Genomic DNA, 243793 nt, shown 5'->3' with positions numbered 1-243793 from the left:
CCCCAGGAAAGGAGACAAGACTTTGAAAGAGATAATAAAGGATTTAGACTTTAACCCCTGGCTATTCATGTGATGATTGCTGAACTGAAATGAAGGCTGCTCCCAGAGACCTCTAAGAAAACTGAACCAGAGAACATTACAGATATGTACCATCATGTCCAGTCAGCTGACATGATTTCAAGAAATTCAAACATTAACCTTTATGACTATATCAATCACATTAGCTTGTGGTGACTTTTGGGGGAGAATGGTGTTACATCACAAAATCATAGTGATATAGTCCAGGGGTTTTTAACCTAGGGTTTTTGCACTTAAAAAAAAACCAAAACAAACAAACAAACAAAAAAACCTTAAAACTTTATTTCAGTATAACTGATTTCCTTTGTGATCCTATTTTTATGCATATAAAAAACATTCTGAAAAGGAGTCTATAGGCTTCACTAGGTTGCCAAAAGGGGTCCATGACATGGGAAAGATTAAGAACATCAAATCCAGTTTTGTTGACTTATTTTAGAACTGGGAAAACTGCTATAACAAATGAGAGTGTGTGGATCGAATAACTGATAATTTTATTTACTTAAATATATTTAAATATGATACATCAGGCAGTAGTAGTTTTACAAATTTAATAATCAAAAGTTAGACAATAGATCAAAAAGTCAGTGTTGAACATATTTCAAATCAAATTCTAAAAATTGAAATATTCCACAAGAGTTGTAGTTAGCAAAGATTTAGTCCATTTTCCTTAACAGTTGCATAGTAACCAACACTCCATTGCAAATTATCCATTTTGTTTCTAATTAGAAAAGCTCCAAGTAGGCTCCTTCTCCAGTCCTTCACCCCATAAGCATCCTGTGGCACTGGACAAGTATTAATGCCCCAATGAAACCATTCTGGCAGCTTATTTAATGGTATAAATAAATGTGAGCTTGTTTTACTCTTGCTAAGTGAAGAGATGTTAACTCATTTTTACTAATGCTTGGAAAGTGACAGCAACTTGACAAAGCAGCATGCTGTTTACAAAAACCCCAAAAGGTAGGAGTTTGGAGAAGGATAAACATTGTATCAAGGATTTTCTCTGCCAAGGAGCCCATGGGGGCCTTTTTTGTCCCTCAAAAAAAAGCGACAGTTCCTTGTGCACATTGATTTTCCATTTGCACATGTCCTAATGTGAAAAGGGCATCTGTCTTCACAGCTGTTAAGGAAAAAGAAAATAGGAGCCATGATTACTCAGGACAGAAGTCTACATTCAAAGGAATCATATCCCAACTAATTGAAACTTCTTGCTGCATAATTTTAAGTAATATCTTTGGCTTTTTCTAATTTTCATTTTTCATTATGTATTTGCCAAGTACTTGTCTAAAATATTAATATCTAAACTCTGAATAGTCAGAGGTATAATTTAGAAACAATATATTCTAGCTGTCTGATCTATTCTTTTTTATCATTTGTTATTTCATGATATAAACCAATTAGTTCTTTTTCCCTCAAAAAGTCTGGAAGAACCAAGGCACTTATATACCTGGAAACAACCAGTGGCTTTTCAAGTTTTTTAATTATCAACTATCTATTTTATCAAACCTAGTCTATGCTGCAGATTCAGAATTAAAAATAAACTGGATAAAGCTTTCTTGGTTTCTCAATTAAATACAATACCATAGGGGTCTGAGAATTCATTCCCATCAAAGACTTAGATCCTCATTACTGTTTGCTATAAGTGATGCTCTAATAATGTATACAAATTTTTTTTAATGATAGACTGAGAAAATTTTGACTCATTTCATATGACTCAATCCAAAGAACTATTACTTAAAAAACTAATAACACATTATATTATATAATACACTTTCTTTGAAACTAGTAGTCTCAGAGAACTTCCTAATACCCTGTGAGGTTAAATGATTTGCCTAGGGTTGCCAGGATATGCAGTCAATGTATGAAGGGTTTGAACTCATGTCATCCTAATTTCTTCTACCCACTATTCAATGGCTACCTCTCAGTTACTGAGAAAAAAACAATTCAAAAAGTACTAATCAATAAAATGGACAGTTATTTTAAGGACTACTTAGCAAAAACATAACAGCCATGAAATGTACTCACCTGCAGGTGTCTGGATGGAATATTTTTTGCTTCTGACAACAACTCTCTAAACTTTCTCGGCATTCAAAGCAACTACAGTTTTCTGGGTTCTGAATGAGATCATCAGGACAAGGCATTTTACAGACACATTCACAGTGGTCCTCATCAAACTTTCTATGAGGCCCACAAATAGCCAGTTCCTGAAGATGGGAGTGCTCTAAACAGGAACAGAAAGATGTAGATAGAATATTATAGTGTGAGTTCCTTAGTTTTCTCCTTTCTACCCCCATAAAATAAACCCCCTTATAAAATAAGCATTGTGATCGTAGAATAACTAATGGAAATGGTTTCAGTTTTGAAATGGAAAGTCCTGAATTCAAATTCCTGCACAGATCCTTATTACTTATTGGTACTTACCCTCCACTCCAATCTATCTTTCATTCAGCTGCGAAAGTGATTTTCCAAAAGATGACATCTGACCATATCATCCCAGAACTCAATAAGCAAATGAACTCTTCTCTTTGGCATTCAAAACTCTTCAAAGCCTGGTCCTTTACTACCTTTCCAATTTTTTTTTTTTTAATCCTTGATTCCCTTCTGAGCTCGCTAGGAGCCAGCAACACTCACATACTTGCTGTTTTTTGCAGATATGATACACCATTTCTCACCACTGTGCTTTTGCACTGTTAGTCTCCCCATTCTTACAATGCTTTCCCTCCTTTAAGATTTAACTTGTGTTAACTTTCTTCAGGATATCTTTTCTAATCTATTCCCCCCAAAAAACCTCCAACTACTAGAGTTTTTCTAAGATTATTTCCATCTGTTCTATATATATCTTATACATACCTACTTATATTTATGTTTTCTCCCCCATTAGAATGCAAATTCCTTAAGGACAAGAACTGTTTTTACCTTTCTTTGTAGTTGTGGGCACATAAATACTTAATAAAATGCTTGTCATATGCTTATTAATTATATGAACAACAAATAAATGAAAAAATTGGAAAAGATAAAGATCTTTTCCTCTTCAGAGCAGGTGAGCCATCACATTTACATTTGGACTCTACCATCACAATTTTAGAACTAGGTCTGGGGGGAGATGGGGAAATAGCCCTGAAAAAAAGAAATTCACCAAAGATTTAAAGATCAGCTAGATTATTTGCTTCCCCCTATAAAAAGCAGAAAATTAAAATTTTTATTTTGTATCTCTAGCATCTCAAACAGTACCTGGCACATGATGTTTAATAAGTTCATGTTGATTGATTAGATGAATTGTAGAGACAGTAAGTCTATGTTAAAAGTGACCTAATTGTGAGGGCGTTGAAGAATCTTTTCTCCAGAGTGGAAAGAAGGGAAGAGGTGAAATCTCAGATATTATTGTTATCTTTTTCTTAAAAAGTGACTGGGATGATGTAAAAATCATTTAACCATTTTCCTGCTTTCACATTATTGTAATATTATTATAATATTATTTAATATAATAATATTAAGAAAAATCTGAATACACACTTTATGGGTATTCTTCTTGAACGTATGAGAACAAGAGAGCTTTTGTGCAGCTCATTCTATATGTCCATTTCTTTACAATTACATAATTGATTGGAAGATATGGAGAATACAAGAAACCACAGTGTTTGGATTTGGGGGGGTTGAGCTAGTAGATTCTTCAATCATTTTAAGGATCACATGTAAAACAGTGAAAATGAGAGCAGATTTATCCAATAAGCAGTTATAAAGCATTGATCTGGTGCAAAATACTGTAGGTAAGTACTGAGGATGCAATGACAATCAAAAAGCAGTTATTACTCCCAAGTTGCTTACATGTACTGAAGGACTACAACATGTAGTAGACAAATATATGAAATTTATACAAATTTTTGTTGTTTAGAAATTTTTCAGTCTCATCTGACTCTTCACAACCACATCTGGAGTTTTCTTGGCAAAGATACTAGAGTGATTGGCCATTTCCTTCTCCAGCTCATTTTATAGGTGAGAAAACGGAAGCAAACAGGGTTAAGGGACTTGCTTAGGGTCACACAGTAAGTGTCTGAGGTCAAATTCAGGGAGATGAGTTTTCTTAAATTCAGGTCTAGTACATTATGCACTATGGCACCAACCTAGCTACCCCTATGGATAAATATGCACAAGATGATTTGAGGGGAACATAGTAAGCATTAACAGATAAGGGAATCGGGGAAGACTCTATGTAAATGGCATGAAAGTTAATCTTGATTTTCTAAGAGGCAAAGGGAATAATCCAGGCATGACAAAGCCCATAAAGGAAAGAAGAGAGGAGAGAACCAAGCGGACCTATTCATTTCAAGTCTTTTCAGTTCTTTTTTCATTTTATATATATATATATATATATATATATATAATGTTAGAAGATACTTGTACTATCAATTTGGTATTAATTCAATAATAAATATGTATGAAGCACCAGCTGTGTGCAGAGCACTATACCAAGTTTGGAAGAATTAGAAAACCTACTTAACACACTACCCCCTGCTTTCTAGGAGCTCATCCTTTTGGGGGGACAACAACACAAATAATAATATTTTTATCATCATGATTATCAAGGCACAAATAACTTTACAGATAGTGTGCTGATCATTTTGGATTTTGTAATGGGCTTGAGTTGATGCACTGAGGTCCCAAGCACGTGAGGCTAACTAGTAATTGGACCATACTCTATTAATATATATGCTTGGAGAAAGAATGGCCCCTGCCCACTCTTTGTGCAAGTCCTGATGTGTTATATAAGAAATGACGATTTTGGTGGGTGGAGGCAGAGGGGTGGAGAGAGAAGCGGAAAGAGATGGCTGGCTGGCTTCTTGACACAGCTGCACACATTGCTATCACAATCCCCCCTTCACCTCCGATTCCCCTTCACCTCTGATCCTTCTTCACCTCTACTGAGAATAAAGATTGAAGATTTTCTCTTAATCTGAATTCCTGACTCCGGCTGATTTTAAAATATGCGGTCATCACAGATTTCCAAGGCAAGACATCTTTAAGTTGAATCTTTGCTATTTTTTATGGAAGTCATTGATAAAATACTGTTCTTAAATTGTATATTTTTTCTTTCTTCTATGGTACATTTTCTTTGGGAATACAAATCCCAAACACATATATTTGGTATTAATTAATCAACAAATAATTATGAAGAAGCAACTGTGTATGGAGTATCATGCCAAACCTGAAAGATGTGAATTTTATAGTCAAATATTTTAGGCCAAAAACCCTAGAATCATTATAGTTTTTGTTCCATGAAGATGGCCCACATCATGTTATTCCTAATTCCCAGTATCAATGTTTTACATTTAATTTAACTTTCTGCATGATTATTGCTTTCTAAATTTTTTTTCTGTTTTTACAAGTTATTGGCAAGTTTTAGCATGATAGAGTTGAGAAAAATCAGAAGGCAAGAATGTTCTATATACTTCTTGAGATGAGCAAATCTGTCTCAGTGAAATGTAGTCTATAGTGCTTGATTTTGAAATGTTCTTCATGGGACAATACTTTCCAACTTCACAACTATTTTTAAAGGATCCTTTAAACTATCTGCAAACTGAAGAAACAAAGAAAAAGAAGTTTGTATGGTTACTGATCTCATCATTACCTTCCATCCCATTGAGAGGACTCTCTTCCTGTGTGACACACTTACATTTATTGCTATCCCATGTCAATTCACCCAGACAAACTTTCTTGGTGTTGGGACAACTATGTAAAAAAAAAAAAAAAAAACTATCAGTTAGTTTTCGATGTTTAGAGTAATTTTCATTCAAATAGAAAATATTTTATACATTAAACAATTTGTCTTTAGACAATATTTCATCATTAGAAAAAAATTTCTGTTGTAGGAACTATAAAAAATAAACTACTTGAACATAGGAACTGGTATATGGAGATTGTGTATGTGGTGTGTGTGTGTGTGTGTGTGTGTTTGTCTGTATGTCTATGTATTCCTTTGCATCTCCCTTTGTATTCCAATATCTGGTATAGTTTCTGGAATTTCATGGGTGCTTCATAAATGCTTTTGAATGAATGAACTGCATACAGTTAACATTTTATATCGGGGCTCTTTAGCTCACCTAGAATAGAAGGACAGAGGTTATTTACATGCCCAGTCTCACTGATTATCAGTGAAGAAGCTTTGAACTGCTCTGTTTTTAGTCAGGACTGGTTTGCCCTCCTTGGTCAGATTTGTGACTTCCCACTTGCAGAGGTTTATTATGGTGCCAGACTGAAGTAAATACTCACTGGGCTTTAGTCCTACTGTAGCACAAAACTTCTGAGCTTAAACTGTCTACCAGCCTCAACCTGCTCATTAGAAGGGATTATAGGTATGTACCATCATGTTGTACTAAGGAAAAACTCTGTATTTAGAAGTGATTCATATGGAGAATAGTATGGAAATAAAAGAAATGGTTTTTTTAATGATAAGGTCAAAAATTGCTACAGGGAATCCGTATCAACTAGAAGATATTTATGATCTTTGATATTGCATAAATGTTTTTTTTTTAAAGTAATTGAGTTTTCTCCATAATGAATATGAAGAGAAATAAAAATAATGTATTCTTTTAAAAAAAAAAAATGATGACACAAATACAGTTAGGTGCTTTTAAGGAAAATATCAAACATTTTCTAAAATTTTTAAAAATTTCATATGCAAAAATAAGTAGAATGGAGATTTTTGGTTTTAATTCTGGACAAAAAGATACTCCGACTTCAGCTGGTCTTCTGTTTTGAGTTCATGATCATGGACTTATTTTGATTTGAGTTGTCTGTAAAAATGCTGGGTTGCGTAATCAAGGTCTTAGATATTATGAAATCCATTTTAAACAGTGGAATATGTTTGGCAATTTTTATATATTTGCATTATCACTGCTATTGGCAAGATGATAAAGAAGAGAAATGTTTGTCAGATATATTGAAAAAGAGGCACAAGAATTAAAATGTTACAAAGAGATATTGATGCGGGAAAGATTCCCATCTTTGATTCCCAACCCCCCTAGCTAATGTAAATTACCCTTTGACTCACAAATCCTGGTCCCTTTGAATTCCAACAGAAGGTCCGGACCTGTCCCAGCCCCACCCGGATCTGAGCCAATTTTGGGGCTACACCCCAAAGCCCCTTGAGCTAAGTCTCCTACTTAAAAGGACCACACTGGGAACCCCTCTTTGCAGAGATTCCAAATATGATCGCCATGTGAGGACCCTCTGTCCACTGGACCCTCTGTCCAGTGCCCTCCTTATCTCTAGCTTCACCTATCTCCTACTTCTAAACTCAGTAATAAACCTCTTTTATTAATCTAGCTCTCTGGGCCAATAAATGCTTTTATTGGGACGCTACTAGACCTCATATACCGCCGTATCCTTGCGCCGAATCCAACGGGGTTGCAGGGGAACTCTGTTTGACTCCCTGTACCCCAAACCTGCCACTAGACCTTAACTAAACCCTAATTTCATTTAGGTACCCCAAATGTAGACCTCAACATGTGGTCTACACCTCACCATTTGGTTCGAGACCTCAACAATATCACAAAAGGTAGCATATAGGCCCTGAACCACACTGTTAGAGATCAATTTTCTTAAATCTTTTGTTTTGCATTCAGAGACCAACATCTTTTGTTTTGCATTCAGAGACCACAAAGTTTTTTGTTTTTTTTTTTTAACACAATACAATACCTTTTTATGTTTTTAAGATTCTATAAAGTATAAGAATAAATGTACATTTCTTGGATATGAAGCTAAGAGCAAACATTATCTATGATAGAGAAATGCCAGAATTCTTTCCAATAAGATTAAGGATAAAGCAAGTCCATTGTCAAAACTCCCATTATTTACTATGCTTCTAGAAATACTAGATATAGCCAGAAGATAGGAAAAAGCAGCTGAGGAAATAAATATAAACAAAAAGAAATAAAATTATCATTTTTTGCAGATAATAAAGGTTTATTTAGAAAATCTTAGAAATTTTACTAAAATTAATAGAAAGTGATTTCAATAAAGTAGTAGTTTATAAAATAAACCCACCAAGTCATTAGCATTTCTGGGTACTACCAGCAAAATCTAACAGAGACAGAAAAAGAAATTCCATTAAAAATTCCTACAGAATATTAAAATATCTGGGTAGGGGGTCCACTTACCAACTCACACAAGAATTATAAATATAACTATAAAATACTCTCTATAGAAATAAAAAAAGGATTAAGTAATTTTAGAGAAGTTAATTGTTCATTTGGGGACTATGTTAATAAAATAATGACAATGTCATTTTAATTTAGGGAGGTAGTACCATTCATTATCAATTAAACTATAAAGTGTTACTGATGTAATAGGACTCTTTGGTTCCCTGATCTTTGTGGGGGGCTTGGGTAAGAAAACTCTAAATCTCCTGATTCTGGCTCACCACATACCTCTCTACTCCTTTCACCTGACCTTCAGAAACTCCCAAAATAACTCCCCACCCTTTAACCTGGCCTTAGGGAAATTCCTAAACTAATCACAACCCAGAGTTGACCTGGAGATTATTCCTGACTCAGGCTGACTTTAAAATACGCTGTCATCACAGATAAGTAGAATAAATTCCCAAAGATACAAATCCAAATGTTCCTCAATTTCTTCACCTATAAAATCAGCAGATTGGATTCAATGTCCTTGAAGATCCCTTCCAATTCTAAATCTATGATTATTTAATCCTATAACTGTGGTAGCATGGTGCTCAATAAACTCAAGCATGGCAAGTACTAGGGTAAAGGGCTCATTATTAAACAAAAACTGATGGGAAATTAAAATAAAGTCAAGTAGAAATTAAATTTAGACCAATATATCTTAGTATATTCCAAAATAAGATCCAAATAGATGTTTGGCCTAGAAAAGGTCACATCATAAACAAATTAGAGGAGAATGGAAGAAGGTACTTAAATTCTTCAAATTTCTTTGATAATCTGATAAACAAAATTTTTATGGAATTGATAGTAATATACAAGAATTAATCCTAATGTATAACTAGTCAAAATATATAAACAGGTAGTTCTCAGTGGAAGAAATTCAAGCTAGTAATCATAAAAAAGTGCTTTTCTCCCTCTTTCACTCCCTATTTTTCTCCTTTCCTCCTTCCTCTCTTCCTTTCCTCCCTCTTTCCATCCATCCTTACTTCTATCCTTCCTAGGATATCATAGAAATCGTAGAAATATTTTGTTCACAATTTTCAAGTTGTTACTTATTACCTCTAAAATTAAATACAAAATTCTTAGCCTGGTGTTGATGTAATAGAATTGTGTCCCCTGATCTTTGTGGAGGATGGGCCACCTGTCCTAGGAATTTTAATTCCTAAAAATGATCCCCACCCACTTTAATCTCCCTTGGGAAAGCTACTTGATTTCCCATGGGAAACTCTCACTTCCCAATTGATCTGGAAATCATTTTGGTCTGAGAAACAATCACCACCCTTTATTGATTTGAAAATTAGCCTTAAATCTCTCCCTAACCCCAAACCATAGAAAGCTAATAAAAGACAAGATTCTGTATCCAAACTTTTGCTAATTCCCATTTGGAATTGGCTCTCACAGGGTTACTTCTCAGTGTGAAAATAAACTCTTTTTTTTCCCCCCCAAAAATCCTCACCTGAGACAGTTATTTGCTGAATTCAAGTCCCAGATGCCATGTCCATGATGTCCATGGTGATGTCAAACTCTATATGTCTACAATAAGCCCCATGTGCTCCTTTCCTTCCTCCCTAATTTATTCTTCCTCTCAACTGCCCTCATTTCTATTAAGATCACCTTTTCTATCTTTGCCACCTGTGTGAGTTTCGGTAAGATAGTTTAGTTCTTGAGGTTTCAGTTTCCTCAACTGACTTTTAATGACCTCTACAATCCCCTTCAGTTTTCATTCTATAAGCATATGATTCATGCAGTCACTGAAATTTATATTTTTGTCTTTTTTCACACTCCCTTTTTTCTCCTCCACATATTCTATAGTTTAGTCATTTTGACCTTCACATCATTTATTGCATCTGGTCCATTCTTTCCACTCACAAAGCTTCTATCCTAGTTCAGACTATTATCACTTCTTTACAGAATTATTTCAAAAGCCTCCAAATGAGTCTCTGTTTCTTCTTGTTCCTTTCAATTATACTTCAAAAAAGCTGCTAAACTGTTATTTTTAAGAACTAGATATAATCATAGAAATACTTTGTTCACAATTTTCAAATTGTTACTTATTGCCTCTAGAATAAAATAAAAAAATTCTTAGCCTGATATTATGGAACCTGTTAAACTATGATTGCTATATTTCATGCCTTTTCATCTTTATGACTCTTCTTCTTATATGTATGTAGACATGTGTGTTTCTTAGAATTTTTTAGTAGCAAGTACATTCCTTCTGGGAACATAAAAGGCTTATCAAATCACAGAATTCAAGAACTAGAAGATCCTTCTGTAGCTGTCTGGTCCAATTAATACACAAGAGGAATCTTGACATGCCTGACAAGTCACACAACCTCTTCTTGAAGACCTTCAAGGGGAGAGAACTTCAAGGTTTATGCAGTCCATTCCATTTGGGGCAACTTACATTTTTAGGGACTTTAAAAAAATTTTAATATTTTATTTTCCCCAGTTACATGTAAAACAGTTTTTTAGTTTTGTTTTTAAAACTTTGAATTCCAGATTCTCTCTCTTCCTCCCCATCTTCAAATCCCATTAAGAAGCCACATGTGAAGTTATGCAAAATATGCAAAATAAAAATCATGTTGTGAAAGAAAACATAGATCTCCCCCCAAAAAACCCTCAAAAAATAAAGTTTAAAAAAAAAGAGTATATTTCCATCTATAGTCAGACACAATAAATTCTTTTTCTGACTATGGATAGCATTTTTCTTCATAAGGCCTTCAGTTGTCTTGAATAATTGTATTGCTGAGAATAGCAAAGTCATTCTATATATATAAAATTGTCATTGATAATTGATCATCCCATAGCATTGCTATTACTTTGTACACAGTACATTTCACTCTGCTTTGCAGATTTTTCTGAGAGTATCCTGCTCATTTCCTATATAACAATAATATTCCATCATAATCATATACCACAGTTTATTCAGCCATTCTCCAGTTGATGGGCATCCCCTTAATTTCCAGTTCTTTGCCCTGAGAAAAGAGCTGCTGTTTTGTACAGATAAGTCCTTTTCCTTTTTAAAAAATTTCTTTCAAGATTCATACCTAGTAGTGGTATTGTTAGGTCAAAGAATATGCATGATTTTGTAGTCTTTTGGGCACTTTTGATAATTTATCAATTGGGAAATGTTTTTTATTATTTTTTTTAAAATTTTTAAATAAAATTTAAAATTTTTTTTTAAATAAATTCAACTCAGTTCTTCAGTAAGTTTTTCTTGACAAAAGTGCTTAAATTTGCCTCTTTGAGACTTTCTACGCATTTTTCTATTTTTTTCTATTCAGAGGACAAACATAATACCTTCTCTACAAGTTCAAGTTCAAGTTCCCTTCAAGTTCTTGAAAACAGATTTATGTTCTCCTTGTGACTTCTCTAGATTAAGCATGCTCAATTCTTTCAACCAGTTTTCCTGGGACATTGACTCTAGGCTTTTCACAACAATTGCTCTTCTCTGAACACTTCCCAACTTATCACTATTCTTCTTAAGCCACAGCATCCTAAATTTAACTCAAATTCCAAAAAGGTCTACAGGGACAAAACAGTGAGCTATCAAAAAAAAGATATTGCTTCTCTATTGCTAGGTGGTATAGTGGATAGAGCACTGCCTTGGAATCAAAAAGATTCATCTTTATGAGTTCAAATCCAGTCTCAGATACTTGCTAGCTGTGCAACCCTGAGCAAATCACAGCCCTGAAAAGGAAAAAACAAACCACTCCGGTACCTCTGTCATGAAATCCCCAAAAATGGAGTCATGAAGAGTCAGACATGACTGAAACAACAACATATTTCTTAAGGTGGTTTAACATTATATTAATTTGTTTGGCTATCACAAAGCACTCATCTCTTAGAGCTGTTATAAAGAACAAATGAAATAATTATTGTAAAATACTTAGCATAATATCTGGTGTATAGGAAGTACTTAATAAATGCTTATTTCCTTCCTTCAATCCACTAAGACCACCAGGCTGTTATTTCTTTTTTGCTGAGGCAATTGGGATTAAATGACTTGCCCAGGGTCCCACAGCCAGGACCTGTTAAGTATCTGAAGTCAGATTTGAACTCAGGTTCTCCTGACTTTAGGGCTGGTGCTCTATCCACTGCACTACCTACCTGCCCTGAGGTTTTTATTGCAGTCAAATGAACTTCACAAGTAAAGTCTAATTATACCTCTCCCTGTTGTACTTGTGAGTTTTATTTTTTGACACTAAATTTAAGATTTTACATTTATTCCTATTGAATTTTATCTTAGTAGACACAGTAAGTGCTCTAATCTGATGTCAAGCTCAAATAGAAATGAGCCCACAAAATCAAAATAATGATTCTAATCAGCCATACATTTACTTAGAAAACCACCTATTATTATCTATTGCATTTTTCTAAGCCAATGTGAATGTTAAATTTTGATACTTAACATTTTTATTAATAATATTAAACAATAAAATTTTAAGCATTTCCCAATTACATTTTAAATTTGTTTTGGCTCTACTAGAGTGTTGCTGGCAGACATGTAACCACTGGTGACTATGATCCAGTTTGTCAAGGTTTTTTGGGATACTGATTCTATTGCCTAGTGTGTCAGTTATTCCTCTTAAAATTCATATATATAGCAGGCTGTACATTGTTTTATAGGTTTATCATTAATAAAGAATGTCTTTATTTGTGCATTAACTCACTGGATCCTTATTTTCTTTTATATCTGGAACCCAATACTTTTTTTCACTCTGTGTGGTTCAATTAGAACATGTCATTGGTGTTTAGTTGTGTTTCATAGGAATGACTGTATATCAAGACTGTGTCTTTTAAGGAAGCATTGTATTACATAAGAAAGAGTAGGACTCAAGAGATTTGGTTTCCATCCTTACTTTCTGCTAAACATATTTATCCTAGGTTCTCGAAAAGGACCAGTTACATCAAGAGAGTGATGTCTTGACTTGTAACTGAATTGAATTGAAGTGAGACAGAGCTGTTCAGAGTCATCAACCTCACTCACTCCTCCCAAATCAAAATCAGGAAGGTAGGGTTGCATAGCATAGCACAGTGGCTTGGAATCAGTTAACTAGTGGATTCAAATCCTAGCTCCCAGGCTTGCTAGTTCTGTGGCCATGAGCAAAATATTTAATATCTCTGAGTCTCAGTTTTCCAATCTTTAAATGAAGATAGTAATATTTATATTATCTCTATGATTGTTATTTTGGCAAAATGCCCTGTAAACTTCATGATGCTAAATAAATGTGAGTTCTTCTTAACTTCTCTGTCTTAGCTTTCTTGTCTGTAAGATAAATTAGCTGATTAAAAAAATCTCTAAAGCCCAAAATTAGGTCATTCTCTGACTTCTCATTGTTTTAGAAATATGAGCTTATGTGGATCATTTGAAATCAATTTGGAGCATACTGTAAGCATAAAATCCAAATCAGGGATGGAGAAAAAAGTACAACATTTTGATTTAAGAATGAATCTACTGTTCCTAAAATGTTCCTCAAGTTAATCTAATCTATAACAGCATTAGGAGTATATATGGGTAAGTAGGAAGAAATATGCATATTTTAAAATTTTCCTAGAAAAATGACAATTAACTAATCACTTTGTATCCCTGCTCAGCAACAAAACAGAATAGAACAAAACAGAACCCTGGCCAAGTGAGCTATTCTTAAACTGCATTTTGTGATCAAAATCTGAATAGTAGAGCAGAAGATGCTATCTAAAGTGTTCTTTTAATTCAGGAAACTACATGTAGCCTCTTCATGCTCCAAAATATTTTGAGCAGAACTTTAAGTGGTAACAAATATTTGAAAATTTAAGTAGATGTCCACCAATTAAGGAATAGCTAAACAAATTGTGGTACATGAATGTAATGGAATACTACCATGTTTCAAGAAATGATGAACATTCTGATACAGAAGAGTATTAAAAGACTTATATGAACTGATGAAAAAGGAAGAAAGTAGCTTCAATAAAATAGTGTATATATAAAGGCTATCTGATATAAATTGAAAGAACAACTACCACACAACAATTGAAAAGGAATGTTGCAAACATTAAGAACAAAAAAGAGCTAGAGCTATGAGAAAACATTTCCTCTCACTACTCAGACATAGATGGAGAGGGGAAGTATCTGCAGATGAGGAACAGTTCAGAGAATGTTAGATTTTTTAAAATGTATTCTTTAGTTTTTCTGGCTTCCTCTTCCTCCTTTTTTCCCTCTATTTTTAAAAATTGTGGTAAGATTTTAGAGGAGGTATTAGGAAAGATATGGGGGAAATCAAGGGAATGTAACAAGGAAAGATATTGATAAAATATATTTTAAAAAAGAAGTTATACATGAAAAGCAATGCAAATTGAAAAATAAAGGTATTCTTACTAAGCTATATCTTTTGTTTCTCTTAACTAAAACAATCAGAAAATAGACAACACATGTGTTGTCCACATATCCATTTCTTGGGCCCCAATTAAATTTTATATTATTGAGGTAAAAAGGGAGAAATGAAGAACATATTCAAAGTTGTTAGGTGCATTGATTTATGAATTTGTAGTCAAACTTGCAATGACAAATGAGTGACTTAATGAAAAGAAGCCATGAATTACCCAACCAATGTAAGAAATGGGAGACATTAATAAGAAAAATATAATTAAAACAATAATTTTTGCCCCAAAGTTGTAGACTACTTGACGAATTAATAAATTCAGAGAAGTATTTACCCCAGTGTGAGATAAGAAATAATAAGATCAACATCATTATATTTTAATTTTTGAAATATATTGCTGTAACAATAGACATTCTTTTTGTGGGACTTTTGGACTTCTAAATTCTGGGATGCAAGGAATGTTTGCCAACTGGGAGACTGGAGTAATGTTTTACAATTCCATAAAACTATGCTATTTTTAAAAAAGGTATGCCAAGTATTAGATAAGTATAGTCTCTTTCTAATAAGATTATTGAGACTGGCTGCAGTTTGCACCTAACACTTAATAAAGAAAGGAAGTAATGAACAGCAACAGAGTGACTTTAAAGAGTAGCCAATGCAAATGGAAATGAAGGTATGTGATGAAAAAAAACTATGATGGAGCTTGAAGAAAAAAGAACACTAGTACCAAAACATGTTTGTTGAGTATTGACAGAATTATGTTGTACAAATAAGGCTTTGGGGAAAAACAAAAACAAAAAAAAAAAAAAAACAAGAAAAGTTAAGTAAAGCAGCTATCTTACCGAACCTCCTCAGGGATTTGGATGGATCTTCTTATGATGGAATATGGATGGTGTTCAGTGGTTGATAAGCACTTACATCCAGTATGGTTAGCAACCTTAACTGGCACTAATTCTGGTACTGTTGTTAAAGGCACTGTTATCTCAAAAAGCTATTGGAGAAGAAAGATAATTATAATGCTTGATTAATTACATAAATTTTTTTTTAATTAAATAACTTTTTATTGACAGAACCCATGCCAGGGTAATTTTTTACAACATTATCCCTTGCACTCACTTCTGTTCCGACTTTTCCCCTCCCTCCCTCCACCCTCTCCCCAAAGATGGCAAGCAGTCCTATACATTGTTAAATAGATTACAGTAGATCTTAGATACAATATATGTGTGCAGAACCGAACAGTTTTCTTGTTGCTCAGGGAGAATTGGATTTAGAAGGTATAAATAACCTGAGAAGAAGAACAAAAATGCAAGCAGTTTACAATAAATTCTTTTTTAATGACTACTACATTCTGTATTTATCCTTGCATTCTTTTATTCTCAATAGTAGTTACTATAGGAAAATTGCCAGCTGAATACAAAACTACAGTGGAGGTAATTTTGATATAAGAATAGATTACTAGTGCACGAAACAAAGGGTTCTTTTCCCAGTGCTGTCATGGTGTGAGCTTTGTAAAGTTGCTTAAACGCTTAATGCCCATTTTCCTTGAATAAACTGGAATGAGGGCACTTGATGTTACTTCAGGAGGGCTTATAAAGGATAAAATAAGATACTAGATATTGTGTTTAAGTCCATCAAGGAAGAAAGTTGAAATATAATTTTGTTGTTTTCTTAACGTGGCTAAGAAGAAAAGGCTCAGAATTTTGACAAACAGGTCCATCAAAGAATGGGCAGGATTACTTCTATAATAGGTCTAGAAAATGCACAGAAAAGTTTAAACTTCCATCTTATATTTTTTTAGTTTCCATTTTATGTTGCTTGTGGTGGAATGTTACTTATCACATGATTTGCCAGTTGGAAAATTATTGCTCTCAGAGAGCCTCAGTTTCCTTTTTTCTATAATGAGGTAAAATTACACAAGTTGGGCATCACTGAAAACAACTGAACAACAAAAACAAAGGGAAAACCAGTCTTGTCTCAATGGCTAGGATATATTTGTAATTGCCTATTAAATAACTTTACTTCTTCCATTTTGTTTTTAACCCTAGCCATCTTGTGCAAATTTTCATGGATGCTACAAAAATATATTTTTTAAGTCACATAAGCTAATTATTGTCATCTTATGCAAGCTTTGTTTTTAATAGTTGCTGCTTAGAATATAGAGGGCATTCTTCTAACTCTTGAACAGTAGAGGTCAGAATTTTCACAAATATCTCACATCATACTATATTGAATTGTTTCATTGCCATTTTGTTATAGAAATTCCCCTATTTCAACTGAAAAAAATTATGAGTAATTTGACCCATTAGTATTATATAAAGTCAGTGTTCCACTATTCTATTTTGGTACAAGTGCTCAGATGAACAAATGAAAGAAGATAACTCTTTTTTCACAAAAGAGTTAAGAAAGCATTAAGAAAAATGATTATATAAGTATGCAGCAAACATAATAATAGTATTAAAGATTCTAATTTTATTTTAAATTTTATTATATTATTATTTATATTTAATTTTAATTTTATTTATGTCTTTAAGCTTCACATTTTTGCATCATTAGCATCATTCTCTTTTTGGGGCTTCAACACTTGCGTTTCTTTATAGGGATCATGTAAATTTGCATTACCTGTTTTGAAACATATGATGTGCTCGTGTTTATACAAAGGAGACTCTCTTCATTGCAGCAACCTCCACACCGGAATACATTCACACAGGGGGGCTTAAAGAAAGTGTTCGTGCTTTTCCCCAGCTCTTTGGCCACTTCCACACAGGTTTCTCTTGGAGTACATTGAGTTCTCTGCCATTCTTCATCTATGACTGAAGAAAGAAAATTAATGAAAACAGCAAATTAAGAAACATTTTTAGTAGTACAATGTGTGAGCAGTAGCCACATTAATGATATAATTTTTATGTTTCCAATGTTTATTTCTTTCATTTACTGATTATTGGGATCAAACATTATTTTTGAGGGCAAAAAGGGAAGATATTCTTCCCTATTTCCATCCATGGTAAGAAAGTGGAAATTGGTATAGACACTGATAATTATTTTATTTTCTTTGGTGAAAATCACCCAATCCATTTTATAACTATCCAAAAAAATGATTAATGAAAAATAAATAAAAGCACATTGAGTTGAATGGCATTTATTAAAAATTTTATAGAAACCCAGACAGAAACAACTGTTTCCATTTGAAGCCGACAGTCATAGCCATGTAATATTCTCTTCTCTGAAATATGATCATTCTATAGGAGCAGAATTCGCTTCTGGAGGCAGCCTTAGTTTCAGTTCAGTGTAATAATCACCTCAAATGCAGCCAGCTATTAAAGTCCAATCCTTTATTTTCTCTTTCCTTCACTTGGAGTTCTGCTAGCTTTCTGGAGGCCTTCTGGATCTTGATTTCAGTGTTCTCCAAAGGACAGCCTGCCGCTTCTTCTCTTCTTCCTTCATTCTGCCCAACTGAATCCTGGCTTCTCAATCTCCCAGAGTGCTCTTTGGACCTGAGAGCTTCTTGTTTATATGCTGCATGCTGAGTATAGTCCAATCATTACATCACTAGGAAACCATTATTTGTTGTAGGAGTAAATCAATGCTAAATTAGATTTAACCATTGTCTCCTCAATTCCATTTAGTACCTTGTTTCAAGTTCTGGCCCATAACATATCCTTGTAGGATCAGATCAATTCTACTGGCTTAGTACCCTGTAAGAATCATAACATCTCCCGTTTTCTTTTGATTTTAGAACATAGGTGGTCATGATCTCCCTGACTTCTCAAGAAGGTGAGAACCCCCAAAAAGAAAGTGATCATGCCTTCCCTGACCGCTTAAAAAAGGAGTGAAAATACCATAAAAAGAAGGTGGTTACACCCTCCCTGACTTCTCAGGAAAGGAGATGAAAATGCCAAAGGAAATGGGAAATCAAATCAGATTAGCAGGTTTCTAAAGGGGCTCACTCTTAAAATAGGTATACATAAATCCATCAATATGGGAGGTATTATACATAATTACGTAAATTACATAAGCACATAGTAACATAACACAGGCTAGAAGTGATGTAACAAATAACATGAATCAACATGAGTATTTATACACATGTCCATAAGTCCTAGGAATAGTCCAAAAGAAATCTATTGTCCATTTGTTCATGTGCCAGGAATCCAATAATTCCTGCAAGTTTTGAAGTCCTGCTATAGTCTCATCAACAATTTTTCATCTCAAGGAATCCAATGATTCCTGCTGGTTTTCAAGTCCTGCAATAGTCTCATTATCAGCCATGCTTTTTCAGTGTCAGATGTTTCTTAGATCTTCTCCTTTGTTTTGAGGTTTTTCTCCTTTTCTGTCTCTCTCCAGGTGCTTGTTGCCACCCATCTGTTTCCTTCTCCATCTGTAGGAATTCAAGCAAACCCTCTCTCCCAAGCAGTTAATCTATCCAATTCCCCTCTATTTACCACTTTGGGGATTTCTCCTCATCATCTGGTAATTACATTGGAGCCGTTTGCACTGGACACTGCCCTGTTGGTTTAAAAAGCCTGTATTCTCCCCAATTGTAATCCCTTTCTGCTATCTGATTGCTTTTTTGCTGGTTGATCACATCAGAGTCCTGACCTTCTAAAGACTCTCTGGGTGTAACCTCAGCTGCCATCATGCCCCACCTACCTTTTGTATGATATCTTGGAGATGGGTCCCACCTCTCATTTCCCCTGGGTCAATCTGCATTCTGAGGCTCAGTGGAAACCTTGGTTGCATTTTGGACTTGGGGTTTGGGGTTTTTCTCTCACCCTGTCCTCTCACTCTATCTCCATATCTGCACTGAGCTCTAAGATGTCCTATTTTTCCACCCTGAAAACATTGACAAGTTTCTCTATAAGTCCCTTGCCAAGAGGGACCCTGTCTTCCCATGTTCATCATAGTCTGGGTATAATAAGCAATTGTGCCCACTGTGGCACAGCATCTTATGATTTCCTCTAAAGGAGCATCTTTGTGTAGTCCCCATATAATTCTTTTGCAAATCTCATTGGCATTTTCCTTAGTCAGATGTCTGGTCATTATTTCTTGTGACAGCTATTTTCAGATGTCCCACAAAATCTGCAAAGGGTTCATTGGGACCTTACTCTATTTTTGTGAAGGCTTCCCCTCGATCTTTTCCTGGAAGGAAGCTCCAAGCTTTTATAGCCGCAGTTGCAATTTGCTCATAAGCTGTTGTGGGGTAATTAATCTGTTCTGAATCCTCTCCATACCTGCTCTTCACCTGCTAGTTGGTCACAAGTGATTCGTACATTAACAGTGGTTAATGTTTGCCTATTGTATCTGGCTTGAATCCTACATAATTCATAATATTCTAAAAGCTACAAGTTTTGTCCAGATTCTAAACATGTCCGTGCTATGGATTTCCAATCACTGGGGGTTAGGATTTCATAAGCCAAACTATCTAGTAACATCTTAACATAAGATGATGTAGCCCCATAAAGAGTGCAACCTTTTTTCAAATTCTTAATTTTTTCCAAATCAAAAGGAGGGTATCTTCTCCTTTTTTGACCTGAAGAATCAAGCTCTTCAATAACAGGATATGCATTTATAAAATCAGATACATCGTGTCCTTCATTTTTTGCCTTAACTAATGCCTTTTCTAATCCTGTCACAGGCTGCTTAATAGGTGATTCTGTTTGTGTCACTGCCTCTCCCTCTCCTCCTTCTCTCTCCACCCATGAAGGGTTAATTGAGGGAAATAGGTCAGGGGATTGGGAATGATCTAATTTCTCCTGCTGTGAATTCTTATCTGATTCTTCATCCTTTTCATCTAGTTTAGTTGGCACCTCCCCTTCCTGTTCTTTCTTCTTTTTCCGCATTCTAACACTTATATAATTTCTTAAAGCCAGTTGTATTAAATTGTATGTATAAAGTGTATTTTTGGAAATTGAGTTTGGATTAGAATTGTAGTATTCACCTAGTTGCTCTTCTACTATTTTCCACTCATTTGGATCCAGTTATTTTTCCATAGAGAACCAAGGAGATGAGTACTGTACAATTTTTAAAAGATCAATGATATGCTCCCAAGTTATAATTAAACCTTGATTTTTTTGTAAATCTGGCAATGGTCTCTAAACATTTTCCTTGAACAGAAAGCTGTTTTCTAAACATCTGTCCCATTTCACCTGAAATTCTACTTTAGCTCTTTAACAAAGTTTCCTTGTTGTACTCATCCTAATTTCTGGGTCAAGGAGACTTTTCCACTGAAATCAAGATCAGAGGCTTTTCCACTGAGATCAGGATTATGTCTTTCCCATGTTCGGGTGCCAAAGTATAATGTTCTCTTCTCTAAAATATATTGTTCTCTGAGAGCAGGTTTCTTGGGGTGCTTTTGGAGGCAGCCTTAGTTTCAGTTCAGTGTAATAATCATCTCAAATGCAGCCAGCTATTGAAGTCCAATCCTTTATTTTCTCTTTCCTTCACTTGGAGCTCAGCTAGCTTTCTGGAGGCTTTCCAGATCTTGGCTTCAGTGTTCTCCAAAGGACAGCCTGCCACCTCTTCTCTGTCTTCCTTCATTCTGCCCAACTGAATCCTGGCTTCTCAATCTCCCAGAGTGCTCTTTGGACCTGAGAGCTTCTTGCTTATATGATGCATGCTGAGTATAGTCCAATCATTACATCACTAGGAAACCATTATTTGTTGTAGGAGTAAATCAATGCTAAATTAGATTTAACTATTGTCTCCTCAATTCCATTTAGTACCTTGTTTCAAGTTCTGGCCCATAACATCTCCTTGTAGGATCAGATCAATTCTATTGTCTTAGTACCTTGTAAGAATCATAACAATAGCATGTGTTCATACATCCATGTAGTACATTTTTAAAGTTAATATCTCACAAAAGAATCATACTTTGGACAATGACAGAGAAAATTTATCAAACTAATGTCTTCATAAGTCTGTGTATAAGTTGCCTCATAATGAAATGTCCTTGAATCATGGTTCTAAATGATGATGAAATTAAGACCTACAAGTAAAAACAATGTTCTAACAATACTAACCAGAATCAAGCAAAAATGGAAAGAAGGAAAAAACAACCACTGACAATAAAAAGAAAATTACTTTCCTGTAAACAGTAGTCACTTTGCCAGCCTTTGTTAGATTTTGATACTTAGATATTCAACTATTGTATGAATTTTGCTTTTTTGTATATCTTCTTGGGAAATATTTTATTTTTATGGTCAGTTTAGTTTCAGGTTGTAGTTTTTTTTAGATTGTAGTTTTTTTTTTTAATTTATTCTATTTTTATTTTTATATCTTTGTCAGTTTACATTACTCTATTACTAGAATATTGTGGATAGCCTTCTGGGCCTTGACTCAATAAGACCTGAGTACAAATACAGCCTCAGTTACTTACTGCAATTTTAAGCAAGTCCTTAACTTTTGTTTCTTCAACTATAATACAGAGATAATAATAGCATCTGTCTTTCACTGTTGTTATAAAGATCAAATGAGGGAGTATCATTATTATTATCTTATATCAAAATATTTCTCATTCAACAAACTTCACCTTGAGAGACAAATAATCTTTTCCCTTAGGATTTTTGATCAGCGATTAATTCCCAATAATCCCAAAAAATCTAAGATTTCTGATTAAAATGAGTAGCTTTGGTAGACTTCTCTAAAAAAGAACTGACACTAAAATGGCTATTTCTAAACCTTCTTTTTTTAAAGCTCCTTTTTGTCCTTTTTCCCTATGACCTAATTTCTCCCATTTTCTGCTTTCTCAATCTCCTAAAACTTAAACTACCAAATATTTGGTAAACTATTAAAGAGCTAAAGTAGAATTTCAGGTGAAATGGGACAGATGTTTAGAAAACAGCTTTCTGTTCAAGGAAAATGTTTAGAGACCACTGACAGACTTAATAAAAAATCAAGGTTTAATTATAACTTGGGAGCATATCATTGATCTTTTAAAAATTGTACAGTACTCATCAACTTGGTTCTCTATGGAAAAAGAATTAGATCCAATAAATAAATAAAAACTGGTAAATAAATTTGGTAAATTGTTAAACTGTTTTAATTTGTTGCATTATATTTTCAGTTATTATGTCAGGGAAGTAGTTAAATATTTAAGCATTCTTCTTCCTCAGTTCTTTAAAAGTATGTATATTCAATACAAGAAATCATTAATGAGGTAAGAATTTGTACTTTGTTAATCATAATGTTTTTCAGGAAATGAATACTTAAATTGGGGTAGTATTTTTGTGAAAAAATTATCTTTACAATAATTTTCTTCTCTATTCATTGTTCCATGTTTCTCATTAGATGATAACAATATTACTACCCTTATTTTTTAAATTATTGTTATATATATCTGCCTGTTTTACCTTAACGTAATGAAACAGATGGTATAGAAAATTTTCAATGCCAAAAATTCGATACGAGAGTTAGGAACACAACCATATGCCTACCTTTAAGTGTTTCAATGTCATAAAATGTTGCCGCGAATCTAGTGGAACGATGTGATGCTGAGCGGGAATCCATATTAGCTAAGCTTTTGATCTTCAGTCGACATTTCCACAGCTTCCAGTCTTCAGAATGAGTGATTTTGAGGAGTTCCTCCAAGCTAGATGCAGCCCGGATTTGCTGTTCCATCCGCTCTAATATTGCAGCCTGCTATAAGAAAAGTGGAATTTTTAAAAGTATAACTCAGTTTTCAGTTTTCCTTGATAACTTCAAATAATTACTGTCACTTTAGAAATCAAAGAAAACATAATGGTTTCCAGGAAAGAACAAATGAGTAGCAGAAACCAGTGAAGTTTTATTTTTGCTAATTCTGACTTTAGATATATTTGCTTAACCTTTCTTCTGAACTACTTAAAGCATTTAAATATGTTCTTCCTTAGTGCAGATCCCATCAGGTTATTTGGCTGTTGCAACATCCATTATATGTTATCACTAGTCTCCCAAAAACTCACTTTTATATTTTCCACAATGGGAAGTTGCATCAGCTGAGCAAGCTGATAGGATCTGTGCATACATCAGATTGACATATTTGTTGTAGTAGAGTTGTTTTAGTCATGTCTGACTTTTTATGAACCCTTTTGAGATTTTATTGGCAAAAATACTGGAGTGGTCTGCCATTTCTTTTTTCAGCTCATTTTTTTTTTACAGATGAAGAAACTGAGGCAAACAGGGTTAAGTGACTTGCCCAGGGTCACCCAGCTAGAAAATTTCTGAGGTCTGATTTGAACTCAGAAAGATGAATCTTCCTGACTTCTGGCCCAGTACTCTATCCAGTACATCTCCTAACTTCCCTTGGCCCTTTTTAGCTTTTTTGAAAACATTATCTTGTTCTCTTAAAGTAAGTTTTCATGGATTTTATTGATATATATCACAGTGGCTAGGACTCAGTGGATAGAGCATTAGGTCTAGAGTCAGGAAGAACTGAGTTCAAATCCAGCTTCAGAAATGTAGCAGCTGTTAATGTTTTACTTACCTTAAACTTCTGTTTCCTTATCTGTAAAATGATAATAAAAATAGTACCTACCTTCCAGGATTGTTATAAGAATCAAATGAAATAATAATTGCAAAGTTCTTCTCATAGTGCCTAGCACATAGTAGGTACTTAACAAATACTTCCTTCTTTCCTTCCTGTTTGAAATTTGTGTTCAGTGTATATGGGGAAATAGACTCATGAAAACTCTTTTTTTTAAAGCAGCTTAGAATAGTAGCAAAAGCTACACAGTTTAAAAGATGCTCCCTTTGAATCTTACTGGGTTCAAAGTCACTATGTGACTATGGAAACTCATTTGACTACTGCAACCTCAGGTTCTTAATCTGTACAATGGTAATAAAAATAACTATGCAAAATTATTGTGAGTTTCAACTGAGAGAGTGTAAGTAAAGTGTTTCACAAACCTTACAGGATCCTAAAAATGTTAGTTATGATTAATGAAAAAGGTGAAACTCCAGAGCAGGTATCATATCATTTTTTCTTTTTATTATTTTTTTATTTTTTCCAATGACATGTAAAAATTTAACATTTTGTTGCCATTTTTTATTTTGACTTCCAAATTCTCTCCCTTCCCCACTTCCCCCTGTCATTGGAAAGGAAAACAATTATCACATAATTGTTATGCAATACAAATTCATAAATTCATCAGAATCTTCCCACACAAATTGCATGACTATCCTATAAATAAGTTTGTTCATTTAAATTTAATGATTTCCCACACAGACACTCTGAGAGGAAAAAACTGAATTAGAAGTTTTAAACTAAGCACTTACTATGTGGAAGTCACTAAAATGCAAAGATGAACCTCAATTTATTCCCTGCTATTAACTTTCAAGGATGTAATAAAGGCATAAATAATTATAACACAAGTTCCAATGAAGTAAGTGTATGGAATGGAGATGAATGAGAGGTTAGAATGGGAAAGAGAGGACAACAATGTCAAAATACCTATGTGGAAAAATCCCTACAGAAACAGGAAGTGTTCTGAAACCCAGAAAAAGCTCATGGAAGAGCTCACAAAGGAGCTTTAAAAATCATATAAGAGAGGTGGAAGAAAATTAAGAAAAAAAAAATGAAAGTCATGCAAAAGAATTATGAAAAAAGACTCAAGATTGAAAAAAAGAAAACAATTGCTTAAAAAGTACAAATAACCAAATGGAAAAGGAAGTTCAGAAGCTAACTGAAGAAAACAAACTCTAATTTTAGTTAGAACAGGACAAATGAAAGCTAATGGCTCCATAAGATATCAAGAATCAATCAAAAAATTCAAAAGAATGAAAAAAATAAGAAAATGTAAAACAACTCATTGGAAAAAATAGATCCAGGAGAGACAATGTCAGAGTCATTGGATTACCTGGAAGCCATAAATTTTTATAAGGAGAAGAGCAGAATTAAACAAAAAATTGTTGTATTATATCAAGACCCAAGAGAAACCTAAAAAGGGGGAAAGAAAACATAAATAATTCAATGGAGTTGAACTGTTTATATCCCTGCATGAAAAGATATTTGTAATTTCTAAAAATTGTACCATTAATAGTACAGCTGGAAGGAATTTACATAGACAGAAGATATGGGTATAAGGTGATTTTGAGAGATACCATAAAAATAACTAAGAAATGAGAAAGAGGAATACACTGGGTACAGAAGGAAGGGAGAGGTTGACTGGGGTAAATTATTTCAGATAGAGAGGTGCAAAAACTCTATTACTATGGAGAGGAATATGGGAGGATAGGCAATGGGCATCAGTATTGGCTCAAAGAGGGAATAATATGTACAAGCAGTTGAATTTAGAAATCTCTTACCTACAAAAAAGTAGGATGGTCAAGGTGAGAGAGGGGTGGTACTGACAGTAGAGAGGGCAGGCCAGGAAAGACAGTAGACAGAAACAAACTAGAGGTAAAGGGGAAAAGGAAAAGGAGAGAATAGGATAAAGAGGAAGGAGAATAGTGGGGGAAGAGGATAATAGAAGGATCCTTAGAGTGGGGGTAAGTTAAGTAATAGTAAGGCAGGGAAGGAGGTAATAAAGCAGAGTAGTCAGCAGTGAATATAATAATATCATTAGGAGTAGAATTTATCAGAAAGAATAGTACTCTCAGACAAAGTTAAAGCTAAAATAGATTTAATTAAAAGAAATTTTTAAAATTTTTAAATTAAATTATATTTACATATGAATATGAGAAATATTTAATTTAGTTTAATAAAATAATAAATATAATAATAAAATTAAAAGAGAAAAATATGTCAACCATAAACTATTTAGAAAAATAGGTGGAGTCCTACCAAACTCCTTTCATGACACAAATAAATTACTGACACCTAAACCAGAAAGAGTTGAAACAAGGAAAGAAAATTATTCCCTTATAAATATTGATTTAAAATTTTTGAACAAAATACTGGCAAGGCAATTATAGCAATATATTATAAGGCTATGTTATGACCAGGTGGGATTTATACCAGGAATCCAGGATTGATTTAATACTAGGAAAACTATCAGCATAATTTACCATATCAATAACAAAACCAATGGAAATCATATTTCAGAAGATGCAGAAAAAGCCTGTGACAAAATGTAGCATCCATTCGAATTAAAAACACTAGAGAGCAAAAGAATAAAAGGAGTATTGCTTTTATTAAATAAAATAACAGACAATATGTGTCTAAAACCATCAATAAGCATTATCTATGATGGGAATAAGATAGAAGCCTTTACAATAAGGTCAGGTGTTAAGAAGCATGCTTAAGTGTGAAAAAGTGTGAAAAGAGTTAAAGGGACTGTGCCAGTATCGGATGGGTCCGTTTTCCGAAAGCCTCCACAGCTGTGAATCATAATACTTGAAGGAATTGCAAATAAGTTTTTACTGACACAAATGTTGCTTGTGAATTGGGAATGAAATAAATTGGAAGGAAGAGGGAAGAGGAAAGAGGTCAGAAAATGCAACTATCTCTTGGTCTCCTTGTATCATTATCATCTTCTCACATGAAGGGATCTATTCTGCCAGTCAGAATTAGATCCCCAGCAGTCACTAGCAGGTTGTTAACAGTCAAGGGTGAAGCAAGGATTCCCATTATCACCACTATTATTCAAAATAGTACTAGAGATATTAACTACAGCCATAAGAAAAAGAAATTTAAGGATTTAGGAGAGGCAAAGAGTAAACAAAACTCGTTCATTGCAGATGATTTGAGAGAACCCTAAAGAATCAATTAGAAAACTACTTGAAACAATTTAACGACTTTAACAAAGTTGCAGGATATAAATCATCAGCATCTCTTCATATGACTAACAAAGCCCAGTAATGAGATAGAAAGAGAAATTCCATTTAAAATAACTGTAAAAAATATAAAATATTTGAAGAGTCTACCTGCCAAAACAAACTCTGCCAAAACAAATGAACAAAATTTACAAAATACTTTTCAGACAAATGAAGTCAGATCTAAACATAATTGGAAAAATTAATGAAAAAATACAAAGAAAGATGGCCTAGCAATACCAGATCTCAAACTATATTATAAAGTAATGATCATTAAAGCTATCTGGTATTGGCTAAGAAATAGAATTGTAGATCAGTGGAACAGATTAGACACATAAAATACAGTATTCAATAACCATAGTGACCTAGTGTTTGATAAATCTTTGGGATAAGAACACAATACTTGACAAAAACTGCTGGAAAAACTGGAAAAAATAAGACATAAACTAAGCATAGAAGAATATCTTACAGTATATACAAAATTAAGGTCAAAATGAGTACGTGATTTAGACACAAAAGGTGACAGCATAAACAAATTAGAAGAGCAAGGAATAGTTTACTTACCAGATCTATGGAGAAGAGAAGATTTCATGGCCAAACAAGAGATAGAGAGCATTATGAAATGAAAAACAGATAATTTTAATTATATTAAATTAAAAGGCTTTTGCCCAAACAAAACCAATGCAATCAAGATCAGAAGGAAAGCAGAGTTGGATATAATCTTTACAGCAAGTGTCTCTGAACTTTAAAGAGAACTGAGCTAAATTTATAGGAATACAAGACATCCTCCAGTGAACAGGCAGTTTTCAGATGAAGAAATCCTATCCTATAGGCATATGAAGAAGTGTTCAAATTTTCTTTTAATGAAAAAGAGTTTTAGAATACTTCTTAAATTAAAACAAATCTGAGGTATGACCTCACACCTATCACATTGCCTAATATGACCACAAAGAAAAATGATAAATGTTGGAGAGGATGGGGTAAAATTATCATTCTTAGGCACTCTTGATGAAGTTGTAAACTAATCCACCCATTCTGGAGAGCCATTTGGAACTATGGGCATGTATATTGCCCTTTCATCCAGAAATATCACTATTAGTGTATCAAAAGATGGGAAAAGCTGTCTGTGAGGTTGCTTAACATATAGTTTCTTTTACCTTCTGGTAACCATGGTGGGAACCAATGCTAATCTTTGAGGTGATGTTTATTACAGGATTTACTTTTAACTTTTCCAAAGAGGTTTCCAAAATACTTTAAAAATAGGATTACAGGGGACAAAATAGTTCTGTCTCCTTAAAAATCTGCAATAAGCAGCAATTATGAAAAACAAAAATATTCCTTATGTGGGTAATCCTTCAAATGTTTTTCCTGAATAAATGAAACCTCATTAGAATGTCATAGCACTCTAAATAACTGATTTAAGCTATATTTTTTTCCTCCATTTGAGAGCACTAAAAAGCCTTCCCTACCCTTTTTAATCTGTGAGTTGAAAGCTGAGGAGCTCATATAGTATTTTAAGTAATTCAGATGAAAACAAGTCATAACTAAGGTGCATTTAAGCAAACACACTTCTTTTAGTGGCACCTTTTGTTGTTTCTTTCACTGTAAATATAGTTTAAAAGCACCACATAACATTTTATTACTCATTCACTGAATTGTTTTCTTAGTGATTTGCCAACATTTGGGGAGAGAGCCAACTTCCTAGTCCTCTAAATTGATCTGTTTGTTTTCTTTGTGGCATTTTCTTCTGATATCTATGGAGTTGTGCTTACAGATTCAGAAATTAATGCACAGTAAGCAGCTATTTCTTCTCAAGGCAAAAGAGAATGAGCCACAGGAGATTTTTGGTTAAACATTAAAGATACTTTCCTTTTCCTAGAGAGAAACACAAAGGTATCTCATAAAGGAAGAGCTGTGGAGTCTTCTCTAATTCCTAAGATAATTAGGTTACTATTTTACTAGGTTACCGGCATCCTAAAAGAGCTTGGGCAAAAAATTGCAGTGAAAAGAAATTCAAATAAACATCCACAAGGAGCATAAGAGACCAGTTCTTAAGACCAGTTCTTAGTTCTTTTTGAAGGAAAAAGGTCAGGCAACTGGTTGTGATTTAATAAAGAATGAAAAATCTCCCATTCAAAAAATTCTATACCACTGAATTCTGTCGTGATTTATAAAATTCCTATAGTCATTTTTTCGGATGAAAGCATTGAAAGCAACTATTCTGTGAGAGGTGTAGTCTATTACCAGCCATAAACAATTTAGGTCAAACTTACTTATTGGATTTTTCTAATAAGAATAGAGACCCCAAACAAATTAAAGATTTAAGTAATAATTCACAGGGTGAGGGTTGTTGTGTTTTTGTTTTTGTTTTGTTTTTTTAACAAAGTGAGACTTTTACAAAAGTCCTTTCCATACAACTCTAAGTGATAATTAATGAAGAACAAAAAGTCAAAAATATCAAAAGAATTAATGAAAAAAAGAGGTAAAGGAAGAAAGTTTAGCAATACCAAATCTTAAACTTTAAGACAGTAATTATTTTAAAAAAACTATCTGATACTGGCCAAGAAATAGAAAAATAGTTCAATAGAACAGAATAGACATACAATTTTGCAGTACAAATAAATATAGTAATCTTGTATTTGACAAATGTGTAGACAAGATTTGGGGATAAGAATTCATTGTTTGGTTAAAAAAAAATGTGTTGAGAAAGGTGGAAAGCAATATGGCAGAAATTGGTCATAGACCAATATCTTGCATCATTTATCAAGATAAGGTCAAGGTGAAAGTATTATTAGCAATCCATTTTACTGAAGAGAAATTGGGAATTCGTTGGGTAAAGTGGATTGTTTTCAGTCACAAAGTAAATGGTAGAACTGAACCTTCAATCCAAAGTTTTCAGGTTTTTTAAAGTTTATTGCTTTTTTCACTATGCCACATTGTTTAGGATAAAACTCTGAACCTTTAGGAAATTATCATTTAGATTGAGTATAAGGAATCAGCTCTTTCATATTCCAAAAAGAATCACTATGAGTCTACTCATCTCATCTTTTCTCTGTTCTAGTCAGAATTGGATGTTTTATCCTTGGTGTAAAAAATGCTGCTTATCTTCTTAAATGAAGATATTCCTCACACAGGACATGACTATAATGAAACTTCTAAATGATTTCAGGTACACTGAAAACTGATTGATGGAAGATCCTTTACCTCATTCCAAAAGAAAAATTCTAAAGTTAAGACATAAGTTCAGATCCCTTTCCCTAAGAGTGTGATATGATTTATCTGTACTTTACAGACTGAGTAATTAGAGAAGAGTTAAGACCCTTCTTATTTCTGACCTGAATTATTATAAAAATTTTCCCTCTTCCATTAGTTTGGTTGACCTGCAGAAGACAGGATCAAATAATAATATATTTGAGAAGAGAAAGATTTCAGAAGATCACTTAATCTAATCTATTCCTTTTGCAAATGAGGAAAGTAAAGCCTGGGAACATAAAGACAGAGAATTTGACAGAGAATTGCCTGAGAAATTGTGAAAATTTTATTATTATGTGACTTCTTAAATCCATCACTTTTATATAATTAATATGTTAGTCTAAAGAGGTATCTAAGTGGTAGTGGATAGAGATAGATAGACCTGGAATTAGGAAAATCTGAGTTCAAATTCAGCCTGAGACACTTACCAGCCATGTCACCCTGGACAAATCACTTAATCCTCTTTGTCTCAGTTTCTTTATTTGTAAAATGAGTTGAAGAAGGAAATGGCTCTTCAGAATCTTTGCCAAAGTAATGCGGTCAAACAAGACTGAACAAACAACATTAGTCAGAGGAAGAACTTGAACCTGGGTCATTCTGACAACTTTTACTTATTCCCCCATATTGCAGGTGCTTAATACATTTTTGTTGAATAAATGACATTTCAAAAACATTAGATCATGTATTCTCATTGTAAATGTTGAATAATATCCTCATCATTTCATCTTCCAATATTTCCTAAGTGCCTGTAAAATGCATGGCATCTGACCACTAAAAGTGACCAATTAAGCAGAGAAACTATGTGAGGAAATTAGAAATGCATTCTTTATAGACAGGAAAAAGTATGTGAATATGAAAAGTCTCAAGAAACCAAGAATTCACCAAGATCACTATATTGAGACAGAAACAACAGGCCAGAATTCAAAAAAAGATGAATAGAAAGGAATTTTCATGTGACCTTGTACAATGCAGCAGTTTAGACTACCTAAGAAGTTGGGCAAGATTTCTCAGAGAGATACTACAAGCTATGTTAATAAAAACCAAAAGAACTGATATGTTTAATTTTGAAAACTTTCTTCCCCAAATAGCTTCATTATCCTGTGCTTTCCAAGCATGCTCTAATATAAAATAAATTTTTCAGACTTTCCAGAGTCCCAAACAGTGTTTTCATTTTTGGTGTGACTGTTCAATTCTTTGAGAGCCTAAAAAAAAACAGAGCAAGCTTTTAAGATGGAAAGGTTGTGAAATTGAAAGTAAATCCAACAATTAAATTCACAGCTTATACCAAAATCTCCCCATCCATCTGTATCTAGGTCTCTTTCTCAGTTTACACTGAGTAATTTGGTTTCCACAATACATTTTCTTTGAAAACATGATTAAAAGAAGAAATTCTAATTTTTTTAGATAGTCAGATGTCTACTGTTAAGATGTACATATTACTGAGTACTAAAGGAAGTCCTGGTGACACCCATTAACCCATTTTAGCAGGGTGAGTAGAGAGGGAATTTTTTTTTTTTTCTATAGGCAGCCATTTGGACATTTACAGCATCATTCACAGGCCATACAAAATTATCAGCTTATAGAACTCAAACAATGGGAGGTTGGTATACCTGGTTTTCAGCTTATGATTGCCTTGGCAAATGATTTCATGAGTTTTATATGGCCCATGGGCTAGATGGTCCCCATCCCTTTGTTACATCATTAACATTCATGCAGATTTGTCAGGCTTTCTAGAGAACATCTTAGAAAGCAGATTGAGGATAGGGCATGAAAAAGTTAATTGCCTGGAAGGTAGGGAGAAAAATATTCAGAGGATAGGTTACTATTCAGACAGATCAAGTTAATATACAGAGTTGTGGAGGGTGAGACAGTCAATAGTCAATCAGCCAACAAACATTTATTAAACACTTACTATATTCCAGGAGCTGTGTTAAGCACTGGAGATATGAAGGAAGGCAAAATTCAGTCCCTGCCTTTCAGGAGTTCACAATAGAATGAGGCATATAATATACAAACAACTATATACAAATAAGCTATATATGGAATAGATGGGACAGTTAGTTGGTGCAGTGAATAGAGTTCCCAGTCCTGGAGTTCCATGATTTATAGTCAATTGGCATCAATCATAGAATATTATTGTTAATAACACAGAATTGTATGCCAGGGAGCAGAAGCTTATGATCATTGAAATCACAATCCAATTTCTCATATGTTATCCAAAGTCTTCTCCTCTCCTCCTCCTATTCAATTTTTGGTCCATTTTTCAAAGCTTGTTGAAGATATTCACACTGTGGATTTATTCTCAAGTATGTGTTCTTCATCCTTTCATTTTTAAACTCCTTTCCCCATCCCACTCCACCCCCAAAAAGCTAGAGATAGTTAGGGTCATCTCTTTTGAATATCCATGAAATTTATTAAGAAAAATCCTGTTCTGGTCCAGGATTCATTTTCAATGGTATGCCATCCACAAGGAAGAATACTAAGAAAAGCTGATATTTCTCTATCCTACTTCCATTTGGGCAGCTAGATGGCACAATGTATTAAGCGTGGAGTCAGGAGAACTCATCTTCATGAGTTGACATCCAATCTTAGATACTTAGTAGTTGTGTGACTCTGGACTCTGGAAGTCACTTAATCCTGTTTGCCTCAGTTTCCTGATTTGTAAAATGAACTGGAGAAGGAAATGGCAAACCACTCCTGTAAGAGTCTGAAACAAATGAATGGCGATGCAATTTATGTTTGAACTTTGGGTTATCTTCCCCTGTTTTGCTCCCAACTTGATACTGATAATAGTTATCTCTTTCACGTCACAAGTTTCTCCATCGCAGTTTTGATATCTTGAAGGAGAGAATAAAAAATTAAATGGAAATTTGGAAGGGGAGTTTTTGATAAGCCACAGTCAACATCAGAAGGCCAGCCATGACAGAAAAAGTTTAGAACTCCAGAAATGCATAAAATATATGCATAGCATTGTATAATATCAACAAATTTTATCTTTCAGTATTATAATAATTCAGACTTCTTCTGTGGAATGAAGAGAAGGCCAAAAAATTTTATATAATTTTCCAAATCAGCATTGCACCTCTAACCCCTGCAATGTGGAAGAGATAACTGTAAAAGAATCACTGAACAAAATTATATTGATAATTGCATCTATTAACTTCTAAATTCCTCTTTAATCAATAGGGGAGCTGAGAAAAGAGAAAAGAACATAATTAAATTTCTTCATTTCATTTGGAATGGTTCAAAGAGGAAGAGTGAAAACAGCACTATACAGAGGTAAAGAAATCTGGGCATTTACTCTATTTCTGTCACTAACTAATAATATTATTTCAATACCATAGGCATCAGTCATCTCATTTATAAAAATAAGAGGCAGTAAAATGGAGAGGAATGTGTTGGACTTGCATCTGAGAGAAACTTGGGCACATCCTAGATTAGCCACTTAACTAGCTAGGAGACTTCATAGGGGAAATTACTTAATCTCTCTTCTTCTGTTTCTTCATCTGTAAAATGAAGAACTGAGAGAGATGATTTCTAAGACTCCTTCAACTTTAAATCTGTGATTTAATGAACCTTATATCTGATTTTGGACTTTACCTGTGATTTTGTTATTCCCCCCTCCCTCCTTCCTTCTTTTTTCTTTCTTTTTAATTGGGGAAGTATTTTCAAAACTCTACATCAATTAAATCCTGATTAATGACAATCCATTACAGTATGTTTTTTAAATTACTATAGAAACTGAAATAATTATGAAGCAATTTTAAATCCTACTTTATAATTTATGATTTGGAAACTGACTTTCAATAGTTTAGACATCACAAAGATTTATTATTTATGAATAGATGTGCTTAAAATTCTGAGTTTTAATGAAGCCTGGGCAAGGCATCACCTTTAACTCCCTCCAGGTTCTCCCTGTGTCTGGGGAAGAGCTAATTTATTCAGCTCACATAAATCCACTCTTTTTTTTTTTCATTTTCATTTTATTTTTTAAGACACATTGCTTTATGAGTCATGTTGGGAGAGAAAAACCAGAACAAAAGGGAAAACCACAGGAGAAGGAAAAAAAAACAGAAAAAAGAAGTGAACATAGCATATGTTGATTCACATTCCATCTCCACAGTTCTTTTTCTGAATTCCTATGGTGTTTTCTATCTAAAGTTTATTGGGAATACCTTGGAATGAATTCACTTTTTAAAGTTGGAATTGTTCCCTATAAGGGACTATGTGACTCCAACTTGCTGTTATGGCCCTATAATTTTAAGTCACATTCTTCTACCAATAAACAAATTGTATATTATGTGTTTGTAGTATTCTCAAAAAAAAAAAAAATGAGGATTTTGATCATGGGGAAGATTAGGATATCAATAATGATCTCTACAGGGAATGATCCATACTATAAGTGATGGAGAAATATGTGGCATAGTGAATAGAGCATCTGGCCTAGAGTGAGCAAGACTCATTTTTCTGAGTTCAAATCTGGTCCCAGACACCTACTAATTGTGATCCTGGGCAAGTCACTTAACTGTTTGTCTCAGTTCCTCATCTATTAGATGAGCTAGAGAAGGAAATGGCAAACCATTTCAATATCTTTTCCAAGAAAACTCCAAATTAGAGGCAGACATGATTGAAAAAAGACTGAACAAAAAAAAAACTATTTCTTCCTTTATTGAGCCTTTGTATTCTCCTTATTTCTCCAAAGCTGCTTCTCTGCTAGGCTGCTAAAGAAATATTAAGCTCTTTTCATAAAGCAGAAGCATTATCCCCTTTCAAGAAAATTGTAGCCTTACACTTGGGGTCTGTGGCTTTCCTGCTCTGCTCCACTGGGCAAGATATAGAAGCAACATGATTTTTCAGTGACAAGCATTTCTCTTCAAATCTGCTCCTGGAAGCGGAGTTTTTCTCTCTTCTCCCAAAGTGTGGTAGGGTGCAACAGTCAAAAACTCTGAGGGATTTCCCTTCTCTCTGACTGTAGAAGATGATAAAGGGCAATCAGCCAAATCAACTCAACTCAGTAGGAAAGTTCAGTTTCCTTCAGTAGTTTCTCAGCAGCTACAGAGCCTGATGGGTTCCATACAATTCTCTCAGTGATTTAATGCTAAAAGTAGCTATTCTATTAAGTTTTTCTTTCAAACAACAAAGGACTGTCTTCATTGTCAGCTTTTCTATCCAAATGACTGCTAGGTCCTTGATCTTTAGCGACACATCGGGGCCCCTCATGAGTAAATGCCCCATATCTAAGTCAGGTGGAAAATTTTGAATTTTCCATTCTATCATGTATAATACAAATAATAGAGAATTTTCCTGCAGATTCTAAATAGCTCTCTCATTAATCATTTCTCAGCAATATCTTTTAGAACTCTGAAAATGGTCATATGTAAATGAAATCATGGACCACAGTGCCTTGCATCTATTTCTATGTTCAATCAGTTGTTACTGTTGTTCAATTCTGCCTAAAAGGATGTATGGGATTTTCTTGGCAAAGATACTGGAGTGGTTTGCCATTTCCTTCTCCAGTGGATTAAGGCAAACAGGGTTACGTGATTTGCCTAGGGTCATACAGTTAATGAATGTCTAAGGTCACATTTGAACTTAATCTTCCTAATTCCAAACCCAGTACTCTATCCACTGAACCACTTAGCTGCATCAAGCACTTGTACCTTTTAATTTATTTCAAATAGATCTTCTTTTAGCATTTATTTGAGGTTTTCAAAATAGTCTCAAGCTACTTTTCTTAAAAAAAATATCCTTCCTCTTCCCCTGTCAGCAAGTGAAATATTCAGGTACAAAAGGGGCAGTACCCTAAGGGGTAGGGTAGAGGGAGTGGGGTAGAAGGTATTTTTCTCTGGCTCAAAGGAACCATGTGTGATTTTGATATATTTTATTACATGTTTTGAGAAGAGCCTTTTGGGGATTTAAATGTTTTTTAAAAAACAAACGAACAATAAACTCAATGTTTTAAATAACTCATACTCTATTGGGTGAATGTAAAGATGTGACATACTCTTTTTTAATACATTTTTATTTATTTTGACAAATATTTCCTAATTACATGTAAAAATTTAAATATTCATTAATAAAATTGAATTCTAAATTCTTCCACTCCTTCTAGCTGTTCCCCAACTCTTTCTCCATTGAAAAGACAAGCAATATATCATTTGAAGATGTGACATAATATAGAAAATAACTTGAGAACTGGGACAGTAATGCATTGTTAGTGGAGTTGTGAAATAATGCAACCATTCTGGAAAGCAATTTGGAACTATGTTCAAAGTTCATGGTCTTTGATCCATCAGTGTCTCTACTGAGTTTGTATCCCAAAGAAATCATAAAAGAGGGAAAAGAACCCACATGTGCAAAATTATTTGTATCAACTCTTTTTGTAGTGGTAAAAAACTGGAAATTGAGTGGATGCCTATCAGTTGGGGAATAGCTGAATAAGTTATGGTATATGAATGTAATGGAATATTATTGTTCTATTTTAAAAAATGATGTCTAATTTCAGAAAAACCTGGAAAGACTTAATTGAACTTGATGGGGGTGAACTCTGAAACTGTGTACCCTTTAATCTGTAAAAGAAGGGTGATTCAGAGTCTCAGGACCTTCTCTGGGAAAGCATATCTTCCCACACAAGTTAGTTAAGCAGCCGTCATTCAATTGGGAAATCTTGATCAAAGCACCCTCCATTGATCTTTTTGGGGTAGCTCGGACCCTCTTCAGGAAATTCCAGATTCTGAAAAGATCTTGGTCTGATAATCAACTCAAACTGCCCCCAGCCCTGGCCAAGATTTGCTCATAAAATAAGTTGCTGTTCACACACTCTTTGTTAATCTCTTCATTAAGAATTTGCCCGCTAAGGGAATATCCTCTTGGTGAACAATAAAACTTCCTTTTGCCACAAACAGACTTCGGGTTCATGGATTCTTTCAGTTGGATCTGTACCGAGACCAGAGGGGATTCTCACATCAATTCTCACACCTCAATTCTCTATCACTAGAATCGCATCAAAGTGATGCTAAGTGAAGTGAGTAGAACCAAGAGAACTTACATAGTAACAAGGTAATGTGATGATCAACTGTGATGGACTTGGCTCTTTTCAACAATGAGGTGATTCAAGGCAATTCCAATAGACTTGTGATGGAAAGTGCCATCTGCATCCAGAGAGAGAACTAAGGAGACTGAATGTCAATTAAAGCATGGTATTTTCACATTTTTGTTGTTATTTGCTTGTATTTTTCTCATGTTTTTTCCCTTTTGATCTGATTTTTCTTTGCAACATGACAAATATGGAAATATGTTTAGAAGAAATGCACACCAAGAATGTTTGTGGCACCCTCTTTGTAGTGGCCAGAAACTGGAAACTAAGTGGATGCCCATCAATTGGAGAATGACTGAATATATTGTGGTATATGAATATTATGGAATATTATTGTTCTGTAAGAAATGACCAGCAGGATGATTTTTAGCGAGGTCTGGAGAGACATGAACTGATGCTGAGTGAAATGAGCAGTACCAGGAGATCATTATATACTTCAACAACAATACTATATGATGATCAATTCTGATGGACCTGGCCATCTTCAACAATGAGATGAACCAAATTAGTTCCAATAGAGCAGTAATGAACTGAACCAGCTACATCCAGTGAAAGAACTCTGGGAGATGACTATGAACCACTACATAGAATTCCCAATCCCTCTATTTTTGTCTACCTGCATTTTTTATTTCCTTCACAGGCTAATTGTACACTATTTCAAAGTCCGATTCTTTTTGGACATGTATACATATATTGTATTTAACTTATTCTTTAACATATTTAACATGTATTGGTCAACTGCCATGGGGGAAGGGATGAGGGGAAGAAGGGGAAAAGTTGGAACAAAAGGTTTTGCAATTGTCAATGCTGAAAAATTACCTATGCATACATCTTGTAAATAAAAAGCTATAATAAAAAATATTTAAAAGTTTTAAAAAGAAAAAATGCACATTTTTAATCTTTATCAGATTGCTTGCTGTCTTAGGAAGGGAGGAGAGGGATAGAGAAGAAGAAAATTTTGTAATACAAGGTTTTGCAAAGGTGAATGTTGAAAGCTATCTTTGCATGTATTTGGGAAGATAAAATAACTATTTTAAAAAAAGAAAATAACTGCAAAAGCCTGTTTATTCCCTCCCCGTGTTTCAAGTATATAAATAGGTCACTCTCATAACATTTTTATTGATATGGAAAAATAGTCATATAGGCCAGTAGTTGCTAATGTCTTATCAGTTGCTTTTTTGCTAGTAAAATACTTAAGATCTTTTCCATTCTTTTAGGATCTTCCTTCTTTAACATCTCTTGAAAACTGCTCTCTGAATGCCTTTAAAAATATGTTATCTACAGATTTGGTATGTATATATTTAAAGAGATCAAGTCATATAACCCAAGTTCATTTAAATTTATGTCTTCACCACTTCTGCACAATCATTTTCAGTTGTGCCCAACTCTGTGAGCCCATTTGGAGTTTTCTTAGCAAAAATACAAAGTAGTTTAACATTTCCTACTCCAGCTAATTGTCAGATGAGAAAACTTAAGTTAAACAGGGTTAAGTGACTTTCCCAGGGTCACACAATTAGTGTCTGAGGCCAAATTTGAATTCACAAAGATGAGTCTTCCTGAATCTAGATCCAGAGCTTTATCCACTACCTTATCTAGGTGGAGCACACAAGATATTTGAGTCCTAGTATGGTGGTTCTGTTCTTGTCACAGGTGATGATGATGATAATGTTGATTATATATATATATATATATATATAAACATACACATATATATGTATATGTGTGTATACCTACATAATATATATCAACATATATCTATATATTGTTATAGATAGCAAATAATCAATTGCTATATATTGTTGTTTGTTACTGATTGATGGATTTCTGTGGTTCTTTTGGTTTCATTTACAATGATCTAGCTTAGTTTAATCACCTACCAACTTTTCTTCAGTCTTGTTTTTCATTGAACTGAGTATTGCTATTTTGTGATGTGATTCTACTTGTCAGTTTCCGTGATCCTTTCTGTGATGCTGGCCAGGGATAAAACTCTAAATCAGTGTTGTCTTTCTTGAATGTCTCTTTCTGGTGGCTAATGAATGATGTACTTCCTTGGTTCTGTCTCCATATTGTGGTGATTGCTTTGCAACAGATAAGCTTAGCTAAGAAATGCTGATGATTGGAATTAGTTTTGTTACTTTCCCCTGCCCCTTTTTCAGAACTAATACTTTCCCATTTAAAGAGGAAATATCACTGTATAAATCATTGGACTATAATTCATTAACATGGTCTATATTAAAAATCAATTCATCTTATTCAATAGCCACTATGTTCAAGATACACCACTCTCCAACATCTTTGAGAACACATGAATGTTCAATGAACAATACTAGAGAATTTGAAGAAATCTAAGAACCTCAGGCAAAATGCTAATATTCTTCACAAGAAAAGAGAGGTGAGTGAGCATTTAAAGATGAGGAGAAAGGATAGAAAGAGATTCAGAGCATTCTTGGTATGTGCTTGTGCTCAACTGAATTTTCTAAATCAAAAAAGCATATGCTCATCCCATAAATGCCATCTCCTTTTGCAATTGGCTTGGGAAAATAAAATGTTTCAATATAAACAAATCTATAGTGTTCATCATCATAATATCTTACATTTCACTTTTCTCATAGTGTTTCATGCTGATGGAAACTACCAGTTTTCCTGTTTTGAGTTACAGGCCTGAATTGTAGATAAGATTAAATATACATCAATCTTTTGTCCAGGCACATTGGGGTATTTTAGAGTTCTGAAAATTCACTTCAAGAAAAGCAGATTTGTCCTATTTATTATATTGGCAGCATTGGCTTGGGAAATCTGAGTTCCTTGCTAAACCAAGCTAGACAATTAAAGCAGACAATTCTATATTAGCTAAAGTCTTTTAAGTATTTTGTCTTCTTTCAGAAACATGGATTGTACTATACAATTTAACATGTGATTACATCATGCCTTCTTTTGTTCTCTAATTAATCTTTGTGTTTAAGTCAAGCCTCCCAAGCACAAAAATGTTCTGTCTTGTGACTTGTATATCCTCCCCTCTTCCAACCACCTTTCTAACCTACCCATCCTTTAAAGCCCAATTAACTTTTATCTCCTCTCTGAATCCTTATCTGTCACTTCTACTCAGTTCTCTGAATTTTTACAATCCCCTTGATTTGACATGACTAAATGCCATATTGTACTCTTCATTGATGGTTTTTGGATGTTTATTTTCTTTTCTCTAGTTACATCGCAAATTATCTCCTACTTCTTTTAAATATAACACAGTATCTCAATCATAAGAACATTAAAGGTTCTTCATTTTCCAGATTCGGAAACTGAGTTCCAGGGAGATCAAATGAGGTTACAGTGATAGTGGAGAGTGTTCTGAACTCTATCAAGCCATAGTCAGCTCAGTTCAGTGGCAAGATTTAGGTCAGGACAACTGGTGATGACCCCAGCAGTGGGAAACCTAGGTCTTTTTAAGCTAAGGTTCTTTCCAGGTCTTGGTTTGTCTGAGGCACTGCTTATTCAGTAAATAAGGTTAAGTAAGAAATGAGGCAAAAGAGGAGTCTCTTTTACCTAGACAAAAAGCTGTATACATTAGATATTTATGTAACTAGACCTCCATATCAATATCTATCCATATCCATCTATATATCTATCTATCTATATTTATATATATATCAGTCTTGGAGGAGAAAATCCTCAGGGTTTATGGCCAAAACAGAAACAATTGCTCTTTATACTTTCTGGGAGCCATCAAAACCCAAAGACCAAATGAGGCTTGGGCTGAGTGAATGCCAGTATGATTTGGGTTTGAGAGATAGTTCCTTTCAAAGCCAAATAGGCTTCATCAAACCTGGCTTTCCAATGCCATATTTCAAGAAATCCCACTATGTGAGGCAAAAGAGTTAATTGTCTCAGTTTTTTAAAAATGGTATAATAAATAAAGATGGAAGAGGAAAAAAAAAGAGAAAATATAGGCTGTAAACCCCATATCTTGCTAGGTCTCAGCATTCAAAAGTTATATTCCTTTGGGCAGAGCAGATACCAGTTTACTTGTGGCTAGAAGCAGCTAAAGTACAAACTCCACAAACCAATTGCAGATCCCCCACTTACAGGCAGATCCCTCTCTTTGGTATTTGCAAACATGACCTTGACTTATGACCAAACTAGTAATCACAATCACAATTTTCATTTTCACTGATTTTTATACTTGTTTCCCCACTGGCATTGGTCTATACATCTGTAATAATGAACTCCACTCCAAATACCTTCCAGGATTAGTCTAAATAAGGAAACAAAGGAAATGAAAAGTAAGGAGCTCTTCTGGGTTTCTCGTTTTTTCTTGGTGTGTTGCAGTAAGAAGAGTACAGGCCAGGGAATTAAATCAAAGGATCTGAATTCAAATTCACTTCTGATATTTACTGCTTAGGTGAACTTGGGTGAAACATTTACTTTCCATGGGCCTCAAATTCCACTTCTCAAAATTGAGAAGGTTCATCTTAATGACTTCTGAAGTTCCTCACAGGTCTAGGTCTTTCATTTTATAATACTTTTTAGAGATTAATGAGGTAGATCAGGGAGAGTTCCTCATTCTTAAAGTCAATTCTCTTCTTATTCTCTTCTTACAGTCAAATTCACCATTGCCCCAGCTCACCACAGGATAAAGTAAAGGCAACCATAAAGTCTTAAAAAGTATAAAAGGCCTTCACTGCCTCCTCACTGGACAATTAGAGTTAAACAATGATTTAAAGCCATTTCTGACACAGGTTTTCAATGTGATAAGTATTTTTCTCTGAGAAGTACAGCAGTGATTAAGGCCCCAGTCAGGCAGTGCAGAAAAGAGAATCCTTTCTAAAAGCTCAAATGACTGCTAAAGTATTAGCCATTAAGATAAAAATCATTCTTATAAGCCTAATCAAACTGTTTGGATAATGTCAGAATAACCTGAATGCCCCAAAAGTAAATTTCCTTTTCTTTATAAAAATAGCATTTTCAATAATGTGGCATTTTAATGAAATGTTTCTCTTTTACTATTCACTGATGAAAAGGAGTCTGAGGTTCCACATGCTGAACAAATAAATTTGATTTTCTGTTCTCCTAAGGCCTACTATTCCAGTTTCTGAGATGGTCAACATGGAAAAACAGTTATTTAGCTGTGTGATGCTGGGCAAATCATTTAATATCTCTGGGCTCAAATTTCTTCTTCTGGAAAATAAGATTATTGTCTAACAGGTGGTCAATAAAGTGCTTTATATTACCTTAAAACCCCATATAAACATGAGCTATTATTATTGTCATGATTATCTTAGTCTTCTCTTTTTTTGATGGAATTCAGATAGAAAAAGTTCTGGGAAATGTTCTGGGGACAAATTGCTACCTTACTACCCTTTCTTTATATTTAGTGTTATTGGTAGTTGATAATTGTTTTATAGCAAGCTCGCCAAAAAACAGGATATGCTTTTAAGTTTAATCAACATTAATAATAGTTTCTCTATCCTTTTCCCAAGTCAAGAAAATCAACAAAACAATAAATCAAGTCCTGATTTGTAGTGTTTGCACATTTCCAAAATATAAATGTCAAATGTCCACTGAAAATTTAATAATCTATTTAGCCTACATGAGTTGACTCTAGCAAGTACATAGCTGAAGCATATTGCCCATATTTTGGGGTAACAGCACACTGCAGAGATAGTCTCAAAACCAGGAAGACCTGATTGAAGGCCTATCTTGGGCAAGTAATGGTTTTATGAACCCAAGCAAGAAATTTATTCTCTAAAGTTGTTCGGAAGAAGCTAAAACTGCATTAGGAACAGTAATTTCCTCATCTGAAGTTCTTGGTATGAATGAAACCATAGGCCCAGTCCCTATATAATGCTATTGTTACTATTACTAATACTACTAATAATACATTAATGATGACAATTTCCATCACATAGCTGTTCTAGATGGGGAGACACTATTTCCTAATATCTTGTCATATGGATAACCATGGAGATGGGAAAGAAAAGGATCAGATCCCCTTCTGTCTTTTTTTAATTCTTTAAATCTCCTAATTCCCCTCCTCAATCCAAGGACAATCATTTCTTTTCCTATAAATGGGAAATTCCCAACCTATTTTGAAGAGAACAATGATATTTAGCTAGGGTTTTTGCTTTAGTACAGTATTCATTTTTCTTCTTTCCTTTTCCTCCCAGATCAGTGAAGACAGAGAAAGCTATGTGTCTTTAAAAATCTGCATTTAAGAGCCTAAGATTCTGCTAGTTTTCACAGGAATTTGCTTCATCTCTCTCCCCAATATCCTTGTATGAACTTCAACATTAGTGGATATTTCAAGATCCCAGATTCTAGCATCTCATTTTAAGCAAGGAAACTGAAGTCACAGAACTTGACTTGTTTAAGATTATATAGATAGGAAGTGGGATAGTCAGGATTTAGACATAATTCCTTTGGTGCCAAATCTACCATTTTCTGCACCATAACATGCTCCTTCTTGATGGGATAGAATACCTCTCCTTTCAAAACAGACTTCAAAAATGAAGAATAGAGCTTCCATTAGAAGGAAAGCTCCTTAAGGGCATGAGCTACGTTTTATTTCTTTGTAGGTCCCTAGTGTGTAGTCTATCTACACCTACCTAAGAACTTACTGCATGGTAGATTTATTGATTGATTGATTGATTTGTTTTGGTTAGAGCCCTAGGAAAGAAAATATCTTGAGCAGTTTAATTAGAGACTTCTTATAGATCTTTGCATGTACTTACTCTGTTCCCTTCCTCCCTCAGTGATCCCAACCTGGATCCTTGCTTAGGTAGGATCATAGAATTTAGAGTGGGAAGCAATTTTGAAAATCACTCATTCCAACAATACCCCACCCTTCATTGTAAAGATGAAGATCCCAAGACTTAGAGGATAAAATAAGAATTTCTTCAGTTCTTAATATTAGCATATTTTAACTTAAATTTTAATTTATATGTTATTTTTTTAATTTTAAAATTTATTTTCATTTTTCATATTTTAATTTATGTAAGTTAAAGATCAAGATTAACCCTTCCTCTAATGCTTCCTTACTTGGATGACCTTAGGCAAAATACATTTTCCTTGGGTTCGGTATCCTCATTTATAAAATGAAAGGTAGAGCAAGATGGCTATTTCAAAGAAAAATTTCCATCTCCCAACTCCTTCTACTATTATAAGATCATAAACCATAGATGAACAATTCTAAGTCTAAAGATGATTAAAAAGGTCATCTAACTCAATAGTTTTTAACCTCTGTTTACTTTTCTGTCCAGGATAATTAAGTAGATGTAGTTTTAGCTTTTTAAGTAGGGGCAAGGATACTTATAAAATCAAGATAAAGAAAGGACATGCTCAATGCAGAAAACTTATTGGGAGAGGTGTCTTGGACCACTCTGTTCTCCAAGGGTATAAGATTTATTCATGGAATCCCAAAGTTGGATGGGACTTCAGTTTATTTCAACCATTACCTGCAAGTGGTCATTCAATGAAAAGAGCTCTTCTGAGTAAAATTACTGCCTCTCAAGGCAGCCCACTCCCATTTTGGCTATTAAATTATTAGGAAGATTTTCCTTTATGAAGCCCAAATTTATTTCTTTTCATAGACCCTTCTGACCATCTGGTAAAGCCTATAGACCTCTTCTTTGAATGATTTTTTGAAATATATAAAATAAAATACATAGAATTATGAAAGACACAAAATATATCGAAATGTTTAATCAATGTATTCTTAAAACAACAGCAACACATTTATGAACTCCTGGTTGAGAACCCTTGAGTCTGAAGTAGGGTCCTTCCTTCAACCAACTGGTTGCAACACTGTCAAAGTCACTTGTGAATAGAAAAAAGCAGTAATTAGGTCTATAATTCTCTCAGAGCCATTTCCTGAATTTACACTAACTAAGCTCTCTCACAGTGACCTTCCTAGAATATTTCACAGGTCTTGTTCTGTATGCATTGTTAGAGGGAAAGTCTCATCAATCATGCTTCAGCTTTAAAACAAATCTCTGAGCCAGATGTGTTTTTCTCTGCTTCCCATATATCTCAATGACAAATAACTTGTAGAATGTTAAGTCGTAGAATGTAAGTCTTCCACATCTCAGCTGGTTATATTGCATAGCAAATCCCAGATGGCAAAACAGGATCTTAAGAATACCCTAATGAATACCCATGAATGCCCCAATATGGTATATACATTTAGTTTAATGAACATATAGCACTAGGTAGCCAAGGTGGGGAATTAGTAGACTTGGTCTGTTCTCCTCATCTGTATAATATAGCTTCACTATGAACTGAAAAAAAATTGGTAAACAAATCATGGAAATATAGCTGAAAACCACAAGCAACAATCTAGACGGATGCCTACATGTATTTTGCCTATATTACCCAAAACCATTATAACTAATTGAATTTTTTTTTTATGCTTAAGGATCTATGATTCCATTTGCATGGCTATTATCTTTACTAAATTTTTTACTCAACCCTTCCTTACATTAGTAGGACCTGCAATCACTGGTCAATCCTTTGGGGATAAACTTCCTTATATCTAATTATCCTTATTTGATACAACCCATTGTCATGATTGCATTCTAAGACTTTCTGACTTGCTAGGAGAAGTTGAGCTTTACTGGTCTCAATTTCAAGAATCTAGGGTCATCTTTATGCTATTAAAAGGAATTTAAGTATGATTCTAATACAGTATATAAAATATTTTAAATCATTATTAAAAATATATCAGACAGTTGATTAAATGATGAAAGGCATCATAGTATAGTGAAGAGTTAGCAGATGACAGCCTCCAGGTCCATGAGGTAAGAATAGTTTTTACATTCTTAAATAAAGTTTTGTTGTATTTTTAAAAAAAAAATTCTTAGCTCCTGAGATATATACCTTGGCTACCTGCTTTGGCCCTGAAATCCTAATGTGGATCTCTGTCATAGTGAATTAAAAGTCTGCCTCAAAGTATCACAATCTGGTTGTATGGCATTCAAATGGGAGAGACAACATAAATAACTAGATACATACAACAAATATACAGAGTAGGCGGAAAACAATATCATTCAGGAAGGCAATAATAATTAGGGGAACCGGAAATATCTTCTGGGAATTACAAATATATATGACAACAGATATAGTACACAGAATCAAGACACTTGGCAAGATGACAACTCAGTTTTATACCCACATGAGAGTCTTAAGAAGAAACTTTTCATATATACCAAAATATAACAGCATTTTTTATGATATCAAAGAATTGCTTTAAAAAAAAGTAAATGTCTATCAATTAGGAAATGGCAAATTGTGGCAAATGAACATCATGGAATATTAAACATACTGTAAGGAATGATAAATGAGACGAATATAGAGAAGCATGGAAAGATCTTCATGGACTGCTGCAGAATGAAGTAAGTAGAACCAAGAAAACAATATATACTGTGAATGTAATATATGTGAACAGAAAGAATAGTTATAAAAAACCAAAAGTGAATTTGCAAAATTATAAAGAACAAGCATTGCTTAAAAGCAGAAATATGAATAGACACTCCTACCACCCATCCTTTTGTAGAGGCAGGAGGTCCACAAGTGTTATTCATTAAAAATATTTTCAGACTTTTTCAATGTTCCAAGTCAAGTGACTGGTCTTGATTTTTTTTGCCCCTTATTTCTAATTTGAAAAAGTATCATCTGCAAAATTGTCTGAGAATATGATGCTTCCTGATGTAATAACAAAAATAAACATTTTCTTTACTACCAATTATCACATGCTTTTGTCTCAAACAAGATACTCTTGATTTTCTTGAAAAAAACAAACAGTAATAGCAAGGAGCAAAGAAGCAGTTTTTGCTAATTAGAATGTGCCAGAATATCAAGCCAGAAAAATTATTTGTAGAATAAAAATAAGTAAGTATTTCATGGAGAATGCTGTGCCGTTTCCAGAAGAATACTTCATAAATGAATGGAAGCAAATTTCCTGGAGAAAATTTTTAAAAAGTGATATTTGGTAAAAGTACCCCTTAATAAATATTTTCATAAATTTATTCCTCTTTTTTATTTTAGAGTGACAGTTTATTCTTAAGGAAATTACTTCAAAAGAGTTTTTTTTTTTAAACAGAAGAATAGAACTTTTAATAAACACATTCTAGAATTGCTCTAAATGTACACAAAGTTAAGTGCATAGTAGAGAGAGGAGAATTATAGGACACAATATCATTAACATGAGTCAGAAAGCATTTTTTCCCTTGAAAATTATTTTTCCACTTGTCCAATTCACAAATATAACTCACCTACCTTCATAGGTCCATGCTGATAATTAGATCCCCTCAGGAGATGCAGATAGGAGACTATGAAAATATTCACAATTGCCCACTGTGTGTTCATTCTGATTTTTTTTTTAAATGTCCACAGATTATTAAACAGTTGGTATCTCACAGCTAGGGGTAACTGTTTCAAAATGCATTTTTCTTGCAAAAATAAAGTTTTCAAAACATTTTCTCTAAACTCTCAAATTTTCCAATTCAAAAAGCACACACCCAGTGGTAAACAAATCCAACTTAAAGTATCTGGATGAAGTGATCTTGGAGAGAGGGAATTGGAAGAGAAAAAAAATTAAAGTTCTTACACTCTCAAAATTAACTGTGAATTTTCTGAAGTTAAAAAATCTTCCCACCTGAAAATGCAAAGCCCTCCCCAATCCATTTCATGTCCAGAAGATTTTAAAATCAGGCATGTCCACGTTTCTTCTAAAAAATGTATTCTAACAGACAATATTGTAAGTTGCCTGGTGCAGCAATCCAACTTGGTAATAAAACTTTTTTCACAGCCTTCATGAAAGTCTGCAGAAGAAGCATGTGTCTTCAATCTGACACAGACTTTGGCAGAAACTGCAGCAAAGTCTTGGCTCTAATACTATTATATTCCTACCAATAGCATGGCAGTTTTAAAACTCACTGAAACATTCTGGTTGACTTCTATTTTAAAGCAGATAACCTGTAACATGAAACTTCAGTCTAGGCTTGGATGAGTTCCGTAGTGGAATAGCTAACATTGCTTCAAAGGTCACCCGTTTACTGCCTGGGACACAGGATTTACTTAATAGGTCTTCATAAGAGAAATTGAATCTGCTTGTTCCCAGTCATTTATCCCTTAGTCCTAACCCTTCCTCTTTGCCCTCCCTCCAACAAAAGTCTAGAGTTCTTAGATCAAAATAAGACACTCCAATTTTTTTTTTAACAGAATCAATATTTATTTGTATATATCAGAAATTTCTTTCCACATGTTTCTACAAAAAAACTAAGTACATTTATCATGTTTAACTATGTAATCTTGAAAAAGTACTGACACATACTTAGGTTTTTTTTTTTTTTTAAACACACATTGAGCATGTAACAAATGGAAACCATCTGGTAAGCAGCTAGACCTACTGTGTTACTTTTTCACTGGTTTCCTATCTTGGATTTCCAATTTCTGGCGTTTTCAAATCCATTTTTGCCACTTGTGAAATCAATAATAGCTTGAGAAATCTCTGCTTCTGTATTCATCACAAATGGACCTATAACAAAAAGATGTCAGATAGTCATATGAGGATGAGAGAAAACAGTATTTTTCACTGGTTTCTGTGAACTGTGAGTGAAGCTTCTGTAATTTTTTTATGACAGAAAAGTTGGGGGGGGGAAGCTTAGTTTGGTCCTTAGCCAAATGCAGTAAGAGCTCCTTGAGGCAAGAGATAGGCACAATAATATCAATAATAATAACTAATATTTATATCGTACAATGTGTTAGTAATTTGTTAATCATAGATTATAATTTATTAATAATCTAGCAATCATAAATCAATTTATTAATAAACTAATTAATTCTTAAATTAGATTTATTCATTATAGATTAATCATGAAATGGATTAATAGAATAATAGAATTGACTAAAAGAATAGATTAATAATGATTTACCCATAATAATATTTGTATATGTTTAAAATTTATAAATTTTTAAGATATTTATGTTTTGTAAATCACTTTTCATGTTATTTCATCTAATCCTGACAATAATCCTATGACATAGGTGCTATTATTATATTATTTGAGCCTAGATTTGAAAGTTTTTCTGACTCCATATCCACCTTTATTTGAGCCTTACAACAATCCTGTAAAAATGAATAAGTAGAATAAAAAGGAATTAGCATTTATTAAACACCTATTATTTACTTAATGATTTACAAATAATGTCCTCATTTTACAGAGGAAATAGAGACTCAGAGACATTAAATGACTTGCCCATGATTGCACAGCTATTTAAGTTTTAGACTTTCCCAACTCCAAGTCCAGCAGTCCATCTACTCATTATCCATAATGCCAAACAAGTCAATGTCAACTTATTAGGAGAGCTAATAATCCAACATAGTTGTTGTAATATTTCTTTTTTTTATTTAAAAAAAATTATAACATTTCTTAGCTTTAGTTGTATAAAGGAACATTTTTGATAATTGATCAATATTATGAAAATAACCAGCAGTCTTAGGTTTCTCATCTACAAAATGGGGACAATGCCCGAGTTTTCTTTCCTAGGGTTATTATGAGGCTCAAATTAAATATTGATAGATAATTTGCTATGTTAAATTGGTTTTCAAATCATAGCTTTAGCCCCTGTTAAGTAAAGACTCACTCCTCAGTGACAAGTTTTCTTTCTTAGAACAACAATACCTCAATACATATTTCAAGAAGTTCTAATTAACTTGTGCAAACTAGCAGTGCTTCATTGATAATAAATAGTTCTGGGCTAATCTTTAAAAAAAGTTTCTATTAGTTTTCTATCTGAACCTGCAGAAAGAATTCTTCCCTAACTCTTCCCAGGAAATGGGATATTTGCCTTCTCTCCTTCATTACAATCCATTTGGTAGTGAAATGCTATTATGAAAGAGGCAGCTAAGTGGCACTGTAGATCAAGCTTTAGGTTTAGAATCAGATCAATGCAACTTGCTGAGTTCAAATCTTATCTCAGACACTGTGACCTGAGAAAGTCACTTTAATCTTGTTTGCCTCAGTTTCCTCATTTGTAAAATGAGCTGGAGAAGGACCACTCCAGTAACTTTCCCAAGATAACCCGAATGAGGTCACAAAGAGTAGAAGGTGACTAAAATGACTAAATAATAAGCTACTTCCAAATAAGTAAAAGTTTGTGACTGTCTTCATCCATGTTAAATGAGAGAATAGGACATTAGGATATTAATGTCTGGTAAAAGAGAACAATATTCTGCTTTATTTATCAAAGTTTTAAACAAATGTCTAATACATCTGCTTATCTCAATATTCTCAATATGTGTGCTGCATACCAAGAGTTCTTATTTTACAGCAAATATTTTTTAATCTGGGGTCTGTAAACTTCATTCAAATTTTTAAAAATATATTTGTATTTCACTGCAATTCGTTTCCTTTGTAATCATATGTATTATATTTTATATATTTAAACACATTATTTTGCAAATGGATGTATAGGCTTTATAAAACTGCTAAAAGAAAAGAGAAAAATACAGTTTTCTCTAGACCAAAAGAAAGTATCACAAGAGTGAGCTTCTTACTGTTTGGGGCTACTTGTCACTTAATATAGTCACTTTTTTCATGATTGGAGCAGATGTTATTTACCTATTCGAGAAGTTTATTCCCAAATGTCTCCTTCATTCCCCTTTAGTTCTTTCTGATATTATCTTATTTCTTGCTAATAATAATTCTGCAACTTTACAATCCATTCCATATAACAATAGTTGTACTACTGATTGAGAAAATAATGATAAAAAGCTAAAAAAAAGAAGAAAAATGAAAAGGTGAAAAAATTAATTTAATGTTTGTATATCGATTTCTATTTTAGCAATCACAATAAAACTTCATCCCAAAGATGAAAGTGATTCAGTGTTTGTTTTTCAGTAAATAAAACCAAATAGTCTCTACAGAGCAAATGCACAAAATGTTCTAGAATAATTGCTCTCTCTCAAGTTAGTTACAGACTTAGAGAAAAAGAAAATGACTCTTTAACTTGGAAACGTTTTAGGAGACAATCCCTCACAACAGCTATATTTTTACTGGGAAGTGTAATACTCTATAAAGATACTACTAAATACTACTAAAATCACTTTTTAAATTTTACACGTTAGCCTGTAAGCTTCTCATAGGAAATATATCTTCTTTATGGTATAACATGATATCCTGAATATAATAGATAATCAATAAATACTTGCTGAGTGAATAATGAATAAACAGCAGAAGCCAACATTGTAATCTTTCCTTTCTATGTTAAAAAGTAGAACAAGGTCCTCAGAACTCTAGGAAGGATAGGGTGTAATCCTGTCATTCTCTGCAGTAATAACATACACTCATTACTAGAAGAAAAAAAAAAGAAAACTAATCAAGAAAAGCACCATCGCTGCTGTCTTACCATGTTGGACAATTGGTTCCTTAATTGGTTCCCCTGCTATTAAGATGAAGTGGCTTCTTTCAGGATCCTAATTCAATAACAGAAAGATTAAATTATAATTAAGCTTATGTCCAGAATTTTTTGGCTATCAAACAGTAAGTGAATAAAATGTGTAATGCTTTGATAAAAGTATATTCCAAATTCAGGATTTAAACTATTCTGAAATATTTTCTATGCAATGCAGAGATTGTAAAAAGCCAACTCTTTAGATTATATAGTGGGAAGCAAATTTTAAGACTGAGTCAGAACAGTCTTAGCATTTACAAATTATTCAAAAAGAAATAAAATGGAAATTCAGTTAGTCTTAGTCAGGAACCCTGCACAAAAACATTTGAAAACATTACAAAGGCTAATAATTTTTGCAGATTTGGTATTAATCACTGCTTGTTACAATGATCCCAAGGGAGGGAAATTGATTGAAATGTAATGAAAATAGGTTACCTTGCATAGCAGGGACTCGGACAAACTGCCTTTCATTTTTTATACTATAATTCAAAATAAGCTCTATTTCTCATATGCCTCAAAAAACACTGTATAGTTTACAAGTATGGAATTTATTATTTGGAAATGGTATTTCTTATTCATTAATCATCCCCATTTAATTATCTGAAAACTATCTATCAAAATATTTTCCTTATTGGAAATATGGCAGTGTTACTATTTATCTGGAACTAGACAAATAAGTTTATAAATTGTATATTTTTTAAAAATAAAATGTTATTGATAATTTGTAATTTTAATATTGACTAAATTTTTCTGTCTAGCCCTCTCCCTCATCATTCCTAAGAGCCATCCATTATAACAAAAAGTATTTCTTAAAAAAATAATATAAGAAAATAAAAAATTAGCAAACTGATCAATACACTGAAAAGGAATGAAAGCTTATGAAATGTTGTATATCTGTGGACCCATTCTTTCTCTAAAGGACTGGGTAGAGATATCTTCTCACATCTTTTCTTTAAGGGACATGATTATTCTTTATAATTTAGCAATAAGCTTTTATATTAATTTAGCTAATAACATACAAATATTTTACTGAGCAACTGTTCTATTTCCATTTAGTGAATGCCTGGATTCATAGTTCAAAGTAATGAAGAAAACAAATTGCAAATAGGCAACAAAATAAATTTTAAAAAATCTTTTTGGTTATTCTTCATTCATATGTTTATTTTATGTTTTCTCTCTGATTTTTATAATTTGGTTTGAATAAAATAATTCCAGAGTTTTCATGAGTAAAATCCATAAAAACAAATATATAATGTATACTTTTCCCATGTAGTCTGTATCTTCCATATTGCTGCCAAACTGAATTTTCTTTATTGCAGATCTAACTATGGTATTATCTATTATTTAATGAACTCTAGTGGTTGACTCTCAGATCAAATGTTATTTTATTTTTATGGGATAAGATAATGCTTTTAAACTCATATTTATGTATGAATATTATAATGTATATAATCAGTAGGAAAGTAAAACATGTGTATAATTTATTAATAAGTAAATGTCCCCATGTATATGAGTATATATTCTTTTATTTATGCTTATGGGAATCATAATCAAAAGTTTTAAGCCATGTATTTTGAATTGGTAAAAAGCTTACAAATATAATCTTCAGCACTTTTTGATATTTTTCAATTTACATGATTTTTTTTTCATTTTCATTTCAAACAGGAGGATATAACTCCCCTCCTTAATTTTTTTTCAATTGGGAAATGAATGAACTGTCTAGAGATTTGTGTTTGGTTTTCCATACTCTTGAAAACTTGGCAAATTGATTAAGTTTCAAGTCTTAACAATCTTAGCTTTAAACTATCTCTTGATTTAGGCCAGTTCCAATGGTCTTGTAATGAAGAGAGCCATCTGCACCCAGAGAGAGGACTGTGGGAACTGAGTATGGATCACAACATAGTATTTTCACATTTTTTGTTGTTGTTTGCTTGCATTATATTTTCTTTCTCATTTTTTTTCCTTTTTGATCTAATTTTTCTTGTGCAGCACGATAATTGTGGAAATAAGTATATAAGAATTGCACATGTTTAACATGTATTGGATAACTATCCATCTAAGGGAGGGGATGGGAAGAAAAGAAGAAAAAAATTTGGAACACAAGGTTTTGCATTTGTTTTGAAAATAAAGGGATTTAATTAAAAAAAAGGGGATTTAATTTAAAAAAACTATCTATCTCTTGATGTAACAAAACTATATTTCCTTAAATTCAATAAGTAGCAAGGTTCTGAGCTAGGTTCTAGGTGTTGGGCTTGTGAAGACAAAAACATAACAGTGGCTATGAGAGGGCATTTATATTTTACTAGACTGGCTTCTGGTTTGTTTTTTTTTCCTTTCTCTTTAAACCTATCATTCTCAATATGACCAGTCATCTTTCTTAAAAATTTAAAATGAGATCTTAGCTTTGTGATCAAGCAGGGGTAAAGTTATAATTTCACCATCTGGGAACTGAGACTACTTAATCCAACAGTGAGCAATGAGTAGACAGATGGTGGAAAATTGGTTTAAGTCATATGTATTTATCTGGAACTAAACAAAGACATATTTTGTATTTGATGAAAAAGCTATAAAGGAAGCTTTTTATTTATTGTATCACATATTTATAGGGCATGCTTCAATCCCCCTTCCCAACATGCATCATGGATTTTCTGGAGGTAGGATCATTGCTTAACAAAAACAGATTTTTTTCATCTCCTAAAATACCAAGACACATTGCCAAGTATCTCCTGTTGGTTAAACTCTCCATGGCCCCATTTGAAGTTTTCTTGGCAAAGATACTGGAGTGGTTTGCCATTTCTTTCTTCAACTCAAGTCTGAGGCCAAACTTGAACTCAGGTCTTTCTGATTCTAAGAGTGGCACTATTGTCTACTGAGCCATCTACCTGTCCCTTGTTTTTGTCAGTGAGTCTCTATTTATGACTCTACGCTACTGATTTTGTTTTCAGAATACCTATTATGATAATAAATTAATTTTTTTAAAATTTCAAATGGAAACAAACTGAAGCTATGAATGATGTATAATTTGCTCTTGTTGACCTTTAAAGTTTTTAATTCTCAGTTCAATAAGAGGTAAAACAATAAAATCACAAAAGTATGAGGGAAATTAATGGTTTATTGTCTTGTACATATAAAGACAATATTAAATGATGATAAAGCATTCATAATGGGCTTTAATAGGGTTCTGTTTCTCAGACTTCTTATTATGCTCACACATGACATTTAGATAATATTCATTTTTAAGTTAAATCTTTTATTATGGAAGGTACCAATCAAAGGGTCTTACCCAGGGCAAGCCATTTAACCCTGTTTGCCTCAGTTTCTTCATCAATAAAATGAGCTGAAGAAAGAAATGTCAAACCACTCTAGTACCTTTGCCAAGAATACTGCAAATTGAATCATAAGGAGCTGGACATGACTGAACAATATTATATTGTTATAACACAGTATTTCTCAACTTGCAAAGGTAATGATTCTGGAAAAAAAGACTTTAGGCTCTTTTAGTCTCCTTGAAAAATTATATTAATTAATTTATATCAGTAATTTAAATAAGTTAAATTTTTTTAAGGAATGGTGAAGTGATGAATCAATGATCATTCTTTTATCCAGTTCTCATTTTTTAATGTTAATAATTTCTGAAAGAAGGTGATTTTGATGCTGCCTTAACTATATATGTTTTCTTGTTCTATTCTTTCTTTTAATTTGATATTGATTTTTAACTTTTCTAACAGTAAATTGCCTGACACTATATAGATTAGCTGATTTAGAAATCATCTCCCACAGTAATAAACAGTCATTTCCAGGTAGAAAATAATCAGTTTCCTTTCCTGTGCTATTTGATGCTTCCTGTATCCAACATCATCTTAAGTCTCTATTTTAAAAAAAGGCATGAAGCTTCTGTATATTCTATAAGTACTGGTCTTTCATTTCTTATTCTTGATTATATTTTCAACAAATATCTCTGTCCTTTCCCATGCCCACGTCTATATTTGCACTGAAGTCATTGTTAAAAGTATTCTTTGGTTGAATTTGGAACCTTATTGATTTATTCATAGAATTCCTTTATCTTTAATAATCAATGGTGAGGAATAATAAAATTATGTTTATAGTCTTGCTGCAAATATTTGATATAAGAAGAACATTATGAGATGGTTTAGAGTTCTGTGACATGCTTCTTGCCACTTTGGATACATTATAAATCTACCTCTTCTAAATCATTACAATATATGTTTCTTTAAGAAACACACACACACACACACACACACACACACACACACGAGCCACCCTTCCATTTAGCTATAATTTCTTTTTTCTTTCTAGTTTCATTTACAGTGAGAATTTCAAAAATGAAATATACATATATTTATACAAATCATTAACATGAATATGATGTGTAAATATATTCACATATATGTGTGCCTGTATTCATATGTGCATATGTTTATACATATATACAAGTACATGATGTGGTCACTGGCCAAGAATCACATATTTAGAATATTAACAGTTAATTTAATTTTAATAAGCATTCTAAAAACTGTGATCCATAATATCTTCTACTCTCTTGTCTTGGTGTTAGAATACTGGACTTGGAATCAGGAAGAATTGAAATTAATGAAAGATTTTCAGAAAAACTAGTCAAGTTCATTCAACCAGCAATCTTAATTTTATATAATATTTTAAATTAATATTATCCCTGCCTGTAAAATGTATGGGGTTTAAGAAAATAATTTTCTTTACTGTTCAGAGGCATTTTCATTTACTGCTAGGCTTGTAGCAGTATTCTGGATGCCTAAAGTTAGAGCCTACATAAGATAACTAATCGTATCTAGATAAATGATTAAAAATGACTATTAGTTTGAAATTTATATTCTAAGGTTCTAAGAAACTTATTTAAGTCAGGTCTACTTCCTAATTGTCTTTTTTCTTGTTTTAACTTATTAGAAGATCTTATAAGGCTTTTCATCCTTTCATTATAACATTAATCTTTTTTAATATAATTTTTCCCCAAATTATAAGTCAAGATAATCTTAGCATTATTTTTTAAAATTTAAAAACAATTTATTTTTTAAAATGCTAATCTGAGCCTTCAGCAAGTCATAATCTTTTTTGCTGCCAGAGGGTTTTACGTTAATGTATAACATTAATCTGAAATTAATACATCTAAAATTAATCTTAAATATTAGTTTTACAAGTCATTTACTTGAGTGGATAACTGTGTCATAGTCAGCATTGTTTAGTTGGCTAAAATGGTAATGACTCAAAAATGTAACAGAAGAATATGTTTAAAACAAGCATGGGAAAGACATTTGTTGTTGTTGAGTAATTTCTGTTGCATATGATTCTTGGTAAGTCCATTTACAATTTTCTTGGCAAAGAAACTGGAGTGGTGGGTTTGTCATTTCCTTCTCCACCTCATTTTACAGATGAGGAAAAGAGGACTAACTGATTTGCCCAGGGTCACATAGCTAGTATCTGAGATCAAATCTGAACTCAGAGAGATGAGTCTTCCTGATGCTAGGTCCAGCACTCTATCCATTGTGCCACCTCATCCTCTTATAAGAACAGAATTCCCTTACTCCATCCCAAGAAGAGACATCTCATGATGTATTTTCCAAAAAATAGATTCAAGTTATTGCTTATTTGAATTTTGAATTCACAGTCTCTTCAAAGGATTAATAAACAGCAACAACAAAAACAATGAGAATCAAAAGTAATAAACAACAAAACAACTAAGAATTCATCTACTTCTAAGCCTTTTGGCTTTTAGCTTTTACCGTAATAGCAGAAAAATAATAAAATAAAAACTTTGTTCCATTTAAGGTAAAGATAAAATTTAACATTATGGAGAATGGGACTAGAGTATTGTCAGGGTTTCAAATTCCCTTAGGAAAAAGTAATAATTGGCTTGTTTTAGAAAAATATAAAGAATTAAGATTTATTCTTACTGAAAAGAGCCATCTAAGTGAACCACTGAAAATTTCAAAAAATCAATGAGGATTGATAAATTTAATTATAATGGACTCTTTTTTTCTCTAGGGAAAAACTTAAAAACTAAGATTACAAAGAGATTCAGTTAAGAACATTGGCCAATTTCTAAGCAAGTAGCTGAAAGAAATATTTCAAAAAATAAAAATGATTATTGTGGAGTTACCTTGTTTTCTACATGGACACTATCACCTTCCCCCAAAACTGCAGAGTGATGAGATTCAACCTTTTGTTGTTCACCATCAGGACCTTTTAAAAAGAATAGACATTAAGTTTGATGATTATTTTCCATTATATTAATCGAATGATTGCATATTATCTTAATTATATACACTAAATATGATATTTATTCACTATACTTTCTTTTGTAGAGGGCTAAAACTCTGAAAAGATGTACTTGAATCTGAGGCAGCAGAGCACTTAAGGCTAATTACTTATTTGATATGGGATAATGGTTCTACATACATATATACTTAGATGAGATGATGATGTGATAGCTCTCCTCATTAGTGGTGCTTGCTGAATGTGTGGTGGTGAGGTAATCGCAGGCAAGGATTGGAGGGCTAAAGGAGAGAGGTCAGAGTCACTCTGCCCCAGGACAAGGAGAGAGACTTAAAGCTCCAGACTCCAGAGTCCAGGAATCATTTTTGGCAAAGCCGCATGGCAGCTTGCCTGCCTCCTTCACTTCTCCCCTAAAGACCAAGGACATAGATTGATCCTGACTCTGACTGATTCTGAGGCCCTCCAGAGAGCTAGCCTGGACATTATATTCTTTCAATTTTATTTTTTATTTATGGAATAAAACAAGCATTTCATAACAGAATATATAGTACTCCATCACAATCATGTACCACAATTTGTTTGACCAATTTCTCAGTTGTTGAACATCTCTGCAATGTCTCATTCTTTGCCATCACAAAGAGAACTGCTATAAACATTTTAGAACATGTAATCCTTTTGTGTTTTCCCTAATCATCTTTCTAAATAGATCATGTAGTAGTCTACACAATTCCACCAACAATGAATTAGTGTCTCGATTTTTCCACAACTATTTCAACAACTGTCACTTTCTCCCCTTCTATCATTTTAGTCAATCTGATAAGTGGAAAATGATATCTCAAATTTGCTTTAATCTGCATTTCTCAAATCAAAACAATGATTTAGTGCATTTTAAAATATGACAATAAACTTTTGACTTCTTCATTGAAAAAGTATCTGTTCATATCCTTTGATCATTTATCAAATGGGGAAAGACTCATTTTCACATATATTTGAGAAAGTTCTTTATATATTTTAGATGTGAAAACCTTTATCTGGTAAACTATCTATAAAATTTATTGCTATTTTCCTTTGATTTTCTCTGTCATTATTTCCCCTAGTGTATTTTTAGAACTCTACTAGAGTTTGAGGCAAAGCTGGGATTTGTTGGAACATTTCTGATTGCCATTTTAGCCTGAAGTTGATTTAGGCGGAATCTAAAAGCCTGGATAGAAACTTAATAGATATAAAAGAAAAAGAAAAAAAAAATTCCAGGAAGCATTAAAAGAAAAAATTTAAAAACTAAATATACTAAGAAAAGACCTGTGGAGTTTTAGAGGAAAGTAAAGATATTTGATTGGCTGAGATAAAATAGTCACATGAAATTAAGATATAGATTAAATGGTCTCTAAATTTCTTTCCCATGCTAAATTCTCTGACTGTATTATAATCCTCTGTAGTGGGTCACAGTCAGTGAGGAAATTCTGGGTAAGGTAAAAAGACCCTTCAGCCCAGAGGGAACCTGCTGACAATGTCTGGTTTGGCTTCCCATCTCCCCAAGGGCTCTCAGCCTTCCTGAGAAGTCAGGGAGCAGTGACAACCTTGTTGAGATTGAAGCAGAGTGATACCAGGTGGAAGAGTGATACCAGGTGGGAAAGAGTCATCTACAAACAATAATTGCAAGTTGTTTATGTGGTCCTACATACAGTGTTGTTTTTCTTACATTATAAAAAGGGGAAAGCCCTTGAAATAAACCGACTCTGCTTTTTCACCATTCCCAGGAGTCCTGACTCATCACTTCTCCACTAGAAAGATATATCTTAATCACCCCAGTGTGGGGTTTCTAGAAAGCAACGGTACATTTTGTCACCCCAATTTGGGGGCTCTAGAAAACAGGACATAACAATGCTCTACTATATGTAAAGTATTATTGATAAACTGTGGAATGGCTTGTGATCCATGAATTGTTTCTATATTATATGCATGTGTATATTTATGCATATATATACAGACATATGCATGTATACACACATGTGTATGTGTACATGCATACACACGTGTATATATTAAACATAATATCTATTATATATTTTCATATGTGCACACATTATATATATGTTTAAAATATTTCTATATAGAATAAATTTTTTATTCTATATAAAAATAACCTTAATATGTATTCTCTACATAACAATAGTAACTAGCATTTATGTAGCATTTTAAGGTTTGCAAAGAACTTTATGTTATTTTACTTGATACTCACATCAACACTCTAAGGTAATAATAATAACTATAGCTAACATTCATAAAGTACTTAAAATGTGCCAGGCACTGTGCTAAGTGCTTTACAATTATCATCTCACTGAAGATAAGTACTATTGTTATCTCTATTTACAAATGAGGAAACTAAAGGTAAGAGATGTTAAGGGACTTGTACGTGGTCATACAGCTAGTTAGTGTCTGAAGCAGAATTTTAATTCAGGTCTTCCTGATTCTAAGGCAGGAACAATTATTGACTATGAAGTTTAGTAGCCTATAGAGACCAAAGCAGTTTGTAAAAAGTTTTGATTATTTTTAGGATGAAGTGACTAGTGAGAGGGCAGTGCTATCAGGCTACATGGTTTGTTTTAATTGCTTTTTTGAGGCATTCAAATTGGCCAGAAAACCCTAATTTGAATTTATATGGAGTAATTTCTTCCATTTCCCCTCTTCTTTTTCCATCTGAAAGAATTCACTCTAATTGTTACTAGAAAGGTCATATGAAGTGACATACTAATGTAGATCTTAACATAGAAATTATGAGAATTCATGTCATTCTGGTCCCTATCTTATTTTTTTTAGAAAGAGTCTTTCAGCTTCTATGTTGTAAAATGAAATGTTTAAAGCAAAGTCATACTCTAACAGTAAAACTGATTAAAAATCTTTGTTCACAGATCACTTAATTTTTCGTCAATCTAGTAATCTCCTAAGTCTAAAATAAGTCAGAAAAAAAGAATACTTTATTTTTTCTGACAACTTTCAATTACAAACAGAGCCAGATCAGATACTAAATAGTTTCCATTGCTAACCTTTGCCAAGAATGTTAAATCTTACTGTACAGTTAATAAAAAAAAAAAAAAAAAATCTGAGTGAAAACAATTTAATTGCAAATATTTTTGGATTTGGCTGTCCAAGCATTTGTAAAAGGGCAAAGCAATCTTAAATCCTGTTTCTAATTGAATACTGTATTTGAAGGGTGTGACTCACTATTATGAATCTCTTTCTCAATGTTTAATTTCCAATTTCTTCTCTCTCTCTTGTTCCTCTTCCTATTCCCCCCCCCTTCCTTTTTCATTTAGTATCCATTTAGCACTCTACACTGTATATTTTTATATATATTGTCAGATACTATCAATTTTCTATTTGTATCCCAAATTGGATTGTAAATTTCTAGAAAGTAGAAGCTTCTTTTGCTTTGTTCTATGGGAAAATAGCAATGAATACACAGGTGCTCACTATATGTTTAAATTGATCAAATACATTTTTGGTACTACATGGATAATACAAATAGTTTTTTTGTTACACAACCATTGAAAGCTAGTTGAGATTTTAAAATCTTTCAATTTATATTATAATTGTTTTAATGTTTTCTAGGAACCAAACAATAAACTTGATGTTATTAAAAACATTAAAAAATTCTTCTGATGGGTTGAATTATAAACTACCAAATATTATTTTTTTCCCTGTGAAGTATGAAGTTTATTATATCTTCAAACTATCCTTATACAAACTTCTTCTACCAAGTCACAGAGATGACTACCAGGGAACCAAGACTATTGTATTTGTCAATTGGCTTCTTCTTCTTTGATTTCTCAAACTCCTGGGTTCTCCTGGTATAAATGGTATAAAAGAGTATAAAAGGCAAGCAACAGAGGGTGACCCACAGAATGGATTCCTGTATCCTGTGGAACATATTCGGGATCCCTTTCATGAAGTAGTTTGGAAGTCTCTCTGCTCTAGTGGGGACAAGTGTAGGAAATAATGTGCCTTACTTTGGTCAGGTTCCTGAACACATGGCTCATCTTTATGGCACCCTCTGTTCTGGCGTCAGGCCTCCACAGAATTCTTAAGGATTGCTTAAGGCCCTTCCCCAGCTGGCCCCAATTTCCATTTTCATCACTATTCTCCTTCATGAACCCCGTTATTAACCCAGACAAGCTGAACCAGGCCAGGTAAGAAATAGAGCACATTAAAAAAAAAAAAATACCCTGCTGATCAGAATAGGATTAGGTCAATGAGACCAGACTTGCACTTCCAGCCAGGACAAGATTAACAGATTTTGTTAAAAAAAAAATTCTACTTATCCTATAAGGTACAATAAAAACAAATTTTAATTTCATTTGTTTCAATAATTTAATTTAAAATTTTTTTTCATTCTTCTCAATAGCCCTGGAAAGCAGGCAATAAAAGTTTTAAGTCAATATGTCAAGGATTCAGGATTTATTTAGTGTAATAATTTCAATACCAAAGAAGATTTTGACAGCAATCTATGACTTGATAAGATGAAATGATGTCAAGTCCATTTAAGCTCTTAATGTATGATTCTATGCTCTTAGGGCACCGACTGAATCCCCCCACAGTGGTAAAGCCGCTATGTGTCAGAGATGAAATTTTAATCCAAGTTCTCTTGACTCTAAAATGAATATTCATTATACCATACTGCCTCAAGAAACCATCTTCTGTGAAGCCTTCTCTGCTAAAATGATCTCTTCTTCCTCTAAATTAATATTAGAATTTTCTTCATAATTCTCTTAATGGCAATCCTTTCATTCTTTTTGGTGTTATAATTTTTATCTCTCATTTATCTTACATTTATCTTGTTGTTGGCATCTTGTGTCTCTCATTAGATTGTGAGTTCTGTGAGGGCAGCTACTGTATTTTTCCTTTCTTTGTAACACCAGCATTTAGCATAGTACATTGTTGTTAAACAGGTACTTAATGTTTACTGATTGACTGATTATCTTCATTATATAATATTCTCATTAGCAGACATATTAGAAAGTTTAGAAATAAAATGATTTTTAATAAGCCTTTGCTTTCTTTACCTGCTTTTCACACTACAGAATTCTTCTTGTGCTTCTCATTTACTCTCCAGTTTCCATTTGCCATTTTGCTGCTTGTGAAGCTCTCCAACTGAGGACAGGCAATTAAAAGAGAAATTCTAGCTTTCTCCAGTGAATGGGCAGCTAGAGTAGCTACAACATGGTCCCTATGAGGCTGAGGTTGTGAGTTTGATCAACCCATGGTCCAGATGACTTTGCAGAGAAGAAAGTGATATTGATACAGGCTGTGGTCCCTTTAAGAAACTAGTCCTTTCAGATTGATTTATTCCTTTCTGATTCCCAAACTCTCCTAGCTGATGCATTATCAATTCAGGAAGCTAGGACCTTTGATTCACAAATCCTGGTCAAAAGCACCCCTTTGAATTCCAATAGGAGATCCAGGCTCTCCCAGCCCCCATCGGATCTGAGCCAGTCCCAGCTGGCTGCTCCAGCTCCCATTCTAATGATCTGCTCAGGCTTCCCAACCCCCACCAAGCAAATTCTAGCCTTCGCTGAAACCCAGTGAGGAGCCAACTTGGGATTCCACCCACAGGCCCCTTTAGCTAAATCTCTCATTATAAAAGAGCCAAGCTGGAGTGCTCTCTTTGCAGAGAGTCAAAACATGCCAGCACCATACCTGACACCAAAGACTCTCTTCCCAGTGGAATAATATTTCCGGTGCCCTCTTCTCTTTACTTAACATCTTTTACTAACTAGACTTTAACCTTAGTTCCAAACCCCATAATAAACCTTTCTTATCAATCTAGGTTTTCGGGTTTGTAAATTCCTTTAAAGGGGACTCTTGCACCACTACTAGACCTCATTTAACTCTCAACCCTTGCCCTGAATCCAAAGGGATTGCAGGGGAGCTCTACTTGACTTCCTGTACCCCGAACCTGCCACTAGACCTCATTTTCATTTGGATACCCCAAATCTAGACCTCATCAATATGACCAACAAGATTATACATATTCTAATAGACACACTGAAACCAGGGGTAAAAAAATTAGTTTAGGGAGAGACAATGACCAAAATACTGTCAAAGGTTTTTGTACATATGTACCCTTGATCATAAGGGAGGGAAGACAAAAGAAATAGCATGACTCAGAAAAATATATAACCTGGAAAAATAATTCAAAGCATATGTCACTCTTATTTACTGGATAGCACTTTATTATTGTTGTTGTTAGCTTCTCTGATTTTAAAAAAAGTTGGCAGGAAACAAGGTTGAAACAATTGAGTAAAATGAGTTTGGATTTCATTTGCTGATTTTATCCTTCATCTTCTATCACCTCATTAATCTTAAATTGACTATATTCTCACTTGCATTTTTTCACATTCTCTTTGAGAGTTTGTATCCTACCACTAAAAATTCACATGTTTTTTCTTATTCCCTTCTATCTTAGTTGATTAGTTGTTTCTGTTAAAGTGATGAGTCAGTGGAAACAGTCCATAAAATATGTTCTCTTTGCTTCTCTAAGAATTATTTATTCTTGGAATCAAAAATTACTTTGGAAAAAGAAACTGCATTTCACCTGTCTTTATACAGAGTTATGTGTGTGTACATGATAATAAAATTATCAAACTTGTCTGTTTTTAAGATTACTGAGATAAGTGATTTTGTTGATGGTACCTAATAACAAAGTTGTTCCATAAGGCAATTTCCAATTGCATTCAGAGCAAACTCTAAAGTCATGAGTTTCAGCTTGTCTGATTTTCCAAACAAGTAATTTCAGGAAATTGAATCCACCATTTGAAAATAGTAATTTAGATGAAATTGAGAACTGAACAAAACATACTCACCAATATACACATTGCCAGATATTGTGTAAATGAAGGCTGTCCATCCTGAAATAGAATCAACAGTTTTGAAAGGTTAGTTATATAATTTTGAAGAAAATAAGCTAAGAATGAAGAAAAAACCACTCAGCTAAGATGTTTCATTTGCTATTATAGAAACAGTTCAAAGGGGGACAGATGTTCCAAGTTCAAAAAATAATTTTAAAAAATGAGAAAAATCTGTCATATTAAAATTGTTACCTGGCCCATATATTTGCACATTAAAATCTGAAGTATAAACAATAATGACCTTTTTTCTTCTAAAATACAGTAAGTCCATTGGACTGACTACATTCTACAATAACAGCTTTACTCTTCCTTTTTAAACCTCTTAAAAGAGTTAATCTTAGACTCTTAAAGTGTTAGTCACATGAAAACAGAAAAATGTTTTTTGTATGTCTTAAACTACTCTAAGTTTTCAAATTTTCATAAAAGAATCATGAATTACTTTTCATTCACTCTTAAAGTCATCAGCTACTGCTTTCACCTCCTCTATCCTCTCCAAGATCTTATATTTAGGTTGTTGATATTTATAAAAGTAGTTGTTATTTTTCCAGAGAGCAAGGACTGGATTGTCTTTATTCTCTAAGAACCTAACACACAATAGGTACTTAAATACTGGCCTATCATTTTTCAGTCACATTCAGTTTTTCACGACTCCAACTGCCCCAGGCACTTAAATATTTGAATAATTAATTTGTAGTTTCATCAAGTTAGAAATAGAAAAGACTTTATAAGTCATCAAATCCAATTTTCTCATTTTACAAATAAAACTGAAGTACAGATATTAAATAACTTAAGAGTTACCAAGTTAGTCCATCATCTGAGACAAGATTTGAACTCAAATTTTCCTGATTCAAAAATAACACTATGAATGGGTACACTTATAATAAGATGATATGCTAGTTAAGTGGTCAAAAAATATTTACTAAATACTTACTATTAACCAGGAATTGGACTCTACATTGAGATCACTAAGAAAGATAGCAATTGCCCCTGCCCTCAAGGAGCTAAAATTCTGAAATGGAAAGGCAACATGTAAATAACTTGAGATATATAAAGAAGATGAAAAGAAATCTCAAAGAGGAAAGCACTAACAGCAAGAGGAGTTATGAAAGATTTTCGGCAGGAGGTAGGATTTGAGGGAAAACAGTAATTTAAGAGGTAGAAGTGAGTAAGATTATGTGGTCCTGGGACTTTAAGCTGCAGAAAAGTTACTTCTCTGCATTGATTAAGGGAGTTTCTATTCTGGACCTCTCAACATTAATGGAATTATCAATCTAGCCAGAAAAAATAAGTAGGTACAGAGAATGAGACAGGGAGAGGAAAATGTTAAGTACATATAAGGTCTACTTTTAAGCTTATATCTATCTACACCTACTTGCTGCTTACTATTAAAAATGGTAAACATTTTTAAGCTACATAAGATCAAGAATATTTTTTTCTAACATGTTTAATTGTTTCAGTTGTGTCTAGGGTTTTCTTGTCAAGGATATTGGTTAGGTTAGAAGTTTATCAAAAGAAAAGCCTAATTTATTTTGTTTCCTATAGATCCCTGTAGGCAGCAGAAACTTTCATTTTTGTCTTTGTAGCCCCAACACTTAGCATAATGCCTTTCATATGGCAAACGCTAAGTAAAGACTGATTGAATTGAACCTTTCTATTATTTTGTTTCCCTTCTAGGCTACATGTATAGAGGGCAGTTTTTGTAACTATTATATTGTTGTCCTGCCTCATATCTGACAGGTAAGAACTTTTACCTTATAAGATGTAATACAATAGATGTTTCAGTTTAATTATTTTTCTTTTGTACAAGCTGGTTAGAATCAGCTTGAACAGGCTCACAAGAGACAATTGTTAAGGTTTAGTATGAGCATTTATACCTCAGAAATTACAGCTCAGGTCTTAATTTATTTATTTTTTTTTGGTTGATTATCCAGACTCAATTGATGGAAAAAATATTAATGATACAGATTAAATTTTAAATAAATCTCTTAACTTAAAAGAATTAGTTGTTAAACATTTATCAGTACATCTCCGAATCAAAAGTGGTTCTATTTGGAGGGTAGAGAGGATTTCTCTCATTTTCCCTCTCTTTCTCCCTTTCCCATCTCTCTGTATCTTTCTCTCCCCCACAGATGTGGGTATGTTTTTATGTATGTGAATGTGTATATATACAAACACATATATGTAGAAATACACACGTACAAACACACATGAATTCAGTTAGCAACTCTAGTTGATAATAGGCGATCTGGTGCATCTGGTGGGATGAAGAAGACTGTGCTTTGTCCTGTACACCTCTTCCTACCCCCAACAACCTTCCATCCCACAACCCCACTGCCCTCCACTCTCTGCTCTGCAGCAGCATTATTGCTTGTTACCTATCTTCTATAAAACTTGATTTTAAAGGAAGTTTTTGAATGTTTAATGAATAGTACTACACAATTCTAACCTGCCATTTTATTATCAGTCTTTGCCCAATCCAGTGTCAATCCAATCAGATTTTTGTATAGCACAACATGTACTAATTTTAAAATTTCTGAGCTCCCTGCAGTCTCCAAGAGGGAAGAACTAGGACCCACGGTCCCCATAAATGAAATATGACTATATGCATATGAACCTCAAGAACATAAAGTTAATTTTGGTAATGATATGAAGGGTGAGTTGAAGACAAGAGAGAGTGAAGATAGGAAAATCTATTGTCACTAAAGTAACAATCCAGGCAATTGTTTTGGTAATCAGCACTAGTGTCAGGATGTAGGAAGAAAATGAAAGGATATTTTTTTTTGAAAGATGCAGCAGAGATACAATCAACATGACTTGGGCAGGAGAGGGTAGAAATAAGAAATATACATTTATATATGTATATGCTAAACTTTAATCCATTTAAAATTTACAGAATGCTTTATTTAGTGTTTCACTAAGTCGCATTTTAACAGAAAAAAAATGTGATCTCATGACAGATTTTTATCAAATACTTTTCATAACAAATATATCCTTCTTATTTAAAAAATTGTTTATTATTATTTAATCTAGGTTTCAGATTCATTCATTTTATAAATAAGCAAAAGTTTACTTAGATAATTTTAAATCCATGGCACCTCTAAACGATGTTCAGTAATCTTGTGGGCTTTTTCTATTGAAATTAGGGAATTAGTCTTTATTTTGCATTTTCCTAGGGAGAAACTGAATGTGATTAGGGATTCCTAAGGTTTATGTTGAAGTCACAGATGAAATTCATGTTTTCTGATTATGTGCTATTTGAAAACAATTATGTTCTGCCACGCCAAGAAAAGACTTAACTGTCCTAACATGCATCCACACTCCTCAAACTAAACCCAGGAATGTTTATATTTATGATTCACAAGTACTCTCTGGATTATATCATATCTCAGGTTGCAATTTGCCACCATTCTGGAGACAAATTATATATATATACATATCTACATATACACATATATATTCAACTCATTTGACAAAATTTTTTTAAAAAGTTGAATATTAACAGGTTCTTTCTTGTGCAGGACACATTCACACACACACACATACATATGTATATATATATTATTCAAAGTTCAAAAAATTTTAGTCAAATGAGTTGAATTTGACTAAAAGTTACTAATTAAATACATGACTGTTATCTCTATTCTGCCTCTCTCTCCTCTTCTTTTCCACTTCTCTCCTCTTTCCCTTGTTCAAAACCATTCTACAATTTAGTCTGTTAGTCTGCAATACTTGTATTTAAGGATTTAAATTCAAGATTCAGAAGTAAAACCCCCAAAGACATACAAGTCACAATTGAAGTGCACTATAAACTTTGAGAAAAACTTGCTTGTGCATTTTATATAGGTAGTTAGCAAAGCAAATTAGAGAACTGGGTCTAGAGCCAGGAAGACCCTGAGTTCAAGTCTGGCTTCAGACACTTTACTAGCTGTGTGGCCCTGAGCAAGTCACTTCACCCTGCTTGCTTCAGCTTCCTGTAAAAAGACCTGGAAAAAGATTACTTCTGTAACTTTGCCAAGAAAACCTCAGTCACAAAGAGCCAGACACAACTGAACAATGACAAGTTCATTTAAATTGTCTCCTAGTCTTTCTCCCATCTCAGAGTTAAGTGTTTCTTTGTTAAGCATGCACACAGATACTACTGGGATTATATCCCAAAGAGATTATAAAGAAGGGAAAGGGACCTGTATGTGCACGAATGTTTGTGGCAGCCCTTTTTGTAGTGGCTAGAAACTGGAAACTGAATGGATGTCCATCAGTTGGAGAATGGCTGAATAAATTGTGGTATATGAAAATTATGGAATATTACTGTTCTGTAAGAAATGACCAACAGGATGATTTCAGAAAGGCCTGGAGAGACTTACACGAACTGATGCTGAGTGAAATGAGCAGGACCAGGAGATCATTATATACTTCAACAACAATACTAGATGATGACTAGTCCTGATGGATCAGGCCATCCTCAGCAACAAGATCAACCAAATCATTTCTAATGGAGCAGTAATGAACTGAACTAACTATACCCAGAAAAAGAACTCTGGGAGATGACTAAAAACCATTACATTGAATTCCCAGTCCCTATATTTATGCACACCTGCATCTTTGATTTCCTTCACAAGCTAATTGTACAATAATTCAGAGTCTAATTCTTTTTGTACAGCAAAATAATGTTTTGGTCATGTATACTTATTGTGTATCTAAGTTATATTTTAATATATTTAACATCTACTGGTCATCCTGCCATTTAGGGGAGGGGGGGGTAAGAGGTGAAAAATTGGAACAAGAGGTTTGGCAATTGTTAATGCTGTAAAGTTACCCATGTATATATCCTGTAAATTAAAGGCTATTAAAAAAAAAAAAAAAAAAAAAAAAAAGCATGCACACAGAAACATACAAAGCTGAAATCATCTGAACAAGCTATCAGCTTTAGTGACTGGCTTATCTTGAGAGCTTTTCCAAAGTCTGAAAAAAATCATGCCCTTTCCAAGAATTTTTGAAGAAAATGCAGATAAAAATAAACACAAATAAGCACATGTGAATATACAAATCGCCAGCTCCAAAAAAGCCATTGACAAGGAAAGAGGGCAAGGTGAGAACCAGCTAGTGGTAAATAAACTTTGAGCTGATCACACAGTGCATGAGGTGATACTTAAGAAGAAGTCTTAGGACCAGAAGGAATATGTTTTTCTAGGAAAACCCAATTTAGTAAATGATACTTTCCTAGAAACAGTTTTTTTTTTTCTTCTCAATGAATAGTAATTAGCAAATTTATCAGTTTTTGGTAAGGAAAATTAGATTGTTATCCAAGTAATGAAGAGTCAAAGCAAACACCAACTTTAATATCACAGCTAACAAATGAAAAGCATGTGGCAAATGTGAAAGAATCTGGTAATGTCAGAAAATGAACAAATGGTATTCTTCATAAGTGATACGCAGTAAGATTCAATGCCTAAAACCTACTGCATTCCAAAAATCACTGTACAAAACATCTGTTTTTTGCAAGATTAGCACAACTGAATACAAATGTGCCTCGCCTAAAGGAAATGGGGAGATGGTAAAAACTGATTCCAATACTATTTATGGGAAAGAATTTAGATAAAATTTAGGCTGAATCAGGAAGGCCATTTCCTGACACAAAAGAGTAAAGAATTTATAGGAAAATCTCCCAAGGGTGAATGCTTCATCTTTTGGGTTTGTAAAAGAATATATTTTCATCACTAGCATGGAATGGATTGGAAGCATTCTATCACATTATTTAAGTAACTACATAGCTCTGCCTCATGTTAAATAAACTCAACCTCAAGGCTGACATACAAAGATAGACACAGCTCAGAGACACATTAACATAAATATCACTATAAACAAATTTTGTTATAACAAAATACTTTCCAAGGTTTAGGAACCACTTGTCCTAAGAATCATTTGAAACAAGAGAAATCTGGAAGAACTAAATCTGGAAAGTCCTTGGAATCTATTGTCATGAGATTTGTTTGTTCAAAATCTTTTTAATTTCACATAACCAAAATTATCCATTTTATTTCCTGTAATGTTTTCTCTCTTGTTTTCTCATAAATTCTTCCCTTATCTAATGTAATAGGATTTGATTGCTTTTTTTTCTTAATTTAAAAAAAAAAAGTAATAGAAGGTTGATTCTATCTTTGAAAACTCCATCTGAACATCTACAAACTAATATTTTTTGAACAAGATGCATATAAATTACCTAAAGATAATCTGGATGCTTGCATAATTCATAGGTCTCTTTGTGTCAATGAAAAGGAAACTTATAAATTTTGGTTTTATCATGTATTATGTTACTGAGAGAAATGTAACTGAAAGAAGAGAGGATGTAGATTGTACCTGACATTTGAAATGTGGGTACATAAGAATATTAAGAATTAGATAAGAAAAGAGAGAATAATGTTTTCCAAGTTGATGTGTACACATATAGTAATTTCCCTAGATCTCTCTTCCTAGTTGCCCTTATCTTAAAACTTTAGAGCAGGGACTTTTAACCTTTTTGGTCATAGACCCTTTTGACAATCTAGTGAAGAGATAAGCCTGTATCACAATAATCTTTAAAGTGGATGAAATAAAATTCAGACGATCGAAAAAGAAATTAATTTACATTAAAACATAGTTAAGTACTAAAGTAAAAATTCATGGAGCCCCAGTTAAGAAACTAGAGTAAACTTAAGAATAATTAAATCTTCATTCCAAACATCTTTCTGGCCTTGAACCTTAGGGGTGTGTAGGGGGGAACATGCCTATTTTTAGTACCACTTAAGATGATTGCTGCTTTTCATTCAAAAGAAAAGAGTCTTAAGTCTTTTAGGAGTGTAAGTGTCTTGGTGACTTCCTCTAGGCTATGATATTACATTGCTTTCAAACAAAAGTTGGCAAGTTTTAGCTAAAAATCCCACTCTCTACAGGAAACCTTTCCCAACTTCCTCCATCCTAATGCCTTTCCTCTGTAGAATACTTCCAGTTCATCTTATACATAGCTTATCTGTATACAGTTTTTGCATACTGCCTCCCCTATTTGTCTACAAGCTCCTTAATAGCAGGGATTGTCAGCTGCTACCTAGCTTTAATTACTGAATGAGTTTGGCCTCGGTCAAACTGTGAGACCTGTTGAAGACCTTAGTTTAAAAAGACCAAGATCTCCCACTGCATCCAGGGCCATCTCCAGTCATCTTGATCTATATGTGGCCACTGGACCCAGATGGCTCTGGAGGGGAAAGTGAGGCAGATGACCTTGCACAGATCTCCCTCACTCAAATTCAATTCACTTGAATATCATGGCATCTCTTCCCTGATGTCATGGTCCTCTTCAAGAACAAAGGACAAATAATAACAACAACAGTTATTATCACACAGCCTGGCAAAATAGTAGACATTTAATAAATGTTTATTGACTGGCTGAATGACAGTATTTAAAATATATGTAAACCACATAGGAAAAAAAATGAAATAATTTTCCTTAGGTTGATTTCTTCACTTGTCAACAGTCCCTATTGTTAGTACTTTTAAATAACAGTTTTACTTGGTGTTAGAGAAGCAAAAGGTGAAAGACTTTCATTTGCTCTTTTGAATCAAATTAGAATTTGATCTTTAGAATCTATGGAATTTTCAGTGACATAAACATTTTTAAAGTAGAGCAGAACTTAGTTCTGGAGATGGCTTCCTGACCCTATTATGATTTTCCTTCATTTCTAAGATATGTTCATATACAGAGCATCAAAATACTTGATGTACCTTTTCCAGGCTCAGAACTGGCCAAATTTGAAGGAAAGATGCAATGTAGAGCATGTTGATCTGAATTATGATATTCAAGTTTAAATCCTAATTCTGCCATTCAATACATATGTAACCTTAGACGGGTTTACTTAAGCTCTTTGTAAAATAAGGGTTACTCATTTGTAAAATAGGGAATTTTTACTAAAAATTATTGAGATTCCTTCCAACTCTAGACCTATGGTCCTAATCTCATTTTGAAATGGCAATGACAGTGCTACTTACCTTCAGGAACAGGCTGGGAATGCTTGGCTCCTTGGTCCAATTTGAATTCCAAATATAAGGTAGGTGTGCGAGTAAAAACCTTGGACTGGAGAAATGAGCAAAAGTCAGCATTTTTTTATTTTTTAGTTCTCATAAAAATAAATAAGGGATACATAAAACTGAATATGTTTGTGATGTATATTTCAGCTCATTTAGACTTTGCTGTATGATCCTGGACAGGTCACTTAACCCTGTTTGACTTAATTTCCTCATCTATAAAATAAGCTGGAGAAGGAAATGGCAAACCACTCTGGTTCTTTGCCAAGAAAACCCCAGGTGGAATCATGAAGAGTGGGACTTGAGTGAAACAACTCAACAACAAAGTCTATGAGCAGGGGTTTTCTACTATTTAGGAATATTGTTTAAATCCATCAACTTAGTAGCCAGGGTAATTCTATAATATCAGATTTTTAAAATAAGCTAAGAAATCTCTTTTGCCTTCACATCTCATTAAAGCTGTTTCATTTTTTATTTTTAGATCCTCAGAGTTCAATACAATGCCTTCAAGAGGGTAAGCATTTAATAAATGTTTTCTAAATTGACTTACTACCTGTGTGATCATTGCTAAGTGTCACAATTCCTAACTTCCTAAATCCTTTTTAGGGTTAGCCAGACAGGCAATGGTGTAATCATATAACCCAAACATTTTTCAATTCAGCATGCCAAACAATGGCATAATCTAAAAATCTGAATCTAACCATTAATGAAAACATATGGACATTGACTAAAAGAAAGAGGTATTTGAAGCATCCTTTCAAATACTAGCAAATATAGAAAACACAACAGTGGTCACTGAATTGGAAAGAAGGATAATGCCAAAGAATGTTCAAATTATTGAAAAAATGCACTCATTTCACACAACCAGAAAGGTTATGCTTCAGTTTCTGCAAGCTAAGCTTCAACAATAAATGAATCAAGAATTACCAGAACAGCCTAGTTTTTGAAGAGGCAGAGGAACTAGAGACCAAATTGCCAACATTCGTTGGATTATGAAGAAAGCAACAGAATTTTAGAAAAACATCTCCTTCTACATACATATACTATATTACATATACTACATTAAATTCTTTGATTGTGTGGATGATAATAAAATGTGGCAAATCTTCAAAGTGATGGGAGTATCATCTTGAGGAACGGGTCAAGAAGCAATAGTTAGAATAGAACATGAAACAACTGATTGGCTTAAGATCGCAAAAAAGAGTATGATAAGATGGTATATTGCCATATCATTTAACTTATAAGCAGAGTACATCATGGGAAATATCAGATTAGATGAATCAAAAGCCATAATCAAAGTTATTTGGAGAAATACTAACAATCTCAGATATGCAGAGAAGAGTGTAAAAATTGGCTTGAAGTTTAACATCCAAAAACTAAAATCTTGGCACCTGGTCCCATCATTTCCTGGTAAATAGAGGAAGAAGAAATGAAAGCAGTATCAGATTTTATTTTGGGTAGGGCTCAAAGATCAGTACAGATGGTGACTGCAACCATGGAATTAAATGACACATTCCTAAGAAGGCTATGGCAAATCTGGACAGCATACTAAAAAGCAAAGACATCACTTTGCTGACAAAAGTCTGTATAGTCCAAGCAATATTTTTTTCCAGTAGCAATGTATGGCTGTGAGAATTGGACTATAAGTAAAGCTGAGCACTGCAGAATTATTTCTTTTGAATTGCAGTGCTAGAGAAGACCTGTGAGTCTCTTGAACAGCAAATAGTGAAGTTGAAGCTTAAATACTTTGGCTATATAATGAGAAGATGGGACTCACTGAAAAAGACCCTGATTTTAAGAAAGACTGAAGGCAACAGGAAAGGGAGACAGCAGAGGATTAAATGGATAAAAAATGTCATAGAAACAACGATCATGAACAGAGTAAAGAGACAAGGGGAAGATAGAAGAGCACAGTGTACCCATGGAGTTAGCAAGAGTCAGACATGACTGAATATTAGACAAAAAACCCCACAATTCGAAGAAAAGCAGACCTAAACAAATTGTTTGCTTTGCAAATACCTCAGACAGGAATATAGGAAAGGTTAAAAAAAATTCAGCCAAGTATACAAAAAAAATGCAAGGAATGCAACAGATAAAATAAATTGTGGCAGGGGCAATCCTAAAATACATTACCAAAAAAAAAAAAAGAAAGGCATCTCTGATGTGCACAACAATGATAATAAAATAATAAGACAAATCATTAAGAGACTGGAAAGTACATGAGGATATTAAGGTGAAAGAGGAAGCCAAATAAAAGTGATATTGGAGAAATAAGTCTGAAACATCATGAACTAGAAACTAGACTTATAAATCAACACTGTTTTTAGTGGGATTAAATTACAGAAAGGAAAGGAAGAAAAAAAGGGAGAACTAAAAAAGGTAGAGGGCAATAAATGATTTTCCTTAATCAAGTCAGAGGTTGAAGGTGAAGGAAAAATAACTCCCATGGTCTCTTAAGAACAAGAGGAAAAGGATAAGGAAATAAAAGAAAACAGGAAATAATTTCATTGGTGGGAGAAGAAACAACTGATGAACATGTTCATGGGGAAAAAGAAATATTTTCTAAATGGAGATAAAAACTTTACCATGGATATAATGTACGGAGATTTGGTGCTTGAAGAGAATACTCATTATGCCCCAGGAAAAGAGAAATCACAATTCAAGGAATTAAATTGCACCCTAAAGATTAGGAAGGCATGGATCCAGAGAGGAGATTTTATGATAAATGGGACTAAAGGCATCATGCTTACATGTTAAAAGGCAGGGCTTTATTGGGGAATGGGTAGAATTAGATATGGAAATGAAGGCTAGTCATAGTGATGTTCAAATAATGGGCATCAATTAAACATTTTAAAATTGCTTAGAAAAGAGATGGAGCTCGGCCAAATAGGACAACTTTGGAAATAATGGTCTAAATCTGTTTTATATATATATATATATATATGTATATATTTTAGACCCCCCCCAATAAACTGTATATGGATGTACATAGAAATTCATAGCTTCAATTTTTTTAATGTAAATATGCTTACCATTGTTTATTAAATTCATCATAAATTGAAAAAATTAAATTTTAAAACATGCATGTATATAAGTATGCCAGGAGTGGCAAGGGTTTGGCAGAGAGGGTTACAAGCAATTTTGTGTGCCAAAAAATTTCCTCTTTTCTTTCAATATTGTATGTGTTGCAGCAGTGGGCTTTAAAATTGCCTGGTAGGTGGTTTTTACATAGTTTACAATTAATTTAAGCTCCTTCTATCAACCTTCAAAGAACAGAGAAAAGTATCCCTCTGTGACTGCATAAATGAAAGCAGAAAACCTGCTGATGGCAAATGCATACGGAGGCTCAAATTAGCAATAAATCTCCAAAACTCAAATCACAAATGACCATCAGGGTAGCAAACAGGGAAAGCAAGAAGTGATTTTACTTAAATTTCTGCCTAATCTTCTGATGATCCCCTAACCACTGGGAATCTACAACACTAATAGAAATTACCTTCAGAAAATCAAGTTTATTATTCACAACATATTGGACACATACTCTGTATAAAGGCCTTTTCCTGCCTACCAAAAAACAGGACCTCTGATTTTATACATTATGGCCTCCATGATGGTACTAATTGTGATAATAATTATGATAACCCATCATATTAACACAGTATTTTAAATAAGCTATCTTTAATATTCTTTCTGGATAGGCAGCAACAACTATTATTCATCCTTAGAGAAAGATGTTCTAATGCTGCTTACATTATAAATGCTGATCACTTCCCTATAGTGATATATATTATTGATATATATATCTATATATCATATATATGACATATATATAGTAAAATATATATATTATAAACTATATATATTAGTTTTTAGTTTTAATTTTAACATGATGATACTTAATTCTCAGAGTATAGCATAATAGAAAGAATACTGAAATTTTGCAATACTAAAAAAATTAAAAACAAAGGGTGCCAATTTATTGGGGAATAGCTTAACGAAGAAAATTATTACATTGAAAGAAAGGAGGAAGTGGATAATTTCAAAGAAACCAGAGAAGGCCTGTACAAGCTCATACAGAGTGAAGTGAGCAGAATCAGAACAGCAATTTATACAATATTAACATTTTCCCTTAAAACAACTTTGAAAGACTTACCATCTCTGATCAATGCAATGATCAACTATGATTCCTGAACAGTGATAGTGAAACATGCTACTATGTCCTAATAGAGAACTGATGGATTCAAGATGCAAAATAAGATGTACAACTGTGGACACACCTAATGTAGGAATTTGTTTTACTTGATAATGTAATTTACTACAAGAACTTTGTTTTAAATTTTCTTTTCTGCTGATGGGTTTGGTGGTAATGCAAGAGGGGATAGCAATAGGAATAGGGAAGAATGAAAAAAGAAGATAAGGCAAGACAAGGGGAACTTGGGACAAGATGGGAAAGGAAGAAAAAGGAAAGAAAAGGGAAAGAAAAAGAGAAGAGAAAGGAAGGGAAGGGAAGAAAGAGAAGAAACTAATTTTTCATCAGTGCAACTCTACCAGCATCTAGCACATACTTCTTACACTTAGAATCACAATTAAATTCTTATTTTTAATTTCTTCATTTACATATGAGGAAACTGAAGCCTACAGACAACCACAAGATTATACAAGTAAAAATAGTAAGCACATAATAAATAGAACACTGGACACAGAGTTAAGAAGATCTGAGTTAGAATCCTGTCTTAGATACTTCCTAACAGTGTGATGCTGGGCAAACCTTTCAAGTCTCAGTTTCTTTATCTATAAAATGGTTATAATAATAACACCTACGTTATGTAAATGTTAGGGTTTTATTGCTATTGTTATTATAATTTTATGTAAAGAAATTAATTGAGACTATTCCCTTGGAAAGTCAAATACTGAAGCTGAAACTTAAATGACTTGGCTACATAATGAAGAAGAGAAAAGGCATTCTGGGTAGAAGGTATACGGTAGGCCTTAATTAACTGAAAAGAGTCAAAGGGAAGGCAACTAGGATGTTGAAAGGCCACAAGATCATGCCATCTAAGAATTAACTAAAGGAACTGGAAACTTGAAGAAGAACAGATTCTGAGAAGTGTATGATGGTTATTATCAAATATTTGAAAAATTGTTATGGAGAAGAAGGGTGAAATGGATTCTGTCTGCAAAGAGCAAAACAATGAGTAATAGGTAGAAATTGCAGAGAGATAGATTTAGGAAAAATTCCTAACAATTATGTTTATTCAAGAATTGAATTAGGTTGCATTTGGCAGCAGTGGGGAACCCAACTAGAAGTCTTCAAAAAAAATAAAATGTTTGACGACCAAAGATGGGCAAAATGGGATATGGATGGTGTAAGGGAGAGGATTAAATTAAATGGCCTCTGCAATCTCATTTCTAGGACTCTATTAATATGTAAACAGGGATTCTACTTTCTTGGAGATTGAATAGTAATAAGCTAAAGACAGAGTCCTTTCCCAGATTTCAGTTTTTAAATTTTCCTTTTCACTTCTTAGACCAGAAAATGGAGCAGAATGATGTTGAGACCACAAGGAGCAAAGAAATGGCCTCTTTACTTTTATTCCAACCCTATCTCTCCAACTCTTTTTTCTGATTCCTTAATACTGCAGTCATCCTTTCTGATCTTCCTGTCTCAGTCCCCTTCCTTTCACTTCTAGTTTCTTAGAAGTAAGATTTCAAGTTTCAAAAAATTCAGGCTTCAAAAATTCAGGCCCTTTATTAGTACAGGAACAAATGATTTCACAAAAGATTTAGAGTAGAAATTCTGATTGCCCTTAGCCAACAGGGGTGTCTCCATATGGGGAAAAAAAACCCCAAAAACTATCATTCTTGCTCTACAAATACTTTAAGAATGAAATTATAATGGCTTTCAGGTCCAATGGTGTTCTATGACAAAATGAAGACCACATTAAATGCGGGCTATAAAACAGCTTAGTTCAAAACTGAGAATTACCTTTACCTTATTTCCTTCAAAAATTTTACCACTCACCAAGGTTTTCATTTGATACCCCTGACATGCTTGCTTCCTTCCTCCAGTTTTATTTGTAAATGTGATCCTAATTAAGAACAGAAATCACTACCACATGAAAACCCTGTGGCCTCGAGGTTGACCCCAAGGAATGGAATAGGGAGTTTGGGTATAACTGCAAAGGAAAATTCCTTCCCTTTGTCATTGTTTCTTCTCTATTCCATGGATAAGAACTGCCTTCTTAATCTTCTAAATATTTGTGATTTTATAATAATAACTATGCTTCCTGGTCATTAAGTGACTTAAAGTCAGTTTCACATGTCAAAATTATAATAACTGCTTTCAACATTAGGGTCCATAGACTTTTAGAAGTCTTTGCAGGAGTGTTTTCAAGGCCAATTCTGATTTTAATGCTTTTTTTTATAACCCACCATCACATTAAAAAATGGTGTGATCCATTATTCGGTGAGTTATGGTAAGTAACTGCGGTATCAGATGCCAGAACTCAAAAGTCTTATGAGATATTGGAAATAATGTTTGAAAAGTTCCTAGATCCTTGGGAGGAGGGAGGAATTAAAGTATTCATTGTGCCTAACACAACAAATATGAAGCTAATTTGTTTGATTCACTAAGAATGTTGAGATTATGGGTTTTATTTCCACGTGAGTCAACAAAGGTATAATCCAACAAAAAAAAGACCAGAAAATTATATTGCATGAATTTTTGATTCATACAGCATCTTCTCAATAAAAAGAAATTCTACTTAACTTGCATTATGATATGTCTTTTTATTTTTAGTACATTCTTCAAAGTTCTCTCTTCTTCAATATTATGCATTTATTTCACACCTAATATGCACCAGACATTATGATAAGTGTTGGGATAGAATGAAAGGTGAAAGAAAGTCCCTGTTTTTAAGGAGCTCACGGTATAATGGGAGAGACAATATACAAATACCTATGTACAAACAAGATCTACACAGAATGAAATGAAAATAATAAACAGAGGTAAGGCATTGAGGGGGACTGGAAAAACTTTCTTGGAGAAGGTAGAATTTTAAGGAAGCTTAAAAAGCCAAGAAATGGAGATGAAGAGAATGTCAGGCATAGGAGACAAGCCAGAGAAAATGCCTGGAGTCAGACCACTGAGTATCTTGTGAATAGAACAGAAAGGAGGTTAGGGAGGAAGGTCCCAGGAAATAAAATGCTTTGCAAGTCCACTCAGGACTTTATATTTGATACTAAGAATAACAGTTTACTGTCCTAGGCATTTCATCCTAAGGCAGGGAATATACTGAAAGTCAGGTAATATAATCAAATTTGTGCTTTAGAAACACAAGTTGAGTAGAAAGTGAACTGGAGTAAAGAGAGACTTGAGATAAGAAGACCAACCAGAAGTCAATAGCAATAGTCCAGGCTTGAGGTGCTCTCTCTCATCCTTACACAGACTTATGAATCTGTCCGTAGGGGCCTAGGGCAAGCAATATAAAATGGTTCTCACATTCATGATATGCAAACCATCTAAGAAATAAACAAAACCAGTACAATCTCAGAGAAGGGAAAATTATTTGCTAAAGTGATTCTGGCAACTTAATTCATAATTCTTGCTAGTTTTAACATAGGGATCCTAATTTGGTTATTTCTACACTGCTAAAGGAGTATATGTACTCAATTTTTTGGACCCTCTAAATTTTGGTTCCATGGGGACCCAGCCCACACTCCTTATAATTCTGTTTTTACATCATCTTCCTAGAGTCAACCTTAACAGGGGTAAATTACAAAAAGTGTATGGCTAAGTGAGATGAAATGATAGGAGATATCTCATCCCTTGACTTCAGTACCCATAAACAGGATATGTTTTTCTAATTTATCTCTTGGATGACTCCAACAAAGTCTATGTGGAGTTACCTTTCTGAAAACCTCAATAAATGAAAGTGAAGGCCCTAAAAGGCAGAGATTGCATCCAAGGATGACCTAAGATTTGAATAAGGTCAGAAGGCACTACTATTTAAAAATCATTCTAACCACTCAGATTGGCTAGGATCCTCTTTCTGATTGATAGTTTAGCTCAAAGTTCTTGGGTTAACAAACCTATACTTATTAGCAAATCTTAAAAATCTTACCTCTCTGGCCTTTAAGCCAGTCCCCAATATCATCTTCATTTTAACTTTTTCCACGGTTTGACTGAATCATTTTATTAGGAGGCATGGAGAGGGAAGGAGAGTTGTCCAGTATATCTTCCTGCTCTGCTCAAGGACCTTATTGGAAGATCTTGTAATATTCCTCACACACCACTGCCCATTTTAGTGATCACAAGATTTGGAGGAAATGGAGCAGTTTAACAACAAGTTGTTAAGTAATTTAACAACTTTGCTGAATTGTTTGAGTTGTGTCTAATTCTCTGCAACCCCATTATTGGGTTTTCTTAGCAAAGACACCAGAATAGTTTGCCACTTCCTTCTCCAACTCATTTTACAGATGAGGGACATGAGGCAAACAGAGTTAAATAACTTTCTCAGGGTCACAAAGCTAGTAAATATCTGAGGCCAGATTTTAACTCAGGTCCTTCTGATTCCAGGGCTGGTGCTCTATCTATTACACTGAAGTAAAGTAGTCCTTTCCCACATAGATGATTATATCCCAACTCTAGATGCTTCCTTGATATTTTAAAGCAACTTCAAGATTTCTCTAAGTGGTCATTCCAACCACCATTTGTGAAATTGGAACATATTCCTTTGCCATAGATTGAAATTGTTCTTTCCCCTTTCTAATGTACCATAAGTCACTGACACCTTATCATAAACATGATAAGAAACAGAAGAGATTAATTTTCATCCTTGGTGCCAAAGGTAGTGTGGGAAGGACACATCTTCCATTTCAGTTTCAAATATACATGCAATGTTAAAAAAAGAGAAGGCAGGCAATTTTTTGACAAAGTGACAATGATTTAATATGTGAGGAACACTAAAAAATGACAGAAAAAAAACTTCTTACATTTCTATTAAAATATGTAAAAAATTGGAAATATCAAACCTTTCTCAAGTCAACCAGAAACTCTGGGATACTTTAGGCTGTGTTCACCCCATATGTGTGGTATGTATTTTACATATAGCTGCTTTAATAACTAATTATCATTTATTACCCTTATTTTTATACTTTCTTTGATAGAGGAAGAATTGGAGGAAGGGAGAGAGTATATGAGAGGCAGAATGGCAAAGGGGAAAGAAGGCTGACTTTATTGACAGAAAAAAAGAGTTCAAGTGTCATCTGTAATTCACATCTTACAAGCTATGTGACTATCAGGAAGGTAGGTGGTAAGTACAGTGGATAGAGAGCTGGGGTTAGCATTAGGAAGATTTGAGTTCAAATTCAGTCTCAGACACTTATAAGGTTATCTTGTCAAGTTATTAACCTTTGCTTTCATGTTTTTTCTATGTAAAATGGGTTTGATAATAGATTTTACATCACAGGTATTGTTGTGGGGATCATATGTGACAATATCTGTAAAGTACTTCATACTGTACCTAGAAAGTGTTTAAAGTGCTTCTTTCTTTCCTTCCACAGCATTTTGCATCTCAATTCCTATTCTGTAAAATGACAACAATGATACTTCTGTCCACTTCATGGAGCAGCAGAGAGTGAGTGATACAGTGGAAAGAGCCTGGCCTGAAGTCAGGAAGACCATTTTCCTGAGTTCAAATCTGACCTCAGATCACACTAGCTGTGTGATCCTAGGAAAGTCACTTACTCTCTTTACCTAAAAAATGAGCTGGAGAAAGAAATGTCAAGCCACTTCAGTATCTTTGCCAAGAAAAACCCCAATGGAGTTTCAAAGAGTCAAACACCAAAGAAAGTGACTGAACAACTTGCTCTGTGACCTTGGTCAAGTCATTTAAACCTATCTGACTCAGGTTCCTCATTTGTAAAATGAGCTGGAGAAGAAAATGGCAAACCCCTCCAGTATCTTTGCCAAAAAACAAACAGCTCAAATAAAGAAATGACTGAACAATAACTAACAACTGTCATTATTCCTCACTAAACTGTAGGGCAGGAAGAGGAACTGAATGAGTTACGAAAAATACTTTGTAAACCTTAAAGCATTATAGAAATGTTCATCATTGTTATAAGAGGAATTAAGAAACTGTAAGGGAATATAAAACAAGTGAATCTGTATTAACAGCCCACAAATGAAATCAAAGAAAAGTTAATTGTGAAATGAATTTAATTATTTCATTCATTAAATCAATGTCCTTGCCTGAAGATGGACCATACACTCAGGAAAACTGAGTTCAAATCTGACCTTAGAAATTTACTAGCTATGTGATCTTGGACAAGTTATTTAACTTTGCTTGCCTCAATTTCCTCCTCTGTAAAATGAGTTGGAGATGGAAATGGCAAACCACTTATAATGAGTCAGATACGGCTGAAACAACTAAACATTTGCTATGCTCTTTTCCTTGGTGATTTCATCAACTCCCACAGGTTTAATGATCATATCTCCAGAAACTATATAATCCCATTGTAATCTTGCCTGAATTTGCCTGTTGGATATCTCCAGATGGATGTCTGATAAGTATATATCTAACTAAATAAGCTATACAAAATGGAACTCATATTTCTCCTAAAATTCATTCCTCCTCCAAATGGCCCTATTTTTATTTATAGTACCATAATCCTTCTACTTATTCATGTTTGGAACTTTAAAATGATCCTTGACTCTGCTAAATAAATAAAGTGATCCTTGACTCTTCTTTGTTTAATTCTACCTCCACAACATTTCTTGCATTAGTCCACTTTTCTCCATTCTAGTTTATTACCTCACTTGGATTATTCCATGGTATCTTAATTGGTCTCAGTGTTTCCAGGCTGTCCCTTGTATAATGCATCATCCAGAAGCTATTTACTGATATTTCCAAAACACAAATGACACAGAAAGTGTCATTTCCTCCACTCAAAAATCTTCAATACCTCTCTGCTGCCTTAACAATAAAATAAAAGTTCCTCAGTTTAGTCTTATATATGAAATTCTTTACATTGTCCCCTACAAACTACACTCTAATTTAGATGTCCAATATTGTTTTGACAATTTATTGTCAACATTTATTGTTGTTGTACTTACTATGTGCCAGACACTATACTATGATCTGGATATATATATATAAAGAAACAAATAGCATCCTTTACTTAAGAAGCTTACATGGGGGAGACATGCAAGGTTGTCTTCAGTTCATTTTCCCTCTCAATATATGGAACCACTCCCTCTTCTAAGGTGAGAGTCCCCTAATAGTTCCATCTACAAAAATCTCCTTCTAGTAAATGATTTGAGAGAGGTATTCATTCTTCAGTAGAAATGATCAGTAAGATCCATTAACCTTCCAGGAAGATATCTTTAGCATATCAGAAGATAAAACCTTATGTCCTTAAGGGCTAGAAAATAAATCCAAATGGTGATTTAGCAGAAACATCAGATTTTTCCTTCTTAGACTGAAAACAGTTCCAGAAGAATTGCATATCCTCTTTCTTCCTCTAGTTTTTCAGGAATCAATCAAACTTAAATGACTTAAACTGGCAGGGAGCAATTATGGCAATTGTAGTTAGCTACCTGAGTGAAAATTAGGAAGAGTGCCTGATTCCCATCTTAGTCTAGGTACTGACATAGGTGAAAGAGATATTGCCCAAACAATAACTAAGGGAGGAAGAGAATAAGCATTTATATAGTGCCTCCTATGTTTCTCTTAATAGGCAACTATCTTGACCCAAATGTAAATATACTCACTATAAACTAACTTTACAGACTTCTTCAGTTGATGGGGTAGGAGGTCCTTATAAGGAGAGGTTAATATATATTTGGCATATAATAAAGGATTCTTTTTTCAGGAAGGAGAACACTTTAATAAAGTATGCTTCTCATTCCAAAATTTAAACTTTTGTCACTATAAAAGAAAGAAAAAACAAATTGGGGGGAGTGTCTTAAAAGATGAAACTGTGTTTATCTCCCTTTCTAGCAGTTACAGAATCCCCATTCAACATAGGAGACAGCAAGAAAGATTGTATACCCAATAACCTACCCAATAAACAATTAAAAAAAACCCAATAAATCCAATAAATTAGTGGAATGTCCTATTCCTCTTCCAGCAGGAAACAGATAAAAGAGGAAAATGTTTCATTATGTTGGGTTTAAATCCCTCCTTGTAATTTCTATCTATTGGTCCAAATTCTGACCTCTAGGACCAAATAAAACAAGTCTAATCCATTTTCCATATAACTTCAAATAATTAAAAACTACTATAACATTCCCTTGGCAGCTAGATGGCATAATGCATTGAACATTAGTCTTGGAATCAGAAAAACTCATCTTCTTGAGTTCAAATCCGGCTTCCAAAATTTACTAGCTATGTGATCTTGGACAAGTCACTTAAACCTCCTTGCTTCAGTTTCCACAAGTCAAGATTATCACCCTCATTATGTCACTGGTTCTATTTGATAATGAAGGACGAGCAATAATAGCAACAAAATTCCTTAAAATGAGCTGGAGAAGGAAATGGCAAAGCACTCAAATATCTTTGCCAAGGAAGCCCCCCAAATGGAGTCATGAAGAGTTAAACATGACTGAAACAATTGAAGAACCATAAAATAATGTTACTCTTAATATTCTCTTTAAGCTAAATCATTAGTTATTTTAATGATCCTGATATGTCATTGTTTTAAATTTTAAGAGAACAAATAAAGCCCATGAGTTACCATCCATTGTTTATAAAAATTTATCTAGGATTTCCCCAAAAAGTATTTAGCCTGTCTCTGCTTTGGTTCCCCAAAGCACTTAAAATTATTAACATCATGCAATTTAATCAGCATCTTTAGTATCTTAGACCTCGGAAAAAACAAAGGGCAAGACATTTATTCATTATGATATGCTGTTCTTAGAAAAGAAGGAATGTAAGCCAAAACAAAACACAAGGAAAAGAAAAGATATGAGATTGAGGATAGAAAGTGATAGGAAAAAGGCTAAAGGGACCAAGATAAAGAAATCATGGAGTTTGGCTGCAACAGACCACAATGACAAGGATAAAAGAATAAAAGCAGTTAATCCATTTGTACCACCTAATTATCATTCCAACCCTTTAGACCTTAATCAGTAAATGTTATCTATTGCATGGTGCTATGAAAGTAACTTAAAACTGTGGGTGATTTTTCTTAATTATTTTTTCTGATTTTTACTCCCTGGAATTTTTTTTTTCTAAAATCCATTTCCAACTTCATTGGTCTTCAACAAGGGCAATGGATTCAAAATTCTGAATATGACCTACTCATTTCCTATCCCCATTCAATTTCTCAGTCTTGGCTTTGTCTGTGCTACCCAGGGAAAACACTGAATGATATTCACAGGGTATTCTAGTTGAAATCTTATATTTAGTCACACACACATACATATACGTGTGTGTGTATGTATATGTATGTATATATACACACATGTACATATATACAGCTCTACATGTATTGTGTGTGTGTGTGATATATTTGTATGTGCCTATACACACATCTACAATCAACAGTCTCAAATTTATATCTAACTTTGGGAAAATTCATTAGCCAAATCCAAATAGTTCTCCACAGGCAGATATAGTGAGAAATGCCTAGTGAGAGGAGGGCTGAGAGGAAAGCAAGGAAGGTGAGAGGAAATAAGAAAAGACTGGTTTTGTTGCCCTGTAATGGCTGAGTATAAAGAATCTGGACCAAAAAAAAAATGATAATAAAGGTGTTACTGGTGGAATGCTTCAAATGAAGCTGACAGAGGAGGCACAAATCCATGCAAGTGGCTAAAACAATGTAATAGGGAAAATGATAAGTTCTCAGAATGATACTAAAGAAAGAATCTTAGAATCATGAGAAATTTAGGTTTAAATAAACCTCTTAAAACAGTTAAAGTATTAACTGTTCATATTAGTCAATCAGACATCTTTATTAAGTACCTACTATGTGCTACCTGCACTGTGCTAAGCAATAAGGCACAAGACAGCCCCTGCTTTCAAGAAGCTCTAATCCAATATAAATGTGTCACCTTGGACAAATCATTTATATTCTTAAGTATCAATCTTTTCACCTATGAACTGAAAATAATAATGCCTGAACTCAAAGACTGGATTTGAGACTCAAATGAGTTTATTTATACAAAGTGTTTAGCAAACTCTAACTACTTGAAGATTAGCTGTTATTATAATTATCACTGTTATTGCTGTTACCAATGGGTCCTTCTCCCAGAGGCACATCATCCATCAGTTTTATCTATCTATCTAACATCTAACTCTATTTACATATCCATCTACAAAGGTGTATATTTCATATATATATATAGTATATATATGCACATGCATGCAAACATATGTATATGTCCATGTTCATAATAGCCATTCTGTCAAAGCTTAAAGTGGCTGCCTCTTGGGGGCCTATGGGGCCTAAGTCACTATGGGGGACTAAGTTACTAATGACCCTGATAGTTTTATTTCTTCCCCTCTCCCAAAAAGACAGCTATCAGAGTCAGAATTCTACTGCAGTAGAAGCTTTTATACTTCTCAGAGAGATTGAGAGAGAAATAATTGAAGGCAATAAATGAGGAAGAGAAAAAAAATTGGCCACTGCAACAGGAACAGATGGAAAATGTTTTCCTAGCGTTTGACTCAGTCTTGCAGCTGGTAGAGCCCTGGTCTAGGTTTTTCTCTGATTTGTTGCTTGTCTTATTTAGAGGATCCAGCATAGGACCATGTCTATTTGGAGAAGGCATAGGATCAGTGATGACTGACTTCTCTCTTGCATCTCCTTTCTTTGTTTTATTGTTGCCTATAAGAAGTCAGCACTGGTTACCATTAAGTATTCTTTGATTTTTTACATTTGTTTTCTGTTAGTTTGTCTTTTAATTATGATTCTACATAAATCTAAGATAAATTTTATGTTCAGAATTATTATCTTTTGAAAAGATGCTTGTTGTAACAAAGGGGAGAAAAAAGTAATTGTCTGTATTAGATTCAAATAGTAGGGAGAGCATCCTCTTAACTGGGAAATCAATGGCTTATCTGGGGTGGGGCTCAGATCTTTATGATGTTTACTATAATCTATATTTTCAAAATTTTTAATTTTTAGAGGAAGAAAACCACCTGAACTGCAAATTTTGCCTTTGACTAAAAGCCTGATGAGTGAGCTTCATTTTTTGGGTTTTCACACTCCACTCCCAGGAGAGAAAAGGAAAAGGGAGTTAAGGTAGAAATCTCAAAGGAAGGTCATACATGCAGAGAAACCCCAGTGGACAGAGACAAATGATATGAGGGAAAATCAATTCCATCTTCCAGAGGGATGTGTGGGAGGGAAGGGAAGTGTTTTTCATCCCTACTACCCTCCATAGCAAGAATTGATGAGTAATACACACACACAAACACTTACACATACTTATGCATATATATGTATATAAAAATGTGTCTCCTTTTAAATCCCTGTCTAGTGTGTATATAAGTGTATATCTATGTATGTGTGTGTGTCTATGTATATGTGTGTGTGCATGTATACAAATTACAATAGTAGGTGTAAGTTAACATATTCTGGTGGAGGAAGTTCTTCACCAGGAACGCTCTTACACCAAATAAATCAGAAGTTTGAGCTACCTATCCACAAACACACACATACACATATACACAAGTATGCAAAAAGAGACAATTTTTATAGTGTAGGAGAACGAACTGCAATTCCAATAGTCTATCATGTCTTAACCAAGAGTTAAGAGTTGCTTTATATATTATGATAATTATGCTTTTATTCCAATTTTTTTTCTACATTCATGATGACCAGGGCCAAGAACCTCAGTGATACAGGATGTGACTTTTGCCTTATGGGCATACCTACAAGATACAGTCTCCACATAATTCTTATCCTGTTCTTGTGGAAAAGGAACCCTGTTTGGTGTTGCAGGAATATGCTTCCTAGGTGAAGAGGTCAGCAATTACATCTTGAAGGCATAAAAACATCTGGCACACTCTCTTTTTTGTAGGAGAATGTCATTCCTGAGATGAGTGGATTGCCTTAGGCAAAATCAACTTTTTATACAACCTGGCTCCTTAGGTCTTGCATGACTGTTTATTTGAAAATTCCTACTTCTAAATGAAGTGTCAACTAGGCATGCCAGGAATAGTGTAGTTCTGAAACAGGCTGTTTGAAGTTACCATATTAGCTTCTCTTCTGTGCTCCTAGTTAAAATAAACAAGACTGAAAAAGTGAGTTATGTCCACATGGGCACATTTTTTAAACATTTCTAATTAAGAAATGTTTTACAAATTCTGGTCTGCAAATTGACAGTGATTATCATCTCACTTTCAGTGTCCATGTTGGTCAGTGTCCAGAGGATCAGCTTGCCTTGTGTGAAATTCAAATCAAGATAGTTATTTAGGGGCTGGGGAAAGGAACACATTACACTGCTATGTAACATCCAGCATCCCAAGAGGACTAGCACATTTCTTCTTCATCCTAATTTCTTTATAATCAGAACAGGGCTTTATAAAAGACATGTACATTCAGATCTAATTATTGTTGTTCAATCATTTCCATCTCTTTGTGACTCCATTTGAGTTTTTCTTGGCAAAGATACTGGAATGATTTGCTATTTCCTTCTGCTCATTTTACAGATGAGGAAACAGAGACAAACAGGGTTAGTGATTTGCTCAGAGTTCCATAGCCAATAAGTGTCTGAGGACAGATTTAAACTTAGATCTTCCTTTCTCCATTCCCAGCATGCTATCTTCTGACTTATCAGATTACAATTAACCAGGGAATATTGAATTTGAAGAAACATTTATATGATATATTTTGCTCATGGTGTATTTTATCAGCAAGAAGACAGAGTTATGATGCTCATTTCATGAAGGGTTTCCTATGCCAGATGCAATTGTTTCATAGTACTAAGTGCACCTAAACAAAAAAAAAAATGAACTAGTGAGAGAGCATGACTTAAAACTACAAAAGGTTTTACTAAAATGTTGTAAAAGAGAGTATCAGACTCTTGGAGCCTGAATTAATTTCATTCATTCTCTCAGACTCTTAACTCTTCAAAGTTCTCTTCAAATATGGAATTCAGTAGAAACTCTTCAAAGATGGAATTTAATGGAAACTTCCTTTCTAGGTGAAAGTGCCAGAATGGCAAGCCTCGCCTCTTTTCTTCAAAAACACCTTGCAAAAATGCTGTCCGTACCATATTTGGGAGCAATAAAAGAAAAAAAAAAAGCATTAACTTATTTGTTAAACTAATAAGTTTGTTAACTTATTTGTCTAACAAAATGGAAAAGAGAAAGAATACTATCAGAAGGAAACAAAAGAGTAGCATTCTTAGTGATTAAAATATTTTAGGTTCCTCAGAGATGAGATAATCTGCTATCCACAAAGGTGCCTACTGAGAAGAAAGATGAAGGGTAAAACCATAGACTTCAAAGACTTGATAATCCCCCATTTCAGATGGGAACATTCAATCACTTCAGAAACCATTGCTTTCCTCTAAAAAATAACAAAAATAGAGCTTCTAAAGATAAGAAACATTTCTGTAATGGGAGCATTGTTTCACATTGACATGTTTGCAACCACAGCTGGTGTCTGCTGCATCCAAAGTCTCATGTCAGAACTCTACCAACACTCACATTCACTACTATCAAGAGTTATACTTTTCATTCTTGTTCAAGATAAAGCCATGAACTTGCAGAGGAAAATAACTGGCCTATGTGCCACTAATATCATATGTGCTTTCCTTAATATATTTAGATTCAAAAAGACTTTAATTAAAATCTGGACTACGACATTTATTGGTCATGAAACCATGGATAAGGTTTGCTTGCCTCAGTTTCCTCAACTGTAAAATGGGAGGGATAATAGCACTTCACAAAATTATTGAGAAGCTCAAATCTTGTGATTTATAAAGTCCTTAGCATGGTGCTTAGCACATAAGAGGTATTTAACAAATGCTTGCTCCCCTCTTCTGCCCTTCCCCTTTAATTTAAGAAATTATTCCTAACAAGTTCATTGGAAAGGAATGATATCACCTGTGGAGATTCATACCCTTCCTAAATTTCATATTCATATAATAACCAGATTCATAACTATAATGAGGAGAGAAGAGGATTGATGTCCATTGGGTAAAATTCCATGTTATAAAATTTTAGAATTTTTTACAAAAAGAAAAATTTTATAAGAGGAGTTGTCTTAATAAGCATATAACCCATCAAATTATCAAGACCCAACCATTCCCCAGATATCCAGTTCTAATTTCCCAAATGTTTGGTAGCTATTTCCATATAGATGTTTTATTGACTCTTCAAGCTAAATATGTCCCATCTGAGATCATTAAAATTTGTCCTTTTATGTCTACATTTCTGTAGTTTATATTACCAGCCTCTGAGTGATTCTAAAAAGAATTTTGAAAAAGGTTTCTGATCACGAAGATTGGATGGAATTCTAATTCTAATTCTAAGGTCCCCTGATTAGCTATAAGATACTCAGATAATCAAATGGCTCTGTGATTTCATTGATTTAGGAATTTCCCAGTGATAGATCCCACCCACTGCCAGATTCTATCCTGTGCAGCTCTCATCCCTGACCTCCCCAAAGTCTGTCCATGGCACAAGGATCCAGGTTCATCATCTTAAAGTGATCTTTGATAGTTCTTTTCTCTTTTTCTCTCTCATATGAAAACAGTTTCCAAGTCCCTGTCAATTCTACCTCTACCATATTTCTCTTTCTTCTTTTCTTTGTTCCTTTCTTTCTTTCTTTTAGAATTTAGATCCATTGTATAAGTTGCCTTATTCCATCAAATTATCAGAACCCTTTCTTCCTTTTTTTCTTCTTCTTCTTTTTTTTTGAGGCAATTGGGGTTAAGTGACTTGCCCAGGATCACATAGCTAGTATCTACAGCTAGATTTAACTCAAGTCCTTCTGACTCCTTTGTATTACCTAAGTGCTCCTCTATCATATTTCTTGCATTGATCCCACTTTGGATTCTATTCCTGACTCTTCTCCAATCTTTCCTACCTTGCCACAGAAATCTCTTTATTTTAGAGGATCACACCATTCCTGGATTTTTCACATTGGAAATATCCTCTGCCCCTCTAACCTTTTTCTCTGATTGGCTGATTTCTCCCAGAATCTCTTCTGTAATGAAGACACTCAGACTAGTCATATAGTCATTCCTTTCCAAGATGCACTCCATATACTCCATGCCATTGCCACTGGACCCAGATGACTTTGGAGGGGAAAGTGAGACAAGTGACTTTGCACAACCCTCCCTCATTTCATCCCTGATATCATGGTCCCCTTTGAGAATGAAGGACAAAAACAACCCAACAAAATAAGCAAACAAAAAAAAAAAACTTGCCATAGAAAGCTCTTTGCTCTATCCCTAGATTCTCTGAATATTCTCTATCATGTCCCCTCATGTGAGTATCCTTCCTCTTTCCTTTCTTGTGCTATTTTCTCCCATTGGAATATAAGCTCTTTGAGGACATGGACTGTCTTTCTTTCTGCTTGTATTTCTTTCCCTAGTACTTAGCACAGTAAGAGCTTAATAAATGCTTATTGAGTTGTTCCCCTCCTCTCAACCCTAGATTAACTCTTTTCACTTCTTGTTGGAATCCTAGGGTTAACTCAACTTAAACAAGATACTAAGTGGAACTGAGAAACAATGCTTGTGTTCACACCTGTACTCACTGGAGTTCACACATTTGGGAGATTTCAGGGTTAGTATGAGATATCTGAATTCACACCTCCCTTGAAGCTTTCAGGGCCAGAGAGCACTCTGGGAGAAACCCATAATCCCTCCCTCTCAGAAGAGATCCTATATAAGAAACAGACAGAGGCTCTCTTGAGGAGTTGAGCTGAAAACACTGAGAGAGAGTTCAGCTGAAGATTGAGAAGGGAGCATCAGTTCAGTTGAGGAGAAGCCCACTCTCGGAGGCACAACCAGATTCATCTTCATCTCACACAGCTATGGTGGCTGGGCTCCTGCACTTCCCCCACTGAGACCAATGCTGGTCTGAAAGGCTCTCCAGAAAGCTGCCCAGCCCCAGGCAAGGAGGTGTGGCTGGAGGCTGAAGAAAGCAGAGGCAGAAGCAAGGGACAAAGCTGCATGAGCTCTTAGAACCAAGGAGAGAGAGAGAGGGGCCTCTAAAAAAACTAACTGGGCTATATTGGAGACAATAAAAGATCTGAACTTTTAGCACCTGACTGCATTTGGAGTAATTATTGATTTTAACTGAAAAGAAGGCTGCCTCCAGAAAACCTCCCCAAGAAACCTGCTTTCTCCCAGAAAGAACCATCTTATTATTTTAAAGAAAAATAACACAACATTTTGGTGCCCTGAACATGGGACTAATCTCAGTGGAAAAGCCTCTGATCCTGAATCCAGCGGAAAAGTCTTCTTGACCCAGAAATTAGGGTGAATGCAACAAAGAAATTTTGTTAAAAGAGTTAAAGTCGAATTTCAGCTAAGATGGGCCAGATGTTTAGAAAACAGCTTTCTGTTTCTGTTCAAGGAAAGTGTCTAGAGAGCATTTGTCAAAATTATGGAAAGCCAAGGTTTGATTATAATTTTGGCGCAGATCACTGAACTTTTAGAAACTGTAAAGAACATATGTCCTTGTTTCTCTCTGGAAAAAGAATTGAATCTAGATGAATGGAAATTAGTAGGAGAGGATCTTTGTCAATTCTATAATAAAAATGGACTTAACTCAAATTCCAAAGACATACTTAATACATATAATTTAATACAACTGGCTACAAGAAGTTATTTAAGTGTTAGAATGAAAAAAAAAGAAAGTGCAGCAGGGAGAGGTGTCAATTAAACTAGGTGAAAAGCAGCAAGAATCAGAAAAGAATGGAATTAATTACAATTCTGAGTGTGATACTTCACAGCAGGAGGAATTAGATCATTCCACATCTCATGACCCTCTCCCCTCAATTAACCCTTCAGGGGTGGAGGAAGAAGTGGGAGAGAGAGAAGCAGAAACACAGTCAGCTTCTCCTGTGAAGCAAATATGACAAGATTAGAAGAGGCATTAATTAAGGCAAAAAATGAAGGAGAAGACATATCTGATTTTATAAATGCATATCCTGTGATTGAAAAGCTTGACTCTTCAAGTCAGAAGGAGAGAAAATACATTCCTTTTAATTTGGAAAAAATTAAGGATTTGAAAAAGGATTGCACTCTTTATGGGGCTACATCCTCTTATGTTAAGCTGTTACTAGATAATTTGTCTTATGAAATCTTAACCCGAGTGATTGGAAATCCATAGCAAAGATATGTTTAGAACCGGGACAAAATTTGTTGTGGCTTTCAGAGTTTCATAAATTATGTAGGATGCAAGCCCAATGCAACAGGCAAACAGGAGCTAATGTACAAATAGCTTTTGACCAACTAGCTGTGAAGATCAGTATGGAGAGAATTCAGAACAGATTTATTATCCCATAACAGTGTAAGAGCAAATTTCTAAGGCTGCAATAAAAGCTTGGAATTCTCTCCCTCAACAGAAAGATGGAAGTAAAGCTTTTACAAAAATAGAGCAAGGTCCCAATGAACCTTTTGCAGATTTTGTGGGACATTTGCAAACAACTGTAATAAGAACCATTGGAGATAATCCTGCCCCAGAAATAATGACCAGACATCTGACTAAGGAAAATGCCAATGAGGTTTGCAAAAGAATTATATGGGGACTAGACAAAGATGCTCAAAGACAAAGATTCGTGAATAACTAATTTCATCCTAATGGTATTAGAGTTGGGAACTCTTGGTCTTAAATGGACTTCCTTTTCCCTTTTCAGAGAGGACACTGCTGAAAAAGGCAATTGTTCTAGATTAAAACAATAGATCCCAAAAAGAAAAAAAAATTAGAAAGTTTAGGGCACTATATGCATAGTAGTGGTTTAGGCTAGCTATTTTTCTGCAGCATCTTTCACTGAATTAAAGAATGCTTTTATTCCCCAGGACAAGAGTAGAGAAAGGTAATGAGCATTTATTAAGAACTTATTCTATTCCAGGCACTGTGCTAAATGTTTTACAAATATCATCTTATTTGATCTCATTTAAATGTGGTAATTGATACAGTAAAGATTTGTACATCATAGAATGGGCAAATCATATTTCAGGGAAAATGTGGAGGAAAAGCAAATAGGGGATAAGGGCATCTCAACCACCTAATTCTGACATCTTAAACTAATTAACAGTGATTTTGGGGCTACCACTTTGCTACTCCTATGCCCCTTTGTAGGGCATATTGTCATAGGAAAAATGAAATATACCTTTAAATATTGGCAATCTCCATGAAGCCAATATTCTTTAATCTGTGTCATTATCATGGTTGTGTGGTACAACAAGGTCAGTATCTCACAGCCAGGCAGTGACTTACCTTCACTGCCATAATCCTCCCTAACCTTAATCTTTGCTCTCATAACCTATCAATACTCCTTTCATCCCATTGTCCTCTCTCAAAGTATGACAGTAAACTGAGCACATTGATTCCTCCCTCATCACACACACAAAAAAGTTGCAGGCTACTGATAGAAATGCCATCAGAAAAAAATGTTATAGATAATATAAATTTTTAAGTGCTAAAAAAAAGCATTAGAAAATTAGAAAAAATTAATCCAAATTGTCTACTTTTGGACATTTTCTATATCACCAGAAACTTGTGTTCAACCCCTGAAGGTTCCAGCATCAGTCTTTTCTTGCCCTGGCTCATGCTCCCAAAATATTTCTTGTTATAAATCTGTGTGGGTGGTCTCTTCTTTCTCACATTCTTGTGATCTCTTCATTCTTGAGATCAGAGACTGTCTTGCTTGCTTTTATTTGTATTCTTAGCTCTTATCTCTGGCACATCAATTTATGCTTTAGTTGTCTGTTTATCTATCTGTCTGTCTTACTGCTTGGCAACAGAGTACTCAGGTTAATTGGATTTTCTGACTCATTTTCTGCTCTCTTTCTGTGAAACATCTTCCCCAAATATATAGGTTCATTTTCCTTCTTTACAAAGTTGAATATAATTTAATCTTTCTTTGATAATCATCATGATTATTAATATACTTATGATTAATTAATAATTTCCACTATATAAGAACACAAATCTAGAAAATTAACTAAATCCATATGGATTCCAGGTCATATTCTAAGGCTTTTAAAAAAATTTAGATACTAACTATGAATTTGTGGTCAGTGTACATATTGGTACATTAACAATTCTGCATATTAGAAAACTCCAATTAACCCTGGTCTATAAAACCACTCATATTACAAGTGTTAATATAATAATAGGAATTAGACCAGAGGCATCAAAATCCCGAGGGACTGAACCTAATTAAAGTGGAAATGGTTAATAAAATAAAAATATTAATGCAATCTAGATTATATTAATTTGTGGTTTTCTAAGTCAACATGCAGTCTGTAAAAATCAGTTTCTATTTGAGTTTGATACCACTGAATTAGACTAATTTTCATATGATTAAAACTGTATAGGCAGATATAGCCTTGAAAATCCAAAATTTATAAAACCTTCTAAGCACACTTTACCTTGACTCCTAGGGCTTCTCCTGAGATAACAGATATTGTCACACCATTCCTACTGGGTTTGGGGATGTCTTTACTTTTCAGTCCTTGATATTGAGGCTCTACCATCTTTTCTGAGCTCTTCAAATTGACCCAGAGTTGTAGACCATGAACAGGTTCCTCAGAGCAAGGCATTTCTGCATGCAGGATCCCACGGCCAGCAGTCATCCACTATAAATAAAATTTCAGAAGAAACAATGAGGGAAGAAATGTTAACCCCAAATCCAAATATCCCAAACATTAAGAACAGTGCTTGATCACTCAATGAAAAAAAAATTTAAGGGTTTTCAATCCATTTTAAAAATATTAAATCATTTCTTTTGCTTTAGTGAGAAAAACTTCTTATCTATAACATTGACAAAAATCACAAAGAATTGAATTATTTAAGTGACAGAATCATTAACCTACAGATTCTTGGACTGAAAGGAATTTTAGGAAGTCATCTAATCTAGCCTCCCCCAAAACACCAAGAATCTATATACATTCTTGATAGATATTCATCCATCTTCTACTTGAACATTGGTTCTACCTTCTGTGACAAAACAAAATAAATTTGATCTTTCTGTCTTTCACCTGATTGTGCTTCAAGTATTTGTAAAAAAACAATAATATCCTCCTTAAGTCTTTTCCAGCTCCTCAAGCATTTTTCATGACCTCATCCACAGTTTAGTGGAGTGTTGGACCTCAATTTAGGAGAGGTCAGAACACTTCTTTGCTAACTGTGTGACCTTAGGAAAGTCATTTAATTTACTTGTACTTCAGTTTCTTCAACTGTAAAATGAGGAGAAAGGAATGAACTACCTGGTGTCTTCCAGATTCTATGAATCTGTGGTCCTATGATTTTTTTTTTCCATCTTGGTCATTTTCTTTTGTATGTCCTCCAACTTGCCTCCATTAAAATGTTGTGGCCAGAACCAAACACAATATTCCAGGAGTGTATTGACTAATGTAGAACAATTACAATATTATATCCCTTTATCTGTAGATAGTATAAGGTGATATTTGGTTTTTTGACCAGATTTCAGAATAAATACTGTCTTGCTAGGAGAAATGCTAGAGTCTAGCTGTGATGTCTTGTCTTTGGACATGAGAGCAGGGATGGTGGTTGAGAGGAAAGAAATTGTATTTGAATGCTTCTTTTTAAAATTCCATGCATTAAAAAAGTGTCAAAATATTTATGTCATTTAAATAAATCATTAAAATAATTCATGAAACACCCTATGAAGAAAATATTATATCATAGTAATTGAGATTTTTAGATTTAACATTTTCCTAATCAGCACCAAAAAAATTTTTAAGGGTATATCACTTAAACTTGGAGATAAATTAATAGTTCAACATTAAGCTGACAATAATTGCTTCCCCTCTGCCATACCTGCAAGTCACCAGGGTCCATTTTACCACTGTGTCCACAGAAATCTTCATGGGCTGTGCTGCCTCCTTCCAGTACATAAGTTACCTTTAAGAAGAAAAAATAACTTTTAGAAGCAGAGGTAGCTAACAATATAGATTATGGCTGACTACTAAAGTAATGTGCTAATCATTATTAAGTCTAATCACCAGGCTCAGATATTAGCTATGATTCAATTTCTAGTTGGGAAGAACAACAGGATCAAGGATATTTAAGAAGAATTTAAAAAAAAAATTAAGGAAAATCAATGGAAACTTTAGAAGAATTAGGGGATAGAATCTAAAACAAAACCATAAATGGTAATAATAATATAAAGAATAATATAACAGAGCCACAGAAGCCTTCAGATAAGAGATCATCCAGTAATGAATGGTCAAAGGAAGAAGAAAACAGTAGTTGTGCTAGTTACTCCCTGCTTAGGTTATGGAGACAGTCATTTGGTGACCTATTTAGTGAACAACAACAAAAACCACAGCAACAACAACAAAAACCCCAAACCTTATCACAACATGCATTCAAGACATAACAAAAAGCTTTTCAAGACTTAGAAATAGATGGCAATTGCTAGTGACTTCTAGTGACTCACATGCACAGAAATGATGTTGCCAGAAAGACACTATAAAGCATTGCTAATGATTATGAAGTCTTGGTAAAATATACAAAATGCAGAAGCCAGAGTAGGTAACAGGATAAAGATAAAAGCATACATGGTCTTGCAGAAGTAGTGCTAGAAGTGTTAAAGCTCAGACGCTACTGAGGCTGGTAAAAGAAGCTAAGGACAACTCCAGGATCCATCTCTCTATCCACCGTGCGACCTAGCTACCTCATTGAGTCAGCAATGTAATCAATTGGCAGTTGAAAGAACCTTAATGTGACATTGACCTGCATTAAGTGAAATAGCTTTCAGGAATAGGCTGGTGATAATGCATTGTACTATGACATCATTAGAGCTTATCTGAAGTATTTTGTTCAGTTTTGGGCACTATAGTTTAAAAAGAACATTGAAAAATTTAAAAAGAACACCATTAGAGTAGACAGAGGAAATCAACCAGGATAGTACTGGTACTTAAGTTCATGTCATATGTGGATTATCTGAAGGCACTAGAGAAAAGAAGTCTGGGCAAAAGGAGGATTATAGAGACAGAACAACTGTCTTTAAGAATTTGATGAACTTTTATATAGAGAAAATATTAGCACTGTTCTTTTTTATCTCAGTAGGCATGGCTGGTAGTTGAAAAGGGTTCAATTTTGGTCCAATTAATATCATTCCTAAGTGGAATGGGATAGAGCATTGGACTTGGAATTCTGAGCCTAGAGTCAGGAAGAGATAACATCATGAATGCAAATCTGTCCTCAGACACTTACTACTATGTGACCTTAGGCAAGTAAAAACTTTAACTTTGTGTGCCTCAGTTTCCTCATCTGTAAAATGAACTAGAGAAGGAAATGGCAAACCACCCCAGTATCTTTGTTAAGAAAATGCCAAATAGGGTCTGAGAGTTGGACATGACTGAAACAACTGAACAACAACAAAATAAGAGGAATGGGCTTACTTGAGAGGTGTTGAATTCTCCTTCTTGGAGGCAGGTAATCACTGGTTGATGTTACTTATAGGGATATGTAGGGGTTGGACTAAATTGCCACTGATGGCTTTTCTTCTCTGTGATTCTGTGGATGTTATCAGCATAAGGTATGATGGAAAAACTTCATATGGGCCATCCACATGCTTCACTAATAAACTCATAATATTAAGAGAAGTGAGTAAAGCTTTGACTTATGACTGATGGAAAGACATAAAAAATTGTCTCAGAATAGATAAGGAAAAATGGGTCACAATCTGCAGTGCTGTAGTGACCCTTAATATCCATTAAATGACAGGTTCCTTTGGGTATATTCTTTCCTAAGTTCTCCTTCCTATTTGGATTATGGTAAAATATCTCCCCCTCTCCCTTAAATCTTTGACCTTAAAGTTGAAAATAATGGAAGTTTGCTTTATACGACTATAATTAGGTTGAACAAATCCACTTTGTTCATTTTATGCTAGTTTACAAAATTCATCTGTGAGGACATAAAAAAGTATCCATCAGCCTAAACAGATTTGAAAGATTACCATAAACTACATCTGACCACAAGCAGCTCCAAGACACAATCATAGTGAAAACGTGTGCTGAAGTTTAGAACGTGGGGTCAATATGTCTTACTGTAGCTTTCCGAAAACAATTTTTAAGCCAGTGTTTTCAGCCTTGTTTTTCTCTGAATTTTCACATAAAAATTCTGTTTACTCATTCATAGTTCAGCTGCATGGTAAAATTTGCAGGCTCCAAGCAAACATCACTTGAAGTTTTAAAATGAGACTTATTTTTCCCTCAAAGAGCAATTCTGCCAAATGTGGAACAATGGAATAAGTATCAAGAAAAAATGAGTTATTTCAATTATCACATATCCAGTTAATATGATAGTGTGATAAGTCATAAAAAGCAGCCCAGATTTCCCACACATACAGAAAAAAAAAGATAACTTAAACCTGCATTGATAGGTAGAACAATAACAAAATATCTAAAATGGGTTATGAAGGGTGAACTAGAGCAGGGACAACCTGGAAACCAGGAGACATAATAGGAGGTTGACGCAAAAGTCAATGAGAGAGGTAATGAGAGCCTGTGTGAATGGAAATAAAGATATTGGGATCCTCTAGAATTCATCTTTTAGGTTTAACAGAATGTGACAAAATGCACATGTACTAATGCACATATTTAAATAAAAATAACTTAATTATTAGAAAGGTGTGATGAAGGTAATGAATGGTAGCATTTAGATAGTACCTTTTATGTGCAGATACTGTGGTTAAGTACTTATACTTTAGGGATATGATCAACAACCCTGTGAGTTAAGTACTATTATCATATCTATTTTATAATTGAGGAAACTGAGGCAGAGGAAGGTAAGTGACATAAGCTTTAGTCATACAAACTTCTCTATCAAATGGATGTCAAAACTATGAAAACAATTAATTTAAAAATAAATCGCTAAATATTTCTTAAATTTATAAAGATATATATATATATATTATTTGCTATGGCAGTTTTGCTATGAAGAAATCAAAACTATATATAGTTATATTTTTTGAAAGGTCTAAATCACTTGATTAGAGAAATGCAAATTAAAATAATTTTGAGATCTCTATCTTACTCCTATCAGATTGACTAAAAGAGGAAAACAACAAATGTTGGAGGGGATAAGGAAAAACTGGACACTGATTCATTGTAGGTAAAATTGTGAACTGAACCAACTATTTTGGAAAACAATCTGGATTATGCCCCCAAATTTATAAAACTGTGTATACGTGTTGATCCAGCAATATATCACCACTAGATTTTTTTTTTTTTTTTACCAAGGTGATTAGGGGAGAAAAGAAAAGAATTAATATGTTTAAAATATTTATAGCAGATCTCTTTGTGGTAGCAAAGAACTGGAAATTGAGGGGATGCCCTTCAATTAGGGAACAGCAAAACAAGTTTTGGTATAGATTTCAATGTAATACTACTATGCTATAAGAAAAGATGAGTTGATTGATTTTAGAAAAAAACATGAAAAGACTTACATGAAATAATGAAAATGAAATGATCATCACAAGAGAAAATTGTACCCAGTAACAGAAACATTATCATAATAACAACTTTGAAAAACTAATTCATTCTGAGTATCATAAATACTCAAATCAAATATAAAGGACCTAAGAAACATACTATTCTAGTCCAGAAAAAAAACACTGATAAATAGAAGTATGTATAGTATCGCTTTGCATATAAGAAAACTTTAAAGGAAACACAAAAAGCAGGGTAATTTTGAAAATAAGTATTATTTATTACATACTTGCTTTTTAAAAAGTAAACTGTAAAATGGAAATTCTTGTTTTTATGTTGAATCCTCTCTTTATGTTATGCTATATACATGAAAATGTTCTTTTTTGTATGCCTTTTTTGTATTCAAATTAAAAATATATTTTTTTAAAAAGTAATATTAAAAGTTACTAGTGGAATGAAGACAAAAATGTCATTTAAAATAATACTTAGGCCATTCATATACTTTAAATTTCAATGGATAAAAATGCAGTTGTTTATTACAAATGCTTAAAATGATGTTCCCCTTCAATTTCTCCAATTCTGGAAGACTTTATTGGGACAAAAACATCCCCAAACCCATATTAATTTAATGAGGATTTCCTATTTCAAACAGAAACTCTTTAAAGTTGTCCCCTTCCCCCAAGATTTAGCAAATTGTACTATAGGAAATGGGAGAGGTAGAACTAATCTGGCCTCTTCATGGTTTTTAGATTTAACCAAGAGTCAACCTGAATTTCCTAATTTACTGAAAGAGGAACATGATCTTGGAAATATTGTTTGATCACTGCACATTTTAAATAGGATGATTATGTTACTGTAATATTAGAAATGATAGCAATTCATGAAGACTAATAATGCATTGGTGGGATGTAATCTAATTAGAGGAAAGAATCTTCAAGTGAAGAAATCATAAATCTTTTTAAGTACTGAAAGATGACATTTAATCTATAAGAAGAAGATTTAAATGGGCATACAAAAGAGTTGTTTTTAAATTTTTATCTTAGTCAAATTTTTTAAATGACTTGATGCTACAAAGTCATTTATTTGCTCTTATTTAAAGACATTAAAGACTGACAAATGAAAGGAACAAAAAGGAGAATCCGAGGTAGTTTTCTAGCTCTCTTTTCATTTTTAAAGACATAAGTGGCCAAGTGGGAAGGACCTCATAATAGGATTAAATAGTGAACTAAGAATTTTGTCCCAAGAAAGTCCTTAGACATTTGTAAAGGACTTTGGTAATTGGTAAATTTACAAAGAGGAAAAGGGACCAAAATAATGTGTCATAACAATAAAAATGCTAGAGAAAATGACCAGGAAAAAAAAAAAAGAATCATAGAACTAAAAAAACTGTCAAAGGTCTTTCTTTAGCCTTCAAGTAACTATTCTAACCTCCTATTCAAAGCAAGAATTCCCTGGACAGCATCTTGGACAGATGATAATCAAGATACTTCTTAAAGAGTATGTGGGGAAATCACCTGTGAAAAAAAACATGGAGGAAAAATATTGGGTCTTGCAAATGCTCTCAAATACCTATCACACCTCAGTCAATCATTCATGTCTCTTTTACTACATAGCATGATGTCAAAGATTCACATAAGACTGAAGTTTGTGTCAAATTGAAATTCATCACTTTTCTTCATATGCTTTGTAGTAAAACTTAATTGCATAATCTAGGGACTCAGAAATTTCCTTTTAATTCTCATTAGGAGTTCCTCAAATAATGGCACAGAAAGAATGTTGGGTACATTACTTTCCTAAATTTATCAGGGCCTATTTGTAACAATAATTAAAGCTGCTTTTGTCCAAGGTTTTACAGAATGGTTTATCTGGATCACCATTTTCTCTACGGTTTCCTCCCTTATTTTACTTGAATTGTAGCATGTGCAAGAGTAGGGTCAGATCTACTTGAAGCATGGGGAAGAGTAATATAGCAATATTAAGTCAATCCCACTCCCTGATTTACATTCATAGGTTAGTTCCCTCCAGAACAGACATTTACCCCTAGGCTCAAAATATTCCACAGTTCAATGTTCCTAAAACTCTGAAAGCAATCTCCTACTGTTGCCTTTATCTTGACAGAAATGATTATTAATAACTAATTATTTGGAAAGATTCAGAGTTTTCCCTATTTTCTAAAGTTCTGATTTTTAAAAGTTCAGTTTCTTGAACAATATAGCTGATAATGAGATTATTTTAATTTTTCTTATTTAAACTCCACCTGAACCATTGTAACCATTGTGTTCTGCTCAGGCTAGGATAGGGTATGAATTCTTTAAATTAATTGTCCAAGGCTAGTGGTAGTCTGGGAACAGAAATAACTTCTTTGTCAAGGGATAACATAATTTCATTCTCAGACCCTCACTGTAATACTCTTTCTTTAATTAATTGTTAACCAGAGTTGATTGTCATTCCTTTTTCAAAAGAACATATAAGCCTTGAGCTGCCCATAATTGTGTTTAGTCTAAGAAGAATAGCCAAATGATCATTCCTTTATTAATAAATTGTTGGCCATATTAATAAAATTATTAAATTACCCAAACCTATGTCTTTCAAACCTCTTTAATTGCCACAACTTTTAATAGTCAGGTGAAATGATTAGCTCAAAGCAAAGGCATATCCTGAAGTAAGCATAGTGAAAAAGAGACACCTCTTTAACCTGAGGCACACTCTCCTACAAATATATTTAGTGTCATTGGGAAGAGAGAGAATATATACAAGATATAGAGAGGAACACAAGTAGGGAATATAGATGGCCAGGACAATTCATCTTCCACACAGGTAGGCACCAATTTCTTTATGCTATTCTTTGTGTCTTTAAAATAGTCCTCCTGCTCATCCAGGTGAAAAGTCTCTGATTGGCAGGTTGTTCTGCTGGTCTGTAGATCCCAGTGCTCAACACAGTTCCTATCACATAGTAGATACTTTATAAATGCTTATTGATTGATGTTTGACTTTATTGTCAACTCCTATAGTCAAGCTATATAGATATAATCTTTGTTGAAGAGAGCGTCTAGGAAAATTATGCCATTGTAAAATACTATTGCTAGTAGAGGAAACAAGAGCAATAGGGAGGGATCCCTCCCTATTTTACTGCACTCGGAAGAGATACAAAGGAAAAAGCTAAGACTAATTTCCTTTCAAGAGTTGAGCTCTTCTATAGCCAGCTCTCTTCTTCACTGTCAGAGTTGACAAACTTCTCAATTTTGGGTTTTTTTTCCTAAATCCATCAGGGGACTGGTTGATATTCAGCAGAACAATGGTTAGTCACGCCTATCATTTCATCAAATTGACAGGGAACTTTTTCACACCTCTTGAAGGATAAAGAAGTATAAGTACTTCTTATTTTTCCTTTACACTGGCAAATAAAAATCTGAAAGGGGTAAAACTGTATAAATCCTCATCTTTATTCAATTGCTTACAATCTAATGATAAATATTTATAAAAATATCTTTTCAAGAAGCTAATATTTTATTTTCATCTAGTAGTGAAAATACCTGTGTTGCATTATGGATTTGGGAAGTAGATGTAAGGAAGTCCTTCCCAAGACCCACTTTCTTTGTGACAAGTAGCAGTGTAATTCTTTTGTTCTATTGAGTGGCCAAAATGATAAAGACACTCAATTTAAAGTTAGGACTACTGAATCTATTGTTTTGACCCTGAAGGAAAATCATAGGAAAGTCACACAACTTATATCCTCAGCTTGCTAAATGAAAATAAAAATGCATGTATCACTTCCCTCACAATGACCTCTTAAGGCCATTAAGAGCAATTTTTTCCCAAATTGTAAAGTTCTATGGAAATGTGAGCTTCTTATGAAAATGTTCTATAATATATCTCCAAAACTCATACTAAACAAGAGAATAATTCTTAGTCTATTTATTCAACATTGGCAGAAATAGTCAAAAGTCTTTCCCAATAGTCTATAACATCAACAATGATGTTGGTATGATATTATTAGTTCAGGAAGAAAAAAGTATAATGTATGTGTTGGCTTCAATTCATAGAATGGGACAAAAAGCTACAAAATCAGAAAGCTCCCAAGACAAAGAAAATGTCAGCTCATGTGTCTACATTCACACGTGTGTGCATGCACACGCATACACACACACACAGTGCTCGGGAATAGAAAACAAACGGCTGCAAAATCTGTGATAAAACTAATTTACATTTTCAAATATGGAAAAAGAAGGGTGATGAAAAAGTGAACTTAAGTATCAGAAGCAGATTTTTTTCAAATATTTATAAATACTATTGTTAAAAATAATCTTGGGAAAGTAGAATGACTGGAATGATGGAAAAGTCTCCATGATACCATGCATTAGGGAAAAGATGAGGGCCAAGAAGGGAATAATCAACTGACAAGTTGATGGGAATGGAGAAGGTAGAGATTCTCCATCTTTGGTTTGCTTCTGCTTTCTCTACTACTGACAATGATCTTTGAACTGAAAAAAAGAGAACAAAAATTGTGTCATCACTACAGTATAACATTGCTATGTCAGGTTTAGGAGCTGCCTGCCTCCAAAGTCACTTCACTTTTGTGTCAATGATTTGAATAAAATCCTGGATGGCAAGTTTCTCAAATTAGAATATTCCACAAGTTGAAATGGATAGCAAACATACTAGATGTGATGGACAGGACCCAAAAAGACATCAACAGACTGGAATGTAGGGTCAAATAAATGTGATAGCTAAAACTGTAAAGTCTTACTTTCCACAGAATCAACTTCACATACACAAGATAGGGGGTGATATAGCTAAATTGCAGTTCATTTGAAAAAAAATCTCGGGATTTTAGTAGATGGCAATCATAAATGTCATTTTATTCAAATATATTATTGGAATCTAATGCTAAAGAGAGGCAAAACATCGAGGCAAAGTATTTGTATTCTCTATGTAGTTCATAACTGGAATATTTAACAAAGACAAAAGAAGGTGACCAAGAGAGTGAAGGGTCTTGAGTCAACCATTCCATATGGGAATCAGTTGAAGAAACTTGAAATATTTAGTTTCAAGAAAAGAAGGCTTAGTAGGAGCTCTCTTCAAATATTTGAAGAGCTGGCTGGAAAAGTGGATGAAACACTAGATGTGGAGTCAGAAGACCCGAGTTCAAATCCTGCTTCAGACACTTATTTAGCTTGTGTGACTATGGACAAGTCACTTAACCCTGTTTGCCTCAGTTTCATCAACTATAAAATGGACAGAATAATAGCACTTATCTCACAGGGTTGTTGTAAGAAACAAATGAGATACCGGGCATAAATTGCTTTGCAAATTTTGAAGTTTTAGATAAATTAGGGACAGTGAGGTGGCCCAGTGGAAAGATCGCTGACCCTGGAATCAGGAAAACCTGAAATCAAATCTGGCCTCTGAAACCAGCTGTGTGACCCTGGATTAGTCACTTAACTCTGTCTTAATTTCCTCATTTGTAAATGGGCCAGAGAAAGAAATGGCAAACCTTCTAGTATCTTTGCCATGAAAACCACAAATGGGGTCATGGAGAGCTAGACATGATTGAAATAATGAAACAATGAAAAACAAAAATAAATGCTAGCAATTATTATCCTTATAATCATTTGAAATGCAATCATTTGTCAGAGATTGTTAAATCTATTCATAAAATGTAATGAAGTAGGAAAGAGGCTATTTTCATTTCATGTAAGAAACATTTAAAGTTATTCAAAACTAGAATGAGGCAAGTTTTCCCTCATTGGAGGGAATATACCAAAGGCTGAGTCTGACCACTTCTTGCTCATATTTGAGAAGGGTTTCTCATTCAGATGCCCTGGATGGCAGGATGGCACTGAAGGTCCTTTCTCATTCTGATATTCTGCTGATAATAATATTCAAAATGAAAAGATGAATCAAGTCAGAAAAAAAATAACTTCAAGAGAACAATTTCAGATATAACATTAATGAAAAATAATTTTATTATTAGAGCAACCACAGGCTATGAACATTAATTATTCTTCTCACTTCCCATTATCCTTCTTTGTACTCAAACTCTTTTTTTAATTTAGGGAGAAAGTAGATATCTAAGAACATCATTTAATAAAATACATGTCAAATCTTGTTATTTAAGGGACAATCCAAATTTTTTTTGTTAAAGCAAAATTCTATCATACTGAACATTACTTAAAATAAATCTTCCATTCGTTAAGGTTATCATTTTATTGGATAGACATTTCTGTTTTAAAAATATTAAGGCATATAATGGTATCTGAGACATCTAAGTAGTGCCATAGTGCCAAGAGTTCTGAGCCTGGAGTCTTTATGAGTTCAAAGCTTTGTGATCTAGTGATCCTATGTGATCCTAGGCAAGTCACCTGGCCCCATTTTACTCAATTTCCTCATATGTAAAATGAACTGGAGAAGGAAATGGCAAGCCACTCCACAACCTCTTCCAAGAAAACCCCAAATGGCATCAAAGAGTCAGATATGACTAAAAAGCGACTTAACAGCAGCAAATAATAGTATCTGCCCACAGCTTAACATTAAAATAAATGTGACATATTATAAATTGGGTTACAGTTTAAAGCTATCTATTCATCTCCACCTCATCCTCTCCCCAACCTCACATACATGCACAAATTTTTCTCTGATCTTAATTCATGGTCTTTCATTTTCTTTCTATAATGCACAAACCTTCAAGAGCATTTTGTGATACTGAGCAAAGTTGAAAAGGTATAGCAGTCTTGTAAAATTTTCATTTTAAACTCCATCAAGTAGATGGGATGGGATAAGTCAGAAAGGCAGGATCAAGGGTCCAGATTTGGATTTCAGGGATCTATATTCTAATCCTAAATCTGTTATTTATTTCCCATGTGACTTGAGCAAGTAAGTCTCTTATAATCTCTGGGTTTCATTTTCTTCAATCATATCTTGAGTGATAACTGTACTTCTATATGATTGATTTCCTTTATAATCTTAGGAGAGCCATTGAAGACTTTGAAGTGAGAAAGTAACTTAAGAATTGTGCTTATGTTAAGGTACAGTGGAAAGTACCTGGGGGAATCATGACAAATCCTAGTTCTGTCCAGCTGTGTGATGTTGGGAAAAATATCTGACATTTCTAGGTCTTGGTTTCCTCACCTATAAAAGAAAGCAACTGGATTAAATAATGGTTAAGACCTGTTCTAACTTTAAAAATTCTATAATGCTTAGAGCCAGCATAAGCTGAGGAAATCTTTTTAACTTCTATATCAAAGGAAATGAATTACTGTTATTTTTTTAAATTTCTTATAAGTACTTCTGAGATTTGGCAAAATCCAGATGATCCTAAAGAATAATGAGGAACACTCAGAGGAATAGTGAATGAAATTTAAAGTAGACTGCCATGATTAAATTCAAGAACTACCTGTATCTGATCAATTTAGAACTATAAAATCAGAAACAGGTGCTTTCTGAAAGTACTAGATAAGTTCTCTGGTCCTCAACAACTATTATATACTGTACAAATAGGTAGTTAGGTGGCACAGCAGATGGAATGCAGGTCCTGTAATCAAGAAGGCTCGTTTACCTGAGTTCAAATCTGATCTCAGACATCTACTGGCTATGTGATTCTGGGCAAATCAATTAACCTTGTTTGTTTCCATTTCTTCATCTTAAAAATGAATCATCTAAAATACTTTAGAAGGAAATTCTGAACCACTCCACTATCTTTGCCAAGAAAATCCCAAATGGGGTCAATAACAAGAACAAATCATGGTCATTCAAAATCTACACTGAGCATTCCATGATGTTATTTGGTGCCTGTGGGAAAGTGAGGGTGGGTGAGGGAAATGGGGATGATTGTTATGGAATCTTGTTTGAGTGTGGCATGGTATTATGATAGAAAGAAAACTGCATTAGGTGTCAGAAGAACTCACACACCATTTTTTTTTTCTGTCACTTAGCTGGCTGTGTGATCTGGGAAAGTCTCTGTTATTTCTCTAGACTTCCAGTTTCTTTAACCATATAATTATCTTATCAAAATTTTCTAAAACCGTTTTTCACTCTAATATTGTATGAATGTTTCTGATCTTGTTAAGCTGATTCCTATTAATTACCACAAATTAAAATTCTATCCAAAAACCATGTAGTGCTCTCACCTATTGTGCCTGAAGTTCTGTCCATAGGAAGCCTTTCCTGGCTTCCCTAACTGCATGTGCCCTCTTTCCTAAATTACCTTACATATTTTTGTATTTGTTTCTCTTTATATATTTTCTACAATAATAAATAATTCATTAATTGATTTTTTTATAACTTTTTATTGACAGAACCCATGCCAGGGTAATTTTTTTACAACATTATCCCTTGCACTCACTTCTGTTCCGATTTTTCCCTCCCACCCTCCACCCCTAGATGGCAAGCAGTCCTATATATGTTGAATATGTCGTAGTATATCCTAGATACAATGTATGTGTGCAGAACCAAACGGTTTTCTTGTTGCACAGGGAGAATTGGATTCAGAAGGTAAAAATAACCCGGGAAGAAAAACAAAAATGCAAATAGTTTACATTCATTTCCCAGTGTTTTTTATGGACAGAAGCACTGCTTCTGTCCATAAAACACTGGGAAATGAATGTAAGCTGCTTCTGTCCATCATTGATCAATTGAAGCTGTAATTCAATAATTGTTAACATGCATATAGCTCTTTAATGTTTGCAAAGTGCTTTATAATATAGTTATCTACTTTTATTCTCAAAAGAATTCTGCTAGGCAGGTGCTACTGCTATTCTAATTTTGCATAATAAAGAAACTGGGAGTTTTAGTAAGTGGCCTAGAGTCACACAAGTTGTTGTCTGTCAACAAGCAGGTCACAAGGTGGTCAGAAAAAGCAATACAAGGACACTCAAGATCTCTCTTTAAAACTTTAGAATTGATTATATGACATGGAAGACACTGGCACAGAACCACCCAGCATGGTGTGCTCTCATCAGAAAAAGTATTGGGCTTAGCAAAGCAGAATTGGATTAGTCCCCCAAAAAACGCAAGATGCATAAAGTGAGAGAATCCACTCCAAATAAATGTTCATACAGACTATTGGTATCTGACCTGTGGCAAAACATTCTGAGCTCATATAGTTCTCATCAGTCACAGTAGGATACATTGCACTGGACTCTAGTATACTGATGCCATTTTGGTCCTCTTAGAGAATGAAGGACATGACCTCAGAGAAGTGCTGCCATGACATGTAAGTGAACTGGATTTAAGTGAGTGAGGTCTGTGCAAGGTCACTTTCCTCTCCAGAGACATCTGGGTCCAGTAACAAAAAAAAAAAAAAAAAAAAAAAAAAAAATAGATGAAGAAAACTGGAGATGACCCTGGATGCAGTGGGAGACCTTGGTCTGTTTCAGCTAAGGTCTTTATCAGGTCTCAGTTTGACTGAGGCAAATCAGTGATTAAGGGTAGGGAAGATTTGAGTCAGAGAATGACCTCTTTTACCTAGTCAAAAACAAACAAACAAACAAAATACTACAACCATCACAGAGAAGAGGAGAAAACATTCAGGATTTCTGTACAAAACAGAAACAATTGATACTTACATTCACTTTGGGGCAATCCAGGACCAAAGAAAGACCAAATGGGATTTGGCCTGGGATCTATTGTTGAATAATCAATAAGATACAGAGTGATTTGGGCATGGCCCTTAAGAAAGAAATTTAGCTGGTAAACCCCAAGTTATCTTGGGAGATTTCAATGATGAAATAATAATAATAATACATTCTTTTAGTCAGAGCATTCTCAGGTGAGAGTATGATATAAAAAGAAGGAAGGAAGGAAGGAAGGAAGGAAGGAAGGAAGGAAGGAAGGAAGGAAGGAAGGAAGGAAGGAAGAAAGGAAGGAAGGAAGAAATTTTATAAAATCCTGATTCTTGCTAAGGTTACATAAATCTTTTAGTAAAATACAGCTAATCTGTTTTCCTAATTGACTAATTTCATTAAAATTAATTTTCACTGAATGAATAATTATTTCGGGTAAAGGATTTCAAAGAAAGAGATGAGCAAAAAAAATAGATAGGCTATGTCATGAGATGAGAATTAGGGATAATAGATGGGCAGGACCCATATTCCATTGGCATCTTTGCAACATCAAGAGAAAATGAAGAGAACTCCCACTCAACACATTGGGTGGATCCTATATGATGAACTTAAGAGAGTTCATGGATAAGCATCAGATGTAGGATAGGCAGGCATAAGTTAGTATGTGTATCATTGTTATAAATATCCATATTGATCATATCACAGCTTTATTTCAGAATAAGCTTTGAGAATCATTGTCTCAGAGAGTACATCTGCATAGCCAGTGAGGATGGTCTCTTTTACTTAAGATTTAGAAGAAGATATTCTTTTCATATAATAACATATTAATTAGAATTTGATTCAATTTAGGGGGAAAGGAGGTTTAGGACATGGACCAGTGATCCCATTCATATTAGAAATTTACTATATCAATACAAACCCAACACTTTCTCTGCAAGTTTTTAGTAAATTAGTACCAGAGGACTGAGGAATTAAATGACTTGCCCATAGTCACAAAACTAGCATGTTTCAGAAGTAGGATTTGCCTGAGTTCAGCTATGCCAAATTGCCTCTTGTTTAATCAATTTAATGTAAATTGAAAGTATATTCTCTGGGGCAGCTAGGTGGCACAGTGGATAGACCAGGAGGTCTATCCACTCTGGAGGACCTGCATTCAAATCCAGACTCATACATTTACTAGCTGTGTAATCCTGGGCATGAAACTTAACCTGAGTGCCTCAAAATAAAAAAAAATATATATATACATATATATATATGTATATTTTTTTTCTCTTATAGTCATACCCAAGAATTCTTTAGTGAATGATTTCCATTCTTGACCCAAGTTGATTTCACTAGATTTTCCTTTTATGAATATCAACAATAAAGCCTCTCAGATATAAATAATTTTTGATTATAATCAAGCTTAACTACCTGGCTGAGATCTAGGGGGAGTCAGTTGTGAGGAATTCATTTGCACTACAACAATGGGAAATTTAGTCAGAACTGCCAGTTCCCCTCATGAGCCCTAAAATGAGTAAAGCAGAGTTCTCACCATCTGAAATGCTAAAATTTGTGACTATCTTCCTTCTATTCTGGTCTACTCATATCTTTCTTCACCCAACAGGTTGAGAGTCCAGACCTAGCAAACATCAAAACTGACATCATGCACCATGCTTCTATTTCTGTCTAGAATAGCAGATCATTAGCTCAGTTGAGTTTCCAGTCTTCTGGTCAACTATTCATGTTGCTGCGGACTCCAATCTTCAAATCTGGGAATCTATCTGTTGCCTGTCATCCTTGCTGTGTGACCCATCCTGTGTCACATGCTTTGCATAAAAAATATCTACTAACCCCAACCTTCTCAGAGTCTCTTCATTTGTCACTCAGGGCTGTTCAGTATGTCATTCTTTCTAGATATTTCACAGTGTCTTAATGTAAAATTTCCCAAAATACATACAGTAAAGCTATCTAAGCGTTCACAGATGGGGTACAAGTATTGTTGATCTTTAGAAAATTGGGGAGTGGGGAGCTAACAATGGATATGCTCAAGTATGAATGCTATGTGGAATCTAAAAAAGGCAAATAAGAGTGTCCAAGAGTCTGCTTGAACTAGAGCAGATTGTTAAGATTTCAGTGTAAGCATTTATACCCTGGAAAATTAACAAAGTTTCAAATCAGTATTTGATTTTTGCTTTGCTGATTGTCTAGACTTAATGTTGGACAACCTCCATAGAGAGTGGAACTATAAGATTAAATTGATCACCATCTAAGTCTAGACTTAAGAAAGAAAATATTAATAATGAAGGTTAAACTTAAAAGTGTATTCTGCATATATTCTGGGAAAACCCAGAAAGCCAATTGTTAAACATTTACCAGCACCAATGGCACTCTGTCTAATAGTATCTTTCTTGTTTTTAGCTAACTAAATTTTTTAGGGTGCTAAATTCCTTTTAGGATTTAGCCTGCAATTAAGGGCATACTCCAACCTCATAGTTAATTTTCTCTTTGTCCTAGTTAATTTTGAGTTCCACTAGGAAACTTTTTCCATCATTAATTGTTAAAATCCCTTTCCTTCTAACTATATGCTGTCCCAACTTTATTTCATATTTACCACTCCTGATGTCTACTGTACCTCTTCATTTTTTCTGTAACCTCTTCTTCTAAATAAACCTAGCTTTTGCCAAAGAGAATAGCCATTGTGAATTTTTCACATGATTGAACTTCAACATTTGGTGACTATAATTTCATCATTTGGTGCTAAACCCCAAATGAATGATCTCCTATACCACATCACTCTCACCCCTCCTTAAAATGGTAAGCAATTTGATATAGTTTATATAGAACATGCACATTTATAAAAGGGAAATATTAAAGTGATCTCTAATTATGTCCCACTAAATATTCTTCTGTAACTGGCTAGCAACCTTGCTCTCTCCTAGTCACAGTTCTCAAGCTGGCAATATTCACAAACATTAACAATTGTTGACATACATATCTCAAGATGGAAGCAGTTATAGCTGCAGGTGCTAAATGAATATTAGCCACTCAGATTTACCAAGTAGGAGGCACAATGGAAACAAAAGAATAGGTCAAGTGCAATTGGCTAAGGGAATAAATGAGATAATGAATGGAAAGTATTTTCCAAACCTTAAAACACCATTTTAAAAATACCAGCTACTCTTATTGTTAAGACCAGCTGCAACAACAGGATAATGGTTACACTCACGAAAGGGCCTAAATAGACCTCATGTGTGACAGGTGAGGAGCACAAAGGGATTGATTGATAGGAAGGAACAAAAAAGGGAAATGAGATTATCTTTTCTTGGCATGAATATTGTAACATTTCTGCAAAACTTAATTTAAGTCCTTTCATGGGTACTGACATTATCCTGTTGCTGCAGCTGGTCTTAACAATGAGTTGTTCGTTAGCCATTGCATATGACCAAGTCCCTTTGTCTCCACTGTGAAGCTGGAAGAATAATCAGAAGCTGGAAATTTCTTTCTTAAGCATCATTGTTATGTCACTTAAAAGATCATAAAGGCAATCTGGTGAGATAAGGGTTGACCTCAATATCAGGAAGAGACAGGTTCAAACCCTTTCTCGGACACAGTATCTGTGGGACCCTGAGCAAAACACTAACTTCTCAGTACTTTTTAAACTTTTTAAAACTATAAATTATAGAGAAAATGACAACCTGTTATGGTAGCAGGAGTAACTCGTCAGAACTTCTTCACCAATGAAATCTAAATAAATAGGTCCAGACAAACAAACCAGAAGAATCACAAGATTCTTGGAAGAAATGCTTGGAGATCATTTAATATAACCTTTTCATTTCACAAAAAGGTGACATACTCAAAGTCATTTACATAATAATAGAACTGAATTCAAATCTACATCCTCTGATTCAATACTCAAAGTTTTTGCTGCTTCATCACATTGCCTCATTCCCATACTTGAAGTCTTAAATTTCCTTTCACTTCAAATTAAAGTTCTTGACCATGAGCTACAGGATGTACAATTTAAATGATTTATTTGTCTAATTACTCTTAGCTCTTTTTTTCCAACTTATTTCTCCCTGTTAAACTTTACTGTAAGCTACTTTCTGATAGCTACATCAGAAGTATCCTGGGTCCTCATTTCTTCTTCAAATTCTCCCCATATTTCAGGCCTTTCCAAATTCATAAACTTCTGAATCATTTACTTCAAATTCTCAAATGACGACCAGAATTTTTTCTTTCCCAGTTCCCAAATTACTGTAGTATTTTGTATGCAAAAAATATAAAATTTTACAAGTGATTGGCTTTTAGCCAGTTGGACTTAGATATATAAACTATAAATTTTAGATCACACACCCAGTGCTGAGAAGTCATCTAGAATCCTAGAATTATAAGACAGACTTAGAATGGACCTAGGGGTCACCTAGTGTAGCTTTATTTTTCAGAAGAGTAACTGAAACAAGGGAAATGACGTGAAGTCCCCGAGTCATACAGGTAATGATGATGATGATAATGATGATGATGATGATGATGATGATGATGATGGCATTTATGCAGCGCTTTAGTTTACAAAACTCTTTTATAAATAATACCTTGTTTGAGCTTCACAAAAACCTTGGAATATAAATACTATTATTATCCTTTATATAGATGAAGAAACTAAGGCACAGAGAGATTAAACAATTTGCCCAGCCTGAGGCTGTATTTGAACTCCAAGTCTAGTGCTCTCACCATAGTCACCTAATAGTATCTAGTAGTAAGTGTAAGAGTAAGTGTAAGAGGTAAGAACTTAAGTGTTCTGTTTCCAGAGTCAATGTGATTTCCATCATACTTCTCTCTCTAGCTTCTATATGAATCAACTTTTTTATTCGATTCTAAGAATTATGAGATTATAATATATTATAAAGGATTTTATTACATTATATTGTCAGATAGATATGAGATGATGGATAGCTTGAGGTAAAGCTGGCTCTACTTTTTAATTCCATAAAACCCTGAATGTAAAATATCCTTTTTTAATGAATAAAATATTGACTGTTCTCTTGAATTTCTTCCTGCTTAACAGTGCCCTCTGCTGACTCAAATGTAATATAACCCAGCTGTCCTCTGAAATCAGCTTAAATTTTAACAATAAGCCCACTGGTAATTGCCTAATGATTAGTTGTAAAGCAGGACCCACTATATGTTCACCATCTTCTTTAGCTCAAGATAAATAAGTCAGAGACATATGACACAACCCAAAATTGGGAAATAATGTTTGCTACACATAAGAGCAAAGCGGAGAAACTTCAGAGGTATCTCTTAGTTGGCTTTCTCTTTGAGAGATCAGGTATTCCATGGGAAGTCCATGTTTTGAGTATTTGAATATTAAAATCTTAGTTAATGAAGTCATTGTGTGTTTTCATTCTTATGTTAAATTTTATTAGTGGTCAGAGGCAAAAATATGATTCTAGAAGCTGAAATTTAAAAGAAATACTAGTGTATATCAACAGACCACCATTAGTCATTTACTAATGCAACCCTTAAATCAATTTGCAGTAGCCTGAGGAGTCAGAATGAGTCTCTTTGATTTTTTTCAAGCAGTAACTAATTTACTCAACAAACCAGCTAATATTTTCATTACATTAGCAAGATCCAAAGGTGTAGAGTGGGTCATTTCATATATTTAGAGCTTCAAGAATTTCAGATATCTTTTAGTTCAGAGTTTTAAATATTTTAAATAGTATTTTATAGTTTTCAACATTCACCTTTGAAAAACTTTGTGTTCCAAATTTTTCTCCTTCTCCTCTCTACCTACCCCCAAGACAGCAGACAGTCTGATACAGCATAAATATATATGACTCTTCTAAACATATTTCCATATTCATCATGATGAACAAGAAAAATCAGATCGGAAGGGAAAAAAACATGAGAAAGGAAAAAACAAACAAATAAACAACAACAAAAAGGTGAAGTTCAGAAACTCTTAACCTTTTTTCTGTATGTGTGTATATGTGTGTGTGTGTATATGTATATGTAAACTTATGGACCCCTTCTCAGAATGTTTTTAAAAACAAGAAATAAAACATATGAAATAAAATACATAGTTTTACAAAAGAAATCAGCTATCTTGAAATACAGTTATCAAGATATTTTAAAACAAAAACAAATACATGGACCTTAGGTTAGAAACTCCTGCTCTGATCTAGGCTCACAATCCTGTGAAGTTCAAGTTATTATTATCTTTATTTTATGGGGAAACTAAGACAGAGAGAAGTTAAATGACTTGTCCAGGGCTGTAGAAGTAGTGCCTAAAGCCATATTTGGACTCAAATCTTCTTGACTCTAAACCCAATATGATATATTGTACCATCTTGCTGCCCAACATGAGCCAAAAATAGATTAACAACCCCTGTAATCTAGTACAGTCCTCATTTTATGGTTAATTATCTAAGATTCAGAAATAGTGAAATGAGGTATTCAAAGTCACAAAGTCATAAATAGATTTTGAACTTAACCCCAGCTCCTCTTGACTCAAATCAAGGATGTTTTCCATAAAATCATGCTTTCTTCTCTATTCTATGGGACTATTCCCCCTCTTCTTCACAGAATTTCTTTTATCAAAATTATTTATCATAAATATATTTATTGTAAAAATTATTTAAATTTAATTTATCAAAATTAAAATTTTAGAAAATGATTCTTATTGTATTACCATCTAGTCTATGTTAACATGGACTAATAGACAATTACTAGGCCAAGGGCTTTTCAATTAGTTTTTTGTGGGGTAGGGGTTGTTTGTATAATGGACCCCTTTGACAGGTTGGTGAAACCTATGGACCCCTTCTTAAAATGTGTTTATTTTGATTCACAATTGAAGGAAATGCTAAATTTTAATTAGAGACTATTAAAAATTAAGATGTCATTTGTTTTGTCTTTTCTCATTCACGCTCATGGACTCTCCTAAAATCTGTCCACTGACTTGCTAGTTAGTGAACCTGAGTTTAAAACCCCCTAATCTAGATCAATGGATAGGATGTATAGCCCAATAAATGGGACAGCTAGATGGCACAGAGAATAGAATTCTTGGGCTGGAGGCAACACTAGGTTGTGATCCTGGGTTAGTCATTAATCCTGCTTGCCTCAGTTTCTTCATCTGTAAAATAAGCTGAAGAAGGAAATGGCAAAGCAGTTCAGTATCTTTTCCAAGAAAATCTCAAATGGTATCACAAATAGTTGAGTACCATTGAAATGACTGAAAAACAATATGGCCCAATAAAAATGCCCTATAGAGAGCATTTGATGGGGGGGAGCGAGCAATGTAATTTAGAGGGCTCATAATTCAGGTGAAAGGAATAAAAAATGTAATTGCTTAGGTCAAAACATGTCTTTCCTAATAATGGTCTAGGGGCAGGTAAGCAGACTTTGACACACAGCGCTAACTTTCTTTAGCTCAACAGAAAAACCTGAGTTTCATGACAAGTTAGCAAAAATAATTCGTTACATAATTAGAAAAATGACTAGCCTTCCTAGCTAATTAAAAAAGAAGTCATTTTTCTGTGGGAGAAGGGGAAAGGGAACATGGCTTATTGGGGTCTCTCATCCTATTACTCAACTAAATTTGTCTTCAAATGTGGACTTGAGAACATGTTTCCTGCTGTTTGCCAGAGCACCCAAATTGCTAGTTATAGATGGATGGGTTAATAGATTCTGATACCCTTAATCAGAAATGCAAAGGATAGATCAAGAAGAGTCACAAAGTTTGTTTAGGGGCTTTTTGAGGGATAGGGTGAAAGTAACTCCTCCCCAATTGGCCATGTCACAATTTAAAGGACAAAGCTGCAAAAGATAAGCAATTTTAAGTACCTTTATTACTTGGATATTAACTATGAGCTAGTAACTTGTATTGTTCAATTGTTAGATTTAAAAAAGAGTGTCTATTCATATTAATTATTTTTAAAATTTGACTGAGAATACATAGGGAGTATCCCAAAGCCTGGTTCCCTAAGGAGTTAGCTAATCTCTAACCTAGCAGGCACAGCTGAACATCAGCTTGTGCATTCAGCATTCTGATAATTGGTTGAGCCTTCCATCTCAGTAGGATCGTTTCCAAGAGGCAGAAATGGTAAAGAGTGCAATAAATGACTAGTTACTTATTTCTGTTCATATAAGATATCTGGATTTCTTTATCAATACAACAAAAGTTTTAGGAACAAAGAAAGATTTAAAAATCTGACAACACCCTTCCTTTTAGGACCAAACACTACCAATGGACCTGCACATTTTTGTGTGAGAGGGAAGCTTAGGAAGGGAATAGTTCCTTAAGTAGCTGCACTTCAAGGGCCAGAAATTAATTAATACTGTTCCTCACATGGGAGGGGAAGCTTGCGTCTGGAAATTATCCTTTAAATTAAAAATGTTTGGGTTATTCAAGTCAAAATAGGATTATAGCCAAACAACTATGTATATATCTTAAGTGCATTTTACTACTGACCTTATTCTTTACCCATTGTTTAAGCTAAAACAGGTGGTTTTTTTTTCAGCTTCTTAGTGCAAGCTGTTTATGTTTTGTTCTGTTTTGTTTTAATTTTGTTCACTACAAAATTAGTCTGTTCCCCAAGGTATGCCCAGTAGGAAAATTGCAATCATATTTATTTATTTAATCCCAGCAAACTTTGCATGCAATGCTGAGGAATACACGCAATACCCTCTTTCAAGTTTTAGACTTTTAGCTAGATGCAAATGTCAAAGCTCCTACCTAATCTACAAATATAGGTGTATACATATTTAGAAAACAAGAGAAACATGCTTAAATATAATCTTTTCTATATCCATATTTTCAATTCAAATGCCTCCCTACCCTCACTCCCATTCCTTTTCAAATTTCAAATACGACAAATACATAGACTACTCCATAGTTAGTGCTTAAAAATGCTTTCTGACAAATAGATTTCATAATCACAAAATGTTACAGGACAAATTGTATGTGTTGAACTAAGTATTATTCATAATAAACAAATCTTTAAAGAATTATGAATTTAATAATAGATATATGAAGAGGTCAAGGTAGCAATTCCTAATTCAAAATTAACATATGACAAATTCATAATGGCTCTTTTCCAAAAGGTAGGTTTATTTAGGAGAAGTTATAGACAAAATGAAAAAGTAAAATAGGCACCAGGAATGGTAAATATGCAATAGATTTTGGGAGAGCAATGAGTTACCATGGAAAAGCATATCCGTTAAAGGAATATGCCTAAGTATGCCATTGACTGGCAGCCTAAATCCACAGAGGAGATAAGCAGACTAACCAGACTACTGCAGAGAGCACAACTCCACTGGGCTGGCCAAATTGCTAAAATGCCAAGTATATGCTTGTCAAAAAGATTGTTTTATGGAGAACTCACACAGGGCAGGTGCTCACAAGGTGGTCAGAAAAAGCGATACAAGGACACTCAAGGTCTTTCTTAAGAACTTAAGAATTAAGAATTAATTGTATGGCATGGGAGACACTGGCATAGGACCACCCAGTATGGCATGCCCTCATTTGAGAAGATGCTGGGTTCTATGAGCAAAGCAAAACTGAGTTAGCCCAGAAGAAATGAGTAATGTGCAAAGTTAGGGAGTCTACCCAAATGTTCATAGGGACTATTTGTGTCTGGCATGTGGCAGAATATTCCAAGCTGACACTGATCTGATCAGCCACAGTTTAAAGATGCCCAGAGATCTGAAGGATAGACAATGGAGGTTGATAAAGAGTTGGATTCTTACAAATCATTCTATACAAATAGGATAGTCTGAGACTTGGTTATGCTTGATTATAGCCAGATGGGCTTCTTCCTGACAAGGGAAGAGAATAAACTCAAAGTCCACATCATATATATATATTTCTGTGTGGGAACATACACAAGCATATTTCAGATTCAGGATTTTCTAATAGAAGGATATCCAGTTTCACTAAGATATACATTATTTAATTGTTAGAAAGTAACCCAAACCAGTGTACTAATTAAGAATGAATGAATGGATAGATGAAAAAAGTTTAATTAAGCACTTTGTATGTTTATGCTTACCTATAATAAAAGCTGAGCATATCAACACACAAAAAAAAGAAAGTCTCTTACCTTGGTAAGGACTATTTAACTGGGGGAGACTCATAAAGAGGGGAAAGATAGGGAGGGAGAGACTTTTTGCTCTGGAACCTGGCAAGGATGAGGAAAAGCATTTGGCAGTGGATTGACAAGTCCTATCCGGGAGCTATGTCCAGTTTGATTTGATCTTGACTCTCATGATTCCAGAACAGGAGAGAAAAGGAGAAAGTGTACACTATAGAAATGATAATCATTTGTTTACCAGAATAAATTATTTGTTTAGTAGGAGGCCGAAATGATTCAGTGGTTTTCTTAAATTTTAATCCTCATGGTATTATCACCAAATAATATTTATCATACATAGTTATCCACTGAGCACCTTAGAAGTTTCTCTACCTAAGAGAAAATTAATTATGGTTTAAAATTTCAAGTCCAGATCTGAAAGGTTTTTCTCTAGTTCTTTCTTATTTTCTCCCTTTTCAGGAAATACTAAAAAAAATTGTTATGGGAACAAAGTTTTTTTCCTATTATTAGTTTCATTATTATTGTCTTATTACTATAGTTAAGACAATCATAATGTATCTAGACTGCCTTTGTTAATATTTTCAAGGCAGTTTCAACATCTCAATATACATTCTTGTTTTTATTTCCCCTCCCTCCCTGAGAAACCCCCAAAGATACTCTCTCCTGCCTCATAGCATCTTCCCTTCAATGATGTCTTTCTCCTTACTATAGCTAACTCTGGTTAGTCTATCAAATTCTTCTGTGGATTTAACCTGCTAATCAATGGAAAACTCACACATCAGGGTACATTCCTTTAGTAGCTTCTTTCAGACTTTTTTCCTTGCTAATTGTATTGCTCTCCTGAATCTATTTCATATATACTACTCCTAGTGGCTATTTTATATTGCTTCCATTTTTTCTGAAATGTCTTCTCCTAAATAAACGTAACTTTTGGCTAAAAGAAAGTATGGTGGTGAGGTCTGGGTCTCTATGTGAGGTTGGCAGAGAGAACCTGAAATACTGATAAAATTGCTCCTTAAAGCAAGTAGGAAAGGGCCCTGATAGGGATCAGCTCAATCTGACAGACTAATACCCTGTGGAGGTCCCGGATTAACTCCACCTTACTGTATCCAATCAGAAAGCCAAGTTATATCAAACCCCTGAGGTTAAATTTCCCCTATACATCTGTCTATGGCCCATGCCATCTTTGCTTAATCCCTTTTGTGTTAGCCCACCACACTTTTACCTTGTGGTATCTTTCTTCCTCTCCTCTCCTCCATGTTTCATGGTATCTTTCCTTCTTATAGTTAACAAACTCTTTTTAGGATGCTAAACTTCTCTATGGATTTAACCTGTCAGTCAATGGCAGATTCCCAACTCGTGAAGCATTTCCTTTCTCCTGGCTAATTGTGAGTTCCACTGAGAACTTCTCTTTCCCATTGTTAATTGTTATATGCTTTCCCAAATTCATTTCATATTTACCACTTCTGGTATCTATTTTACCTCTTCATTTTGTCTGCAACCTTTTCTTGTAAGTAAACCTACCTTTTGCCAAAAAGAAAGGCCATTGTGAATTCATCACATGACTGAATCTATAAATTTGGTGCCAAAGCCCAAAATATGGTGCCGATGGCTCTCCTCGAACTCACTGGTGCCTACATAAATATCACTTTTTGGTGCTGATGGTCAAACCATCAATGGCATGATAGAAAGACTGCTAGATTTAAAATTGATAAACCTAAGTTCTAATTTTGGCTCTATCTTTAAATGATTATAATCTTGGGTAAATCAACTATTTAATCTCTTATAAGGATAAGTCTTTGGGCTTCAGTTATTTTGCAAAATGAAAAAGTTAGACTAGATTATTTCTAAGGTCTCTTTTGACTTTAAAATACTATGATTTGATGACCTGGGGCTCACCTTTTTATTGTATCTATGCACATATTATCCACACACAGAAAACCAAGACAATACTACTTTGTCCTATGAAGGAAACAGATCAGGAGAGCAGAAGAAGAATCATATAACTGCATTTGATTTTGTAATGTAGCTCAATAAAAACAGCTTTGGATCACCCATTGCTATACTTCCACTAGCGGAAAAGATAGTTATATTTTAAATTTTTTATGGATATGAAAATTCTTATTCACAAGTCAGCTATTTAGCCTCATCTTAGTTTCTATCTAACCATGAACAGGGGAGATGAGCAGGGGACAATATATGTTAATTTTCATAGTTCCCTCAAGGGTCTATATGGTTTAAAGATGAATGTGAACTATAACTTATAAAGTAGTGTAAAGTGTTAGAAAAATGATATCCTTTCATTGCTCATTTTACAAAGTTATAGAATGTAAGAATCAAAAGATGTCAGAAGACATCTGTCCCAATTCCTTTCTGAACAGGAGCTTCTTCTACAATGTCCTTACCAGATGCTATATCAACCCTGTCTGAAGACTTCCACTGAGAAAATTTTAGTATCCATAAGGCAATAGGCTTTCAGGAAGATGTAAATAATGTGAAATATGGTCACAGACCTCAAGAAACTTATATTCTACTTTGAAAAGAAAAAAAAGTTAAAAAGTTCATTATCAATCTGATGGCTATGAAATGGAACTTTAAAGTGCTTTAATTTGCATTTCTCTAATTAGTGATTTGGAGCATTTTTTTATATGGCTATAAAATAGGCTGGATTTCTTCCCTTGTGAATTGCATGTTCATATTCTTAAACCACTCATGACTTGTAGAAAGGATCTTAATTTTATAAATTTGAATCAGTTCCTTATCTTGGAAATGAGACATTAGTCCCAGAAACTAAATGATTTTTCTCTTTTAAATGTTTACCTTTTAGTCTTAGCTCTATTGGACTTGTTTGTCCATGGTTAATTATTATTTCATTTAATCTTTATTACAACTCTATAAGGTAAGTACTATTATTATCCTCACTTCATAATTGAGGCACAGAAATCATGGGTCATAAAGACAGTTAATGTTCATGCCTGAATTGGAATGCAGACTGATTCTAGGTCCAGTAGTACAGTCATTTTACTACTTAGCTCTTTCTTTCCAGAAGAGAGAAGAAATCATAAGTTATTGCTAAGAGAATGCAGTTAAATCCAAAATTCATTTAGCGCCTACTATATTCAAGGTATTGTACTAGGATATGGTTACAAATATAAGAAATGTCAGTCTCTGTCTTGGAGGAGTTTACATTCTTTGGGAAGAATATAATGTGTAATAAAGGTATATATGATCATTTGAGGAAGAATGCAAGAACATCAAAAACTAATTTGATCAGGGAAGATTAAGGTACATTTCAGATACTGAAAATAGCCTATGGAAAGATATGGAAGTGAGTAACCAAATGTCTCAGTCAGGGAACAGCCAGCAGGCCAGTATGACTAGACTATAAAGTATGTAAAAGGGAATATAATATGCAACAATCCTCAAAAGACTGGCCACAATATATCTGTGAGAATTTTGAACCCTAAACTAAGAAGTTTGCATTTTATGCTAGAAGTAATAAAATGCTACTGAAAGTTCTTGAGCTGATAAGGTTCTAAAAGGAAGTCCACATAGGCCAAAGTTGAGCAAAAATGAAAAAATGGCTTAATATGTAAAATATTCTAGAGCCAGTGAGGACACCTGTAGCACAGGATCTGTATAGAGTAGCATTAAGAAACAAGTACATTGGGACCACATTGTAGCTGAATGCCAGACTAAGGAGTTTTGAATTTATTGAGTAAATTTTGAGTAAATAATGAGGAACCATGAAAGTTGTTTGTTTGTTTAAGCAAGGAATGACATGATCAAAGTAACTTTTCAGGAAGATTAATCTGATGTTGGCATATAGAATGAAGGTTGAAGACAAAGAAACCTATTAGGAGGCTTATAGTTTAGTTTTGAAGTAATAAGGAAATGAGTTAGTTTAGTAAAAGTGAGAACAGAAGGAATGTATTCAAGAAATCTTACACGATGTAAAAAAAGAGTTGACAGACCTTGGTGACAGATTAGATATGACAAGGAAGGAATCAAATTTGAAAGTCAGGTGATATGAATAAAATAAACAGAACCAGGCAATTTGCGTATCATGGTAACTTCTGAAAAACTTTAGAATGATGATTACAAAGGACTCATGATGAAACATATTACCTATATCCTGTCAGAGCAGTGATGGATTCAAGAATGCAGATGAGACTTTTTTTTTTTTTTGATGTAGCCAATTTTTTTTTGTTTGACTATACATGTTTGTAACAGGAATTTTTTTCTTTTCTTCTCATGGAAGGAGAGAGAGGAAGAAATGGGAGAAAGATAAGTGGGTTTGATTGAAAAAAAAAACTAAAAATTAAAGTTTAACTATAAGATCATACAGGAACAAGGATTTAAATGTACAGTATCTGACATAGAGATAAATTTTCCTCTCAATGTACTGTCTCCTCTACTAAATTAACTACCACCTAAAACATTTGGTTTGAGCATTCTCTGCTTTCAGTGAATTTAAAAATGAGGAATATCATAGGATCAGATATCTAGAGCTAGAAAGAACCTTAAAAGATTATTAAATCCAAGCCCTGAGGATGGAAAAGAATTAAGTCACTTGCCCAAACTCACACAACTAGTAAGGTTAAGTGTGTGAGGCAAAGTATAAATTCAAATCTTTCTGATTCCAAATTTAATGCTCTACACTGCCCAATCAGCTACTCTCTGTTGGTTTTCTCCAACTCATTCCAATTCCTTCAATTGACAGTAAACACCTCTTCTAATGAGTTATTGTGTGACAATCCTATGTTCAAAGGAGCTTCATTAAATATTCTTCCTAGTTGATTTGAGATGGGAAAGAGATACACAATGGACACACATCTGCATCCAAATTAAGACAAAAATTTGATAGCTTCCCAGACAGCAATGATAGGGTAGTCCCAAATATGGTTTCCCAGTTTTCTTTTTTTTAATAGTAAAAATAACATTACTTGTACTGTTGGTCCAGCCATTCAGAAAAGCAATCTGAAGCAATGCCTGAAAATTTACTAAATTCTGCATATTTTTAACCCAGCAATATCACTATTAGACCCCAAAGAAATTGATGAAAGAAAAGAGGATACATATTGACAAAAATATTTATAGCAGCTTTTCACAGTATCTAAAAATCAGACACTAGAGAACTCTCCCACCCTTAGGGAACGTTTAACAAATTATGCTAACTAAATATAATGGAATATTAGTATGCCCTAGAAAATAATGATGTGGAAAGTTTCAGAGTAGAGGAAGAAACGGATTCAGAAAAAAGTGAGAAAGATTTATATGACACAGCATTAAAGAGGAAAAACAATTTTGAGTGTTTATAATTCTAATTGATGCAATGACAGACAAATCCAGGAGACTAAAGATGAAATCCTTCTTGCCAGAGAGACAAGCTTAAAATACAGAGAGGGACAGATATTTTTGGAACTGGACAATGTAAGACTTAGTTTTTCTGGATTAGACATGTTTATAATGAGGACTTTTAAAAAACTGATGGTTATTCTGTAAAAAGATAGGGCAGGAGGAGAGCAGATTATAAATTCATATACCAATAAATAAATATTTTTAAAGTATTGTTTCTGCCAGATTTTAGATGTGATCCCTCCCTCATTTGAAAAGAAGATTGTAAGGGTTAAAAAGCCTCTAGAAGCAAGGAATGCAGTTCAAGGCATGTGGGAGGACCTGAAGGGTGAGAGGTACCGAGGCCCAGGAGAGTCCTACTTGGAGGTGGGACATAGCCCCAGGAGGCGGTGTCTGATCCCAGGTACCACGTCTTTCTCCGTAGTACTCTCACAGCCTAGCACGCCTCCCTCCCTCTTCTCAGGCCAATCCTGTTATGCCAGAGGACCTCCCCCTTCTCCCAGATCCTCAGGGGGATATAAATATGTGCTACCTAGAAATAAAGTTCTCTTTCGCTTCACCCCTACCTTCTGGTGGTCTGTCTCTGTGGGATCTGGGTTGGTGCCTGAAGATGGGTAAGTGTGGCTAGCTATGCTGTTGACAAACGGGCATTAAGAGTAGCTCAAAGAGGAGCTACCAGGTTAGAGTAGTCTATAGGGGCATAACAAAGAGGAACTTTGAGACCAGTGATTGGTTGTAGGTTTTAAGAATATAAAAAAGAAATATTAAATGATTTACTAGCTTGCAAGAGCTATCAAGACATTTATCTAAGATCTAGATGCTATAGAGCTGTTTAGATGCTGGTGGCCTTTTTATTGAAAATATTAGTTGGCAGAAAGGGGTAAATAATTTCAACTAGTTTTCATGTAAAACAAGAAACAAAGAATAATCAATACTTGCAGTAAACACACTGAATATAGCAGGGTTGCATTTTTTTATTCCCCAAAGGCAAAGAAGTTGTCCCTACTCGTAAAAGGCATAAGGAGGTGGGTGCACAAAGGAATCAGTGCCCCTCATAATTGAGAGAGGATCCTGTTGCTATGGCAGCCAACACATTCTGGGGACCAGATATATGATGGAGATGAAAGTTGTATATACCTGAGCTAGTGTTATACCTATATCCTTGTTGAACATCTCTACAACACTATGGTTAAATAAACACTTTTTTGTTAACTATTTGATGGTCTTTCAAGCGTTTAATTTTGTTCTAATCTGGAACCTGATCTACCTTACAGGCCTGGCCTACAACATTTTGGCAGAAAACCAAGACTGGATCACCATAGCAGTATGGCTCACATTATGGGGGACAGACAATGTACATTCAAGACATGAGTTGGCTGGATGGTCAGATATGGTATACTATGGTGGAGCCCCTTTCTAATGGTACATTGAAAGTCCTCTCAGTGAAACAAAGAGAAGGCCACCAGTACCCTGATGTTCAATACATGCTAAAGGAGATTGACAAAGAGGATTAAGATAGTACCAGGGGAGCATTCCCTAGTAATTTTCAAAGGTCCTAGATAAATTAGGTTACTAATGGGAGGAAAAAACAAAAATAATTTTTTTCAGCACATTCAACATTTTAGCCACAAAGCTTTTGATTCATTGCCATGCTGGCAGAAGGGCAACCAGTGGAAAAGCAGAAGAGCAACACTTTCAGAGATGAGATTTAACAGACCATACATAGAAAGTATGGTCTTTCATCCAGAGGTTTTATTGGAAATGTGTTAAATCCCATTTAGGATGGGTCTTTAAAGGAGCAGAATGGGAGTAGATATGAAGAAGAAAATTTGGAGCTATCACTGGTGGAAAGAAAGATTTTGGACTTATTCTATCACTTTCATTGGAGCATGATTTCTTCCACAGTGTGGTTGGAAGGATAGGTAGGCTTTCACCAAGAAAGAATTGGGGAGAGAGAATAAGTTACAGGAGACGTTTAACAGTCTATAGGGTGCCTCTGAATGGTGTAAGGATTTAGCTATGGGTCTTCCTTTCTAATAAACCATACAGGTATAAGAGATAAACTGGTGAAATTCCAAAGGGATGTTCAAACAGCAGAAACCATGTAGGTAATTACAGCTCTCATTGAAAATAGGAGAGGACGGCGGAGAGAATAGGCACCAGCCTTGCTACTAAGTGAGTGGAGGATATGACTTTCTGTTCCAGAAGGAGTTTTGCGTAAGGCTCCTGAAACAAAATGCTGATAAAGAAATACTTGATCATCAGCCTATAGGAATGCTAAAATTTGCACTATGTACTGGGCCAGTAAATCTAACGAAACTTAAAGCAATCAGTTTGGAAGTTCTGAGCCACCCAAGTCTGAGAAGGAATCTCCTTTAGGTCAAAACTGAGATTGCTCTTAGGGTCATCACAATAGGTCTTAGGTCCAAGTCACCATGCTTGAGTCAGAGTTGTGGCTAATAAACATGGATATATTGTGAGAAAGGATATTATGAATTCTTAAAAATTGGGACCTGTAAAGGCCCTTTCTGAGGCTTCTTAGATTGGTTATTGTGGGTAGAGACAAAGTCAAACCCCAAGCTAACCGTTATAATTAATACCAAATAAAATCGGGTCATATGGTAGAGATGAAAAATCTTCCCCTTTAGTGATGAAATTAAGAACATTTCATCATATCAAATTCTTTTACAATAAGGCTGTATGGACAATAAAGAAGACAGATGGCGCCAGGAAGCTTATGGTAAACTAAAGCAAGCTGAAAAGTTGTTCTTCCCATCATTTCAGCTAATGCTCACCTCTTTAATATGATGGATTAGTTAATTCAGGACCCAGGTGCCATTTAGATTTGGCAGGATATCATAGTGAGATGTAAGTCACCATATCTCACTGACCAAAAACCAGAAACATTTTTATATGAATATGAGGGAGATTATGTCTATCTGAACCGTTACTGCATCTTTTTTGTGCTATAGCTTCCTCTTGTTAACTATCAGTATTTCATTTTATTAAAATATCAAACCTAAGTCAAGCCTCATCCACAATATGGGCCTATTACACATGTAATGTTGCCTTTGATTATTCTTTCAAGTGAGGAGTCAAAGTCAAGTTTCATTGATATGCATCCTTTCTAAGAAACAGTTGTTTATATATAATTTTTTTTACTTTAAAATATTCTTTTAAATATAATAATAAACATAAAAATCATTTAATGGTTTCCATGTTAATAGATTGTAATTACATTTTAATGTCACATTTGTATTCATTTTAATTTTATTCTAGAAAGCTATTTTCATTGTTTTGTTTTGAAGAAAGCAGTTCACATTTTAAATTAAATATGAAAACATAAATATTTACAATTATACAAATTCAAAGGTATACCCAACACATGGTAAATATCTACATTCAAATATTATTTACTTCAAATGGACTTGGCATTTCCAAATACCACAAATACTTATCTGTAACTATCAGGTTGCTGGTTAATTTTTGGCTTATTATTTGTTCTTTTTTTAAAGGTATTTTTACATGGAAGTGATAATTATAGTTTATTTGCATATAGAAGTTTTGACGCATAGAAATGTATTTTAGAACCATTATACTCACTGTTTCAAAACCTCGATGTGGGTGATCAGGAAATCCTGCTGGTTTGGCCACTTTAAATTCATCAAATAGCAAAAATGGATCCAGATTTTTCAACTAAAAAAAAAAAATTAAATGGTTTATTAATCCTGATCAGCAGAGACCAGAAACACAAATATGGTAAATTTAAAAGTCTCATACTCCTGTTAGGTATATCACTGAAAAAGAGAAAAGATCTATAATATGTTTGGTACCTCATTATCATCAAATTATTACACTCATGAGTCATCTTCATCTTATCAATGACACTCCAAATTTCACTCCAAATTTCATTTCCAAAATGCTTGGGAGGATGAAATAAGAAGAGTAGAGAAGGAATTATTGTCCCCTGCCTTTATTCAGCTTACAAATAGCTTAAATTGAGCGAAGATATCACATTCACTTCAAAGATCAGTTGGACAGTTAGTTAAGCCAGTGGCTAGAGTGCTAGCCCTGGGTTCAGGAAAATTTAAAGCTGACCTCAGACTAGATGTGTGACATAAGACAAGTCACTTAACTTCTATCTGTCTCTCAACTGTAGATTGGGAATAATAATACCACTCACCTCACAGGGTTTTTAGTTGTTGAGGACCAAATAAAATATTTGTGAAGCAAAAATTTCTAGCAGATTCCCCTATACACCCCTCAAACAGAGCAAATTTATTGTTCTGGAAAAAACTATTAATCATGCATCTATTCAATTCATATCTACCACAAATTCAATACATCCTTCCTATTCTCTGTGAAAGTCAATCACATCTATACATATAAGACCAGCAAGCAAATCCCTCAAAAAGTAATCATGTGTAGCATAACTAGAATAGATAGATGTCAAGTCAATTCTGTGACTGCTGATGAACCAACTGGTTACTGCTCTGGCTGTGTGAGGAAGGAGATGGATGACTGTGAGAAGACTTCCCATCCTTATCCTATACCCAAGAATTCTCCACACTATAAAGTCATTTCCATGTAGTTTGGGGGGAAATAAATAACTTTGGCTTCTTAATAAATTGTAGGCATTTAACAAGTATTAAGGGACACTTAATTAGTGACAAAAAAAAGTCCCTGACTACTAAACTTCAGAATTTAACATATTCTAAGTCACTAGCATTTTCCTTAATCTCTAGGGATTTTCCTTTATAATGACCTAAATGTCTCATCTTTTAAAACTTATGAATTGGGGAAGCTAGGTAGTGCAGTGGATAGAGCATCAGTCCTGAAGTCAGGAGCAGGGTTCAAATCTGACCTCAGAGATTTAACACTTCCTAGCTGTGTGACCCTGGGTAAGTCACTTAGCCCCAGTTGCCCTAGGGGGAAAAAAGAAAGTCATGTGAAAATTATATTTTTATGGAACAACTCATCATTGTTTAACTGTTAAACGTAAGTAAAGATCAGTATGACCAAGTATGTGCCTAGCACAATGCCTGGTATATAGCAACCATTTAATAAATAAATCAATTGATTGACTGATCTTTGGGGAAGATGAGGCCCACAATCTGGTCAACAGCTACTATTCCTCAGGACATTAACATACTACAGTGAAGAAAAGACAGCTGGGCAATTGGTTAAAATAAGTATAGTAGGTGCTTAACATAATCTTGGAAAAGCATCTATCTTTAGCTTCCCACACTTGGTAAGTACCAGGCTTCAAAAGCAATTCTTTGGGGAAAAAGAAACTTTTCTTTTGGTAAGAGCAATTTAAATCCATCTCAGTCAGAGGCTCATTCCCATTTCTTCCTAGATTTCTCCTTTTCTTGGAGATAGACATGTCAAAGAAAAAGTGTGTGCCTACAGTTTAATTCTAGAATTAAGGAAAGTAAGCAAACTATTATAAACAAAGAACATTTTGAGCTAAAGTCTCTTCTCCCCACACATATTTGTATCTCCCAGTGTCCCAGACTCTGAATATCTCATATTTAGCTTGATCCCAAAATCAATCACCAATTGATGAAGGAAGAAGGAAGAAGAAATTGTAGAGTTAATTTGTCTAATATAATCATGTTGGAGAAGAGAAAACTCAGGAGGCTCAGGAAGTTTGAAATGATTTGCCTAGAGCCAAGTGTGTGGTATATGACAGAGTTGCAATTCCAATCAGATCAAATGTAGGGTCTTTTCTCAGTATCACACTATACCAGAAAGTGAAAATCACAGAATCATACCCTGGATGCATGTCCAAATGTATCATACTTCTGTCTTTGTGCTAATAAAGTAGACCATGATAAAAATATATATATGAATTTTCTTCAAAGTCAATATGCCCTGGTTAATTGTAATCTGATGGGCCAGTGGATAGCATGCTGAGAATGAAGCAAAGAAGACCTAAATTCAGATCTGTCAAACAGAACTGAACAAGTTCTTTACCCCGATTTGCCTCAGTTTCCTCATCTGTAAAATGAATTGGAGAGGGAAAAGGCAAATTACTCCAATATCTTTGTCAAGAAAGCCCCAAAAGGGGTCAAGACTCAACAACAGCAACTATTTTTGGAAGTGAAACAATTGGGGTTAAGTGACTTGCACTTGATCTGCTGTGCTATCTAACTGCCCCCCACCTTTTTTCATTTTTAACAAAGATTTTACTTACTGATCATTCATGTGATCCCAGGCAAGTCACTTAATCTTTTTGCCTCAGTTTCTTCATCTGTAAACTGGGAGCACCTATCTCCCAGGATTGTTGTGAGATTCAAATGAGATTATGGTCTCAAAGTGCTTAGCACATAGTAAATATCAGCTATTATTATTGAAAGAAGGTATAGTGGTCATGGCTGAGTTTATAAACTAAGTAGTATAAGGCAGTTAAGTGAAAGCTGTGGATTAGATGAGCTTTGAGGTTCCTTCTACAGTATGTCCTCAGCAAAACTAAGGTCTGTTAAAGACCTTAATTTTAAAAAGTCTAGGGTTTCCCATTTCATCCAGGGCCATCTCCAGTTGTCCTGATCTATATCTGGCCACTGGACCCAGATGGCTCTAGAGGGGAAAGTGAGGCAGATGACCTAGCACAATTCTCCCTCTCTCAAATCTAATTCACTTACTTACATATCATGGTATCACTTCCCTGATGTCATGGTCCTCTTTGAAAATTAAAGACAAGCATCAAAAACCTTTCTCATACTCCATAAGCCTCCCAAGATACCACCCATCCCATCCTCTTAGCTAAGGATCTTATGTCATATTTCACTAAAAGAAAAAAAAAAAAAAACGAAGGCCATTTCTGGGCATTTCCTCTTCTTTTTCACTCCTCATTTAACAAAATTCAAACATTTCTCCAAACTCTATAAACATGCCTTTATCTCCCCATACTTAAAAAAAAAAAAAAACCTCTATCTAATCCAATTATTCCTGATAGCTATTGTCCTGTATCTCCCTATAATGCATGTCATACACTGTTAAGTCATTTTTCAGTCATCTCTAACTCTTGAAGACTCCATTTTGGATTTTCTAGGCAGAGATACTGACACGGTTTGTCATTTTCTTCTCCATCCCATTTTACATATAAGGAAACTGAACCAAACTGGCTGGGTTTAGGGCTGGATTTGAACTCTTCTTGATTCCAGATCCAGTGATCTACCCACCAAGCTGCTACCTATATCCTATATCTATGTCTTTTATATTTCTATCACTCCTTCTCAGCTAAACTTCTTTGGTTTCTGACCTCATCATTAAATTAATTTGTTCTCTCCAAAATTAGCAGTGACCTCTTAATTGCTAAATATAACAGTATTTTCTCAATTTTTATACTTCTTGACTTCTTTGCAATTTTTGATATTTTCAATCCCTCTCTCATGAATAAATTTTCCTATCTAAAGTTTCCAGACTATTCTTTCCCAATTTTCCTACTTCTCAATCTTCTTTGCCACCTCTTCATTCAGGGTATATCCACTAACCATGGTGTCCCCCAAGGCTTTCTCTACTCTCTTAGTTGATAGTTAACTCCCAGGAACTCAACTATCATCTCTACATAAATGATTCCCAGACTTATAAATGAAACTTTAATCTCTCACCTTAACTCCAGTCCCATATCCCCTTTTGGATATTTCAAGGTGTCTGGGAGGCATCTCAAACTCAAAAATGCTCAAAGCAGAATTCACTATTTTTCCTTAAAATACTCCTCCCTTTCCAACTTTCCCTTAGCACCATCCTTCCAATCATTCAGTCTCAAAAACAAAGGGACATCCTTGACCCTTCATTTGAAGTCCCCACATAGCCAATCTGTTGTCAAATCTTTTAGTTTCTATTTTCTCCAGATCTTTGTACATATTGTCTTCTTCTCTCCAGTTCTACAGTCATCATCCTCATCTGGACTATTTACTATTTGCAAGAAGAGACAGTAAAAGATAACATATTTAAGATAACTCTTAACAGTATAAAATAATTGAGAGCATACCTACCAAAACAAACCTAGGAAGTATATAAATAAAATTACCCAAAAAAACTTTTTATACAAATAAAATCATTAAATAATTGGAGAAATATTAATTGTTCAAGTGTAGGCAAAACCAATATAATGAAAATGACAATTTTGCCTAAACTAATTTGTATGTTCAAAGCCATTCCAATTAAATTACCTAAAAACTATTTTTATTGAATTAGAAAAAATAGTAACAAAACTCATCTGTGAGAATGAAAAGTCAAAAATAATCAGAAAAACTAAAGAGGAAATTATCTAGAGGGAGGAGGATTAGCAGTACCAGATCTTAAACTATATTACAAGACAGTAATTATCAAAACTGTTTGATACTGGTTAAGATATGAAATAACTTTCAAATTGTTCTCCCAGCCTCAAGTCTCTCCCCACTCCAATTTATATTTCACTCAGCTGGTCAACTTCAGTTTTTCTGTAGCACAGATCTGACTATCTTACTATTACTCAATAAATTCCAATTGCCCCATTACCTTCTGGATCTATCAATCATCTGTAAGGTGTTTAAAACTCTCTACAATCTGGCTCATTCTTACCTTGATGGTCTTCTTATATTTTATTCTCCTTCATACATTCTGCAAATTCTACAATCCAGCTCTTCAGTTCCAGCATTTTCCCTGACTGTCTCCTATACCTGGAAGGCTATCTCTCTTCATCTGTGACTCCTGGTTTCACTGGATTACTTCAAGTGCCAATTACAAGAAGCCCTTCTCACCTACTCTTAATTCTAATGCCTTCCCTATCCTGATTATCTCCCATTCAGTCTATTTATAAGCATGTTTATTCAGGACTATTTGGATGTTATCTCCCTCATTAGATCGTGAGTTCCTTGATATCAGGAATGTTTTTTCCATTTCTTTGAATCTCTAGTGCTTAGTAGGTTCCCTTAATAAATGTTTACTGAATGATTTACTGATGTATTTTTTTAGCACAGATCCTTCCCTCCCATGCTTTTCTGTCTAGATATAATTCTTTCCTCCCAAATCCTAAACTTACATTATTGTAAACTTCTTCCAAATGAGTAATAGCCCACTCTAAGCTTGCTTTTGCCCCAAATCACATATCACACAGGGACAGTGTCTACCTACATTTCATTTTCACATTGATCCCTCTCCAGTAGCCCAGGGAGCAATAAGCATCACCCAGCATACCTCAGGTCTGCCAATACTTCTCCGAACTCGAGCTCCCACACCTTCCGCTTGCTCCCGGCTGAGAACAGTGAGGGTAACTTTCTTGGACTTTCCCATTGTTAAGTCTGAAAAGAGAATTCTTCAGCCTTTTTTTTTCCCTGGAGATAGGGAGAGAAGAAAAAAGGGAAACGAAGTCATCAAATAGGGCATATCTATTAACTTTTAAATCAATCGAGTGTGTCTGAACCAAAGAACTTTAAGAGATGAGAAAAAACTTAAGACCGTCCTATCCAATTCATTGCATCCCTGGAGAGGAAGAAACTTAAACGCTAGCAGAGTAGATAGTATTCAGTCAGGTAAGGAAATCTAAGAAAAGCTAAACTTGCCTTTTCCTGGGAAGCTAAAAAGATAACTGTAAAGACACGTACACAAGCAGACAATAAACCTAGATTATATCTGAGCTATATTCCAAATCAAAATTCTCTTCAGTGCAAGTAACTACGAAGTATTTGCAGACATTACCTCCTCATTCCCAAGGCAAATCCTCACTCCCATCCTCCCCCACAAACTTGTGTAGACACACTACTTTCTTACTGAGGTTTCTCATATGAATTAGGAAAAAAATTGGCTTATCCCTTTTGGCTAAGGAGCAGCTCAAGCTAGGCAAAGCCAGTCGGGAAAGAGTGATTTTTCCCCCAGACTTAACTAGGCAGGGATTTATACTTACGCGGACCCACAGAGACAGATGGCATAGAGGGGGTCACCGCAAAGATGTGCCCGGAGGCTTAGTGTCAGTGCGCCTCAGAGTTTCCTTCACACCTAAGAAAATTTAATTGCCAGAGAACTGGAACTGCTCTCGGGGTTATATAGCAAGGGAACCCTGATTCACTAGCTCACTGTGACTCAGCAATTAGGTCCCTTTAGGATGCGGGTGCCAATCACTGCAAACAACTAAAGGGTGGGGTCCCTGCAATTAGGAAAAAGAAGATGGAAAACTAGCATCTTTCAAGAGGCCCTCGGTTTTGCTCAGGGTTCACGAGCAGGGTGTTTTGCACTTTATTCCGGTTTTTCCTCTTCGTCCTTCTTCTATTTTCGATTTAAGGGACCCAGAAATGCTCCCAGCTGTGGCTCCACCTCCTATATTCGCAACGGCTCCAGGCCACGAAGCCTCGCCCAGTACTACCTTTCCCTGCTCCGGAGCCTCTCCCAGTCCGCTGGGAAGGAGATAATCCGGGCAGGGCTTTGGGGAAACTGTACCAGAAACTTGGGGGGCTGGGCTAGGGTCTGATGTAGGCGGAGGCGCCAGGTTCTCCCACGCCCACTGCTTACCCTCGGCCCGGCAGTGACGTGAACTGGGCCAGGAAAGGCACTGGTATCCGTGTCTCCCAGAAAATGCTCCAGATCTCACATGGAAGGAAATTACAGATGCTGTTAAATGAGTGGACTGGTTAGATGCTCTCTAGGTCTCCTTCCAGGGCAAAATCCTATAAGTGATGTCACTTAATTTCATTGTGGACCACAATCCTGCCTACTTTAGTGAAGTGAGTCAGGATTATGCAAAAGTTGTTGATCTGATCATTTACCGGGACTCCCCAAACCGGAATCCCCTCCATTCAAGGCGACTGTAACCTATGTTGCTGCCGTTCAGTTGTGTCCAACTATTCATTACTTCATTTGACGTTTTTTTTCTCGACAAAGATAGTAGATTGGTTTTGCCACTTCTCTGTCCAGCTCATTTTACAGATAAGGAAATTGAGGCAAACAGCGCTAAGTGACTTGCCTAGGGTCACATAGCTAATAAGTGTCTGAAATCAGATTTGAACTCGGGACTCGATGCTCAGAATTCTATTTATTGTACCAACTAGCTGCCCTGAAACCTAACCCTAAATTGATCCTAGAAAATTGCCTGAGGTTCATGTAAGTCTCGACTAAAATCCAACCTTCTACAAGAAACTTTTTTCAACCCCTCTTAATTTTAGTGGCTTGCCTATCGTAGTTAATTCCTATTTTCTTGTATATAACTTGCTTTATATATTTGTATGCTGTTTCCCCATTAGACTAACCTCCTTGAGGGCAGGAACTGTCTTTTGCCTGTTTTTGTATTCCTAGAGCTTAGCAGAGTGCCTGGCACTTAATAAGCATTTAAGAAATATTTATTGATTGAATAAGTGAGCTACAAGTATCAGATATGCCAGTTTTAAATCTGAGATTTCCTAACTCTAAACCTAGAGCTATGTCCACAATTCCAAGCAACATATAAAGCTATTATGAGAATTAAATGGAATATTAAGTGTTAAATTCCTTAAACTAGTTAAGATTGCCAAGCAACTGCAACTAAAATTCTCATATTATCATAAGTATTATAAAATGATAAGAGGAAGTCAATTTCCTAATCAGAAAATGGAGATACCATAGGACCTCACAGGGCCCTTGGGAAGTTTAAATGAAGTAATGTTGTAAAGTGCTATGTCATTGTTATGTTATGCCACAGTTCTCTTTAACTGTCCTGGCTCAGTTTCCCTGCACTAGTTTCCCTTGTCTCAGTTTCCTTAACTGTTCTGTCTCAATCCCCTAAACTGTAACCCCCCCCCTTCTGGTTCATTAAGACTGGGGACCATTTACTCTAAGGTTATAAATTGTTAGCATAAGCAGGATAAACAAGAGAGTGGAACTCCTGACTCTTTCCTGTTCTCAAGAACTTACAATATCCCTCTAAAAATATTCCAAGATACCTCACTGATATCTTTATTCCTGTCAGACATCCTGTTTCTGGGTTTTTAGGATTTATGGCCTCCCCTATCCTGACAGAAGTTTTCCCACGCTACCTACCCCTTCTTAGTTTCTAAAAGGTATTTAAGAAGTTGGGTTTCTCCTATTCATTGCTGGAGATTGGAGGCTAGCTGCTGGCTGCTAGATGCTGGCTGCTAGATGCTGGATGCTGGATTCTTTGAGATAACAGTCTCCTCCAGCCCTGGGACCAACATGGATTCCTTGGTCCCAGTATATCTTTATCTCTGTCTGATTGGATAATTTGAGACGAGAGTCCTGTCCAGTCAATTATACTCTCCAATTAATAAAATATTAAAAAGCTCTCTAATCTCTCTCCTGCCTCAGTTTCTCCGGCACTACATTTATTCATTCACATTTATATGTCCTTTTAAGGTTTGCATTCTTCAAATGGTAGCCAAACTTCAGGAAAAGAGCAGCAGAAGAACTGGAAAGGGAGCCCCCATTTAAATAGTTTCTACTATGTGCCAGGTGCTTTAATGATACCATCTTCTTTGAGCTTCAAAACAATCCTGCAAGGTAAATGCTCTTATTATCCCCATTTTACAGATGAGAAAACTGAAGCAATAGGTTTAAGTGTCTTGCTCCATGTTATATAGCCAGTAAGTACCTGAGATAAATTTGAACAACTTCCTGCTACAAACACAGGCTGACCAACTAAATTGGAGCTCCAAAAACAATATGTCTCTGGTCCCCTATCTGAAACTAAATCTGTGTTTGAAATTAAATCTTAAAGAAAAAGTTCAAAAATATCCTTCACAACTCTGTAAAAGTTGATGATATATGTATGATTTTCCTTCTTTTTTAAGGAAACTGAGGCTCAGATATTTCTGTCGTCAGTCAGCATGATTTATTTAGTTAGTTTTCGGTTTTGTTTTTTTGTTTTTTTTTTGGGGGGGGGGGGCGGGTTTGGAGTACCTAGCCTTAATCACTAAATGGGTGGGGCCTCAGTCAAACTGAGTTCTATTAAAGACTTTAGTTTAAAAAGACCAAAGCCTCCCATTGCATCCAGGGCCATCTCTAGTCTTCTTAATCTATATATTGCCACTAGACCCAGAAGGCTCTGAAAGGGAAAGTGAGGCAGGTTGCACAGCCTTCCCTAACTTAAACTCAATTCATGTGCATGTCTTATCATCACCTCCCTAAAGTCAGGGTGATCTTCAAGAACAAAGGACTAACAACAACAACAATACACACTTAGTATGCAAAGAAAATGCAGAGCATTATGCCAAGTGTTGAATATATAAAGTGTGAGTGTGGGAATATACAAAGAATCTAGGTTTTCTGATTCTAGAATTCCATGATTTTTTTCCATCTCATTACGTGTTTCCAGGGGAAAAGTAAGATTACCAGTTCTCTATGCTAAAGAGTAAAAAAGAATAAGAATAAGAATTTCCAGTACCTCTCTAGAGTCATTGATCTCAAGCTTTTCACCCTGTCTAGAAATAAATCAGTTCAGGATACCGGCTGAGATATGGACAGTTTGATGTTGCCATAACTTCATCAGTTTAGGAGTTCCTTCCACCAGTGCAGAATGCAACCCCTCCAGATTTTCTTATTCAAGATATTTCTTGACTTCACTCATTTAACCATGCTTCAGCTGGTCAACATTCTTCCTGAAGTGTAGCTCAGAGAACTGAATGGGCAGTTAACAGAATTGTTAACTCTTATCTTTTGATTAATTCAACTCAATATCATATTGACTTTATTAGTTGTCACAGCATAACGTTGACTCTCACTGCGCTTGCAGTCCATCAAATGTTCTAACCCCCTAGCCTATATTCATTTCACAAATTAGGAACTTGATTTCATTGTACCATTTTGTAATATTTTTAACATGAGTCATACACCAGTACAGTTGCTTATGCTATGCAATATCAATGTAAAAATTTAAGACCTTAGTCTTCACACGAATTAGGTTCATATCAATATTTTACATCATATTACAAATTAAATTCAAAATGGATACATGTCTAATCTTATAGATTACAGCATTAAAAAATTAGAAGAAAAAACAAATCATATACCTCTCACAGTTTTCAGTTTAAAAATATGTATTCTTAACCAAACAAGGGATAGAGACAATCACAAAAGATAACTTTGATTAAAGTTAAACTTTTCAATCAAAAATGAAAAGCTTCTGCACAAAAACAATGTATCCAGGATAAAAATGGAATATACATACATACATACATACACACACACATATCTGTATATAATTTGAGTATCAAGTTTCCCAGACAAAAATTTGGAATCCAAAACAAGCCATTCTCCAATAGATAAGTGGACAAAGGATTATGAATAAACGATAGTTCCCAAAAGTACTCTTAACAAAAGACTATTAACAATCACAAGAACTATTGCTACCAATCACTAATAATAAGAGAAATGAAAAATGAAAGCAACTCTAAGATTTCACTGGACTCTGCAAATTAGCAGAGATTTCAAAAGATGACAATATTCAATGTTGGTAGAGTTGTGGGAAGATCAACACAATAAAATAGAATGCTGGACCTGGAGTTAAAATTAAAATCCAGCCTCAGACACTTCCTATTTATGATCCTGAGCAAATCACTTTACTTTTTATTATCTCAGTTTCTTTGATTATAAAATGGGAATAATAATAGCATTGCTCTATCTGGTTTATTGTGAAAATCAAAATATTTGTGTATTGTTTAGCATATTGCCTGACAAAATAAGTGTTGTTGGTGATGGGCTAGAGGTGCAAAATTAAGCATACATTTTCAGGTAAGTGAAGGAGTTGGTTTGTTTGGTTTAAAACAAATTGTTAAAAGAAGGTCTAATAGAGAGTGAATGGAAATTGGTAAATAATGATGTGGAAGGACAGCTTGAAATCAGGAGGACTTGAGTTCAAATCTGACCTCAGACACTTAACACTTCCTAAGTGTGTGATTTTGGGCAAGTCACTTAAACCCAATTGCCTCTGCAAAAAAAAAAAATAATAATAATAATAATGATAATGATGTTGATACAAAAAAGGGAGAAAAGAAATAAACATCAATGAAATATTTTAAAAACACAAGAGAATAGAAGGAGATTTAGAAGGGTACACAGATAAGCAGAACAGTTTTGTTATTATGTTAGAGAGAGAGACAGAGAGAGAGAAAGACAGAGAAAAAGAGACAGAGAGAGACACACAGACAGACACAAAGAGACACATATATACATATGTATGCTTGAATATATATTTTTAAAATTACATATTTCAGTACTCTTTTCTATTTTTATTCATCTAAATACTGATGTTTGTTGCATTCATAATAAAAAATAAAACTTAACAGGACAGAAAAAACTATTGGCCTTGGAGAAATTGAAAAAAACCATACCTACCTCCTTTCTTTGTAGAGGTAGGTGACTTTGGATGTGGAATATTGAATATATGTGTGTCAGGATGAGTGTGTTGGTTTTGTTGAACTTCTTTATAAAAATATCTTTCTTTTTTATTCTTTGTGACAAGAGATGGTTTTCTAGATAGGTAGAAAAGGCAATGTATTTTGAAATAAAAGTGATACAAAAATAAAAGGCATCAATAAAATACTTTAAAATAATAGCTACATTACGATACAATATGATATATGGCTATATGATGCAGTAGAGTTCCAAGACTGAACTAGGAAGACCTGAACTTGAACCTGGATTCAGGCATTTAGCTGTGTAACTGAGCAAGTCGATTAACCTCTGTTAAAATTTTAAGCAAACGGGTAGTGAAAAGAGATTGCAATTAGGGAGAATAGAGCTGTGTGCTGCTGGGACTACTGAAATATCCCCTGGAGAGCTGAAACCTGTTCCTCTCCAGCCTATAGACCCCTTGCCTCCACACACAGTAGGCTTGACCATTTCACTTCCTGAGAGTACTTACAAAAATGTCTATCCATACACTGCTTTGGGAAGCTGGAGAATGTGTAGCTAATTTCCCAGTCACTAGCCAAAGATTATGGCAAACACCCATATGTCTGGCATAGGAGGATCAGTAGCAGCTGAACTTAGTGCTACCCCTTTGAGATGAAAATTTGAAGATAAAACAGGAGTTTTTACTCCTTTTTTAGTAAAAAAAAAAAAAAAAAAAATCCCCATCAATCTGTGAGTAAGAGATATCTTACAACAGTTAGGATTACAATTAAGTACTTTAGCTTTTTAACAAGGCTGCTGTTTCCACTTGCCTGTTTCCAATGGAAAACTGATACATTGGTATGGATGGAAAAGCGTTCCTTAACCAGTGAAAAAATTCAGGCCTTATTGGATATAGTACAGGAGCAACTTGACCAAAGACATCTACAGCCTTCTCTAAATCCTTGGAATTCCCCTGCATTTGCCACAGTGACAGATTTCACAAACCACCGGCATACTTTATAATCCTCAAGGACAGGCAATAATAAGAGGAGGAGTAAATACATCTAGATTCTCCTCCAAAAAACAAAAGAGAGGGGGAGCCACAGGTAACCCTAGAGAACTTCTAACAACACTATATATTAAAATTTTTTTTTATTTTTGATGGAGATGCACTGGCTCTGGCAGACAGGTTTTATAACCAGCTGGAAGGGCAATGTCAAGTACAAACATCTCCAGTATCTTTAGATAATCACCAGGTGATGTCGAGAGATCTGGAGAGTGGTGAATGGAAGGGACTAGATAAGTTAACTGCTTGGGGGAGACGGTTTTCTTGTATCTCAACAGATGGAGAAGGAACCCCATGGGTGCCAATGAGCCATGTCCACCTTGTCCATCCGAGAGAGACAGAAAAAGAGAAGATCCAAGAAACATCAGGTGGTTCCATTGTTGGCTGTGCCCACCACTAAAAGAGCCGGGCAGTTAACCCTTTGTGTATGGCAATTGATTCATGAATATCAAAAATAATTCTCAATGAGACTGATGCAAGACTTCAAAACCTGCAGGAATCATTAGATTCCCTGAGACATAAAAGTGATGCAGGACTTCAGAATCTGCAGGAATCATTGGATTCCCTGATGCATGAAGTAATGGACAATAGATTGATTTGGGACTATTTCTTGGTTGCTGAAGGAAGTGTATGTGTGGTTACGAATTGATGTTATTTTCTACACTTTCCTTCTGGGACTCATGGAAATCTTTTATAGCATTTTGCTTATTCATATTGTTTGTTATGTTACTACTTGCTTGTATGATTCGTCCAATGGTGATGGATTTAACCACTAGTATATACCTGCTTCAATTAAAACAAAAGAAAGGGCAAGATGTAGAGGATCACAGACAATGGGGAAACTCTGGATGAGGTATAAGATCCTTCAGCCTAGAGGAAACCTGCTAACAATGTTTGGTTCAGCTCTCCATCTCCCCCCAAGGACCCTGGGTCTTCCTGACAAGTCAAGGAATGGTGACAATCTGTGTTGTAATTGAAGCAGTGATATTTGGTGGAAGTGATACCAGATGGCAAACGACATTCAATAGCAAGTTGTTTATGTGGTCCCATGTGCGCAGTATATACTTGGTGCATGCCTGTAATGGGCTGAGGCTTGAGTTGATGCAATGAGGTCCCAAGCTTGTGAGGCTAAATAGTAATTGGACTATACTCTATTAATATACATGCTTGGATAAAGAATGGCCCCCACCCACTCTCTGTGCAAGTTCTGATGTGTTGTATAGGAAATGACGATTTTGGTGGGTGGAGGCAGAGAGACAGGAAGAGATGCTGGGAGAGATTGGGCCTGGGTTCTATGCTCCTAGCTGCTGGTTGTGTGGCTGCTGATCTAGCTAGCTTCTTGACTCAACTGCACACATTGCTATCTCCCATTCTCTTCCACCTCCGATCTTTCTTCACTGAGAATAAAGATTGACGATTTTCCTCTAATCTGAATCCCTGACTCAGTCTGATTTTAAAATACACCGTCTTCACATTTGGCGCCCAACGTGGGGCTGAAGCTGCCTCCTGAGGTGGAAAGTCACCATACCCTTGCTCACTTAAGTCTCCATGCCCTGTGGGGATATGGTCATTAATCTCTTCATTGTCTTCCTCCTTAATATCAGGCTTCCCCATTTGGCTACTCCAAGCAGATGTTTTCTTTCTTCTAGGAATAGGGTTTCATAGTGCTAACTGAATTATATTGTATAAATAGAATGCCTCGATGAAAATTGAATGAGGACCGTTTTCACTGTAATATGCAGACATCTGTTGTCCAACCAGGCACCAGTTATCTTGAGAGATCTGCTCCTCCTCAACGAACCAAGGGGAGATGCGGTTTAATGTACCCAGAAGTCTAGCTAACTGTTCCCAAGTTATAAATAGTCCTTGTCCTTCTATCAGCTTAAGCATGCTTTCTATAGCGCCACTCGTGGGTGGGGTTGAAGGGGTTGGGGGCAGAGATGGAGAATCTTTAGCCAGCATTTGTCCCATTTCAGCCAAAAAAAGATTACTAGTTTAGTTTTTAAGAAAATAAATTCCCTGTTTGTCTATTAACAATACTCACCCAAGTTCCTGGTCACTGGAGACTTCTTCAGTGAAGGTAGGGTTCTTAGTTCACCCGTTAGCAACCCCTACTTCCCTTTGGTGCTTTTCATTTCCCTTCCTGAGAAATCAGGGAGGCTGTGATCACCTCCCCTTGGGAACTCTGATCTCCCTGAGGAGTCAGGGATGGCATGACCACCTGTGTTCTAAAACAAAAGAAAGCAGGAGATGTAATAGGCTGAGGCTTGAGTTGATGCACTGAGGTTCCAAGCATGTGAGGCTAAATAGTAATTAGACTATACTCTATTAATATACATGCTTGGATAAAGAATGACCCCCGCCTACTCTCTGTGCAAGTCCTGATATGTTGTATAGGAAATGACGATTTTGGTGGGTGGAGGCAGAGAGACAGGAAGAGAGGCTGGGAGAGATTGGGCCTGGGTTCTATGCTCCTAGCTGCTGGTTGTGTGGCTGCTGATCTAGCTAGCTTCTTGACTCAACTGCACACATTGCTATCTCCCATTCTCTTCCACCTCCGATCTTTCTTCACTGAGAATAAAGATTGACGATTTTCCCCTAACCTGAATTCCTGACTCAGTCTGATTTTAAAATACGCAGTCTTCACACATGCCCAGTATTGTTTTTGTTACATAAGGATATGAGGGTATAAAAAGGAAAGCTCCTTGCAATATACGGACTCCAATTTCCCACCATTCTCAAGAGTCCTGCCTCATCACTTCTTCACTAGGGCGGTATATTTTACTCACCCTCATGTGGGGGCTTTAGAAAACATGATCTGCTTTGTCACCCCAACTTGGGGGCTCTACAAAGCAGGACACAACAATGAGATCCTGACCGATTCTCTCCAAATGGTGATAATCCCTATCCCAGTTCCCAGACAGTCAAAGACCTTACTTGGTTTAGAACTGTAAAACATCTTAGATATCAATTAGTCCAAATCCCTTGTTTTACAAAGCCTTGTTTTACAAGTCAGAAGTTAGGGACTTTTTCAAAGTCACATTAATCATAAACACTTCAAGAATACAGAGTCTCTACTGAAATTGTGTCTGGCAGAGGGAATTCCTACACTAAGGAAACCAGACGTCTAATCAACAAACTTGAAAAGAAATTATAGAATGATCAAAGAAAACAGCTGTAAAAATGGCAGGATTCCAGATAACAATATTATAGTTACATATTCGCCCAGCCACTCATGGATACACCCTATAATGTTAGTATATAAAGTAACCTAGAGAAAGGGTTGTCCCTTAGTGTATTGTTCATTGCTCCAAGCTACAAAATTTCTTTCTCATATGGACAGCTAGGGGGTGCCATAGTGCACAGAGTGCTGGACTTGGAGTCAAGAAGACTCCTTTTCCTGAATACTACTAATCTGACCTCAAACACTTGTGACCTCAAACGCTCTGTGATCCTCAGCAAGTTATTTAACCCTGTTTGCTCCATTCCTCATCTGCAAAATGAGCTGGAGAAGGAAATGGCAAACCACTCCAGTATCTCTGCCAAATAGTGTGTAACACACCTGAAAACAATCAACTGGGCTATATAGCAAATACACTTATCTCTATTGTATTTACAACCCTAAGATGGTCCAAGTTTTAAATTAACACTTATTACCTTTGTAATGGCGGAGAAACTAGGCAAGATAGAGATTAGAGAGTTTTTAATATTTTATTTGAAAGGGAGAGAGTATTCTGGGAGCATGCTACTCGCAGGGCTGCTGTCCAAAGCATCCAGCAGCTAATGTGTGCTTCCCATGAAGTATATATACACGTGGCTCCAAGCTACCAGGGGGTAGACTGAGGCAGGGGCAGAGTCAGAGCACTGAGAGCGGGAACAGATTATCAATCCGGTTCTGGCAGGGTGGGGGGAGGCACCAGACATTCTGATAAATTGGGATCAAGAAGTACAATGACAGAATGGGAGGAGGCACCAGGCAGTTTGATAAGTAGGGATAAGTAGGTCTGGGGTCATGATGTCTAAGACAGAAGATCTTTCTCCCTATCAAATATCCTGATGATTAAGAGGGAAAGGTGGTATCGCAACCTGGGGATTGGGGCAGAATAACTGAGGAAGGACAATTCAAGGAGACTGTGACATAACACTTTTTCTCTGAGCTCTTTAGTCTTACCTAACCACTTCCTGGCTTGTTTAGGAGCAGTCAATGTCAGAAAAAGAGTCTTAGTCTATATACATATGTGTGTGTGTGTGTATTTGTTCTTTTCATAGAAATGCTACCTAAACAAAGACAGGACTGTTGAACTTTATTCAGAGTCCTTCTTCTTCCTCCACAAACAGTCCTGTTATCTCTATAATTTGGAATTTTTATAAAGTGCACATTTATCTTTTTTTTTTGTTGAGTTCAATCAAATCAGCAAGCATTAGCCAAGTGTTGGAGTGTGGTTTCCTGTAAGGTTGTGTAAAGTCCTGTAGAACACTATTCACTGGGGCCACCTAATAATGTGGTCATTTCAGGCTTCCCAGTCAAAGAACTTGAGAAAACTGTCGGAGGTCTGACAAAGGTGATCACTGTTTGTTTTTTTTTCAACAATTATCAGATTATTCTGATCAGATCGGAGTGGATCCTAATAAAATGGAACAGTCAGAAATGGTATGTAGCAGAGGTTGTCCTTGATATAATAACTTAGAAGGAGGGGTTTGGATTCTGGCTCAAAAAACAGTTCAGCTAATATTTGTACTGTCTTGAAGAAAGAGTCTATGTTTGGGATTTGCATTCTCTTTTTTTGTTTGTTTTATTCTGCAGGTTGTTTTATTTTTTTATTTTTTTGGATTGTTTCTTCCTCCAATATATACTTTCTAACAGCTTCTGAAATATTTTCATTATTGTTTCCTTATTTTTCCCAGTGTTGTTTTTTTTTGTCAGATTGTGACTTTTACAAATTGGTAAGTATTTTTCTTTTTTTTAATTCTTATTTCCTATGCATGTATGTGGCCTGTGATTTGTTTGGGGATGGGTTAGGTTTTTTAAAAAATATATTTGTTTGGTTTTGATGGGAAGGGGAAAGGAAGAGGACAATGATTGTGAGCGAGAACCAGCCACATGGCATGGTACTAACAAAATAGCATTAACTCTGAAATCAGAAAAACTGGTTTTAGATCATTCCTTGGAATTCTTTTTCCTGCCAGGTCTCTGTTTTAAAATGTAAGTATTCCTGATAAGTACAAGGAATTAAAACAGGGGTTCTTCATATTTTTTGTGTGTCATGGACCTTTTTTGATGGACTGGTGAAGTCTATGAACTCTTCTTAGAATATTTTAAGTAGTATAAAATAAAATATAGAGGACTACAAAAGAAACCAATTGCACTGAAATAAGTTAGCTATATATATGCACATATATACATATTACAATCATATATACACACATGGATTCATGCATACAAAATCAAGGTTGAAGATGACATGGGTGAAATTGTGTCCCTTTAATCTGTAAACTGAAACTGTGTCCCCTTTGCTCTGCAAAAGAAGAGAGATTTGGGTGTCTCCCAGAGTCCAGAGAGTCTGGGAGAAGGCATATTTTCTGATAAACCCTTTTCCTGAGACAAGTAGCTTCATTCAATTGTAAATCTCAGGCAAATCACCCCCTATGGATCTTTGGATAGGTTGATCCCCATTCATCAAACTTTAAATTCCGAAAAAAAAAAAGCCTTTAAAGTGATTTTCATTCAAACGGTAGCTCCTGGTCTAATAATCAGCTCAAACTGCCTGTGGAAGATCTGCTCATGAAATAGGTTTCTGTTAACTCATTCTTTGCAAATTTCTTCATTAAGAGATTTGCCCTGTATACTTATTGTGTATCTAAGTTATATTTTAATATATTTAACATCTACTGGTCATCCTGCCATTTAGGGGAGGGGGTGGGGGGGGGTAAGAGGTGAAAAATTGGAACAAGAGGTTTGGCAATTGTTAATGCTGTAAAGTTACCCATGTATATATCCTGTAAATTAAAGGCTATTAAATAAAAAAAATTAAAAAAAAAAAAAAAAAAAAAAAAAAAAAAGAGATTTGCCCACTAAGAGAGAGCTTCTTAGTGAAAAATAAAAACTTCCTTTTTGCCAGACTTTGGGGTTCATGAATTTTCTCATTTGAACCTACATTTCAGAGCAGAGGGGACCTCTCCCCCTTCCCACACAGCATCCAAGACACTAGGTTAAGAACTTAAAATTAAATGCATTCATTCTGAGGTGTTAAATGGATCACCATCTTCTGTTTTTATTCTCAACAAGGGTAATCCAAAATAAGACCCTTTGATATTTGCAAAGGAAGAAAAGGGAGTAGCAGAGGACAGTGTTTTAAAAAGAAAGAAAAATCTCAAAAAGGGGAAGTAAAAGGGCTGAACAGGAACTTCAAATACACCCCAATTTTGCTCAGGCCCACTGATTATGACAAAAGAGGGATTGGACCATGCCTTTTACATAGAAAAATAGATCTCTGTGATCTCATCTATGTGGATACTTCCCATATCAGGATCCATCCACATCTCCCCTTATCCCATTCTTGCACTTGGTTTCCTATGGATTCTGCAGAATATATTCTGCCACTAAGCTGGAGAACTTGTGCTATCTAATGTTTCCAGGATATCAGTTCAGTACTAATAACTGCCCACCTGTTGTTGTTCTTCACTGCTACATGACTTTCCCAATTTTATGTCTCACAGATGATGGTTCTTGGACCAGATCTTGTATATAGGTTATTATAGGAAATCAGTCTTTGACAAATTGTGCTCCCCTGAACCCTCCCCCAACAATCTCTGCTGTTCTTTGTGTCACATGCACTGATGGGGTGAGGAGTGCAGATGAAGAAACAGTATACAATTTCCGAAATGCTGCCCAGCCATCCCTCAATTTATTCAATTTCGGCACCCATTTGTCGTCCATCTGCAGCACGTTATATATTATGTCATTATCTTGCCAAGAAAAATTGTTACTTTTTCTTTCTGGTAGCACCTGATAACTTCAAATAATAGGATGCTTTTAGGGAGGAGAATGAAGAATTTTTGTGACAGCTTCTTTGTAAAAATAATATTGTTTCACCCTTGATCTTATTGGGAATTAATACAAATAATCTTGCTTTGGGTTTTAGATAGATACTGCTTATTATTTTAAGGAAAGATTCCTTTATCCTTACATACTCTAGTGTTTTTAATAGTAATGGACGCTATATTTTGTCAAAAGCTTTTTCTGCATCTACTGAGATTTTCATATGATTTCTGTTGGTTTTGTTATGGATATGGTCAATTATGGCAATCGTTTTCCTGATATTGAACCAGCCCTGCATTCCTGATATAAATCCCACTTGGTCATAGTGTATTATCCTGTTGATAAATTGCTGTAATCTCTTTGCTCATATTTTATTTTAAAATTTTGCATCAATATTCATTAAGGAGATTGGTCTATTATTTTCTTTCTCTGTTTTGGCTCTTCCTGGTTTAGGTATCAGTATCATATTTGTGTCATAAAATGAAGAGGGCTGGAACTCTGGAAAAGTATACTTGAAACAAGGATACTTACAATAGGGTGTTTATTCAGTGAAATTGATGAGATAATGGTTCTCTAGTTTACATATACTTAGTACTTAGTATGGTGATGTAATGGTTCTCTAGTTCACATATACTTAGTGTGCTGTAAGCTATTTAAGGGCTGAGAGGACTGGAAATGAGACATTTCATCTTTGACCATCCTCCTGGTAGCTCTCCTACCTCCTGCACTCCTCCACTAAGATCAAGGCTGGTCCTGAAATCCTCCAGAGAGCTAGTCCAGACACTGCAATAGAAGGAATTTGGCAGTACTTCTTCTTTACCTATTTTTCCAAATAGTTTACATAGTATTGGAATTAATTGTTCTTTAAATGTTTGGTAGAACTTACTTGTGAATTTTTCTGACCCTGGAGATTTTTTCTTGGGAAGTTCATTAATGGCTTGTTCAATTTCTTTTTCTAAAATGGGACTGTTTAAGTAATTTATTTCCTCTTCTGTTAATCTTGACAATTATTATCTTATTTAATTCTCAAAACAATCCAAAGAGGTAGAAGCTCTTATTATTCCTATTTACAAAAAAAGAAACTAAGGCACACAGGTGAAGTGGCTTGTCCAGAGTCATTCATCTAGTAAGTATCTGAGATTAGATTTACCTGAATTATTAGCTGAATGACCCTGGGCAGATCTGAACTCAGATCTTCTTTCTCATCAATGTTTTTGTCTTCATTGTTTTCATTGGATGGTTTTGAAGACAAGTATAATTTAGTGGAAAGAGGTCTAAATTTAGAACTAATGCTATAGCTGAAATGAAACAATCAAGCCAGGTAATTCCAGGATTTTGAATTTAAAAGGTTCTAACATTACTTCTGTTAGAGTTCAAGGGGTGTCCTCAAAAAGTTGGGGTTCCAGACTGGTGTTGTAAGATGCCTCAAAAAAATGTGTAGGCTCAGACCCATCTCCAAGTCAAGGGGAAAAGTTTATTATAATTTTAATGCCAATTAAAGTGGGCTATATTATAAAAGAAATTAGCAAAGAACCAAGGGTAAGATAAATTTATAGGAAAAAGTTAAAGAAACCAGGTGCTTCATGTCACTGATACACTAATTTTATGGTCCAGAAGTGGAATGGATGAGTGATCTGATTCTGATTTTGTGCACAATTGCAATACCCATAATTACTGGGCAGAGCTCATTTCTTTAGGCCCAAAATGTCATTAGGTCAAGTGGCAGACACCCAATTTTGTTCTGTACCTATGTGCAGCTCATTACTGTTGTTCATTAGTTTCAGAAATTCTGTTATCAATATCCAACAGGCTGTTATCTGACAGCCAGCACTATTCATAGCCATACATCCTGGTGAGATAATGTAAACTGAGGCAAGATAATTTATAGGAAGAAATATATCCATTCCAACTATATCACTCCTAAGGCCAGAGGCGCTTAGGGTTATTGCTATATCTCCCCTTCAAAAGCTAGAAAAACTCAAGCTAGCACCTAATTATCAAGAATAATTAGTTATAGGAAACTACCATGTGGTCTGTTCTCTCTAGTGAACTCCAGTTACTATCTATCCTCGCTTTTCCTCTCTGCTATACCCATCCTGCATTCAGTGAGTTTCTAATTTTCTTTCCTTGTTTTGGCTCTTCTGTTAATCTGGGCAATTTACAATATTGTAAATATTTATCCATTTCAGCTACATTGTCACATTTGCTGCCATACAGTTGAGCAAAATAGCTCCTAATTATTACTTTAATTTCTTTTTCATTGGTGACAAATTTACTCTTTCCATTTTTGATGCTGGTGAATTGGTTTTTTCTTTCCTTTTTCTAATCAAATTAACCAAAGATGTATATATTTTATTAGTTTTTTCAGAAAACCAAGTCTTAGTTTTATTATTTAGTTCAATAGTTTTCTTAGTTTCAATTTTATTAATCTCTTTGAGTTTCAGAATTTCTAATTTGATATTTAATTGGGGGTTTTTAATTTGTTTTTTTCCTAGCCTTTTTAGTTGCATGTCCAATTCATTCATCACCCCTTTCTCTATTTTATTTGTGTAGCTATTTGGAGATATAAAATTTCCCCTAAAAACTGTTTTGGCTGCATCCTATAGAATTTGCTATGTTGTCTCATTATTGTCATTCTCTTGGATGAAATTATGGATTGTTTCTCTGATTTGTTGTTTGACCTACTCGTTTTTAAGAATTATATTAATTTTCAATTGGTTTTTAATCTACTTTTCCCTGCCAATTGTATTTTTAAGGAGTTGTTTTCTTCAGTCAATTTTTTTCTTTCCTTTTCCAAACTGTTGACTCTCTCTTGCATGGCTCTCATTTTTTCCTCATTTTTTCTTCTGCCTTTCTTAATTGCTTTTTAAAGTCTTTTATGAGCATTTCCAAGAAGCCCCTTTGGGCTTGAGAGCAATTCATATCACTCTTTGAGATTTCTTCTGTGGACATCCTATCCTCTTTTGAGTTGGTGTTTTGGTCTTCCTTATCACCATAATAACTTTTTATGATCAAGGTTCTTTTCTGTTTCTTGTTCATTGTCTTTCTGTTTCTTTTGGTATTTTCTCTCTCTCTTTTTAAACGTTTATGGTCCAGCTCTGCTCCTGGGATAAAGGGGGCACTGTCCAAAGCTTCTTGTGCAGTTCTGAGCCTTGGCTTTGAGCACAGGGACCCCTTGTGTTTATAGAGGGTGCTTTTTCAGGAAATAGCCTGTCTTCTGAGCTGGCACTGGAAGCCAGGTCTGAGGGTTTCAGTTGCTGATTTGCTGTGATTAAGACTCTCTCACCAGCTTTTCCAGGGTCTGTTTGAGCAGGACTGAACACCCTTTTCAGTCCAGTAAGACTGATCTTTCTTGAAGTTTTTCCACTTGATCTTAAGCTGGAGAGTGGTTTTTTTTCCATCAGATTGTGTTCAGAGGCTTGATTTCGTGTGGTTTTCAAGGGAAACTTGAGAGAGCTTGATTAACTTCCTGGCTTCACTCCACCATCTTGGCTTCACTCCTGGAAGACACCTGCTTCCAGTAGGATCAAAGAGTATCTTCAGTTTCCTCAGTTATAAGTTGAAAAGATTTGAACAATGATGCCATCTCATTCAAAATCTTATTTTTGAATTGATTTTGTTGTGATTGTTGTTAATTTTGTTTTAAGTAGCATAATGGATAGAGCACTAAGCATAGAATCAAGAAGACCTGAATTCAAAGCTGACCTTATATATGTACTAACTGTGTAATTCCAGGCAAATCTCTTCACTTCTGTTTGCCTTAGTTTCCTCATCTATAAAATTGAGACAATAAGAATACTTACTTCCCAGAGTTGTTTGTATAGGTCAAAATTTAATAATATTTGTAAAAGTGCTTAACACAATACCTAGCATATAGAAGTACTATAAAAAGGTTTATTTTCTTCTCTATTTTTTTACCCTTGTTTTATTTGCATTTTCAGCTTCATTTTTGGTCAGTCTTTTAGTAGTAAGACAGTAAGAAATGGCCCTTAAAAAAATTCTGAAGGAGGCAGATATTATGTCAGTGATGTTTACTTCCCATTTCAGTGTTCTTTGTCACACTTATAATATCTTCTGCCTTGATCCTTTTATTCTTTTTATCTTTTCTCTATGAAAATCTACTTTCAGTCAGCAGATTCATTTTAAATATTTAAATGACAGTTAATAGTTTAAAGAACTGCTCCTTCTAGGGATGTTTGCATTTTAAAAGTTGAATAATCAAAGAATTTTCAGACAACGATGCAAGAGAACTCCTAAGAGGAATCCTTTTTTAAGTATAGGACTATTTTGCAGTTGGGTACCCCAAGACACGAGCTAACTACAGCTTTGTGTTTTCTTTTTTCTTGGAGTATATGTTCTGCTTTAGGAATAGAATTGTTATTTACTTTTAAAATCCTGGAGCCTTGTATGTTGCTGTCCAGGAATCCAGATATAAGTGAGAAAGTCTTTGGGGAATATATCCAATAGAAAGGCAGAAGTATGGGAATAAACATTTATAAAGGAACTATTATGTGTTGGGCACTGGGCAAAGAAAGCACTTTAAAATATCTCATTTGATTCTCGCAATGCTCTTGGGAGATAGATGATACTTTATTTTCATTTTATAGATAAACTGAGGCAAGGGAGTTGTTCAGAACAACAGCTTACTAGTAATTGTCTTAGGATGGATTTTGAACTCAGATCTTCTTCACTTGTGGTCCACTGAGCCACTTAGCTGGAAAAGACTCCCTTGTACAGAGTCTATGATAGACCCAACATGCATCACATTGCTCTTTAGTTGGGTTATATTATAAAAAGGCTTTAATGTATTTAACTAGCAGAATATTTCCTCTTCAAATATTCCACTGCCTCCTTTATTGTCCCATCCTGCAAAGTTGGATTTGGTTATCATTGTCATAAGTTTTCTAATTCAGCATCAATAATACATCCTTCTTTTATTATCTGTCATATAATTATAGTTCCTGAAACCCTTCAGAGATAATTCATCTATGTAGCAAGATGACTCCCTCTTTTTGCCTCCCAAGCTCTTGAGTATCTTGTATTTCATAGAACTTTGTAAATAAATAGCCCTGGATATTTGATAAGCAAATTTGATATTTGTCATATAAGAGGTGGTGATGTAAGGGCCAACTAATTTTCCTATTGCCATTTTAAAATTCATAGATTGTAGGTAGATGTTTTGATCTAATTGTAGTTTCAGATAGAAAATCCTTCAGCCTGGTTTTCAGGAGATCAGGTAAGGAGTCTCTCTCTCTCTCTCTCTCTCTCTCTCTCTCTCTCTGTCTCTGTCTCTCTCTCTTTCTCTGTCTTTCTCTCTCTTTCTCCCTCCCTCTCTCATTTGAGGATAGTATGGAAAAACAATTTGGAAGCCACATTCTTTTCAACCATTTTGCCATTTCTTATGATAGAAAATTAGAATCCACTAAAACGTACAAACCTTTCAACCCAGAGATTCCATTGCTAGGTATATATCTCAAGGGATCCATGATAGAAAAATGTTTCCATATACACTAAATTATTTCTTAAAATAATATTGCTGTTACTGTATACAATGCTCCCTTGGTTCTGCTCATTTCATTCTTCTTTTTTTCGTGCTAAAATCAGTGAGTTTATAATTTCTTATAGCATAGTAGTATTCCATCACAATCATAAACCACAAAATGTTCAGCCATTCCCCAATCAATGGGCATCACCGAAATTTCCAATTCTTTGCCACTTCAAAGAGTATTGTTCTTCCTTTTCCCCTAATCATCTTTAGATATAGATCTATTGAAAGTATTGCAGGGTCAAAGTGTATAAGTAATTTAATACTCTTTGGGGATAATTCTATATTGCCTTCTAAAATTATTGGATCAATTCATAGTTTTACCACTAAGAATATTGAATATAGTAACAAGCAATTTTATTTTATGAGCAACTTTGAATAACTAAGTCATTTTGACTATTATTGATACTTATATTAGTTACAAAGGATATGTGAAGGAATTGTTATCTGCATTCAGAAAAATAACATAATACAATTATATATAGAATTATTTCAGTGTGTATGTGTGTGTGTGTGTGTGTGTGTGTGTGTGTGTGTATAACGGTAGCCATTTTGGGGGGAAGGGAAAAAAAGAAATTTACATGATAATTTACTATATTTTTAAAGGAATAGCAAGTTGTACATAATAGATTTGCAGTTTCATGTTATTAAAATGATTGTTTTACTTCATAATTTAAAAATAAAGTAAAAATGAATACTAAAATAGTGTATCAATTTTATATTTTAGAGTAGCAAAGAACTAGAAACAAAGTAGATGCTGATCACTTGGCAAATGACTAAATAAATGTTGGTACAATGTATTACAATCATTGTAATAGATTTTTGCTCTGCTATAAGAAATAACAAACATGATGGGTACTTTTTTATTGGGGTTTTTTATTATTATTTTAGCTTTTTATTTACAAAACATATGCATGGGTAATTTTTCAACACTGACCCTTGCAAAACTTTCTGTTCCAACTTTTCCCCTCCTTTCCTCCACCCCCTCCCCTAGATAGTTGGTAGTCCAATACATGTTAAATATGTTAAAATATATGTTAAATCCAATATATGTATACATATCTATGCAGTTATCTTGCTGCACAAGAAAAATTGGATTTAGAAAAAAAGAAAAAAAACCTGAGAAGGAAAAAAATGCAAGCAAACAATAACAGAAAAAGTGAAAATGCTGTTGTGGTCCACACTCATTTCCCATAGTCCTCTTTCTGGGTGTAGATGACTCTTTTCATTACTGAACAATTGAAACTGGTTTGCATCATCTCATTGTTGAAGAGAGCCATGTCCACATGATGGATACTTTCTGTGGTGTTCTCTTCTTTAAAATATAATGGTTCTCTGGGGGAGGGCAGGTTTCTCGGGAAGGTTTTCTGGAGGCAGTCTTAGTTTCAGTTCAGAGTAATAATCACTTCAAATACAGCCAGCTGATAAAATCCAAACGTTTATTTCTTATCTCTTTCCAAGCCCGGTTACCTTTCTTAGAGGCCTATCTCTCTCCTTGGTTCCAGGAGCTCTTGCCGCTAATCTTTTGCCTCTGCCAGCTTTAGCTTCTCTTCTTCCAAATATCTCCACCCAGCACCAAGGTGGAAGATGGAATGAATCTGACTCCATCTCCAAGAGTGGGCTTATGGGCTTCCTCCCAGAGTGCTCTATGGCCCTAAGAGCTTCTCTCTTATATGAGCTCTCTAAAGGTGTGAACACAAATATTGTTTCTTTTTTTTTTTAAATTTAATAGCCTTTTATTCACAGGATATATGCATGGGTAACTTTACAGCATTAACAATTGCCAAACCTCTTGTTCCAATTTTTTACCTCTTATCCCCCCACCCCCTCTCCTAGATGGCAGGATGATCAGTAGATATTAAATATATTAAAATATAAATTAGATACACAATAAGTATACATGACCAAAACGTTAACAAATATTGTTTCTATCAGTTCCACTTAGTACCTTGTTTCAAGTTCTGGGCCATAACATCTCCTTGTAGCATCAGATCAATCATACTGAGCCATGCTAAATTAGATAATTATTGTCTCTATCAATTCTAATGACTTAACAGTTTGTAAGGATTCCAACAACTTTCCATGGAAAGACTTACATGAACTGATAAAAAGTATCAATTAGAGTCAAGAAAACACTAAACACAATAATTACAACAATATAAATGGAAAGAGCAATAAATAACAGACTAACAATTAAAAATAAAGGTTGCAAAATTACAAAGAGTAAGCCAAAATCCAAAGAAAAGATAGTGCCAGTAGTAGCAGTAGTGCCATTCCATTGAGATGAGAACAAATTGTCATTTTTTTCATGTATTGATAAATTTTGCTGATGTTTTTCCTTTAAAAAATTATTTATGATAAACAGGGATTCTTAATGGGATCCTCCACATTTCCTTTCAGGGATCCATGTATAGATTTTGGGAAGCTTATGACTTTAAATGGGAAAAATTGCATCTTTATTTTCACTAATTTCTAACACTAGTATAGTATTTCCTTCAATTATTTAAAAACATCATTCTAAAAAGGGATGTATTGCCTTCAACAGACTGTTAAAGGGATTCATGACACATGATTAGAAGGGTAAGAACCCCTGTAATAAGAACCCCTGTGATTTAATATCTGAAGAATGGTAAGAAAAAGTTGGGTTCAAAAGAATATAAAAACAAAAACTAATTCTAATTATCTATAATATCTTTAATTATACCTATTAATTTATATATTTTACATACTTTGTATCTGTTGTATCTATTATAATTATATCTGTATATTTTAATTTTTCAAAATAATATTTATATAAAATTTTAAGTTTTGCAGGGTACTTTACATTTACTTTACATTTGATAACCTTAGTACATATAAGGTCCAAGTTCACAATTAATCTGCTAATTTTCCTTTCCTCAGAGGAGATTAAAACTGAATTTATGGGATAATTAGGTGGTACAGTGGACAGGAGTGCTGGCTTGCAATCAAGAAGATCTGGGTTCAAAAATAATCTCAGATACTTATTGGCTGTGTGATACTGGGCAAGACATTTTACTTCTTTGTTTCAGTTTCCTCATCTGTAAATTGGGGATAATAATAGCATTTACCTCTCAGAATTGTTGTGAGAATCAAATGAGATAATTGTAAAATGTGTAGTATAGTGCTCGGCACATAATAAGTACTATATAAATGTTAGCTGCTGTTGTTATGGACAATACAAGCAATTTCCCTCCCCCAATAATCCCATTTCCCATTTATGAAGAATCATGAAGTTTTATCTAGCCCACAAATTAACACTCAGTGTAAGGAACACATTCAGCTAGGTTGTACAATGGGCAGATAGAATGCTGGACCTGGAGTTAGGAGTATTTGAATTCAAATCCATCCTTAGACACCTATCAGCTGTGTGACCCTGGACAAGATGTGTCTCAGTTCAATAAATATAGCCTTAGTCTGCTTTCTGACTGTTCTTCATCTGCTGGACATTTTGAAGTGGATACAATCTTGACAATTCGAAATATTTTCCCCCTATTATTAGTCTTCTGAAATTACTTATTACTATTGAGGATATCACTAACCTGATAGTCCCCTAAGTTCTCAACTTGAGAATCATTCTCCACTCCTTGTTCTCTCTCATCTCACATCTTAATTGTACCTCTATATCATTTCCTGTGTCTATTCCTTTCTATCTTGCCATTGGCCATCACACTAACTATTGTCCCATTGGGTCTTACTTGGGCTATTACAATAGCTTTCAGAATAATCAAAACTCTTCTTTCACCAACCCATTCTCTAGACAATTGCCAAACTACTTTTTCTAAAGCAAAGGTCTGACCATGTCACTCTCTTGTTCAAGTAACTCCCTTGGCTCTGGATTATCTCTAGAATCAAATACATATTATTCTGTCATTTAAAGTCCTTCACAATCTGGCTCCATTCTACCTTGCTATTTCCTAATTACTTTTTTCTCCCATACAGTCTATGATCTAATCAAAGTGGCCTTCTTATTGCTCTTCACACACAAGCCATCTCCCATCTCTGTGCCTTTGCTTGTAATTCATTCCTTCTTCACTTACATCTCATATTCTCTAGATTCCTTCAAAATTCATCTTAAAGGCCTCCTGGTACGTGAGGCCTTTGCTGACCCCCCTTCTCCCAGCTATTAGTCCCTTCCTTCCCTTTTTTAGTCAAATTACTTTTTTTCATTTAATATAAACTTATACATGTACATATTGTTTCCTCAAAAGACTATAAGCTCCTCAAAGGCAGACGCTTTCATTTTTTTCACTGTATTCCCTGTACCTGGTCCAATGACTAGCACATAATATGTAATTCTTTTTTTTTTTTTCTTTTTTTTCTTTTTTTTTTTTTTATTTAATAGCCTTTAATTTACAGGATATATACATGGGTAACTTTACAGCACATAATATGTAATTCAATGCTTATTGAGTAATTGATTTATTACTAGTTGTGTGACTATGAGCAACCTTCTCAGGTCCTTGATTTCCTAATCTATAAAAGGGATTTAATGATATCCATATTTATGGCAATATTTATTTTATAGTATTTTGTGAAATTGAATCATGATGATATGTGTAGAAAGCTTTTCAAATTTTAGAGCATCATATAAAATGTCAACTATTTTTTATTATTGGTCCAGTTAAAATGGGAATATCTGAACTGAGCTTACATATTCTTGAAACCAAGGAAGACTGAATTTCTTAGCCTGCCCAGCCTCAGTCACTACTTAACTCTGTTTATGCCAGTAATACGTAAATCCTCCATCTCTGGGATCTAGCCAGCAACCCATTTTCCCCCTCCCTCACTTAGCTGTGGGTAGAACAATGTGCCTGTTTCCTGATTTGGGTGATAAGCAAAATGCAAATACATTCCTTATAATCCATGTTCCTGACCCACTTGGTAGGAAGAGGAATGGTAGGTTATTGAGGAGGACTCTTTGTTTAAAGCTTGCAAATTAAAGCAAAGACAAAACCTCACTTTTTCCCTCATAAGAAAAACCATGAACAAGGTAAGAGCTTTCACATTTTTAAGGGTCTAGAAAAGTCTTTTGGATCATTGCTTAAAGGTGCCAAAGTAATGCTAATTCTTAATAGTTCAAGGCAAAGAAAAATCTAAGGCAAAAAAAAAAATCAGAAAGGTTGTGCCTATCATTCATTTACTTGGTAATTTTCTTTATCTAGACTGAAACTTTGATATCATAATTTTTCAAATTCTCATCTGTCTTGAATCAGTCTTGATTAATGGGACAGTTTGAGTTATTTAACTCCCAGCTGTAAAATTTGGTCAGTAACACTTGAAAAATTAATGTTTTATACACTCTAAATCAAGGATTATTAATCTGATGTCTGTGAATTTGGTTTATTTATTTTTAATATTTTGATAAATATTTTTAATGTAAATGGTTTTCTTTGAAATGATATATATTTTATTTTATGTTTTTAAAATGCCAGTATTTCTAAGGAAGACCCATAAGCTAGACCAGACTGCTAGAGGGGACCATGGCACAGAATAATTTGGTCCACATGCAAATGTAGGGTGTTAGAATTCTCATTTGTAAAAACAAGAAATTTTCTTGAGTTAAGACAACTTCCTTTTTAATCCTTTTCTTTTGTATAGCATTTTGTACTTCTCACAGTTCTTTCACACAAATTATCTAATTTATTACTAGTTTGTGCTTTAAATTAGATGTGAACTTGCTTAGTGCTTTTTCTTTCTAAGAAATCTGGAAATAAATTGAATGTGTACGTGCTTAATGTTCTTAATTCTTTCTAAGGAATCTGGAAATATATTGGATGTGTACATGCTTAATGCTCTTAATTCCTTCCAAAGAATCTGAAAATAAATTGGATGTGTACATGCTTAATGCGGTTAATTCTTTCCAAGGAATCTGTTAATGTTTTTATTAACATTTCTAAAAAGTGTGTTCCTGTAATGAAAATGAGGTCATGTCTGTATTGTGTTATTTTGTTCAAAACATTCAGATAACTGGTGGTAGATTAAATCATTTATATAAGTTTCAATTGACTGGATAACTTAGGCTAAATTATTGATCTGGTACCCCATTTCTGGCAGTCTTATTATTTAACAATAAGGATTAATAATGAGAGCTGCCTCAAAAAAAGGATTGGGCTGCCCCAGAGTTAGTGATTTCTCCCTCCATGGAGGTCTTTAGTTATAGACTGGATTTAACATTTATCTGTTAGAGAAAGGGATTCCTCTGAAAGTTTGTGTTGGATTAGATGGCTACCAAGCTTTTCTCAATTCTATGTGATTTAATATTCATCAATATGTTTGTGTAAATTAATTAAGCAAATACTATAGAGATGGATTTTTTGTGTAATACAGAGAATATTTGTCTACATGGAAATTATTCAATACTGTGGAGGAAGTACTTATATAGTTATTATATTATGGACATATATTTTTATATATGTTTGTATGTGTGTGGTTTTGTTATTGTTGTTAAATTGTTGCAGTTCAATCTGATGCTTCAGAACCCCATTTGGGGTTTTTTTGACAGATAATGAAGTGCTTTATCATTTCTTTCTCCAGCTCATTTTACAGATGAGGAAACTAAAGTAAATAGGGTTTAATGACTTGCTCAGAATTACACAGCTAGTAAGTGTCTGAGGTTGAATTTGTACTCAGTTCTTCCTGACTCTAAGCCAGTTATTCTAGAAACTATGCCACCTAGCTGCTTGTGTATACATGTATACATGTCTGAGTATAAATGTATATGTGTATGTATATACATATACACACTTATTTATATACATGTATATAAAGAAGAAGAGAGAGACAGAGAGAGACAGGGAGAGAGAGAGAGAGAGAGAGAGAAGAGAAAGAATGAGCTCTGATCTTCAGTCTGATAGCAGAGTTTGCTTCACTGGGAGTTTCCCAGACCTATAAAATCACATGTCTAGATCACAAAGAATAGCACATAAAAAACTACCTATAATAAATATCAACAAATTTTAATATTTAAATGGTTCTCATAAAATCACCTTTGAATGAGAAACATGTATAGACATTAAAGTAGAACATGGCTAGATTTTAATAAATGATGTTTTAAATGATTTTATATTTCTTTAGGATGATGAGATGGACCAAAAAACCATCTTAGAAGAACTTCTCGTAAAGAAGTCACAACAAAAGAAGAAAATGTCACCAAACAATTACAAAGAAAGACTTTTTGTCCTGACAAAAACACACCTCTCCTACTATGATTATGATAAGATGGTAAGCCTATTTTTCTAGTTTTTTTAATTCTTTCACTTATTTTTGCTAAACTGAAGTATCATCCTTGAATGTGTGTCAGATTTCTCAATTTGCACAGTAAAGATAATTTCAAATTTCCTTACTATACTACTTTTTTCAGGATCAAAATAAATTTATTTCAGTTTAATTCTTAAACAATATGATATAATGGAAAGAAGTCTGGATCTAGAGTCAGAGCTGGGTTTAAATCCCATCTCTGGCACCTGTGAGACATTTAGAAAGACTTGAAACCTCTCTGGGATTTGATTTTTTCAACTGTAAAAAAGAAGTTGGACAAGATAAATTCTGAGATCCCTTTAATGCTGGATCTATGATTCTCTGACCCTAAAATTCTGTTTAATTTCTCTGGATTTATGATTCTCTGATCCTAAAATTCTGTTTAATTTCTCCTTATTATAACAATATTTAATCAGAACAATGGCTATTCTTTCACAATTTAAAAGAATAGAACTACTATGATATAGAGTGATGTTAAGATGGGAGGTTTGGAATTTGTGGCATTGCCTCTTGACTCTTGTGGATAGATTAACTACTGGGTTCAAAATATTGACTGCTATTTAATTACTTTGTTGAGAACTTTAGCTAGAATTTTTTTTTCTCTATCAACTATCATCACCAACTTAATTAGTTCACTGATGACAATTATTGTTGACTTTTCATAACATATTTTTACTGCTTTTCCTACATCAGGGAAGCCTTTTGAAACCCTCTTGAAACTAGTCCTAGTAGAAAATGCTTATCTAATTGAATTGAGTTGATTCAAGGATCTCTTAAGAGCGGGAAGTTCTTCAGGGGTGGGGAGTTTCAGAAGGCTCAGTTCCAAGCATAGAACGGATGCAAAGGGAAGAGGAAAAGGGAAACTAAACAGTTCTCCACCTTATTGTGAGCCCTTTCACTATGTATTATTTTATTTAAATACAATTCCTATAATCATAATCTCTTTCTCTCTGTCTCTGTGTGTGTGTGTATATGTGTGTCTGTGTGTGTGTGTCTGTCTGTCTCTGTCTCTCTCTCACAAACACATACACACTCTCAAGTGCAAGTTAAAAATGCATTCTGGAGCCAAATATAATGCACATTTGAATTATCTACCTCTTTATTCTTCTCATTACTGTCTATAGTAGCTTGAGGTATAACTTTTTCCAAATCATTTTTCCTATTATTGTAAAGAAATTTTTATAAAGAGGTCTGTTGAATATTTCAATATCAACTTCATCAAGTGATTTCAATCATAAATGCCAACAGCCCTCCATTTATCTGTGCACTTGTATGTTTTAAGCACATTTTGTCATGTCCACCTTTCAAAAAGAAGAATGGGGCTGGGGAAAACTATTCTTCTAAGTTTGATATAGTTTTACTCACTTGAAGTTACCTTTTCCATATGAAACATGTGCCCAAAGCTAGAAAGACTTTTATATTGGGAAGAATTTTTTAACCTGTTGGGAAGAGGATATGTTTAATTTTTCTAATTAAATGAGCTTTCTACTCATCTAATAGTAATAGTAATTGTCATCATGCTCATTATCTTCATCATTTCTAACCTGTGTAGAATGAAAAGCTTTTGAAATATAGAGATCTAGTGGAAGACCTCAAAACCACATGAGAACAGGATAAGATCTATATCATCCCTGTCATCCTGCTTATTATTGGAGTTTCCCCAAAGTTGCTTTTAATGGGCCAACAAAGACAAATTTATGACTTCATGTTTTTATTTGATTATCTGAAGCAGTTATTTTATCCATTTTCACAATAGTCCATAGATCACTAAATATAAAATATATTAGAAGACTAGTAAATCTTAAGAATACTTTTTCTTGAGGGCAAGAATGATAATAGTAAAAAAAAACTTGGTCTTATATTCTTGGCACATAATGGTAAATTGTACCGAGGTTATTGTGTATTTTTTTTTGTCTTGGAATTTAGAAAAAAGGCAGCAAGAAAGGATCGATTGATATTAAGAAAATTCGGTGTGTTGAAAGAGTGAATCTTGAGGAACAAACCCCCATGGACAGACAATATCCATTCCAGGTAACGTCAGATCAAGTATGAAATCTAATGGAGAGATCATTAATTTCTCTCTATTCTTCTGAAATAAAGTTTCTGGAATAAGGAATGGCTCAGCAAGATGCTTATTGAGGATTATGTTCAAATTTGGACTGTCTAAGAAGGCATTTTCCTGGCTGGAAGTAAGGAGGAGGAATGAGAACTCTTGAGGATTATCAGTATTTTTTTTTTGTGTAACTGATGTAAAGGGTTGAAACTCTGAGTTGATGCACTGAGGTCAGACAACCGAGCACTTAAGGCTAATTACCAATTCGCCAATACTCTATTAGTATATGCTTGGAAAATGGCCCTTCCCACTATTCTGTAATGGTTCAATCTTTTGGTGTATACAGAGAATTGTGGGAAGGATTAGGGGGTGGAGTAAGATAAGCCAAAGTCACTTTGGCGGTAGACGAAGAGAAGGAAGGTTGTGGAGATCCTGTGTCCATCCTGTTCACTTCTACCCCTAAAGACCAAGAATTTTTTATTATCCTGACTCCACCTTATTCTAAGGCATCCAGGATGCTAACTCGGTCTTCACAAACCAGGAGTAAAAATTAACCAAAAAAAAAAAAAAAGGAACAACAAAAGTCAACCACTCATAGATGTCCTTTCTTGAAACCCAGCATTTGTGCAAGTTTGTCTTAGCCTGCTTATGGAGTGTCTTAGTCTCCACATCCATCCCTACATGCAAACTTGTCTGAAATAACAGAGAGGCCAGAAGAGTTTAAACCAGTTTGAATCAGCTCATAAGAGCTCATTAAGTTTTCAGTGTGAGCATTTATAACTTACAAATCATTAAACAATACAAATCAGGGCTTGATTTATTATTTTATTGATTGTCTAGATTTAAGAAAGTGATAGAGGCAAAGTAAATAATTCGGACTGAATTTAAAACTGTTGTGTGACTATTTGTCTTCCTCCAGAAGGCTGGTTATAAAATATTTATTGAAACACCACTGAAGGAAGCAAACTTAAATAGCAAGGGAAACAAAAACACTTGAAATATTACCTATTGGGAATCATCCTTTGATCCTGTAATGCTAGGATTCTTGACCTCTTGGGCATCACGGATCCCTTCAGTAATTTTATGAAATTTATGGGCCCTTTCTCAAAATAGTGTTTAATTACCTACATTCATAATTGAAGGGATGCTAAATTACAGTTCAAGGTTAACAAAAATAATGATATGATTTTACCCCCACCTAAGTTCTTATACTCCTTGAAATCTATTCATGGAGCTCTTGGGGGTGGGATGGGGAGGGAGGGTCTATGAACTCTAAGTTAATTTAATCAATTCTAGGTTAATAATCCATGAAAATAGTGTTGTGGCTGCAACTTAGTTTGAAAAACCTATATTCAATGCTTACTAAGGGCAAGGGGTAATGCTAGGAAAAGTATATATAACAAGCACAAAGGAGAAGTTCAAAACAAAGTGTGATAAGGCATTTAAAAGGGGAGAAATGACTTTAGCAGAAGAGGGGAGAGAAAAAAAAGATATTTAAGAAAAATCAGGGTTAACTACATTTACAGGAGAACCATTCTTTTTTCCTGTGCTATCCTAAACTTTTGAGCTAGAGGGGAAGATAGGAATTATCTAGTTCAAATTATTATTTTATAAACAAAGAAACTGAGACCTGGAAAAATGAAAATGTGAAACTTTTCAAAGTTCACTTTCATAGTGGGGTGTTTTTGTGATGTCATGCATGTGGATCCCTATTTCAGCTGTGAAGACCCAAACTCATCCACATCTTCTTTGCTGTTTTTGTCCATGCTGTGTAAAACATAGTATGGATATCACATGGGCTATCTGTCAACTAATTCTTGCTCATGCCACTTCCTTGATCCTTATTCTTTTTCCAATACATCTTTTTACTCATATCTTTAATGTTTCTTCTCCTGCATGATTCTTTGTTGATAATGAATTACAAAAAAAAAAAAGTAAAATTTTGAAACTTATTCAAACTCACCAAAAGTTTTTTTTTGTTATTCTTTGGATAACCTGAAATATTAATTTTCAGAAGCTATGACATTACATTATTTGAAGTCATACAACATCACTGAAATACTCTCAATGTTAATGAGAGCTTTTATTTCTCAGAAAAATTTGTATTAATGAAACTACTACACACTTTGTCAAATGCAATCAATCTGTTCTCTTCCTATTCAGTTCTGGGTCCAGTACATTAAACAATCCATGGTGTCTGTCCAAAATAGATAATCAATCCAATTGTATATCATCGTCTGGACAATATACATTCTTTATCCGCTTGTTTTTTCATGTATGGTTTGTTGGACTAAACTTTTTCAGCAATTATTGATTTCATTTACTTCTTCCATTCTGTCTCATAATTTTTATTATTACATTACAAGTGAATATTTTGTTGTTTTAATATATGTACAAGAGATCACTTCAAGGTAGCATTTTACTCTATTGAATTCAATGGTTTTTTTTAAGTCTATAAATAATAAGTACAATAGGATATTGCACTCCACGACTTTCAGTTGATTGTGCAACTGTAAAAATGTTTTCTATTATATATTAACTATATTTTCTTCTCATACATTTATCAGGTATATCCTCAAAGTACACATTATCCTCAAAATTTTTTTGAAAAGATAGGAAAATAGGAGCATAATAAAGATGGGAAAACAGGAGATAAAAGAGCATAAAATAGGAGCATCATTGACAATTCCTGGACTGTCTTTTTGATATTAATAAGTCTTGTGAATTCTCCTGAGCATTTGATATTCTTCTTGCTTTAAGATTTTCTTGGGCTTCAATGCACCTTTATTTCTTATGGAACAGTGACCAAGATGAGAGGTCTGCATTTTCTCAAAGAAGTTTAGTTTTTACAGAAATCAAGCTTGAGGCAACTGAAATATTATCAAATAGTGTGGATCCTGCTACAGTAGCCTCTAGTCTGAATGTTCTCAAACTGTTATTGTTGTTTCTCCTTCATTCTCCAAGAGAACCAATGGCATCAGGAGGGTGATGTCTTGACTTGCAAATGAATTGAATTTAACTGAGAAGAAACTGTGAAAAGTCATCAGTCTTTCTCCTCCAAAGTTATCAGAACCCAGTAGCAAGACAGAGACTAGATGTGTTTCCAAAGAAGGCAAGGCTATAGTAACCAGTGTTCTCACAGACATTGCCTCCAGCCATAAATATCTTATCCTCTGAGTGCTATGTAGTTGTGTTGATTTTTTATCCTCCCCCTTACTAGAGGTGAGTTTTTTGAAATACTTTAATAAGTTGTGCTGATCTTTTCCCTCTTCCTCACACACCTCTTGAATGTATACACAGTATCCTCAGATCTGTCAAGCAAGGGAGATCTGTCAAGCAAGGGGAGGCAGTAAAACAAAAAAAAGGAGGGTTGGGGATATAGTGAAAGGAGAGAGATGAGGTGGCGGCAGAAAGGGAAATTAATCAGGTGAGGGGCAAGTGGACCTGGAGCTGCTTACGCTTACGATCCTCTCACCTGTCTTGGGAAGTAGGAACTTATCCTTTCTTTTCCACTTATAGAGGTAGGAATGACTGCTTTGATGTCTTCAAAATCAACCCATTTGTAGCTTCTTCTTGTTTTATGAGATAATTTTGCTCATAATCTCCTACCATCCTCCTCTATTTGCAAATGAGGTCACAGTCTGAACCAGTGTTATTGTTAGTTGTCTGTTTGCCAAGGAGATCAAATATTTGCCAGCCAAGAAGGTTTCTAGGCTCTTTTGGTTTTTCTCTTGTGGTAAGTGATTTCTATCAATCCAACTTCCTTTGGAGTTAATGACCTTCCTAAAAGGATTGCTGAAATACCGTACCACCTCTCTTACCATGTTGAAGTTGGAGTTCCCAAAGGATCCTGAATCTGTTATGAAAGTTCTTCATCAGAAACTTGAATTCAAAATGAGATATGAGAGTCTAAGAATCCATTTTAAAAATAGGTCATGTAGCAATGAGGGGGTCTAAATACTTAATGTTACATTTGTTTTGTTATCTATGCTACAGTGGAAGAGGTAAGTGTAGCTATAATTAAAAGATCTCATAAGGTTTATGGCAAAGTTGTCAAATCAAAGATGACTGTTTCTAGAGAGCATTCTCAAGGCCCATATCCCCTTTTAACTGTGAAAATGATCTCTATGAGTAGCATTAAGGAAATGTACTTAAGAGATTACTTTGAATGATATGCAAAGATTGAAATAATTAAAAGCATGATTTACCAAGAAGACAATCTGCTTTAGTGACTTTCCATGACCATGACTTTGTGTATATGATTATCATTTAAAAATATCATACTATAGATGACCATTAATATGAAGTGAGGAAAATTTTATCTAAAAAAGAAATGACAGATGCTTCCTTTAATGGGACCAACTTTAGAAAAGGTGAAAACTACAATAATTTTGACAGCTACAAAAATCATCCTTCAAATGTTGGTCTTATAGTGGGAGCCAATATTTTGCTAAACTACATAACTAAAGTAGCTATGGTAGTCCCAGTGATAGAAGCAGTTATAACAATGGAAAAATTACTATTGGGGGAGAAAAGATTATCAAAAGAGAAAACCCAAAAAATCTTTATCTAGAATAGAGAAGGTAGAGGTTGTAAAAAGCTTGTGAACTCAACTAAGCATAATGGTATCACATTTTTTTTACTTCTATAAAAGGATATGTTTTTCATAATACTTTTTTATGTATGTGGGAAAAAACAGCAGAAATATATTTGTGATGCTGCATTACAGTTTATTTTAGTTTGTGTGTATGTGTTTGGAAAGCTTTTTAATACAAGGTTTTATATGATATTTTGCATCTACCCCGTTGATTACTAAATGTAGTGTTGAATAAATCTATCTTTTAAAATAGGAAATGCTAATAATCTGAGGAAATGTCTATTCTATGTATATATGGTCACTATAATCATATGGTCACTATTTTGGTCACTAAATGGTCACTATATGGTCACTAAATCAAGATGGTCACTATAATACATTAATCTTTTTTTACATAACTAAACTTGAAATAGCCACATCTGCATTTTGCACGTTACCCTTTTATTCCTTTTTCTAAATGACATTAATCTTTTGCTCTAATAAATCTGTAGTCTGTCCACAGAGAGAGTAGTTTATATCTATTAATTTTTTATAATTTTATTTGTCTAACTCCTTCTATTCCAGTGTGGTTGCAGTCAAAAAAATTTTGACTTCATTTAAAAGCTTCCAGAGGGGAAAAGTCCCTCTGTACTTTTCTCTTATCATTATCTGGAATATTGCATTTAGTTACAGGTTTAACCTTTCATCTTTACTACTGTAGACAAGTAGAATGGTGAACAACCTTGAGTCAATGACGTATCAAAATTTCTTAAAGGAACTAAGCCCATTTTACCTGAAATAAAAAGATTCAGAGGTTATCTGATAGCTTACTTCAAGCATTTGAATGCCTGTCACCTGGAAGAGGAGGGATTAGGCAAATTCTGTTTGGCAGTAGGTAGCTACAGTAGTAAGAGATGAAAGGTTCAAACAGATCAATTTAGGTTTGCTATCAGGTCAAACTTCTTAACAATTATAGCTTTCCAAAAAATGGAATGGATTGACTGGAGAAGTACTGAATTTATCCTCCTTGGAGGTCTTCATCCAGAGACTCTATAACCACTTGTTAAATATGGGGGAGTGGAGATTTTTTTAGTTCATGGGTTGCCCTACAATGGCCACTGAAGTTATTTTCAACCTTCTAATTCTGTGATCCTATAATATTTGCATTATTTTTTATTTGGACTAACCTCTATCTTTATATTGAGCAAAAGGTATCACAAAGAATTTGTCATGACTGAAACCACTGAACAATAGCATGAAATATTAAAACATTTTTACTTCATTAGGAGAGACTCAACAAAATCTTGGTAGGCTTTTTCTGCTCTTATTTTCTGCAAAAGATGTCAGCCCATAAGCCTCACACTGTGATATTTTTACAACTTTTATCATGAGCAATATGATATGAGATGATCAATTAAGTATTTCAATTCAAATATTTCATGAAATGATGTTTCTCCTTGCTTTTGAATTTACAGAAAGCCCAGCACTGCCAATTACTTAATTTATTCTTCACGAAAAATTCCACAACAATCCTTCCATTTAGCTCCAGCTTCCTTTTGGTTTCATTTACAATGAGAACACCAAAGGCTAATATAACTCAATTCCTTCACATGGGCTTTTAAACTATAGTTCATAAACTTGTTTTTTTTAATTCTAATAACATTTCAATGTACTTGGTTTCCTTTATTATTCTGTGTATTTTATTTTATGTAGTTAAAAACATTTTCCTGAAAAGTCTATGGATTTCACCACATTTGTCCTGACATACACAAAAAAAGTTAAGACATTGGGAAAGGAGCTCACATTGATAATGCCAATAATTAATGTTTAAATAGCCTAAAATATATGATTCTTAGCATCTTCTGATCACTTTTTCTCCACTGGGCTATCACTATCACTATAGTTGCTGTAAAGGACCAAGGATCATTTTATGTTTTCCTTGGTACCCTATAGTGCCAAAACAATGAGTCTCTTTAATTAGAAAGGTAAACCCTTAAAATACATATTGTTTCAGAGCTTTCTCAATCAATCAACCACCAATCATCGAACATTTATTAATCATTTAAAACATTCCAGGCACAATGCCAGGAACTGAGTGTTCAAAAATGAAAATAAACAAACAAATAAATAACTAGACAAACAAACAAATGAACAAATGAATAAACAGAAAGATAGATGATTGATAGATAGATAGATAATCCTGCCCTCAAGAAGTTTATATTCTACTCCAGAATGATAGAATCTGCCAGAGCTTTTGTTTCACTGACACAGCCTTAGACATAGCTATCTCCATAGCATAATGAAGGATTGGAGTAGGTCTCTGTGGCAGTGTATAGAGCTAGTAAGATGAGAGTTTGGAATTTAATCCAAATCCTCAAACTGTAATGTCAGTTTTTCTGTTGTTAATACCATATTTATATTTGTTTTTTTATCTATGACTAAATATTATCAGTAACAAAGCTTGCAGTCAGTTATCATATTTCCTTTTTAAAATAAAAACTTGAAAAGGTCTAGAAGTTTTTTTTAACGAATTTTTAAAAAAAATTTTAGATTTCTTTGGTAAACATTCTTTAAAACTAATATATGTTTTATAGTACTTAGCTTTCTCAGAAAAATTTCATAGTTAAATGCACAGAACCCCACAGGGTAAAATGAAGCATAAGCATAAGCATGAGCTTTCTTTCTCTCTTTTTAGATTGTTTATAAAGATGGCCTTCTATATGTGTATGCATCAAATGAAGAGAGCCGAAGCCAGTGGTTAAAAGCTCTTCAGAAAGGTACTGTTACATTTACCTTCTATGAAGTAGGGTTGGCAAAATTAAGATATGACATTAATTAATATGACATTAATGGAATTGATTCAGTACTCTTGATTTTGCTTATTTCCCTCACAAAGCCTCATTTTGTATTTCACTGGAACAGAAGAAAGGTTTAGCTAACCAGATGTCTTCTTTTTGTTACCCCTTTGCTCAGAAGAGTAAAGCTAGTTACGTTCTGCCCACATGCCTAATTCTCTTTTAGAACCCCAGGGCAAAGTCCAGGCATGGAACTGTGCCAAGCCATACAGCAAACCATATGCCTCAGTCCCTTTTCTCTCTCTCCATTGCTTTGTACATGTTATTTCATTTCATACTCACAATTTCTATAAATGGGGGAGGGTGTCTAGTATTCCTCCTATTGTAAAGATGAGAGAAATGAAAGTGAGAGAAAATAAATGTCTTGCCAAAGACACATAGGTAATAAGTGTCTGAGGCAGTACTGGAAGAAAAAGAAAGGTAGCAAGTAGCTAAGAGATAGCAAAGGGACATTTCAGGCATAAAGGACAGGGTTCATAAAGCCACAGGGATAGGAGAGACCAGGACATGTTTAAGGAACCATAATTGATTGTGTTGGGCTGGGTCACAAAGAGCAGAATGGTGAGGGCCATTACATTTGCCTGGAACCATAGACTGGAAATATGTTAATTAAAGATCCTTGAATGGCAAAGAGATGGAATCAAATACAAATCAGTAATCAATGAAGAACCTTTAAGCTTTTTGAGCCAGAAAATGAGGTCCTCAGACCTGTGCCTTAGGAAAGTTATCTTGGCAGAGGGTTAAAGAACAGATTAGAGAGGCAGAGACTGGGAGCAGGAAGATCAGTTAAGAGGCTAAAGCAGTAACTCCAGACTAGAAGTGATAAGATCTCAAGGAGGGGAGTATGGGGGATTGGGAGTATAAAAAGAGGGAATAGAAAGGAAAAAATGGATACTAAAGATAAATAAGTTCCTTATCCAAGTTCTGTAAGAAAAAACACCTTTTTTTCCAGGTCCAACTAACTAAACTTGTGGAGTGACCAGAAGGGAAAATTTATTGTCCCTTAAATAGTAGTGATGTGATATAGAAGAATAGAAATGATAGCTACATCACTTCATAATGCAGTGAAAAGAGCACTGAATTTATAGTCAAATAGACCTGAATTCAAATCCTGATTTTGTTACTTATGATCTGTCTGATCTTTGGCAAATTACTTAACTTCTTTTGGTTTGTGATTGAAAACCATGTCACTCCTCTATTTTATAAACTTCAGTGGTTCCCTATTACTTCTAAGAAATTCTTCTGTTGAGCTCTTTTTTAAAAATGAATATGGAATGTTTCATGAATGTGCATTCCATCTTTACAAAGAGGACATGTTAATATTCTCTTCCGTGTTCCAGTTTTAGTATAAGTACTGCCAAATCAAGCTCTCTGTTTTGCTTTTAAAACCCTTCTTGGCTTCTTTCCTTCTTTCCAGTCTCTCCACAATAATCTAAGATCTAGCAGCACTAATCTTCTTGAGGTTGCTCATATACATTCTATTTCCTGACTTTGCACTTTGTATATTTTCACGGCTGTCCTGTATGCCAGAAATAATGCATTCTCTCTCTCTCTCTCTCTCTCTCTCTCTCTCTCTCTGTCCCCTCTCTCTCTCTCTCCCTCTTCCCCCCCATTCTATCTCTCTCTGTCTCTCCCTCTCTCTCTGTCTCTGTTTTTCTCTGTCTCTCAGTCTGTCTCTGTCTCTGTCTCTCTATCTCTATCACTCTGTCTGTCTGTCTCTCTTCACTTTTCCTATCTTCCTTAACTTCTTTCAGCCCAAATTTTTCTATAACAGGAGATCTTTCCTGGTGCTAACAATTGCTGGCACCTTCCTTATGAGCTCATCTTCCATTTATACTGGATACATCTAGTATATACTTCATTATTTAAATATAATTTCCCCTATTAAAATGTGAGCTCCTAGAGAACAAAGCACGGTGATCTTGCCTTTCTTTGTATCCTCAGTCCTGTGCTAAGGACCTAATTAATAATTAATAAATGCTTACTGACTGAAGAACTGTCTTAAAAAATGTGATGATTAGACCAGATTTTTAGACTGTTGGAATTAAGAGAGCTTAAAGATCATATATTCCAAAAGTTCTTAATCTGGAGTCTATGAATTCATTCATTTTTAATGATTATTTAAATAGGATTGATTTTCTTTCTTGTTCTGTTTTTTATGCATCAAAAACATTATTCTGAGAAAGGTTCCATAACTTTCATCAGACTGCCAGAAGGGTTCATGGTCTCATGAAAAACCTTCTGTTCCAACTTTTCCCCTCCTTCTCCCCACCCTCTCCCTTAGATGGCAGGTAGTTCAATACATGTTAAATATGTTAAAGTATATGTTAAATACAATATATGTATACATATTTATACAGTTATCTTGCTGCATAAGAAAAATTGGATTTAGAAAGAAAGTGAAAATAACCTGAAAAAGAAAACAAAAATGCAAGCTAACAATAACAGGAAGAATGGAAATGCTATGTTGTGGTCCACACTCATTTCCCATAGTTCTCTCTCTGGGTGTAGCTGGTTCTCTTCATTACTGAATTGGGACTGATTTGGATCATTGTTATGGGCCAGAACTTGAAACAAAGTGCTAAGTCAGTGGAATTGATAGAAACAATAGTTATCTAATTTAGCATGGTGCTTAACAATTCTCTAGTTCAATACAGGTACTTAGTACTTACTATATTTCTGCAAGATTCACACCTTTAAGAGAGCATATAGAAGCTAGGAGTGATCCAGTCAGAGAGATTCAGAAGACAGAGAAGACAGGCAGGAATGCAAGCTTTCGGAACCAAGACTAGAGAAAGCTAACGGGGCTGCAGAAAAAGAGACAAGACTTGGAAAGAGACAATAAAGGATTTGGACTTTAACATTTGGGGTGCATTTGGGGTGATTACTGAACTTAAAAAAAGACTGCTCGGACCAGGAGATCATTATATACTTCAACAACAATAGTATATGATGACCAGTTCCGATGGACTTGGCCATCCTCAGCAACGAGATCAACCAAATCATTTCCAATGGAGCAGTAATAAACTGAACCAGCTACGCCCAGAGAAAGAACTCTGGGAGATGACTAAAAAACATTACATTGAATTCCCAATCCCTATATTTATGCCCACCTGCATTTTTTATTTCCTTCACAAGCTAATTGTACAATATTTCAGAGTCTGATCCTTTTTGTACAGCAAAATAACGTTTTGGTCATATATACTTATTGTGTATCTAATTTATATTTTAATGTACTTAACATCTACTGGTCATCCTGCCATCTGGGGGAGGGGGTGGGGGGTAAGAGGTGAAAAATTGGAACAAGAGGTTTGGCAATTGTTAATGCTGTAAAGTTACCCAATGCATATATCCTGTAAATAAAAGGCTATTAAATTTAAAAAAAAAAAAGATATCATACAAAAAAAAAAAAAAAGACTGCTCCCAGAAGCCCCCCAAGAAACTTTGCTCCCAGAGAATATTACATATTAGAGAGAATATTACATATCATCTCATTGTTGAGAGCCACATCCATCAGGAATTGATCATCATATAATATTGTTGTTGAAGTGTATAATGATCTCCTGGTTCTGTTCATTTCACTTAGCATCAGTTCGTGTAAGTCTCTCCAGGCCTCTCTGAAATCATCCTGCTGGTCATTTCTTACTGAACAATAATATTCCACAGAGTTCATATACCACAATTTATTCACCCATTCTTCAATTGATGGACATATATTCAATTTCCAGTTTCTAGCCACTAAAAAAAGGGCTTTCACAAACATTTTTGCACATACAGGTCCCTTTCCCTTCATTAAGATCTCTTTGGGATATAAGCCCAATTGTAACACTGCTGGATCAAATGGTATGCACAGTTTGATAACTTTTTGAGCATAGTTCCAAATTGCTCTGCAGAATGGTTGGATTTGTTCACAATTCCACCAACAATGTATCAGTGTCCCAGTTTTCCCACATCTCTTCCAACATTAGCAATTTGACACCTTTAAAGAATAGTTTATTACCATTTAGGGGCAGTAGCAGCACAAGAGAGTCTTGATAATTTTTTTTTCTTTGTAGAGGTATCATCTGAACCTACTGATTTCATGAGCACGAAAAAAATGATACCTGTTTTGCAATATATGGTCTTAGAGGGGTGTCTTCAGTCATACCCTAAATTGATAAGTGACTGAGCCAGTCACACAGACAGAGTCACACAACCATTCATTGTCAGAAGCAGGACTTTTACCTTAGTCTTCCTAACTCTTTGGTCAGCTCTGTAGCCACTAAACTGCTCCACATAATTGTTATTTTGCGTTTGTGGCTACTTTTGGAGTTTTCTTGGCAAAGATACTAGAATGGTTTGTCATTTCCTTCTCTAGCTCACTTTATAGATGCGGCAAACAAGGTTAAGTGACTTGCCCAGGTCACACAGATAATAACTGTCTGAGGCTGAATTTAAACTCAGTTCTTTCTGACTCCAGGCTAGGTGCCTTATCCATTAAACCACCTAATTTGTTCTTATTTATTATGTATGTATTTATTGTTATTTATTATTATTGTTATTTGTCCTTCCTTCTCAAAGACAACCATGACATCAGGAATATGATGTCATGACTTGCAAAAGAATTGGATTTAAGTGAAGTAGAGCTGTGCAAAGTCCAATTTATTCCACTATACTTAGATTTTATATAAGAATGTAAATATGTCAAGAATAAAGATTCTTTTTTTTTTTTTTTGTCTTTGTATCTCCCAGGCCTAGCACAGTGCCTAACACTTAGTAGAAGCTTAATCAGTGCTTATTGATTGATTGCTACAATTTGCAAATCAAAACGTAAATAGTACCTAGGTGCCAGAAGGAGCTGAATTTTCAAATATTTAAAATAAGTGCATTTGTGGAAAGCATCAGGAAAAGGTAAAAAGTCGTGTTTTGTAATGGCTGGCTAGCTGTCTTCAAAGTCAGAAAGACCAAGGTTCAATCCTGCCTCTGATTTTTATTGACCATATGATAATGGGGCGGTCACTTAGCCTTTGTTTTCCTCAGTTTCCCATCTGTAAAATAGAATTAACAATAGTACCTCCCCACCAGGATTATCATGAGGATCAAATGAGATAATATTTGTAAAATACTTAGCACAGTGCCTGGCACATAGTACTAGATGATGCTTATGATAATGACTATGTAGCTATATAGCCTTATATGCTGGTATAAGAATATAACTTAGGTTTACAATATATATCTACTGAAGTTACATGATATTATCCTAGTAGGTCTAATTGTCATTGTTTTGTGATAATGATACTTATTAGTGTGATAATAATACTTATTAGGTGTGTTCCTCATCCCCATTTGAGCTTTTCTTAAGTCTGACCTTCTTGTCTGCCCTCCAGAGATAAAGGGAAACCCTCACCTGCTCATCAAGTACCACAGTGGATTCTTCACCGATGGCAAGTTCCTTTGTTGTCAGCAGAGTTGTAAGGCGGCTCCTGGATGCACCCTCTGGGAGGAATGTAATAATTCTATTTCTTTCTAAAGAAATATCATCCTTAATGACAATCAGTTGCTGAAACATTGAGAGAAAGAGTTTTTCCAAATGGTTTGACTTTATTCTATTTGGTCATCATATAGTGAAGAACAAGATTTGGAGTCAAAATCCCCAATTTCTGTACCTGACATATGTTAGATATGATCCTGGGCAAATCATTTAATCCCAGCTTCTTAAACCATGATCTGTATGGGGGGTCATCACAGAATGTGGGGGTCATGAAATTGTGATTTATTATCAGTAAATGTTGGTTTTGTATATCTCATTTATATACCTGCAATCACATAAAAATTTCTCAGGTGAAAATGGGTTGTAAGTGGAAAAAGTTTAAGAAGCCCTGATTTAATCTTTCTCAGCCTCAGTTTCACTTCTAAAGAATTGATATGATAATAATATCTACCTCTCAGAGTTGTTTTGAGGATCAGTGGAATAACATATATGTAAAACATGGTGCAAAAGCTTAAAGTACTGATTATATAAGTATTATAGAGATTTATTTGGAATCTTTGTTGTTAAATGACATTTATGTCTAGCTAATTGTGTCATGATCTTTTTGATTTACCTAGGATCACACGGCTAGTAAGTATTAAGTGTCTGAGGCTAGATTTGAATTCATGTCCTCTGACTCCAGGGCTGGTACTAGATCCACTTGCTGCCTTCATGATTAAAAAAAAAAAAGACCAACAATATTATATTTGGTGGGAATAGGGATGGGAGAGACAAATAAAGGTTACATTCTAATGGAGATGACTACATCCTCTCTTCCTGTGTTAACAAGATCTTTACACTCACTTTGTAGATTTTTATTTCCTCCTGTTTTGTAGTTAGCCTTTTATTAAAGGTGGTTCTCATTGGGAAGATTGTGCCATCTTGGCTATGATGCACATTTTCTGTTTTAACAGCTAGGTTTCCTATAGGCATGGCTACTGTAGATAAAGAGATTTGTATGTTCTTTGAATCAAATATCCTTTTTTAATAATAATTAAAATAGAACTTCAGAATTAATTAGAAAAATTATAAAATTATAGATTATAGAATTATAAAAGAATAGAATTAAAATAATTAAAATGGAGCTCAATGAATTATGTAAATATAAATTATGTATCACATTTTTTAAAAATTGCAATTTAGTTTCAAGCATAAATATGAACTAAAACATCTAATTATCATATTTATGTGTATATATTGAGAAAGAAAGAAACACAGAGACAAAAAAGGGTAGCAGAAAAGTTGAGAAAAAGAAGGAAGAGAAGAGAGAGAAAGCTAGGTGGTACAGTGGGTAGAGTGTGAGACTTAAGAGTTAGGAAGACAGAGAGACAAATTCAAATCCTGCATGAGATGCTTGAGTTCTTTCTTCCTCAATTTCCTGATCTATAAAATAGAAATTACAGTAAAAACTATCTCATTGGATTGTTGTGATGATCAGTGAGACAATATGTATAAAGAGCTTTGCAAGCCTTAAATACATATATATATATATATGTGTGTGTTTATTCATATATTTATGCATTATAGAAATATATGAAGTTACATATGTGTATATATTTTATGTATAGTTACCATTTGTATAGCAGTAAGTTTTGCATAGCTATACATTTTGTCTATTATTTCATATATCCTCATCCATATATACATATTTGTTGTTTTAGTCGTTTTTCAGTTGTATCCAACTCTTCAAAATGCCATTTATGGTTTTCTTGGCAAAAATAGTGGAGTATTTTGCTGCTTCTTTCTTTAGTTCATTATATAGAGGAAGAAACTGAAGCAAACAGGATCAACTTGCCCAGGATCACACAACTAGTAAGTGTCTGAGGCAGTATTTGAACTCAGGTCTTCATAGCACCAAGCCTGACACTTTATCCACTGTACTACCTAGCTAACGTACATGTACACACATATACACATTATATATGCCACATATATATACACATATACTTGTATAAAAATTTACATATTATATAATATATATTATATATACATGTATCATAGAAATACACATATATATACACACAGATATATTTAAATGGTTTCTTTTAAAATCTTATTACATATTTGCTCAACTGAGGTTTTGCTTGAATGCCAAGATAAGAAAGTTAAGAATAGATTTCAAATCATTCAACAGATATTTATTAAGTCCTTACTATATGCTAGGCATTGTGCTAAGGGATACAAAAGTGAAACAAATTGCAGAGTAGAGCTATACACAGATCAGTGAAAATGAGAGATATCAATATTTTCAAAGTTTACATAATTTCATCTTTCCCCAGTCTTTGAATTATCAGTTGCTGATAAATTTTTAAAAATTAGAAATTTATCTTAGCACAGTTTTAACATCTCATATTCAATAATAGTGAATCATCTCTTATTTAGTCTCATCATTATGTATTTCCAAGAATTCGACTAATATGCAATTATTATATTAAGTACCAAGTTTCAGCTAAAGCATTTTTTTCTCTTTATTGAAAATTATGTCTTCTCCATGATCCTGACTTTTCCACAGAGAAACTGAGATTCCTGGCAATTTTCTAAGATTATAAATTGAAGAGGAAGCCAGAGTAGGAGAATTATGGCTAACAGACCTGAACCAGGCCAGAAAAAGGGGGGGAGTCTCTACCCTCTTCATAACTCTTCATGAATTATTGGCTGAGTACTTAAGTATACTTTTATAGGTAATAAGGCCCCAGAGTCATTTTGCCATCTGTCCCTCGAGAGAACCTTAGTGTGATCACAGAGATTCTGCCTTCTGGCAGCTACACCACTGAACAACTTTGTATGAAAAAACAAAAGCCTGTACAAGAGAAATTGACTTGCTCATTGTTCTTAAAACATAGCCTATATTTGCCCAGTTCTACACTTTTGTTTATGTTGATCTCTCTACTTGGAAGGCCCTTTGTGTCCAACTCACTTGTCAAAAACTTTTTTTAAAAAATTTTATTTTATTTTTTATTACAGCTTTTTATATACAAAACATATGCATGGGTAATTTTTCAACAATGACCCTTGCACAACCTTCTGTTCCAACTTTTCTCCTCCTCCCCACCCCCTCCCCTAGATGGCAGGTAGTCCCATACATGTTAAATATGTTAAAGTATATGTTAAATACAATCTATCTATACATATTTATAACCTGTCAAAATCTTTGAGACTTTCTTTAGCCATCTAAGCCATCTGATTTTTGTAAGTCAAGCCAGAAGAGAAAAATTGCTTTTCCCATAATTTCCTCTTCCCTTCAATCAATTGTATTTTCTATTTGATCCAGATTCTGCCTAGTTCTATTAGTATTTCTATTATGGCAGTTATCATATTTGATCTTGAGTTATCTTTATTTGTGTCCAAGGACCCTTATATATCTAAAGCATCTACCAAGGAGCTTGAATCCATAAATATTTTATATTATGTGGTAAATGGATAGAGCACAGAGCCTGAAGTTTAGAAGACATGAATTCAAGTCTAACCCTAATAGGTACTTACTAAGCCATAGGACTTTAGTCGTCACTCAGTCTTTAGTTGCCTCAGTTTCCTCAACTATAAATGGGAATAATAATCGAACCTACCTCTCAGAATTGTTGTGAGAATCAAATGAGATAATAACTATAAAGTGCTTATCACAGATCCTGGCTCACAGTAGGTAATATAGAAATGTTAGCTGTTAGTATTAATGGAGATTTGTCAAATGATGGAGGCAACTATACATAGTGCCAAAGCAATGAATTTTATAGTCAGTTTAACTCAAACATTGGCTTTGCTACTTATCCCAAGTCACATGAAAAAGTCATTGTTTTTTTTCAATATCTTCCTTTGTAAAATGAAAGGTTATACTATATAATTTCAAGGCGTCCTTTCAGTTCTATATGTATGAACAATCAAACAATAAGCATTTATTAAATGCTTTATTATATGCCAGTCACTGTAGATAAGCTCTGGAGATTTAAAAAATGGGGGGAATAGTTCTTATCTTGGAATTGTAGAGACATTTCAAGGGGGAAGACACCATTTACATAAATAGGCCTATTAACATAAATATTATACATACTTATATTTGTGTTTATAACTATTTATAGATATTAATATTACATAAATAAATTAGAAGGTATTTATATAAATACAATATACATACAAAATGGATTTAAAAAAAAAAAAGCTTGGATAGAAAGACAGAAGTACCTGGAGAGACTGGGACAGGTCTTCTGCAGAAGATAGCATTTGAATTTGGTCTTAAAGGGAACATGGAATTCTAAAAGGCGGAGTGTCCTCAAAATTTTAGGTTCTTCTGTTTATCTTTAGGACCAAAATTTAATTCAATATTGAATCAAAAGTCAGCTCAAAAGTGGAGTGGGCTTAGGTGAGACCTGCTAGATAATGTTTTCAGTTCTGTGACTGTCATGAAAATTGGATGTAAACAAAGATTGTGAAGTTTTTTCTTTAGAAAATGGTTTTCTTGAATGTACAAAACTTCTATCATTGCCTGAGTCAATGTGACAATAAATGAAATAGATACAGTTGTTCAATGTCATGACTCCTGCTCTTTTTAGGCATTATAGTAAATAGTTGTGGGGATTCTTATAATATTGGGTTTTAAATCTCCAGATTTAGAGAGAATTATTTGGAAAGTTCATTTTTCTGCTTCATGATGTCTATTGACCTTAGTTTTTTTTTGCCATTTCATTTTTTAGATCCAAATCTACAGGTGGCAAGCATCCCTGGGAAATCAATATTCCCCAACATTCCTGATAGACTGGTAAGTCACAATCACTTAAAAAGTTTAAATGCATAATATTGTATTTCCCCCTGTTGCATGTTAAAACTTTTTTTTTATATTTAGATGTTTTTTTTTTATTTTGAGTTTTAAATTCTATCCCTCTCCATTTCCCTCCCCCTTTTCTGATAAAGCAAATAATCCAAATATCAATTATACTTGTGCAATCATGTAAAACATTTTCCTATTAGTCATTTTTTGCGAAAGAAGACTCAAGGGAAAGAAAAAGGAGAGAAGAATTAGAATTAGAAGAAGAAGAAGAACTAGAAGGAGGAGAAAGAGGAGGAGGAGAAGCAGGAGGAAAGAAAGAAGCACCCTAGAAAGACTTCATGGAAGAGCTCAAAAAAGAAGCTTAAACATTATATAAAGGAGGTAGAAGAAAATTTAGAAAAAGAAATGAGAGCGATGCAAGAGAATTAAGAAAAGATTCAACAACTTTGAAAAAGTAAACTTCTTAAAAAGTAGAAGTGATGAAATAGGATCACTACTAGTAGGATCACTTCTACTTACAAAGTAGAAGAAATGAAGAGGATATGCAAAAATTCACTGAAAAAGACAGTTTCTTTTTTTCTTTTTTTAAAGTACCATTGACCAAATGGAAGAGGAAGTACAAAAACTAACTTGAGAAAAAAATTCCTTAAAAGTTAGAATTTTACGAGTGGAAACTAATGACTAGATGAGACATTAAGCATCACTCAAATAAATTCAAAAGAATGGAAAAAATAGAAGAAAATGTAAAATATCTCATGGAAAAAACAACTGACCTGGAAAATAGATCCAGGAGAGAAAATGTCAGTTTCATTGGAGTAACTTGAAAGCCATAATCAAAAGGAGGACCTGGACAACATCTTTCAAGAAATTTTTAAGGAAAAATGGAAGCAGATGGCAAAGTGGATCAAAAATTAGAATCCTATAATATGTTATTTACAAGAATCACACTTGAAACAGAGAGACACACACAAAACAAAAGGGGCTAGAGCAAAATCTATTATGCCTCAGCTGAAGTAAAAAAAAAAATGGGGTAACAATCCTGATCTCAGACAAAACAGAAGCAAAAATGGATCTAATTTTAAAAATAAGGAAGGAAACTACATCTTGTTAAAAAGGTACCATAGACAATGAAGTATAATTAATACTAAACACATATGCACCAAGTGGTTAGCATCCAAATTCTTAAAGGACAATGCAGAGGAATTAAAGTTCTACCTTTGATACTATCTGTACAACCTTGAAAAATTCATCTAAACTTTTAATTGTTCACTTTCTTTATAAAATGAGGGGGATGGACTATAAGGCATGACCTATAAGTTCCCTTCCTGCTTGATATTTCAATATTGTAGAATTCTAAGATTTGCCAAGAGGCATTCACTTGATATTTTCACACCTCATTACATTCAGGACTGCCCACACTCTTGCACAGGCTATTTTTCCTATATGACCATAGAGAATGTAAGGATCTCTTTTGCAGGAGTCTCAGTCCTCATATTGGCAGGTAGGTAACACAAGTGAAGTGCCAGATCTAGAGTTCAAGAGACACTTACTTGCTGTGTGACCCTGGATAAGTAACTTAACCCTATTTGTCTCAGTTTCCTCATCTGCAAAATGAGTTGGAGAAGGAAATGGCAACCCACTTCAGCATATTTGCCAGGAAAACTCCAAATTGGGGCACAAAAAGTTAAATATGATTTAAAAAACTTAACAGCTCTTATACCTAAACTTTGGAATGCCATGAAAAACCAAAGGATCAACTCTATCAATTCTATTTCATTAATAGGTGATTATTAATAACTTCTAGACACTAAGGAAATTCCAAAGATTGTCATGAAGTAGCCCCTGACCTCAAGTTCTTTATTATGTATTAGGAAGAGCCATAGTGTCCCTGGGGTTGGAAGCACATAAAGTTTTTTAAAATTTAATTAGGGGGTGGGAGACCTGAGGAAGAGAATTAGTATACAGAGATAGGAGGATATCCAGGAGTGTGCAATGACATAGAAGCCACCTGAGAAGGAAGTAGTCAGCTATGTCAACTGCTGTGGAGAGGTTGAAGAGGGTGAGCACTGAAATGAACCTGTGGATTTGGTAATTGGGCAATCACAGTGACTTGGAGAGTGATGAGGACAGAAGCCAGATTGCAAGGTATTGAGTAATGAGCAGTTGGTAAGAAAGTAAAGCCAGGAAGAGTAAAACATTCTTCAAATAAATTGTCAGTAAAAAAAGAGTAGAGCAATAGGGATGGGCTCCAGGGTGGAGTTTTTGGTTTCATTGTTTTTAGGATGGGGGAGGAATCAAAATATTCATTAGGCAGAGGGGATGGAGTAAAGTGAAGACAGAAAGACTGAAAATTGATAGTCCTAGCTAATATATATAAGAATATTGATTATTATTTGCATAATGCTTTTTTAAAAAGTGTTCTTAAATTGTGTTGCACTATTCATGACCATTTGGGATTTTCTTGGCCAGGATACTAAGTGGTTTGCCACTTTCTTTGCCAGTTCATTTTACAGAGGGGGAAACTGGCAAACAAGGTAACATGACTTGCCCAGGCTCATACAACTAGTAAGTAAGTATCTGAGGCCAAATTTGATTTTATGAAAATGAGTCTTCCTTATTCCAGACCTAGCACTCTATTGCACCATCTAGCTGCCCTAATAATGCTTTAAGATTTATTTACAAAGCAATTTACTTTAATTTTCTCATTCGATCCTCCAAACAACTCTTTAAGGTAAATGCTACAGTTGAGGAAAATGAGGCTCCCAGAGATGGACTGTGCCTTGCCCATGTTTATACAGCTAAAATCCAAGAGACAGATTGGAATTCAGGTCTTCCTATCTCCAAGTTCAGCCTCTGAGCATTCCATTGTTCCACACTGCCTTTCTGGATGAGAAAGTGAGAAGCTTATCAAGGAATCTTCTGCTACAGCAACATAGAACCCTGACAAATAGCAGTGGCAGAGTAGACAGAGTATTAGAAATTTAATGTTACTAAAGTTACTCTGAAATAGTAACAGTTTCTAATACTCTAAGGAATTTTTGCGAAAGAAGACTCAAAGGAAAGAAAAAGGAGAAAAGAATTCGAATTTTTGCAAATTGAGGAATGCCTTGTGGGCATTCAGTTGGTCAAAGAAAATAGTTTTGTTCATGGACCCTATTTCTTTCATGTTTCTCATTTTCCTATCCTTAACCAAATTTATGATGGTCACTTCCCTATGACCTCTAAATACACTCTGTAAATGGTGCTGGAAGAAAGATGGGATATGGTCCACGGGAACAAAGCCCAGGTGTTCCCATTTTCATAATATGAATTCATCTTAACACGTATTCACCCATTCCATATAAGTGAATCAAGGAAAAATTTTTGAGCCAAGTCAAATGAAGGGGGGGGGGGAATGTCTTTTGTTAAGAAGCTTATCTTTTTATACATGTTCTGATAATGAAGCTTGAAAACCTGCTTTTTTCAAAATGCAAAAATGGAGAATATTTCACAGTGTAGGATTTTTTTGTCTCCAGTTCCCATTAAGGGATTATTTGGGATTTATATTGAAATTTTTTAGTCATGCAAATTAGTAGTCAGGTAATTTGAATACTCTATGAGTCCATTTTTGTTATTTACTACGTGAATGCACCTGGGAGTGGTTTAGAAAAAAAAAATTTTGGAAAACATTTTCTCTCCCAGTGCATTCTGAATAGAAAAGGCATTTTGTTAAAGCCAGGGGGAAAAAGCCAGGTCTCTGGCCTTTTCATTTATATTTCTCTTCTCTTCAGTGAAATTTTTACTTCCCTGTTTCTTCAAAGAAAGAGGCTCTTAATTGTGTGTGTGTGTGTGTGTGTGTGTGTGATGGACCTTTGTAGCAGTCTGGTGGAATATATGGATTCCTCAGAAGTCATCAGCAAACATTTATTAAGTGCATATTAGAAAGACAAATTTTCCTGAATTCAAATTGGACCTCAGACACTAATGAATTATGTGAGTCTGGACAAATCATTTAACCCTATTTGCCTCAGTTTTCTCATTTATAAAATGAACTAGAAAAGGAAATGGCAAACTACTCCAATATCTCTGCCAAGAAAATCCTATTTGAGGTCACATAGAATTGGACACAATTGACTCAAATATTTCCTGTAATAAGTTCATTTCCTTCTGTCTTCCAAAGCTGAAGATTCCACGAGCAGTTGCTGTTCTTCCACTTCATGGATCATCCCCAAAATCCATGACAGCAGAATTTGATTCAGAGCTGAGAATTCAGAGTTCCGAGACAGATGCATGTACACGGTGAGTTTCAAATAAAACACCCTGATTAATGGCAAATAAGACCAGAATAAAAAAATTAAAAACCTGTACTTCCTAGAATAATTCTGTACTTTCTAGCTCTGTACTTCCTAGAATAACAGGTAATTATATTCACCATTCAGAAAAGGGTATGATAGATCAATAAAAGTAACAATAATTTTATTTGTATGATGATTTATTTATCCTATTTCTTAAGATATTCATAACGCTGTGAGATGAGTAATTTTACTATTTCTATCTCATAGATGTAAAGATTGCATTGAAGCATTTTTCCATGGAGTTGGGACACTTCTAGGGAGACCCAGTATTTGGCTCATTGCTTAAGTACTTACATGACCAGAGGCCCCCACTTGGTTCCTTTATCCTTGTGATAAGGGTCTAGGATGGGAGTGAATGTTATACAGAGATGAAGGCAACTGAGCCAAGTTCACTCATCTTCCCATCTCATTCCCTTTAATAAATTAAATAAAGAGGTGAGAAGAAAAGCACCTCCTTTTGTCTCTTTGTTAAACTTTATAAATCAAAGGTCTCTATAAAAAGAGGATAAAGTTTGGCTTAATGGCTAAACTATTTAAGCCACTTCTCTCTCTGGACTATTTAGTCAGTAACAACTAATGAGGAAGTTTTGATCTGAATTGCTTGAACTGTTTGGATCTGAACCATTTGACTACACTTTTAGATTTACAAAATTATTTACAGGGATTGTTTCATTTTATCTTCACGATGATCCCTTGACCTAGGCAATATAGTGCTCTTTGTAGAATTGTAGATCTGAGTGATTTAGTGATTGGTCACAAAGCTAAGAATGACTTCAGGTCCTATTTTTATGGTCACTCTTATTTCCCTTGCCTGTAGCTTCCTAAACTCTAGTGTTTTCATAATCCTTATTTAAATATGGAATTTATTTCTCCAAAAGTCTTATTCCCATATCATTCTATACCTGTAACCTCTTATTATGTGTATCTGCTATATCCCACTTTGTAGAACTGTCAGCATTTCCACTAAGGCTGATGTTCATCTTCTTCCTGATCCCTCATGAGTTTCTCTCTTGTAAAGATCATCTCTCAGATCTTGCCTTCTTTTTTTTCAGCCTTATACCTCTACTTCTTTACTGTTTTTTCTTACCATTGTGGGAAAGAATTTGTTTCATAGGCACGAGGAACTCACAATATCCATACTCCCCTTACCAGTGTAGAAAGGTAATTTAATTGTTGGGCTAGTTATAGCCTAAGAGATTTGTTAGGAGCAACTTAAGTGACTAGTCCCATTACTGAATGTCATGTTGTTTATATGTATAAAATTTTAATCTATGTTCCTAACTCTAAAACTAGCTTGTGATCTGCTACTACAATCTGCCTTTCTTCTGCTGTTGTACATGAAATAAAATCTCCATAGAATCAATGCTCAAACTGTTCAGGGGTCCTCAAACTACGGCCCGCAGGCCAGGTGCGGCAGTTGAGGACAATTATCCCCCTCACCCAGGGCTATGAAGTTTCTTTATTTAAAGGCCCACAAAACAAAGTTTTTGTTTTTACTATAGTCCAGCCCTCCAACAGTCTGAGGGACAGTGAACTGACCCCATATTTTAAAATGTTTGGGGACTCCTCCATCAATTTGCTTTTGATTAAGTTCCTTATACTTATTTCTTTATACTCTGAGAGTATAAGGAACTTAATCAAAAGCAAATTGATGCATATTATGGGACCATTTCTTCAGAAGTTGAATCAGAATGAGACTCCAAACCTGTTGATGGAAATATTACTTCCTCAGAAGGCTTAAGGGCAAAAGAAAGGAGGTACTACTGCTAAAAATTCCAGTTCTTGGGTTATTCTCAAGCCATATCCTCTGGTTTTAAATTATTAGAATGTAGATGAGCCTTAAGGAACAGATTATAGAAATATTTCTCATAATTCAATAATTCAGGTTAATCTTTATAGATATTTTAGTCAGGATTGACTAGTGGAAAGGTTTTGATCTGAGTCAACCAAGGGAATAAATATAGACTTTGTCATTAAGTAAAAACATAATTACTTTGGACAATGCAAGGACTAGTACAAAGACCTACCCCTTTGAAATTCTTAGTAAATCAGTCCTTCATATAAATATTTATAATAATGATCGTAATAACAACTAGTAATTAAATAGAGCTTTAAGGTTTGCAAAGAATGTTACATATGTAATCTGATTGAATCTTCACAATTGTGAGATAGGTGTTATAAATATCTTTATTTTACTAATGAGGAAAATAGGCTGAGAGAGATTACACAGGGTTACACTCAGGTCTATCTTGATTCTTAAGTCCATCATTGTATCCCCTGCTCTATCTACTACCCCACTTTTTAAGGTGGATAGCACTGAATTTGTTTGTAACTTATGGGACTTTTGAAAGGTCTGGTGCCAGCTAGAAGTTTTAAAATGAAGTTATGCTTTTTCAGCTTACTTTCAGGTTGGGAAGTAATGTTACCTCTGACATGCCCCTGAGACATGATGTTGCAAAATCCTGACTCTAAGGACATTCCTCTCCCTTAGAAGTTCTCAGAAAACTGGGAGAGTTTACTGAGAGGTACAACACCCAGAGGTACAACACCCATCCAGCAAAAATAGACCTTTCAAAAAAAGTTTGTTGATGTGTTAATGAATTTGATCAAGTTGGCACAGTACTGTAGGGAAAGGAGGCCAAAGCCTCAGATATTTTTGATACAGTCTTTGAAAAGGAGTCAGGTAAACTTTGTTTTTCAGTTGAAGGAATGCTACATCAAAAAAAAAAAAAAAAGTGCCGGGGGGAAAGGGAGGAATGATGATTGTTCTAATGGCCAAAAGGAGTTAGGCTCATAAACCAGGTAAAATTGCCTTTGTGTTAAACTGCTTCTGAATGATTTTGTTAACCAAGAAAATTAGATAAATAGACCTGATTGTAGAGGAACAGAGAAAATTCTGCTGGCCATGTAGTTAAAGAAACTTAAAATGAATCTTTTAAAAACGTTGCCTATAATTGCAAGAATATATGTCACAATAAAATTCCTAATGTACCATTCAAACAGCAGGAGAATATTAAAAATTTACTTGAAAGCATTAAAATGATGGAAAATAATACCTAAGTATCTACAGGGAAATTAAGAGATGGTGGGTTGGCAGTCAAGATGGTATATTAATCCAGGTCTCCTATTAAAAAAAAAAAACACCAAACCAACCAGATGAAACAGAAATGAAAACACAAACAGATACAGGTGCTGAGATGGAATTTGGGGGATTGGATTTTAAAAATTTAGTAGAAAATGAGTCACTTTTTCAATATAGTGAAGGTTTAATTCTGTTTAGAAAATGTTCTAGTAGAACACAATTGCAATTTATCAGGGTCTATTCAAAAAAAAAGGTAATAATGACTCATTAGATTCATTGTTCAAAATATATGGATTAAGGTATTATGTAATATTAAACATATGAGAAAATTTAGATTTAAAAAAAAATCTCACAAGGCAAATGAGAATTGCATAGAACATGTATTTCTAGAATATGTCCATTTCATTTGCAGAGGTGAAAATGCTGTTTCTGGGATCCAGTTAAAGAAACATGTAAAAACTCAGGGTATACCAATGATTTCCTGGTAAGTCCGTTATATTTACTTCTATTTTTCATGAGAAACTGATAGAATCTAAAGCAGACTAGAGAGGTATCTGCAGCAAATAATAAAGACTGAATCTTAGCAAAAGGCAATTAGAGAGGATAGTGGATAGAGAGCTGGGCTTGGGGTCAGGAATGAAGAACTGGTTTTAAATCCAGTTTTGGCCATTTACTAGCTGTGTAACTCTGGGTCTTAGCTTCATCTTTAAGGAATGGGAACTATAATAGTTCTTACCTGATACTTGCTTGTGAAGACAAATAAATATTTGTAAAGTGCTTTGCAAACTTTAAAGTTCTATTTATCTTTGATACCTTCTGAAGCCCAGAAAACTTATCAATCAATTAGTCATTAAGTATTTATGAAGCACCTACTACATGACAGGTACTCGGGATACAAAGAAAAAACTGAAACAGTTCCTGCCTTCAGAGAGCATACAGTCTTTGGGGGTTCCTGCCCATATACATATATACATATATATATATATATATATATGTATATAAACACAAACAAAAAGTACACAAAACAAAATTTTTGTTATTTAGTCATGTCAGACTCTTTGTGACCCATTTGGGATTTTCTTGGCAAAGATACTGGGGTGGTTTGCTATTTTCTTCTCCAGCTCATTTTACAGATGAGGAAACTGAGGCAAATAGGGTTTAAATGGCTTGCCCAGGATCACACAATTGATCTGTCTGAGGTCACATTTGAACTCAAGATTTGAACTTCCTATTCCAAGCCAAGCATTCTATCACTATGACACCACATAGCTGCCCCAAATGAAGACAATGGTGGTTTTTAAGCAGGGAAATGTTATGGGCATATTAATGCTTTAAGAGAATCTCTTTGGTCACTGTTGGAGGATGGATTTGAGAAGGAGAAATTTAAAACATGAAAACTATTAAGAGACTATTTCAATAGTTGAACAAAAAGTTGACCATGTATGAGGAGAAAGGAGATCCATTGAGAGAAACTGTTAAGGTTGAATTGCTAAAACTTGGTAATTAATTGACTATAGGGTGGGGGCTAAGACAGAGTGAGGAGACAAAGATGATTCTGAGCTTGAAAATCTGAGTGATTGGAAGATGAAGACTTTCCATTTGAAAATTTGTACAAAGAAAAGACAATGAATAATTCCTATCAACCTATTTATAGTAATAGCTCTAAAACACTAGACTTGAAGTGAGAAAAAGCTAAAGTCAAATCCTTCCATAGAAACTTAATATAGATCTGTGTGTTCCTTGACAAATGACAACCATTCCAGACCTCTGGGCCTTTCTTCATCTGTAAAATGAGAAGATTAAAATTAAATTTACAATTCCAAAAGACTTGTGATGGAGAGAGCCATCTGCATCCAGAGAGAGGACTATGGGGATTGAATGTGGATCACAACATACTATTTTCACCTTTGTTATTATTGTTGTTTGCTTGCTTGGTTTTTTTTTTCCCTGATTATTTCCTTTTTAATCTGATTTTTCTTGCGCAGCATGATAAATGTGGAAATATGCTTTAAAAAACTGCACATATTTAACCTATATTGGATTACTTGCTATTTAGGGGAGAGAGGTAGGGAGAAGGGAGGGAGAAAAATTTGGAACACAAGGCTTTGCAAGGGTGAATGCTGAAAACTATCCTTTGCATATTTTGAAAAATAAAAAGCTATTGTTAAAAAAAAAAATCTTTGGCTTGTTAAGGCCTTCCAGGACTAAATCTATTATTGTGACAAATATTGATATTCTTTCCAGATATCTATAGCATGAAAAAAAGTGTCTCAAAATTGATTTTTTAAAAATCATCTACAAGAATGGCTCTCCACATAGCCAGAGATTTTGCTCAAAACACACAAGTGTTCCTCATGTGTTTCCTTTGTCCTGCTATTTGGAGAAAGCCCAAGAAAACTGGGTTGTTGCCAAGTCTTAGCTATGTTAATGGTCATTCACTCAAATGGATCTCAATACAGAAAACCACAAGTTTATTCCTACTATTGTTTACAACTTCCTCAGGGTGAAAAGGGAAAATGGAGTCTTGGATGGGTGAATAAAGGGGGGAAATTAAGCTAATGGACATTTGTCCTTCTCTGGACTTTTTCTGTATGATATTTCTCCTCTTCCACAGGGGAGATGCAAGATCAAGTTCATCTGAGGAAGAGGAAAGCCTTAACAACTATGAGTAAGTGGGTAGAGTTTTTATTTCATTTTATTGGAAGGGTCTGAGTTCTTCGTTCTTCTTTATATATAATAAGAATGGGGGAATGGTAAAAAATGATGCCCTAGTCCTGGGAACATGCCAAGGGTGTTGCATGAGGCTACTTTTGAAAGTCAGTCAGTCAGTTAGCCAGAATTTATTAAACATCTATGTTTAGAATAACTGTGCTATATCCTAGAAATATAAATAATAAAGTGAAATGGAAGGGTCCCGCAGCTAGTTCCCCTCTCCAAAACCCCAAAGTTTTGACTCCTTGGTTTCCATTGTTGGTTCATCATCCCATATCACTCTCTCTAATTGTGAATTGTATGTCAAAGCTCAGCCCTGAGTCTCTTCTACACTCCATAGATTTTCTGACCTGGTGACTTCATCAAATCTAAAGAGTTTAATTATCATCCTTATCATGACTTACCAATATGTTTTCTTTCTATTTCCTAATTTCTTTTTGTGAGTTATGACTCATCAATCTATGTGTTCATTTTCTTTTTCATTTCATTTCTCTACACCACAAACTATTTGGCTCATAGTAGATGCTATATAAATACTTATTCTTTCTCTGTTAGGCATTTTGAATTAAATGTCTTGAAATCCTCTCAAAATCATTACGTCCAAAATAGAATTCATTACTTTTCCCCAGAAAGTCTTCTTGCCAATATTACTGAAATTGGGGATATCACTAAGGCTTACAGTTCCCAAGTTTTTAATATTGGCATTATCAGAGATTCCGTATTTTCCTTCACCAAGCACATCTAGTCAGTTGCCAAATTTTATCATCACTGCCTTTAAAACATCTCTTAGATCTGTTCTCTCTGTTTATAAAACCACCATCTTAGTTCTGAACTTCTCTCATGTTAATTACTGAAATAATGTCTTAACCAATCTCCCTGCTTGTAGTCTCTAATCCATTCTACCTAAAAACTGCCTAAATGGTTTTTCTAAAGGGCAGGTCTGACCATTTTACTACTCCTGTAAATAAACTCCATTGGCTTCTCTGTTGATCCTCCCTGACATTAAATTTATCTCATTCTTTTATACTTTCTATTTTTGCATAAGTTTTTATGACATAATCATTAGTTTATGTATACTGGGTGTATATGTACAAAAACCTTTTACCGCTGTGGGACTGGATCAAGAAAGTTTTTTTGATGTAGCATGAAAGTAGTAGTCACTACTAATTTGGATTACTGCTTTAGAATTTCTATCTCCAGACTTGATATTTGGAGGCTGGCTTAATTCTGTGCCTGGAATGTTCTCTCTTCTCATTTTTACTTCTGGGGTTCACTGGTCCTTGAAGACTTAGATCAAACGCAGTTGTAGAAAAAGTTGGGAAAGAGAACCTCCACCTCTTTTCCTTACTCTTTCCCTAGTGCATTACTTCTAATATTTCCTTCCAAATCCAAGATTTCCTTTGTGTGTGTATACTCACACCTTGTATGGACAAATTTACATAGTTTACATTTACCCCCATTAGAATATTAGCATCTTGAGTGTAGAGACTCATTCCCTTCAATTTTTGCCATTTTTTATATTCCTAGTACTTAGCACTGTGCCTGGCACAGACCAAGACCTTCATCATTATTTATTGACTGGCCTAACTAAATCCAGAGTACTGCAGAACTTTGATGAAAAATGTCTTGTAGTGTTTTAAGGGGAAAAAAATGCCTTAATGCCTTCTTAAAGTGGATTATCTAGACAATCTCTCCGTCTCTCTGTCTCTCTATCTCTCTTCCTCCCTCCCTTCCCCTCTCGGTCCTTCCCTCCATCCCTTCTTCCTTCTCTCCCTTCTCCTCTCCCCCTCACCCCGTTCTCTCTCTGTTCTCTTTCTGTACTCTCTCTCTCTCTCTCTCTCTCTCTCTCTCTCTCTCTCTCTGTGTGTGTGTGTGTGTGTGTGTGTCTTTGTCTCTGTCTCTCAAACACAGTATCTATACAATAAAAAGATAACCTTTTTTGTCAGGATGACATTAAGAAATAGTCTATGTATTTTGTACCTAGAATTAGTGTCCCTTTGTTCTAGGTGTTACATAACTCTTAACAGAAGACTCCACAATCCTAACGCATAGAAAAACAAAAACAATTACATAGTGATTTCTGCATTGGATTGGGAGTTGGATTATGAAGGGCTCTAAAGTGATCTTAAGCATGTCACTTGACCTCTCTAAGATTCGGTTTCCTCACTTGTAAAATGAGAATTTGGAATTCTCTCCATCCTAAAGCTTTGATGTTGTGATGAACTGATCTTGAGAATCTCTTCTAGTTCTAGATTAATGACTTTCAATCTAGGATTAGGACTAGATTTTTTTTTTGCAATACCTTCCAATGCTCTTTAGCTAATAAAAACAGCTTGCATTTATGCCTATTATTTTTTAATTATAGCTTTTTATTTTCAAAATACATACAAAGATAGTTTTCAACATTCACCCTTGTAAAATCTTGTGTTCTAAATTTTTTCCTTCTCTCCCACTCTCCCCAAGACAGCAAGTAATCCAATGCTCATGTGCAATTCTTCTATACATATTTACACATTTTTCATGATGCACAACAAAAATTAAATCAAAAAGGGAAAAATATGAGAAAAAAAGCAAGCAAACAACAGCAAAAAAGGTGAGAATACTATGCTGTGATTCACATTCAAGACTCATATTCCTCTTTCTGGATACAGATGACTCTCTCCATGATAAATTGGAATTGTATGCCTATTATTTGTAAGGCATTATAAAATACTTTTCCTATATACTGTCTCATTTGAGCAAAATAATTTTTTGAGTTAAGTACTATAATATTCCCATTATATATGAGAAAACTGAAGTAGAAAGAGGTTGAGTAATTGAATCAGTGTCACATAGCTAGTGAGTGTCTTGAGGTAGGATTTGAATTCAGGCCTTCCTGACTTTAAATCTAATAGTCTACCACTTTAATAGATACTTTGCTAACTCCTTTTCAATTGTACAATAAGATCTTATGATTAGCTGAATAAAACCTAATAAATCTACCTAATTTAATATATTATAGAAAAGACACAAGGTAATGGATCACATTCTACCTATAGAGACAAAAAAGACAAAATTTATTCAGACCCCTAAGAATCACCAAAGATTCTAAAAAAATATAAAAAAGGCTTCTTGACCCAAGGAAAAATTTTTTTCATCTTACCTTATTTATTAAGATATCTAACTATTTTTTACACAAATGTTGTGGATATTTGCAGCCTTCCTCTTAAGTCAATTGTCAAGGATAGCTCTAAGCAAAATTGCATAGGAATCCTTTCATGGATTCTTCTTTATGAACCTTTTCTTCATCTATAAGTCTAGCATTAGCTCCATATCAAACAAGCAAAAATAAAGGCAAAACACCCTGCTCTGAGGGACATTTCTTTCTTAAAAAGGTACAAATAATTAAAGAGGTTCAATATGAGATGGAAAATTACATTAAAGCAAAAGGCAAAGACTTTAATCAAAGGAATAAGTCTTTGTAGATTTTTCAGATATCAGGCTCCTGAGTGAGAAAATAATTTTATTTCCAAGGAGTCTTCCTCAGAGCCTCTGAAAAGAGAGGTCAATCCATCTTCTATTATCCTTTTAATGGTTCAATGACCCTAGGCCTGATCACTTTCCATTATATCATAGCCTTTTCATTTACTAGTTAAGTTGATGGGAAAGAGGAAGGTGGGTTGAAGGAGGGGAGGCCCATTCTCTAAAGAAATTGAATGTTGATTTCCATAGCAGGTAAAAAATTGGAGATGTTCAGAGAAGAACAGCTGTAGAAAGCTCCTTATAATGCCTCATGATATGATTTTATCAACAATATGAGGGACATTTTACTGGAGCAGGCATTTTGCTCATGTGGCTTCAATAGCAACTTTCCTCCTACAATAATGGAGATTTAAATGATACAAGGTCCTTGTATGGTTCCAATCTTGAAAAATTCTGCCTCAGGGCATCTAGATGGCACAGTGGATAGAATACTAGCTCTGAAGTCAAGAGGACCTGAGTTCAAATTCAATCTCAGACATTTAGTAGCTATATGACTTGTCACTTAACCCCAATTGCCTCCCTCACCAAAATCTATCCTATTTCCCTGTCTCCTCTGGACCATAGCCTAGGGTCTTTATTTCTCTGGGAGTAGACCACTGAAAGAGAATATCAAAAATGGTAAAAATTGAGTCTCTAAAAAGTTATGAAATGTCCTTTCATATACAGCTTCTTCTCACTCCCACCCCACCAAGACTCCTGTCTACCAGGGCCTTTCCTTTTACTCTTTCTCCTATCTTCCATATCCATATCTTCCTACCTGATAATTAGTTATCAGGAAGATTTAAAGGTCATGGATTTAGCTCTGGAAGAGACCTCAAAGGTCATCAAATCTGATTCTTTCATTTTGTCAATGAGGAAACTGAAATTTATATATTATTCACCCCATCCTATAAACATCTGTTAGATATGATATCCAATTTCTTAGGGGAAAAAAACATTTTTAATGAATGTACTACAAAATGTATCTCAATCAGTTTTGGTTTGGTTTTGTTAGAAACATGAAGCAGAATGATTTGGGATCTGACTTTTTTGTATATTAGACAATCTTAATGTATATTTTCTCTCTCTGTGTCTCTCTTTCTTTATCTCTTTCTTTCTCTCTTCTTCTCTCTGTATGTCTGTGCATGTATATATGTGTGTATGTACATATAATACATATTATATATGTATGTATATATATAACATATTGCATATGTGTGTATGTATAGTTATATAATACATATTTTATATATGTGTGTATGTAGAGGTAGAGAGATAGATTAATTCTGTAAGGCCTCATTGGCCTTATAGAATTATACAACTTTAGAAACAGAAGACCTTTAGGAAAATTATCTCTTCCCTTCCCATCTCTGCCAAGTTTTACATATAAGGAAACTGAGCAACATATAAGTCAAGTTAAAGTGATCCTTAATATCAGTACATGATCTTTTCTGCTGCAGCTGGTTCGCAGGTGATATCTCAAGAGCCCAGTCTGAACAATTACTGAGACAAAAGGTATTGTGAAACAGCCATACTCTTTTCAAAAATATCCATGCTTTCTTTTTTTCTGAGAGAATTATGTTAATTATATTTGTAAGATACCTGATAAATTGATTAAATGTAGTTAATTCATGGATGTTAAGGTTGATTAATTAAATATACATATTTGGATCACCTCTCATGTGTAAGTCAATGTGTTGCGCTTAAGGAAAATAGATAGGAAAATGTGTTGTCCCTGCCCTGGAGAGGGTTAGTCTTTAATTTCAACAAGTGGAAATTACAGAAATGCACTTTTCAGGTTGAAGTAACAGAATAAGTCATGCTTGTAAGGTAAGGCATGAAGGAAGATCTATAGAATGAATAAAGTGTTGTTTGATTTGATTTTGGGTTTATGAAGTTGGATAATAAATAATGCTGCATGCTTATCACTGAGGGCTTTGAGTACCAGAACAAGGAGGCTTGACTCTGGGTTATAATAAGGAAAAGGGAAATCACAAAAGATGTAAATGTCATAAGCAGCATCAGGACACAGGCCTGCTTGAAATCAAGGCCGATTTTACCAGCTTACTCTCATACCTGATATTGAAGCTTAAATGGGTTAGAAATAAAACAAACATATCATACCTTTAGGAGGTTTTACAAAACTAATAAACCAAAATAGTTGGGTAGATTTTTGTTGGGTCTTTTATTTTTAAATGTTTTTCATTCTCTGTGAGATGAAAGAAGCAGGATGGAGTAATGAATAATGTCATGGGCTTTGAGACAAGACATCCTGACTTAGTAGCTACTTAACCCATCGGAGTACAGGGGTAGCTCTGAAAGTTTAGGAATTGTTTTTCTAAGGCTAAAAAGTCCCCACTAGTATATTTCCCTATGATTATTATTTGAAATAGATTATTCAAACCCTAAGTTAATATCTATTAGTTTTTGTGTCCATAAACATGCTATTTTACTCCCCTGAATCTTAATTTTCTTATCTGTAAAATGAGTACAATAATAACTAAAGTAATTACTTCACAGGCTTATGGGAATATGGTAAATCAAGTGATTTTCATAATGGGCAGTCTTGACCATGTTGCTCATCTGCACAAAAAGTCCCATGGCTCCCTTTTTTACTTCTAAAATATAGTACAAACTCTCCTACTACACATTTAAAACCTATCACAATTTGGTTTCAGGATAATTTTCTAGCCTTATTATACATTACTCCCTTTTACACATTCTATGGTCTGGTCAAACTAGCCCATTTTCCTTCTACATGAGGCTTCTCCTGATCTCCCAGCTACTAATATTACCCTTCTCTCCCAGATTACCTTGAATTTGCTTTGTATTGCATAGGCTTTGGTGCTTACTCTCCCATCATCACATATATCGTCAGGGGTTTAGATAGAAAATTTCTACTACCCAGCTGCCAAATGTTCAAGTGCTTGGGTTCTGAATTACCTTGATATTTTATACAGAACCACCAAGTTATCTTAAATAATCCAAAAACAATTCTATTATGGCATTATTCCATTTTATCCAATGATTTTCAAGGACTTTTAAATAAGTCAAATATTTTCAAATTTATAAAATTGATCAAAGTCTTGATTGTTTGATCTATATGATATGCTAGAGTATTGATTAGCTACTTTAAGTGGGATAGGGTAATTTGGTTAGTTGTTTCAATTAACTTTCATTTATTTCTCCACCAAAATAAAACAAACATATCATACCTTTAGGAGGTTTTACAAAGCTTGAAGACCAAAATAAATTCTAAATAACTTATTTGTATTATAGCTAAATAGTATTATTTGTATTTGTGTATTTGCAGAAAATAAATTCCTTGAGGCTAGGGATTATTTTGTTTCTGTCTTTATGTGTCCAGTGTCCATCATAATGCCAGGCCTATCCCAGATTCTTAATTAATGCTTATTGATTATTTTATTGATTGATTGAATAAATTACTGTTTTAATTGTGAGACATGTTCCCTCACAATGACTCAGGCAAAACAAAAAAATGATGAATGGGTTACTAATTCACATATTTCCCCACACTGATGAAAAAAGTACAAGATAAATAGGATTAACAGACTGGAAAAACCAGAGCACACCCTATAGGTATATAAAGTGAGCCCTGAAGAACAAGAGGAACTTTGGAAAGCCATCTGTACAAAATATTCTACATGTAACTTTCAAATATATCTTTTGGGGCCACTAACAGGAACATTTTAGTCAATCCCATTTCATATCTTCTAAGCAATAGCTGAAAAATAGTTTTTTGAAAGTGACAATTTCCTTAGAATTATCTCTTATTTTCCTTGAGCATTTTTCTTCCCTTTTTTAGGGAAAAGAAGGAGCATTTATGGTTCGGAACTCAAGCCAAGCAGGACGATACACAGTATCCTTATTTAGTATGGCCCTAAAGTAAGTATGAGGATTATCAATTTGTGTGCATGTTTTATTTGCATATGTAGCTCTTACATGAAATTCTCTTATTAATCATCATCAGTGGAGTGAATTTTTTTTTTGTTGCAACAGGTATGATGTTTCACAAATTATTTAGGACTTGGGTAAGAATTGCTTTCCTTTCTCATGCAAGATTTTTGATTTTATGCTCTCTTGGATGTGGAAATAAGGCAAACTGCCATACTCTGGGTCTTTTACCCTCTCTCATCAATGTTTTTCTCCTCTATTCAGTACTAAGCCTGTAAATTAGTTCCCGGGGTCTATACTTACATAGCACAAGAGAAAGTCTTCAATTATCTTGAATAATAATAATGATAATAAAGACTCATCTTCCTGAATTCAAGTCTGATATCAAACACCTAACACCTGTGTTGCCCTGGACATGTAGTTTAACCAATGTTGTTTGCCTCAATTTCCTTTGAGCTAGAGAAGAAAATAGCAAAGAAAACCCCAAATGGGATCACAAAGATTTGGACAAAACTGACTGGTCAACAACAACAAGAATATTATCTTACTAGAACATCAGGGTGAGAGTTTGACCCAACAATTGCTTTCCAGTTTAGATTATTGATTTTCAACCACTTTAGAAATATGAAAACCTATCCTTGTTTCTTTGTTTTTCTCAGTCCCCCCCCCATCCCTTATTGTCAATTACAATGTCTTATATGGCATACACTTATTTTTGGAACTAAAATTAATTCAAATTAATTAATTAAAAAATTTTTTAAAAACATTTAAAGTCCTTCTTAAGAATACCCATAGATGTTACAAATGTTGAGCTGGAAATTATAGCTCTAAACTTCCCCTCAAATGCCAGGTAGAAGCCAACTCCCTTAGTCTATCTATCAATTTATATGTTACATATCTGATTGTTTAACAATTTATACTTGGCACAAAAAGAAAGGAAGATTTTTTTAAAGTTAAGAATTTGTTCACTTGCAGTTTCTTCATAGCTTTGGAGGTTGTTATTACTGTTGTTTTCCTTGTTTTCTCAAAGAGGACTATGGCATCAGAAAGGTGATACTATGAAATGGAAGTGAATTGATTTTAAATAAGCTCAGAAAGGTGTACAAAGTCACTAGCCTCAGTTTCCCCCTGTGGAGTCATTTGGGTCCCGTGGCCAGACATAGGTCAGTAAGTAGGGCCGTCAGTAAGACGGCCCTAGATACAGTTGGAGATTTTGGCTCTTTTAAGCTAAAACCTGTCAACAGGTTTTAGTTTGAGGCAACACCCATTCAATAATTAAGATTAATTAAGAAATTAAGAAAAAAAAGGCATCTTTTATCCAGTTAAAAAAAATCTATTTACATTCACTCTGAACCAATCAGTCCCCAAATACTAAATGTATTAAAGATGGCCTTGGTGGAAGTTGCACGGCACAGTCAAAAGAATACTAAACTGAAGGGATGGAGCCAAGATGGCAGAGAGGACACATGCGTCATTCTGAGCTTCTCTACTACCCTCAAACTATTTATGAAATTCAGCCTCTGAATTAGTGCTGGACTGTCAGAACCCACGAATATTGGGAAGACAACACATTACCAACAGAAGATAATCTCGAAGATCACCAAAAAAGGTCTGTTTTGGTTGAGTGTGGGCACAGGAGGAGGCCAGGTGCAGGTACAGGTAGGCAAGCAGGCAGAGTATGGAGGACAGCTCAAGCTGAGCAGACTAGCGGTGGGATATAGTCTCCACAGGTGAAAAATTTGCAAAGAGGACTCTACCACAATGTCGGGTACTCTGCCCTGACAGCAAGCCAGCAGATTAGCAGAGAAATTATAAAACTTCCAACATAAACACAGAGGATGAAGAGTGTACCCCAAAGCACCAGAGTCTCACAGGACCTGGCCACACCCACCCAACACTGAGAGTGATTCAGCCCAATCCCAGTGCAGCTGCTGCCTTTCCACTGCTGTTTCACTGCCACTTCCTGTTGCCCGTTGAGGAAGCTTGATAAGCCGTCATTGTCCCAAAAACAGACTGTAAGCTTTTTTTTTTCTTTCTTTTTTCTTTCTTTTTTTTTTTTGTTAAAATGAGTAAAAAGGCAAAGCAGGCTCTAAATATAGATAACTTCTATAGTGAAAGAGAGCAGATTTCAAACCCTGGGGAGACTAAAAACAGATTGTCTCTAGGTGAAACCCCAAAGGGGGATATGATCTTGTCCCCACCACACAAAGCTCTCATAGAAGAAATTAAAAGGATCTTAAAAGAGAGCTAGAAAAAGAATGGGGAAAGGAAAGGAAAACTTTGCAAGAGGGTCTGGATAAGACATATAACTCATTAAAAGATAGAGTGGAAAAAGAAAACAACTCCCTGAAAAACAGAATTTGTGAATTGGAAAAGGTAAACAACTCCCTGTAGAACAAAATTTGTGAATTGGAAAAAGAAAATAACTCCTTAAAAAAATGGTGAAATGGAAAAAAAAAATTCCATAGGACAAAACAACCTATTAAACACTCAATTGGACAAATACAAAAAGAAATGAAAAAAGTAGATGAAAATAATTCATTAAAACTTAGAACTGAACAAATGGAAATGAACGAGTTGGGGAGACATCAAGAATCAGTCAAGCAAAACCCAAAAATTGAAAAAATTGAAAAAAATGTTAAATACCTACTTGGGAAAACAATAGACCTGGAAAATAGATCTAAGAAAGATAATCTAAGGATTATTGGACTCCCTGAAAATCATGATGAAAATAAGAGCCTAGACATTATTTTTCAAGAAATCATCAAAGAGAACTGCCCAGATGTCATAGAATCAGAAGGCAAAATAGACATTGAAAGAATTCATCCATCACTTACTGAAAAAGACCTCAAAATTAAAACTCCAAGGAATATTGTGGCTAAATTCCAGAACTATTGGACCAAGGAAAAAATACTACAAGCAATCAGAAAAAAAAAAAAAAAAAAACAATTCAAATACCAAGGAGCCAGAATAAGGATTACTCAGGATCTAGCAGCATCCACATTAAAGGATTGAAGGGCCTGAAATCTGATATTCCGAAAAGCAAAGGAACTTGGAATGCTGCCAAGAATAAATTATCCAGCTAAACTGAGCATTTTCTTCCAGGGAAGAAGATGGACATTCAGTGAAATAGGTGAATTCCATTTATTTCTGATGAAAAAAACAGAGCCAAACAAAAAATTATAGGATTCAAGAGAAACATAAAAAGGTAAAAAGAACTCTTGAGAACTGTGTTTCTGGTATGGATATACATAAAGGATACATGTATAATTTGATTTTATGGTTGTAATATAAAAAAGAAACTAGAGTTGGAAAGGAGATTGTACCAGAAAAAGAGAAAAGTGGAGGTAAAAAAGGGGAAACTACATCTCACGAAGAGGCAAAGGAAACCTATTATATCTGAGGGAAAGAAGGAAGGGGGATGAACATGGTGTGAATCTTACTCCCATCAGATTTGGCTCAAAGAGAAAATATTAGACATATTTGGTTTACATAGAAACTTCTCCCACCTCATTGAAAAATGGAAGGGGAAAAGCAAAAAGGGAAGGGGTAGGCTAAAAACAAAGGAATACAGAAATAGTAGGGAAAAACTTTAAGAAAGGGGGAGGGAGGGATTCTAAAGACAGAGGGCTGAGTGAGGCAAATGGTTCTCATAAGTGTAATACTGGGGAGGGAGGTAAGGGGGAAAGGAAAGAGAAAAATATAATCTGGGGATAATAAGATGGCAGAAAATACAGAATTAGTAGTTTTAGCTATAAATGTGAATGGGGTGAACTCTCCCATAAAGTGGAGACAGATAGCAGACTGGATTAAAAACCAGAATCCTACAATATGTTGTTTACAGGAAACACATTTGAAGCAGGATGATACATATAGAGTAAAGGTAAAAGGCTGGAGCAGAATCTACTATGCTTCTGGTGAAGCCAAAAAAGGCAGGGGTAGCCATCCTGATCTCAGATCAAGCAAAAGGAAAAATTAATCTTATTAAAAGAGATAAGGAAGGAAACTATATCTTGCTAAGGGTAGCATAGATAATGAAGCAATATGAATATTAAACATATATGCACCAAGTGGTATAGCATCTAAATTCCTAAAGGAGAATTTGAGAGCTGCAAGAAGAAATAGACAGCAAAACTATAATAGTGAGAGATCTCAACCTTGTACTCACAGAACTAGATGAATCAAACCAAAATAAGAAAGAAGTTAAAGAGTTAAATAGAAAAATTAGGTATGGTAGATCTCTGGAGAAAACTAAATGGAGACAGAAAGGAGTACACTTTCTTCTCAGCAGTTCATGGAACCTATACAAAAACTGACCATATATTAGGATATAAAGATCTCAAATTCAAATGCAGAAAGGCAGAATTCTGAATGCATCCTTTTCAGATCACAATGCAACAAAATTACATTCAATAAAAAGACAGAGGAAAATAGACCAAAAAGTAATTGGAAACTAAATAATCCCATACTAAAGAATGAATGAGTGAAACAGCAAATCATAGACACAATTAATAATTTCACCCAAGAGAATGACAATAATGAGACATCATAACAAAATTTGTAGGATGTAGCAAAAGTCGTAATAAGGGGAATTTTTATATCTCTAGAGGCTTACTTGCATAAAATAGGAAAAGAGAAATTCAATGAATTAGTCTTGCATCTAAAAAAGCTAGAAAAAGAACAAATTAAAAACCCCCAAACACTAAAATTCTAAAAATAAAAGGAGAAATTAATAAAATTGAAAGTAAAAAACTATTGATTTAATAAATAAAACTAAGAGTTGGTTTTATGAAAAAACCAACAAAATAGATAAGTCTTTGGTGAATTTGATTAGAAAAAGAAAAGAGGAAAATCAAATTGCTACTCTTAAAAATGAAAAGGGAGAACTTTCCACCAATGAAGAAGAAATTAGAGCAATAATTAGGAGTTACTTTGCCCAACTTTATGCCAACAAATCTGATATACTAAATGAAATATGGATCAATACTTTAAAAAATATAGGTTGCCCAGATTAAAAGAGGAAGAAGTAAATTGCTTAAACAGTCCCATTTTAGAAAAAGAAATAGAACAAATTATTAATCAACTTCCTAAGAAAAAATCCCCAGGACCAGATGGATTTACATGTGAATTCTACCAAACATTTAAAGAACATTTAACACCAATGCTATATAAACTATTTGAAAAAATAAACAATGAAGGACTCCAATCAAATTCCTTTTATGACACAGATGTGTCACTGATACCTTAACCAGGTCGGATGAAAACAGAGAAAAAAAATATAGACCAATCTCCCTAATGAATATTGATGCAAAAATCTTAAATAAAATATTAGCAAAAAGATTACAGAAAATCATCTCCAGGATAAGACCCCATGACCAAGTAGGATTTATATTAGGAATGCAGGGCTGGTTCAATATTAGGAAAACTATTAGCATAATTGACTATATCAATAAACAAATTGTAAAAAACCATATGATCATCTCAATAGGTACAGAAAAAACATTAGAAAAAACCCAACCCCCATTTTTATTACCACTAGAGGGCAGTAGCATCTATTTAAAACTATCAGTAAGAATCATATATCATGGCGATAAACTGGAACCATTCACAGTAAGATTAGAAGTGAAACAAGGTTGCCCACTATCACCATTAGTATTCAATATTGTATTAGAAATGCTAGCTTTGGCAATAAGAGATGAAAAAGAGATTAAAGGAATTAGAGTAGATAATGAGCAAACCAAATTATCACTCTTTGCAAATGATATGATGGTATACTTAGAGAACCCCAGAGATTCTACTAAAAAGCTATTAGAAATAATCCACAACTTTAGCAAAGTTTCAGGATACAAAATAAATCCACATAAATCATCAGCATTTTTATACATCACTAACAAAATCCAACAGCAAGAGATACAAAAAGAAATTCCATTTAAAATAACTGCCAATAGTATAAAATATTTGAGAATCTATCTGCCAAGGGAAAGTCAGGAACTATATGAGCAAAACTACAAAACACTTTTCACACACATAAAGTCAGATCTAAACAATTGGAAAAATATTAAGTGCTCTTAGATAGGTTGAGCAAATATAATAAAGACAATATTACTTAAACTAATCTATTTAGTGCTATAGCAGTAAGACTCCCAAGAAACTATTTTAATGATCTAGAAAAAAAATAACAAAATTCTTCTGGAAGAACAAAAGGTCAAGAATTTCAAGGGAACTAATGAAAAAAAAATCAAATGAAGGTGGCCTAACTGTATTAGATCTAAAACTATATTATAAAGCAGCAGTCACCAAAACCATGTGGAATACCTATGATCATTGGAATAGGTTAGGTTCATAGGACAAAATAGTCAATAACTATAGCGATCTAGTGTTTGACAAACCCAAAGATCCCAGCTTTTGGGATAAGAATTCATTGTTTGATAAAAACTGCTGGGAAAATTGGAAATTAATGTGGCAGAAACTAGGCATTGACCCACACTTAACACAGTACACCAAGATAAGGTCAAAATAAATTATGATCTAGGCATAAAGAATGATATTATAAATAAATTAGAAGAACATAGGATAGTTTACCTCTCAGACCTGGGGGGTGGGGGGGAGGAAGGAATTGGTGAGCAAAAAAGAACTAGAGATAATTATTGATCACAAAATAGAAAATTTTGATTATATCAAGTTAAAAAGTTTTTGTACAAACAAAGCTAATGCAGACAAGATTAGAAGGGAAACAATAAACTGGGAAAACATTTTTTACAGTCAAATGATAAAGGCCTCACTTCCAAAATATATAGAGAATTGACTCAAATTCATAAGAAATCAATCCATTCTCCAATTGATAAATGGTCAAAGGATATTAACAGACAATTTTTAGATGACAAAATTGAAACTTTCTAGTCATATGAAAAGATGCTCCAAATCATTATCGATCAGAGAAATGCAAATTAAGGCAACTCTGAGATACCACTACATACCTCTCAGATTGGCTATGATGACAGGAAAAGATAATGATGAATGTTGGAGGGGATGTTGGAAAACTGGGACACTGATACATTGTTGGTGGAATTATGAATGAATCCAACCATTCTGGAGAGCAATTTGGAACTATGCTCAAAAAGTTATCAAACTGTGCGTACTCTTTGACCCAGAAGTGTTACTACTGGGCTTATATCCCAAAGAGATCTTAAAGAAGGGAAAGGGACCTATATGTGCAAAAATGTTTGTGGCAGCCCTTTTTGTAGTGACTAGAAACTGGAAATTAAATGGATGCCCATCAATTGGAGAATGGCTGAATAAATTGTGGTATGTGAATGTTATGGAATATTATTGTTCTGTAAGAAATGACCAGCAGGATGATTTCAGAAAGGCCTGGAGAGACTTACATGAACTGATGCTAAGTGAAATGAGCAGAACTAGGAGATCATTATACACTTCAACAACAGCACTATATAATGATCAATTCTGATGGTCGTGGCTCTCTTCAACAATGAGATGATCCAAATCAATTCCATTTGTTCAGTAATGAAGAAAACAAGCTACACCCAGTGAAAGAACTATTGGAAATGAGTGTGGCCCACAATATAGCATTTTCATTCTTTCTGTTATTGTCTGTTTGCATTTTTGTTTTCCTTCTAAAGTTATTTTCACCTTTCTAAATCCAATTTTTCTTGTGCGGCAAGACAACTATATAAATATGTATACATATATTGCATTTAACATATACTTTAACATATTTAACACTTATTGGACTACCTGCCATCCAGGGGAAGGGTGGAGGGAAGGAGGGGAAAAGTTGGAATAGAAGGTTTTGCAAGGGTCATTGTTGAAAAATTACCCATGTATATGTTTTGTAAATATAAAAGCTATAATAAAATTAAAACGAAAACACACACACATACACAAGAATACTGAACTGGTTGAGAATCATAAGATCTGAGTTCTAACCCTTATTCTTCAGTTTCCTCATTTGCAAAGTGTATATGTGTGTAGGAAACTGTGATTGAGCTAAATAATCTCTAATGTCCCTCTTGGTTCTGGTTCTATGATTCTCTGATACCAGTGAATTTTGAAAGACATTTTCTTCCCAGAGGCCCTGTAATCACTTCAAAGAAGAGTCCAAAGTCATCCAGTCATTCCAGCAAAGGACACTAAAAAAATTATCACCATAACCTTTAAAGCACATAGTATAAATAGTAGCAACTATTAACCAATTAATTAACCGAAGCTTTTATTATTCAGGGAAAAAAATGCTTTCAAGCCAACTAAAATGTAAGCAAAATATTTAATTGGTATTAGCATTATAATTAAATAAGATTCTACTCTAGATTTTAAAATGATATAAACATATTGAAAAGCATGTAAAGAAAAACTATATTTTGTAATTCTGCCTAAGTGATAGACATCCATAATAAGCATGAAATTTAAAAACTAAACTCCTCTAAATGAGCTCCTAAATCACATATCTAATTAAATTTTAATTAGTGAACAAAATCTAACACCTTTTGCTTTCTTTTTCAGTGATAAAAAAGGAGCTGTAAAACATTATCATGTGCACACAAATGCTGAAAACAAATTGTACTTAGCAGAAAATTATTGTTTTGATTCGATCCCTAAGCTTATTTATTATCATCAACACAATTCAGCAGGTAATTCCCCTAAGTTTCTTTTCTTTTCTTGATGACTGGATGTTTTCTTGGGTCCTGCTCCAAATATTGTTATTTGTGAAACCAAAGGAGAAGGAAAAGATTCCTTTGATGCATGCACTGAGATTTGACTGTATTTTGTACATTTTTTTAGTGGGTTCTCTAATTGCCCAACAGAGAACATAGCTGAGTTAAAGTAGGCTCATTGTATAAATATTCATTTGGCACCTTTAATATCCTTTAATATCCTTTGACCAACATATGGCTGGGTAATGGCCAGCTATAATCTAAATTCAGGTGACAAACCACAGAAATTCTCTTTCCTTTCATGATGTATGAGTCATCACCAAATATCAAAATGAAATGAAAATCAAGATTCATATGTAGAATATTTTTCATAAAACATTTAGTTAATAATATAGATTATAATTATTATAATCCAATCTCAGCATTATTTGGAAGTATTATAACTAAATTTCTTCCTTCCCAGAACCCATTCCTCATCTAAACCTGAGTTTTATCAAGGACTTATCTTTACATTAACCCAAGTACACAAACTTGGGATCCTTTTTGTTCCATCTCTCTCTCTTTATTTATATTATTTCAGTTGCCAAGTGTTACTGATTCTATTTTCAGAACATTGCTTGTATCTTTCATTTTCTTTCTACTCATACAACCTCTACCTTAATTCAGACTCACAAGATCTCTTCCTAAGACTTTTGCATTAGGTTCCTAATTGGTCTTCTTGCTTCTAGTTTTTATCCTCTCTAATTTATTCTTCACAAATCAGTCAGTTACATTCCTAAAATGCTGAGATGGTTGTTTAACATCCCCACTTTCCTTACTTATCCCTAGTTTAAAAAAAATCTTCAGTGTTTCTCTATTGCCTCTAGAATAAAATATAAAATCCTTAGCTTGACCTTGAAAACCTCTCCCAATCTGGCTCCCACTTATCTACTTTTCTAGTCTTATTTCACAATACTTTCCTTCATATATTTTCTCTTTCAGTCAAATTGTTCTTTTAGATGTTTCCAACATGAAACATTCCCTCTCCAGACTTTTGCCTTTTCACAAGTTATTTCCTATGTTGTGGAATACATTTCTTCCTAACTATCCTGGAATTCCTTGTTTTCCTCAAAACACAATTCAGGTGCCACCTCCTATATGAAATCATTCCTGCTCTTCTTATCTATTAGAGTTCTCTTCCATGTGAAATGATGTTATATAACATTACACGCACCCTACATTTACTTAGTGGTTTACTTGTTGTATTTCCCCCAATAGAATAGAAACTCCTTCAGGACTTACAGTATATCTCATCTCAAAGAATCCTAAGTTGTAACAGTGCTTAAATTTATTTCATACCATAAGTATAGACAAAACAACGGATTTCTTCAAATACGAGAATCACTACATTCTATTTATTATTTGCCTGAATTATTTGCTTTTTCCTTCTACTATTTACTAAGAGACTAAAAAGCTACAATGGGTACTTTGATTATTCTCTTATTATTGCAGGCATGATTACTAGGCTTCGACATCCAGTATCTACCAAAGCCAATAAGGTCCCATTCACAGCATCCTTGGGAAGCGGTATGTCATTTGCTTTTAATTTCCTAAACTATTTTATTAACAATATGATTTCCTTTCTTTTTAAGTAGATAAATATGATTATATTCATGGAAATAAATGAATTGGTAGGAAATAACCTCTAGATAGGCAGCAGTAAATCTGTAGTGCTAATATATCCATTTTTTCTTTTGCTTTTTAATGTTTCCCTTATCTCAGTCTCTACCCATAATATCTCATTGTCATACCCATAATAACATTGTCAGTGAAACTGACAGTTCCCTCTTATCAATACTAGTCCTCTGTTGAAAGTTGAGTACCTTCTCTTTTTTCTGTTTCCTTCTGTTTACCAGAAGACCAGTCTCAAAATGTAAACAGAAAGCAGGTGAAATTGTTTCATAGGAGTGTCTAACTTTACAATGACTTAAGATTTTCATGTCATTGGCATTTAAAGGGCATCATCTATTTTTTAAGATTTGCAATTATCTAATAGAAATTTGCCATATTTTCTCTATGTTACCCTGTACCTTCAATATATTTTAAAGCAAATCATAAGATTACTAAACTCCCATGTCTTCATATTTTTACCAATTACTAAAGAAATTTGTTTGGGTCTTCTAGGAATTTGGGAGCTAAAGCGTGAAGATATTACTCTTTTGGAAGAACTGGGATGTGGACAGTTTGGAGTGGTGCATCTGGGAAAATGGAAGGGGAAGTATGATGTTGCCATTAAGATGATTAAGGAAGGTTCCATGTCAGAAGATGAATTCATACAGGAGGCCCATACCATGATGTAAGTTCTATTGTTTTACTTAAGAGACTTTCGGCCTATACTGGAAAAGGAAATCATATTAATTCCCTATTGGATACTTTATTTTTTTTTTAACTTGAGTACATTTTCTCCCTTTCCCACCCCATTGAAAAAATAATTTCCATACTGTTTATACAGAAAAAAGATGAGATAAACTAATCTCAGAGTTGCAAGGAGCTTTGGGGTCATCTTATCCAACTTGTATCTGATCAGGAGTTCCCTTGACATCATTCACATAGCAGTCATATAGTCTTTTGAAGGAGACCAACCCACTTTGGGTTGACTCTTATTGTTTGTAGACATGCTCTTACATTGAGCAAAAATCTGTCTCTGTGACTTCTACCTATTTCTTTGAGTTCTCTAGGACCAATTATCCCTTTTCTATAGATATCCCTTCAACTATTTAATTATAATATGCCCCTCCTTTGTCTTCTCTTTTCCCTGACTATTGAATTGTATCTTACCAGATCTAGCCCAAACTCATAGTCAGTTAAGAACTTTTTTGGCATTGCTGACCAATGTATTAGCTACCTGAGTGCTCTGAGTCATCTGCAGATATGTTAAACATGCCATCTAGATCATCATCTAAGCCAATGATAAAAAGTGTTCACCAAATGAGATAGCTCTGGGATGCTATAATAGAGAACCACCTCCCTCTGACTTTTTTTTTCTTTCTGCCCTCTCTCTTAACTGGTAAAAATCCATGGTTTGACTGAATGATAACAGGGTCAATCAGATATAACCTCAACATTAATGAAATGCTTATTGTATTCAAAGCAGAGATCCAATCCAATCCATTAAAGCCTCTCTGCCCTGGGCCTCCCTGCCCTGAACCTGCACTGGCCGCATCCCACCCTACCTGAGACAGACCTTTCCTGATGCCCTTCCAAGATATCTTCTGCTATTAGTTTATTACACTCCAAATATTTGTGAGTTGTGTCACTCCAAGTCCATCTGGAGGCTCAATCTGGTGTTGATTCTGAGGGAAGCCAGGAAGAATCAGGCAAAGAACTATCTACTCTCTGTCGTCTTGGCTCCCTGCCCCCCCCCACACACACACACACACACACTCACAAAGTGGTGAGTTTCTAAAAAAGATTCCACAGGACTGTCAGCTAAGTACTCTAAGGAGTAAGAATACCAACATCCAAATCCTACTTCTAACATTTATCTCTGTGCTCTCTCTGTGATCTTTTTTTTAGTAAATCACTTAACTTCAATACTCAGTTCTCTCATCTGCAAAATGAGCATTTTGACTTTTCAAGTCTCTTCTGGTTAGAGCTGTCATTCTATCTATCTATCCATCTATCCATTCATTCATTTATCTTTTCATTCATGCACCTATTTATCCATTTACATAATTATTCATTCATCTGTGTAATTATCTACCCATTTATCTATCCATATTTCTATCTATTCATTAATTTATCTAGTTATCTATCTATCAATTCATCTTTCCAGTCATTCACCTATCCATCCATCATCTATCTATTCATTCATTCATCTATTATCTATTAATTTATTTATCTACTTATATATATATATATATATATATATATATCTGTTTTTTTTTAAGTTGAAACTCTATTTTACTCTACCTTTCCCACTTCTTAGCTATGTGATCCTGAATAAATCATTGGACCTTTTCAATTCTCCATTTCCTCATATGTAAGATGATTTACGATAATAATACTTTTTGTGTTTACCTCTTGAGGTAGTGTAAAACTCAGAGTAGATAATATATTTTAAAGTTTTATATATATATATATATATATATATATATATATATACATACACCCAATATATAAACCCAAATAAGTGTTTTTTTATAAAGTAGATGGAAAATGATAGCATACTCTAATATGCTTTTGGTCGTAGGATATTGCATATCTGGATGTATTAAAATTAGGATCCTGAATTTAAATTTAGGTGAAAAAAAGAAGGAATGAAATTTTTTCATGTAATTTCAATTTATAATACTTAGAATAGGACAGCATGTATAATTCAGACTATGTAATCTCTATCCCCAAATGATCATGAGTCAGAGTTTCTGAAACAACTCTTTTCTGTTCTTGAGGAGAGATTGTGCAAGTCATCCCATAAGCACCTGTCCCATAGGCACCATAAGCTTTCCATGAGCACCATAAGCTTTGAGGGGTTGGAAAATAAGCCAATTTTTTTTTTTTGCTCTGGAGGTAAAAGTGCCATTGTAATAATAGGACAAGTTCTGTTTCTTTCCATTTAATTCCAAGTTAAAAGAGGGAAAAACTATGAAGACTTCCAGATACACAGTTAATTTAAAAAAAAAAATAATAGCTTTTTATTTTCAAAATACATGCAAAGATAGTTTTCAGCATTCACCCTTACAAAATCTTATGTTCCAAATTTTTCTCCTTTCGTTCCCCCTCCTCTCCCTCCCCTATCCAATAGGTTAAACACATACAATTCTCTGTAGAATTAATTTTGGTCATCATCATAACAACTAGCTATTATTGGCTTTAAAGTACTTTACAAATCTCATTGAATCTTCACAATAACCCTGGGAAGTAGGTATTATTACTACCCCCATTTTACAGAGAAAGAAACTGAAGCAGACAGAGGTTAAGAATTACAAAACAAGTAAACATCTGAAGCTGTATTTAAACTGAGGTCTTCCTGACTCCAGGCCCTATATTACTCACCACATATCTGCCTTTTGATATGCCTTCAAGACATCAGTAAAATGAAAGGAAAAAAGCTCAAGTTTGAACAATTGATTTGTTTCAGGAAACTCAACCACCCGAAGCTGGTCAAATTCTATGGTGTGTGCACTGAGAAGTACCCCATCTACATAGTGACTGAGTACATCACAAATGGTTGTTTGCTCAGCTATCTGAAATGTCATGGGAAAGAACTCCAGCCCTTCCAGCTTCTGGAAATGTGCTACAATGTTTGTGAAGCAATGGCATTCTTAGAGAGCCACCAGTTCATACACCGAGACTTGGTAAGCAAACTAGTTTTTCTAAAAAGAGAGAAAGAAGTGAAGAAACTTGATTGATCTGTGCTCTGATATTGAGAAATCAAGTCAAAAAACTTCTGGGAAAATTGGAAATTAGTATGGCAGAAACTAGGCATTGAGCCACATCTAACGTATACCAAGATAAGGTGGAAATGGGTTTATGATTTTGATATAAAGATTAATATTTTAAGTAAATTAGAAAAACTAAGGATAGTCTGTGGAGAAGAAAGGAATTTGTAGCCAAAAAAGAATTGGAGTACATTATCGAATACAAAATGGATAATTATGAGTATATTAAGTTAAAAAGTTTTTGTACAAACAAAACCAATGTAGACAAGATTAGAAGGGAAGCAGTAAACTGGGGGAACATTTTACATTCAAAGATCCTAATAGAAGCCTCATTTCTAAAAATATAGAGGAATTGTTTCACGTTTATAAGAATTCAAGCCATTCTCCAGCTGATAAATGGTAAAAGGATATGAACAATTTTCAGATGAAGTTGAAACCATTTCTAGTCATATGAAAAAGTACTCTAAATCACTATTGATCAGAAAAATGCAAATTAAGATAGCTCTGAGGCACTACTACATACCTCTCAGAATGTCTAAGATGACAGGAAAAGATATTGACCAATGTTGGAGGGGATATGGGAAAACTGGGACATTGTTGATGGAATTGTGAACAGATCCAACCATTCTGGAAGCAATTTGGAACTGTGCTCAAAGGTTATCAGGCTGTGCATATCCTTTGATCCAGCAGTGTTTCCATTAGGCCTCTACCCAAAGAAATCTTAAAGGAGGGAAAGAGACCCACATATGCAAAAATATTTGCGATAACCCTTTTTGTAGTGGCAAGAAACTGGAAATTGAATGGATGCCCATTGATTGGAGAATGGCTGAATAAATTGTGGTATATGAATGTTATGGAATATTATTGTTCTGTAAGAAACGAACAGCAGGAGGATTTCAGAGAGGCCTGGAGAGACTTACATGAAATGACGCTAAGTGAAGTGAGCAGAACCAGGAGATCATTGTACATAGCAACAGAAAGTTATTCAATAATCAATTCTGATGGATGTGGCTCTTTTCAATAATGAGATGATTCAGGCCAGTTCCAATGGTCTTATGATAAAGAGAGTCATCTATTCCCAGAGAGAGGACTGTGGGAACTGAGGGTAGACCACAACATAGTATTTTCACTCTAAAAAAAAGTCAAGTCAAATCAACAAGCTTTTATTAAGCACTTATTATGTAGCAGCCATTGTGTTAAATACTAGGAATACAAACCCAATCACTTAATATACGCTATAAGGGAAAACTCTAGCAAAAAAAAAAAAAAAGGAGGGAGGTACTTGGATACTTCTTGGTACCTATTTAGGTACTAGTTGGGTAGATGCATGATAAAGTCTGGAAATGTAGAAATAGAACCTGGAGAGGATGTAGATATAACTACATAACTAGCCTGAAAGTTTTCCTTATATTGGGGATTATAGAAGGATGAGCCTTTCAGAGGAAGAGTACTTCAATAAGAAGTTCAGGAGCAAAGGGAACTTCTAGGGTAAGAAGTCTTCTATGGCATAATTGAAAATGTCTGAAGAGAACTTTGAGAAAACATTAGGAGAAAAGAATTTTGCATAATTTAATAAGAAGAAAAATTTGGTCAAATCTTATCCAGATACTACCTCTGTCTCAGTTTCTTTATCTGTAAGATGGGGATAATAATAGCATCTACCTCCCATGGTTGTTGTCAGGATTTAATGAAATAATTAATGGAAAAAAACTTTGCCAACCTCAAAATTACACAAATGTTATCTATTGTTGTTATAATTAGTTTTTATTATTGATTTAGCTTTTACTGAGAATCAACTCTAGTCAATCACTTATTAGGAAGGCAGTCTGGTACAGTAGACATAGTAATAGATTTAGAATAAAAATTGTTGGTGTTCAGTAGTGTCCAGTTTTCTGTAAGTCCAGGGTGGGTTTTCTTAGCAAAGATACTGGAGTGATTTGCCATTTTCTTCTCCAGCTCATCTTACAGATGAGGAAACTGAGGCAAACAAGGTTAAGTGATGTGCCCAGAGTTACACAGCTAGTAAGTGCCCTGTGGCCAGATTTGAACTCATATCTTCCTGATTCCTGGTACTCTCCCCACTATACCACTAGCTACCCCCAAAATCAAAAGAGCTGGTTTTACATTCCTACTCTTTAAAGTTGGGAACCATGGGCAGATCTTTTGGCTTCTCTGAATTTCTATTTTCCTCATCAAATGAGATAATATTTGGAAAGCTTTGAGCACATGCCTGGTACATAGTCAATGCTATACCTCCTTCCTTTTCCCTTCTCTCAATTGTTTTTTAGTAGGAAATAACAATATTTGTACTACTTACTTCAGTTCAAATAAGATAATGTGTAAAATGCATTGTAAACCTTGAAAGCACTATATAAATGTGAGCTATTATGTCTCAGGAACTGCACTATGATAAAGAGCCCATTTCATATCACAAACCATATGTATGTATACATATAAATATACATATATATGGAATAGAGGTTTGAGGTTTTTTTCTTTGTAATTCAATCAAAATTTGTCTTTGGAAAATGTTTAAAGCTAAATAGTCCTTGAATCAACATGTCATTTAATCTTGAAATGTACTTGAGGATACCAAAGAAGTGTTCATCTTTGAAGTAATACAGATATACTTTACATGACAGGAATATTTAATAATAGATTCTTATAGAGTTCACCTTTCCATGCCTACTGTGTATGAATGCCTCTTATTGGTTGAAAGCATTGAAGTGACTCTCACAAGTGAACCATTTGGTTCTTCTGGTCATAGGATCAGGTTATAAAATAATAATAGTCATGGATGTACTTAGAGTATGGACTAGAGAGCATTCTCATTGACTGACACCTTAAAAGAAGCAATATTCCCAAACAGACCCTTCCTGCGAATAAATAGAAGGACAAATGAGAATGTTCCCCAAGGGGATGCCATCACCCTAATTCCACTCCCATGCACATCTGTGATAATCATTATCATCATCATCATCATCATCATCATCTCATTTCTAGTATTTGTTAGCTGTATGACAATGGGAAATTAATCCCATAATTAATAATTAATTTCCATTTTCCTTATCTGATAAAAAAATTCATATTGATCATGTATGTTTTACTATAAGTTATTGTCAAGATCAAATGTCATGACAGATATGAAAGGATTTTGAAAGCTATAAAGATATGTTGCCTAGTAATTAGAGTCAGTAAGATCTGATTGTGCTCCTATTTCTGTTACTTGATAACATCCTTTGAGACTCAATTTCCCCATGTGTAGTAGATAATGAGGAAACAATGCAAGCTATATGATTTATTAACAAACAGGTTTAATAAATGGTTGATGGGCTCCCTAGTCAGTCCAAATACTCTGAATACAGACTGAAACAGATTTTTATGTAAAAAAATATTAATCAAGAGAAACCAACTTATTAAAAGAAAATAATTAATGGGATATAAGCCACGATGTATAATTGTGTAATCTGATTTCTAATAGGAGGAAAGATTAGGGACGTCCCAGATTAGAAAAGGAAGAGTAAACAGGTATAATTCCTTGAAATCAGGAAAAGAGTCATCCCACTCTTCCCAAATGTTGATATTAAATTGAAGAAACATGAAAACAATTATTGATTAACAACACAAGGACAGTTTTCGATAAGACATTTGAGTTGCTTGAGATGGATAATTGTGAAAAAACTCCCTGTATCAGTCCTTGGATCTAGCTGCATTTCTGTTCAGCATAACCTTGGTCTTTATTTAAAAGTCTCTAAGCTACAGGTAAGGTGGTTCATCTACCCAGACATACAGGTATGGGTTCATACAATACAACAAAGTTTTCCTATAATTCCCATTAAATTAATAAATTCATTTGAATTCTTTTGAATAAAGTTTTCTCACAAGAGAGAAATTGGACTAGACCCATAATTGGATAGAAAACTAACTAAGCTAGATCCAGGATTGAATAACAAGGTAGAGTCAATGTGGTTCACTCAATTCCCACATGTCTATAAAATAAGAAAAATAGGACATAGTATACTTAGCTTATTGAGAGGCTCAAAGATATATTTTGAGCACATACATGCTATATGTATGTAATATTTGGCAATTCTTAAAAGTTCTCTATTATTGTCTGGTATTATTATTGTCTGAGACTTGTCTTTAAGTATTAACTATTAGTGATAATTTCTCTGTTTCTCTATTCACTTTTGACCTTTTGATAAATTTACTATTCTTTCTCTCCCATAAAGGCTGCTAGGAATTGTTTGGTTGACAGTGACCTTTCAGTGAAAGTATCTGACTTTGGAATGACCAGGTAAGGCAGATTCTAAGTGAATACAGAGAAATGGGATTTGGATTAATGTTTTCCTAAATAATATGATCTGCTAACAAAGCAAAAAAGAAATTTATCATCTTTTATTTATATTCCTTTTCTATACTGTCACATGTTATATGATCAGTGTATGTATCTTATCTCCATTTGTTCGAATCCAATATTAGTTTTGTCATGAAGTTGCCATCCCTCTGGCTAAGTTTTAATTTAATAATGAAGAATCATTGCTCCCAATTTCCCCAAACCTCCACAGTCACTGTGGCTTACTATATACTATATGCACCCTGTATTAAATCCTTTCATACTATAGATATTTTATAATTTTGCCAGCTCTGAGTGCTTCAGAATTCTCAACTTAGAAATCTCACTTAATAATGGAAATGCATTCCAAGGCTGCTTTGTAAAAATTAATGTTTAATATTTAATTAGGATAGAAATATTAATATTTTATTATCCACAGCAGTATTTGTTCAAAGTTGTCACTGCCTTTCATTAAATTACCTTTTTATATATGTTTTCTATTTGCTTATATGCATATATTTCATTTCCATTAGCAGAATGTTAACCACTAGAGGGCAAGGCCTATTTAGCTTTAGCTTTTGTTTTTGCCTGAAAGAAGAAATTAGGACTGAGTAAGCTTTTAATTTTTTATTGCTTATACTATATGGATATGTTGCTCATTGGTAAAGGATTCTTGAAAAGGGTCAAAATGACTTCATTTTATTGGGGTCAAGGTACATTGTGTCCAACTAGAGCTAATCAGACCAATACAAGCTTGGAAGGCTCTACTAATTGGACATAATAGGTTGGACAGAAATAATCCCTGTGAACATTTGGGGTGGATTATATAACTTTGCACATCTCAGGTTTCTTCTGAGCTAATTCAATTCTGTTTTGCTCAAAGAGTACAGTACCTTCTCTGATGAGGGGACGTCATGTTGGGTGGTCTTGTGCCAGTGTCTCCCATGTTATATAATTGATTCTAAACTTTTTAAGAGAGACCTTGAGAATGTCCTTGTATCACCTTTTCTGGCTACTTTGTAAGTGCTTGCCCTGTGTGAATTATCCATAAGATAATCTTTTTGGTGAACGTACATTTGGCATTGAAACAACGTGGACAGCCCAGTGAGTTGCACTCTGCAGTAGCGTTTGGATACATTTAGTTTGAAAAAGGACCTTAGGGTCTGGTATCTTATCTTGTTAAGTGATCTTCAGAACCTTTCTAAGACAATTCAAATGGTGTCATAATGTCTAGGTTTCACAGGCAAACAACAACAGGTCAGCACAATGGCTTTGTAGACCTTCAATTTGGTAGTCAGTCTAATACCTCTTCTCTCCTACACTTTACTTCGGAGCCTCCCAAACAGTGAGCTAGCTCTGGCAATGCATGCACCAACCTCATCATCTTTATACATGTATTTCTCATTGATAAAATGAGGAAGATTTCACTAAATCACAAAAAGGGTCTTTACCTCCCTTGTATCATGAACCCCTCTGGCAGATTGGGAAAACCTGTGGACCCCTTCTCAAAATCACTTAAAAAAAACATAACTGAAAGAAAAGATGAATTTCAGTTAGAGGTTGGTGAAAATAAAGATACAGTTACCTTTTTACCCCCTGTCCAACGTTATGGACACTCTGGAACCCATCTATGGTAGCTTAATTCAAGCCTCCTGCAGTAAAAAATCTGAGTTCTCTCCAAAGTCTGCCTACATGTTTTCAAAAGAACAGCAGAACTAATTCTCACCCTAGATAAGACTGGGGAAAATTTCCTTTCCATTCCATAGAAATTTTCATAGCACTAATGAGGGTGTGATTGGTGCCTTACTAAGTAAGATACCATTGTTCAATATTCCTGCTGCCACATCAGGGTTAACGCTGAGTGATTTAGAAACAGCTTTCCTCTCTCTTCCTTTAATAGCATTAGATATTATGTTAAGAATGTTTGTCCTAGTGCTGGATTTCCTGAGCTGTCTTTCATCAACCTAGTTCCCTGCCCTAGTATGCTATTTAAATTATAGAGAGACTGTTAATATTATTTTGCATGAAAGGGAGATATGTGTCACATCAGTGAGTTAATGTGTAAAAGAACAATTAGTGCATGGGGGATTTTAATTTCATTTGACTGCAATCCTCCTAATTTGGACAAAGTCCATTTGAGTTGAATACCTGCTCTTTGCCTTTAAAAAAAAAAAAAAAAAAAAGATGTGATAAAAAGGGAGGAATTCACATTAACTTCAGAAATGAAGGACTCCAACTCAAATAACAGTCTCCTAAACTATCTCAGGCAAATGTAAATCAATTTTTAAAATCTTTTCATTAAGTTCATCATTTAGAAATATTTGCTTAGTGCCATCAGTTACTTTGATTTTAATTATGCAATAACTCCTTTTTGGTCATAATTTTTTAATTTGTTTCTTGAGAAAAATAAGTCCTTGGCTTGCATTCATAATTCATAAAACCCATAATATTTTTGACACGGTGGCAGGAGTACTGATTTGAAGCCAAGATCTAGGTTCAAATATGTACTGTCTGTTACCAGTTTCTTGGTCAACAAATTACTTAATTTTTAGTTTTCCTTATTTACAAAAATGAAGGGATGGGACAAGATAATCTCTAAGGTCTTTTTCAGCTCTAAATTTCTTGTTTCTTATGACTCTCTGTGCTAGGTGTCTGCTTTTATTTCTTCTCCTACACTCCTCTGGGGAACCTGGAGACTCAGTACAAAAAGCAGAGAGCATCCTGTTAGTCCTGAGACAGAGAAGTTTCTGTGTGGGAGTAATATCCCCATTTCATCTCAAAATGCCAGTGATACCTGTTCTTACATTTTCTGGCAGCCCCTGATCCTCCCTGATAATGTCACACACCAGCTTTCTCTGGATGTGGGGCCAGGAGAGTAATCACAGTGCCCATATGGGCTGTAGTTACCCATACTTAAAAGTGCTCTCTGGCTTCACACCATGGCAACGCGCACTCAACATGACCATCTTTGTGGAGTCATCTAATTCTGGACTATGCCCCCACTGAGGATTGTTTTTATCCCTATCCTAGAACACATTCTCAAATTCATCTTTGAGTTGAAGGATATGTCAATTAATGTCCCCCAAGAATGACAGCAGGAGTCACAGGCTGTACAACTGGAGCCTAGACCTTCTAGAAAATGACTTTTTAATCCTCTAGTATAACTATACCCAATCACAAAAAAACTTTCTTGAAAAAGGCTGGGGCATACTAGTGAAGGTAGGATCTGTCTCATTCTCTAAAAGTGACTTTTAAGGAGTAAAAACTTTGATTCCTAGAACTTTAATGCCAGAAGTTACTGTAAAGATAATTTCATTTTATGGATAAGGAAATCGAAATAGAGAGAAGTTAAATGACTTGCTTTATCTAGTTTTGACTCTTATCATTCCATCACTGGCAAAGTCAAAATTAGAATGCTGTTTTTCTTATTTGTAGTCCCAAAACTTTTATAATTCTTTCTACAATTAAACCAAGTAAACTCAGGGCTTTAATCTGAGGAGTGGGAAGAAATAAAAACCACTTGTGTTTTTTCCCACAAAGAAAATACTTTGGATTTGAACTTTTAAAATTCTTTTTAAAAAAAATTATTTCCCTTAGATTTTACCAAATCAACTGCTTCTAATATTTATAATTAGAATAAAACCCTATAACAACTTTCTAATTTTCATGTTACTCCTACGTTATACATTAATGATTTCAGATCCCATAGTGTTTTATTTGCCTCTTTAAACCACTTTTTCCCTGGGAAGAACATTTTAACCAACATATTAATAATATTTAAGTGGGTTTTGTGTATTTTACTTTTTATTTTACTCAAATTATTACTTACTGAAGCCTTCTACCCTGTGAGGTCTTCTGTTATTCTTAGGTCTTAACAATGATTGTTATTCTTGAAGAGCCTATATGCAAAATTCATTGTCTAGTTGGTAACCTAAAAGCATAAATATGCCCTTTTGTCAAATTTAAAAGCTACAAATGGCCTCTAGCTAAGTATACATATAGAAATTCTGCAAAAGGTTAGGAAAGAAAGGACATTAGACTGAATTTCCAAATAACTCCATAGGTCTTTATCATGGCTGCAATTTGTATGTGTAATCAATCATGCTATCAGAAAATATTTAGTATATATTTGGTGGTTTGAGTTCTTTAGCTGAATTGGAGCAAGAGACATTAAAAGTCTCTTCTTTGGATGCTGACCTGAATTTCACAATCTTTTTTGTCTCTTCCAGATATGTTCTTGATGATCAGTATGTCAGCTCAGTAGGAACAAAGTTCCCAATCAAGTGGTCAGCACCAGAGGTGTTTCATTACTCCAAATATAGCAGCAAGTCAGACGTATGGGCCTTTGGTAAGAGAGTTGTTATCCATGGCAGCATCCATAGTTAGCCTACATGCTGACTTCCCAAAGGAGAAATCATCAGAGTAAGAGAAGCAGCCAAAACAAACAATGAGGTCCTTAAACATTTGCAAAATTAAAATAAATGCCCCCCAGTGATAAGCAATAACAAGTAAGAGGTTACCAGAGATGGAGAGGCATTCTTGGTAGTGCATTTAATGTCAACAGCATGCTGGGTGGTGTATATCCTGTTCGTCTCTTCCCACATGAAAAGGACACAATTTTCTTACAAAAAGATTTAGTAAAAAAAAATTTTTAATTAGAATTATGACATTAAAAGTTATGGCTACAGAATGGCCAAATTTAATTGGTTTGCCTACTTAGAGACCATGGTTAAATAAATTTAAGAGATTTCTTCCCCCTGAATTGAATAGGTAAGAAGTGTGTGAATGGACAAACCTTGACCCATATCTAGCTTCAGACCCATTTTTCAATAAAAATTTACATTTTCATTCATTATCCTAAACAAGCCCTATAGAAATGTCATTATAATTCACTAGTGAAGAAGATAAGCATAAGATTATAGGTCTTGGGGGCTTACTACTTATAATTTTCTTTATTTTTGTTGTTGTTTTAACCTATTTTTGTGGTTTTATTAATGTGAAGAGTTTCCTAGATATATCTTACAATTTTAGAGTTTCCTGGGGGAATGGAGTAACTTTGTGCTTCTACGGTCAGTATATGTCAGAAGCAGTATTTGAACCACCCATTCTTTCTAACTCCAAAGCACCATAGCCCTAGTTGACTACCCCATGCTATATTTTTATGTTTTAGTCATTTTTCATTTATGTCGGACTCTTTGTGACCCCAGTTGGGGTTTTCTTGACAAAGAGTCTGAAGTAGCTTGCCATTTCCTTCTCTAGTTCATTTTACAGATGAGGAAACTGAGGCAAACAGGGTTAAGTGACTTGCCCAGGGTCACACAGCTAGTAAGTTCTTGAGGTCAAATTTGAACTCAGGACTTCTTGAGTACTTCCTGGTATTCTTTGTATTTTTAGTCATTTGAAAACCATTAAAAGAAAAAAAAAAATGAGGGAATTTGTCATATACATGTATGAAGCCTCCCTCTTCTATCCCTGCATTCATCTCTACCAATGAGGAGGGAATTCTGTAAAAAATGACCTTTGAAAATGGGGTTAAATTTATAAAAGAAATTTAACTATGCTTTGAGACAATGTAGTACAATGAAAGGATTTTAGATTTGAAATCAAAGGACATGGCTGCTATATTCTTTGTGACCTTGGGGAAGATTTCTGGGTCTCATGTTCCTTATTTATAGCATTTCGGTATTGGACTAGATCACTTTTAAGTTCCCTTCCAGACCTAAGTAGATAAAAACATTCTTCCTCTAAACCACGTCTGTCTAATGTATACATAGCATTTTGGTTTCTTGCTACCTGTGGGAGAGAATGATCTATTATTATATTTACTTATTTTTACTAGAACTTCATTTGAAAAATCCTGTTTGCTGAGACTTTCTCTTGTTTTTTAACCATATGTTTTCTCTTAATTCTTTGTAGGAATCCTGATGTGGGAAGTGTTCAGTTTGGGAAAACAACCTTATGAACTCTATGATAATAGGCAGGTGGTGACAAAAGTTTCCCAAGGTTATCGGTTGTATCGTCCACAGCTAGCTTCAGACAACATCTACCAAATAATGTACAGCTGTTGGCATGAGGCAAGCTATAATAACAATATAATGCATTACATAGCAATTTAAGGCTGACAAACCATCTTACTTAAGTTGTCTTTTTTGAGCATCCCAGTAATCCAAAATGCTTTTGGAGCCATCATTTTCATTTTACAATGACTTGCCCAGGATCCTACAGCTAAGTGAAATATATAAGAAATACTTTGAATTCAGGTTTTGCTAACTCCAAATCTAACATTCTATTCAGTGTATACAATGGACTCATAATATGATTGTTATTATCATGATGGGCTGCCTGCCTTCTGTCTATTGGTAATCAAGAGAATATCAAGAAAGTCCAGAGTCTATAGGGTAGATTCCTGATGGCAAACTTATGAGAGAAAATGACAATGGAGCATACGATGGGTAGGCAGAGTTGGATTGCAGTCTACATCACTGAACAGAATGCTCACATCAGTGAAATCACAGATTGGTTTGAACATTTGAGTTGAGAAAGACAGGACTAAATCTGTGATTTAACTAGTGTAAAGAACTCTCAGAGAAGGAAACTCCCCCCACCAATTCAGATAGTGATTCTCTGCCCAGTATGGCAATTGCCTCAATCAGGGGTTTCAAACATGGACACTCCAGAGAGCCCTCATTCAGATTAACTGGAAAATATTTAGCAAAATAAATAAAAATTCAACAACATATAGATATCATTACATTTTAAAATAATGTCAATATACAACTTGCAGAAATCCTTATGCACATATAAATGGGCCATTTCTATGTGAGTTTTATTCCATTATATAGGTTTAAATCATTGAAACATAAATTGGCTTTGTCATAGCATTGAAAGGTTCCATGTTTACTCACCCAAGTTTATGCAATTTATTAATTTACATAATTGTACTTAAATACAGTTCAAATGTAAATTAAATATAATTTGACTATAATTGTAATTAAATAATCATATGCAAATAAGGTACAATGGAGAGGCAGATAAAGCTTCCCATTCCCAGATATTGTTGTTCAGTTATTTCAGTTTTGTATGATTTTCCATGACCCCATTGTGGAGTCTTCTTAGCAGAGTTACTGGAAGTGGTTTTTCATTTTCTTTTCCAGTTCATTTTATAGATAAGGAAACTGAGGCAACCAGAGTTAAGTGACTTGCCCACAATCACATAACTAGCAAAAATCTGAGGCTTCATGTGAACTCAGGTCTTCCTGACTCTAGCCCTGGTGCTCCACCCACTATATCACCTAGCTGGATAGTCATATATCCATTTATTCATAAATTTGCAGTTTGGAGAAGCAGAAGTGGATAGCGAGGCATTTAAAAGAGGGGGTAGTATTAGCAAAGATTCATAGTCTGGAATAAGCAGACAGATGCAAGAGTAGTCAGGATAAACCAGTGCTAAGAGAAAGGGGTTTTGCTAAGGAATAAGTGAAAGACAGGGTTAGAAAACAAATTGGGATAGGTTTTTAGAGGACAAGTAAGGAACTTGGGGCACAAATTGGAGGTTTTTAAGAATGTCCGATGGTGAAAGATCTGAATGTAGATCAGAGCATGGGAGAGATACTAAGTAGAAAATAGAAAGACCATTTTAAAAATTATTGCAGTAATCCAGATCTTAAGATTTAAGGATATATGGTACAGTGGGAAAAGGGCTGAACTAGAAATCAGAGAACTGGAGTTTATATTCTTGCCATATATAGCAAATGTAATCTGGGGCAACTCACTGAGGCTCACTATCATGGGCCTTAGTTTTCTGATATTTTAAATGATGATGTTCAACTAAAATATTGTCTAAATGTCCCTTTCAACTCATTATCTAGATTCAATTGGTCTTGATGGAAATAGAAAGAAAAGGATTGCTATGGAAAATTTTAAGAAGGAAGAATTGAAAGGACTTTGTGACTATATATAAGTCTGACTGCAGTTTTAAGCTTTAGATAAGAAATGCTTACCTAATAACATTCATATACACATGTATGGATGTAGGTATATGTATACATTTATATTCTTATGTGTATATATGTGTATGTACATATATCAACAGAAATAGACAGACAGACCTAGTTTTATAACACTCTAAAGTTGGCAAAGTGCTTTTCCTATGTTATCTTGTTTGATCATCACAATAACACTGTAAGGTATGAGTGTCTTTACCCCTATTTTACAGATAAAGAAACTGGGGCTGTGATAGATTAAGTATCTCACCAGGTGCATATAGCTAGCAAATGTTAGAGGCAGGTTTTGAACTGAGGCTTCCCTGACTTTAAATCCAGAATTTCATTTACTTTGTCACTTATATTTTACATATAAAAATAGTAGATGATTGTTGGTTGATAGATAGATATGCACACATACATATGCATATATATGTATATACATATATCTGTGTATACACGCATATATACTTTAAAATATGCTTGTATATACACAGATAAGCATATGTGAAGCCAGTTTGAGCAGAGAATCAATTACTAAATTTTCAGTGAGTGAGCATTTACACTAGGAAATATGTCAAATACAATTTGTTTCTTTTGTTGATCATCTAGACTTAATAAAGTGTTACTGAAGCAACTCAAATATAAAAGTGTGCTATCATTACATTTTCCCTGCAGACAGATGATTGTTAAACATTTACCATATATTCCGGCATGTACCCACCCACACCCACACATATACATATGTACATGCATATTTGCATATATAAATGTGTCTGGAAAGTAATGAATGACACCAAGGATCTGAGTCTGAATGACAAGATGTAAGATGATATTATTGACAGGAACAGAGAGGTGAGAGAGCTAATTTAATAATTGGACAGATTGAATGTGATAGGATTCCTTAGGAGACCCAAAATGAGTTGAGAAAACTTTCATAAAGAAGAGTTGTTTAATATTTGATGAATGATAAAAATGTCAGGTTTTCCTCCCTTCTCACTTTCCAGCTGAATCATTAAGGCAGAGCTGTTGAATGCTTAAGAGATGGTCTAAAACCAAATTCCCTACCAGACTGAGATAAGAAATCTAGAAATGTGAATTTGGTCTCAAGAAGATCACAGCAAAGAAAACTAGCAGGAAAACACAAAGCAATGGAGTCAGTCTGCCAAATCAAGGATAGGAGGGAAATATTCCATTGTGATTTGTAGATTAGAGCCAGAGAGATAGGTCACTAGTACATAGGAGAGGCCTTAATAATCTGAAATGTATTTCCTGCAGATACCTTCTCCACCTGGAAAGCTTTGTGTTATCATTATAATAGCTTACATTCATGTAAAACTTTTTAGTTTACAAAATGCATTCCTTAAAAACAATCCTCTGCATAGATTGAAATATATATTTTCAGTCTTAGTCAACACATTAATATATTTGATTCTTTGTATGAACTTAGTTAATGTAAGGGAAGACTTTAATTTGGAAAAGGAGATGAGTTAGTAGGTAGTGATAAAAAGAAAAAAAAGATCCTCAATAAAACTTAAAAAAAAAAAAAGAAAAGAAAAACAGAAGTTCAGAAGAGAAAAAAAAAAAAACTACTTTGTTAATTGTAAAGTACAACTTAAAAACCAACTCAAGGGACAACTAAACAGAAAAATAGATAGAGCCCTGACCCTGAAGTCAAGAGAATATGAGTTCAAATTTGGCCCCGCACACTTAGTAGCTGTGTGACCCTGGGAAGTCACTTAATCCCGATTGCCTCCAAAAATAAAACAAAACAAAACAAAATAAAAAGACTACTTAGGAAAAAGAAATTTGTTTCAAATGAAATTTCTGTCTATATTTGTGTTGAAATATCTGTGTTTGTTGATGATTGTTGAATTTAAGGTTAAAAATAAAAGAAAAATTAATTAAATGCTAAGTTAGGTGATGAAGATATTATTTTATTCATTTAGAAAAATAAGGAAATTGAGGCTTAGACTATAGCCAGCTATAGTCCAGACTATAAAATTGAGGCTTAGACTATAGCCAGTCCTGGTCCAGACCAGGGTCACGCTACTTGTAAATAGAAGCTCCAAGTTTGAGATTCAAGTTTTCTTATTTTAGTGCTTTCTACTAACGCACTTCATCTCTCAAAGATGTAAATGAGAAAAGAGTACTAAGGAAATATGAGAGGAATAACATAGGGAACCTTAGAAAAAGAAGAACCACCTATTTCTCAGAGAATGGAGCAAAGGGGAAACAGACAAGAGGGTTTGGATTGGTTGATTTATTGGTTAATTGGTTGATCATTCTTTGTTCTCAAATAGCTCCAATGACATCACAAGAATAATTATCTTGATTTCCAAGTAAATTGGATTTAAGAATGACTTCAAAGAAATGAGTTAAGGGAATTCAAGATAGATAGCCTTCAATTTTGCAACAAAGCAAAGAGGGAGGAAGGGAAAGAGAAGAAGAGAGACAGGGACAAAGATATGAGACAAAGACAAAGACACAGAGAGACAAGAAAGAGAGAGGTAGATGAGAGATGGTAGTGGGAGATTAAGAAAAAAGAAAATTTCTAACTCTCTGGGAACTGTGATATGATGTCAGTCAATGAATAATAAAATGATTAATGTGTGTATTAGTGAGAATTGTTAGTCAACTGGCATTTATTAGGTGCCTCTCATAGAAGGAAGACAAGGGCATTAAGGGAAACATTAAGGTTTCTTGTAATTTTTTAGCTGAGACTTGAAGGAAGCAAGGGAAGCTGAGGCAAAGAAGGGAAAGAGTTATAAGCATGAGGGATATCACTGATAGTGGACTCGCTTGATCCAAAAACGTAACTTCCTCTAGCAGTATTTGGTAGTTCAGGAGTTAAATGAGGAGAAGCAGGAACCTGAGGAGACCCAGAAGTTAGGATTGTCAAGAAGAACAAGAAGATAAGATTTAAGAGTGAAGGAGAGAGCACAGTTAAATTGATTAACTATAGAATCAGTTCTAAGAAAAGGGAGGGACAGAATGGGAAAACAGGGATTAATGAAGGGACTAGAGACAATGGTAAGGGGAAAAAAATACATATAGGAAGAGTGAGGTAGAGAGAGAGATATGGCCAGGAAGATATGACCAGAGAGGAAAATTTTCAGAATTCAAGATCATAGAGGTAGAATTATTTTGAGTAGTGATAGAGTTTAAAGAATTACCATCTCTGAATATCTGAGGCAGAATGAAAATAGTGGTCACAGGGTATGAGGAGATTGGACAACTGGAATGACAGTATGTTCAAAGAGGCATCAGAGTGAATTTTAACCTCCAAGAATCATGGCAAGGTTCAGGGTAGAGAGGAAGAATGTAAGAATGGTATTGAATTAAGAAAGGAGAGTGACTTGATAGATGACAACAAGGATCAATATAGGGATATAGATGGATCAAAGGATTGATGGAACAATGGCAGCAAGAGGAAGGTCTTAGAGTGACTTGAGAGAGAACATTATTCTAAAGTCTCCTTCTGGAACCCCATTTGGAGTGGGATAAAAAAGGGGAGAAATTAGCACTAGAAATAGGGTGATAAGGAATAAGTTATCTCCTAGAGGAGATATTTCCTCATGAGTTTAAATAGAGAAAAAAACATGCAAAGAAGACACTTTGTTCAATATAGAACAGGTATTCTAAAGGGCACATTGAAAGGAGAAAAGAGAGGAGGAATTTCAGATTGCTAGTGTTGAATTATATAAGGATGACAGTATGCAGAGAAGAAATAGGGGAAAAAGTCAGAGAAGAGAATCAAGAGTTAGACCCATCTCCCCTAAAAGAGAACAGTAGCAGTGTCTGAGTATGCAATAATGGAGAGAAATAAATGGAGGAGTCCTAAAAGAGGCAAAAACTTCTTTTCATACCTGATCTATAAAACATGGCATATTTCAACAATTTCCCAAGAGATAAGAACACCTACCTATAGAATGGGCAGATACTTATTTTTGGTGATAAGATGATGGAAGATCAGTCACCCCAAATAATTACTTTTCTTTTCATTTAGCTTCCAGAAAAACGTCCCACATTTCATCAGCTCCTGTCTTCCATTGATACTCTCCGGGAAGATGACAAACTTTGAAAAAAGAAAATGGAAGAAATACATACAGTGAACATAAAATCTGGCAACTATCTTCATTCTTTTTAAGGGAAGCAGAAAGGACTGCAGTCTCAGTAGTTTAGTTGCTTCAACTCAGTGTTATGTCATTTATTGTTTGTCCTTTATAATGTAGAGGAGTGAATAAGATAAAGGAGGAAAGTTTCCAGGGATTTTGGGGCGATCATCTGACTAAAATTTACTGATATTACTCCTAAGAGAACAATACTTCCTTGATGAAAATAGAATTACATTTCATGCCCATTTCTATTAAACAGTATTCATTTTTCACTACTTTTATAAATTAAATAGAAAGTTAAAATGATTGATTTATTGAAGTTTATTTTATCAGACTGGATTCTTATTTTTTTTCTTAGAGCATAATCATTAAGTTTAGACCTGAAGGGAGAGATTAATAACCCAGCCCCTTCATGAAATCCAGAGAGGGGAAATCACCTTTTTGAAGTCATATCAGTAGTAAATCACTGAGCCAAGATTTGGAAATCTAGTGTGTCATCCTTAAAAGCTTTTTTTTTTTTTAAAAGCAATTAATTATGATTTTGACCTGCTATCAGAGTATATGTTAGAATTGTTAATTTATACTTCAAAAGCTTGTCTTTGATCCCTACTATGTATTATTTCGGTAACAAAAGTACCCTGTCACCAGGCCATGGTGGTCTCTCATTATATATTCTATGGTCCAAACCAATAGGTATAATATTTGGCAGAAAGCCGTATCAGAGCTATAAATTTTTCTACTCATGGTATAAAAATAAAATGCTATGAATATTTAGTTGTAGAAATTCTTCTGAACTATTAGTGTTTCTTCTGCATATATCTTCCTCCCCATAGATTTATTTTGTTTTTTTGCTTATATAAAAGCTTTTGTACATGCGATATCCTACTAAATAGAATGTAAGCTCTTTGAGAACAGTCACTGATTTATTTTTGTCTTTGTATTCTAGTATTTAGTGAGTATTGAATAAATTCTTGCTGATTGATTGAGGACATCCCATTTCATTGCTGGGACAAAATTCCCCTTTCTGTAACTTCTGCCCATAGCTCTGTTCTCTGGAGCTACATTTGATGAACCTAATTTATCTTCCATGGAAAAGCATGGTCATTAATAACATTTTGTTAGTTCAATAAGAATCAAATCTCTGAAATATGGTTTTTGAAGTACACTTTGTATAAAGTCGATTTATAGCAGTATGTCTTCTCAGTACACTCTTTGATGGCACTTTAGAAAGAACGGTATTTAAGCAACAGACTTAGTCTTACTGTACTTTCCCCCATACGTCCATGGGTTAAATGGAAAGTTTAACTTTAGAGGGGAAAAAAAGCAATATGTATTCATTACATATTGTATGTTAAATTGCTTTCTCCTTCCTCCATATCTCTGACTTTAAAGCAGTCCATGACATCAAAGAATTTTGCTACCTAGAAGTAGTTTAGAGATTATCAAATCGAATATCATCTTTTCATAAATAAATAAACTGAAACTCACAAGTTACTCTGATCACTTTTGAATTGCCACTTCATGAAGAGTGATGAGATGCATTTTCCAACTATAGGGCTTCATGTTCCTCCTCTCTAATGTAAAATAGAATTTTTCAAGCCACCTGTCTGTGCATGTGCTCCCTATACCAAGAAACAATCAAACTTCTATAACCTTTACGGCAAGTTTAACTTTTAAAAAAGTTTTAACAGTATTTTTACAGAAAACAGTTTAAAGATTTAGCACAGTAACCATTACTTGCTTAACAAATATCTGTTGACTTGATTTTAGCCATTTCAACAACTTTTTAAATCAACCAGTCAACAGATATTTAAATAGCAGCATTCAAGAAATTTGTGCGTCAGTTAAAGAGACTCAACTAATGCACATGAAATAACATGCAAAAGTATAAAACAGGATTGAATTTGTTGCTCTATTTGTATAAGATGGTAGAAATCCACAGGATTGTAGGTTAGTGCTAGAAATGAGAGGCAATGGTTGAATTGATGAAAGAGGATTGGTAGAAAAGATAGTCTCTGACCTAGAGCTTAAGTATAAGGCAGAAATGTCAAATACACCAGAGGCCACAACACTCCTGAGTGCTGTGAGACTGGATTAAAATGTAATTGGAAAATATTTAACAAAAAAACATATAATAAGATATAGAAAATATCACATTTTAAAATTCATTCAAGACGGTGGAGCCAAGATGGCAGAGAGGACACATGCATCTTCCTAAACTCTCCTTTACCCTCAATCTATTTTAACAAAATTCAGCCTTGGAATAGTGCTTGACTGTCAAAACCCATGAATATTGGGAGTATAAAACATTACCAAAGGAAGATAATCTCAAAATTCACTAGAAAAGGTTTGTTTTGTGTTATGGGCCAGAACTTTGTACATGAAACAATAAAATTTACAAAGTGTTAAGTCAGTGGAATTGATAAGACAATGATTATCTAGTTTAGCATGGTGCTTAATAGTTCTCTAGTTCAGTATGACTGATTTAATCTTACAACAAATAATGGTTTCCTAGTGATTGGTTTATACTCAGTATACTGTAAATGATCTAGTTATAACAGAGCATATAAGCTAGGACAAACTCAGGTGGACCTCAAAGACAGAGAACTGGAGGTGGGAGTTCAAGCTCTTGGACCCAAGAAGAGCGATTCACTCCATCTCACACCACTATGGTGACTGGCCTGTCCTTCTGCAATTCCTCCATTGAGACCAAGCTAGCCCGGACCCCAGGCAAGGGGACAATAAAGAATTTGGACTTAACACCTGGCTATTCTCATGATGATTACTTTACTGAAATGAAGGCTGCTCCAAGACCTCCATAAAACCAACCAGAACACTGCATTTTTGCTTGTGCACAGAGATGGAATGGGGTTAGGCCAAGCACAGACTTCAGACAGGCAGTGAGAGCACTGGAAATAGCTCCCACTGAGCAGATCAGAATGGGGCAGGGGGGGTCTCTGCTGGTGGAAAATCTGCAGGGAGAACTTTACCCCAGTTTGAGCTACTCTGACCTGGCAGCAAACTAGTAGATAAGCAGAGAAGTTATAAACACAGAGGGTAAAAAAAAAAAAAAAAAAGCTAGAATCTCTTGGGACCTGGCCATACCCACCCAGCACCCAGAATGACTCAGCATTATCCAAGTGCAGCCCCAGTTGCTGCCTTTCCACTGTTGTTGATTTTAGTACAATTGCTAATTGTCAGCACAGCCAGTGAGTGCTGTCCCACTGCCCCTTTGCTTCCACTTCCTGTTTTCTATAGAAGCAGCTTGGAAATACCCCACTGCCTCCCATAAGTAGACCATAGTTTGTTTTTTTTTTTTCTTAAAATGAGCAAAAAGGTAAAGCAGGCATTAACTATTATATATATATAATATATATATAGCTTCTATATGGAAAGAGAACAGACTTCAAACCCTGAAGAGACTAAAAACAGTTTGTCTCAAGATCCAAAGGTGGATATGATCTGGTCCCCATCACACAAGGCTCTTGTAGAAGAAATTTTAAAAGATCTTAAACGAGAGCTAGAAGAAAAATGGGGAAAGGAAAGCTTTGCAAGAGTGTCAGGAAAGGTCACTTATTAAAAGATAGAGTAAATAAAGAAATCAACTCCCTGAAAAATAGAATTTGCGAACAGGAAAAGATAAACAAAAGGAAAACAGAATTTGTTTGGAAAAGATAAACAATTCTAAGGAAAACAGAATTTGTAAATTGGAAAAAGAAAATAATTCTTTAAAAACATTGGCAAAATGAAAAAAAAAATTCCATAGAACAAAACAACTCATTTAAAATTCAATTGGACAAATACAAAAAGAAATTTTAAAAAGTAAAAGAAGAAAATAATTCATTAAAAATCAAGACTTGAACAAATGGAAATTAATGACTCAAGGAGACACCAAGAATCAGTCAAGCAAAACCAAAAAAAAGAAAAAAGAAAAAAAATTAAAAAGTTAAATGCCTACTTGAAAAAACAACAGACCTGGAAAATAGACCTAGGAAAAATAATCTAAGAATTATTGGTCTCCCTGACCAATATATGTGTGTGCTTTACATGTATATATTTATCTTTGAGTGATTACTATGACCCCAACTGCCAGAAGGCCAAGTGTATTATAATTCCCTCTGTTTCCAGGGTTTTTCAATAATCTTAAGAAGGCTGGGAATATATAGTCTCTGCCATTCATTTAAACCTTCACTGTTTTGGACAAAATCTCCCTGAAAATCAAGATTAAAAAAAGAGCCTAGACACTATTTTTCAGGAAATCATCAAAGAGAACTGCTCAGATGTTATAGAAACAGAAGGTAAAATAGACATTGAAAGAATTCATCAATCGCCTACTGAAAGAGATCCCAAAATCAAGACTCCACGAAATATTGTGGCTAAATTCCAGAACTATCAGACCAAGGAAAAAATACTACAAACAGCCAGAAAAAAAAAATTCAGATACCAAGGAGCCACAATAAGGATCACTCTACATTAAAGGATCAAAGGACCTCGAATCTGATATTCCAAAAGGCAAAAGAACTTAGTATGCAGCCAAGAATAACTTACCCAGCCAAAATGAGCATTTTCTTCCAGGGAAGAAGATGGACATTCAATGAAATAAGTGAATTCCATTTATTTTTGATGAAAAAAAGAGAGCTTAACAAAAAGTTTGATCTCCTAGTATAGGACTCAAGAGAAGCATAAAAAGGTAAAAAGAACTCTTGAGAACTCTATTTCTTATATGGATATACATAAAGAGTACATATGTATAATTTGGTTTTTACTGTTATAATATAAAAAAGGAACTAGAGGTGGAAAGGAAATTGTACCACGTGGAAAGGGAAAAGTGGAGGTAAAAAAAGGGAAACTACATCTCACAAAGAGGCAAAGGTTTCCTATTATATCTGAGGGAATGCAGGGAGGGGAGTAAACATGGTGTGAATCTTACTTTTATCAGATTTGGCTCAAAGAGAAAATATTAGAAACATTTGGTTTACATAGAAACTTCTCCCACCTCATTTAAAAGTGGGAGGGGAAAAGCAAAAAGGGAAGGGGTAAGCTAAATAGAAGGGAATACAGAAATAATAGGGGAAAAGTTTAAGAAAACGGGAGAGAGGGATTCTAAAGAGGGAGGGCTGCATAAAGCAAGTGATGCTCATAAGTATAATACTGGGGAGGGAGTTAAGGGGGAAAGGAAAGAGAAAAGTATAATCTGGGGATAATAAAATGGCAGAAAATACAGAATTAGTAGTTTTAGTCATAAATGTGAATGGGGTGAACCCTCCCATAAAGTGGAGGCAGATAGCAGACTGGATTAAAAGCTAGAATCCTACAATATGTTTACAGGAAACACATTTGAAGCAGGGTGATATATATAGAGTAAAGGTTAAAGGCTGGAATAGAATCTACTATGCTTCTGGTAAAACCAAAAAAGCAGGGGTAGCCGTCCTGATCTCAGATCAAGCAAAAGCAAAAATTGATCTAATTAAAAGAGATAAGAAAAGGAACTATATCTTGCTAAAAGGTAGCATAGATAATGAAGCAATATGAATACTAAACATATATGCACCAAGCGGTATAGCATCTAAATTCCTAAAGAAGTTAAGAGAGCTGCAAGAAGAAACAGACAGCAAAACTATAATAGTGGGAGATTTCAACCTTGCACTCTCAGAACTAGATGAATCAAACTACAAAATAAATAAGAAAGAAGTTAAAGAAGTAAATAGAACACTAGAAAAGTTAGGTATGATAGATCTCTGGAGAAAACTGAATGGAGACAGAAAGGAGTACACTTTCTTCTCAGCAGTTCACGGAACTTATACAAAAATTGACCATAATATTAGGACATAAAAACATCAAATTCAAATGCAGAAAGGCAGAAATAGTAAACACATTCTTCTCAGATCATGATGCAATAAAAAATTACATTCAATAAAAAGGCAGGGTAAAATAGACCAAAAAGTAATTAAAACTAAATAATCCTGTCCTAAAGAATGAATGGGTGAAACAGCAAATCATAGACACAATTAATAATTTCACCCAAGAGAATAACAATAATGAGATGTCATACCATAGGATGCAGCCAAGGTGGCATTAAGGGGAAATTTTATATCTCTAGCGGCTTACTTGAATAAAGTAGAGAAAGAGAAAATCAATGAATTAGGCTTGCAACTAAAAAAGCTAGAAAAAAAGCAAATTAAAAACCACCAATGAAACACTAAACTTGAAATTCTAAAAATAAAAGGAGAGATCAATAAAATTGAAAGTAAAAAAAAAACTATTGAATTAATAAATAAAACTAAAAGTTGGTTTTATGAAAAAACCCTTGGTAAATTTGATTAGAAAAAGGAAAAAGCAAAGAATAAAATCAAATTGTTAGTCTTAAAAAAGGGACAAATTTTCATTAACAAAGAGGAAATTAGAGCAATAATTAGGAATTACTTTGCCCAACTTTATGTCCAATGAATTTGATAATGTAAATGAAATGGATGAATACCTTCAAAAATATAAGTTGCCCAGATTAACAGAGGGAGAAGTAAATTGGTTATATAGTCCCCTTTAAGAAAAAGAAAAGCTATTAATCAACTCCCTAAAAAAAATCCCCAGAACCAGAACATGTGAATTCTACCAAACATTTAAAGAACAATTAACTCCAGTGCTATATAAACTATTTGAAAAAAAATAGAGAATGAAGGAGACCTACCAAATTCCTTTTATGACACAGACATGGTACTGATACCTAAACCAAGTAGGATGAAAACAGAAAAAGAAAATTATAGACCAATCTCCAAGTACAAGCAATAGTGGAGAGGAGAAACAAGAGATATTAAGACACTCCTCCAAAAACAAAAGAAAGGGAGAGCCACAGGTAACCCTAGAGAACTTCTAAATCTAACCCTTTATACTATTAACTTCTTGATTTTTGACAAAGATGCACTGGCTCCAGCAGACAGGTTTTATAACCCACTGGAAGGGCAGTGTCCAGTGCGAGCAGCTCCACTATCTTTAGATAATCACCAGGTGATGTGGAGAGACCCAGAAAGTGGTGAATGGAAGGGACCAGATAGGCTAACTGCTTGGGGGAGAGGGTTTGCTTGTATCTCTACAGGTGGAGAAGAAATCAGATGGGTGCCAATGAGCTGTATTCACCTTGTCCATTTCAGAGAGACAGAGCAGACCCTTGAAACAAAGGAGAAGACCCAAGAAATATCGAGTGGTTCTGTTGCTGATTGTGCTCACCATTGAAAGAGCGTGGCAGTTATGGCATTTGACTCATGTACATCAAAGATTGTTGGACTTGAAAACCCTCAGGAATCATTGGATTCTCTGAGACATAGAACTTGAAAACCCTCAGGAATCATTGGATTCTCTGAGATACAGGACTTGAAAACCCTCAGGAATCATTGGATTTTCTGAGAAATGATAAGACTGTTACAGGACTTCAAAATCTGCTGGAATCATTGTATTCCCTAATACATAAAAAAGACTTTTGCAGGACTTAAAAAACTTAGGGGGATCATTGGATTCCCTGACATGTGAAGCAATGGACAATAGATTGGTTTTGGACTATCACTTGGCTGCTGAAGAAGGCATATGTGTGACTGTTGTTTACATACCCTCCTTCTAGGACTTCTGGCAATCTTTTACAACACCATGTTGATTTATATTGTTTGCTATTCTGCTACTTGCGTGTACAATTCATGTTTGTTACACCACATCGAGCCTGCACTGACTGTGGGGAGAGTCATCCCTAATAGCCTCTGCGTTATTGCTATGTGCTTGTGTAATACCTCCCATGATGATAGGTTTGTGCATAATAAGACCCTTCAGCACAGAAACCCACTAGCAACCCCCACTTCCCTTTGGTGCTTATCATCTCCCTTCCTGAGATGTCAGGGAAGGCGTGATCATCTCCTTTTTAGTGCTTTCACCTCCTTTCCTGAGAAGTCAGGGAGGGTGTGATCACCTTCCCTTGGGGACTCTGACCTCCCTGAGGAGTCAGGGATGGCATGACTACCTGTGTTCTAAAACAAAAGAAAGTGGGAGATGTAATGGGCTGAGGCTTGAGTTGATGCACTGAGGTCCCAAGCACGTGAGACTAAATAGTAATTGGACTATACTCTATTAATATACATGCTTGGATAAAGAATGGCCCCTGCCCACTCTCTGTGCAAGTCCTGATATGTTGTATAGGAAATGACGATTTTGGTGGGTGGGGGCGGAGAGACAGGAAGAGAAGCTGGGAGAGATTGGGCCTGGGTTCTATTCTGGTAGCTGCTGGTCGTGTGGCTTCTGGTCTAGCTAGCTTCTTGACTCAGCTGCTGACATTGCTATTGCCGATTGCCTTCTTCTTCTGATCTTTCTTCATCTCTGCTAAGAATAAAGATTAATGATTTCCCCCTAACCTGAATTCCTGACTCTGGCTGATTTTAAAATGTGCGGTCGTCACATTACTAATGAACATCATTGCAAAAATCTTAAATAAAATATTAGCAAAAAGATTACAGAAAATCATCTCCAGGATAATACACCATGACCAATTAGGATTTATATCAGGAATGCAGGGCTGGTTCAGTATTAGGAAAACTATTAGCGTAGTTGACTATATCAATAACCAAATTAACAAAAACCATATGATCATCTCAATAGATGCAGAAAAAGTTTTTGCAAGAGTTAATATTAAAAAATTACTTATACATATGTTTTGTATATAAAAAGGTATTAAAAAAAAGAAACCTAAATCAATATGCAACCTAATGGGTTCAGTTTAGTGGCCTTGTTGACACAACTTGTATAGGGTAAGGACATGGGAGAACAACAAAAGTAGACCTTTATTACCTCTCATCTTGGGCAGGTCTAGTTAAGACCAATCTTGGAGTTTTGCAATAGCTTACCACCTGCTTTTAGGCTCTCTTTTTCTCTAATTCATCTTCATATGATTGTCAGTTCATGTAAACCTAAATCTGATCATATCAATCATCTGCTTTAAAAAAAAATGCAGTGACTCCCTATTATCTCTGAGATCAAAGATAAACTCTTTATCCTGACACTTAAAGGCTACAACAACCAGACTTCAATCTGGCTGAAATAGCCTCTGAAATTATGAACTAAAAAACACTTAGCATCTGAAGGCATTGTGAGGACAACAGGGAGCTGTAGTACCTTGGTAAATATTGCCACCAGATAGCAACTCATTAGAAATGCTAGCATGCATAGTATGGCAGAGAGAACACATTAGCAGAGGTAGTCAGGGCAGGGATGAAAATAATTCACTAAGTGAGATTATCAGGTAACAGTGATAGAACTGATAGAACATAGAACACTGAGTGTTCCATGATGGAGCAAGCAGCATTGTTGGAAGCATAAGTTATTCCAACTACTTCGATTTCCTGACCATATATATGTCTCCTCCATATATGTTCTTATAAGTGACTTTTCTTCCTTTAGCTATCTGATAGTATGTGGGAAAATATAAACTTGTGTATATTAGGGAAACTTTCTTGTTACTTATTTTGTTAAATATCTTTTGCATTAAAGTGCCTTCTAATTGACAGATAAAAGAAACATAGCAGTGGGGACTTAGGAATTTTGCTTTTAAGTAAATTTTGTTCCATAACTTCAGAACTAAAGTAGTTTTCAGGAGATCTTATAAGAGAGTAACAAGAGTACGTGCTGCATATAGATAGATAGATAGATAGATAGATAGATAGATACTATCCCTCTAGTCATCTAATTAATTCTGAAGTGACCCTTGACTTTTCCCTTTTTCTCATACCCTAGGAATCAGTGAAATAAAGCTAGGAATATATGAATTCAAAGCTGATCTTAGATGTTTAGTAGCCATGAGACCTAGTAAACTCATGTGACCTTTGTTTTCATCTTTAAAGTGGGAATAACAATATCACCTACATCCTATTGCTGTGAGGATTAAATGAGATATTTATGTCTGGCACATAATAGGCACTAAATAAAAGATCATTATTATTATTTGCTAGGTTCTCTTATTTCTTTCTCTGCAATATCTCACTTCCACCCATTTCTCTCTACTCATATGCCTACCAACATTGTTCAGCCCGGTATCCTGAACAAGGCTTACCTTGGCTATTGCAAAAGATTTGTATTCCAATTCTTCAGTCCAATCTATGCTTCACTGAGATGCCAAAGTGATATTCCTAAAGCACAAGTGAAGCCCAAGAGCCTTCAGTTACCCTCTACTGACTTAAAAATAAAATGTAGGCTCCCCAGTTTGGTATTTAAAACTCTTCACAATATGGTTCCAGCTTATTTTTCAAAACATATTATTCTCCTATATGAAATTAATATTCTGACCAAGTTGACTTACTTTCCTAAACTTAACATTTCTACTTTTGAATTTCTGCACTCTCTCCTTACTTCTGCTCCCTTAGGTTAGGTGTCACTTCCTCCAGGTGATCACTCGTGATCAGGTAGTTCTCATTCTGTCCTCAGATGACTATATATATACTTGTTTGTGCACTTTATATACCTTTAATAGAATATAACCTCTTCAAGGGGAAGGACTGCTTTATCCTTTTATCTTTATATCCCAGGACTTAGCACATAGTAGACACAATAAATGTGTTTTTAATGAGACTGAATTTACCCATGATTTATTCAATAATAAGAGTAGCAATGATTAGTATGCTATAGTTACAAGTCAGGAAGACTAAGCTAATATTTCTGTCTGACACTTAGTAGTTGTATGACTCATGCTTAATCATTAAATTTCTTAATCTCCATTTACCTATCTGTACAATGAAGGTATTAGACCAATGATTCATGTACCTTTCAAATCTAAACTTCTGAGCTTACTATATGAAGAAATATTTAGTATATACTTATTATGTGCAAGGCATTGTAAGGGATAATTTTTTTTTTTAAATGAAGCAAGTATATATGGTGCAATGAGTATTACTGAGATTGTGTCTTTCACAAACCAAGATGAGTTCATTCCTATGCAGAAACCAAGAAAACAATACATACAACTACAATGATGCAAGTGGAAAGAACCACAAAAAATAACTCATTACTGTGTCATAAAAGAAGAGGTGATAAAACATATCTCCTTCCTTTCATTTGGAGAGATTTAGAATTATGCATATGGAATATTTCATATGCAATGCCTTGAAATTCAATTAATGAATAGGTTATTTTGCTTTTTAAAAACTTGTACCTCGAGATCATTCATATATTACTTATTTATATGAGGAATAAGAATTCAGAGCTGAGTCAAAGTTGGAGTGCTGAGCTCTTTTCAACAATGAAATGATAAAGGCCAATTCCAATAAACTTGTAATGGAGAAAATCATCTGCATCCAAAAAGGGAACTGTTGGGATTAAATGTGGATCACAACATAGTATTTGTACCTTTTGTGTTGTTGTTTGCTTGCTTGCTTTTTGTTTTCTTTCTCATTTTTCTCTTTTTTGATCTGATTTTTCTTGTGTGGCGTGATAAATGTGGAAATATGTGTAAAAGAATTGTACATGTTTAACATATAATAGATTACTTGCTGTCTAGGGGAAGGTAAAAAGGGAAGGGAGGTAGAAGAATTTGGAATACAAGGTTTTGCAAAAGTAAATTTTAAAAAGTATCTTTGCATATACTTTTAAAATAAAAAGCTATTATCTTAAAAAAAAAAAAAAATGAAGAAGCTTGGGACACATTAAAGGAACCAAACACTGATCTGACTTGAATTAAAAACAAAATCACCTCCCCCCAAAAAAGGTTGGAATGTTGATTCATCAGTCTTTGCTGCTGCCCCAGCCCCAATAATCATGTCTCTCTCTCTCTCTGCCTTTGTCTCTCTTTCTTTATGCCTTCACTAGAGCAAAAGGGATTATTTCCATGCTTATCCTATATGAGACTTGTTGAAGACATTAGCTTAACAGCAGTCATCAAAACCATTTGGTACTAGCTAAGAAATAGAGTAGCCAATCAGTGGAATAGATTAGATTCACAGGACAAAATAGTCAATAACTATAGCAATCTAGTGTTTGACAACCCCAAAGACCCCAACTTTTGGGATAAAAACTCATTATTTGACAAAAACTGCTGGGAAAATTGGAAACTAGTATGGCAGAAACTAGGCATTGACCCACACCTGTAGAGGGCTGAAACTATTGAGTTGATGCACTGAGGTCACAACTGCCGAGCACTTGAGGTTAATGACCGATTGGACAATACTCTATGGGCATATGCTTGGGAAATGGTCCTTTCCACTATCTGTGCTGGCTCAATGATTGGTGTATACAGAGGATTGTAGGAGGGACTAGGGGGTGGAGTAAGACTAGCCAGAGTCACACTTGGGCAGTAGACGAGGGAGAAGGTAGTTGCGGAAATTCTGCTTCCATCCTGTGCAATCCTGCATCTAAGGATCAAGAATAAAGACTGAGCATGTATACTTATTATGTATCTAAGTTATATTTTAATATATTTAACATCTACTGGTCATCCTGCCATTTAGGGGAGGGGGTGGGGGGGTAAGAGGTGAAAAATTGGAACAAGAGGTTTGGCAATTGTTAATGCTGTAAAGTTACCCATGTATATATCCTGTAAATAAAAGGCTATTAAATTAAAAAAAAATAAATAAATAAAAATAAAAAAAAATAAAAATAAAAAATCATCTTTAACACATCAATAAACAATGAGTTAATAGTTAAATGCAATTAATATTTATCAAATAAAATGGTAAAATATAAATTAATATCTTCAATAATTAGCAGCCTGCCAGACATTTAGCATTTATGATTAAAGTGGATTTATAGTGAGAGAAAAAATTGC

At 34.5% G+C, this 243793-nt stretch overlaps 3 protein-coding genes and 1 non-coding gene across 8 annotated transcripts; 1 reads left to right on the top strand and 3 right to left on the bottom strand.

The window, feature by feature from the left end:
* Positions 1 to 387: 387 nt before the first annotated feature.
* Positions 388 to 48999, bottom strand: VEGFD (vascular endothelial growth factor D). The gene is made up of 7 exons (XM_012546069.3): positions 47958 to 48999; positions 23047 to 23251; positions 17237 to 17427; positions 15460 to 15608; positions 5702 to 5802; positions 2101 to 2296; positions 388 to 1195 (listed from the first exon to the last, which is right to left on the bottom strand). The coding sequence occupies exons 1-7, from the start codon at positions 48045 to 48047 to the stop codon at positions 1066 to 1068; spliced, it is 1062 nt and encodes a 353-aa protein (XP_012401523.1). The 5' UTR covers positions 48048 to 48999; the 3' UTR covers positions 388 to 1065.
* Positions 49000 to 49019: 20 nt separating this feature from the next.
* Positions 49020 to 137552, bottom strand: PIR (pirin). 2 transcript variants are annotated; one of them, XM_031958968.1, is made up of 10 exons: positions 137452 to 137552; positions 136144 to 136280; positions 130561 to 130653; positions 98347 to 98430; positions 96936 to 97142; positions 73325 to 73409; positions 65264 to 65308; positions 58288 to 58370; positions 52092 to 52158; positions 49020 to 49218 (listed from the first exon to the last, which is right to left on the bottom strand). In XM_031958968.1, exons 2-10 carry the CDS (start codon positions 136237 to 136239, stop codon positions 49103 to 49105), a joined length of 876 nt encoding a protein of 291 aa, XP_031814828.1. In that variant the 5' UTR covers positions 136240 to 136280; positions 137452 to 137552; the 3' UTR covers positions 49020 to 49102. The 2 variants fall into 2 exon arrangements, with proteins under 2 accessions (XP_031814828.1, XP_003765605.1); XM_003765557.4 differs by lacking the exon at positions 137452 to 137552 and adding an exon at positions 136850 to 137378.
* A 10274-nt stretch (positions 137553 to 147826) lies between these two features.
* On the top strand, positions 147827 to 232001 carry BMX (BMX non-receptor tyrosine kinase). Of its 4 annotated transcripts, none has more exons than XM_012547097.3 (19): positions 147827 to 147977; positions 163006 to 163152; positions 165115 to 165219; positions 172513 to 172594; positions 178039 to 178158; positions 182867 to 182931; positions 187100 to 187218; positions 190769 to 190840; positions 192971 to 193024; positions 198030 to 198084; positions 200396 to 200475; positions 209005 to 209132; positions 210648 to 210722; positions 211320 to 211491; positions 214276 to 214492; positions 218809 to 218873; positions 223142 to 223260; positions 224829 to 224986; positions 230904 to 232001. In XM_012547097.3, exons 1-19 carry the CDS (start codon positions 147960 to 147962, stop codon positions 230976 to 230978), a joined length of 1926 nt encoding a protein of 641 aa, XP_012402551.1. In that variant the 5' UTR covers positions 147827 to 147959; the 3' UTR covers positions 230979 to 232001. The 4 variants fall into 4 exon arrangements, with proteins under 4 accessions (XP_012402551.1, XP_023357006.1, XP_031814827.1 ...); XM_031958966.1 differs by lacking the exon at positions 147827 to 147977 and adding an exon at positions 160754 to 160921; XM_023501238.2 differs by lacking the exon at positions 192971 to 193024.
* On the bottom strand, positions 173936 to 174042 carry LOC111720209. The gene has a single exon (XR_002769994.1). It is a non-coding gene; the product is annotated as a U6 spliceosomal RNA (small nuclear RNA).
* Positions 232002 to 243793: the final 11792 nt, after the last annotated feature.

This window comes from Sarcophilus harrisii, chromosome 3, assembly GCF_902635505.1.
Source record: "Sarcophilus harrisii chromosome 3, mSarHar1.11, whole genome shotgun sequence".
Taxonomy (NCBI): domain Eukaryota; kingdom Metazoa; phylum Chordata; class Mammalia; order Dasyuromorphia; family Dasyuridae; genus Sarcophilus; species Sarcophilus harrisii.
This window is presented reverse-complemented; position numbering and strand designations above follow the sequence as displayed.

Bases quoted from the DNA above. Each gene is read 5' to 3' on its own strand.
- BMX (XM_012547097.3), top strand. The intron at 172,595-178,038 runs GTACTGTTACAT...TCTGCCCTCCAG, and splicing joins GTTAAAAGCTCTTCAGAAAG to AGATAAAGGGAAACCCTCAC. The intron at 209,133-210,647 runs GTAATTCCCCTA...TTATTATTGCAG, and splicing joins TCATCAACACAATTCAGCAG to GCATGATTACTAGGCTTCGA.
- VEGFD (XM_012546069.3), bottom strand. From the start codon at position 48,047: ATGAACACACAGTGGGCAATTGTGAATATTTTCATAGTCTCCTATCTG. The intron at 23,252-47,957 runs GTAGGTGAGTTA...CTTTTCTTATAG, and splicing joins ATCAGCATGGACCTATGAAG to CAGGCTGCAATATTAGAGCG. The intron at 1,196-2,100 runs GTGAGTACATTT...TTTCCTTAACAG, and splicing joins TTCCATCCAGACACCTGCAG to CTGTGAAGACAGATGCCCTT.
- PIR (XM_031958968.1), bottom strand. From the start codon at position 136,239: ATGGGAAAGTCCAAGAAAGTTACCCTCACTGTTCTCAGCCGGGAGCAA. The intron at 130,654-136,143 runs GTATGCTGGGTG...TTTTTTTTTTAG, and splicing joins GAAGTATTGGCAGACCTGAG to TTGAAAAATCTGGATCCATT. The intron at 49,219-52,091 runs GTAAGACAGCAG...TTTTTGTTATAG, and splicing joins GGAACCAATTGTCCAACATG to GTCCATTTGTGATGAATACA.